General features: G+C 37.9%; 21 protein-coding genes, 2 long non-coding RNA genes and 8 other non-coding genes across 49 annotated transcripts; 16 read left to right on the top strand and 15 right to left on the bottom strand.

Moving 5' to 3' along the window:
• Positions 1-24,135: 24,135 nt before the first annotated feature.
• Positions 24,136-25,274, bottom strand: LOC123318955 (peflin-like). Its single transcript, XM_044905738.1, has 2 exons — positions 25,066-25,274; positions 24,136-24,753 (listed from the first exon to the last, which is right to left on the bottom strand). The coding sequence occupies exons 1-2, from the start codon at positions 25,166-25,168 to the stop codon at positions 24,167-24,169; spliced, it is 690 nt and encodes a 229-aa protein (XP_044761673.1). The 5' UTR covers positions 25,169-25,274; the 3' UTR covers positions 24,136-24,166.
• A 24,082-nt stretch (positions 25,275-49,356) lies between these two features.
• On the bottom strand, positions 49,357-100,157 carry LOC123319336 (homeobox protein SIX3). The gene is made up of 2 exons (XM_044906250.1): positions 99,049-100,157; positions 49,357-50,587 (listed from the first exon to the last, which is right to left on the bottom strand). The coding sequence occupies exons 1-2, from the start codon at positions 99,732-99,734 to the stop codon at positions 49,837-49,839; spliced, it is 1,437 nt and encodes a 478-aa protein (XP_044762185.1). The 5' UTR covers positions 99,735-100,157; the 3' UTR covers positions 49,357-49,836.
• A 21,870-nt stretch (positions 100,158-122,027) lies between these two features.
• On the top strand, positions 122,028-124,261 carry LOC123318994 (chondroadherin-like). The gene is made up of 2 exons (XM_044905785.1): positions 122,028-123,237; positions 123,651-124,261. Exons 1-2 carry the CDS (start codon positions 122,096-122,098, stop codon positions 123,901-123,903), a joined length of 1,395 nt encoding a protein of 464 aa, XP_044761720.1. The 5' UTR covers positions 122,028-122,095; the 3' UTR covers positions 123,904-124,261.
• LOC123318995 (prefoldin subunit 2) lies at positions 124,009-124,983 on the bottom strand. Its single transcript, XM_044905786.1, has 2 exons — positions 124,736-124,983; positions 124,009-124,614 (listed from the first exon to the last, which is right to left on the bottom strand). The coding sequence occupies exons 1-2, from the start codon at positions 124,879-124,881 to the stop codon at positions 124,314-124,316; spliced, it is 447 nt and encodes a 148-aa protein (XP_044761721.1). The 5' UTR covers positions 124,882-124,983; the 3' UTR covers positions 124,009-124,313.
• A 322-nt stretch (positions 124,984-125,305) lies between these two features.
• On the top strand, positions 125,306-127,898 carry LOC123318612 (vang-like protein 1). Its single transcript, XM_044905277.1, has 2 exons — positions 125,306-125,859; positions 125,929-127,898. Exons 1-2 carry the CDS (start codon positions 125,732-125,734, stop codon positions 127,466-127,468), a joined length of 1,668 nt encoding a protein of 555 aa, XP_044761212.1. The 5' UTR covers positions 125,306-125,731; the 3' UTR covers positions 127,469-127,898.
• Positions 127,899-132,786: 4,888 nt separating this feature from the next.
• On the bottom strand, positions 132,787-134,211 carry LOC123318613. 2 transcript variants are annotated; one of them, XM_044905278.1, is made up of 3 exons: positions 134,201-134,211; positions 134,137-134,160; positions 132,787-133,502 (listed from the first exon to the last, which is right to left on the bottom strand). In XM_044905278.1, the coding sequence occupies exons 2-3, from the start codon at positions 134,146-134,148 to the stop codon at positions 133,206-133,208; spliced, it is 309 nt and encodes a 102-aa protein (XP_044761213.1). In that variant the 5' UTR covers positions 134,149-134,160; positions 134,201-134,211; the 3' UTR covers positions 132,787-133,205. The 2 variants fall into 2 exon arrangements, 1 of the variants encoding a protein (XP_044761213.1); XR_006538381.1 differs by lacking the exons at positions 134,137-134,160; positions 134,201-134,211 and adding an exon at positions 133,740-134,015.
• A 537-nt stretch (positions 134,212-134,748) lies between these two features.
• On the top strand, positions 134,749-138,028 carry LOC123318765. Of its 2 annotated transcripts, none has more exons than XM_044905500.1 (8): positions 134,749-134,964; positions 135,051-135,227; positions 135,359-135,461; positions 135,553-135,727; positions 135,781-135,916; positions 136,017-136,134; positions 137,080-137,216; positions 137,281-138,028. In XM_044905500.1, the coding sequence occupies exons 1-8, from the start codon at positions 134,842-134,844 to the stop codon at positions 137,395-137,397; spliced, it is 1,086 nt and encodes a 361-aa protein (XP_044761435.1). In that variant the 5' UTR covers positions 134,749-134,841; the 3' UTR covers positions 137,398-138,028. The 2 variants fall into 2 exon arrangements, with proteins under 2 accessions (XP_044761435.1, XP_044761434.1); XM_044905499.1 differs by having other exon boundaries at positions 135,984-136,134.
• Positions 138,029-138,122: 94 nt separating this feature from the next.
• LOC123318767 (cell cycle checkpoint protein RAD1-like) lies at positions 138,123-139,156 on the bottom strand. The gene is made up of 4 exons (XM_044905502.1): positions 139,016-139,156; positions 138,716-138,957; positions 138,432-138,660; positions 138,123-138,378 (listed from the first exon to the last, which is right to left on the bottom strand). Exons 1-4 carry the CDS (start codon positions 139,082-139,084, stop codon positions 138,136-138,138), a joined length of 783 nt encoding a protein of 260 aa, XP_044761437.1. The 5' UTR covers positions 139,085-139,156; the 3' UTR covers positions 138,123-138,135.
• A 130-nt stretch (positions 139,157-139,286) lies between these two features.
• On the top strand, positions 139,287-146,030 carry LOC123318764 (dynamin-like). Of its 3 annotated transcripts, none has more exons than XM_044905497.1 (5): positions 139,287-139,449; positions 139,542-139,693; positions 140,070-141,869; positions 142,666-142,722; positions 144,428-146,030. In XM_044905497.1, the coding sequence occupies exons 3-5, from the start codon at positions 140,135-140,137 to the stop codon at positions 145,198-145,200; spliced, it is 2,565 nt and encodes an 854-aa protein (XP_044761432.1). In that variant the 5' UTR covers positions 139,287-139,449; positions 139,542-139,693; positions 140,070-140,134; the 3' UTR covers positions 145,201-146,030. The 3 variants fall into 3 exon arrangements, with proteins under 3 accessions (XP_044761432.1, XP_044761431.1, XP_044761433.1); XM_044905496.1 differs by having other exon boundaries at positions 139,287-139,479; XM_044905498.1 differs by lacking the exon at positions 142,666-142,722 and having other exon boundaries at positions 139,287-139,479.
• Positions 146,031-146,932: 902 nt separating this feature from the next.
• On the bottom strand, positions 146,933-147,657 carry LOC123318768 (39S ribosomal protein L32, mitochondrial). The gene has a single exon (XM_044905503.1). The coding sequence runs from the start codon at positions 147,584-147,586 to the stop codon at positions 146,990-146,992; it is 597 nt and encodes a 198-aa protein (XP_044761438.1). The 5' UTR covers positions 147,587-147,657; the 3' UTR covers positions 146,933-146,989.
• A 145-nt stretch (positions 147,658-147,802) lies between these two features.
• LOC123318763 (phosphatidylinositol 4-phosphate 3-kinase C2 domain-containing subunit alpha) lies at positions 147,803-162,733 on the top strand. The gene is made up of 22 exons (XM_044905495.1): positions 147,803-148,103; positions 148,166-148,394; positions 148,458-148,893; positions 151,724-151,964; positions 152,081-152,283; positions 152,486-152,588; positions 152,642-152,797; positions 152,850-153,070; positions 153,124-153,223; positions 153,278-153,486; positions 153,553-153,685; positions 153,739-153,946; positions 154,007-154,174; positions 156,405-156,851; positions 157,978-158,203; positions 158,259-158,408; positions 159,757-160,132; positions 160,194-160,349; positions 160,584-160,734; positions 160,795-160,951; positions 161,012-161,247; positions 162,529-162,733. The coding sequence occupies exons 1-22, from the start codon at positions 147,947-147,949 to the stop codon at positions 162,731-162,733; spliced, it is 4,668 nt and encodes a 1,555-aa protein (XP_044761430.1). The 5' UTR covers positions 147,803-147,946.
• Positions 148,938-150,036, bottom strand: LOC123318769. Its single transcript, XR_006538393.1, has 2 exons — positions 149,875-150,036; positions 148,938-149,806 (listed from the first exon to the last, which is right to left on the bottom strand). It is a non-coding gene; the product is annotated as an uncharacterized LOC123318769 (long non-coding RNA).
• Positions 162,734-162,797: 64 nt separating the features above from the next.
• On the bottom strand, positions 162,798-166,044 carry LOC123318766. The gene is made up of 2 exons (XM_044905501.1): positions 165,380-166,044; positions 162,798-163,648 (listed from the first exon to the last, which is right to left on the bottom strand). Exons 1-2 carry the CDS (start codon positions 165,507-165,509, stop codon positions 162,909-162,911), a joined length of 870 nt encoding a protein of 289 aa, XP_044761436.1. The 5' UTR covers positions 165,510-166,044; the 3' UTR covers positions 162,798-162,908.
• LOC123318411 (phosphatidylinositol 4-phosphate 3-kinase C2 domain-containing subunit alpha-like) lies at positions 165,541-167,714 on the top strand. Its single transcript, XM_044905024.1, has 4 exons — positions 165,541-165,586; positions 165,817-166,044; positions 166,199-166,440; positions 167,538-167,714. The coding sequence occupies exons 1-4, from the start codon at positions 165,541-165,543 to the stop codon at positions 167,712-167,714; spliced, it is 693 nt and encodes a 230-aa protein (XP_044760959.1).
• Positions 167,715-168,557: 843 nt separating this feature from the next.
• LOC123318729 (elongation of very long chain fatty acids protein 4-like) lies at positions 168,558-179,206 on the bottom strand. Of its 5 annotated transcripts, none has more exons than XM_044905451.1 (8): positions 179,177-179,206; positions 170,291-170,405; positions 169,953-170,140; positions 169,780-169,860; positions 169,545-169,716; positions 169,179-169,306; positions 168,839-168,988; positions 168,558-168,775 (listed from the first exon to the last, which is right to left on the bottom strand). In XM_044905451.1, the coding sequence occupies exons 1-8, from the start codon at positions 179,189-179,191 to the stop codon at positions 168,668-168,670; spliced, it is 957 nt and encodes a 318-aa protein (XP_044761386.1). In that variant the 5' UTR covers positions 179,192-179,206; the 3' UTR covers positions 168,558-168,667. The 5 variants fall into 5 exon arrangements, with proteins under 5 accessions (XP_044761386.1, XP_044761385.1, XP_044761389.1 ...); XM_044905450.1 differs by lacking the exon at positions 179,177-179,206 and adding an exon at positions 176,733-176,863; XM_044905454.1 differs by lacking the exon at positions 179,177-179,206 and adding an exon at positions 175,745-175,875.
• Trnak-uuu lies at positions 172,542-172,614 on the top strand. The gene has a single exon. It is a non-coding gene; the product is annotated as a tRNA-Lys (tRNA).
• Positions 172,715-172,787, top strand: Trnak-uuu. The gene has a single exon. It is a non-coding gene; the product is annotated as a tRNA-Lys (tRNA).
• Trnak-uuu lies at positions 172,888-172,960 on the top strand. Its single transcript has one exon. It is a non-coding gene; the product is annotated as a tRNA-Lys (tRNA).
• Trnak-uuu lies at positions 173,604-173,676 on the top strand. Its single transcript has one exon. It is a non-coding gene; the product is annotated as a tRNA-Lys (tRNA).
• Trnak-uuu lies at positions 173,777-173,849 on the top strand. Its single transcript has one exon. It is a non-coding gene; the product is annotated as a tRNA-Lys (tRNA).
• Positions 179,207-181,512: 2,306 nt separating the features above from the next.
• LOC123318956 lies at positions 181,513-184,108 on the top strand. Its single transcript, XM_044905739.1, has 3 exons — positions 181,513-182,064; positions 182,234-182,453; positions 183,945-184,108. Exons 1-3 carry the CDS (start codon positions 181,607-181,609, stop codon positions 184,062-184,064), a joined length of 798 nt encoding a protein of 265 aa, XP_044761674.1. The 5' UTR covers positions 181,513-181,606; the 3' UTR covers positions 184,065-184,108.
• On the bottom strand, positions 183,380-183,452 carry Trnak-uuu. Its single transcript has one exon. It is a non-coding gene; the product is annotated as a tRNA-Lys (tRNA).
• On the bottom strand, positions 183,553-183,625 carry Trnak-uuu. Its single transcript has one exon. It is a non-coding gene; the product is annotated as a tRNA-Lys (tRNA).
• Trnak-uuu lies at positions 183,726-183,798 on the bottom strand. Its single transcript has one exon. It is a non-coding gene; the product is annotated as a tRNA-Lys (tRNA).
• Positions 184,109-184,769: 661 nt separating the features above from the next.
• LOC123319344 (serine/threonine-protein phosphatase 4 regulatory subunit 2) lies at positions 184,770-197,679 on the top strand. Of its 2 annotated transcripts, none has more exons than XM_044906259.1 (7): positions 184,770-184,907; positions 190,488-190,624; positions 191,940-191,997; positions 193,546-193,617; positions 193,694-193,803; positions 193,940-194,153; positions 195,072-197,679. In XM_044906259.1, the coding sequence occupies exons 2-7, from the start codon at positions 190,502-190,504 to the stop codon at positions 195,254-195,256; spliced, it is 762 nt and encodes a 253-aa protein (XP_044762194.1). In that variant the 5' UTR covers positions 184,770-184,907; positions 190,488-190,501; the 3' UTR covers positions 195,257-197,679. The 2 variants fall into 2 exon arrangements, with proteins under 2 accessions (XP_044762194.1, XP_044762193.1); XM_044906258.1 differs by lacking the exon at positions 184,770-184,907 and adding an exon at positions 185,657-185,798.
• A 575-nt stretch (positions 197,680-198,254) lies between these two features.
• On the bottom strand, positions 198,255-217,986 carry LOC123318898. 2 transcript variants are annotated; one of them, XM_044905674.1, is made up of 9 exons: positions 217,890-217,986; positions 212,642-212,739; positions 210,861-211,231; positions 208,545-208,711; positions 205,094-205,226; positions 200,350-200,563; positions 200,124-200,296; positions 199,946-200,069; positions 198,255-198,771 (listed from the first exon to the last, which is right to left on the bottom strand). In XM_044905674.1, exons 3-9 carry the CDS (start codon positions 211,130-211,132, stop codon positions 198,667-198,669), a joined length of 1,188 nt encoding a protein of 395 aa, XP_044761609.1. In that variant the 5' UTR covers positions 211,133-211,231; positions 212,642-212,739; positions 217,890-217,986; the 3' UTR covers positions 198,255-198,666. The 2 variants fall into 2 exon arrangements, with proteins under 2 accessions (XP_044761609.1, XP_044761610.1); XM_044905675.1 differs by lacking the exons at positions 212,642-212,739; positions 217,890-217,986 and adding an exon at positions 216,688-216,821.
• Positions 217,987-220,489: 2,503 nt separating this feature from the next.
• LOC123319377 (odorant receptor 42b-like) lies at positions 220,490-221,460 on the top strand. 2 transcript variants are annotated; one of them, XM_044906297.1, is made up of 4 exons: positions 220,490-220,615; positions 220,713-220,802; positions 221,059-221,214; positions 221,268-221,460. In XM_044906297.1, the coding sequence occupies exons 1-4, from the start codon at positions 220,577-220,579 to the stop codon at positions 221,325-221,327; spliced, it is 345 nt and encodes a 114-aa protein (XP_044762232.1). In that variant the 5' UTR covers positions 220,490-220,576; the 3' UTR covers positions 221,328-221,460. The 2 variants fall into 2 exon arrangements, with proteins under 2 accessions (XP_044762232.1, XP_044762231.1); XM_044906296.1 differs by lacking the exon at positions 220,490-220,615 and having other exon boundaries at positions 220,637-220,802; positions 221,268-221,459.
• A 1,948-nt stretch (positions 221,461-223,408) lies between these two features.
• LOC123318698 (protein TANC2) lies at positions 223,409-269,772 on the top strand. Of its 6 annotated transcripts, none has more exons than XM_044905392.1 (12): positions 223,409-223,546; positions 232,973-233,107; positions 262,596-262,781; positions 262,870-263,030; positions 263,417-263,630; positions 263,760-263,867; positions 264,240-264,560; positions 264,617-264,817; positions 264,883-267,087; positions 267,144-267,495; positions 268,433-268,628; positions 268,853-269,772. In XM_044905392.1, coding segments are annotated over exons 1-12 (4,359 nt in total). In that variant the 5' UTR covers positions 223,409-223,545; the 3' UTR covers positions 269,132-269,772. The 6 variants fall into 6 exon arrangements, with proteins under 6 accessions (XP_044761327.1, XP_044761326.1, XP_044761329.1 ...); XM_044905391.1 differs by having other exon boundaries at positions 262,867-263,030; XM_044905393.1 differs by lacking the exons at positions 223,409-223,546; positions 232,973-233,107 and adding exons at positions 242,612-242,899; positions 257,965-258,000 and having other exon boundaries at positions 262,867-263,030.
• Positions 269,773-270,207: 435 nt separating this feature from the next.
• Positions 270,208-274,031, bottom strand: LOC123318649 (ADP-ribose glycohydrolase ARH3-like). Its single transcript, XM_044905330.1, has 4 exons — positions 273,727-274,031; positions 273,166-273,667; positions 272,924-273,110; positions 270,208-270,521 (listed from the first exon to the last, which is right to left on the bottom strand). Exons 1-4 carry the CDS (start codon positions 273,908-273,910, stop codon positions 270,303-270,305), a joined length of 1,092 nt encoding a protein of 363 aa, XP_044761265.1. The 5' UTR covers positions 273,911-274,031; the 3' UTR covers positions 270,208-270,302.
• Positions 274,032-274,351: 320 nt separating this feature from the next.
• Positions 274,352-286,728, bottom strand: LOC123319051. Of its 3 annotated transcripts, none has more exons than XM_044905895.1 (8): positions 286,624-286,728; positions 282,576-282,677; positions 279,035-279,332; positions 276,832-277,247; positions 275,579-275,706; positions 274,931-275,089; positions 274,662-274,808; positions 274,352-274,577 (listed from the first exon to the last, which is right to left on the bottom strand). In XM_044905895.1, exons 2-8 carry the CDS (start codon positions 282,656-282,658, stop codon positions 274,447-274,449), a joined length of 1,362 nt encoding a protein of 453 aa, XP_044761830.1. In that variant the 5' UTR covers positions 282,659-282,677; positions 286,624-286,728; the 3' UTR covers positions 274,352-274,446. The 3 variants fall into 3 exon arrangements, with proteins under 3 accessions (XP_044761830.1, XP_044761829.1, XP_044761831.1); XM_044905894.1 differs by lacking the exon at positions 286,624-286,728 and adding an exon at positions 285,348-285,571; XM_044905896.1 differs by lacking the exons at positions 282,576-282,677; positions 286,624-286,728 and adding an exon at positions 280,930-281,158.
• LOC123319052 lies at positions 283,098-285,374 on the top strand. Its single transcript, XR_006538442.1, has 2 exons — positions 283,098-283,134; positions 285,131-285,374. It is a non-coding gene; the product is annotated as an uncharacterized LOC123319052 (long non-coding RNA).
• Positions 286,729-287,557: the final 829 nt, after the last annotated feature.

Genomic DNA, 287,557 nt, shown 5'->3' with positions numbered 1-287,557 from the left:
AATCTAAACGACTTATATTTCAGCTGGATATTTCCACAATCAGAAAGATTGTGAATGAAGAGGATGACAAAGAATTTCCTTCTATTGGGAGACCCAAAAAAGTGGTGGCATTTGAGAATTTTTTGTTTGAGTGAATTAATGCGAAAAGTTTACTACAGGTTTTTGGATTAATGTCATTGGAGAATAAGTTCCCTAAAATGGATTTTTCTATTTTTCATTTGACTTGTCCTATACAATGTAAATGTCTTAAGGTACTAATAAATACCTAAGTATTATTATTACATCAATGTATTAAAATGAATAGCCACAAATACGCGCAAGTTGCCCTGTTACTTGTTTATTCATGTGAAATTTTTGTTCAAAGGTGAAGTTCATCTTAACTTGAAACTTCCTTCAATTCCTTTTACTTATATTGATGCAAGATGATTTTTGTTGTAGAATTTAACATTCCTGTAATTATCTGTTAATTCCTTCGGGAGATACCCATTCCCAACCACTGCATCATATGCATTTCATCTTCGGGTTAATATTTTTGAAATCTACAAATGATGTTAGCCAAAGAAGATCACGAACATTAACTCTCCTCAAGCTAGTGCATATTATGATATTATACTGATCTCTTGTATTTTCCATGCAAATAACTGGATTTAGTATGCCTTCAATCAGTTTGTATAAACTTCAATTATGTTCGTCACATATTTTCCGAAGAGATTCGAAATTGTGATAAAATACGTAATAACAGAAACTTTTACGTAGAACGGGCAACATAGCGTTGATTTAAAACCCAAAAATGTTTTGACAAGCTTCATAACCCCACATTTTCGTACTATACAGAGTGAAATGTGTCAAATTTCCATGGCCAACCGACTGCTAAAATAAAAGTGAATGAAGTATACGTTGCCGGTCCATTGATACACTCAGCCTGGTTACACCTCGTTTGGAATTTTACAAATTTTGAAACGGGGCCAATCATTGGGATTTATTTTGCGAATTTATTGAGACACTGCCTCTGATTGAACTATTTTCAGTCTCGTTCATCTCGACATTAGTATAGATACAACAGAACCAACTCCCAGTGGTCCAGGGCGTTGTCGGCTCCATCAGGGAAAAAGTCAATCGCGAACCCGATAAAACATCAATTACGCGGCGCGTTCGAATTGTTCCAGACGTCTTTCGGAAAAACCCTCCGAGAGTAACCAGGTTTCGTTTCACAGCGTGTTATCTTAATTGAGAAGTCCACGCGAAAAAAATGAACCACCTTATTGATGCTGATTCGATTCAATTTGCATGGAAATGCGAGTTCGAACGCGACAAAACATCACACTTTACGATTATTCGCTAATTGCCTACCGAAGTAAGTTGATTGAGGCTCATTTCACGATTTTTTATCGGACATATCTCAAAGTCTGAATTGCGGGAGACGTTGCCAGGTCGACGGATGTAGAAACTGAATTGTAAGATGAACGAGTGCTTTTGTCGCTTGAAATCAGTCAGACAGTTTGTGTTAGACCCATTCTCATTAATAGTTCTATGATTTATGAACTTTCAGCGGTGGGGAAAGCGTCTGCAGTTATCAAAGATGTAAAAAACAATCGTCAGGCGTACATACTCGAGCGTGTCAGATTAAGGTACTGTATATGCCCTTTGTGTCTCAGATTATAAATTAATGTTAATCTTCTTCTTTGCGTGGTGGGGCTGGCCGCCCGGAGAGTTGAAAATATTAGAAAAAATTTGTTTTTCGAGCTTGTCAGATTTTTAGAGGATATGTTAATTGGACCCAAAGGATGCTACTTTTCGAGAGACTGACAATTTAGACGTAAGGTTACAGCCGTCCTTTGAAAATGCAAAAAGAAATCGTTACTTATACATAATCGAGCTTGTCAGATTTACATACAAATAGTTAATCTCATTATTACAGACGTGTTGACCCATTAATATGACACTAATAAAAGGGGGTTCCTCAATCTGACGCTTTGAAGATGATAACAAGGTATTTTTTTCAAATATCTCCCTTCCTGTACCTCTAATCGCTTCTGTACTAATTATGGAAGACGTAGATATCAAAATTCTATACAACTTTTGTCTGAAGCAATTTTAGATACTCTTGGCCGTTTTCGAGTTAGAGGGTGATGAGGGCGAGGAGCTTAGCCACACATGCGGAAGGCCAAGGTCGATGTAGAATGCCAGTCTAATGGACATTCATCACCATATATCTCAAAAACGTTCGAACGTATATAAAATTGCTTCGGACGAAATTTGTAGAAAATGTTATGCTCTACAACTTTTATAATGAATGCGAAAACAATTTAAAGCCCAGGAGAGGAGATAATTAGAAAAAACTGATTTTTGTGAGATTTATGGCCAATTTTTCTTTGTTTCGGCTTGCTGAAACTGCCAGATTATATTTTTTCCATTATTCTTGAATCATAAGCTTCAAATTAAGAAAAAAAGCCACCGCGGTCGAGAATGTACACGTGACGTTCTGTTCGTCACGCTTAAATTGTCAGATTGAGAGAATATATACTTTTCAACATGTAATTAACCACATACATCTTAATCTGACACGCTCGAGTATGTACATTGATCTTTTTCTTTAAACTATTCTGACCGGCTGTCCTAGACAATTCCCTCTATATATAGGTCCAATTTTTGGTAGAGGTACTCTACAGGGTCCAAGGTACCTATCCCCCTTTATATTAATATGACACGCTCGTGTAAATCCCCAATTTCCCTCCCTTGGGCTCCCCAACTATAAGTGCTTCATGTGGGTCAAGTGTCGTATGTCAAAGTTAAGGACTTCAAGGTCAGGAAAGTTAAAAAACAAGACGATGAAGGAAAGAGACAAGTGTTGAAGTTTAAGTAAATGCTTCTCATCTTCGTCCTCACTATCATTGACTTTAAACAATGTCCTCTGTCATAAGATCTCTGGGATTCGACTCATTGATTTTCGGACTTGTGTTTCTCTTCTCTGTCCTAACCTATATGACATCTGAACAGTTACTCTTGACCCTCTGGTCATGCTCAGTTGAACGAATGAGAAAGTAGTAGTAAGATGAGAAGGAGACTGTTCTCATACCGCTCTCAAGAAATCGGCGGTAGCAGCGGCAACGCCGCCGACGCGGCAGCGGCACGTTCAAAAGCGCGAAGCGACCGAATGATCCATCGCAATCCTTAAATCATTACAATTCGCTTAATACGGTAGCGCATCCTGCCAAACTAATTATCCACCGTAGCATCGGCAAATTGATTTCTTCAGAACGCCGGACCGATCATTACCTACGTCCATGTGGCGGGATGGGGTGAAAAAGGCGGCTACGCAAGCGGTCCGCCGCTCTGCCGAATTCTCTCGGCCGTCGATTTACATAAACAATCCGATTCGGAATTATATTCGGCCGAGAGGCGTGAAATTGCGCGTACGATAATCGATACGCTCGGTTCTACTCTACGCCGGGATTCCCGAAATGTCCTAGTTTTTTTCTCGAACGGGAGTTTAAATTATATTCACACTCCAGCCAACTTGTAACATATGAAGGCTTCAGGCTGAGATAAATCAGAGATTCCTTTTATCGGCAGGAATCTGCAGACAACATGTGCGGCATAGATGACATATTCGCCTACCCGGAGATAGATGGCGCACCCATCTGTATATCTATCAACGGGTCCTCTATACTTTCGTTATAACACGGGCTTCCTATCAACAGCACAATGTCATTTTCTTCGGTATATAAGGGTGTATTTGAAGGTGCTTTTTATCAACTAAAGGTAGAACTGGTCAAAATGAAGCGTTTCACCGAAAATTACCTATACAAAACTTTCAAAATGACGACCATGTGGTTTCGTTTAGGATATTGGCTCGTTCGATAGGTGGTAATGAAAATGAAAACTTAGGATTGCCGAATTGTTCTCATTATTTTTTAGTAACTTACACGATTTTATGAAATGGATCATTCCGATATCAACTGACAGAAGAGACTTAGGACACAAGTGTAAAAAATGGAATAATACTTCAAAATCTCACCAATAAAATTCGTCTAAATTATTCACGAATTTTTTCACAATGGGCATCACAATCTTCTTGTTCGAACATTCCAACAATCGTCGTAAAAATGGGATGAAATGGGGAAACATCATGGCACTTTTTCAACATAACTAACATGAGCACTTTCAAGAACCTGCCTCGAATCTCTACATTTCTTTTTCACCCTAAATTGCACGATATAACAATTATGATTCTCTCAAAAGTGACCTGATGCATCTAATCCGCTGAACTTGGTACTGAATCATTCATTGTCCAGCCATATGTTCATGTTTTGTATCGTTTTTGCGATGCCGGAGTCACCTTCCACAGTCCCGTACTTGAAATTCAATTAAATTTTGTCGAACTTTTAGGGGTTGTATCTCAACGACTTATTTTAATGAGTTCTACCTTCTGCCAAAAATAGCCTCACCTTGGAAAACTCCCCGAAGTTTCTACTGATAGTTTGTCCATAAATGAAATTAGAATTGCTCTCTCAAATCTGGGACAAGCTGTATAACATTGTCACACAAAAAAGGGCATTTCCAAATACTTTTCGTCCTAACCGAGTAGAAAAACAATAGAAAAACTGTCTATGATTTACTGAGTTTGTCCATATGCTAGAGACTCCCATTGTAGGTGATTGAGATGTCAAGATTTCTTCATCCACGACGATGATTCATCTTTCGTGTGTCCCACTGTAGGGTTCCCCAACGATCTGTCAAATTCGTCTTAGTTATGCGAAAGACAGACGGACAGATACCTACGTATTGTGATAATGGATCACCTCCCAACTGTCTCAACACGAGGTCCCTTGGTTACAACACCTCCATCTATTCAGGAATGGCAGATTGATTTCTTCTTTTTTCACATTGTTATTCGAATTATTATCGCGTCGCATTTTCAAAGTCGTATCGAGACAATTGGAGCTGTGAAATTCCCTTTTTTCGTTTCTATATTAAATCACTTCCATCGGTTATTATGAAGAGGAGTCAAGACAAACAAAAGCTAAATCATTATGGGTTTATTCAGGATCTATTCTTGATCTGTTGAAAGCATTACTTCCAAATATAAGTGTCAGTAGCACCGAAGACATTTGCAAAAATGCACATTCCTTAAAGGAGTAGAAGGTAGAACCGATAATGGAAAACCTGCTTACGTTGGGTGCTATAAAACCTGTCGGACATCAAAACGTCCTAACTGTTACCGCCGAACAGATGTCGGTCAACAGTGAATCACTTAAATCGTGACTTTTATCACTTAACGAACGCCTAAACATTGTGGAACCGACACTAAAGGCAACAGAAATGATATTTATATTTCAAACTTGCATGCATATGGCGAACGGGATGTTTGTGAAGTAGGTCAATTGAAACAAATCTTAAATCTTCACAGGAGGAAACTCTTTGATTAGACCATATTTATACTGATGGGTGAATCGACTGTATTTTCATTTATTTGATGAAGATATAACCACGTCTTCCAGTTTTCTCATTATGACCAATACGTAACATAAACAAACCAAAAATTCAAAGAACCCAACCCTTGCAACTGAGTTGGACGCTATCTTATGAATATCTGAAACAATTCTTTATATTATTTTCTAGTCTAACGCGCCGTTTTCAAGTAATTTGATGTTCAAGAATAAAAAATATCTGTGATATTCGAAAAATTGGGTACTTTGGCTGCATACAACTCTGTTCGAAAGATCCACAGATGTGTAGTGTCACAGATTAATCTAGTTTTCAAGTTATTTTGAAGGTAACTTCGTTTTTCCACTAGTGACACAGCTCATTATGAAAACTAAAAATGGCCATACCTTTTTATCAGAGCCGAATTGGAAAAACAGTAAACAACGGTATATAAAAAAGTGTTTCTTTTGACCTTAAGAATCTTCTGTTAAAATATTTGTATGAGTCGAGGAGTCTCCCTGTATACAGGGTGTTTTCAAAGGTGAAGCTTTTTTTGACAGAAGGTAGAACTCATCCAAATAAGTCGTTTAACCAAAAATATCCAATATGGCTGAGATACAACCCCTAGAAGTTCGACAAAATTTCATTGAATTTCAAGTACGGGACTGTGGAAGGTGACTCCGGCATTGCAAAAACGAAACAAAACATAAACATATGGCTGGGCAATGAACGGTTCAGTAGCAAGTTCATCGGATTAGATGCATCAGGTCAATTTGAGAGAATCATAATTGTTGTATCGTTCAATTTAGGGTGGAAAAATATTTAGAAAATAGAGGCAGTTTCTTGAAAGTGCTTATGTTAGTTATGTTGAAAAAGTGCCATGATGTTTCCCCATTTCATCCCATTTTTACGACGATTGTTTGAATGTTCGAACAAGAAGATTGTGATGCCCATTGTGAAAAAATTCGTCAATAATTTAGACGAATTTTATTGGTGAGATTTCGAAGTATTATTCTATTTTTTATACTTGTGTCCTAAGTCTCTTCTGTCAGCTGGTATCGAAATGAGCCATTTCATAAAATCGTGTAAGTTACTGAAAAATAATGAGAACAATTCGGCAATTCTAAGTTTCCATTTTCTTTACCACGTAAATATCGAACTTGCCAATATCCTGAACTAAACCATATGGTAGAATCAGGGGATACGTTTTTTCCCACTGCTTTGCCATAATTCAGCTAACAAACAGTCTAGGGTAGTATAAGGATTCATTTCAGTAATCATTTTCAATTTTTTCTTCAACTTTGTCATTTTGAAAGTTTTGTATAGGTGATTTTTGGTGAAACGCTCCATTTTGACCGTTTTCTATCTTCTGTTGAAAAAGGAGCCTCACCTTCAAACACACCCTGTATATCAATCACCTCGCCAGACGGAAATCTAGCAAAATCCTCATGTTTGCCAAAGCAGTCTCGTACGAATCTTTCTACATTATTAGACCAAGCTCTCGCCGAAGCGTACACAGAGCAAACAAATCCTGTAGATGAAACTGGCAACCCTTCCAAAAGACCTGACACGAAGGCAAACAACCCTGGGGAAAACTCAACTATTTCTTCACAAGTGGAGGGTAATTAAAGGTTGGCGGAGTCGGTGGTGGACTAAAGTATGATGTATGACTGTTACTGCCTTGGGGGTAATTTGGGGTTGCTATAATGAAGGGATTTACCACTTTTATGAAAATGGAATATCCTTGATTTCAGTTTGGGTAGTTTCTTTGGAAAATTATCAACACAATTTGGTGTTACAACTACAAACAGAGTATGTGGTGAACATGAGTCATAAATTTAAATGGTTATATGTAGTCCTATACCAGGGAAACTTCCCATTTGTGTCTAATAAATCATTTTCCAATTATTTTATCAGTATAATTCTCAACCGAATAACCGACTTATTATTAATGAACAGTGCTCGATTGACTTTAGCAGTTGGTCGACGGAATGTGAGAATGACGCTATAGGCGCAAACTTCTGAAAGTCATTTCCTACTGTTGGAAGAATGAATGGTTCGTTAGATATTTCAGACTTCCGCACCAGTCGCTGGTTAGGGTAGTTGAGGCTTGTGGGATTCCAGTTATACATAACAAGACACATATACAAACATCCTGGTTGATTTTGGTCAATCTAATTACTAAAAATCGAGAGACGGAAACTTTCGATGAGCCAAATATTCTGAGCCATTATAGTCTTAACTTACATAAGCACTATCAAGAAACTGCCTCGATTTTCTACATTTTTTGTTCATCCTAAACAATTATGATTCTCTCCAAAGGGACCTGATGCATGCATCTAATCCGATGAACTTGGTACTGAACCCTACATTGTCTAGTCATATGTTTATGTTTTGTTTCGTTTGTGCGATGCCGGAGTCACCTTCCACAGTCCCGTACTTGAAATTCAATGAAATTTTGTCGAACTTCTAGGGGTTGTACCTCAGCCATCTTGGATATTTCAGATAGACAATTTTTGGTTAAACGACTTATTTCCATGAGTTCTACCTTCTGTCCAAAAAAAACCTCACCTCTGAAAACACCCTGTATATCCAGTGTTCTTTGTTCTGTAACCTAAATGTAGCAGTCAGAGCACAAATATAGAACAGATATATAGTCCGCCTCAAACAAGGAACACATCTCCTTACTGAAGACATCATAAGTAGTTGCGATTTTCAAGCAAGTTCGAGGTTTCTATCTACAGAGGAAAAGAGGGAAATAGATAGGAGATCGTAACAGAATAAACAGTTAGTTTAAAATCCTCATTACAACCAAACTCACACTACTGATCCCTCTAGGACTAAAAGTTCAAGACCTGAGGGATTGAAGGTAGAAAAATAGATAAAATTCTTCGAATGACGACTGGCCTACACTACAATTCTCTTTTTTTTTTAAATCGAAAGCTATTTTTTTCTACTGAATCGATTTGAAACCAAAGAATGGGAAACAGTGCACCATAGTTGTACTGGGCAGAAGTATAGGTACCTATATTTGATGCTGTTTCCAATATCAGAAGATTGCTCTTGGTGAGCCCTTCTCATTTAAACGTACAGTTTGGCAATGTTGCCTAAATATTGATAAACCACCTGTTATATTCGCAGCGAACGATCCACACGTCCATCCATCGACCATACAAACGGAATATTAGATGACCGTAGAGTGACGACCATCTCTCAGGACAACGACAACATCCATTGATTAAAGCAGGCCCGATTACCTTCAGTTACCGCAACCCCATGAAGGGATACCGTGTTTACGGAACTAATAAACCTGCCCAAAGCAAGCCATGCTCGATCTCCCGATTTGCCGTAGCAGACCCGTCGCCGATGCAGTGTTGACTGCTGGAATTAAGCGGTTATGAGCCCAGAACCGCGGTTCTAACCCTCGCCGTCCGTGGCTGAATTATTCATCAGGCCAGATGGAATTCGGGTGGTATTTACACTCCGGGTAGATTGACTGGAAGTAACGAACGGTTGAGAGGGACTGACTTGGGTGTTCCTCGGTTCAGGTCTCCATGCACGTGATGCATACAAGATTAAGGAATTAAGCCAGCAGAACTAAGGATATTAAGGATATTAGGATAACAGCTAAGACAAGCACACTCGAAGATTGTTGGAGGCATCTGCACCCTGTATATACTGCTCCTCAAGAGGTGAGGAAGTTCAGAAATTGGAAAATAGCGATCAGTAAAGAGTATGGCCTTCTCTAACATCAACCACAATGCCTTTGCTTGGTTTTGATCAAGTTATTGAAGAAGCCTTGTTCAATTTCGCCCCATAGTTGCGGTAAAGAGACCCATGTGCTCATTTACCTCTTTAAATTCTCCTCAAAAGTCGTCGAGGATGTAGATTCACGTCTTTAAGTCTTCGACGAACTCTTTCACCCGAAACCAAAACAACAGAAGCGTTAAAAGCCGATGTTGCATGCTTCAACAAGTACTCAAAGTACTCTCTGAGGATAGACACAGTCAGGGACCAATCTTTTGCAGGGCTGTACAATAAAAAGCATATTCAAGAATGAAAATAGGTATCTATCAATGTTTTTGTGTTTCTCGTGACTATATTCATAATTGACGTTTCTGTTAGACAGTCAGTTGCAGGGAATGCAGTGTTTGGTAAAAAACTCCTTATAAAAAATATGTAATTTGGTTTTCGAATTCAATTATGTTGCTAATCTGATAATCTGATAACATCAAATTAGGTTCTCCTTCATATTATCAGAAAGTGTAACAAAGAACTAAATCTGTGATATTACTTACCAAAACAGAATGAATACTCCAGGGAATAATGCTATAACTTTTCACGAACCACACAATTTTCATCATCAGTCACTGCAATCTATGTACGAGTGAAATATTTGCTTCATTTCTGATTGTCTGTGTGCATTTCACACCTTCATACTTCGACAATCTTCGATGCAAATCGATGCATAAATATCTGATAACATTCAGCCAACTAGCATAATACATTGTCTCAAAACACCAGTGAATTAATTTGACAGATCAGCTTTCTCCGATCTTCTATGTACCTAGATAATAATATTGTGAAATTGTGGGTTCAGTGTGAAGATTGAAAGTTTGTTTAACAAAGTTCGTTTGGTGACTGAATTTGATGAATGCTGAACAACTACGAAGTAAGTGAAACCTATTTATAATTCATCAGTTACTTGAAATTCTGCTGTCAATACTTTGCTTTGGACTGAATCATAAGAAAAGTGATTCCAACTAAGGATATTAGGATAATAGCTAAGACAAGCACACTAGAATATTGTTAGAGGCATCTGCACCCTGTATATACCGCTCCTCAAGAGGTGAAGAAGTTTAGAAATTGAAAAAGAGCGATCAGTAAAGAGTATGGCCTCCTTGAAAATCAACCACACCCACACCCTGACAACGTTTTTGTGTTTCTGGTGACTATATTCATAATTGACATTTAGACAATCAGTTGCAGGAAATGCAATGTTTGGTAGAAAACTCCTTATAGAAAATGATGTACTCGAGTTCAATTATGTTCCTAACCTAATAATTTGATAACCTCAGAATAGGTTTTTCCTTCATGTTACTAGAAATTGTAACAAAAAACTAAATCAGTGATATTGCTTACCAAAACAGAACGAATACTCCAACGAATAATGCTAAACTTTTCACGAACCACACAATTTTCATCATCAGTCACTACAATCTATGTACGAGTGAAATATCTTCATTTCTGATTGTCTGTGTACATTTCACACCTTCATACTTCGATAATTTTCGATGCCAATTGATGCATAAATATCTGATAACATTCGGTCAACTAGCATAATACATCTGTGAATTAATTTGACAGATCAGCTTTCTCCGATCTTCTATGTACCTAGATAATAATATTGTGATATTGTGGGTCCAGTGTGAAAAAGTTTGTTTAACAAAGTTCGTCTGGTGACTGAATTTGATGAATGCTGAACAACTACGAAGTGAGTGAAACCTATTTTTAATTCCTTTGTTACTTTAAATTCTGCTGTCAATATTTTGCTTTGGACTGAATCATATAAAAAGTGATTCCAACCATTATGTAAGCGCAGATAATGAAGTAATATATGTAGCATGATTTTTTGCATGAATGTTCTCTTTGGCTTTCACTTTAAGGTTAGGTTTCCACCAGATTTATTGAACTGATTGGTGGATATTCGTTTTCTATTGGCTCTTGTCGGTTGAACCGACTGGTAAATCCAGCCTTTTTCTCAAAGCTCGCTGCTGCCAAAGGAAACAAATCAGCAGACGTTCTGTGGGACCCAGCGATGAATTTAAAACGAAAACAGTTGCTCATCACTCTGTCGCTTCTTCCTCTCTCTACATCCCCTTTTTCAACCCACAATTTCCATATATTCCTACCGCTTTATCCCTCTGTTTGCTCGGCATTTAGCCCGCTTCCTGATTATAAATTCGTTTTAATCCCTTACCCTTGTCACGTTCAGATTTTTCACATTTTGATCAGTGGAAAGCCGAATTGGGGAAAACGTTTCTTGCTCTCTGTGACGGGAAAATCATAGAATCACACAAAAGAGATTCGTCACTCTATTAACTACACTTTGCGAAGCCCAGAGATGGTTATAAACAACTTCTTGTTGAGTTAAACCTTCGTAATCAAAGTAGGTACACAAATATTTCAAGAGAGGTCCTTTCTAGGGACCAATTGAGATAGGAAACAATCTGGAAATGTACTACAAGACTGTATACACAGCTGGGTTGTGGTGAGCCCATTCTTCTACTTTTGGTGAGGGAAATCAGAAGATGAGAAGGCGAACAGCAGATGATACTAAGGTTGGTAATCAATATTATCAATGATAGCTTGTGTGTCAGAGGTATACCAAAATATAGCCCTGTAAACTTTCACGCCTGAAAATATTTTGTAGGCTACGACACTACCTTCCAAAGATTTTCATTTCACCTTTTTTTATGCTTCTCATAACCTCACCACATCTGCTCCTCATAGCCCAGACTAAACGATAATTAAATTCGACGGATATTAATTTCTTCATAGGATCGAACAACTCCACCACGACCTTGAGAACCACGATATTTGCAGCCTCCAATTGGAAGCTGGATGTATCTTCTCAAAGCCTAAGGAAATAACGATATCATTCTCATTAAATCAACCGCGATCACTTCCAATGTGAATCTTATTCTTGATCAATCAATTCCTGACAAGTCCCGTATGTTAATAATTGTCCATTAGACCGGTTTGGGTATTTGTTTGTTGTTCCTTAATGAGCGTAGCAGCCGAATGCCGATCGGGAGATGGATGAAAAAATAACGATGAGTCAATCGAGGTGGTATCAATCACAATAAATTTTTTATGAGATTGGTGACTCGTTCGATGTGGCACGTATCTTCTTGTGCATCTTCTGTTTATGCTTCTTCTTCCACTTTTTCATCTACTTCTTGTTCATCTTCTTCTCGATGGCGTCTATTTTTTCCAAATATCGTCGAGTAAGTTCTGAGCCTTTGGATATCTTTTCGCGTCTTTTCTATTTAATTTTTGCCCATAGAGTGGTCAGTAATGTTGATTAGTAATCTCCGGTTATTGTTCTACCATTACCTAAAAAATCAATCATGATTACTCAATGGCAATCCCAAAAAACTGAAGCAAGAACTTTTCCAGCAGATTTTTTGACACGAAACTTCTTAGGTCTTGGATAACCAGAGTGTCGCCATTCCATCGATTGTTGCTTTGTTTCTGGATCGTAGAAATGTACCAAAGTCTCATCCATAGTAACAATTCGGTTTTAGAAGTGTACATCATTTTCAAATCGAGCACAGATCGAACGCGATGCTTCTACCCTTGCACGCTTTTGGTCAACATTCAAACATTCGGGAATACATTTAGCAGCAATTTTTCTCATGTCCAAATTGACGTGAACTATATGATGAACGCGTTCGTATGAAATATGCAGTGCTTCAGATATCTGTTTTAGCCCAATTCGACGGTCTGATAAAATCATGTCATGAACTGCATCGATATTTTCGGGGACTGACACAGAAACTGGCCTTCCCGATCGGTCATCATCTTCAATGGAAAATTTACCTCTTCTGAAGCTTGCAGTCCAATTTTTCACGGTCGCATACGAAGGACATTGATCACCAAGGGTACCAAGCATATCTTCGTAAATCTGTTTACCTCTTAACCCTTTTGAATACAGGTGATGATTGTCCAATACTCCATTTTTTCGATTTTCATAATTTCGGTGGACATCTTCTTTCTTTTAATTTATTGCGTGACTCTGGTTTACTTTTTTAACCTCAAACTTCACACTGACACTTCTAATGAGTTATTGTTCGTTGCTATGGTAACGCAATATTTTTTTCTATGCATGGAACTGGTCTAGGCTAACTAGATATCAATACATCCTCGTATAGTAATTTTTAGATACTTGAATAATATTCGAATACTAATGATGGCTGGCGTATTTGCTGATTGTTTTCTCTTGAGATGTCTCATTGAATTTTTAATCATCTGGTCTCACAAAATGATAATCATTTGGTAGTGGTTGATTTAATAGCATTATAACTTTATCGTTGATCTGGAAACATTCCTACGAGTATACATTGGAAGCACAGAATTTTCAGATAACTTTTCTCTGGCATATCTCTGGCCAACCTAATGATTCTCTCGCACAACCATCCATTTCATTCTCGTCCTAATTGCATCTATTATTGAGCGGCTTCCGTTGAACGTATACCAGATTGGTGGTACGGTGATTCATCACGATTTATGTTTTCTTCAATAATAATTATAGTCCGGTATAATACGCTCCTCGGTCGCTTTCAAAACATGTCTCATTTTCTGTGAAATATCTCGTTGGATTTGATTCCTGGTCGGGTAAAAAAACGCGCAAGAGGAACGGTAGATAAAGGATCTGTATATTTGCCCGGGGGCATCAGATCCATTCTGGCAGTGGTGAATAATGATGATACGGATAGAGTTTTTATTCAACAGCTACTGTGGTCCTGATTCTTGCGAGTTATACGAGCGAGTTGATCGAGATTGAAGATCAAAAGGGATCATCCAGCATTACAGGGTGTTTTCAAAGGTGGGGCTTTTTTTAGAAGGTAGAACTCATCAAAATAAGTCGTTCAACCAAAAATTGTCTATATAAAATATCCGAGATGGCTGAGATACAACCCCTAGAAGTTCGCCAAAATTTCATTGAATTTCAAGTACGGGACTGTGGAAGGTGACTCTGGCATCGCAAAAACGAAACGAAACATGAACATATGGCTGGACAATTAATGGTTCAGTACCAAGTTCATCCGATTAGATGCATCAGGTCACTTTTGAGGAAATCATAATTGTTGTATCGTGCAATTTAGGGTGAAAAATATGTAGAAAATCGAGGCAGTTTTTTGAAAGTGCTAATGTTAGTTATGTTGAAAAAGTGCTATGATGTTTCCCCATTTCATGCCATTTTTACGACGATTGTTGGAATGTTCGAACAAGAAGATTGTGATGCCCATTGTGAAAAGACGAATTTTATTGGTGAGATTTTGAAGTATTATTTAATTTTCTACACTTGTGTCCTGAGACTCTTCTGTCAGTTGGTATCGAAATGATCTATTTCATAAAATCGTGTGAGTTACTAAAAAATAATGAGAACAATTCGGCAATCCTAAGTTTCCATCTTCATTACCACGTAAATATCGAACGAGCCAATATCCTGAACGAAACCACATGGTCGAATCAGGAGATGAGTTTTTTCCCACTGCTTTGCGATAATTCAGCTAACAAACGGTCTAGGGTAGCATTAGGATCTATTTCAGTAATCATTTTCACTTTTTTCAACTTTGTTGTCATTTTGAAAGTTTTGTATAGGTGATTTTTGGTGAAACGCTTCATTTGGACCAGTTCTACCTTCTGTTGAAAAAAAGCCTCACCTTCAAATACACCCTGTAGCTGTGGTTACCTGGGCAGTTCCTGTCGTAGTTTTTGGACGGTCCAGCGTATTATTTATGGAGTTTGGGTGGTTGATCTTCTTCCCCAGATCCTTCAGATGCATATTTCTCTGATCATTCCGACACTGCGAAGATTCGCTGAGAGCTTCGAGTGAACCAGGTCTTCAAACCGCTCCACCTGTGGCTCTACCCCAACCACTCCGAATTCCCAACTGCTCTCACCTTCAAGAAGCCACAATCAGATACATTCAAAGGGACCACGTTGAATAGGACCGAAACGAAGAAGAATCCATTAAAAACCAACAGCACCACTCATTGAGAAATCGTTGAAAGGGATCAATGTTGAATATATCAAATTAATTCCAGTGACGGTTGTATGGGAGGGGAGGGACGGAAGGTGCATGATACCTCGAGACCAGGGGTGTCATTATCAGAAAGTGCTGGTCATGTTGGCAAATGGCCCCAGCCTGCTACTTAGACAGTAGCCAGTCTGTCGGACTGACTCGATTGACTGACTGGCGATGGTTGTTGCATTGTTCTCCTATTAAATATCGTTACACCTCCGCAATCACATGGCTATTATACAGGTTGCTTTTTTCTAGGGGGATAACAACGAGATGTTGTGGTGCCATGGGGCCTCTCGTATTCAATTATCAAGGTATGAGACGTACGATAGTTTTATCTGCGCAAAAAAATTAACGCACGTTATGGAAATCTCAAATTTATTCTACAACTGAAGGTGTTTTCAATGATAATAATTTTTATCAGAATTATGCATGCATATGTTATCCACTTTCAACGGTTTTCTTCAATACAGATGTTTTTTCCCAGCAGGAATAAAAAAAGATGATATTATCAGATTTTGAATGTATTAGCTCCATCAATAGTTTTTCTTTCGTTTGATTTTCTACACTCGATCGCTATGCAACGCGAAACACGCAATTTGACCCAAGGGGAATGTGCCCAAGCGATAGTTTTGGGGGAAGAAGGGTAGACATACACAAGAATTGCAGAATGGTTTGGAGTTTCCCATACAAGTGTGTCCAGAATGTTGCAGCGATTCAGGGAGACAGGTATGAATGTCCGAAGACCAGGACAGGGTAGACCACGGGTAACAACTGCCATTCAAGAACGTTACTTGAGAGTTTCTTCGTTGAGACAACGGTTTGCAATCGCTCGCCTCCTTCAAATTCAGCTTGAGCAAACTCATGAGGTGCAAATTAGCACTCAGACAATAAGAAATCGCCTCAGAGAATATGATTTAAGGCCCCGTGTCGCGGCAAGAGGCGCGGCAAGAGGCCCAGCTCTTACCCCAGCCCCTCTAAGGGCGCGTTTGGATTTTGCGAGAGAGCATATCCATTGGGAAGAGGCCGATTGGGAAAGAGTTCTCTTCACAGATGAGTCTAGATTCTGCCTCTACTATTGTGATCGACGTTCTCTTGAATACAGTCCACATGAAAGATATGCTCAGTACAATTTCCTGAATACTACTGGTTTCGGGGGAGGATCGATTATGGTATGGGGTGGAATATCTTTGACTGCTCGCACAGACCTAGTGGTCGTTGATAATGGAGCTATGAATGCTGATAAGTATATAAGGAACATTCTTGAAGAGCATGTAGTGCCATTCGCCCCAAACATTGGTGAAAATTTCATTTTTATGGACGATAATGCCAGACCGCATCGTGCGCGCATCGTTCAGGAGTACCTTGAAGAGGTTGAAGTCTCTCGAATGGAATGGCCAGCAAGAAGTCCAGATCTCAATCCGATTGAGCAGGTTTGGGACAACCTCAATAGAAGGCTGAGAAGTTCAGAAAATCATCCAGCTACTCTTAATGACTTAGGAATCCAACTCGGAGAAATCTGGGAAGGATTAGATCAGAACATTTTAAGATCACTCACTTTGTGTATGAACCGTCGTTGCCGAGCTGTAATTAACGCAAGGGGTGGAAATACCAAGTATTAAATCACTTATCAGCATTTCAGTATTTTGAAAATTGTTCATTTCTCTTCTTTCACATAAGTTTCGGTGAAATCCTGAATTTTTCTTCCATTTAATGTGTCTTGTTTCGTTCAAAACCTTCCCGAGAGAACATAAAAAATAAGTTATGAAGTCAGTGTAGAGTTAACTTTCATTAAAATTGAGATTTTCAGAATGTGTGTTAATTTTTTCGCGCAGTGTAGTTGGGAAGACCAAGAGGGAAATTCGGGATTTACTCGAGATTAATATGAGAGGAGATACCTTGGACCCTGTAGAGTACCTCTACCATAAATTAGATCTGTATATAAGGGGGAATTGTCTAGGACAGCCTTACATACTCGAGCGTATCAGATTAAGATATACGAGTATTCTGATCGACTTCTCATGCTGAATGGTATATACGATTGTCCTTTCAGATATTCGACCATACAAGGTCAAGTCATACCACCTTTTCACACTTCTAAACCTCGAACACAGACCATTTTTCATCCTTTGTATCGCTAGGAATTCAGAGGTATCCGGTAGCTTCATAGCTGATCAAGAAATGTATTCACGAAGTTATTAGTTGGTGAATACTCGGTTCCTTTCATCCGATGGACTGATGGCTCACCTCATCAGTTACACCGAAAGATGACTAAGTAGGTCCGGTGGATTGACGTCCAAGACAGCCGTTTTATTGTTGAGAGTAGACGGGAAAAGTATATATATTGCCGTGGAGAGCGAAGTGATTGTTTAAAGCCAGTTTCAAGATGATTGAAGTATTGATTTTGAGCTGACTGGGCGTTATCTACCGGAATTTTTCCTATAGCTCCTTCTGGATATCACTATCTGGTGGAAGACGTACCAAGAACTGATTCTTCACTCTCAAATCTCACCCAATGAAATACATACATTGCGAGAGAATAACTTCAAAAGATTTCAGTAAATCAAAGGCAATTACACCCTTGAAATTAGTTAACCAAGTCTACCAAAAGCTGGGAAGACCTTTGGTGCATAGAAATGGTTCATGTTCGGATTTTTAAACCTTCTTTCTTCAAACTGTTGACGTTTTGTGCTTGATTCTAAAGCGAGAATACCGAATAATATGTAAGATTAGCAGCGTTTATCATTTTCCGGTACAGCAGTTAAGACGACGATAACTGTTCCATGAGAAACATATACGAACCACAGTGAAAATAATACTTTCAGAGGAAATGCACGAATTATAACGTCAACCAGTCACAAACAAACTGCCAAAACGTATGATATCCAACGGGTAAATTGAAATCATTTCATTGTTTCGTTTATTTATACAAGCCCACAATGACTGCGCTTTCTGGTTATTACATTACCGTTCAACAAATGTATACAAAACGCGCTGCAGGAAGTAATATAATCTAATGAAGCCACAGATTCGTTCGAAACTGCGTGGACAATGAAGATAGGGGGATAGAAGCGTGGGTTCAACATTTTTGTTATCACCGACCTACTGTAACAGTCGAGCCGTATTTGCACCAATTGGAATTCTACGAATTTTCCTATCCAACATATGTACATAGACCAGCCTGATGTGTTTGCATATTGCGTGCCCAAGATCTTAAACTTCTTCATTTCACTCTTATATCCCCACCCGTTATCGATCAACTTAGCGATCGCAGCGACTCCTGTCCTATGTAGTCCGTTTTTGGAGACACATTTTTAGTACGGCGATCGTTCTCCTCCTCTCTACTCTCCATGGGCCCCGATGGTAGTCATGTCCCATAGTTTTAGTGCGAGATAGAGCAGTGAAATAGCCTGAGCAACATGTGAACTAGAAGTAGGTCAAATATTCCACCTACTATACACAGATAAATCTCGTTGCAATGTCCAAAACTATAGTGGAGAAAGATAGGAACTATCTATAGTACTATAAACCGACTAAGTTTTGATCTGTGCTTGCCACATTTGACAATGAGATGGCGCTGAAAACGTACTGTCAATACAGTGACTCTAAGACCCGTTTGCACCAAACGCACTTAGTGTTAAATGTCCCTTAAAATGAGCCCTTAACTTAAATAACGTTGCACCAACTGTTAAGTGAGATTTAAATGGCTAAAGCTAGTCTTAAATTCAAGCGCTCCTGTAATGACCACTTAGATATTTAAGGGCGGGATTCTAACCTAAAATAATTTGTTGAACTGGCTGCAGAATGCAGAACTTCCCATTTTTGATGGATTTTGAAAATTGAATGAATTCATTACTGAATACCCAGCCTTTTCTTTTGCCTTTATTGTAATGCCATCAGTCTTTTTTAATTTTCAATTTGGTGACGTAAATAATACTGTAGTTAGCAACAAACTCTTTTCTTCTGTTGAGAAGTTGAGTACCCTTCGTAAATTACCACCACTTGCTTGGCAATCATTCACCGTATTCGTACTAATAAGGGCATTAAGGACATTTTCTTCACGTTCCTCTTCAACATTAGTAAAACAAATTCGCACAAGACCTTACAAAGAAAATGTTGTACTTATATAAACTTAGGTACCTTTTATTTGACAATTATTATTAATATTAATGCTAATTCAACAACAAAAAGTTGTTACTCCTTGATAATATTATAATAATATCCTTGACACTGACTGACAGGACAATAAAGTTAGGTTAATGAAATGACAACGATCATCGGCAACCGGCTAACCAATGAAATAGCTTTATTGGACTAGGATGAAGTTGCACCAAAATAAAAAACTGAAATATCACTAGATATAAAAACTTAAGGGCCCCTCACTTAAGATTCTGTTAAGCCACAGTCGTGCAACTGGGAATAAAATTAAGCGTCCCTTAACTTTAAACGAGGCTTAGTTAAGTACTCGTTTTAAGGGGTATTGGTGCAAACGGGCCTGAAATTCTCACTTTGAGGCACCATTCTGACACCACAAATCGACATTCCAAAAAAATACTCAAAAAATCCTCAATAACTTCACACAAAGACTATACCGAATTAGAGAAACATCGCCCATCTTAGACTCTTAGAGAGCCCTACAGAAGTATCGTTTAATTCTAACTTATATCAGCTCATTTCTGTCTTAAATCAGCCTTTTGTGGAGACTTCCCTAATTGCACAGACATACCATAAAATATAATAACGCTGCTTACGATTAACTCCCTTTCTTCGCATCGCACAGTAGCAGAGAAGACTGCCAACAGTTTATCCTATTCTCGATCCTCGTGTATGCCGGGCATTGAATGAAGCCAGATTATCCGAAGCTTACCTATACGCGGCCGTAACGACATAATAAGTAGGTAATTACCAGACTTCTCTCTCATCAGAGTCCGAGCCTTATATCGGGAGTCATTTTTCACTTCTGAGAACGTTACTGTCCCTAATGACAATTCGGACACAAAAGATTGGTAAATCGGCGTCCTTCTCGATTCAGCTCCTTTGTATAATTCTGAATTTATTAGAGATAATGAGAGACAATCATTGCTCTGATGGAAAGCCAACACGATTGACGTAATCAGGGAGCGTTGAACTGATAAAGATCAGACTCGTTTGTGCACCTTTTGATGAAATCGAGAATAACCCTGTAAAATGAGCAATGTTCGAAATGACAGTGCCACAGATTCAGGAAGATAGAAAACTAGCGACTAAAGTGATGCTAGCGCCATCTGGTGTCTCAAATGTGTTACTTAGGCCCGTTTGCACCAATCCCCCTTAAAAGGAGTACTTAACTAAGCCTCGTTTAAAGTTAATGGACGCTTAATTTTATTGTCAGTTGCACGAGTGTGGCTTAACAGAATCTTAAGTAAGGGGCCCTTAAGTTTTTATATATAGTGATATTTCTGTTTTTTATTTTGGTGCACCTTCATCCTAGTCCAATAAAGCTAGTTCATTGGTTGGCCGGTTGCCGATGATCGTTGTCATTTCATCAACCTAACTCTATTGTCCTGCCAGTCAGTATCAAGCATATTATTATAATATTATCAAAGAGTAACAACTTTTTGTTGTTGAATTAGCATTAATATTGATAATGATTGTCAAATAAAAGGTACCTAAGTTTATATGAGTACAACACTTTCTTTGTAAGGTCTTGTGTGAATTTGTTTTACTAATGTTGAAGAGGAACGTGAAGAAAATGTCCTTATTGCCTTTGTTAGTACGAATACGGTGAATGATTGCCAAGCAAGTGGTGGTAATTTACGAAGGGCACTCAACTTCTCAACAGAAGAAAAGAGTTTGTTGCTAACTACAGTATTATTTGTGACACCAAATTGAAAATTAAAAAAGACTGATGGCATTACAATAAAGGCGAAAGAAAAGGCTGGGTATTCAGTAATGAATTCATTAAATTTTCAAAATCCATCAAAAATGGGAAGTTCTGCAGCCAGTTCAACAAATTATTTTAGGTTAGAATCCCGCCCTTAAATACCTAAGTGGTCATTACAAGAGCACTTAAATTTAAGGCTAGCTTTAGCCATTTAAATGTCACTTAACAGTTGGTGCAACGTAATTTAAGTTAAGGGTTCATTTTAAGGGACACTTAACACTAAGTGCGTTTGGTGCAAACGGGTCTAAGACCCTTAAGACTGGTTAGAATATGAATTTGAGGGCCATTTGCAGAAACATATGAGATCTCGTGAGATTTCAGATGACCAGTCTGCCATTCTGCACAACTTGGTCATCCGTTAAAGTGTTCGGATGTACCGATGTACGGATAATCATTTATTCCCGTTGAAAACTTGCATCCCCATCGTCAAACCGCGCGTTAAACCACCGTAATCCTCCTCAACAACCGCCAACCGACACGCCTCATCAGGAGGTAAATTTCAAGCCTTGCATAAGCCATTAGCACCTTGTTTGCGCCCGAAAGTTTCGGCGCATAAGAGAGACTTAACGCGTGGCACTCTGTCCGCCGCCACACCATTACACATTTTATGTATATAAATATTCAAATAATCCCGGCCCAAATCTGATTATAAAAGTGCGGCTCCCGTATGATGTTATGGTTTTGAATTAGCTCGGCGCAGGGCCACCTGGTGCTCTCCCAGCGCTCCGGGGACGCTGGCGTCGCGGCTTATTCTCCTTGTTTTCGATACCACTCAGCTAATTCCCGAAAGGGGGATTGGGCGATGTTTGCGATGTAATAGATTTGTCGGCGAAGTGTCGAAGTTGTGCGATAACGTTCGCGCCGAACCGTTTGGGGTTCGGCGGGGGGTTTATCAAAGGGTTGGCCACGACCAGGAGGGATCCGGCCTTGACTAGGACCTCACGCGATGGAGCTGATCCTTTTTCGGAGTGGAGGCTGTTACGGAATTGACGTAGCTGTGAATTTGCTTCCATTTCGTGCGGTGTTAGATACCCTGGAAACACTTTTTGACACTTGACAGTTGACAGTTCAGATAACCTCCGTAGTTGGTTGTATATACCGAATGGAGGATCGAAGAGACCAAAGTCCTTAAGTCCTGGAGAAACTCATCTCTGGATCGAAGTGAATAAGCCACCTAGTGTATTTTGAAGATTAGATGGTTGAAAGAAAAAAAGGTTCAATGCTGTATGCCCTTTCAGCGGTGGGGAAAGCGTCTGAAGGTTCTCAAAGATGTAGAGAAAAAATCGTCAGGTGTACATACTCGAGCGTGTCAGGTTAAGATACAGTATTTGCCCTACGTCTGTTTGATAATGAATTCATTTTGATCTGACAGTCTGCGTGGTAGTGCTGGCCGTAAGGAAGAGTTGAAAATGGTGTAAGATTTTTAGAGGTTATGTTAATTCGACCCAAACGAAGCTACTAAAGCTTCTACTACTAGCCTAAAGGAAGCTTCTTTTCAAGGGACTGGCAATTCGGACTTGACGCAAGGTCACAGTTGAAAATGCAAAAAAAATCGTTACTTGTACATACTCGAGCGTGTCAGACTTCCATACAGATGGTTAATCTCGGTGTTGCAGACGTATTGACCCATTTATCTGACACTAATCAGGGGGGGTTTCCTTAGTCTGACAGTTTAAAGATGTTAACAAGGTATTTTTCAAGATATCTCCCTTCCTGTACCTCTAATCGTTTCTGTAATCATTATGAAAGTCGTAGATATTAAAATTCTATACAACATTTGCCTGAAGCAATTTTACCTACTCTCAACCATTTTCGAGTAAGGGGGCGATAAGGGCGAGGAGCTTAGCCACACATGCGAAAGGCCAAGGTCAATGTATAGAAACCCAGTCTAATGGACATTCATCACCATATATCTCGAAAACGCTCAAACGTAGGAAAAATTGCTTCGGACAAAATTTGTAGAAAATGTTATGCTCTTCAACTTTTTTGATGAATGCGAAAACAATTTGAAGCCCAGTTGAGGAGATAATTCGAAAAAACTGATTTTTGTGACCTCTAAGGCCTATTTTTATTGTTTCGGCATGCTGAAACTGTCAGATTATATTTTCTCCATTATTCTTGAAACATTAGCTGCAATATACGAAAAAAACCCCTCGCTCGAATTTGGTTTTCATCATAAACCTTCCCCAGGTTAGGTTAGGTTAGATATGAATTTGATTTTTATCATGAATTTCTTCCAGGTTAGAACAAATTCCACCATGACATCGACAAAAATATTTATCATGAAGCTTCGAAAAAATACTCTTACTCGACAAAAACCAATAGAGCCTGCCAATATAGCCTGAATAAAAATTCCAAGCCTGCAATCTAACCTTACATAACTCACAAACTTCAATCGAAATTTGGAAGAAAGATATGGGCCTCTTCCTATCAAATCTAGCTTCGGCTAATTCACCTACCCTAAGGAAACCTAACCCAACGTTACTCAACCTTCAATCAAAATTTGAAGGAAAGGTATGAGCCTCTTTTTATCTAACAATCTAACCCAAGCTTAACTAACTTAATCAAACCCTTCCTGAATTCGCCCCCTCTAACCAAATCTAACCTGAACCAACCTAATCTAATCTTACCTAAACTGCTTTAAACAGAAATTTTTCCGAGTGAAATTCAACTTTGAATCGAAATTTACAGGAAAGCTATGGTCCTCTTTCTATCCTACAATCTAACCCAACCTTAGCTAACCTATTCAAACCTTTACCCTCTCTAACCAAACCTAACCTAAACCGATCTAATCTAATCTAACCTAACCTACTTCAACCAGGAAGTTTTTTTCAGCGTTTGAGTCCCTCCCACAAGAAAATTGTACCTTACCTGAGTAAAAAAGACAAGAAAGCCATAAGAATGATTTTTCTCAAAAAATTCTCTTCTAGCCAACAAAAGGAATACACTGGCAATTGAAAAAAAAGACAGGTAAAACTGACAAAACTTTAATCGAGACAAAACTAAATAACGCTGCATCTCATGACCATCTCCAGGAAGTCCTCATACTTAACGTTGATATGCCCTGTGAATTCAGTGTCTCTCTGTTTGAACTCGTCGGTGTACCTCTGGATCTGAATGCATGTGACTATGTACTTATCCAGCGGCATCTTGGTAGCGTTCGGATTGGTCCTCTGGATCAGATAACGTATAAACTCCGGCGAAAAATGGATATCCATGTGTTTCAAGGCGAAATCCAGCTGACCTTCGTCCAGCAAACCAGTCCTCTCCTTGTCGTAAGCGTTGAAGGCAGTCACCCATTGCTTGATGTAGTAGTACAAGAGTTCGAACTCTCTGATGTCCAGTCCGCCGTTCTGATCCAGATCGAACAGCCTGACCACGAATTTGCAAGCGCTGTCCGAGAAATAGCGTCCTTGGAAGATTTCGAAGGCCTGCTGCAGTTCTTTCGCCGTCATCTTGCCATCTTGTTTGTGCTCCAGGTCTCCGAACCACTTCTGCATATCTTGCGGGGATACGTAGGTGCGACATGGGGCTATTTGGTCGGACACCAAGTCCGGTTCTCGTATGTATTTCCCGTAGGATCTCTTATCTGAAAATGGGGTTGAAATAAGAGAGGAGGGAGATTAGAAGGCAGTTTCATCTATGAAAGGCTGATATCATTCCTTATTCAAATAGTGGCGTAGGTTTCTCAATGGAAAGGAACACTTGGTGAAAGGTTAAAGGCCATCACAACTATCTGCAAGATTCCTACAGCCTTGTGATATCCATGAAGTACTGGGAGTTGTCAGGATAATGGTTAGAGACCTGAGGAGATGCTGCATTCGAGCAAGCAAGACCGCAGTGCACTAGATATTCATAATCTTCGATGATAATTTTCAACTAAATAATACTGGTTTCTCACCCACTATCGAATTCTCATCTCCTGAAGAAATGTCATCCATCACCATTGCATCATCCTGTGTGGTGGACAGGGTTTTCTGGGATATCAGATCTGGTTCTGACATCTTTCGTTTTTGGTAAAGTATACACCTAATTTGGAAATGGAAAAATCACTACGAATCAGTCCATGACATTGATCAGTGACAGAACGTCGAATTTGGTTTGATTTCTGAATTGGAGTTCGATGGTTTGTGGTCATGACTTTTGTCATGGAATTTTTTGGTCGAGTTGAGAGAGTAGGAGATGAAATATTCACTTGAGAAATTACTCGACTAATTCAAATCGATCAATTTCACAGACAAAAATTATAGATTTAAATAAAGAAACGAAACAGGTCTGTGGGGTGCAATTCTCTATTGAATCATAGACTGTTTGGTTTTCTAGAATCTTCAAAACAAATTCTATGCACTCCATATCCTAAGACAGTAATAGAACATCCTGATTTTCAGACAGAGTAACAGTAACAGAGGTCATTTTAGGAGGGTCTAACCCCTCATTTTTTACCAATAAATCGAGATTTTCGATATCGAGTTTTTGTGTAGCATGGAAGCCTCGGCAATGCTGATTATAGAATCGGAAATCCCAATTGGATCAGACGAATATAACAGGAGATATCGCAGATTGAAAATTGCAATGTTTGAAAAATGCCATTTTCGAGATAAAAATCTAAACGAAGATAGATAGGCTTTCGAAATTGCTCGCAATAGATTCAGCGTGTTCGAAAACCTATATTTTCATACCAAAATTTCAAATATCTGGCCCAGTTTACGAGAAAATATTTTTTTTTGTTTTTCCACTTTTCACTTTCGAGTTGACTTCGAAGAGCTCTCTGGAGTGTAATTCTCTATTGAATCATCAACTGTTTGGTTTTCTAGAATCTTCAAAACAAATTCTATGCACTCCATATCCTAAGACAGTAATAGAACATCCTGATTTTCAGACAGAGTAGCAAATAAGTCATTTTAGGGGGGTCTAACCCATTGTTCATTTTTGACCCAAAAAATCGAGATTTTCGAAATCGTGTTTTTGTGCTAGGGTGGAAGCCTAGGCAACGCTGATTATATAACCGGAAATCCCAATTCGATCAGACGAATATAACAGGAGATATCGCAGATTGAAATTTGCAAATTTTTGAAAAATGCCATTTCCAAGATGAAAATCTAATCGAAGGAAGATAGGCTTTCGAAAATACTCGCAATAGATTCAGCGTGTTCGAAAACCTATATTTTCATACCAAAATTTCAAATATCTGGCCCTGTTTAGGAGAAAATAATTTTTTTTGTTTTTCCACTTTTCACTTTCGAGTTGACTTCGAAGAGCTCTCTGCAGTGCAATTCTCTATTGAATCATCAACTGTTTGGTTGTCTAGAATCTTGGGAACAAATTCTATGCACTCCATATCCTAGGATAGTAATGGAACATCCTAATTTTCAGACAGAGTAGCAAATAGGTCATTTTAGGGGGGTCTAACCCCTTGCTCATTTTTGACCCAAAAAATCGAGATTTTCAAAATCGTGTTTTTGTGCTAGGGTGGAAGCCTAGGCAACGCTGATTATATAACCGGAAATCCCAATTCGATCAGACGAATATAACAGGAGATATCGCAGATTGAAATTTGCAAATTTTTGAAAAATGCCATTTCCAAGATGAAAATCTAAACGAAGGAAGATAGGCTTTCGAAAATACTCGCAATAGATTCAGCGTGTTCGAAAACCTATATTTTCATACCAAAATTTCAAATATCTGGCCCTGTTTAGGAGAAAATAATTTTTTTTGTTTTTCCACTTTTCACTTTCGAGTTGACTTCGAAGAGCTCTCTGGAGTGCAATTCTCTATTGAATCATCAACTGTTTGGTTTTCTAGAATCTTCAAAACAAATTCTATGCACTCCATATCCTAGGATAGTAATGGAACATCCTAATTTTCAGACAGAGTAGCAAATAGGTCATTTTAGGGGGGTCTAACCCCTTGCTCATTTTTGACCCAAAAAATCGAGATTTTCAAAATCGTGTTTTTGTGCTAGGGTGGAAGCCTAGGCAACGCTGATTATATAACCGGAAATCCCAATTCGATCAGACGAATATAACAGGAGATATCGCAGATTGAAATTTGCAAATTTTTGAAAAATGCCATTTCCAAGATGAAAATCTAAACGAAGGAAGATAGGCTTTCGAAAATACTCGCAATAGATTCAGCGTGTTCGAAAACCTATATTTTCATACCAAAATTTCAAATATCTGGCCCTGTTTAGGAGAAAATAATTTTTTTTGTTTTTCCACTTTTCACTTTCGAGTTGACTTCGAAGAGCTCTCTGGAGTGCAATTCTCTATTGAATCATCAACTGTTTGGTTTTCTAGAATCTTCAAAACAAATTCTATGCACTCCATATCCTAGGATAGTAATGGAACATCCTAATTTTCAGACAGAGTAGCAAATAGGTCATTTTAGGGGGGTCTAACCCCTTGCTCATTTTTGACCCAAAAAATCGAGATTTTCAAAATCGTGTTTTTGTGCTAGGGTGGAAGCCTAGGCAACGCTGATTATATAACCGGAAATCCCAATTCGATCAGACGAATATAACAGGAGATATCGCAGATTGAAATTTGCAAATTTTTGAAAAATGCCATTTCCAAGATGAAAATCTAATCGAAGGAAGATAGGCTTTCGAAAATACTCGCAATAGATTCAGCGTGTTCGAAAACCTATATTTTCATACCAAAATTTCAAATATCTGGCCCTGTTTAGGAGAAAATAATTTTTTTTGTTTTTCCACTTTTCACTTTCGAGTTGACTTCGAAGAGCTCTCTGGAGTGCAATTCTCTATTGAATCATCAACTGTTTGGTTTTCTAGAATCTTCAAAACAAATTCTATGCACTCCATATCCTAGGATAGTAATGGAACATCCTAATTTTCAGACAGAGTAGCAAATAGGTCATTTTAGGGGGGTCTAACCCCTTGCTCATTTTTGACCCAAAAAATCGAGATTTTCAAAATCGTGTTTTTGTGCTAGGGTGGAAGCCTAGGCAACGCTGATTATATAACCGGAAATCCCAATTCGATCAGACGAATATAACAGGAGATATCGCAGATTGAAATTTGCAAATTTTTGAAAAATGCCATTTCCAAGATGAAAATCTAAACGAAGGAAGATAGGCTTTCGAAAATACTCGCAATAGATTCAGCGTGTTCGAAAACCTATATTTTCATACCAAAATTTCAAATATCTGGCCCTGTTTAGGAGAAAATAATTTTTTTTGTTTTTCCACTTTTCACTTTCGAGTTGACTTCGAAGAGCTCTCTGGAGTGCAATTCTCTATTGAATCATCAACTGTTTGGTTTTCTAGAATCTTCAAAACAAATTCTATGCACTCCATATCCTAGGATAGTAATGGAACATCCTAATTTTCAGACAGAGTAGCAAATAGGTCATTTTAGGGGGGTCTAACCCCTTGCTCATTTTTGACCCAAAAAATCGAGATTTTCGAAATCGTGTTTTTGTGCTAGGGTGGAAGCCTAGGCAACGCTGATTATATAACCGGAAATCCCAATTCGATCAGACGAATATAACAGGAGATATCGCAGATTGAAATTTGCAAATTTTTGAAAAATGCCATTTCCAAGATGAAAATCTAAACGAAGGAAGATAGGCTTTCGAAAATACTCGCAATAGATTCAGCGTGTTCGAAAACCTATATTTTCATACCAAAATTTCAAATATCTGGCCCTGTTTAGGAGAAAATAATTTTTTTTGTTTTTCCACTTTTCACTTTCGAGTTGACTTCGAAGAGCTCTCTGGAGTGCAATTCTCTATTGAATCATCAACTGTTTGGTTTTCTAGAATCTTCAAAACAAATTCTATGCACTCCATATCCTAGGATAGTAATGGAACATCCTAATTTTCAGACAGAGTAGCAAATAGGTCATTTTAGGGGGGTCTAACCCCTTGCTCATTTTTGACCCAAAAAATCGAGATTTTCGAAATCGTGTTTTTGTGCTAGGGTGGAAGCCTAGGCAACGCTGATTATATAACCGGAAATCCCAATTCGATCAGACGAATATAACAGGAGATATCGCAGATTGAAATTTGCAAATTTTTGAAAAATGCCATTTCCAAGATGAAAATCTAATCGAAGGAAGATAGGCTTTCGAAAATACTCGCAATAGATTCAGCGTGTTCGAAAACCTATATTTTCATACCAAAATTTCAAATATCTGGCCCTGTTTAGGAGAAAATAATTTTTTTTGTTTTTCCACTTTTCACTTTCGAGTTGACTTCGAAGAGCTCTCTGCAGTGCAATTCTCTATTGAATCATCAACTGTTTGGTTGTCTAGAATCTTGGGAACAAATTCTATGCACTCCATATCCTAGGATAGTAATGGAACATCCTAATTTTCAGACAGAGTAGCAAATAGGTCATTTTAGGGGGGTCTAACCCCTTGCTCATTTTTGACCCAAAAAATCGAGATTTTCAAAATCGTGTTTTTGTGCTAGGGTGGAAGCCTAGGCAACGCTGATTATATAACCGGAAATCCCAATTCGATCAGACGAATATAACAGGAGATATCGCAGATTGAAATTTGCAAATTTTTGAAAAATGCCATTTCCAAGATGAAAATCTAAACGAAGGAAGATAGGCTTTCGAAAATACTCGCAATAGATTCAGCGTGTTCGAAAACCTATATTTTCATACCAAAATTTCAAATATCTGGCCCTGTTTAGGAGAAAATAATTTTTTTTGTTTTTCCACTTTTCACTTTCGAGTTGACTTCGAAGAGCTCTCTGGAGTGCAATTCTCTATTGAATCATCAACTGTTTGGTTTTCTAGAATCTTCAAAACAAATTCTATGCACTCCATATCCTAGGATAGTAATGGAACATCCTAATTTTCAGACAGAGTAGCAAATAGGTCATTTTAGGGGGGTCTAACCCCTTGCTCATTTTTGACCCAAAAAATCGAGATTTTCGAAATCGTGTTTTTGTGCTAGGGTGGAAGCCTAGGCAACGCTGATTATATAACCGGAAATCCCAATTCGATCAGACGAATATAACAGGAGATATCGCAGATTGAAATTTGCAAATTTTTGAAAAATGCCATTTCCAAAACGAAAATCTAAACGAAGAGGGATAGGTTTTCGAAGTTTCTTGCAATAGATTCAGCGTGTTCGAAAACCTATATTTTCATACCAAACTTTCGAATATCTGACACTGTTTACGTGAAAAAATATTTTTTTTTCCATTTTTCATTTCATTTCATTTTGAGAGGCTCTCTGTAGTGCAATTCTTTATTGAAGCATGAATTGTTTGGTTTTCTGGAATCTACGAGACAATTTCTATGCATCCCATATCTTAGGACAGTAATCAATAGGACCACCTGATTTCTAGACGTAGCGTAGGTGCCCCTTGATCATTTTACCCCAAAAAATCGGGATTTTTGACATCGATTTTTTGTGTCAGGGTGGAAGCCTAGATTCATCCCCTTACTCACAGTTTTTCGCAGCTGAACATCTATAGATTCATATCGAACGCGTCTGGTCACCTGGAAAAATATACGGACAGATGAGATGAACCAGTCCGATGACGCAATCCTCGTTGCAGCATCCCATTGTGACACTCTCGCTGATTTACCCCGCTCACAATGGGTTCTTGTCCTCGGTCGCTGTCGATAATGCGGTCAGTTTAACCCTTTATGGGCGATTATGGGGCGCAAGTTGTTATTTTGCGGAAACCTTCGACCTCTAGCGATGCGTCAATGAATACGTTATTACGGTCGTGAATGGAAACTGGAATTCAGGCAGGGACAATGGGGAGAACGTAGCTTGTTATTTTTGGGTGAAAATGCCGCTGTTATACTCATTCTTGTGTGTCAGATTTCCCACGTCGTTATGGCAAGGGAAGGAATGAGGAAACTCAGGAGTTTTCGTATGCTTGTTCGGATTCATAAAAAATGTGGTCACCGATCCAGGTGTTGAGCAGAATCGATGCTGGTTTAGCCCTGAAAGTAAACCATATTTATAATATTTCTAGTATTGAAGACTTGAACATAGCGAAAACCAATATTGAACTGAAAATCTCAATTGGATCAGATGAATATAACAGGAGATATGGCAGATTGAAAATTTCAATTTTTGAAAAATGCCATTTCCGAGATGAAAATCTAAACGAAGGGAGATAGGCTTTCGAAATTGCTCGCAATAGATTCAGCGTGTTCGAAAACCTATATTTCCATATCAAAATTCCGAATATCTGGTACTGTTTAGGAGAAAATCATTTTTTTTGTTTTTCCACTTTTCATTTTCGAGTTGACTTCGAAGAGCTCTCTGGAGTGCAATTCTCTATTGAAGCATCAACTGTTTGATTAACTAGTATCTTCAAAACAAATTCTATGCACTCCATATCCTAAAACAGTACTAGAACTCCCTGATTTTTAGACAGAGTAGCAAATAGGTCATTTTAGGGGGGGTCTAACCCCTTGCTCATTTTTGACCTGAAAAATCGAGATTTTCGAAATCGAGTTTTTGTGCTAGGTGGAAGCCTAGGCAACGCTGATTATATAACAGGAAATCTCAATTCGATCAGACGAATATAACAGGAGATATCGCAGATTGAAATTTGCAATTTTTGAAAAATGTCATTTCAATGCTGTTCAGTTCACATAATCTAACAGATTCAACACAACAAAAAACGAGGTTAAAGCTTGGAGGAACCAACTCTGGTTTCCGCGACCGCTTTTCCTTTCTGTCCACGTCCAAGAAAAAATGATTTATGGACCGGCATAGGCATAATTCGACAAGTCATGGATCCCATAATGAAAACATCTCCGCGGACAGATCGCTAGTCATTTCACCGCCTACTTCGTGACTTTTGACGCTGCCTCTCGGGCAGATGATGGATTGAACGTGAATCCGAGATCTTGCATATTGGTTCTCATAATCATCATCGTATACCCCGGCTTCGGATTGCTTTTAATTAGCATTTTGTATCATCATTCTTGAGCTGCGATCGACAGAGGTCAGAAAGGCATTAGTTTCCCGTAGAGAGTGGCTGTGTTCGCTATCTGGTAGGATCTCGAGAGAGGAATCGTTTGAATTTATTAGTCCCCGGATTGAGAGAATAAAATTGAGGTTTAGGAGTTTTTTCTGTGTTTGTACGAATTGATGGTGGGGCTACACAGTCATACGAAGGCGATAGATGCTCTGTGAACTTTTGTGGTTTATGGAGCTCTTGCCTCTTTGACCTGCCACACCAAATCCATTTTGGGATTCAGATGTGGTTTGAAAAAGGGTTTGAATTACTAGAACACTCCCCTTATTCACCAGAATTGGCTCCATTCGACTATCATTTGTTTCCTCAACTGAAAAAAAGGTTCAAAAGGTCGTAAATTTTCTTCCAACGAGGAAGTAATAAAAGCTGTGGAGGTCTGGTTTGCAGAGCAAGAAGAAACATTGTTTTTGAAAGGTCTAGAGACGTTGCAGGTTCGCTGTAATAAATGTATCAAATTAAAAGGAGAATATGTTGAGTAATAAAATATTTTGACATTGAAATTTTGTATGGTTCTATAGTAGGCTAAGAATTTTTCAATATATCCCCGTATATTCCGAAATTCATTTTATTCGATAAAGCTGTTTGTGAGATAGAACTAAAAATATTTTTTTCAATGGTTTTTCAACACCCTGTATCTTTTAAACCGAACCGATTTGCGAAAAATGATGAAGGAAAAATGTGTTCCTTTTGACCTCAAGAGTCTACTATTGGAACATTTGTACGAGTCAAAAACTCACCCTGTATATCCTTGATGAACTTCGCATTTCTAACCTTCATAGAGTTTAGTTACTCCCGGTACACCCTGTATATCCCTCAAATACATGCACCTCGAGAATTATAATCAGATAACCGAACGTCACGCCTGTATTTGCGGTCAGAAAAAGCCGTTTATCTCGGCTAAGTATGTCCTGATCCTCTTTGAGCCACGTCCAAAGTGCCTTACCCTTTCTTCCAGAACTCATTATGTCAAACGTTTACGACAACGAGGTATAAATACTTCTTCCCGATACGATTCGAGCAAGGAGAGCCCTCGGTTAGTTAATGATCTCCGCAGCTACAAAAGAGACGTCAACAATGACACACAGGGAAAGGTGGTTCAGAGTATTCTGTATCTGGAATGGAGGAAAAACAGGGCGAGGAGAAGAATGGAAATTAGCATGGTCAAACGGTAATCTCTTCCGGTATTAGGTCCGCGTTCATTGTGAGAAATTGGGACGTCATTCATAAGTGCGAACTGGCGGATCTCCACTGATCCCCTTTGAAACGGGGCCAAAATGGCATTAGACGGAGATTAGGCACGCTAGATCGCCCTTCGACAATCGATGTTTACCTAAAACTAACGTCCCTTACACTCTGTATACACGGGGAACGAAAGGATGTCTTTACGACGAACACTGGATGAGGTTATGATCGTGGCAAACTTGATGTTTCGACGATGTGGAATTTTTGGGTCATTAGGTCTGCCGATTGGTCGACAAGGGGGGACTACAATAGGTGGTATTTCTCATGGGGTCTTTAAGATGCAAATCACGAGGATGTATTGGTATCTAGTTAGCCTAGACCAGTTCCATGCATAAAAAATCATTTCGTTACCAAAGCAACGAACGATAACTCATTAGAAGTGTGAGTCGAAGTTTGAGGTCAAAAAAGTAAACCAGAGTTGCGCAATAAATTAAAAGAAAGAAGATGTCCGAAATTGTGAAAATCGAAAAATTGGAGTATCGAGCCATTATCAAGTACCTGTATTTAAAAGGGTTAAGAGGTCAGCAGATTTACGAAGATATGCTTAATACCCTTGGTGATCAATGTCTTTCGTATGCGACCGTGAAAAATTGGACTGCAAGCTTCAAAAGAGGTAAATTTTCCATTGAAGATGATGACCGTTCGGGAAGGCCAGTTTCTATGTCAGTCCCCGAAAATATCGATGCAGTTCATGACATCATTTTATCAGACCGTCGAATTGGGCTAAAACGGATATCTGAAACACTGAATATTTCATACGAACGCGTTCATCCTATAGTTCACGTCAATTTGGACATGCAAAATGGATCCCCAAATGTTGGAATGTTGACCAAAAGCGTGCAAGGGTAGAAGCATCGCGTTCGATCTGTGCTCGATTTGAAAACGATGTAGACTTCTTAAACCGAATTGTTACTATTGATGAGACTTGGGTACATTTCTACGATCCAGAAACAAAGGAACAAACGATGGAATGGCGACACTCTGGTTCTCCAAGACCTAAGAAGTTTCGTGTCAAAAAATCTGCTGAAAAAGTTCTTGCTTCATTTTTTTGGGATTGCCATGGAGTAATCATGATTGATTCTTTTGATAAGGATAGAACAATAACCGGAGATTACTATTCGACATTACTGTCCGCTCTACGGGATAAAATTAAAGAGAAAAGAACACATTATTGTTCCAGATAACTCAACAATTCAAGGAAAGAGAGAAAATTTATAACACCTAACAAAAGTTGAGCTGTGTATTTCTGAGTAAGGAATAGAGGAATACCTCTCGAAGAAAACTTGAGAAAAGTTTCCTATTTCATCTCAAAAGGTTGCATCCTCTGAGATGTTCTTAAAAAAACAACCTGCATATAGAAAATGGCCGAAATATTCCAAGTATGTCCAGATATTCTGAACTTAATGTCAGTATAAAAGCAACTTCCTTCCATGATGCTTTCAAACCTTCTTAGATGGGCCAGAATAGAATTAACGGATGAAGAGAAGTTAGTATTATCATAATTGTTGGAACATTCCAACAATCGTCGTAAAAATGGGATGAAATGGGGAAACATCATTACACTCGATTTTCTACATTTTTTTTCACCCTAAATTGCACGATACAACAATTATGATCCTCTCAAAAGTAACCTGATGCATCTAATCCGATGAACTTGGTACTGAACTATTCATTGTTCAGCCATATGTTTATGTTTTGCTTCGTTTTTGCGATGCCGGAGTCACCTTCCACAGTGCTATATTTGAAATTCAATGAAATTTTGTCGAACATCTAGGGGATGTACCTCAGCCATCTCGGATATTTCACATAGACAATTTTTGGCTAAACGACTTTTTTTTATGTGTTCTACCTTCTGTCAAAAAAAGCCTCACCTTCGAAAACACCCCGTATTTCATATTAGGTACCTAATTTAATTAGTTTTTTCGACGTCAACTCGTACAATTTCTGGCGAAATTAATTTCCGGCGTCATTAGGTAGCGCAGAATCATTTTTCACGTTTTTTCGACGTTCACAGACAGCATGTGCGAAAATGACTTCAACCGTAAGAACTTTTCAAGCGTTGACTTGATGAGGATCTAACGGACGTAGCTCAACCGCAACAATTGTCAAAGCGACGATGTTAAATTCCTCAAGAACACCCAAGAAGACGCATCTGACAAATCAATGAATGAGGAGTAATTTGAATTTGAAAAGGTAGCATGTGCGAACCGTATTTCTGATCCACCCTGTATATTCCCATTACCAACTCGAGATGGAGCCATCATCCCACATAATATGCGTTGTTATCGATGTTTATCAATTTAAAATATAGACAGATAAGCTTGCTCGTTCGCTCTTGGGGAGAATGTCTAATAGGTTGAAGATGCTCAGAATTTGCCCAGTCATCCACTTGAGATTCTGTGGCGCCAAGTTCCAGTCAAGACTAGCAAGAAGGTCTAAAAACAATAGTTAGCTGTTGGGCCAAACAGTTTCGCTCTCACGCAGTTCATCTTGAGATGGACAATGGTGCTATGTGAGAATTTTCGAGTGCTATATCTAGAAATGGTAATTTGGGGGATTTATCATTGATTCACCCTGTATTTCTGGTAAAATGAGAGGTACATATTGAGCTTGCAACAAGTGTGGATGCAGGTTGAAGATAATTCAATAATTTTTTGACTATGACCCCTTTGCACCAAATGTACTTAGTGTTAAGTGTCCCTTAAAATGAACCCCTAACTTAAATTACGTTGCACCAACTGTTAAGTGACATTTAAATGGCTAATGCTAGCCTTGAATTTAAGCGCTCCTGTAATGACCACTTAGATATTTAAGGGCGGGATTCTAATCGGCTGCAGAACTTCCTATTTCTGATGGATTTTGAAAATTGAATGAATTCATTACTGAATACCAAGCCTTTTCTTTTGCCTTTATTGTAATGCCATCAGTGTTTTTTAATTTTCAATTTGGTGTCACAAATCATACTACAGTTAGCAAAAAACTCTTCTCTTCTGTTGAGAAGTTTTGAGTACCCTTCGTAAATTACCACCACTTGCTTGGCAATAATTCACCGTATTCGTACTAACAAGGGCAATAAGGACATTTTCTTCACGTTCCTCTTCAATATTAGTAAAACAAATTCACACAAGACCTTACAAAGAAAGTGTTGTACTTATATAAACTTAGGTACCTTTTATTTGACAATCATTATCATTATCGATATTAATGCTAATTCAACAACAAAAAGTTGATACTCTTTGATAATATTATAATAATATCCTTAACACTGACCGACAGGAAAATAAAGTTAGGTTAATGAAATGACAACGATCATCGGCAATCGGCCAACAAATGAAAAGGCTTTATTGGACTAGGATGAAGTTGCACCAAAATAAAAAACTGAAATATCACTAGATATAAATACTTAAGGGCCCATAACTTAAGATTCTGTTAAGCCACAGTCTTGCAACTGGGAATAAAATTAAGCGTCCCTTAACTTTAAACGAGGCTTAGTTAAGTACTCCTTTTAAGGGGGATTGGATGTTAAGTAACACATGATTACCAGATATAACAAAGATTTCATCTTTTTGTGGATGCTTTTTGGGTCTGAATAAATAAATCAATTTGTCCTTACTGTCTTGAGAATTCTGTTGTTGAGGTGAACCAAAGAAATCATGTTCGATCTCTATTTTCAAACACAAAAAATAAAATCTGTGAAATAAGGGTTGGAATAGGATATTGGAATTCATGTGGTTGAATGCTTCGACCCTCCTGAATTGCACGGAAGGGTTGGAGGTCAACCACTTCAAAGATACCAACCCTAATACCTTGACAAATGAATTTTCATGAGGGTCCAACGGCATGAAGAAGGTAACCAGTCATAAATTACAGTATAAGCTCGCATCTGTCATGTTGAATTATCGTTTTTGCTGGTTTCCCATTCATTATTTCTTGAACTTTACGAAAATACGAAATAATTATCATTGAATTTTGATAAACAAAGATTTCAGCCTCTTTTTCATATCTTGTATTTATGTACTGAAGATCCCAGGTTGTTTAGGAACATAATGATGGTACGGTTCATGATTTGTTTGAATAAATTAATGAGGGATCCCCATCAGCGGCCCAAATTAATTACCCACTCATCAACCACAAAAAAACGACAAAGAAACAGTCGTCCAAGAGATGGCTGTAATGACTAATCCTTAAATTGTCCCAATTGGATTCCGAAAACAATTTAACTCCTAATTGGGAATATTCAAGGGACGAGACTTTGAATTGGAGAAGATAGAAATACTTTTGTAAGGATTGTTATGCTTAATCCTATTGTTTCTCTGCCGTTATGAGGGATTATTGTCCACTCTTACAACCGCGATGAATGGCTCTTTTATCTCTTTAATTATCATTGATTACTTGTCTTCGTCTACTCACGAAACAGTGTAATTTGATAATACTAACTTCTCTCCATCCGTTAATCCGTTAATTTTTTTACAATGGGCATTACAATCTTCTTGTTCGAACATTCCAACAATGGGACGAAATGGGAAAACATCATAGCACTTTTTCAACATAACTAACATAAGCACTTTCAAGAAAATGCAACGATTTTCTACATTTTTTTCACCCTAAATTGCACGATACAACAGTTATGATTCTCTCAAAAGTGACCTGATGCATCTAATCCGCTGAACTTGGTACTGAACCATAAATTGTCCAGCCGTATGTTTATGTTTTGATTCGTTTTTGCGATGCCGGAGTCACCTTCCACAGTCCCGTACTTGAAATTCAATGAACATCGTCAAACTTCTAGGGGTTGTATCTCAGCCATCTCGGATATTTTATGTAGAAAATTTTTGGTCAAACGACTTATTTTGACGAGTTCTACCTTCTGTCGAAAAAAAAAAGCATCGCATTTGAAAATATCCTGTATATTCACAAGAAAGTTCTTCATCAGACCAGAAGACAAGAAGATACTTAGGACACAAGTGTAAAAAATAGAATAATACTTCAAAATCTCACCAATAAAATTCGTCTAAATTATTCACGAATTTTTTTCACAATGGGCATCACAATCTTCTTGTTCGAACATTTCAACAATCGTCGTAAAAATGGTATGAAATGGGGAACCATCATAGCATTTTTTCAACATAACTAACATGAGCACTTTCAAGAAACTGCCTCGATTTTCTACATTTTTTTTCACCCTAAATTGCACGATACAACAATTGTGCTTCTCTCAGAAGTGACCTGATGCATCTAATTCGATGAACTTGGTACTGAATCATTCATTGTCCAGCCATATGTTTATGTTTTGTTTCGTTTTTGCGATGCCGGAGTCACCTTCCACAGTCCCGTACTTGAAATTCAATGAAATTTTGTCGAACTTCTAGGGGTTGTATCTCAGCCATCTCGGATATTTTATGTAGAAAATTTTTGGTCAAACGACTTATTTTGACGAGTTCTACCTTCTGTCGAAAAAAAAGCATCACATTTGAAAATATCCTGTATATTCACAAGAAAGTTCTTCATCAGACCAGAAGACCAGAAGATACTTAGGACACAAGTGTAAAAAATAGAATAATACTTCAAAATCTTACCAATAAAATTCGTCTAAATTATTCACGAATTTTTTCACAATGGGCATCACAATCTTCTTGTTCGAACATTCCAACAATCGTCGTAAAAATGGGATGAAATGAGGAACCATCATAGCACTTTTTCAACATAACTAACATGAGCACTTTCAAGAAACTGCCTCGATTTTCTATATTTTTTTCTCACCCTAAATTGCACGATACAACAATTATGATTCTCTCAAAAGTGACCTGACGCATCTAATCCGATGAACTTGGTACTGAACCATAAATTGTCCAGCCATATGTTTATGTTTTGCTTCGTTTTTGCGATGCCGGAGTCACTTTCCACAGTCCCGTACTTGAAATTCAATGAAATTTTGTCGAACTTCCAAGGGTTGTATCTCAGCCATCTCGGATATTTTATATGGACAATTTTTGGTTAAACGACTTATTCTGATGAGTTCTACCTTCTGTGGGAAAAAAGCATCACCTTTGAAAATATCCTGTATATTCACAAGAAAGTTCTTCATCCACAGACACAGACTGTTCCTTCAAGGATTGCTGGATCAATTTTTCTCTTTTTTTGCTATGGCAGAGTTCCTTCCGTCCAGCTATTCGCGAAAAAAAGTTTAATTACAAGATGCGCCCGTTCCGGTGTTGTCGCATTAGGCCAAGTTGATGCGTGGACTGCACAAAAGAGTCCAGGAACAACTGGTCCCATCAAACAGGTTATTAATCACAGGGTGGTGTGACTGAGTGGTCGGCCAGCGGCTTTGTTTCCATCAAACGAAGCGCTTTTTTTAACAAATCGACTAATTAATAAAGGGAACGTCGCTCGTATGGGGTATCTGATACGCGCGCGGCAAAAAAAATGGCATTTCTGTAATGACCTGGAAGAATCGCGTGGCTCTCGGTGCGAATAACTTAATACGAATTGTGACGTTTGTGATTGATTAGGAACGGGTGGACTAATGGATTTCTGTTCCGGGGGATAGGTTGAGTCGGACGTTCCAGAGAAACGGTTCAGGTGTTGACGGTGTGTCTTGGTGCGGGCGTAACAAAATTCGTTGTTTACTGAGGGGATCTCGAGAACTATAACAGCTAGAAGGAAACGGATGACACATTCTCTAGCTCTTTTTTCATGACTAATCCAAATCTGAAAACAGAATCGGCCTATCGTTTTTAGATTTCGAGTTTGAAGTTGAAGATTGTTTCAGAGTTTGACCTTATCGCATGGCTACATGAGATTTGTGTACAGGGGCGTTGTTCTGCAATAACAAAACATCTTTGGATAGCTTTCCTCGTCTTCTCTCTTAAATTTTTTACCGTAGAGTGGTCAGTAATGCCGTATAGTCATCTCCGGTTATTGTTCTACCCTTATCCAAAAAATCAATCATGAATACTCCATGGCAATCCCAAAAAAATTAAGTAAGAACTTTTCCAGCAGATTTTTTGACACGAAACTTCTTAGGTCTTGGATATCCAGGGTGTCACCATTCCATCGATTATTGCTTTGTTTCTGGATCGTAGAAATGTACCCAAGTCTCATCCATAATAACAATTCGGTTTTGGAAGTCTACATCTTCTTCAAATCGAGCTCAAATCGAACGCGATGCTTCTACCCTTGCACGCTTTTGGTCAACATTCAAACATTTGGGGATCCATTTTGCAGCAATTTTTCTCATGTCCAAATTGACGTGAACTATATGATGAACGCGTTCGTATGAAATATTCAGTGCTTTAGAATCCGTTTTAGCCCAATTCGACGGTCTGATAAAATCATATCATGAACTGCATGGATATTTTCGGGGACTGACACAGAAACTGGCCTTCATCTTCTTCATTGTTCAGTATTTATGTTTTGTCTGGTCATCTTTCACAGTTCACTTGGGAAATGTAACAGAAGAGGCTAAGAATTGCTAGTTATATCGACCTTCAAAATTGTAGAGCGAAATTGACGATGAATTTCTTTGAACGCACGTTATATCATGGATTTCGAGGAGCAGAAATCCACTTTTTACCCATTTTCCATCGTCGCTTACGACCAGGGCCCTGATGGCCATCATTACCTCTGTGAAATCCGATGATTGATAGACCATAAAATTATGGGCACCTGGGTGATTTGTACTGTGGCTGCTACTGGTCGTATCCAACGTTAAAAGCGGTCCTAATGTAGTTGTTTGCACGCATACAGTCCACCATGATTACATGTATTAAGGTGAGGACTTTGAGTAATGGCCGCATTGACAAAGAATGGGTAGAGCCTGTTTGGAATTTGTGTTGTGGGAGAATCAGAATACACGGTCTAAAGGCCAATTTCACCAAACGGGAGGTACTTGAACCTAGATCGAAATTCAAAGAAAGTCTTTGTAACATTGACTTCTACTTTGTCTATTTCGTGAAGTCAGAAACCACAAAATACAGAGGCAGAGATATAAATCAGCAAACTTCCTTCCTTAACGCCAGTTACGTCTAATCGCAGTTTATACATACACAAGAATTGCAGAAAGGTTTGGAGTTTCCCATACAAGTGTGTCCAGAATGTTGCAGCGATTCAGGGAGACAGGTATGAATGTCCGAAGACCAGGACAGGGTAGACCACGGGTAACAACTGCCATTCAAGAACGTTACTCGAGAGTTTCTTCGTTGAGACAACGGTTTGCAACCGCTCGCCTCCTTCAAATTCAGCTTGAGCAAACTCATGAGGTGCAAATTAGCACTCAGACAATAAGAAATCGCCTCAGAGGATATGATTTAAGGCCTCGTGTCGCGGCAAGAGGCCCAGTTCTTACCCCAGCCCATCGAAGGGCGCGTTTGGATTTTGCGAGAGAGCATATCCATTGGGAGGAGGCCGATTGGGAAAGAGTTCTCTTCACAGATGAGTCTAGATTCTGCCTCTACCATTGTGATCGACGTTCCCTTGTATACAGACGTCCACATGAAAGATATGCTCAGTGCAATTTCCTGAATACTACTAGTTTCGGGGGAGGATCGATTATGGTATGGGGTGGAATATCTTTGACTGCTCGCACAGACCTAGTGGTCGTTGATAATGGAGCTATGAATGCTGATAAGTATATAAGGAACATTCTTGAAGAGCATGTAGTGCCATTTGCCACATACATTGGTGAAAATTTCATTTTTATGGACGATAGTGCCAGACCGCATCGTGCGCGCATCGTTCAGGAGTACCTTGAAGGGGTTGAAGTCTCTCGAATGGAATGACCAGCAAGAAGTCCAGATCTCAATCCGATTGAGCAGGTTTGGGACAACTTCAATAGAAGGCTGAGAAGTTCAGAAAATCATCCAGCTACTCTTAATGACTTAGGAATCCAACTCGGAGAAATCTGGGAAGGATTAGATCAGAACATTTCAAGATCACTCATTTTGAGTATGAACCGTCGTTGCCGAGCTGTAATTAACGCAAGGGGTGGAAATACAAAGTATTAAATCACTTATCAGCATTTCAGTATTTTGAAAATTGTTCAGTTCTCTTCTTCCACATAAGATTCGGTGAAATCCTGAATTTTTCTTCCATTTAATGTGTCTTGTTTCGTTCAAAACCTTCCCGAGAGAACATAAAAAATAAGTTATAAAGTCAATGTAGAGTTAACTTTCATTAAAATTGGGATTTTCAGAATGTGCGTTAATTTTTTTGCGCAGTGTATTTGTTCGAGTCAAAGACTAACCCTGTATAGACTTCACCTACCACTTCCCGCAACTGGAAAACTCTCGATATTTTCCAAAATCGACCTCGATCTTGAACTTTCCCAGTGCACATGCATGCATCGATCATCTCCCAACCTCGACCCAATCAATCAAGCGAGATATTTCAGGAAGTCCGACCCCTAAAACCATCCGAACCGTCGTTCGCGATCTCCTGATCGTGACCGGCAAATTCTAGCGATGTTTCAATCGAATCGGGGCCTTCCCGCTGCGTTCCACAACACAACGTTTATGTATCATGGTTGGCTCGAAGGCCGATCCATCTTCATCACGTCACACCGTGGGTGAATAATGAAATCTACGTGATTGGCGGCAGATGAAGACATCAAGATCGTAATCGAACACGCTGGATGTGCTGCGGGTAATGAAATAGCCACAACGATGGGACGTTGCCTCGCGTACAAGACGTCGTGTCCTGAAGTTGCTACGTCACGGCGTTGACAGGTCGTTCGGCGCGCTCTATGTTCGCCCAGGAATCATTTGAACTAATTTTCGTTCGAACTACCGGTCGTTGTAGCTACAGATCTTCGGAACTACCGTCAATGTTAATCTTCTAGAGACGATACAACAAGTTTCGATTGGTTATATGAGGAATTCTACGTTTTAATATGTTCAAAACAAGGGGTATTAGCCGATAATTGAGTTGGAGATGGTATAAAAACATTTAATGTACATCGTTCACAATCGTAAAATGAGTAAGTCACCTGCATGAAGCTAATACAGCAATAAAACAAATATTAATACATCTATAGACTCAGACAGACATTATTCAACTAAATGCAGAGATTATCCAGAGTAGTTCGAATGAGAAGTCATTTGAAGTCAGAATTGGACTTTGAGGAAGTTCAATCAGTTCAAAATTAACACAACGATTACAATGAAAATTGATTGCGACAACCTCTTTAATCCATTGGAAAAGCAGAAGGTTAAAATAATGACTTTTAATGAGAAGGCTGAGTTGTAATAGTGAAATAGTCCAAGAGGTGAAACTAAATTGTCCAAGTCTCAATGAGAGATCAATACATTAAACGTGAATCGAGCAATAATTATAATTTTAATATAAGCAGAGCAAGAATATTATAATTAATATACATAACGTTGGTCTTTAGAGTGCAAAAATGTATCAATGAATACAACATTTACACAGACAGACTGGTTACAACTTAGCACGATTAGATCGTCCATCAGAAAAAAGGAGATAAAATTGATAAATTATGAGGGGTACAAATCGAGAGTATTCATGAGGGAAACCACTAATCGTTGGTTTCGAGAAGAGCAAATTATGAGAGGCACAAATCGAGAGTATTATGAGGGAAATCACTAATCGTTGGTTTCGAGAAAAGCAAAAGTCTGAAAACTATCATGTGTATCGAGAACGATGAAATGAATATGAGAATGTATCAATGAGAATACAAAGTATGATGAGTAAATCATAACAATTGAGAGTGTACACTAGTACCAGAGCAGACCTTCCAGGGTAGAAACAAGACGAGAGACTGTCATCATGGCTGACCACTGACCGTTGAACCATATTTGAGAAGTTCATATCGTGTTCTGAAGGAGAACTACTGAATCCAGAGTTTATTCATCTGAAACTCGGCAGAAATAGGTGAACATCAGAGAAATGAAGTAAACTGATTCAAATACAAGAGATGATCATGAGAAGACGTGAGAAGAGTTCGATTCTGGTGCTACATACCCATTTCCATGTGAGAAAATCTAGAGAGGTCTGAAAATTTATGTAAATTATAAAATGTCATAAAATACATATTGCTGAGAAGGCATTTAAGCGAGTGGTCTCGTGTGAACATATCAATTAAGCAGTAGTAGTAAGGATTATGAATCTGTTTGAAAATTCTGAAATAATCTTGCACTTGAACTCATCTCATCAGAATGAAAAGAACATGAAAATGGTTGAATTAATAATTTTGAGAAAACTGTGAGTACATCCCCTTATGAGTTGAACAAATTAGCACCGAAATTGACTGAGAAGACTTGAAAGAAGATTACTTTGATGAGGCGAACAGTTGAAGAGGTGTTACAATATTCTAAATGTGAACTATGCGAAGTTACTTCAACAGAGTTAACAAAGAGATTGATAGGAAAATGTGTAGTTTGCCGCTTCTGAAAACACTGAGAGTGGGGCTTCTGCTTCGGTCAATTAATTAGCAGGAGCGTCGACTAGAGAAAGGTCGGAGGGAGGCTTCGCTAAATAGAACAACATCTTTATTTTCTGGTTGGTGTCTTCGGCAGGTCATACCAGCGTCCTCCGAAGTTTCACCGGGTATATTTCCTCCGGGTCGCTTTCCACCGGTTGCAGCTCATTGATTCGAATGAGTTCCCGACCCCGAGCGACACTTATTTCAACATAGTGACAGACATCCGGGAAAGCGCTGATATTGATCCGAGAATCCAGTCCACTCAGTTCAACCAATCCGGAAAAGACACGCCCAACAGTTTGTTCATTCCGTGCTGGCTGCCAGCAGAAACAGGAACTCGATAGATGCCGCGGCAGAAAAAAAATTGAAACTGGCGCATAATGGTTTTCCGCTGATGCCGGGAAGAAGTTCCATCGGGGGTTGCTGTTATGAGGTGTTGAAGATGTGAGTGATGACCATGTCGCGCACGGAGAAGAGGCTATTTTTCAAACGGGGAAATGGAATGGACGAATGATCTATTGTGGATAGATGGTGAAACGTCCGATTGCATTGGAGGACCTCTGTATATTTTCCGTTTTGAGTTATGTTCAAATTGCTAAGTGGTGCCGAGTTCTATTGTTATAGATTTTTGGGCAAATACTTTCTTCTATACCTACCTCTGACACACAAGCTCAATTATCACCCTACCAATTTTTTAGCTGTTGCATTATGGGATAATAATAATAAATTAACTGATCCTTTAGAACAATAGAGGGTGTTTTCAAAGGTGAGGCTTTTTTTGACAGAAGGTAGAACTCATCATAATAAGTCGTTAAACCAAAAATTGTCTAAATAAAATATCCAAGATGCCTGAGATACAACCCCTAGAATTTCGACTAAATTTCATTGAATTTCAAGTACGGGACTGTTTAAGGTGACTCCGGCATCGCAAAAACGAAACAAAACATAAACAATAGGCTGGACAATGAATGGTTCAGTACCAAGTTCTTCGGATTAGATGCATCAGGTCACTTTTGAGAGGATTATAATTGTTGTATCGTGCAATTTAGGGTGAAAAAAAAATGTTGAAAATCGAGGCAGTTTCTTGAATGTGCTTATGTTAGTTATGTTGAGAAATGCTATGATGTTTTCCCATTTCATCCTATTTTTACGGCGATTGTTGGAATGTTCGAACAAGAAGATTGTGATGCCCATTGCGAAAAAATTCGTGAATAATTTAGACGAATTTTATCGGTGAGATGTTGAAGTGTTATTCTATTTTTTACACTTGTGTCCTAAATCTCTTCTGTCAGTTGGTATCGAAATGAGCCATTTCATAAAATCGTGTAAGTTACTTAAAAATAAAGAGAACAATTCGGCAATCCTAAGTTTCCATTTTCATTACCACGTAAATATCGAACGAGCCAATATCCTGAACTAAACCACATGGTAGAATCAGGGGATCAGTTTTTTTCCACTGCTTTGCGATAATTCAGCTAACAAACGGTCTAAGGTCGTATTAAGATCTATTTCAGTAATCATTTTCAATTTTTTTTTCAACTTTGTCATTTTGAAAGTTTGGTATAGGTGATTTTTGGTGAAACGCTTCATTTTGACCATTTCTACGTTCTGTTGAAAAAAAAAGCTTCATAGGTTTTCTCGACATGTGAAAGTGTGTCAAAAATGCGAAAAATTGAATCATTATACAATCAAATTATTTCATAATGTTCAACTTAAACCATAGTCATAGTTTATGACGTAGCTGCAACATCACTAAAATATTTTCATTCCACCCTATATAGCTGGAGCATACCACTAGATCGAAATCCCCATGGAGGTAGCGAAACATAACACCCATTTCCGCGGCTGGATTTAATAGTCCACCGCACTAATCTCTGGCAGATATAATGGACCAGACACTTCTGTTTCACCTATACGTCAGCACGTATCATCCTCATGCTGGAACGCAGTCTACGGTCCATGTCAGCCCAACAATGACAGTGGTGTCAACGGTAAGCCTTAGATAAGGATAATAAAGTGAGCATAACAATGGGGTGGTATACTTTTAGAGGTATAAGGGCGGAATTAAGTATTATGGAAAATGGCCCCATACACCAGTACGCTCATGTGAATCTATATAAAACGTCTAGGTTTAAAAAAAGAGGCTTTTGGTGTTTGTTTGGTTTAGCTTTGATTTTGTTCATGAATCTCATTTTACAGCTCGACTGTATGTGGACACAAAAGTATACTATATCTACTTATGAGCAATTTCTTGATTGATTACTGTCAAATTTTCATTTTGTCAGTTTTTACTCATCTTTGGGAGACAATTACAAAGATGCTGTACCTACCTACATTTCAGACTTTGTGGTAAGTGTATACCTACTCACCACTGAGGCGTAAAGATTAAGAAAAAACCACACCTGGTATTCATCCAGGTGTTGCAGATCAAAGAAGGTACCTTCATAATCCTGCTTCTGAATAAATGAACTGTGAAACGCGTTCTAGGAATTGTAAAAGTACATAAAACATTTTTTTCTGTTTTCTTTCCTTGCTGAATATTTCGTATGTAACAGTGTCGTAAAAAAATGTTTTTTTTTTCGAGATATATCATGGCGTACACTCATATTCATGAGGAATTATTATTTTTATTATTTATCATACCTGCCTGAATCAAAACCGCTTTTTGGTCCTGATTTTCGTCGGCAAGTATCGGGCAACAAATTGAGCGGCGTTTCCCGCAGGGCGTATCGTACCAATAACACACAAGGGCCAATCAGTATTTCTCTCTACGGCGCCCAATGAAACTGATACCTCTCGGTTGGTTGAAGTTCCTTCACAGCCGGCGCAATAGATACTATGACGTCATAACCGCACTTTGAAAACGACACCGGCGCGCGCGACAGCGTTTTTCCCATGGTCCTTCGAGCCGGATAGCCGCCCCGCTAGTTGCCGGCTCTCAGGCTCTGAGTTTATGACACATACTAACTCGCTAGCTGTATTAATCCCGACTTGAAAAGGACACTTTAAGTATCAATTAAACAAGAGATATTTCTCTATAATTCTTCTTCTTTCTGGCAAGCATCTGAGATAGCGCCCAATCTAAGCATTAAAAGAGAAATACTGTACAAAACGATGAATCCCAGAAAGTTTTAATGGTTTTTCCATTTCTCCATGACTGATGTAGTTCTAATACCAGTTAGGTCGGATGAGCGGTAGATCTAGCTAGTAGTAGTTGTACCTGACAGTCGGTAGTTCTGAATCGTTAAACAAGTGATGCCACTTAGACCAAATGAGTAGAAAATCAATTATAAATTGGCCGGTACAGGCCAAAATAGGGCTCAATTTTCTCCTTGCTTAGTTTAGTTATTTTTGACCTTCAAAAGATCATTTTGTTTTTTGTATTTCAGCTGATGAAATATTCTATAGAAAGTCTGATAGGAGACTGTTGTAAATGAAACAAAGACATATTATATAATGTGTATATTATCGAATTCACAGGATGTCAATATATACAGTTCGCGATCAAATTAAATAATATAACTAACTGAATCTGATTCATATATATTGAATAGCTCGTAATATCTCAAGTTTCACAATTCTCCTACAATGAAAACAATCTATTTATACTTCCAAAAATTCCCATATCTACATATCATCGTTATTATAAATACTCTATATGATTTATATAATATTTTTATGCATACTATTTAATAATTCATACATAATGTGGCTTCCAGATGATTTTCAATATTGATATCGGAATGTAACCAAAAAACCATTCGAATATTGTTCAGTTTCAATTTGCGATGAAGAATTTGTGGAATTGAGTTGAATGCTTTCAATAATTTGAATTTAGTTCAGTTAGATTTGAAATGAAAAAAACTCAAACCGTCATCCACCTTGAAACAAATATAATTTGGGAAAAAAACGATTAATATGAAAATAAACCCTAATATACTATATTTTAGTAAAACATAAAAAAAATTAAGATATAAACTCTGCATTTGGAATGAAAAAATAACTAAATTTATCCTTTGGAAAATTATAAGTTGTGTTCGCGTTTTTTAAATATGATGATTAGTATACAATATATCAATATGATTTCCTTGCCAATTTTTTTAAATTTATTCCGATTGCAACCCCTTTGAGATAAACCGATTTATCAGCGTTGCATTTTCAAGCAATCATTAATAACTGATTCGCAAGGCGTTGAAAGGAATAAATTCAATGTTTTCCATTTAAATCATAAGTTTCGCTGAAATAAGTTCAATTTATACTATTTGAGAGTTCTGTCGAAAATTGAAACTGAATCACAGTAAAAAATCGAAAATTATAAATAACTCTGAGAACCAACAATTTGGTTCGTTCCAATAAAGATGAATTTGTAAAATGTATAAATATAAATATAATATTGATGTGAGAGAAAAAAAGAAATGAAAATTTTAAATTTTATAACGAATTTTTTTTTTAAATTTTTAAATTAGACGCACATCAATATAATATGAGGAGAAATAATATTAATAAATAAATTAAAAGTGTTTGACAATCGTAACATTTAAAACTCCATAAGTGTTCAAAAAAATATAGAAACCCCGAGAATAGATGAGAAAAAGAGCATACATAGAAATAGCTAAATTCTTCTTGTTTCATCCAATCAATGTTACCATAACGAAAAAAAATAAGAATGAATTTAAGCCCCAAGAATGTATGAATTTCGAATCTTCCAGAAGATCTCCATTCGGAATCCAATCAGATTGAATCTATGTCGATCATAGATTAGAATGAGTGAATTCCCGTTGAAAAAGGAAGTATTTACAGCTTAACGAATCTATGACTAGACGAAAAAGAAAGAGGTATCGTTGAAAATCACCTGTGGGCCACCGTCAGTTCTCCTTACTGTTAAATCACAATATATACACAGAAAACTTTACACAAGCCGTTATATATATATAGATACATAACCTAAAAATGTACAATATTGCAACAATTCGAAAATTTACAGCCCGCTCCACTCTAGCGGCGTGTATCACGTTAGCCTCGGCGGCGAGAAGGGTCTATGGAGGTTTTGGGGGTTGTTATTGTTGGTGGGGGGACCGGCTATCCTCACTATGCCACCGTTGAGGTGCGGCATGCCGATCAGGGTGCTGTGGGGGGAGGAATGGCTGGCGATCTTGCTAGGCGCGCTGACTTGGATCCGAAGCTGGTGGTCTGAAGGCATCTGGTGCGGAGGACCAAGCCTCAAGGCCATGGGGGCCTCAATCTTGATACCGGCGTTCTCAGGGTGGGCCATCCGCGCGCTGTCGGACATGATGAGGTTCATGGGGGGAGGCGAGCGGGCGAGCGAGGCGGGCGGTGGGCTCTCGCCTCGCGCTGGACTGGGCGTCTTGTTCGAGTCCACGTCTATGGGCGACTCGTCGCGTTGCAGCCTGAGGTAGGGCCCGGAGGGCTCGGACTCGGGGCTGCTCATCAGCTTCCTGTCCAGCCTGAAGCTGGGCGGTGGCGTGGGCGACTGCCTGTCGATCCTGAAGCCGGGATTGTGGGCGCCGAAGTGGAACTGGGGCGGCATGGGACCGGGCGAGTGCGGCCCGAACCTGAAGCTGGTCATGGGGTTGGGGGAGCTCCTGCCGAAGAGCAGGGGGCCGGGGGAGGTGCTGGGGGGGGTGTGCGAGCCCAGGGAGATGTCCGAGTCGCTGTCGGACGGGGCCGGGCTGAGGGGGGGCGGTCGGGCAGAGCCCCCGTGGTGGGCCAGTTGGGAGGCGAGTTGTTGTTGTTGCATCCTGTAAAGAAGGAGAAAAAAATGAGTGAATTATCGAAAATACTGGAAATATTGTGAAAAATAGTTAGAAATGCTCAGGGGCGGATCCAGGATTCGAGTTTGGAGGGGGCACTGTGGTTAATTTTAGAGAAAAAGTCAACGAATCATATCAAAATTTAGTGAGAGTGAGGGATGAGTTTTTAGTCTTGGAGGGGGCATGTGCCCCCCTCCACTGGATCCGTTATTAGAAATACCATATTCTGTATACAGAAATGTTCAAAATTTTACTTGTAAATGGCCCATTAATCGATTAGAAAATATCTGTGGCAAATAATTGAAAAATCACGAAAATATTTCAGAAATACCCATAATATCTCAGAAATATTCGAGACATATCAGAGATATTTAGATATAACCGAAATAATATAGGAAATATTCGAGAAATACCATTAGATATATTTGAAACATTTGTTTCAAATATAATACTAGAGATATTGCGTGAATTTTGAAAATATTCAAAAATACAAGAAAATTTCAGAAGTATTTTAGTGATAAGTGTACAACATTTGTTGCATCCTGTAAAGAAGGAGAAAAAAAATAAGTGAATTATCGAAAATATTGCGGAAAATTCGGAAATAGTCATAAATACCCAGGGGCGGATCTAGGATTCGAGTTTAGGGGGGCACAGTGGTTAATTTTCGAGAAAAAGTCAAAAAATCATATGAAAATTTCATAATGAAATTTCAATCTTGAGGGGGCATGTACCCCCGTGCCCTCTCCAGAGGATCCGCTATTGGTAATACCATATTCTGTACACAAATGTTCAAAATTTCACTTGTAAATGGCCCATAAATCGATTAAAAAATATCTGTGGCAAATAATTGAAAAATCACGAAAATATTTCAGAAATACCCATAATATCTCAGAAATATTCGAGAAATATCAGAGATATTTAGGGATACCTGAAATAATATAGGAAATATTCAAGAAATACCATTAGATATATTTGAAACATTTGATTCGAATATAATACTAGAGATATTGCGTGAATTTTGAAAATATTCAAAAATACAAGAAAATTTCAGAAGTATTTTAGTGATAAGGGTACAACATTTGTTGCATCCTGTAAAGATGGAGAAAAAAATAAGTGAATTATCGAAAGTATCGCGGAAAATTCAGAAATAGTCATAAATACCCAGGGGCGGATCTAGGATTCGAGTTTAGGGGGGGCACTGTGGTTAATTTTTGGGAAAAAGTCAAAAAATCATATGAAAATTTCATGATGAAATTTCAATCTTGAGGGGGCATGTACCCCCGTGCCCCCTCCAAAGGATCCGCTATTGGTAATACCATATTCTGTACACAAATGTTCAAAATTTCACTTGTAAATGGCCCATTAATCGATTAAAAATATCTGTTCAAATGATTTAGAAACCACGAAAATATTTCAGAAATACCCATAATATCTCAGAAATATTCGAGACATATCAGAGATATTCAGAGATAACCGAAATAATATAGGAAATATTCGAGAAATACCATTAGATATATTTGAAACATTTGTTTCAAATATAATACTAGAGATATTGCGTGAATTTTGAAAATATTCAAAAATATAATAAAATTTCAGAAGTATTTTAGTGATAAGGGTACAACATTTGTTGCATCCTGTAAAGATGGAGAAAAAAAATAAGTGAATTATCGAAAATATTGCGGAAAATTCGGAAATAGTCAGAAATACCCAGGGGCGGATCTAGGATTCGAGTTTAGGGGGGCACTGTGGTTAATTTTTGGGAAAAAGTCAAAAAATCATATGAAAATTTCATGATGAACTTTCAATCTTGAGGGGGCATGTACCCCCGTGCCCCCTCCAGAGGATCCGCTATTGGTAATGCCACATTCGGTACACAAATATTCAAAATTTCACTTGTAAATGGCCCATTAATCGATTAAAAAATATCTGTGGCAAATAATTTAGAAATCACGAAAATATTTCAGAAATATACCCATAATATCTCAGAAATATTCGAGACATATCAGAGATATTTAGAGATAACCGAAATAATACAGGAAATATTCGAAAAATACCATTAGATATATTTGAAACATTTGTTTCGAATATAATACTAGAGATATTGCGTGAATTTTGAAAATATTCAAAAATACAAGAAAATTTCAGAAGTATTTTAGTGATAAGTGTAAAACATTTCGATAGTGAATGGCCCATCGATATACAGGGAGAGTTTTTGGCTCGTACGAATATTTTAACAGTAGATTCTTGAGGTCAAAATAAAAACTTTTTTCCTAAACCATTTTTTCCGATTCGGCCCTGATAAAAGGAATTTTTATAATGATCTGTGTCACCTCTGGAAAAATGAAATAACCTTCAGGAATATTTAGCTAAATCTGTGACTCTACACATCTGTGGATCTTTTAAACAGAGTTGCATTCAGCCAAAGTACACAATTTTCCGAATATCACAGATATTTTTTATTTTTGAACATCAAATCACTCGAAAATTGCGCATTATACGAGAAAATATGAAGAATACTTTTATTTTACAAAACGCTCAAACATTCATTAGATAGCTTCCAACTTAGTTGCAAGAGTTGTGTTTTTTTTTTAATATTTTTATGGTACGTAATGCTCATAAAGAGAAAAATGGAATACGTGGGTGATATCTTGTATTCGAAAAAGATTCATCAAGTGAATAAAAAGCTATATTCCAAAATTCATTTCATTCGATAAAACCGTTTGTGAGTTAGAAGTAAAAATAACATTTTTTAAGGTTTTACAACAGCCTATATCTTTCAAACCGAGCCGATTCGGAAGAAATGGTAAAGGAAAAAAGTGTTCCTTCGGACCTCAAGAATCTACTGTTGAAATATTTGTACGCGTCAAAGAAATGATTAGAAATATCGAAAACACTAAATGAAATAACAAAAATTAAGGAAATATTGCAAAAATAAATTAAGAAATTTTCTAGAAAAAGGTGTACAAAATGTCATTAGTGGATGGTTAGTGTACCTACAAATTCTAGGAAGTATGTGGGAATCAACTATTTGGAAAATATTGGCAAAATGTCAAAAATATTCCAGAAAAACCGAAAATATTCCAGAAATATTTAGAAACATCGGAAATGTTCGACGAATACTATTGGTTATATTTGAAAATTAACTGAAACATTTGTTAAACATCGAAAAAACTAGAAATATGAGAAAAACATCAAAAATTTCGAGAATTATTGAAATAATCAGAAATATCAGGAAACTAAAGAAATATTCCTCAAATGAGTGTACAAAATATTCAACACAGGAGAATATTTACTTAAATATCTCAAAAATATTTGAGAAATATCAGAAATACATAAAAATATCGAAAATTTCTTTTTAAGTACAGATTGACGTTTTGGTACTCAGATGTGAAGAATTAATAATTCAGCAACGTCCCATTTTTCCCAGATTTTCGCTTTTGAATTCCTCAAAGTCAGTAACCTTCCAAAACATCACCAAAATCGATTCAACAGTTCAGAAATCATAGGTGTTCGAATATTCTATGATTTTCAGGAAACGCAAACTATCTCAGAATCCAGTATTCTTAAGGGATGTTTGAGTGTCCGTTTCTCATCCCCTGCCCGAGGGGTCATTGGTCACAAATCGCCCTGTATCTCATAAGACAGGAAAGTGCACAAGCCAAGCACCGCCACAAGGGAAAAGGCATCTAAACCGAGCGTAATTTGCCTATAGCCCCATGACAAACGCAAATAGACCACCCCTAACAGCGGGAGCCCTTGTAAACAGGCCCTAACACTAATGATGATCCTCTATGGGGAATTCTGGTGTTTTCACATCTAAGTAGCCGTGAACTTAGGTACTCCTCTACCTTAATGCCTTTCGTTTTAACAGGTTGATCCCCATCAGAGGAAGACGTGATGAACTGGGGTGTACCGGGGTTAGATTTATGACGACGCTGATGTCACTTGCGGTATAGGGTATAATGAAGCATTGTGTTCAACTTGAGGAACATCAACCGGGAAGAAATGGCTATTTTTTTGGTCATTACGACTTTCATTTGAAGTTGCAGGCCCAATAATTTTAAAATGACAGATAACTGTCGATGAGTAACTACCTAACGATAGAAAAAAAGTATTCGTTTGTCAATGTAGTGATTAAAAAAAAAACTATCACGTAAAAATCGATGGTGATGGTGACATTTTTCTTATTAAGTTTGACACAAAATGTCATCGAAACTGAATTATGTTTTATGAAATAGATGAATAGAATAGGGGAGTTAGAATTTTTATTTTGATTTGTAATGTAATCTCCTACACGAATTTATGGTATTAGGATGAGGCAATTTTTTGACAGAAGGTAGAACTCATCAGACTAAGCCGTTTAACCAAAAATTGTCTTTATAAAATATCCAAGATGGCTGAGATACAACCCCTAAAAGTTCGACAAAATTTCATTGAATTTCAAGTACGGGACTGTAGAAGGTGACTCCGGCATCGCAAAAACGAAACAAAACATAAACATATGGCTGGACAACGAAGGGTTCAGTACCAAGTTCATCGGACTAGATGCATCAGGTCACTTTTGAGAGAATCATGATTGTTGTATCGTGCAATTTAAAGGTGAAAAAAATGTTGAAAATCAAGGCAGTTTTTTGGAAGTGCTTATGTTAGTTATGTTGAAAAAGTGCTATGATGTTTCCCCATTTCATCCCATTTTTACGACGATTGTTGGAATGTTCGAACAAGAAGATTGTGATGTCCATTGTGAAAAAATTCGTGAATAATTTAGACGAATTTTATTGGTGAGATTTTGAAGTATTATTATATTTTTTACACTTGTGGCCAAAGTCTCTTCTGTCAGTTGGTATCGAAATGAGCCATATCATAAAATCGTGTAAGTTACTAAAAAATAATGAGAACAATTCGGCAATCCTAAGTTTCCATTTTCATTACCACGTAAATATCCAACGAGCCAATATCCTAAACGTAACCACATGGTAGGATCAGGAGATAAGTTTTTTCCCACTGCTTTTGATATTTCAGCTAACAAACGGTCTAGGGTCGTATTAGGATCTATTTCAGTAATCATTTACAATTTTTGTTTCAACTTTGTCATTTTGAAAGTTTTTTATTGGTGTTTTTTGGTGAAACGCTTCATTTTGACCAGATCTTCCTTCCGTTGAAAAAAAACCTCACCGTCAAATATGAAAATTTAAAATGGCTATATACTTTTATTAGGGTCTATTCCGAAAAAAAGGTATACGAAAAAAGTGTTTTTTTTGACCACAGGAATCTACTGTTAGAATATTTGTACGAGTTGAAGACTCACCCTGTATACGTATATGAAATAGACAATTTGAAATTTTCAGGGGCATGAGAAGCTCAAATAAAATATCCGGTATCTATTTGGAATAAGAACCATGCTTTCTCTGTACACAAGGTATAAATGAATGATTGCAAAAAAATTTGAGAGGAGTCTTTTTTTTTCGTTATTTCGCGGAAGCTCTAAATCGCTCTGTGTTTTTTTGTGGTCAGCTGTACTGAACGTGCCTGGCAGGGTGACTAGAGGATAGATTTATGACATTGATGGCATTTGCGGCCGTCCGTATAATAGAGTGGATAATTACGCATTGTGTGGTTGTTGACTGAAGAATGCCTCACCTAAATATCTTTCGTTGTCAAAGCAGAGATTAAAATGCTTTTCATTCCTTTTCTGAACACTGACCCCCATTAGAAAAGGCCTGTTTTGAATGTAGTCTCGAAAGAATGTAACTTATCTACGGATCTCTAACAATTTGTACCTACTTATTCGTTATAATTATCTCAATTTGTATTGGTTTGTGACCCACTACACACGAATTTTGACAACGTGACAATTTTGACGTTCTTCAGTCGTCAAAGGTGGTATATAGGTATAGAAGCGATTGAACGATCTGAAAAGATAAGTTGGTATATGTGCCCATTTACGACTACATCGAAACACCCCTTAGATAGTTATAATCCCCATTCATGACGGAGGATTAAATAAAACATGTATGCAATACCCTGTAATCAGCCTGTTCACAATGGAATCGCCAACTGGATGAAAATATGGATTGAATTTCAACATACTTATTATCTGATTGTAGATACTGATACTGCAGTTGGAAATTTCAAATAAGGTCCCCTATTTATATTTACAGGGTGGTTGATCTTAATTCCCTTTTTATTTTGTCCAATTGTGTAGAGGGAAAATTTTGTTTGAAAGTTTTAGGGTTCAATTTTTTTTTTCATTTGTACAGGGAGTTTCGAGAAGCCTGATCGTGATCCTCTAATTATTTATTTTAAATGGGTGGAATGGTGACTCATAAAAAGGTATCGGCATCAGTAATTGGATACTTTGGCAAATTTCATTGATTTACTGAAATAATTTATTACTGCAGTTACAAAATATTGTAGTATGGGTAGGATGAAATCATTTATATAGATGCAATGCCTCTGCTTATTGGCAGAACCGAATTAGACAGGCTGAGTTTTTGAGTCGTACAAATATTATAACAGTGGATTACTGATGTCAAAAGAAACACTTTTTTCCTATTCCATGATAAAAAGATATAGCCATTTCAAGTTTTCATAATGACCTGTGCCACCCCTACACACTACAAATCTGTGGATCTTTCGAACAGAGTTGTAATAGGTCAAAGTACACTATTTATCGAATTTCACAGATATTTTTCATTTTTGGAAATCAAATCACTCGAAAACGGCTCATTAAACGAGAAAATATGAAGAATACTTTCATTTTACAAAATGTTCAATTATTATATAGCGTCCAACTTAGTTTCAAGAGTTGGGTTCTTTGAAGTTTTGGTATTTTTATGGTACGTAATGGTCATAATGGGGACACTGGAAGACGTGGGCGATATCTTGTGTTCGAGAAAGAATCATCAAATAAATGAGAAACTATAATAATTGATCTCATTCGATTGAACTGTTTGTGATATAGGACTGAAAATAACATTTTTTTAAGGATTTTTAACAGCCTGTATCTTTAAACCGAGTGGATTCGGAAGAAATGTTATAGGAAGAAAGTGTTTCTTTCGACATCAAAAATCCACTGTTGAAATATTGGTACGAGTCAAAGTCTCGCCCTGTAGAAGTTATAATAGGCAGACCGAATCCTTCCCATACCTATATCATCCAGTTCATCCATGTCCCTTTAGGAATTCTTCCGGAAAATAGCCTATTAACGTCATCTCTTCAACCGACTTCCATAAAGACTGTTCGGTTTTATTGCATTATGAAGATATATTGCAAATTATTCCGCTTACCCTGTCATCGTTCACCAAGAGAAACTCCCATTGTTCCTTTGCAGCGACTCATCTATGTCTGATAACTTTGCAAAGGTTAATTTCCCTCCATTCAATTTGCTTCCATAATACCCTTGCTCCGCGAGCGTAAGGCAACATATGACATCCAATCTCTGCACTTCAAAGAAGCAAACTGTGTTATGCGATTCATGCTCGGAATTGGATTATTTGTATCGCTGAAGTTTTGGGGGATGATTTTCATTGTTGTATACGTTATGGTCGTTTCGGGATATTGGCGAGATATATATGTAGTTTCGTACATGTGAGAGAGCAGTCGTGAATTTCTTGGGCCACTAAAAACGGCTCTATATGTCGGCAAAACCGTATTGTACAGGGTCTTCGATTCGCACAAATATTTCAACAGTAGATTCTTGAGGTCAAAAGAAACACTTTTCATCTTTAGCAATTTTTACGAATCGGTTCGGTTTTAAAGATACAGGCTGTTGGAAAACCATAAAAAATGTTATTTTTAATTGTATCTCACAAACGGTTTTATAGAATGAAATGAATATGGTTTTTCATTTATTTGATGAATCTTTTTAGAACACAAGATATCACCCATGTCTTCCAGTTTTCTCATTATGACCATTACGTACCATAGAAATACCAAAACTTCAAAGAACTTTACTCTGGAAATTGGTTTCATACCTGTATTTAAAGGGGTTAAGAGGTAAGCAGATTTACGAAGATATGCTTAATACCCTTGGTGATCAATGTCCTTCGAATGCGACCGTGAAAAATTGGACTGCAAGCTTCAAAAGAGGTAAATTTTCCATTGAAGATGATCACCGATCGGGATGGCCAGTTTCTGTGTCAGTCCCCGAAAATATCGATGCAGTTCATGATATGATTTTATCAGACAGTCGAATTGGGCTAAAACGGATATCTGAAGCACAGAATATTTCATACGAACGCGTTCATCGTATAGTTCACGTCAATTTGGACATGAGAAAAATTGCTGCAAAATGGATCCCCAAATGTTTGAATGTTGACCAAAAGCGTGCAAGGGTAGAAGCATTGCGTTCGATTTGAAAACGATGTAGACTTCTTAAACTGAATTGTTACTACGGATGAGACTTGGGTACATTTCTACGATTCAGAAACAAAGCAACAAACGATGGAATAGCGACACTCTGGTTCTCCAAGACATAAGAAGTTTCGTGTCCAAAAGTCTGCTGGAAAAGTTCTTGCTTCGGTTTTTTGGGATTGCCATGGAGTAATCATGATTGATTTCTTAGATAAGGGTAGAACAATAACCGGAGATTACTATTCGACAGTACTGACCACTCTACGGGGAGAAATCAAAGAGAAAAGACGCGGAAAGCTATCCAAAGGTGTTTTGTTTTTGCAGGACAACGCCCCTGCACACAAATCTCATGTTGCCATGCAAAAAATTCGTGATTTAGGGTTTGAATTAAAAGAACACCCCCCTTATTCACCAGATCTGGCTCCATCCGACTATCATCTCTTTCCTCAACTGAAAAAAAAGTTAAAAAGGTCGTAAATTTTCTTCCAACTAGAAGGTAATAAAATCTGTGGAGGTCTGGTTTGCAGAGCAAGAAGAAACATTAGTTTTGGAAGGTCTAGAGACGTTGCAGATTTGCTGTAATAAATGTATCCAATTAAGAGGAGAATATGTTGAGTAATAAAATATTTCGACATTGAAATTTTGTTTAGTTCTATAGTAGGCTAAGAATTTTTCAATATATCGACGTAAAATGATCAATTAATTGAAACATTCAAATTTCCGAAATGAAACAGATGTTCGGCATTCTCTGCCAGTCACTTTGAAACAGGTTATGGGCCCAGAACATAATTGAAATGAGATATACGATTCCAAGAAGTCACAGCAGTTTTGCACGTTGGCAATATTATGCCCTTTTGTAGCAGTTCAATTTCAAACAATCTTGCATTTCCGTGTGGAATAAACCAATGGTGGCTTGAATTTCTCGTAACGCATGGAAGGCTCAACGTTTCCACTCGTCAGTAATCAAATTGTTCCCGTCCAGAACCGTATAATGAAGACGCCATATCAATCCGAACTTCCAGCAACATCAACGCTCTCCACGCCGAACTGAAAACGCAATTCCGAATATTAAAAAACATGACTCGGATTTTGTACGATCTAATCTCACTTTCGCCATATCTAAGCCCGTGATCTGGTTCCCCAGCTAGACGCGGTAGAAACCAGTTTTATTCAGCAGAAACGTGAAGGTTTGATAATAACCCGGCTGACAGGCCGATGAAAGATATCGCTCCTAAACATGGCATTACGGGCTTAGACTCTAGATCTGAAACGTACACCACTCGAATTGCACCTAAATACTACCCGTATAGACCTAACCTCATTACCTTCTCATCATGTTATATCATCGCGAACCGTTCGGTATCTGGCCGAAGGCTCGTACCTCAAGGCTGAGACCTTAAAATGTGACGGTGCGTGTAATCGATCCTCGTCATCCTCCCAGCTCCTTTGTCAGCCGCCCCAACAACGGCCAGGGTATCGATTACACCAGTACCATTTATTCGCGCAGCCTGGTAGAGCGAGATTGAAATGTTGAGGCATGTCCGATATGCGGCCTGGGGACTGTTTTGGATCGTTCGGTTTCGATGGCCAAAACAATGGGCCTTCCCAGGTGGAAAAACCGCATAGTATCGATTACGCACGATGCGCAACCCGAGAACTACTCGAGATGGACCTATTGAACGTCGTATCCGATCATTTGAGGGTTGGTTAATTCGCTAAATTGAGTCATTAGCTTCGGGTACTGTCTGGGATGGTACAGACAGTCAATTGAGGAAGCGTACGAGATATAAAAGACAATAAAGAGATTTCGCAACAGGTTATGGGCCCAGATCAAAAGATTTAAATCCACGAAAGGAAGTCTATACGACCTCAAAAGTTATAAAGTGCGGAAGTGGGAAATATTGTTTGATTCGACACTGCACAAAAAAATTGACGCACATTCAGAAAATCTCCATTTTAATGAAAATTAACTCTACATTGACTCTATAACTTATTTTTTATCTTCTCTCGGGAAGGTTTTGAACGAAACAAGACACATTAAATGGAAGAAAAATTCAGGAATTCACCGAATCTTATGTGAAAGAAGAGAAATGAACAATTTTCAAAATACTGAAATGCTGATAAGTGATTTAATACTTGGTATTTCCACCCCTTGCGTTAATTACAGCTCGGCAACGACGGTTCATACTCAAAATGAGTGATCTTAAAATGTTCTGATTTAATCCTTCCCAGATTTCTCCGAGTTGGATTCCTAAGTCATTAAGAGTAGCTGGATGATTTTCTGAACTTCTCAGCCTTCTATTGAGGTTGTCCCAAACCTGCTCAATCGGATTGAGATCTGGACTTCTTGCTGGCTATTCCATTTGAGAGACTTCAACCTCTTCAAGGTACTCCTGAACGATGCGCGCACGATGGGGTCTGGCATTATCGTCCATAAAAATGAAATTTTCACCAATGTATGGGGCAAATGGCACTACATGGTCTTCAAGAATGTTCCTTATATACTTATCAGCATTCATAGCTCCATTATCAACGACCACTAGGTCTGTGCGAGCAGTCAAAGATATTCCACCCCATACCATAATCGATCCTCCCCCGAAACCAGTAGGATTCATGAAATTGCACTGAGCATATCTTTCATGTGGACGTCTGTATACAAGGGAACGTCGATCGCAATGGTAGAGGCAGAGTCTAGACTCATCTGTGAAGAGAACTCTTTCCCAATCGGCCTCTTCCCAATGGATATGCTCCCTCGCAAAATCCAAACGCGCCCTTCGATGGGCTGGGGTAAGAGCTGGGCCTCTTGCCGCGACACGAGGCCTTAAATCATATTCTCTGAGGCGATTTCTTATTGTCTGAGTGCTAATTTGCCCCTCATGAGTTTGCTCAAGCTGAATTTGAAGGAGGCGAGCGGTTGCAAACCGTTGTCTCAACGAAGAAACTCTCAAGTAACGTTCTTGAATGGCAGTTGTTACCCGTGGTCTACCCTGTCCTAGTCTTCGGACATTCATACCTGTCTCCCTGAATCGCTGCAACATTCTGGACACACTTGTATGGGAAACTCCAAACCTTTCTGCAATTCTTGTGTATGTCCACCCTTCTTCTCGCAAAACTACCGCTTGGGCACATTCCTCTTGGGTAAAATTGCGTGTTTCGCGTTGCATAGCGATCGAGTGTAGAAAATCAAACGAAAGAAAAACTATTGATCACTAGAATTGATCGAGAACAACTGATTTTAGAATGGAGCCAATAAATTCAAAATCTGATAATATCATCTTGGGAAAAAACATCTGTATTGAAGAAAACCGTTGAAAGTGGATAACATATACATGCATAATTCTGATAAAAATAATTATCATTGAGAACACCTTCAGTTGTATGTAGACAGAAATTTTTCGATAAAATTTTGACACTACCATTGGTCGTTTTTCACTTTGTAAACTTAGCATAAATCAACTGGTAACAGAACAAAAATACTAAATAGGAGACCTCATAAAAATGCTGCAAACTTCCCAAAAAAATCTATTAACTCGCGACAGGTTATGGGCCCAGACTGAAACAATGCCGGATAGAATACGTTACAATTTTAGATCGATCGCCCTTTTGGAACGGTGTCAGCGATGAAACAGCCCACGGGCAACGTTTCGTGAGCCTCCTAAACGGCTCCTCAAGTTTATAGGTGGAGTTTAAACTGATTACAGAGTTGAATGGAAAACGCCCGAGGTCTTCTGGGAAACGCGAAAATGGATCAGCGTGTAACCGTAAGCGAATTTGCATCGGTAGAAGTATATAATACCCAGAATATTGGTCTCAACGTTGATATTTCTCACCACGCAGTATTTGGATCATTTTAATATAACGAATTGTGATTGAGGAGCACTTAGGGCGCCAGAAATTAAGGATCTATTGGAAGGTACTCCGTTGGAAGAAAATTTACGACCTTTTAAACTTTTTTTCAGTTGAGGAAAGAGATGATAGTCGCATGGAGCCGAATCCGGTGAATAAGGGGGGTGTTCTAGTAATTCAAACCCTAAACCACGAATTTTTTGCATGGAAACATGAGATTTGTGTGCAGGGGCGTTGTCCTGCAAAAACAAAGCACTTTTGGATAGCTTTCCGCCTCTTTTCTCTTTAATTTTTCCCGTACAGTGGTCAGTAATGTCGAATAGTAATCTCCGGTTATTGTTCTACCCTTGTCCGAAAAATCAATCATGATTACTCCATGGCAATCCCAAAAAACTGAAGCACGGCCTTTTCCAGCAGATTTTTGGACACGTAACTTCTTAGGTCTTGGAGAACCAGAGTGTCGCCATTCCATCGATTGTTGCTTTGTTTCTGGATCGTAGAAATGTACCCTAGTCTCATCCATAGTAACAATTCTACCCTAATATGTCTGAAAAAACTGAGGAAACTGAAATTTACGACGAAACAAACTTCAGCTTTGCAAGTAAATCATTCCGGTGAACAATTGTTACTGTGGAAACTGGATAATGTATGTGAAACATCAATCACTTATCCTCCTTGCCGTATCTTCTTTGTCCAAGAATCTCAGCCAGACATCGAAACGAAAGCAAATCCAGAGAGCTTGCAGCATCGCCTCCCTAGCTCTCATAATAGAGTTGCAAATTTGTATAACACGTGTCCCCTAGCCAGTAAGCTCCTGCCAGAGCTCGTCCCCCATCATTTTCTGCATCGACGGACTCGTCTTTATTTATTCATGCTCTATGCTCTACTCGAAAATTCAATTCTCTCCGGTAGCTTCACTGAACGCGTTATTCTTATAGCCTCTCTTCGTCTTTTGCACCCTTGGGTCCTGCCATCTTAATTGCCGAAGATTTAAGGAGATGAAAATAGCCTTATTAGGGAATCAGCGTGGATGAAGATTTCTGATCAAACTTCAGTCACTGTCACGTGGTCTGAACCCAGAATAAAAAATGTTACGGCTAAAGATAGGTGTTAGCAAAATTTCAGTTCAGTTGAAAACAAAAAGGGGGTGCAAGAAGGAGACGAAGCTAGGGACGTGGCTGTTTTAGGTCATATAGCAATGGATCCGACCTTTAGTACTAGGAAATTGTCCGATGTATCTGGTGTTTCACGCACAACAATCGTGAGAATCCTTAAACAACATAAAGTCCATATTTATAAGATACCATTGGTTTAGGAACTGCATGAGGATAGTCCCAATCGCAGACTGCATCAATCCCTAAAATCAGTTAATGCCAATCATAACTTTGGTCCACAGTTTTAATGGAGACTCGTGAAGAATACAGCGGCGGCCAGATCTGGTTGGTGACTATCCATAACCGGAGTGTGGAAGGATTTGTAGGTCACGGTTGGGTCTCTTCAGTCACAGGAGGGCACACAGTCGCAAGTAGCCCTAAGAAATTAGGTATAGGTTTGATAGCACTGATTCTGTTTTCGATTCTTTCTGTAGATTTATTCTCGGTAACGGGATACAGCAATGAATGAATGAATAATCTTGGGGCTCGTAATGAATATTCACGAGCCGCCACTGAATACAGACACGGCAACACATAGGAAATTGCGAACAAGTAGCATGAATCTAAATTATAGCATAAAGACTAGGAAAAAAATGCAAATTATCGTCATTAATTAACGGTCGGATTAGCAGAGGTAAAAGATACCCGGCAAAAACCAGTCTGTGACACGTTCCTCTTCTATATGTCATCGCTTAGCTCACAGAACAGGACGTCGGAACGGGTCGTGAGTACGTTCCAACGGTTCCAATCGCAGATAGGAAATGGAGAAAAACCGATCCCTGGCTACGTTAATGAGATCAATTAGTCCGGGTTCGAATGAATGAACTAGTCACTTGAAGATTGCCGTAAATCGATTCTAGATAGTGTCTGATTCCTCGCATTTCCTATGAGGTTGTCCTGGAAGGGTTTTTTCGAGGAGGAAACGGCTTCTGTGTAGTAAAGCTCGGTGCCCGATTAAATGTTAATGCGTTCTCCTTGTTTCATCGGGGATAATGATCTGATATGAGTGTAATACTAACCGAACGTATACTGCAGCAACTGTCGACGTCTAGATTTAAGATTTAAGCCATTTCAACCTATATTTTCATACAAAACATTCGAATATCTGACACTGTTCACGAGAAAATATTTCTTTTTCGTTTTTCCACATGTCGTTTTCGACTTCACTTTGAAGGGCTCTCTGGAGTGCAAAAAATATATTGGTAAACACGTTTAGCTAAATATTGCTGCAAGTTCTCCCACTAGTAGGTTCAGTGGATGTTCCATGTCAATCACGAAAAATAAGTTTCCTGATTTTTACTTATATGAGAATGTTTTGTTCCATTCCTCCCTGTGTGAATGCTTCAAAAGGAACGCGTGAACTATCGAGTCTTTTCATTCCTCGCCTTCGTGATGAAGCAATTACAAGAAATGGAGTGTTGGACACCACAAGGGGTGGATTTCCATTCAGAGTCCCACTCATGCAAATTGACGCTTTACCTCACACATCGCGTGTATCCTAGATAAAAATGTCACTTTCAGCGCTCTATCATGCCGACCGATAAGGAAAGATGGAACGCCCACTACTAGTTTTCCATTTCTGAAATGGGCGGCGTACCGAACGTGGAAAATTGATGGAAATAGTTCCATTTCGGCAGTAATTTCAACCCCAACCCCTATTGTGAGTTTGTTGCCCGCGACGTCCGTGAATTTTATGAAGGGCGCACAAAATTGAGGTTTGAATTGATATATGGTACACAATTTTTGAATTTATAGCCTTTAACGAATCAGAATATGGTACATAGTAATTATATTCCACTGCACTATATAAGGTGGATCTTTGACTCGTACAAATATTTCAACAGTAGATTCTTGAGGTGAAAAGAAACACATTTACAACAAATTTCAATGCGGAGAAATTCTAAAAAATCAATTTGTGATTCCGCATATCTAAAAGTCTAGGCATCGACAGAATGAGTTATTTGGTTCACCTGGTGAATAAGTGAAAGTATCCATTGTATATTATTCTTGTTTCACTTTTGACTTTGTAGTTTTTTGAACGTGGATTGAACTCCAATTGCAGAATGAAATATTTGCAGTTTCTACAATGCATATTGCAGGTTTCTCTGATACTTTCAGTACTAATTAAAGATACAAATCACACTGTTTATGCACAAACATCAATATCAACGGCATGAGTACATCTCTGATAATTATATTTTAAATAAGGTACCCCTTCTCTTTACTTCTCTACCATTCATTTTTACTTCGTTTCTGCGTTTTTCAGCTGTAAGTGTCTACACTTTGGTTAATCTCAGCCACAAAATATTCTCGTATTTCTTGTTCCCATCATCGAATAACTTGCATAACAAAGAATGAACTTTAACTCCTCAAGTAGATACTCTTACGATAATTATACAGGATACACTCAAAAGACATCTTAATCGAGGATATTTCAGAATCTAATGTAAAACGTATTCTCGTTAGCAAAAGTAACTCTATCGTTTCTCGATTTGTATTGTTCGATCGTCAAAATTATACCTGTATACTTATACTTACAGCAACTGGTGGTTATGAAACCAAACCAATAGATTGGCGTTTGCAAAATATCCATTAGACAAACAAGGAGAGTTATGAAATTGTTCAATTGAGCAAAATTTCATCGGTATAGGCTTCGATAATGTCATATACGTCGAATGTAAATTGTTGACCGGATGTTACTTAATCGGTTATAAGAATTTTTCTACATTACGATTTGGAATTGAATTCGACGTTTTTGGACATGAAAAATTTGGATAGGCGCCACGTAGTAAGCAATTTATGCATATTCAATACTGCCTTAAATCGTTTCGAATTCGATTTGGTTAGATGAATGTTCTACCTCGAAATAGGTTGGGTTAAGTTAGATTAGAATTTCCCCTTACAAATACTCTAGGTTAGATTTCCTCAACAGAAAAAAGTTTAAAAGGTCGTGAATTTTCTTCCAACGAGGAGGTAACAAAAGTTGTGGAAGTCTGGTTTGCAGAGCAAGAAGAAACATTGTTTTTGAAAGGTCTAGAGAAGTTGCAGGTTCGCTGTAATAAATGTATCCAATTGAGAGGAGAATTTGTTGAGTAATAAAATATTTTGACATTGAAATTTTGTTTGGTTCTATAGTAGGCTAAGAATTTTTTAATATATCCTCGTAAATGGTTCAAGATACCTTTTAATGGTATTTTTTTGAAGAATTGGGAAAAGGGTTCCCTTTACCAATAGGTTAGATTCGAATTCTACCTAAAATAGGCCATGTAAAGCAGGATTCGAGTTCTTCCTACGAATAGGTCAAATTTAACGTTGTCCCATCGAAATTTTGGCCTCTTTCCGATAGTCCATCGACAATCCATTGAGAACGTTCGTCGTAGTCGATCATATAGCCACGTTCGATAATCGGTTCTCACAGCGAGCCGCGTATCAGATGGCCGACAGGCTCTAAATAAAGAGATCGAGGTAACATAAAACCCCCCCAGAATGTTCTGCTACCGTGCGCCCCGTCGCAAAATTAAAGATGAGGACTTGATCAATCCGCCGGCTAAATGAGCCCTTCTGCAACGAGCAGGTTCAAATTACAAGCTGGAAACGAATATTGCGCACTCTCTAATTATCGCAGACCTGAAGTTCGACAAGGCGGGCAAGGTATGAAGTCTCTTTTTCTGTTTGAGTGTTCGATGTCGAGCGTTTCGGGTGTCTACCGTAGGAGGGGTGCATTGGCGTAGGTCCAGGACCATGTTTGAAACCCCAGGGCCTAGAGAAAAGATGGTTTTTTGGGAGATGAGCGTGTCGAAAGTGGACCTTCGAAAAATTCTCAAAAAATTGGGTTCAATTGAAACTTCCTCAAGACCGAACGGTTGTGCCGAAATGGATGAATTTCTCAGATTCATTACAAGAAGAGTTGCTTTTTCAGAATATGTATCACGTTCAGAACAACGAAAATTTTCCTGGAAGATTAATCTACTCGAAAGTTGACCTTCGAAAATTTCCCAAAAAGTTGGGTTCAGTTAAAACTTCCCCAAGACCGAACGGTTGTGCCGAAATGGATGAAGTTCTCAGATTTGTTACAAGAAGAGTTGCTTATTCAGAATATGTATCACGTTTAGATCTACGATAATTTTCCTGGAAGGTTAATTCCTCTAAAGATGACCTTCGAAAATTTCCCAAAAAGTTGGGTTCAGTTAAAACTTCCCCAAGATCAAACGGTTGTGCCGAAATGGATGAAGTTCTCAGATTTGTTACAAGAAGAGTTGCTTATTCAGAATATGTATCACGTTTAGATCTACGATAATTTTCCTGGAAGGTTAATTCCTCTAAAGATGACCTTCGAAAATTTCCCAAAAAGTTGGGTTCAGTTAAAACTTCCCCAAGATCAAACGGTTGTGCCGAAATGGATGAAGTTCTCAGATTTGTTACAAGAAGAGTTGCTTATTCAGAATATGTATCACGTTTAGATCTACGATAATTTTCCTGGAAGGTTAATTCCTCTAAAGATGACCTTCGAAAATTTCCCAAAAAGTTGGGTTCAGTTTAAACTTCCTCAAGGCCGAACGGTTGTGCCGAGATCGATGAGATTCTCAGATTCATTAAAGGAAGAGTTGCTTCTTCAGAATATGTATCACGTTTAGATCTACGATAATTTTCCTGGAAGATAAATTCCTCTAAAGTTGACCTTCGAAAATTCCCCAAAAAGTTGGGTTCAGTCAAAACTTCCTCAAGACCGAACAGTTGTGCCGAAATGGATGAAGTTCTCAGATTTATTACAAGAAGAGTTGCTTCTTCAGAATATGTATCACGTTTAGATGTACGATAATTTTCCTGGAAGACTAATTCCTCTAAAGATGACCTTCGAAAAATTCCCAAAAAGTTGGGTTCAGTTGAAACTTTCTCAAGGCCGAAAGGTTGCGCCAAGATGGATGAAGTTCTCAGATTTGTTACAAGGAAAGTTGCTGTTTCAAAATATGTATCACGTTTAGATCTACGATAATTTTCCTGGAAGATAAATTTCTCTAAAGAAGACCTTCGAAAAATTCCCAAAAAGTTGGGTTCAGTTAAAACTTCCTCAAGACCGAACGGTTGTGCCGAAATAGATGAGATTCTCAGATTCATTAAAAGAAGAGTTGCTTCTTCAGAAAATGTATCACGTTTAGATCTACGATAATTTTCCTGGAAGATAAATTCGTCTAAAGATGACCTTCGAAAAATTCCCAAAAAGTTGGGTTCAGTTCCAGCTTTACGGATGGTTTTCTGGATCTCATAATGAAAAGCAGCCTCTATGGTCCTCCTTCATTGTGTCCCACTTCCCACGGAATTGGGGGAGTCCAATATATTTGCTCCGCACACAAAATACTGAAACATGGCTTTGTATGAATCTAAAACTTCAGACGGTTTGAGAGCTTCTTGTCGGACGCGATGTTTGAACAACAACTAACCCGGCGATCTCCCGAAACGCCCCCTCCTTCGCGTATTTGAAAACACTCAAACAGTTTGTTTATTTAAATAATAGACAAGTACACACAGTTCAGTATATTCAGTAACTCAATCAGGGTCCCAACATCTTCTAAAGTTCCTATTTTACCTTTAAACGCTCTCGCAACGGTTGGTAGGCCCGAGATTTTCCATATGTTGGCATCACCGACTGTCAATTGGGCCGGAAGCGTGGCGCCACTGCCCGACGGTGTCTTGTTTTCCAAGACCGACCGGATCGCAGCGAATTGCTCGTTCTTGCTTTGTCATCTTGTCAAAAGGGGATAACATCTCTTATTTTAATCCGGTTCGAAAATATCTCCCGGGTTTATTTGCATTTCAATCTGTGAATTTGACGGATCGTCCATTGTTACATGGGGAGATCGATATTTTGATCAATCAATTCGGAATTTAATCGTTTCTGTTAGTTAAAAACACTCCATTTCACTGATAACTCGAAAAACCTCTCGCCCAATACCTCCAGTAGCATTTCAACACAAAACCACAGGGAGGGAGGGCAAAATTATGTCAGAATACTGATGGGCTGTGTATCGATATCAAAGTGACAATTGATTAGGCGTCTCTTCCTAATGGAATCAAGAATTTTCACCATGAATGAGCAAGCAATGAATCCCCATATCAGGCGATTAATTGGACACGCTCTAACGCGTTGTCTACACAAAGAGGCACACTAGTAGTATCCATGGCTGCTGACGAGATTTAATTCAATTAATATGTCCGGTCAATCGAGTAGCTGCGATGCTTTTTGCCTACTGGACATTCGAGCCGAAAGTTTTGACGTTCTGATGAAGTTTGTGTTCAAACAACTTGCGTATGTTGGCAACGCTGGTATCAACAATATCTATGTTCGGCCTTCTACTATGGGAATTCGAATTATCGATGATGTTCCACCAATATTTTTGTGAATCCCGATCATAATATCTGCTGGTCATTTGAACTACCTCTCACTGCACTTATAGTTGGAACTACGAATCTTCGGAACTACAAGTCTTCTTTCTTTAATATACATTCAATCATACGCAGTCAATTAAAGTTTGGTTAAGTAGAGAAATATAGTAATCGACAAGTTCTTCTTCATTTTGAGTGTACATGACACGTTTCTCATTACTATAACTATATAGTAAAGTAACACTTTCATTGAAATATCACATTTCGTTAATTGAAAACGATTGACTGTCCGGTTATTAAACGAAATGATCGTCAGGTATGACTTATATTACTCGTGATTTCTTGTCAGGAAACGACATACATTTCAACCGATGAGAATCTACAAGTTGTACGTATTACTCCTTCATGAATATGTAGGTATACGTGTAGTAGCTGAAAGAAACTGTGTTTGTGTCATTCGTTTCCCACGGCATATAAATTTCATTAATTTCTAGTTCTCTAATCAATTATCCAGACCAAGTTTTTATCGGTATTAGATAGTAGTTCGCGATCAGAAAAATTACAGAATGTATGTAGGTATATGTGTGTGTGTGAATATTGTCGTTGAGTAGAGGGATTGAGTTAGGCCTTCTACTAGAAATTTCGAGAGAACTAGGCTGATGTACCATTTTGGACATTTCTGGCACAAAAGAAGTTAGGGTTGCCATTTAAAAAATCTGTGATATTCGGCTGAATGTGTTCAAAATTTCGACCTTTCTTCGTTGTCGTGAGAATTTTTTATTTTTTCTTTTTTTTTATTTATTTTTTTATATCTTTTTTATTTTTTTTTTTCATTTGCCATTTCTGGGAACATTGTTAGATATTTGTTGTGAATACTTCAGTATGCGTTAGAATGTTTGTATTCTTAAGCATAAATAAATAAAAAAGAATGAAATATCAAATCAGTCAGATGCAAAATCGGCTTGAGAAGGCGATCCTCTGACTCCCAGTCGCAATATCCGAATCAAATTGATCGTGATTGATCGCCCCACATGATACTCCGTATAATGACGCTGGCGTCGTTCGAATTCGATGCAAATTACGATTGTTAAGACGTCATACCGTCTGTTCTGTTTCATATTTGACGCGGCAACATTCGAATGTAAATTGATTAGGGGTTACGATCGCTGAATCGTACTTGATTGTAATGAAACGTTCGAGGATCTGAAGGGATGAAACTCTAGGTGATAATTTGTTATGGAAATTGGCGCTTCTCGCCACAGCCGTTCCAGCTCGCTGGGCGTAAAGTCGAGGAGAAGACGTCTCTGATATCGTTCTTGGGATGGAACGAGCGGGGGTTGTCACAGGGCGTTCCATGAGACTCGAAAGTTGACCTTGGAAAAATTCCCAAAAAGTTGGGTTCAGTTGAAACTTCCTCAAGACCGAACGGTTGTGCCGAACTGGATGAAGTTCTCAGATTTGTTACAAGAAGAGTTGCTTTTTCAGAATATGTATCACGTTTAGATCTACGATAATTTTCCTGGAAGATTAATTCCTCTAAAGATGACCTTCGAAAAATTCCCAAAAAGTTGGGTTCAGTTGAAACTTCCTCAAGACCGAACAGTTGCGCCGAGATGGATGAAGTTCTCAGATTTGTTACTAGAAGAGTTGCTCTTTCGAAATATGTATCACGTTCAGATCTACGATAATTTTCCTGAAAGATAAATTCCTCTAAAGATGACCTTCGAAAAATTCCCAAAAAGTTGGGTTGAGTTGAAACTTCCTCAAGACCGAACGGTTGTGCCGAAATGGATAAATTTCTCAGATTTAGTACAAGAAGAGTTGCTCTTTCAAAATATGTATCACATTTAGATCTACGATAATTTTCCTGGAAGATAAATTCCTCTAAAGATGACCTTCGAAAAATTCCTAAAAAGTTGGGTTCAGTTGAAACTTCCACAAGACCGAACGGTTGTGCCGAAATGGATAAAGTTCTCAGATTTAGTACAAGAAGAGTTGCTCTTTCAAAATATGTATCACATTTAGATCTACGATAATTTTCCTGGAAGATAAATTCCTCTAAAGATGACCTTCGAAAAATTCCTAAAAAGTTGGGTTCAGTTGAAACTTCCTCAAAGTCAAACGGTTGCGCCGAGATTAATTAAGTTCTCAGATTTGTTACTAGGAGAGTTGCTCTTTCAAAATATGTATCACGTTTAGATCTACGATTATTTTCCTGGAAGATTAATTCCTCTAAAGATGACCTTCGAAAAATTCCCAAAAAGACGGGGTCACTTGAAACTTCCTCCAGACCTAACGGTTGAGCCGAAATGGATGAAATTCTCATATTTATTACTAGAAGAGTGGCTCTTTCAAAATATGTATCACATTTCCATCTGCGGTTACTTTTATTGGGAATTAAACGACTCGAAAGTTGACCTCAAGAATCTACTGTTTAAATATTCGTACGAGTCAAAGACTCACTCTGTATATGGATGCAGGACGCGATATCCAATCCAACAATGCTCAAAGATGGGTCCCTAGCTGATGAAGACATCAGCGAGTGTCCGCATGAAATTCGATTCCAATGATATACTCGTATCAAACCCCTATCAGAATAGGCCTCCTGTCGAACTCGCATTCTAGAGCAAGCTGCCCCGATGATTGATTAATGCCACATCCATGATGTGGCAGGTAGTAATTTAATCGAGAATAGCGGCGCTCAAAACAAGATTCGAAAGATAAAAAATCAATTACATCACCAGCGTCCCATTTAAGTATGACGAGTAAGGAAAATAGAATCAATTTTGTGAAAGGAATATTAGGGGGCTTCATTAGCGAGGGGGAATTCGATAAAGATGATACCGTGGCGAATTGGCACTTTTTTTGATACTGGAAGTGATTATACCTGTGCTACATTAGTGGAAATTGTGGCATCGCTATAGTTGATTTCACGTCCTATGTGAAGAAACGAGTTTGTGTAGATTAGACGAGTGTCTTCCATGGTATCATTGATAATTCTAATGTTACGATGATATTGGTCGATGAACTGGTCTTGGTGAGAATCGACTTTGATTATATCCACTCTGTACAGTAAAGGTGATAACACAGGCTAACGAATAATGCAAGAAATAATGAAAATAAGACCACAAAAAAATATTGAAAACAGATATTCTTCACTGGAGTATTTTTTCCGAAATATCGGTGAATTTTCGTGTAAGGAACGATATATAGAGTGGCTCATTGAAAACTGGGGATTTGATAGAACACAGAAATTCAATTCAGCCATTCGACGTACAGAGAGACCATCTCTCTGAACCGTCACCTATCTCTCCGGTCGAAACGATTCGTAGAAACGTCAACGTCAAACCAGAAATATTTCCATTCCGCAGCAGCTGGCAGGTCTCTCTTCATTAGCTCCAAGCTGTGCAGGTCACGCGTTCATTTGTCATTTCCACGCCACCTCTGACGTTTCTCCCTCGCGTCTTTTGTTTCGATGCGCGCCGAGTCTTGTTAATAACGCCGTTTAAGATACACGTGGTGCGACGATCATTGAGGCTATTGTTGGGGCCACATCGATAATTAACGAGCGATTTGAAGATTAGGTCGTGGGCTGTAGAATGTAGACACACCTAGGTTCGGGAAAAACCAAGCCTCTATCTTTCGAACCGAGCCGATTCGGAAAAAATGGTTAGGGAAAAAATTGATTTTCTTGACCTCAACCGTTGAAACATTCGTACGAGTCAAAGATTCACCCTGTAGAGATCTCCTCTCATCGACATGTGGGAGTTGCAGAAGGCCTAAGTCATCCTCACGATTTTACCTTCCAAGGATTATAAATAAAAACCAACTCAACAAGAATCGAATCTATCTCAGGCGATCTTTTCGTCCCCTCTTCCATTTCATCCAATTTTCCCCCAAAAAAAACTTCGTTTCATCCCTCTCCACTTCGACAGGTTACCATCAGAGCCATTGTGCTCGTGGCTTGCCGTGTCCGCACTCTCGGATCAAACTGTCCGGCAGGTCTCTAGATCAGGACGTCGCGTTCCATTTGAGACCGGGGTTTTGACGACGAAATTGAATTATTATAAACGTCAGTAGTATTAACAATATAGTCGACGAACTGAGCCCACCCCAACACGTCCGATCACTTGACGGACACGTCAAAACCACGTTCCGGCCTCGGACGTTTAGCGATTCGCACAGAATCGGATTATAGACGGTAATTTCGGAGTGAAATTGATGTAGGGAAGCGTCGTAGCCTTCTGGAAAAACGATCGTTTCTCTAAGTAGTCAAATCTTCATTTTTTTCATCATAATAATCTCCACCAACTTATGCTAGAATGTTCATTCTGTTCTATTTTCTATTCCCTGTATTTCTGGATATTTCTGGTATCAATTTTAATGCCACATCCTCGGATGATCATGCCCTTTCCCAACTGCACCCAAGCAAATGAACTTATTGAGTCGAAACCACATAAAACCTCAACACCTGAAATCGGGCCATAAAGCAAAGCGGCTACACGCCAAAGTCTGCCTATTCCCCGTCGATATTGACTCTCATCTATTTCGGTACATGTAAAACCTGTGGTTACAACACCTACGTTAATATCTCCATGAATGACTCCGAATTTTACTGCCTGTAAAGAGGGCATCATTTCATCGGACCGCTCAGCCGCGTTGCCACAATTATTGCCGCTTTATTAGGGTAATTTGCAAATAACGCCGTCGTAAAATGTGCTACCATACATCGTTGAAATAACCAGGTCGGCTACTGTTTGCCAGAGCCGTTACGCTCACGAGAGAACAGAGCTGAGTTGGAAAGATTTGGAGGCGATGCAACAGTTTCAAATTATGTCGTCTTTGATGAAGGTTTACAGCTGAAAATGCCTTCGAAACTTCCTCCTAAGCTCAGTGGGCATTTTTGACACTTTGTGCACATTTTTTGACGCTTCGTGCACATTTTTGACGCATCCTGCACATCTTTTGACGCTTCGTGCACATTTTTTGACACTTCGTGCACATTTTTTGACACCTCGTGCACATTTTTCCTCGAATTTCCGTGCAAATTGTCCTCAAATGTCAGTACTTACTCTTATTCAAAGCTTCGTGCATATAACTTGAAGTTACGTGCATATTTTTCATCAAATCACTGTGCACTTTTCAAACATAAAGCTGCCTGCATATTTTTCGGATTCCAGTGTGCATTTTCATCTAGGCATTCCATGAGCTCATAAAATTTGAGACTGAAACTTCTTTCGTGCAAATTTTTTATCAAATCACCGTGCATTTTTCTAGTTTGAAGCTGCGTGCACATTTTTGACACTTCGTGCACTTTTCTTGACACGTCGTGCACATTTTTTGACACGTCGTGCACATTTTTGATACTTCGTGCACATTTTTCCTCAAAACTCCGTACAAATTGTCCTCAAATGTCGGTGCACACTTTTATTCAAAGCTTCGTGCATATAATTTGAAGTTACGTGCATATTTTTCATCAAATCACCGTGCACTTTTCAAACATAAAGCTGCCTGCATATTTTTCGGATTCCAGTGTGCATTTTTATCTAGGCATTCCATGAGCTTATAAAATTTGAGATTGAAACTTCTTTCGTGCAAATTTTTCATCAAATCACCGTGCATTTTTCTAGTTTGAAGCTGCGTGCACATTTTTTGACACGTCGTGCACATTTTTTGACACTTCGTGCACATTTTTCCTCAAAACTCCGTACAAATTGTCCTCAAATGGAGTGCACACTCTTATTCAAACCTTCGTGCATATAACTTGAAGTTACGTGCATATTTTTCATCAAATCACCGTGCAATTTTCAAACATAAAGCTGCCTGCATATTTTTCGGATTTCAGTGTGCATCTAGGCATTCCATGAGCTTATTAAATTTGAGATTGAAACTTTTTTCGTGCAAATTTTTTATCAAATCACCGTGCATTTTTCTAGTTTGAAGCTGCGTGCACATTTTTTGGAGTTTCGGGTGCCTACATTGAATGAGATCGTGAATGTTGAAATGGAAACTTCTTACAGACCTTCGTGCACATTTTTCCCGTGTTGTTTAGAAAGTACAGACCTGGCTATGCGGCCTACCATCCCGTTTGGCCATCAAACAAGTGTGTGTGGATAATCGCAGATCGTAAATCTCCTAATTTAGCACAACGAGTGTTCGACAATGGCGGTAAGAAGTTTTAACTGGGCATCATTGAGGGTCCAATACCGCAATTTTGGATTTCATTACTACTAATGATACTTTTTAACCAGCAGCTTCTAATTACTCAATCTAAATATCTCCGTCCGTAGCTGCTCGCTTCTTTTTCTTTCTTTTCTTCGTTTCTGTTCCTTTGAATCGGCATTTCGGTGATTTCGTCTTGGTCATTCGATTTTTTGCACGGAATTCCTGCGTTTCTGGTTGGGTCGTGTTCCAGTTTCACCTGCTGATGGGGAAGGTACATTCTCCTTCGAAAATACTATACTGCATTGAAACTTATGGTAATAAAACTGAAACTCTGGAAAAGTATCGCCAAACGTCCACACTTGTGATAAATAGTATCGCCTTGACAGCTTGAGAAACACTAGATTTTTGACGTTTACCAACGCAAATGTCAAACGTGTTTATGGTTATGCGGTTATCTGTCAAACGTGTTTATGGTTATGCGGTTATCTGTCAAACCATGACAGCCAAAATGGCGCGAATCTGTGGTCTTTTGAAGAACGATCTCGATGTATTACAAATGTGCGTACGTCATGAGATAATAGATCGCCCCAAATTACGATTATTCGTCAGATAGTTGAGTTCCACATCCTCGTGGCTTTTCTCACACGAACTCTTCGTGGCCCTCGGCCTTATTTATTACGGAACACAATGCCAACTGATATTACAGGTATAGATATCCATCTTTCTTTCCCGGTTTCTCGACTACGACCAGGACACCTGTTCAATTAAAGTGATTGATATTGAAGGTGCCACGAGCAGAGAGGGATAGTGTGAGAAAATGCACCTCATTACTGTCTTTTTCTTGTTCTCCCCTGAAAATCCACCACCGAATGACTCTTATCAATCACGGTCCTTCTTTTGTTCTTCGAGAGCGTCGGGTGGTGAGCTCTCGATTGTTTCTTATATATCGATGTTATTGTCCCGCTGTGTCGTCCTTTGTGCGTCTACAGATAGAGCTATCAACAACTCTGATGATGGCTCATGAGAGGAAGTAGTGGAGTTGATGAGTAAACCGTTCGAATCGCTGAAAGAGTTTATTATACAAATATTCAGTTCTCATTTCATTTTCTTCATAAATTCTATGGATGCTCGTTTCATAGTTGGCTACACTGGTTGTGGTGACAGTTAATGGCGGATTTTGACAGAATACACTGAATAATGTCATCTTGTATGAATATTGTAGTTGAAAATGGTTCTGCGCGCAGATTCTTTGGACATTTGCCTTTCGAAACGCGATGCACATTATCCTTCAGAGCGCAGTGCACATTTTCTATGAATTTCTCTGCTTTTGTCAGATTGCCAGTCGTAATTCCGAGCCAAAAGTCGGAATTCTAAGTTTCAAGTCGAAATTCTGAGACGCAATACAGAATTCTAAGTTTCAAGTCGAAATTCTGAGACAAAATACAGAATTCTGAGTTGCAAGTCTAAATTCTGAGTTGAAAATCAGAATTATGAGTTGCAAGTCGAAATATTCTGAGAAAGAAGTCAGAATTCTGAGGTAATATACGAGATTCTGAGATACAACTAGGAATTCTGAGTTACAAATTGAAATTCTCAGTTGCATTTCGAATTTTGCATTACAAGTCTGAAATTCTTTCGGAGTTTCTAGTCAGAATTCTGAGAAACAGGTCAGAGTACTGAATCACAAGTCAGAGTTCTGAGGAAAGAGTCGGAATTCTGAGATTCAAGTCAGAATTCTCAGTTGCAAGTAGGAAATCTGGAATACAAGTCAGAATTCTGAGTTGAAAGTCGGATTTTCAAGATGCAAGTTGAAATTCTGAGATTCAAGTCAGAATTCTTAGTTGCAAGTAAGAAATATAAGATACAAGTCAGAATTCTGGGTTGAAAGTCGGAATTTTCAAGATGCAATTTAAAATTCTGAGATTCAAGTCAGAATTCTTAGCTGTACGTCGAAATTCAGAGATGAAAGTGGGAATTCTCAGATGTGATTCAATTTTCTGACATTCAATTCGGAATTCTGAGATACCAGTTGAAATAGTCTGAGTAATAGGTCAGTATTCCGTGGTACAAGTCAGAATTCTCAGTTGTAAGTAGAAAATCTGGAATATAAGTCAGAATTCTGAGTTTAAAGTCAAAATTTTCAAGATGCAAGTTGAAATTCTGAGATTCAAGTCAGAATCTTAGCTGCAAGTGGAAATTCAGAGATAAAAGTAGGAATTCTCAAATGTGACTCAATTTCCTGACATGCAAGTGGGAATTCTGAGGTACCAGTTGAAATATTCTCAGTAACAGGTCAGTATTCTGAGATTCAAGTCAGAATTTTTAGTTGCAAGTAGGAAATCTGGAATAAAAGTCAGAATTCTCAGTTGAAAGTTGGAATTTTCAAGATGCAAGATAAAATTCTGAGATTTAAGTCAGAATTCTCAGCTGCAAGTGGAAATTCTGAGATGAAAGTAGGAATTCTCAGATTCTCTGCTCGCTTGTGATTCGAACAAGACATTATTTCATTGTATGATGACAGGTGACATCACCATGTCACAAGTCAGTCAGTATTTCACTGGTAGTTGGAGTAAATTGAAAAATAGACACCTACAATCTCAACATAGAACTTTTACAAATCGAAACAAATGTCATTCGACTAATTCTACTCCCACTAGTTTATTCTAAAACTTGTCTCACATTAGAATCTAACTTGCAACTCAGAATTCTGACTTGTGACTCAGCATTTCGAAGAGAAGGATGGAAAATTGATGCTCGTAAACGAAGAAATAGAAATTCCGAATATAGCCTTATCTCCAGCGATAACTAGACGGTAAGAAAAAGAAAATCGAAGTAGAGCCGAACGTTCAAACTGCCGCCAATGCGTCAAACACTTCACACTTCCAATTCCCAGTTCGATCCGCACTTCCATCCGAAATATTCCCACAGGAACCTCGTCTCTCAAACACTCAACATCCAGAACCCATTCTCGAATATCTCAGTAATTATTTGAGTATCGAACTCCACGTTACTCGACTCGGTACACTCGTCAATTCAACACTGTATAAGTATGTAATTTTTCAATATAAAAAGGGGGGTCTCAACCCTCGCAGCGTTAAGTCAATAACAAAACAAGATTAACGTCGATGTTCTCAGTTAAGAAAAACAATGAACTGTAAAAGAATAACTGTTCGGGCGTAAAGAGCACAAATGCTAATAACCGAACGCGGAAGGGGGAACTTTCACAGTCAGTGTTTTAAGGGTCCCCTCATTATTTTATCGACTTAGGGGAGGGATCGGACGGCGGGGGTTGTGAGGGTTCTGTAAACAGTGACGATTAGTAGAGGGTTTCGAAATTGGTTTGACGATTTGATGTTCCGCAAAGAAATCTTGAGACTCTCCCAACAGTTTCAATTTTTTTAGCCAATTTTTTGTATATGGGGAATCTACATGTTAATTATACAGGGTAAGTCTTCTAAAAATAACATTTTTTAAGGTTTTTCAACACCCTGTATCTTTTAAACCAAGCCAATTCGAAAAAAATGGTAAAAGAAAAAACTGTTTCTCTTGACCTCAAGAACCAACTGTTAAAATATTCGTACGAGTCAAGACTCACCCTGTATAGGAATGAATTTCACATTAAAACATCCTCGAATAAATTCTCTACACTTAAGTGAAATTCCCATCAGAATCGGACATCTGTATCCGGAGTTATAGAAAGACAAACATACAGACAAACAAACTAACAAACACACACATTCATACTATAAGCAAGGATGATTTTCTATACCGGATGCGAAATAAAATCCTCCCTTAAATGAACCTCCCAAAACTTACGAACTTTTCAAATCAATCATTTCATCCACCAACCGTGGAATATTGCCTTTTTTTTGGGATACAGTCGAAGATCAATGAACTTGAGTCGCAGGCACCTCTCTGTAATATAGGGGTGGCGCAGCTTTCTGGGGGGTATGGGCTGGAACACAGATATCAGCGGGGAAGGTGTTGAAGAAACATCGCTGAAACACCATTTCGGATTTTCAATAAAGCCCTCGCTCCCCTTCAAGCTCGTCTCTATTAAATCCCCAGTAATGCATCAGTTTCTCCGATGTTGGAGCTGATCGATCTGATCGGTTTGACGACTGTATCACGGCAGTTTGAAACTCAAAACGTCCTCAAATTTCATGCGACTGTTCATCTTTCGGAAAGATGGTTATGGGTTACTGAAAAACATGCTGTCAGATTGGAGGTTTCGTGTTTTTGTTGATGATAATAGTGGTGATTTCAAAACTTTGAATCATGGTCTTCCATAAGGATCAGTTTTGGTCAACTTTGAGGAGCTACTACAGCTAGAGAAATGGGTCTGGACAAATGCTGATTTTTTCACATATAGATTGATCCTTCCCGAATAAAAGGGTCTAATTTTTATTGAGCTGTAGCGTACAGTTTCGATTTTATGATTTTCTTCGCGAAGGTCCAAAATTTTGAATTTTCCATTGACCATAACTCGAAAAGTAATTTTTTTTCAAAATATCTGTTTGCATTTTCGTAATCTTCGCCCTCGAATTAGGTAAGAGTAACAATTTGGTTTCTATCTGAGTCGAAAATTTTTTTTCGAAAAATCAAATTTTTTCCACACATGTTAGCAAATGTTAATTTGACCCCCCTTAAAATATACTGATAATGTCCGACGACGAATGTCGAAGGAAGAATAAGAGTATAGAACCTATGCTCTGTGAACTCTGTGCTCCAATGTTACCTGCTCTCTCTTTACACAGGCCGAGCACACAATTACTTGAACTACCTTGTCGGGCGGTACGCTCTGTACCTGACCCTTTGTTAAAGCACCTCCACGTGCTAGATAACCGACCGCCATCTTACTCTGTGAATAAAAAGTACCAACCACGTGTTTTATTAATTCTAACATACATATGTATGGAAAATTTGTCAAAAAATTCATCGCCTTCGATTTCCACCAAAATCGAACTATTTACTAAATCGAGGTCGTAGATTACGAATATGTGAACAGATTTTTTCTGTAAGGATTAGTTTTTAAGTTAGGGTGGACGGAAAATTCGACATTTTAGACCTTCGCGATAAATCCAAACTGTACGCTACAGCTTGATGAAAATTGGATCTGTTCATTCGCGAAGGATCAATCTATGTGTAAAAAAATCAGCATATGTCCGGTGTGATTTTTCTAGCTGCTGTAGCTCTTCAAAGTTGACCAAATTTTCCGTTTTTTTGTCAATCTACGGATCTCCCCTCTCAATCTTCCCTCATAGGTAATTTGCCTTCACGTGAACGTTCCAGACATTCATGTAGCACCGGAAAATCCGATGAAAAACGATCAATCAATGAACAACCCCCACCCCCGTCAAATCAATCGACGTAACGAGGTGTTTCCTACGAAAAACCTCAGTGGAAAGACCTCGACTTCTATTGTCTATACACACACACACACATCATCCCAGACACGTCCTTCATTCCAGAACGATGTTTGTTTTGCCACTACAGAAAATTACTTCCGAAACTTCCGGACTAGAGAACAATGAGTTATTTGTCACGGTTTTGGAAGCCGCTGTCAACCACTTAACGACCTCCTGAGGATCTGCGCAAACAGAACGTTCGAGGGAAAGCGTCCGTTTGAGAGATTTACGTGAAAACGTCGCCACTGTCGAGTCTTTTTTTCATCCCCGCGTTTTTCTTTGTTCGTAGGAGGTTCCTCGGTGACGTCCGAGTAGTCTTCTCACCTGAAACAAGGAAATCGGGTTGGATTTGACAGCTAAGAGTAATCAACTCTTTGGTGACAGATACGTCATCTTCTTCTTCTTCTGTTGGGCGCCAAAACGTAGAAAATAACGTTAAAGGATTGTAGGATTTAAAGAAAAAATAATTGAATATGCTGAACTCAGAATAAAATGCCTTACAAATCAGTTATCACTTGCCCAATAATCTCTAATCAAAATAAATGGGTTGAGTTTTAACATTAGGGGTTGAAGCGATACGGTTTTGATTTTCAACTTAGTGGGAGCTCCCACCAAAGTAGCGTAGTACTGACCACTGACATGGCACACACAAGACAAAGGCGATGCATAACTTCCAGATATGAACTGAAAACAACATACACTGCGCAAAAAAATTAACGCACATTATGGAAATCTCAAATTTAATCTACAACTGAAGGTGTTCTCAATGATAATTAGTTTTATCAGATTTATGCTTGCATATGTTATCCACTTTCAACGGTTTTCTTCAATACAGATGTTTTTTCCCAAGATGATATTATCAGATTTTGAATTTATTGGCTCCTTTCTAAAATCAGTTGTTCTCGATCAATTCTAGTGATCAATAGTTTTTCTTTCGTTTGATTTTCTACACTCGATCGCTATGCAACGCGAAACACGCAATTTGACCCAAGAGGAATGTGCCCAAGCGGTAGTTTTGCGAGAAGAAGGGTGGACATACACAAGAATTGCAGAAAGGTTTGGAGTTTCCCATACAAGTGTGTCCAGAATTTTGCAGCGATTCAGGGAGACAGGTATGAATGTCCGAAGACCAGGACAGGGTAGACCACGGGTAACAACTGCCATTCAAGAACGTTACTTGAGAGTTTCTTCGTTGAGACAACGGTTTGCAACCGCTCGCCTCCTTCAAATTCTGCTTGAGCAAGCTCATGAGGTGCAAATTAGCACTCAGAGAATAAGAAATCGCCTCAGAGAATATGATTTAAGGCCTCGTGTCGCGGCAAGAGGCCCAGCTCTTACCCCAGCCCATCGAAGGGCGCGTTTGGATTTTGCGAGAGAGCATATCCATTGGGAAGAGGCCGATTGGGAAACAGTTCTCTTCACAGATGAGTCTAGATTCTGCCTCTACCATTTCGATCGACCTTCCCTTGTATACAGACGTCCACATGAAAGATATGCTCAGTGCAATTTCCTGAATACTACTGGTTTCGGGGAAGATCGATTATGGTATGGGGTGGAATATCTTTGACTGCTCGCACAGACCTAGTGGTCGTTGATAATGGAGCTATGAATGCTGATAAGTATGTAAGGAACATTTTTGAAGAGTATACAGTGCCATTTGCCCCATACATTGATGAAAATTTCATTTTTATGGACGATAATACCAGACCCCATCGTGCGCCCATCGTTCAGGAGTACCTTGAAGAGGTTGAAGTCTATCGAATAGAATGGCCAGCAAGAAGTCCAGATCTCGATCCGATTGAGCAGATTTGGGACAACCTCGATAGAAGGCTGAGAAGTTTAGAAAATCATCCAGCTACTCTTAATGACTTAGGAATCCAACTCGGAGAAATCTGGGAAGGATTAGATCAGAATATTTTAAGATCACTCATTTTGAGTATGAACCGTCGTTGCCGAACTGTAATTAACGCAAGGGGTGGAAATACCAAGTATTAAATCACTAATCAGCATTTCAGTATTTTGAAAATTGTTCATTTCTCTTCTTTCACATAAGATTCGGTGAAATCCTCAATTTTTCTTCCATTTAATGTGTCTTGTTTCGTTCAAAACCTTCCCGAGAGAACATAAAAAATAAGTTATAAAGTCAATGAGTTAACTTTCATTAAAATTGAGATTTTCAGAATGTGCGTTAATTTTTTTGCGCAGTGTATTTCACCCAACTACCCAAATTTTCAGAACAATCCTATGATCCATTCTCGGTAAACGTCCAATAGGCCAGCCTGTTTATTTGAATTCTAGATGCCGAAAAGCTGGTAATGTCGTTGGTACAACAACGATAAAGGAATAAATCAAAATTCCCCCCAACGTAACCAAATCCTTCCTTAAATACGAACACACTTCGTGATAATATTATTTTCTATTACCAACATCAAATTTAAGTAATGGACATGCGGGCACGAAGGCATTTTTTTGTGTACCAACACCGCATTGTTCTTAATAGGGGGTCGTTAATCAAATCCATCGTGACACTCGATTAGTCTGAATACATTTGAATGTTTAATTTGGTTCTTATATGCGAAATAATAAGTCAGCGGTTCGCCATTATTGCACCTTGTTGGCCCTTTATACAGCCAGATTTTATCGCTATGTAATCTGTTTCCGACGGTGTGAAATGATTATCGATCCACTTAGTTACTATAGTCGGAGTAATTATAGTAAGTAACGTGAAAAAAAACCACCCAGTACGAATGGATTCATCAGAAAAAATTCTATGAATATTTTCGTTTGACTCAAGAGAAGGGATGTTCAGTTTTTCACCATTTCTACAGAGACACTTGATATATTTTCTGTGCACTGAGTATATGTATTTTATCCTTTGTGCCTCTGTGGTTTCCACGGTGTGACAAATAATGATATGTACAAAATTACTATTTCTTTCGAATCGTATTCTTTAGACGAAAAAAGGGAACCAATTAATAATTCCATGGAATATTTCATAATTGGATTTTAATTATCTTTAGAGTTTCTGATTCCTCACACTAGACAGACTGTTTTTCTGTCACATTATACTTTCGTTATAATTCAAGAACGATGAAAAATATAGGATCTTTTCTCACTGAACTAAAATAATTCTCCCCCCTTTGAAAAACAACTTATCTTGCTTCATGATGTCGAACAATTCTCGAAAAAACGTGGTAATGTCCTCATTTATATCCAATCTACGACCACAGATAGAAAAATTTCAATCTGACAATTGACACATACGCAATTATCGAATACGGTAAATGAATTCGATGGAAACAAACGTTAATCTGCATAATTATCGAATAATCGATCAAGTGCTCACCGAGTTAGTCCACGACAACTTTCTATACCTATAATTCATTCATGAATTTCGAAAAATTTCATTTCGGTAGAGATGCGTATCGGTTTTATCGCGTAATGGGTATTTGAAGTAGAAAGGGGACCTTCGGCTGAATTATTCCATTTCCTGTGAGGCCTCTTCAATGAGTCCATTAAAAACGTATAGGTGAATGAGGGACAGTTGTATTTCGCCCCAAGGGAAATATTAAAATGATTGGATCGAAATTATTTTGAGAATCTTTAACTTCTTATTCCTCAAACGAAGGCGTTGAAGGTCCAAAAATATTTCTGGATTAGAAACACGAAATTCTTAGATATGAGTCAAAATTCTGACTTTGAAGTCAGAATTCTCACAGTAAAGTCAGAATTCCGAGTTGAAAGATGAAATTCTCATATACAAGTGAGAATTATGATTGTGAGAGTCAGAATTCTCGTATACGAGTCAGAATTCTGGGTTTTAAGTCAGAATTTGAGTTGCTATACGGTTTTCTGAGATACAAGAGAGTCTTCTGAGTTGCAAATCGGAATAAAAGATAGAAGGCTGGATTACGATAATGAATCAGTGTTCCACTACAGTTTTTAGTGTTCATGTGTTCGAATAAGTTATCAGAACAATTCATATAAACTGATAACCGCAACACGCAGTTAGTCCAACTTAAAAGTTGACTCCTGTCTCTTAATTGCGACTTTAAATTCGGAATTCTGAGATGTGAGTCGGAATTTTCAAGCGCAACTCAAAACTCTGAGTTGCAAGTCGAAATTCTGAGATACAAGTCAGAATCTCTACTTTTGAAGTTGGGATTATCAAACAGAAGTCAGAATTCTGACTTTTGAAGCCGAAATTCTGAGATGCAAATCAGGATCCTCACTTTTGAAGTTGGAATTCTGAGATACAAGTCAGAATTTCTACTTTCGAAGTTGGGATTCCCGAATTCTGTCTTTTGAAGTCAGAAGACTGAGATGCAGATCAGGATTCTGACTTTTAAAGTTGAAATTCTGAGGTACAAGTCAGAGATTTCACTCTTGAAGTTTGAATTCTGAGATACAAGTCCGAATTCCGCTTTTTGAATATGGAATGCTGACTTGTATCTGGGAATTTCATAATTCAAAGGATGTTCAACAGATCTATTGTAAAATTGTTGATATCATTAACTAAAAGTCCTCAATATCTTCATCAGTGGTCATCGAAGTAATGCTTCGCCAATTTGAAGGTGGGTATTTGAGAAAAAGTCCATTGTTCTTATTCAGAAATTTTATTTTATTCTATTCAAATATACATAATATAATATATTGAAATCAAGTGGCTGTCCCCTGAAGATAAATTATGAGTTTGTGACTAAACAATTCGTTAATTTCCCAGCAAATATTACGAAAAATATACTCAACCTTTTTCTATTTACAATAAATATTCATTATAAACATATAATTCAATAATAAAGTTTATAGGTTTAGCTTTTGCTCTTGGTAGACTCTTGGGTGTAGAGCACCCTGGTGAAGGGTTCGATGAACCCATTCTGTAATTGCACCTAAGTTTCATATTTTTGGCATCTTATGATGATTTTTCCTGGATTTCGTCCGTCCTTATCGAATTATGGATGGATTCTCGGTCTCAGCCTCCTTCAGCATATTTCTATCTCGCTATCATCATCGTCGACGTCCGAACGTAGATCTTCTGGAGACGATTGCGTCTGTCTTGACGAGTTGGGGCTCAAGGAGTTATCGAACGTGTACTCGTCAAATTCGTCCCATTGCTTCGGTCTTTCAGGCGTATTTCGATTGGAACTGCTGAAAAAATCCAAAATTTAACCTTGCGGAAAAGTTCTGTCTATCTAAATTGGAGTTTAACTGTCGTACCATCGGTCTACTACGTTGATGATCCACTATGTAGGTACTCTAATACGTCTAAACTAAATCTAAACTGGTATCCATTGGCCGATGTCAGGGTTACTGAGTCTTTTTTCAATAGGGCGTACACGACAATATCAAGAATCTACTTCTACTGCTATAAGAATATACCAATTGTACAATTCCGAGTTTTGATGGGCGGAATTCTGAGATACACGTCAGAATTCTGAGTAGCCAGTAGGAATTTCAAGCTATAAGTTGAAATTCTGAGTACCAAGTCAGAATTCTGAGATTTAAGTCAGAATTCTTAGTTGCGAGTAGATTTCTGAGATGCTGGTGAGAACAAGTCAGAATTTTCAGTTTTGCAAGTCTGAATTTTGAGATACGAGTCAGAATGAAGAGTTGCAAGTCAAAATTCTGATAAAAAACTCAGTATTTTGAGATTCAAGGCAGAATTCTTAGTTGCGAATCGGAATGCTGAGATTCATGTCAGAATTCTATGTTGTAAGTAGAATTTCTGAGATGCCAGTATTAATCCAGACTTGCAATTATGAAATTTTGACTTTTGCGAGTCGTAATTCTGGTTTACAAGTCAGAATTCTGAGTTTTGCAAGTCGTATTTCAGGGTTACAATTCAGATTACTCAGTTTCAGTTGGGATTCTGAGGTACGAGTTGAAATTCTGAGAGAAAAGTCAGTATTCTGTTTTGAAATTAGGAAACCTGAGGTACAAGTCAAAATTCTCGGTTTTGCTAGTCGGAATTATGAGATACAAGTCAGAATACTGATTTGCAAGTCTGAATTCTGAGATACAAGTTGAAATTCTGGGTGACAAGTCAGTATTCTTAACTGGAAGTAGGATTTCTGGTATACAAGTATGATTCCTGTGATGCAATTAGGAAATCTGAGGTCCAAGTCAAAATTCTAAGTTTTTCTAGTCGGAATTCTGAGCTACAAGTCAGAATACTGAGTTGCAAGTCTGAGTTCTGAGATACGGGTCGAAATTTTGAGCAACAAGTCAGTAATCTGAGGTACAAGTAAGAAATCTTAGTTGCAGGACGGAATTATCAAGATACAATTTGAAATTCTGAGATTTGAGTCAGACTTCTTAGAAGAAAGTAGAATTTCTGAGATACAAGTATGAATCCTGTGCTGCAATTAGGAAATCTGAGGTGCAAGTCAGAATTCTGAGTTTTGCTACTCGAAATTCTGGTATACAAGTCAGAATACTGACTGAATTATCAAGATTCAATTTCACATTCTGAGTAAAAAGTCGGAATTCTGAGATTCAAGTCTGAAATTTGTTGCAAGATTCGAGATTCGAGTTGAAAGTCTGAGCGACAAGTCAGTATTCTGAGATTCAAGTCAGAGTTCTTAGTTTCAAGTCGGAACTTTAAAGATATAAGTTAAAATTCGAATAACAAGTCAGAATTGTTAGTTGCAGGTAGAATTTCGCAGTTCTATTCATAAATACGCTAAAGAGTCCTGTTTGTAGTTCGTGTCGGTGTGAATAGATGAATAAACTGGACAAATCTACTTGAACAGCCGGCGTACTCTCCTGATACGCCACCGGCCGACATTTTCTCTGTTTTTATTGTCTTATCTTCGACTTGTTTTATTGGCTATCCCGAAAAGACAATTCCTAGGAAGCTCTTGAAGGATTAATACAAAAGGAGATAAAAGGACAACGTGATACACTATACGAAATCGGTAAATCGATACTTACGATCGAGACGCAAGCGAAATTCGAGAGTAAATAGCCAAAAATCGTTTGCCCGCAAAAAAGGGTCAAGTTAATGAAGTGAATTAATTAGATATCGTTTCTGTAATCAGATAACCCTTCCAACTCGTGTTACACGACACGCTTCTTTTCGATTACACGCTGTTTTAGCCAAAATCAAGGTGAATTTCGGTCAGATACAGTGGCGTGCTTCGACTTTCAATCAAAAACTTCCTGTACCGATCCAAATTGAATCAAAACTTAGTAGGCAGTTAATGAATGAAATAAATCTCGATATTCTCATGGTTTTTCTTGATAAACCTACGGATTGGGCAACAAAATATCATGACAAAAAAGATTAAGCACGAAAAAATACTGGACACAATAAAAAAGTGGAAAACTACGTAAATTGAAATTAAAATTATTTCCTCATCCTCTCGTGAATTATTGATTGAGAATTCACGGGATCAAACACTCAAACGAAACAGGGTGTAGAGCACAAATAATATAAAATTCCATTAAACAGATCCAGAGCCCTCCCGGTGGAACAAAGAACAATCATCAAGAGCTGGAGCAAATAGAGAGCCCAAACGAAAATTTAATACGACGCTCATTAAAAAAGGAATAACAATAAACGCGATGTGACAACTTAAGCCAATTGCAAAACGATACACAACGTACACGAGGGCAAGCAGGGGGATGATGAGCAGCGTACATCGAAGCAGGGCGGGACTGGCCGAACCCCATAGAGATCAGAGGACCTGAATCAATTTTCAAGTGAATAACGTCTGACAAATCTCCCTGGTTCCAGAGCTCGATTAGAAAAGTCCTACTGCTTCAGACAGAGGTCACAAGGTGCTAAATCAGGCAAGTAGGATGGCTGAGGAACGATATGAGTTGAATTTTTTATCTCAAAGCGTTTGGATGCCTTTTCTGTATACACTCTGCGCATTTCAGGGAATTATAAGGTTTTTTTTTCTTGTTGTCTTGTTTCACGTATCATCAGTTGAATATCTTCCCTTAGTCCCCTAGCAAATTGATTCGATGGGCCTGGTCCGGCTCTGACCCCATCCGTTCGTTTGCTTTCACGAGCCATGAGCACCAAATCGAATTTAAAATTTATACTAGAAGCTCGCTGTTTGATACTCCAAATCCTTTGTGTTTGCATACGCTGCATGATTGCTAGGGTAAATATCTCTGCTTTAGAGATGGATTCTACTGCGTTTTTCTCTCAAGTCCCCATTGAAATCGTCGAAATGAGATTCGTTATGGCAGTTTTTTTCCGGTACGGCCTTATTAATACTTGAACTGATTCGAAAAGTCAAGATCAAAGTATATGGGAAGATTTGTCTTCGATGGATACTTAAGAAGTTCCTATTTTTCTCATTGAGTGCATCAATATGTAAGATATTTTGAGGAATGGTGTTTTTGGCAATGCTCTCTCGAAAAACGCAGTCCTTAACCTTTAAAACGCACCCTAGATCGACTAAATTTCTACAGTTTCGCTTCGTTATTCTTCCTTTAGCCCTCTAAGAACAACATAAGGGATAAATCCTGATGGTGGATAGAGAGAGGAGGCAAATCCTTGACCACCCCTCGTTATTTTTATCCTACTTTGACCGAAACCCGTGTCTGGCAAGGATCAGGACGTCGAATTTGTACCGTCCACTCTAATCGGATCTGGAAAGTATACACCACCATCACCGACGAGCTGTAATAGCCAGCTGGAAAATCTGGAGATGAAATAGGATAGATTGGCGATCTGAATTCCACTGAGGAGTGAGTTTATTCTCTTTTTTCTCACTTTTTTCAAAAAAATCATTCCACAAATACATTTTCGGCCAGTTATCAGAAAAAATCCTTTTGGTTTTGAATAAAATATCAAAATTCATTGAATAAACAAGTAAAATACGAAAAAGAAACAGAAATAAATCGAGAAATAAATGCACGAAAAATTATCCCTTTATATTCCCCGAATTTTCGATCCATATAAAGAGTGTTTTCAAAGGTGAGGCTGACAGAAGGTAGAACTCATCAAAATAAGTCGTTTAACCAAAAATTGTCTATATAAAATATCCAAGATGGCTGAGATACAACCCCTAGAAGTTCGACAAAATTTCATTGAATTTCAAATACGGGACTGTGGAAGGTGACTCCGGCATCGCAAAACCGAAACAAAACATAAACATACGGCTGGACGATGAATGGTTCAGTACCAAGTTCATCGGATTAGATGCATCAGGTCACTTTTGAGAGAATCATAATTGTTGTATCGTGCAATTTAGGGTGAAAAAAAAATGTAGAAAATCGAGGCAGTTTCTTGAAAGTGCTTATGATAGTTATGTTGAAAAAGTGCTATGATGTTTCCCCATTTCATCCCATTTTTACGACGATTGTTGGAATGTTCGAACAAGAAGATTATGATGCCCATTGTGAAAACATTCGTGAATAATTCAGACGAATTTTATTGCTCAGATTTTGAAGTATTATTCTATTTTTTACACTTGTGTCCTGAGTCTCTTCTGTCAGTTGGTATCGTAATGGGCCATTTCATAAAATCGTGTAAGTTACTAAAAAATTATGAGGACAATTCGGCAATCCTAAGTTTCCATTTTCATTACCACGTGAATATCGAACGAACCAATATCCTAAACGAAACCACATGGTCGAATCAGGAGATGAGTTTTTCCCACTGCTTTTCGATAATTCAGCTAACAAACGGTCTAGGGTCGTATCAGGATCTATTCAAGTAATCATTTTCAATTTTTGTTTCAACTTTGTCATTTTGAAAATTTTGTATAGGTGATTTTTAGTGAAACGCTTCATTTTGCCCAGTTCTACCTTCTCTTGAAAAATAGCCTCACCTTCAAATACACCCTGTGCAATAAGAATTAAATTCAGATGCATCATACCAGCCGTCGATATGAATATAGACAAGTGATACGATCCGAATTGAACTAGTCAGTTTGCCATCGTCAGGACAACTCAATGGAGAACGTTTTACCGAAGAAGAGCAAATGGTTACGATGGTTTCCGATGGATAGAAAAACGCTTAGAATTTATGGTCAGCATCTGCTATTCTTCGGTGAAACGTTATCCATTGAATTCCACCCCTTATTACTGTGAGAGAACGATTCACAACGTTTTTTTTATGTGAGAAAACGATTCACAACGTCTTTTTATTGTGAGAAAACGATTCACAACGTAATATTACTGTGAGAAAACGATTCACAACGTCACTTTACTGTGGAAAAACGATTCACACGTCATTTTACTATGGAAAAACGATTCACAACGTCTACTGTCTAGGATCGTATTAGGATCTTTTTCAGTAATCATTTACAATTTTTTTTTTAACTTTGTCATTTTGAAAGTTTTGTATAGGTGATTCTTGGTGGAACGCTTCATTTCAACCAGTTCTACCTTCTGCTGAAAAAAAGCCTCACCTTCGAATACACCCCGTATGCTAATGCCGAACCCTCCCTGTGTCAAAACCAAAGACAACCCTCTGCCCTGGATATTTCCATGCCAGACGCTGACTCCGGTAACTTTTCGAAGTCGCAGAAATGAACTATACAGGCGGCATAACCGAATCAGGAATAATCGCGTATTACACGATTCAAATGGGACAGGGAGTCGCTGAGGAATGACAATTGGGGGATGAAACGTTTCCCTGGGGACTCAAGGGATCGCCGGAGGCCCGACTATGTTACGTATTCGGTTTACGATGTTACGTGCAGAACCGACGTGATTTACCATTCGAAAAAAATATCTTCAATAGGTTATGGGCCCAGTACGGCGGAGATTAAATAGTTTAGGAGGTTATGGGCCCAGCTACTCCTCGACTGATAACGTTTTAAGTCCAGTATTACTCGTGATAGGAGTTTGATGGATAAGAAGTTGAGAAAACATCGACGTTTCTGTCAAATTTCGTCTGTGCACGAGACATTTCCCCGGCTGAGTGCGAAATGGAATAATATTGGTATATTAACCTAATAGGCTCAATGGAGCAGCTGTCTGTTTATCGAAAATATTTGAGGACAGCTCGGATCCATCTAATAAGTGTTATCATAACAATGCGTTCAATAATGGAAGAACGACGGTTATGCTTCTGAAGAGGTGTATCCCACCCTTATTCCGCACAGAAGTGCCCCGTCATCCAGTAGTTCAACCCGGGCTAAACAATGACAGTTGACACTTGGTTCCACTGCGGGAAACTTCACAATGGGTTGGGGGGGTTTACGCGCTGAATGTTGGTGTGTAATTATTTGATGGAATCGATTTGCAACAGTTCTTAATTATGCATTTGAAGGAATGAAACGGAAACGAGTTGTTGAGGAAGTTGTCTCAAAATCATTTACTGACAATTAATGAAATTATGGAAATTAAATGAGAATCGGAATGGAATTCACTAAAATTATGTAGATACATTTTTTATTTGAAGTGTTTACTGTTCGTGAACATTTTTTGTTACTTCTGTTGCAAGGTTTGGCAACACAGGAACAGGCAATAGGAAAATACAAAGCACAATCGCTATATACGTATACATATAACACTTGAATTGTTATACTGATGAGTGATAACCAAATTGTTGAACTCTAAGACCCGTTTGCACCAAACGCACTTAGTGTAAGTGTCCCTTAAAATGAACCCTTAACTAAAATTACGTTGCACCAACTGTTAAGTGACATTTAAATGGCTCAAGCTAGCCTTGAATTTAAGCGCTCCTGTAATGACCACTTAGGTATTTAAGGGTGGGATTCTAACCTAAAATAATTTGTTGAACTGGCTGCAGAACTTCCCATTTTTGATGGATTTTGAAAATTGAATGAATTCATTACTGAATACCAAGCCTTTTCTTTTGCCTTTATTGTAATGCCATCAGTCTTTTTTAATTTTCAATTTGGTGTCACAAATCATCCTATAGATAGTAAAAATCTCTTTTCTTCTGTTGAGAAGTTGAGTGCCCTTCGTAAATTACCACCACTTGCTTGGCAATCATTCACCATATTCGTACTAAAAAGGGCATTAAGGACATTTTCTTCACGTTCCTCTTCAACATTAGTAAAACAAATTCACACAAGACCTTTCAAAGAAAGTGTTGTACTTATATAAACTTAGGTACCTTTTATTTGACAATCATTATCAATATTAATGCTAATTCAACAACAAAAAGGTGTTACTCTTTGATAATATTATAATAATATCCTTGACACTGACTGACAGGACAATAAAGTTAGGTTAATGAAATGACAACGATCATCGACAACCGGCCAACCAATGAAATGGCTTTATATTGGACCAGGATGAAGTTGCACCAAAATAGAAAACTGAAATATCACTAGATACAAAAACTTAAGGGCCCCTTACTTAAGATTCTCTTAAGCCACAGTCGTGCAACTGGGAATAAAATTAAGCGTCCATTAACTTTAAACGACACTTAGTTAAGTACTCGTTTTAAGGGTTATTGGTGCATATTATGATCGTGTTAAGTTCATTCGTCAACTGTCAACTGTCACCAAGTGACAGACTATCCACTTGCGCGCGAAATTTGAATTTCGTTTCAGTTTTCTTCATTTTCCCAGTTTCCCAAGCAACTCTTCCGAATTCTCCTCCAGTTTAAACCTTGTGCAGAGTGTGGGGAAGGTATCAAAGAAAAATTAAAAGAATTGGTGAAACCGTTTTTACGTTATGCGATGACAACCCAAAAGAGGGCTCCAATTTTATAAGATTGACATTCTTAAGAGTAAAATAAGTGTCCGAACTTTGAAAAAAAGTAAAGGTGGAATTGTTCAATTCGCTTATCATCAGCATCAACTAATTTTGGAGTAAAAATGTCAAGGTTTGTGCCTGAAAAGCCCCATTTGCTTCTGCTTGATTCAAAATTGATCTGCAACAAGTGGGACTGTATGTTTCCCTCCAAATTTCCATCCTGAAACGATGCTAATACTCCGCACATCATTAGGAACGTAGGGCAGAGCAAATATTTGCGTCTGACCGCCAAGAATGCCGGATTTAACACCGATAAACCCTAAAGAGCCGTTCGCGTGTGCAACGCGTCAGAGTCGAACCCACTCATTAATACAATGGGCGCATATTTCATGAAGTAAATGAACGGAATGACTTCAAATGACATAATTTCGGTATTGATAAAGATCCGTAATGAAACGTGCCATACGATATTAATGAGGTTAGAGAGGCCAGATCTTGATCGGCATACATCATTCGAACCGCTGAAATTAATCGTATATTCCGCTGCGACGGTGTTGATTGGACATTAGACGAATTGAGAAGTTTTTGATCCTCAAGTGTGGGGATTTTTTAACAAATTTTCAAAAAGATGGGTCAGTTGAAAATTTGTATCGAACCATCATCAAGTATCTGTATTTAAAAGGGTTAAGAGGTAAGCAAATTTACGAAGATATGCTTAATACCCTTGGTGATCGATGTCCTTCGTATGCGACCGTGAAAAATTGGACTGCAAGCTTCAAAAGAGGTAAATTTTCTATTGAAGATGATGACCGATCGGGAAGGCCAGTTTCTGTGTCAGTCCCCGAAAATATCGATGCAGTTCATGACATGATTTTATCAGACCGTCGAATTGGGCTAAAACGGATATCTGAAGCACTGAATATTTCATACGAACTCCTTCATAATATAGTTGACGTCAATTTGGACATGAGAAAAATTGCTGTTAAATGGATCCCCAAATCTTTGAATGTTGACCAAAAGCGTGCAAGGGTAGAAGCATCGCGTTCGATCTGTGCTCGATTTGAAAACGATGTAGACTTCTTAAACCGAATTGTTACTATGGACGAGACTTGGGTACATTTCTACTATCCAGAAACAAAGCAACAATCGATGGAATGGCGACACTCTGGTTCTCCAAGACCTAAGAAGTTTCGTGTCCAAAAATCTGCTGGAAAAGTTCTTGCTTCAGTTTTTTGGGATTGCCATGGAGTGATCATGATTGATTTTTTGGATAAGGGGAGAACAATAACCGGAGCTTCTATTCGACATTACTGACCACTCTATGGAAAAAATTAAAGAGAAAAGACGCGGAAAGCTATCCAAAGATGTTTTGTTTTTGCAGGACAACGCCCCTGCACACAAATCTCATGTTGCCATGCAAAAAATTCGTGATTTAGGCTTTGATTTACTAGAACACCCCCCATTATTCACCAGATTTGTCTCCATCCGACTATAATCTCTTTCCTCAACTGAAAAAAAGTTTAAAAGGTTGTAAATTTTCTTCCAACGAGGAGGTATTAAAAGCTCTGGAGGTCTGGTTTAAAGAGCAAGAAGAAACTTTTTTTTTGAAAGGTCTAGAGACGTTGCAGGTTCGCTGTAATAAATGTATCCAATTGAGAGAAGAATATGTTGAGTAATAAAATATTGGCATCGAAATTTTGTTTGGTTCCATAGTAGGCTAAGAATTTGTCAATATATCCTCGTACCTTGATTGATTGATATTTTTCTATGGATACTTCTGAATGTGTCAGTTCCAACAGGAAGTTTCAACCGAGATAAATACTATGGAGGCTTCCTCCATGTAGTATGGACAATCCCGATACACAGTGTAGCCAACAATGGGCCATTTTAGCCAGCCGATGATCAACCAAATAAGCTGCCCGCCAAGTTTATCCGTTTCGTGGTCAGTACAATCATCAGGGACAATTGAACATGGAGATAGACGCTTAGCAATTCATTGATAACGATTATTCTGATGAGGTTTGACTTTATACATCACCTGTGTTTGATGAATGACGAAAAACTCAATCCAGAAGTCAGAGTATGAGCTCGAAAGTTCACAGGGAAATAAGTGAACAACTACATAGGTACAAAAAGTATTGAACGCGTTCTATGGTCAGCCAAATGACTAGTTTTGGACTCGATATCAATAACTGATTCGTAGGTATATTTTTTCTTTGATGCCTAATTGTTCTCAAGGAATAAGGCATCTCAAGGTGTAACAGTTAAAAGAGAAGATTCCTCAGCATCACTGGCAATGCCTAGAATACCGGGACCATCAATAAAGATCATGAGAGGAGATTTAATAATACATCTTCCACGCTTTAACAGGTACAGTAGCCTTAATTATAACATTAATCATGACAAAAGCCATTTATCTTATAAACCGAAACTAAAAAACATATTTCTCGAGGATGGCTGCAGTATATTGAGGTATCTAAATTGATATCCATCTTACTCTTTCTGTATTTTGAAATACACCAATTCGTGATATGAAATATTCTTTATTCAACAATCACTCTCTTAGGTTAAGGGCTCATTTAAAATGAAAGAATAAGCCTTAACTATAACGTAAACGTAACTTTAACTCAACGTCTATTTGCGAAATGTTATATTAGGTGTATTTTCATCGATAACTCTGAATAATTTATATTCTGATTGTCTACCTATTTTTATTTATGCACATTGGCAAAATAATTAAAGGATTTCGATTATTATTGGAGTGTTCGCTATTTCTAACAAGTGATTTGTTTAAATAGTCAGTATATCAATATAACGAAAAGTGAAAGAAAATGTTAAAATTAATGATAATCATATATGTAAAATTAAAAAAGGAAATCTCGACAATACAATTGCACCTTTTAATAAGTAGATAAAAAGCGTTTTTCATCCTTAAATCCACCCAGATATCGGTTGTTTTTTAATGAAAAAGGGAAATAAAACCAAAATTATAATTAACCATTCGAAAATACATATTAGCATTTTGGAAAATGATGCTTTCGCTGGAAAACGAAGATATTAATGATAATTTCAGGCTGGGTTAGATCGAGATCAATTTTATTTGTTTATTTTCACAATAGCACAATGTTTACATTTGAAGTAAATCATCGAATTGTCATCATGTGTTTTATGATACACTCATTTAGATATCAAACATCGGTTCTTCAGAATCGAAAGAGTTGGGCTCAAAATAAACAAACAGATTAATTGAATTCACGAATAAGCGACTGAATGAATTGAACGAACAGCGAAAAGTATCTTATGCAATTTGGAAAAAAAATTGTATGTTGATACAAACATTCTTGGATGATTTTGGAACTTTTGAAATCAAAGAAGAAAAATCACGAAAAAGGTATTCCGATCAACATACTCATAGTCATAATATAAGTAGAGGTTATAAAGAACGATAAATTTGAGTATTTTTAATAAAATAACAGAAAACCACCCCATCACTGATGGAAAATATGTGGGGAAACATTGTTTTCACTTGAAAATTCTGATCCTAATAGAAAATATCCTCTATGGTACACAATTAATTCCGAGCAAATTATACAGGGTGAGTCTTTGACCCGTACAAATATTTTAAGTGTAGAGATTCTTGAATTCAAAAAGAACTCTTTTTTTCTAAACCATTTTTCCCTATTCGGCCCTGATAAAAACAAATAGTCATTTTGAGTTTTCATAATGCACTGTGGCACCCATGGAAAAACAAAATTACCTTCAGAATAACTAGCTAAATCTGTGGATCATTTAAACAGAGTTTAATTCTGTCAAAATACCTAATTTTTCGAATTTCACAGATATTTTTTATTTTTGAACATCAAATTACTCGAAAACGGAGCATCATACGAGAATAATGAAGACTACTTTTATTTTCCAAAAGTTCAAATATTCATTAGATAGCCTCAAACTTAGTTTCAAGAGTTGGGTTCTTTGAATGTTTGGTATTTTCATGGTACGTCATGGTCATAATGAGAAAACTGGAAGACGTGGGTGATATCTTGTGTTCGAAAAAGATTCATCAAACGAATGAAAAACTATATTCCGAAATTCATTACATTCGATAAAACCGTTTGTGAAAAAAACTAAAAATAACATTTTTTTATGGTTTTTCATCACCCTGTATCTTTTAAACCGAGCCGATTCGGACAAAATGGTAAAGAAAAAAAGTGTTTCTTCTGAGACCAAGAATCTACTGTTGAAATATTTGCACGAGTCAAAGACTTGCCCTGTAGTTCTCAAGGTAATGGAAAACCTGCTACAAATAATATGAACCTCTACAGTTCCACTTTTTTGTTGTTATTGCCTGTGGAATCACTCTGTTAAATTTGGAGATAGCGGAGATAACTTGCACACCTTGTATACACATATAATCGTGTTTTATGTCAAACCTCGAAACTCAGAGGGATTTTTCGAGGTTTCTTTGGGACTTCTGACTACATTTGTTGAAAATCCGACTTACCTGTTCTTAGCGGCGGCGGCGCGATCCCTCTGTCTCCTGTTCTTGAACCAGTTTCCGACCTGGGTAGGGGTCAATCCAGTAGCTTGGGCCAGCTCCCTCTTTTTCGTCGGGTTAGGGTAAGGATCCTGGAGATACCACTCTCTAAGCAAGCTACGGGTCCTCTCCTTGAAACAGTGCGTCTTCTGCTCGCCATCCCAAATAGTCCTGGGCAAGGGAAACTTTTTCCTCACCCTATACTTGTCCACGGGACCCAACGACCTCCCCCTCAGCTTTTCCGCCTCCTGGTAATGCGCCTCCAGCCACATAGCCTGCAGCTTGCCGTGCGAGCTCTTGGTGAACTTGTGCGTCTCCAGGATGTTGTACAGTTCCCGAAAATTACCACTGTGAAACGAAACTATGGCCTTGGCCCTCAGCACGGCCTCGTTCTTGTTCAACTCACTGATGTTGGGGTGCGCCACCGGCAAAGACCACAGGAACCTCGCAAGACGTTCTATATCGCCACTTTCCTCCAGGGTTTCGCACACTGCGGCCACTTGAGCCACCGTGAAATTCAGGGTGGGTAACGCGAACATTGGGTTAGGTAAGACGGGCACTGAAGGGACCACCGGTATAGGGACGCTGATCCCCGGGGACGAAGAGGCGTCAGAATGGGCCCCGGAACTACCGGAGCTCAGTCCTAAAGCCATGTGAGCAGCCAGGTTGATAACTTCTTACACGACCGCTAGATCAATTCATAACAAGCGACGCCGATCAGTTTTATATTTACATTAAACAAATATAAATATATCACTACGGAACAGTCAGAAACATACCTTGCAACGAAGGTAACAACCGCGTATACCGTTTAAAACTAACGCAACAATCCCGACACTACACCATAACAGAGTATGGGACTCCTGACTTACATCGAAGTGGGGATACGTTACTTCAAACCATTGGCCGTCGTGTCCTAGGCCCACCCAATGGGAACCCGGTGGTGGGGAGTGAATACTAGCGGCGGGCGTGGCGAATATCACTTTGATATGTAGCGTTTGAAGTTGGGCTTTTGTAACCGTGTATCTGACTATACAGAAATGATGGGTAAAGTGGTTCTCTCTCGGCGTCTGCCTTTGTTACAGTCGCCACCCAGATTACTTCCAAGATACGCCTTTTTATGTTTGTTTAAACTTGCGGATGTCAACGACACGGTATTATACAAGACGGTAAACCTTACCCCCTACCCCTCTGGCGCCCCCACCACCGCTGAGACTCGGCGTTGGATCAATCGCGGAGTTTCGATGACGTTGCAACGGGACACTTGTCAATTTTTGTGGGGTCGGGGATGGCAGAAGTTACGATGGGGAGAGGAATGATTTTCATGGAACGTTCTTACTGAATGATGAATTAAACAATATTGGGAAATTGGACAATATTATTAACCTTATATTTGTTATTCACAAAGCCAACGTTTAGAGGTATGAATTTCCTCTTTCTAGAAGTTGAAAATTGTTTAAATTTTTAATATTTTTACACAAAATCAATAATCAATTCTTCAGCCGAAATACAACTGGATATAACACAAGAAATTTGAATATAGATTTTTCTACTCATAGGCTAACTTTAACTGAGAAGGGTCCTTTCTACGTGGTTTTAAGAACTTTTAGTAAATTGCCGAATGAATTAAACAATTAAAGTGTATACATATGCTATAAGGCAGAAATAAAGTCAAACATCTACTTATAATTTAAAAGATTATTTTGGGAGAGCAAATTATTATTATCCATCTTGTAGGTAAATTCACCTTTACTGGCTGATTCGCCTTTCGTCCGTAGCTCGGGCCTACGGCCCTCGCGATAAGCCTTTTGTCCGTAGCTCGGGCCTACGGCCCTCGCGATTCGCCTTATGTCCGTAGTGTTATTATTATTATAAAAAGACAATAAATAGTGAATTTAAAAGTGGGTAAACAGCTTTGTGAATAACGTAGGGTTTTTAAAATTGTCCAATTTCCCAATATTATACCTTCCTGCGATGATGGTATCTGACCTAGTGTTCTTCCTGAATCCTACAGGAATCCCATGCATGATTTCTTGTAGGTGTAGTACGTGTTACTACTACTTAAAAATATTCAAGTTCCACAAAAGACAACCTAGCATACAACAAATAAAAATCACCACTGTCGAAAATTAAAAACCCTGTTTTATGATATGAAATTATTTGATAATAATATGATGATTTAAAATTCACCAATCAGCTTAAGTGATGTGTATAAAAAGTATCTGTGATATTTGGAAAATTGGGTACTTTGGCTGAATACAGCTCTGTTAAAAGATCCACAGATGTGTAGTGTCACAGATTTAGCGATACTTATTTTGAAGGTAATTTTGTTTTTCCATGCAGCACAGCTCATTATGAAAACTTGAAAAAGCTATATCTTGTTATTAACAAACAATAAACGTACTGAATTTACAAAAATCCATATAAAATTAGAAATGTATATAATAGAACATGGTAGATATGCCATGTCATAATTTCGTTCATGCATAAAATTGAAAAATATAGAGTATAGATGAAACTCGAATATTTCGATAAATTTTTACGTTAACTTTATGAACTGACATTCATTCTCTATTAAAGAATGAATTGAAATGAATAACTTCACTTAATGAATGAAATTGTTCCATTGACAAAAGTTAGAATGAATGAATTCAATTAACGATTTCAATTGATTTCTTTCGTTATCAAATCATGCAATAAATTCCTCTTGAGGTTTTAATCTTCCAATGAATTTAACAGAGGCCTTGTTGAAGGCTTATTTTCGAAATATTGGATAGGTCAAGTCTCTCAAAATCTTGTTACTATTTTCTTGTAAGTAAGTAATTAGTATTTTTTTCTCTTCCAAGCCTCGTTATCTATACAATTTCGAGAGTTTGTCATGGGAGTAATTATGAGGGTTGAAATACTTCATTTTGAAAGACCAAAATAATTGACCGCACAACATTGTTGGTATTGCTTTCTTGTCAAGTGTCAGTGTCAGATGTCTGACGCCAAGCTTGGGTACAGTTTCATGGAAAAGACATCAAAAACGGCTTTGTGAATCTTTTCAGTGACTGATGATGATGAAGATTAGGAAACCGCATCATAATCGAAACATTTATATATAGGAATTGTATAGATCTGCGTGCCTAATGAGTACTTGTGCAGAAGTAATGAAGCGTACCATTTTTTCCCTTTTTTCTACTGAATTGTGGTTTAAATGACATATTTATAACCTAAAAGGTAGTTCTTTGTGTCACTTGTCAACGTTATCGGTTGTTACTGAAATATCTGATGGGGAATATCGTTGTTTCGATGTTTCAACTGGTGTTAACTTTCAGTCAAGGTCGGTTAGATGTTTATTCTCAGGGTGCTTTTCAGAAAACTGCTCATAATTAAGAAAAATATCGTAAAAAGAACAATACAATTTGATATAGAAACTCGGTAAATGCCTAGTTGTGAATTATGGATATGGAGACTTTTTCTTTCAATGAAATCTTTTTTTTTTCACCAATTGAATAATTTTAGATGATTTTATTGAAGTTATAGATGTTTCAGCTAACAATTAAAGCTTTAATTCGCATCGTAGACATTTTTGTGGTCAATGGTTTCATAGATTTCTATCAAGTTGAGGCACATTTTCGAAAACGACAAATATCAAATCTTGGTTATACCTTTTAAGTAGTAGAAGTTCCAGGAAAAAAGGTAAATTTCATTCATAAATATGAATGAAGTCAAGAGCCTTATCTTCTGGTCTCTTATCGGCAAACAATCTTTACTACAATACCATTCAACTCCATTAACTTCTACAAAATTTTCTCCCATCAAATTCATTCATAAATTTGCCGTATTTAGTAGTAATAATGTTGTTAACGACAATGTGGAACCACAGAGATAAAAACATTTCCGGTAGGTATATATCAATGAGTATGCTGAATGGGATTTTCATGGGGCAAAATGAATTTTGATGGTCTTCTACCCACAATATCACCACAATTTCTCGGATGTAATCAGCATTATTAACTTTGAATTTCGCACTTCATCATGCACAGTTCCTATGGTGATATAGCGGAAAAAACAATTCATAAGCAAATTTGAGTAATTCAAATTGAACCAACTTTTCCATCTCGTCAATATCAGTAAAATAATTCTAAGAATTAAAATGCAAATGCTAATTTTTTTAAGGTCCCCTTTCGCGTTGCGTATCTTCCAGAAAAATCATCACAGATCGGAAAATGATGCACATTCCGAAAAAGCAACTCTTCTTGTAATAAATCTGAGAACTACAGCGATCTCAAAGCAACCGTTCGGTCTTGACGAATGATCAACCGACCCCATCTGGCCCAATCAAATTTTCCATTCCGATTTACACCCTGTATACAATATGATCCACGCCACGTCTCCAAACTCGTCATAAGACGTCCGAAGCATTTAAAAACGACATGTCAAAACAACAGGGATCCTAATAACCGCGTAATTGCTTCGTGTTCTTCGTCTTGCCCGCCATCATCGTGATGGCACTGGTGAAGCTGTATAGTTAAATAAGTATTGGTGCCGGATCCTGCGTTTGACAAATGACAAGGGACATACGTGTTGGCGCCATCCCAGACCGTCGGTAAACAACTGAATATCGGAAATAGTGACTTGTACAACCCTTATTTCTTGTTGGTTTGCACATGGTCCACGATGCTGACATCTGGTTGTATTTTGCTTGTGTCAAAATACCTACCAGATATACCCAGGCAGGAAGGTTAATATAATGTTAAAAAATTTACTAATTTTGTGAATGTTCAGAAGACTGATATCGCCTAATTCAATTTGCTAAACATCTCGAATCAATCCCAAAACTCTCTGGCGATAAAATGGTACAGCCATATGGATTCAGTTCAAAAAGGGACGTAGCAAAATCATAATTGAGTCAATGAATGAAACTCCCACACCGTATCCTCATGTATATATCCAGGAGTCGTTGATGAAACTGTCATTAGCATTCGAAAAATAAACAACATCCTACATCCTAATTCTGATCAATTAATCAATTGGACAAGCAATACAACTAATGAATACTATAAGGAATCATGATCTCATTACAGCTCTGAAGTTATGGACGTATTCGTGAAGTTCTGCTAAATTTTCATCGCAGCATATTTGATAAGAAAATGGACAATAATTGGACTTATGCATGTGTTTTTCTATCTAAACAGATTATAATCGAAGATGTAGAGAGGTAGATGATGTACGAGACTGGATCTGACAATTTAGGAAATGTAAAGTAAGTAAATCTGAACTGAAGGGATAGAAGATCATAGATCTAGTGATGATCTACTAATCAGTGACAGATGATCTACCAATCAGTGATAGATGTTCTAGTATTGATGAAAACCACAGATGGGGATCTGCGATTTAAATCGATAATCTACCATATCAAAATCTCTGAAACTCTTTAATCTATCCGGGGAATACCAATTTTCGAGAATCGAGCATGTAGAATGGATGGTCTGTCACATATGGGAGTAAAAGAGATTACGGATTTTCGAAAAGGGAAACAAGAATCATTGAATCTAGGTAAAATCGGCTAAGGAAATTCAAATTGTATTCAAAATGTATCTTGCCTTAGTGGTAGATGATCACGTACCGAACCTGGGATAGAAGACCATCGAACTATGGATCTGTGATCTTCGTACATTTTTTAGGGATTTGCTGTCTATGATCTACCACTAATATATTCTTTTTTTGCACCCAAATTGTAGGTATAAAGCATCAGAAGTATCAGTGATAGATGATAGACGTTCTAGTACCAATTAAATCTGCATGTAGAATATTTGCGATATAGAAATCTTTGATTCACCTACTGTAGAAATCCCTGAAACTCTCATCTATTTACAGATCGATACTCTGATTTACGACAATCTAGTATGTGAGATAGATGGTCTACCAAATGGGCATTAGGCGGTCTACAATCTACCTACAATATCTTCTTTTCTTTTACACCTCTATTTCCCATAAATTTATGTGCATAGTAAAGATTCAACATCGTTTAGCTTCTTTAGGATATACTATTAAGACCATTCCCATTTGAAATGGGTAAAAACGTATAAAACAGAGCGCAGGTCCAAAGTTCAGCCCAGCCTGTTCTCGTTTAAGTAGAAAAGGAAGCAATTACCATCAGATATGATAATTTCTTCGGACGTAATTAGATCTTATCCGCTCGCGTGTTGGTTCTGTAATTACAATGGACGCACGTTTGGTTTGTTGTGTTTTCGCGCTCAGGTTAACCAACTATCAGCCCGTAATGACCACGACGTGGAAACGGGAATGTTGCCGATGTTGTTAGATGAGTACGATGCGATTTCGTACGCCGATTGTCAAACGGAACTCGTCTGTGGTTTCGTATACTGCCAAACATCGAGCTGATAGGGAGAATAGAATCAATTTGAAAGCTCCAAAGTTCAATATGGTGACTCCAACATGGTGGACGAATTTTGAGATAGTAAAACGATTTTATTCAAAACCGAAAAAATTGAATATAGTGGCTACACTGGCTACGTAGTAGAAGGCAGGTTTTCTTGTTTTTGGACGATTTGATTAGAAATTGAAAATAGTCAATATGGCGGTTGCAAGATGGAGTGATCATAGAGCGATTTCATTCAAATTTGAGGAGATTCGATGCTTAGTCTCCAAAGTTCTGATCGTGGAACGATTTCAATTAAATTTGAAAAGATTCAATATGGGGGCTCCAAGATGGCGGACGAGTTTTGGGATTGTCGAACGATTTAATTCAAAACTGGAACGCTTCAACATGAAGGCTAGGAAGTATACGAGGATGTATTGATATCTAGTTAACCTAGATCAGTTCCATGCATAAAAAAATATTACGTTACCATAGCAACGAACAATAACTCATTAGAAGTGTCAGTGTAAAGTAAACCAGAGTTACGCAATAAATTAAAAGAAAGAAGATGTCCACCGACATTGTAAAAATCGAAAAATTGGAGTATCCAGCCATCATCAAGTATTTGAAAGTATTTAAAAGGATTAAGAGGTAAGCAGATTTACGAAGATATGCTTAATACCCTTGGTGATCAATGTCCTTCGTATGCGACCGTGAAAAATTGGTCTGCAAGCTTCAAGAGAGGTAAATTTTCCATTGAAGATGATGTCTGATCGTGAAGGCCAGTTTCTGTGTCAGTCCCCGAAAATATCGATGCAGTTCATGACATGATTTTATCAGACCGTTGAATTGGGCCAAAACGGATATCTGAAGCACTGAATATTTCATACGAACGCGTTCATCATATAGTTTACGTCAATTTGGACATGAGAAAAATTGCTGCATAATGGATCCCCAAAAGTTTGAATGTTGGCCAAAAGCGTGCAAGGGTAGAAGCATCGCGTTCGATCTGTGCTCGGTTTGAAAACGATGTAGACTAGATGTAGACCGAATTGTTACTATGATTGAGACTTGGGTACATTTCTACGATCCAGAAACAAAGCAACAATCGATGGAATGGCGACACTCTGGTTCTCCAAGACCTAAGAAGTTTCGTGTCCAAAAATCTGCTGGAAATCTTGCTCCAGTTTTTTGGGATTGCCATGGAGTAATCATGATTGATTTTTTGGATAAGGGTAGAACGATAACCGGAGATTACTATTCGACATTACTGAGCACTCTACGGGAAAAAATTAAAGAGAAAAGACGCGGAAAGCTATCCAAAGGGGTTTTGTTTTTGCAGTACAACGCCCCTGCACACAAATCTCATGTTGCCATGCAAAAAATTCGTGATTTAGGGTTTGAATTTCTAGAACACCCCCCTTATTTACCAGTTTTGGCTCCATCCGACTATCATCTCTTTCCCCAACTGAAAAAAGTTTAAAAGATCGTAAATTTTCTTCCAACCAAAAATCATCAGGATATCTCGTGTCAAACTCAAAATGATCGATGCCAAATAATGACTTAGGGCTCGAAAAACTTCCCTTTCCGACTTGGAAGATCGCGTAGTTCCTACCCATTTATTAATCATCAGGGTACACCTCGATCCCCTAGCAGGTAATTAATAATTCGGTCGTACCAACATGGAGAAACGGATCAAGCCCACCCAAAGTATCACTTTTTCTTGTTCAATTATTCATTATTGTGATACCATCTTGTAGCGTTGGAAATTTTTATACACTGACGAATAATATGAAATAATCTGACGTGTTATTAGTAGATTATGATCCTTTAATGTATAGATGGAGGTGAGGAAATGAACGGAGAGGGTTCGGATGCATTCTGAACGCGGTGTGAGGGACAGGGACGGATTGAGTAAGTTTCAATCATTCCTTTCTCTGGAACTTTTTCTTGTGGATGCATTTTCGTATACCAAGGGCGGCTCGTCAGAGGAGGCAAGGGAGACTAAGCCTCCTCGGGCAACTGAGCACCAAAATTCATAAAGTACCGGGTGGTTCTTTATACACTGCGCAAAAAAATTAACGCACATTATGGAAATCTCAAATTTATTCAACAACTGAAGGTGTTCTCAATGATAATTATCTTTATCACAATTATGCATGCATATGTTATCCACTTTCAACGGTTTTCTTCAATACAGATGTTTTTTCCCAAGATGATATTATCAGGTTTTGAATGTATTGCGTCCATTCTAAAATCAGTTGTTCTCGATCAATTCTAGTGATTAATAGTTTTTCTTTCGTTTGATTTTCTACACTCGATCGCTATGCAACGCGAAACACGCAATTTGACCCAAGAGGAATGTGCCCAAGCGGTATTTTTGCGAGAAGAAGGGTGGACATACACAAGAATTGCAGAAAGGTTTGGAGTTTCCCATACAAGTGTGTCCAGAATGTTGCAGCGATTCAGGGAGACAGGTATGAATGTCCGAAGACCAGGACAGGGTAGACCACGGGTAACAACTGCCATTCAAGAACGTTACTTGAGAGTTTCTTCGTTGAGACAACGGTTTGCAACCGCTCGCCTCCTTCAAATTCAGCTTGAGCAAACTCATGAGGTGCAAATTACCACTCAGACAATAAGAAATCGCCTCAGAGAATATGATTTAAGGCCTCGTGTCGCGGCAAGAGGCCAAGCTCTTACCCCAGCCCCTCTAAGGGCGCGTTTGTATTTTGCGAGAGAGCATATCCATTGGGAAGAGGCCGATTGGGAAACAGTTCTCTTCACAGATGAGTCTAGATTCTGCATCTACCATTGTGATCGACGTTCCCTTGTATACAGAGGTCCACATGAAAGATATGCTCAGTGCAATTTCCTGAATACTACTGGTTTCGGGGGAGGATCGATTATGGTATGCGGTGGAATATCTTTGACTGCTCGCACAGACCTAGTGGTCGTTGATAATGGAGCTATGAATGCTGATAAGTATATAAGGAACATTCTTGAAGAGCATGTAGTGCCATTTGCCCCATACATTGGTGAAAATTTCATTTTTATGGACGATAATGCCAGACCCCATCGTGCACGCATCGTTCAGGAGTACCTTGAAGAGGTTGAAGTCTCTCGAATGGAATGGCCAGCAAGAAGTCCAGATCTCAATCCGATTGAACAGGTTTGGGATAACCTCAATAGAAGGCTGAGAAGTTCAGAAAATCATCCAGCTACTCTTAATGACTTAGGAATCCAACTCGGAGAAATCTGGGAAGGATTAGATCAGAACACTTCAAGATCACTCATTTTGAGTATGAACCGTCGTTGCCGAGCTGTAATTAACGCAAGGGGTGGAAATACCAAGTATTAAATCACTTATCAGCATTTCAGTATTTTGAAAATTTTTGATTTCTCTTCTTCCACATAAGTTTCGGTGAAATCCTGAATTTTTCTTCCATTTAATGTGTCTTGTTTCGTTCAAAACCTTCCCGAGAGAACATATAAAATAAGTTATAAAGTCAATGTAATGTTAACTTCCATTAAAATTGAGATTTTCAGAATGTGCGTTAATTTTTTTGCGCAGTGTATTTGTACGCCCTGTATGAACTTTATTGGGGCTTTCTTTGTAAGTTTTGTCGGAAAATATAGTTTTTCTCGTCTAAATCTAAGGCAGCTATAGAACGCCACACTTCTTCACCCCTCATGTTTATTTTTTGTTCTTCCTGAGACTTATTCTATACAGAGTGATTCAGAACGTTTCAGTCGTGTCTTCTCAGACATTGTACGTGCGATAAAACGATCTTAAAGATGTCTTCATGGACGTCGACTCTTACGTTGTAAGAGAATGGAATACACTCCATCGATCCGCGGTACTTTCAGTATTAATTTCGAATTATTTCGCCGAAGGAATGTCCTGGCTACGTCCCTGTGGCAGCTAGGGCCAAGAGAATCGTTTCATCGAAAGCTGTTTGGACTCCTTGTAATCTAATGGCTCGCAGCGCTGAAACGAAAGCGGATTTGGTCGGATGATTGACACCGCAGACCCAGTTCGCTTCGGGATTTCATCCCCTATGATCCTTTTTCCGATTCACACAATGTCAGGGTATTAGTATTATTCGGTGTTAGCCGTCAATGCCCACCAAGATAATAATATCGGAAGGCGGAATAGCTGGAACGCTGGGAGTATGTAGGTTTATGCACCCTGTCGAAAAACGGGAGCTTTTCTGACTTTTCAATACGAAATTTACATAAAATGTAACAGATAACATTACAATAAGTGGTTAGATAAAAGAAATAACTATTAATTTCTTCGGACGAGAATTTTTGCTGCATGTTTGATAGACACCGTGTATATGAGCCACTCATATCGCTCGTTGAGGATCGAAATTCCACCCACACAATGCGTATACGACTCTAATCTGCGCCAAATTCATACAAAGGGGCTGTCAACCCATATTTCATAACCGCTGAGCGAATATGAAAAACCGCAGTCCCTGTAGAGCAAAAACCGAAATTTGATACCCAGACCTACGATCTCTTATCCACCGCAATCTGTTTTGGCCCACTCTACCGTCAAATATTGGTACATTGACTTCATTGGCGGGTATCAAAAAAATTGCGAGAATAATAGCAAGGCTAACTTCGAAAAAATTGTCTTTCTTAGATGTACGATGATATTATATTGAGAAATTCTTAGCCTACTATACAACCAAACAAAATTTCAATGCCAAATATCTTATTACTCAACATAATCTCCTCTTAATTGGATACATTTATTACAGCGAATCTGCAACGTCTCTAGACCCTTCAAAAAAAAATTTTTCTTCTTGCTCTGCAAACTAGACCTCCACAGCTTTTATTACCTCCTCGTTGGAAGAAAATTTACGTCCTTTTAAACTTTTTTTCGGTTGAGGAAAAGATGATAGTCGGATGGAGCCAAATCTATTGAAAGGGGGTATTCTAGTAGGTAAATCGAACCCTAAATCAAGAATTTTTGCATGGCAACATGAGATTTGTGTGCAGGGGCGTTGTCCTGCAAAAAAAAAACAACTTTGGATAGCTTTCCGCGTCTTTTCTGTTTAATTTTTTCCCGTAGACTGGTCAGTAATGTCGAATAGTAATCTCCGGTTATTGTTCTACCCTTATCCAAAAAATCAATCATGATTACTCCATGACAATCCCAAATAACTGAAGCAAGAACTTTTTCAGCAGATTTTTGGACAAGAAACTTCTTAGGTCTTGGAGAACCAGAGTGTCGCCATTCCATCGATTGTTACTTTGTTTCTGGATAGTAGAAATGTACCCAAGTCTCATCCATGGTAACAATTCGGTTTAAGAAGTCTACATCGTTTTCAAATCGAGCACAGATCGAAAGCGATGCTTCTACCCTTGCACGCTTTTGGTCAACATTCAAACATTTGTGGATCCATGTTGCAGCATATCAATACATCCTCGTATTTGCTAGTTCCTAGTTTTATGTATTTAGAACCTAACTACCTGAATCAAAATTCCCAATGATCAAAGTCAAATCATCATAAAAAATTCATTTCCCCATAAACACATGTCCATACCGCATCCACGCCACTGGTAAATATGAAATCATAAGCCACGAACAACACTGAAAGCTGTAATGGAGGATACAATAATGGCGATCTGCACTGTGGGTTTCTTTTGTGTTATGTACCATCAGTAAACATCTGTGATGAATAATCGTAGTAATAGAAAGGCTTAGAGGTGCTGACTAGATGGGTAAGAGGAGATAAAAAAGGCAACTCGCTTTGTGTTATGCACAAATGGTTGTTGGTATTTCACATGGGCTGACTAAATTTTTGTGACAGAGATCAACCAAGTAGGAAAAACTTGTAACTTAATAATTACGGTAATATTCGAATCTTCAAAAGAATGATAGTGCTGAACTGGCTCTTTTTAAGATAAACCTATATCAATTAGGTAGTATATATATCTTCTTATATATTCTATATCTTGTTTTATGGAGCTCGATGCATCCGTTCGATCTTGACTATCATTTAATTGATTCCATTTTTTTGGTATTTTTTCGATAGTCAGTTTTCGTGTGGTTTTTTTCTCAACAAAAGTAGCCGTAGATGAAAACGTGATACATATTCTGAAAGAGCAACTCTTCAAGTTAAAAATCTGAAAATTTTATCAAGCTCGATACAGCCGTTCGGTCTTGACGATCACTTAAGTGATTCAATTTTTTTGGGAATTTTTCGATAGTCAGTTTTCGAGTGGTTTTTCTCTCAATAAAAGTAGCCGTAGATGAAAACGTGATACATATTCTGAAAGAGCAACTCTTCAAGTTGAAAATCTGAAAATTTTATCAAGCTCGATACAGCCGTTCGGTCTTTACGATCACTTAAGTGATTCAATTTTTTTGGGAATTTTTCGATAGTCAGTTTTCGAGTGCTTTTTCTCTCAATAAAAGTAACCGTAGATGGAAATGTGATACATATTCTGAAAGAGCAACTCTTCTAGTAACAATTCTGGAAATTTCATGGAACTCGATACAGCCATTCGGTCTTGACGATCACTTAAGTGATTCTATCTTTTTGGGAATTTTTCGATAGTCAGTTTTCGAGTGCTTTTTCTCTCAATAAAAGTAACCGTAGATGGAAAAGTGATACATATTCTGAAAGAGCACCTATTCTAGTAACAATTCTGAAAATTTCATGGAACTCGATTCAGCCATTCGGTCTTGACGATCACTTAAGTGATTCTATCTTTTTGGGAATTTTTCGATAGTCAGTTTTCGAGTGCTTTTTCTCTCAATAAAAGTAACTGTAGATGGAAATGTGATACATATTCTGAAAGAGACACTATTCTAGTAACAAATATGAAAATTTTATGGAGCTCGATACAGCCATTCGGTCTTGACGATCACTTAAGTGATTCTATCTTTTTGGGAATTTTTCAATAGTCATTTTTGAGTGGTTTTTCTCTCAATAAAAGTAACCGTAGATGGCAATTTGATACATATTCTGAAAGAGCAACTCTTCTAGTAACAATTCTGAAAATTTCATGGAACTCGATACAGCTTTTCGGTCTTGACGATTATTTAAGTGATTCCATTTTTTTGGAAATTTCTCGATAGTCACCTTTCGAGTCGATTCTTCTTTTTCAGATGTTGTTATCATCTCAAATTTTGTTATCGGCACTCATTCGAGTCCTAAGACCAGTCTACACGTCCTGCCAGGTCCCAACACATAACCTCGGGAGAAAATCCAATCCGGGAATAAATTTCCCCGTGCAATTTTCGTCCGCGATGTCCTCACACTTATTTTCCACGTCCTCGGCACAGATTTGATTTAATCTCGCCGGGCTACGCTATCCCGGTTCTTATTCTTGTTGTCTTCGCAAATGAGCCCGGGGAATATCATGAGGAAAGGCTATTCCTTCCAGTATTGGAACGGTCCCAGAGGGACGCGGAACTAGCCCTCGTATATTCAATATTGCAATAGCGGAGTTAAAGAGGTTATGGGCCCGAATCGTTTTATCTCGCTGGGGTGGTCTTCTTCCTATTCGGATATGAATTGAATGCATAACGATATGCGGTGGTTCACGTGAAGGTCGGACGAAGGGGGAGGGGTGAATTGATTCTTCGATTTTTAGCAATCTTTTCTTACCCCAATCAGATATGAAAAGTTATGTGTATGTGGAGGAACTTCGAAAAATGCCATTTGCAAGATGAAAATCTGAACGAAGAAAGATAGGCTTTCGAAATTACTTGCAATAGATTCAGCGTGTTCGAAAACCTATATTTTCATACCCAAATTCCGAATATCTGGCACTGTTTAAGAGAAAATAATTTTTTTTTATTTTCCACTTTTCATTTTCGAGTTGACTTTGAAGAGCTCTCTGGAGTGCAATTCTCTATTGAAGCATCAACTGTTTGGTTTTCTAGAATCTTCAAAACAACTTCAATGCACTCCATATCCTAGGATAGTAATGGAACATCCTGATTTTCAGACAGAGTAGCAAATAGGTCATTTTAGGGGGGTCTAACCCCTTGCTCATTTTTGACCCAAAAAATCGAGATTTTCGTAATCGAGTTTTTGTGCTAGGGTGGATGCTTAGGCAACGCTGATTATATAACCGAAAATCCCAATTCGATCAGACGAATATAACAGGAGATATCGCAGATTGAAATTGGCAAATTTTTGAAAAATGCCATTTCCAGAATGAAAATCTAAACGAAGGAAGGTAGGCTTTCGAAAATACTCGCAATAGATTCAGCGTGTTCGAAAACCTATATTTTCATACCAAAATTTCAAATATCTGGCACTGTTTAAGAGAAAATAATTTTTTTTTATTTTCCACTTTTCATTTTCGAGTTGACTTTGAAGAGCTCTCTGGAGTGCAATTCTCTATTGAATCATCAACTGTTTGGTTTTCTAGAATCTTCAAAACAACTTCAATGCACTCCATATCCTAGGATAGTAATGGAACATCCTGATTTTCAGACAGAGTAGCAAATAGGTCATTTTAGGGGGGTCTAACCCCTTGCTCATTTTTGACCCAAAAAATCGAGATTTTCGAAATCGAGTTTTTGTGCTAGGGTGGATGCTTAGGCAACGCTGATTATATAACCGAAAATCCCAATTCGATCAGATGAATATAACAGGAGATATCGCAGATTGAAATTGGCAAATTTTTTAAAAATGCCATTTCCAAGATGAAAATCTAAACGAAGGAAGGTAGGCTTTCGAAAATACTCGCAATAGATTCAGCGTGTTCGAAAACCTATATTTTCATACCAAAATTTCAGATATCTGGCGCTGTTTAAGAGAAAATAATTTTTTTTGATTTTCCAGTTTTCATTTTCGAGTTGACTTTGAAGAGCTCTCTGGAGTGCAATTCTCTATTGAATCATAAACTGTTTGGTTTTCTAGAATCTTCGAAACAACTTCAATGCACTCCATATCCTAGGATAGTAATGGAACATCCTGATTTTCAGACAGAGTAGCAAATAGGTCATTTTAGGGGGGTCTAACCCCTTGCTCATTTTTGACTCAAAAATTCGAGATTTTCGAAATTGAGTTTTTGTTCTAGGGTGGATGCTTAGGCAACGCTGATTATATAACCGAAAATCCCAATTCGATCAGACGAATATAACAGGAGATATCGCAGATTGAAATTGGCAAATTTTTGAAAAATGCCATTTCCAAGATGAAAATCTAAACGAAGGAAGGTAGGCTTTCGAAAATACTCGCAATAGATTCAGCGTGTTCGAAAACCTATATTTTCATACCAAAATTTCAAATATCTGGCACTGTTTAAGAGAAAATAATTTTTTTTGATTTTCCAGTTTTCATTTTCGAGTTGACTTTGAAGAGCTCTCTGGAGTGCAATTCTCTATTGAATCATCAACTGTTTGGTTTTCTAGAATCTTCAAAACAACTTCAATGCACTCCATATCCTAGGATAGTAATGGAACATCCTGATTTTCAGACAGAGTAGCAAATAGGTCATTTTAGGGGGGTCTAACCCCTTGCTCATTTTTGACCCAAAAAATCGAGATTTTCGAAATCGAGTTTTTGTGCTAGGGTGGATGCTTAGGCAACGCTGATTATATAACCGAAAATCCCAATTCGATCAGACGAATATAACAGGAGATATCGCAGATTGAAATTGGCAAATTTTTGAAAAATGCCATTTCCAAAATGAAAATCTAAACGAAGGAAGGTAGACTTTCGAAAATACTCGCAATAGATTCAGCGTGTTCGAAAACCTATATTTTCATACCAAAATTTCAAATATATGGCAATGTCTAAGAGAAAATAATTTTTTTTGATTTTCCAGTTTTCATTTTCGAGTTGACTTTGAAGAGCTCTCTGGAGTGCAATTCTCTATTGAATTATCAACTGTTTGGTTCTCTAGAATCTTCAAAACAACTTCAATGCATTCCATATCCTAGGATAGTAATGGAACATCCTGATTTTCAGGTAGAGTAGCAAATAGGTCATTTTAGGGGGGTCTAACCCCTTGCTCATTTTTGAGCCAAAAAATCGAGATTTTCGAAATCAAGTTTTTGTGCTGGGCTAGAAGCTTCTGCAATGCTGATTATAGAACCGGAAATCCCAATTGGATCGGAGGAATATAACAGGAGAGATCGCCGACTGAAAATTGCAATTTTTGAAATCCCTGATTCACCCTGATCCAGAAGTAGGGTATTGAATTTCTAGAAGTATACCTATTATCAATTAATATAGGAGAATATAAGTAATGAATAGTTTTTGTCAAATAGATTCAATTCGACTCCTTTAATTGGGTTGGCAGTACAGATTCTTCCGTCCCTGCCAACCGTTTTTGACACATGTCCAAGGTTACAACCTCTGGTGAGACTTATTCGAACTACTAACATAGAAAAAACATTTCTCGTTGTCAATTGCAACTCACTCACATAATGAGAGGTGTGGAAAACCTATCTTTTTGCGATTTAGCCATAAAGAGTCACAGAAAATGTCCCCAGATAGCTGCCACAGCCACCCCCTTCGTCAATTCACAATTCAGATCACGGAAAAGGCCCGCGGTAGATCAAATGACCGTGAGCACAGAGCAGAAACGCAAATCGAGACCCGACTGCACTACAGATTGTATAAAATAGTTAGCGAATTATGAACGGTCGGCGAGAGAGACCAGCAAGGCGGAAAAACACAAAGAGGAAGGGTAGATACCCCGTACCTACGGACGTATTAGGTAATAGCTATTGTATAAAGATTCGATTTACATTCGGAACTATTGACCCGCGCCGGGGATGGTGTATACGGTCCGTCATTTGTACGATGCCGGGTCAGAATTGGGCTATTATGTGACGCCGCATGACGCCGCCCCTGTCTAGTCACGCTCTATTGCTACTAAATCGATTCCCCAGTTCGACCTATCGAAGATTCGTTCTTTTTTTTCACGGCGTACGAAAGGGTGGAATGTGGGTTTCTCGAGGGGTTTGAAGACGCGGAGAGAATTGAATCTAAAATATTTGTACGAGTCAAAGACTCACCCTGTATATATAGCCGATTGATGAGCGATGAGTTATGACTACCAATCTATTTTATCTTGCATTTCTGCTTGTATTTACCTATACATGAGGTTCTCTTGTGTATTGCTACATTTTTACCAAGCCTGTCAAATGTCAATCTGTTTCCAGCAACACTTAAGAGCAGGAATGGCGGTAAATTCAAATCTTAAATGAATTGTGGTATACGCCCAGACATACCAGGAGGTATTGATAGTTAGTCTAGACCAGTTCCATGCATAAAAAAATATTGCGTTACCATAGCAACGAACAATAACTCATTAGAAGTGTCAGTGTGAAGTTTGAGGTCAAAAAGTAAACCAGAGTTACGCAATATATTAAAAGAAAGAAGATGTCCAGCGAAATTGTGAAAATCTAAAAATTGGAGTATCCAGCCATCATCAAGTACCTATATTTAAAAGGGTTAAGGGATAAGTAGATTCACGAAAATATGCCTAATACCCTTGGTGATCAATGTCCTTCGTATGTGACCGTGAAAAACTGGACTGCAAGCTTCAAAAGAGGTAAATTTTCCATTGATGATGATGACCGATCGGGAAGGCCAGTTTCTGTGTCAGTCCCCGATAATATCGATGCAGTTCATGACATTATTTTATCAGACCGTCGAATTGGGCTAAAACGGATATCTGAAGCACTGAATATTTCATACGAACGCGTTCATCATATAGTCTACGCAATTTGGACATGAGAAATATTGCTGCAAAATGGATCCCCAAATGTTTGAATGTTGACCAAAAGCGTGCAAGGGTAGAAGCATCGCGTTCGATCTGTGCTCGATTTGAAAACGATGTAGACTTCTTAAACCGAATTGTTACTATGGATGAGACTTGGGTACATTTCTACGATCCAGAAACAAAGCAACAATCGATGGAATGGCGACACTCTGGTTCTTCAAGACCTAAGAAGTTTCGTGTCCAAAAATCTGCTGGAAAAGTTCTTGCTTCAGTTTTTTGGGATTGCCATGGAGTAATCATGATTGATTTTTTGGATAAGGGTAGAACAATTACAGGAGATTACTATTCGACATTACTGACCACTCTACGGGAAAAAATTAAAGAGAAAAGACGCGGAAAGCTATCCAAAGGTGTTTTGTTTATGCAGGACAACGCCCCTGCACACATGTTGCCATGCCAAAAATTCGTGATTTAGGGTTTGAATTACTAGAACACCCCCCTTATTCACCAGATTTGGCTCCATCCGACTACTATCTTTTCCTCAACCGAAAAAAAGTTTAAAAGGTCGTAAATTTTCTTCCAACGAGGAGGTAATAAAAGCTGTGGAGGTCTGGTTTGCAGAGCAAGAAGAAACATTTATTTTGAAAGGTCTAGAGACGTTGCAGGTTCGCTGTAATAAATGTATCCAATTAAGAGGAGAATATGTTGAGTAATAAAATATTTGGACATTGAAATTTTGTTTGGTTCTATAATATGCTAAGAATTTATATTATCGTATACTAACCCTTGTTGTTGTCGAAGCAAAGTACACAACATTAAAAAGCTCGCCCATACGATACATCCACCCTTGCATCACTAATTCTCATTTAATTATAACTCAGACTATCCAACAACCCATACTTACCACACCTGTAGTGTCGCTTTATCGCAGATCATCAATCAAAAGACATCAATTTGTCGCGTTATTCTTATACGATCTTCACCAGCGATAAGTTCGTATTGTGAAGTCGCTAACAGTTCCGTATCATCATCGGCATTGTCTTCAGCGACCGTTTCTTTTCGTCCATTACGAAAGGGAATTAACGGAAAGCTGCCAACAAGACAATGGTGTGCGTTCGGAAAATGGGACAACCTTTTAAGCTCCTGTTGATTGTCACATTAGAGGCGTCATCCTATTGTTGAAATCGTTGTGGACGACGATCTTTCAACAGATAAACCTTGTTAGGAGATCGTTTGGGATCGGACAGTTATGCTAGTTTTGGGAATGAAGAGAATAGGATCATCTTTTGACGTTTTTAAGCATTCGAAGGCGGATATACCTAATCCTTGTTCCTCACAAATTCTTGTGGATTATGATAGTCGATTTAAGAACACAGCTGCAGGTGTCGATTTGCAGTTTCATGACACTGTTTTCCACTCTGTGTTTATACGAGAGGATATTTTGAAAAATTCTTAGCCTATTATAGAACCAAACAAAATTTCAATGTCAAAATATTTTATTATTCAACATATTCTCCTCTTAATTGGATATACATATTTGTTACAGCGAAACTGCAACGTCTTTAGACCTTTCAAAAACAATGTTTCTTCTTGCTCTGCAAACCAGACCTCCACAGCTTTTATTACCTCCTCGTTGGTAGAACATTTACAACCTTTTAAACTTTTTTTCAATTGAGGAAAGAGATGATAGTCGGATGGAGCCAAATCTGGTGAAAGGGGGTATTCTAGTAGGTAAATCAAACCCTAAATCAAGAATTTTTGCATGGCAACATGAGATTTGTGTGCAGGGGCGTTGTCCTGCAAAAACGAAACACCTTTGGATGGCTTTCCGCGTCTATTCTCTTTAATTTTTTCCCGTAATGTGGTCAGTAATGTCGAATAGTAATCTCCGGTTATTGTTCTACCCTTATACAAAAAATCAATCATGATTAGTCCATGGCAATCCCAAAAAACTGAAGCAAGAACTTTTCCAGCATATTTTTGGACACGAAACTTCTTAGGTCTTAGAGAACCAGAGTCTCGCCATTCCATCGATTGTTGCTTTGTTTCTGGATCGTAGAAATGTACCCAAGTCTCATCCATAGTAACAATTCGGTTTAAGAAGTCTACATCGTTTTCAAATCGAGCACAGATCGAACGCGATGCTTCCACCCTTGCACGCTTTTGGTCAACATTCAAACATTTTTGGGGATCCTTTTTTCAGCAATTTTTCTCATGTCCCAATTGACGTGAACTATATGAAGAACGCGTTCGTATGAAATATTCAGTGTTTCAGATATCCGTTTCAGCCCAATTCGACGGTCTGATAAAATCATGTCATGCACTGCATCGATATTTTCGGGGACTGACACAGAAACTGGCCTTCCCGATCGGTCATCATCTTCAATGGAAAATTTACCTTTTCTGAAGCTTGCAGTCCAATTTTTCACGGTCGCATACGAAGGACATTGATCACCAAGGGTATTAAGCATATCTTCGTAAATCTGTTTACCTCTTAACCTTTTTAAATACAGGTACTTGATGATGGCTCGATACTCCAATTTTTCGATTTTCACAATTTCAGTGGACATCTTCATTCTTTTAATTTATTGCGTAACTCTGGTTTACTTTTTTGACCTCAAACTTCACACTGACACTTCTAATGAGTTATTGTTCGTTGCTACGGTAACGCAATATTTTTTTATGCATGAAACTGGTCTAGGCTAACTATAGATATCAATACATCCTCGTAAACTGTTGATCGAGTAAATGAAAACAGAAATAATAGCTCATTCACTAATATATAGTCCAGACTTTCAAAGGATAATTTACAGGTTTGTAACAGCTAAAGGAGTGACTGATGCCAGAAAATTAAAAAAAAATTATTTGCATTGACTAATTATGGAGGCAAATATTTAAATTGTTTATTGTATGGCTTTCAAGTTAGAAAAAGATGGGGTCAGTATAATGTATTTTAGGTAAACTGACGTGTTTCACTCCGACTATGCTACGGGGAGTGTGAACACCCCTATCTATTCTCTGATGCTGGACATTTTTCTTCGGTAAATGACATCGTGAATATTGCACCCCCGTAGGCTAGGGTCCATTCGTTTGGAAAATTGCTGCCTGCTGAAAAGGGCACCCCAACTTCTGTCAACGGGTATAAACGCGTTTCCAAGTATCATCGACGTAATGAAATAAGCATTCGTGAGCAAGTAAAAGTAAACGCTATTAGACCCAATTTTCCTTTCTTGTGTGTCCCCGTAATGGGTTTAAGGGAGTAATGTTTGACTATTGGGGCCCTTTGAAGGGGGCACGCTGATCGTTTTGCGATTTTAAACAGCCGTCCACCTGATGATGCTATATTGTTACCGAAACGGGCGTTTGTTCCATGAAATCCAATGCTGGGAAAATGTGTAATAAGATTGATATTTCCTATGACGTTCAGTAAGTAAAAAACTTTAATTTACTGGATGTATTTCAAAGGATAGAATGATAGAAACTCGACTATCATTGTTTAAATGCTTTTATATTGTTTTGCATACATGCATATAGATATTTTTATCCCTTTAATTTCATTTCACTCTGTTCTTTGTTCTCTTTTATTCAGCTTTTATATTGTTGTGCATATAGGTATTTTTGTCTCTTCACTCTTCAATTTCATTTCATTTTGTTCCTTATACTATTTTATTCAAAATATATCTAAACTCACTTTCAGTTCTAAATTCATTCTAATGGAAATTTATCGATCAATAAAAGCAACGCGCTGAAAAAACACCCACAGATTAAGTACGCGATGATAATCGAATCACAACGAACGTTTCACTCCATTTAAGTCCTCAATAGGGCATGTTTTGGCGGATAGGGATTACAGCAGTAATCCCACCTTCAGTTATTTACATCTGCTGTATCGTGGTGATTGTAGCAAAATATACACGGGACGAGAACAAAAAGTTACAAATCCTATTTAACTCGTGTCACCAAACCCCCCCCGCTCGCTGAAAAAAATATAAGCCAGTTTATTCGCGATGGGGGTGAGACCTAAAGACTTCCAGAGATGCGCAGGGACTGATTTATATATTCATTTAAATCAGTTCCATTTAAGGGTAGCGAAAATGCATTTGCGCTTGCTCTGTACAGTTTATAACCGTTGTGAACCACTCAACGAACAAACCTATACATTTTTTTGCATGAATTCAATTCAGAAACACAACTTTTCAGCAATAAATTCGTAGAAACAATTGTTAATGTATAGATATACGATCTTAAAACAAAACAGCCCAACCAACCTACTTGTCTCGTTTATAAATTTGGCCACCAGGTGGCTTGTAGAGTAATCGCCAATCACAGATTACAGAGTAAAATCGCAGTAACCCTGGCATGGAGACATGTCTATATGTCTATGCCCTGGGGTAAAGTACAATGAACAATGAACGCACAAGAAGTTTAATGTCCATACACTGTACTTTCGAAATCTTAGAACTGCTATCATGAATTCACAAATTTCGGCCAGAATTATATGTTATGACTTATTAGTCATTAGATATGATTTATCAGTTTATGGATATGACCAAAGATATAAATATATAATATCTTTGGATGTGACGGCCACAATTACGAATCCTGCAACACGTAAAACAGCAACAGACCTGCGCCATCTCACGTCTTCCAATATAAGTATAAATTTTAAAATCCCAAACAGAACAAGAGTCGAAAATAATGAAACTTTCGTGATTACAGTGTTGATCTTCCCTACGATTATTCTGAGTAAATACAAGGTGTATCCTTTTGTTACGTTCCAAGTTTGAGTGCCTATGAGCAAATATCTCCAATGTTATCTCATCGTTAGCTTATCACTTTTACTATCGATTTGTTTATTCTGTACGTTATCAGAAATAAAATTCAGTTACGATCTTGATTCCAATACTGTCCGATACACCCAAAACGATGCCACAATATTCTCTAGTGCGCGTCGCACTCCTTATAATTTATTTTTTAACAAGTGGTACGAGTGAAAACTTGAGATGTGGTTCACTGGGAACCAAAGACACCTGCCGGTGTGTAGTGAAATTCGATGAAGTGACCTCTATGGCCATCGTGGAAGCCCAGTGCCAGTACCTGGAGCTGCAAGAGTTTCCTACCCCAGTTTCAGAAGAGGTCATCAACTCCCTGGATGTATCTCACAACGATTTGGAACAACTGGAGGCTGCAGATGTATCGAAAAGCCTAGGAAGCTCCCTGATATCCCTAAGTTTCTGTCATAACTCGATTTCCGACATAGAAAACGTTTTCTTCGACTCATTTCCAAACCTGATTAAACTGGACCTGAGTCACAACTACCTTCAGACGCTGGAACCCAAAGAGCTCTTCGACAAACTCGAGAAGTTACAGGATTTGGATCTGAGCTACAACGAGATAGATGTGTTGCCAGATGGGATTTTCGCATCATTGAAAAATTTGAGGAAGATAGACTTGAGTTATAACCCCCTTTACCAAATTCTGCAAGACCCGACTGCTTTAACGAACAAGCTTCAAATAAACGAAAATTTGAAGTATCTGGGATTGGATAACGTTGGTATTACCAAGATCCACGCGAAGTGCTGGAACCATTTCAAAGCGCTGGAACATTTATCCATCGCCGACAATCCTTTAGATGAGGTGCCGCAGACTTCAGACACTCTCGAATATCTAGATATATCCGGTACCAACATCACCAACCTCCATGAGAACGACCTCAAATACCCTAATCTAAAAACCCTGAAAATGTCCAGAATGGAGAATCTCACTTCAGTCAGTGCCTACGCTTTTTATAATCTGGGAATTTTGGAAGAGTTGATTCTGACCGATTCTTCTAGCCTCAGCGAGTTTAGCGGTGTGGCTTTTGGAGGCTTAGATAGGCACACTTTTCCGAGAAAGTTCAAAAAGTTCGACTTGGCCAGGAACAGGCTGAGTTCGTTGAATGAAACCTACAAATTTATTTTTCAAGAGTTGGACACGGCTGATATAAGTTTGAACCCTTGGTCATGCGACTGCGGCGTCCTGTGGATGAAAGAAATGGACGCAATAATGATGAGAAAAAGCGATATTAGGTTAGAACCATTTTAGCACTTTGAATCAAGTTTAGTTTGTCACCTAGCACGAGAATTTTCATAATTGGAATAGCCAGAAGCTACTGAAGAACTCAGTTCAATCTTCTGAAATAAATTCATTGGAATCTATTCAAAATTACCCGCGCAGATATATCAGTTTGGCCACATTTACAAAACAGAAAAACTACATAACTTACTATCATTTTCGGTGATCATATTGATAATGTTCTGTGAGGGTGATCACAGAACTACTCTTTAATCTGTGACTTGATCGCATTTCTATGATCATAACGATATTTTGAAATCTTCACTCGAAATATTCAACATTTAAATCACCTCTGAATCAATCATCCGAAAGTTTTTGTATTATTCCCAAGTATTGAAAACCCCACTAATCTTTCCTTATTTTTCAGATGTTCCTCTCCCAATGATATGATCAATAAAATGGTTGTGGAGTTAGAACCCAAGGATGTGCCAAACTGTTATCCTGGTATATATGGCAAAAAATCACATCAAACTGCCCTTCTCATATTGCTCATGGTGGTGTTTGTTCTGATTGTTGTAATCATATATCTATGTCTTTATTCCCCAAGTTGGTCTATCAAAATAGGTTCAACAAAAATGTCGCCTGACTCGCCCTACTCAATAAATAACGAACAGATATAAGAAAATTGTTTTTTTATGACCGAGGCACTTTTCACCAAAATGAGGAAAGGTCTAAAATAAACTTGTCTGCTGCACATTGAAGCATCAAAGGAATAATAAGATGAATTCTTTGTGAAATCGCTTTAATGTTAATCTTATTTAATTGATAAATAATGAATCTCATTTCATTTCAAGCAGATGATACAAATATGTTATTTTCAAAATGTAAAATTGAAATCAGTGTATAAGCAGAAAAGTCAGACAATTTTAGGATAGATGACTTCAATAGTTCTCTTTCAATTTGCATTATAACACAATAACTACAAACTGTTGTCATACCCAATGGTTTTAGTTTCTTTGAATGAAATGACGTTTATACGAAAAAAAATTGCAATAAAAAGTCTTTTTCAAACTCGATGAATGCCAAACGACTAAGAAGAAACAAGCACATTTCCTCTGCTTTCTGTTGATGCAACAGCTTCTTTATTCTCTTCTTGTTTGGGTCCATCTAATCCTTGGAATCGAATATTATACTTTTCCCTATATTCATTGATTTCTACTCCCTTTTTGGTGATCGTTTCGTTGAGTTTTTCAATGAGTTCCTTCAGTTTTTCAGTATTTGTTACTAACGCAGGTAGGACATCTTTAACTTTACGTTCTGTAAGTACTCCTCCTATAAGCCTGAAGCACTTTCTATCTTCATTCACATTTTTCAATGTCTCTATTACAATGCTAAAAATAAATTATGCCATATTAGAGAATTTTTAGGTTATTTCTCACCCAACAATCACATTTATCAAGATGAATGTGTTTATTGAAATCTCTTCGCGGAGAATTCTTGTGACTAACTCACTTGTGTTCATTGAGTTCTGCTTCGAATTCGGCTAATTTTGAAGAAAATTGTCTCTGTTCTGCTCTTAAAGTTTGGAACCCTCCTATTACTTCTTCCTTGGTAGGAACTTTTCCTGCTTTTTTATCTTGTTTCTTTTGTTCTGTCATTTCAAAATCTATATATTTAAAGCCAAAATTAAAGATTTAGAACAGTTTGAAAAAATGTGAATCAACATGAACGAGAACACATCAGATCATAGATTACTTCAATTTACAGACATAGATATCTCTCTTCTTCAAATGGTTGGAACATGCGGACTGTATGAATAAATAAATTTTTGTTTGATTTATTCTTCATGAAAATACATTATTATAACATCACATCTTATATTTAATTTCTAAGGAACATAAAATCGATTATATAATATATATCCACCCAGTGCATTAGACTCGTTGATGAAACCCATTTCAACAAAAATATTTCCAATCAAAACAATCATCGGATGAAGATGGAAAAACTTATCTATCAATGACAAAAAACGTTCAAAAGAACCGTTTTTTCAACAGGATTGATTAAAAACATGACGTATGTTTTTTTTTTCACGATCTTTCTATGTTCGAAGCCGGCCATGTTCTGCAACTGCGATTAATTATTTCTTCAAACAATTATTAGAAAATATTGAGAACAAAATGGATAAATGAGTTCAATTGTGTCATAAATAAATAGGAACAAATTCAGACTAACGATCAAGGATGATGGAAGTTTCCAAGCTCTTTGTCACGAGTTCCCACCATCGGAAAAGCAATTAAAACGGTGCTATTTTGTCTACATCTGAGATTTATTGGAATTTCTAAATGAGTTGAGAATCTCCAGTACTTGTGTAAGAATTAGGAATCATTCGTTTCGTACATCCAAAAACACTTATTCCAATACGAGACACCAAAGTGAAAAGGCATTACAGATGTACATAATAGCAGAACATATTCTGTTTGAAGGTACAAATAATATTTTAATCGCATGGCAAATGAAACTACAATTGATATGGACACAGAATCTGTGAAGTCGGAGAATAGTTCCAGATCTAAGAGATCAAGAAGTTACCGAGATAGGAACAATCACAGGCAACATTCTCACAGAAGTTCTAGGTGAGTTGCTGTTCTGCACTCGTTGATTCAACGAGAGTAGCTCTATTATTTGTTTCATTCTCATTGTAGGAGTAACAAATCTAAGAGGAACGAAGATATGGCCCCTTTCCAAACTACTGTCAATATAAACCCTGATAACAGAGATGGTCAGGAAGTGATCGAAGTCCAAATTCTACCTCAGGATGATAACTGGGGTGAAAACACCACTGCCATCACTGGAAATACGTCTGAACAATCTCAGTCCACAGAAGACGTCAACAACTGGCCAGGCGAACCCGATACAGGTTTTGGATTCATGTGCCAAAGGTACCTATCAGCCACATTCACTTATTTATTATCGATCGTCGCATTTCTCAGTCCCTTGGCCATGGTTGTGCTGCCCAAATTGGGTTTCTTTCCAGCCCTCTCCACTCCCATTCTAGCCGATTCCGAAAAGCTTCTGGCTTGTGGGGCGGAATGTAGGGGACAACTCGTCTCCCTAGCGTTCAAGATGCTCATATTGGGGGTGAGCGCATGGGCGGTTTTTCTGCGGAAACCCAGTGCAACGTTACCCAGATTTTTCATATTTCGTGCTTCGATCCTACTGTTAGTTCTGCTCTGTAGTTTTGCGTATTGGTTGTTTTACATTGTGCAAGTGACGGAAAATGCTCAAGCGGCCACGACCAGGGAGGAAATTGTCGATTATAAAGCTTTAGTGACTTACGCTTCGAGTCTCACAGACACCCTTCTTTTTATACTGTTTGCAGCTGTCGTACTTATCGAAATCCGACATTTGCAACCTGTATATTATATTAAGATTGTCCGGAGTCCTGATGGGGTCAGTAAATGTTACGCAATCGGACAGTTGAGCATCCAGAGGACTGCCGTTTGGGTATTGCAAAAGTACTATACGGAATTCCCGATTTACAATCCGTACTTGGAACGGATACCGGTTTCAAAGTCTAGGAAAACTTCAACGAGTTTTAAATTCTACGAAGTTGATGGTGTGAATAACAGTGCGGTCCAGCAGTCTCAATCCAGGGCAATGCTGGCAGCTCATGCCAGGAGACGAGATTCAAGTCACAACGAAAGGTTCTACGAAGAGCACGAGTACGAAAGGAGGGTTAAGAAACGTAAAGCCAGATTGATAACAGCTGCCGAAGAAGCTTTCACCCACATCAAAAGACTGCACAACGATCAGGCTTCGGCCATCCCAATGGACCCTCACGAGGCTGCACAAGCCATTTTCCCATCGATGGCCAGAGCGTTACAGAAATACCTGAGGGTCACCAGGCAGCAACCTCGACATTCCGTCGAAGCCATCTTGGTCCACTTGGCCAGTTGCCTGAGCAACGACTCCACCCCCAAAGCGTTCTTGGAGAGGTATCTGGTCACCGAACCGGTGCTTCAAAACGACAAGGAACAGAAGGAGGTGCAGACCTGGGCCTTGATCTGCGAGGAGCTGCTCGCCAGACCGTTGGTGGATAACGTTGTGTTTCAACTAAGACAAAACGACATATCACTCATATGTACAGTAAAGAAAATTCCACATTTTAACATAACCGAGGAGGTGGTCGATCCCAAGAGCAATAAATTTGTTTTGAGATTGAACTCAGAGACCTCGGTATGACCCATAATTTACGATAGACTGATTTAGTACTTATAATTTAGTATTTATTATCACTGATGTTCGTTTATGTTGGGTTTCTCTAAAGGTAATTTCTTGATCAGATAAAATTCCTCTGTGAGGTTGAAGTGTCAAAAAACGAACCAAATCATCGAGTAGAACATAGATTCTTTGAAGTTGACGTTTGAGTTTGAAATTTCGACGCGAAATGTCAACTGTCAAAATTTCATAGCTCACTTGGCTGATTGTTACACGTTCGTTCGAAACGAACGGTTGTATTTTTAAGGTTGATAATTGGTGCTTGAAAGTGATGCTCAGCTTCTACAACAACGAAATGATCTGCTAAGAATTTTTCTTATTCAGCCAAAGAGTAGTGGTACAAGCTAAGCGTCACGTTTAGGCACCGAACGTCAACCTTCAAAATTCCATAGCCTACTTGACGACGAATTTTTACGTCATGGATATTACTATGCTCGATTTCTAATTTCTATATAATGAATCTATCATATGTTATCTCTTATTTTCTGGGTGTCACTGAATAAGTTCATACAACCATTCGTTGCTACTCCCACTGTTAGTAGATGGGATAGGGGTGAGAGACAGGGACGATTTTATAAGGTCACGATCAACTTTTAGAAATAGAATACACTGATGCCTTGCAATAGGTTTAAATAGTAATAATACCTATTGTAGAGACCCTGTTGCCACATTACTGACTAAGCAGGTTATTCCTGTCAGTAGATGAGCAACGATTTCCTGGACAATATTTTCGGATTCTTGGCGCATGTGCTCTATTTCTAACTGTATTTATGTTCCTGTCAAGATTGACGAGAATGTCATCACTGTCAACGCTGCTTAAGCTGCTGTTCGTAGAGGCGGGAGATTTAGGAGACAATGGTACCCATTTAGCCTATGAATAGGCATAAATAGTAATAATACCTATTATAGAGACCCTGCTGCTACATTACTGACTAAGCGGGATATTCCTGTTAGTAGATGAGCATTTCCTGAACAACATCCTCGGATTCTTGGCGCATGTGCTCTATTTCTAACTGTATTTACCTTCTTGTCAAGATCGACGAGAATGTCATCACTGTCAACGCTGCTTAAGCTGCTGTTCGTAGAGGAGGAAGAGGTAGGAGGCAATGGTACCTATTTAGCCTGCAAAATTCTGACTAAGCAGGTTATTCCTGTTAGTAGATGAGCATTTCCTGGACAATATCTTCGGATTCTTGGCTCATGTGCTATATTTCTAACTGTATTTACTTTCCTGTCAAGATCGACGAGAATGTCATCACTGTCAACGCTGCTTAAGCTGCTGTTCGTAGAGGAGGAAGAGATAGGAGGCAATGGTACCTATATAGCCTGCGAATAGGCATAAATAGTAATAATACCTATTATAGAGACCCTGTTGCTACATTACTGACTAAGCAGGATATTCCTGTTAGTAGATGAGCAATTCCTGGATCCTCAGATTTTTGGCGCATGTGCTCTATTTCTAACTGTATTTACCTTCCTGTCAAGATCGACGAAAATGTCATCACTGTCAACGCTGCTTAAGCTGCTATTCGTAGAGGAGGAAGAGGTAGGAGGCAATGGTACCTATTTAGCCTTCAAATAGGCATAAATAGTAATAATACCTATTATAGAGACCCTGTTGCCACATTACTGACTAGGCAGGATATTCCTGGTAGTAGATGAGCAACGATTCCTTGGATAATATCCTCGAATTTTTGGCGCATGTGCTCTATTTCTAACTGTATTTACCTTCCTGTCAAGATCGACTAGAATGTCATCACTGTCAACGCTGCTTAAGCTGCTGTTCGTAGAGGAGTAAGAGGTAGGAGGCAATGGTACCTATTTATCCTTCAAATAGGCATAAATAGTAATAATACCTATTATAGAGATCCTGTTGCCACATTACTGACTAGGCAGGATATTCCTATTGGTAGATGAGCAACGATTTCTTGGATAATATCCTCGGATTCTTGGCGCATGTGCTCTATTTCTAACTGTATCTACCTTCCTGTCAAGATCGACGAGAATGTCATCACTGTCAACGCTGCTCAAGCTGCTATTCGTAGAGGAGGAAGAGGTAGGAGGCAATGGTACCTATTTAGCCTTCAAATAGGCATAAATAGTAATAATACCTATTATAGAGACCATGTTGCCACATTACTGACTAGGCAGGATATTCCTATTGGTAGATGAGCAACGATTTCTTGGATAATATCCTCGGCTTCTTGGCGCATGTGCTCTATCTCCAACTGTAGATTTTCACCATCGGGATCGAACAAAATGTCATCACTGTCAACGCTGCTTAAGCTGCTGTTCGTAGAGAAGGAAGAGGTAGGAGGCAATGGTACCTATTTAGCCTTCAAATAGGCATAAATAGTAATAATACCTATTATAGAGACCCTGTTGCCACATTACTGACTAGGCAGGATATTCCTGGTAGTAAATGAGCAACGATTCCTTGGAGAATATCCTCGAATTTTTGGCGCATGTGCTCTATTTCTAACTGCATTTACCTTCCTGTCAAGATCGACGAGAATGTCATCACTGTCAACGCTGCTTAAGCTGCTGTTTGTAGAGGAGGAAGAGGTAGGGGACAATGATACCTATTTAGCCTGCAAATAGGCATAAATAGTAATAATACCTATTATAGAGACTCTGTTGCCACATTACTGACTAAGCGGGATATTCCTGTTAGTGGATGAGCATTTCCTGGACAAAATCCTCAGATTCTAAGCTACTTCAAAACGAACATTCAAATTTTGTAAATATTTACTTACTCCGTCACTCATCTTGGCCTAATATAGGTATATATGAGAATCTTGGTAGTCTCTCTGTACTACTTATAGGAAGTACGATCACAGAACACAGATAATGCGATTCAAACTCTTCTAATCTACTTCAAAACCATTCAATACGAACATAGAAACTAGTGGTTTGGTGTTCTTCTTTTCAACCCATTTTCTTCTACTTTTGTTTGGAACCATCATGCACACCATGGATAATGGAAATTTATGATTTATCTGTGCATGTTTAAAAGACATTTTATGATGGCTAGGAGGCACCAAGAATGTCGTCACGGCCAACGCTACTTGTATAGGTATAGGTGTAGTAGTCTACACAGAACACAAATAATAAGTAGGTAGGTAAGTTGGTAGACTACCTGTACTACTTATAGGAAGTACGATCACAGAACACAGATAATGCGATTCAAACTCTTCTAATCTACTTCAAAACCATTCAATACGAACATAGAAACTAGTGGTTTGGTGTTCTTCTTTTCAACCCATTTTCTTCTACTTTTGTTTGGAACCATCATGCACACCATGGATAATGGAAATTTATGAATTATCTGTGCATGTTAAAAAGACATTTTATGATGGCTAGGAGGCACCAAGAATGTCGTCACGGCCAACGCTACTTGTATAGGTATAGGTGTAGTAGTCTACACAGAACACAAATAATAAGTAGGTAGGTAAGTTGGTAGACTACCTGTACTACTTATAGGAAGTACGATCACAGAACACAGATAATGCGATTCAAACTCTTCTAATCTACTTCAAAACCATTCAATACGAACGTAGAAACTAGTGGTTTGGTGTTCTTCTTTTCAACCCATTTTCTTCTACTTTTGTTTGGAACCATCATGCACACCATGGATAACGGAAATTTATGAATTATCTGTGCATGTTTAAAAGACATTTTATGATGGCTAGGAGGCACCAACTGTAGATCCTCACCATCGGGATCGAACAAAATGTCGTCACGGCCAACGCTACTTGAGGTGCTATTCGTAGAGGGGGGAGAAGTAGGAACAATAGCACCAATTTGCCTGCAAATAGGCATAAATAGTAATAATACCTATTATAGAGTCCCTGTTTCCACTATTTCTCAATGTATAACTTCTACCAGGATAAAAGAAAATTTCACTTTTGTTTATTGCTGCTCGGAGGAGGTTAGCTCCACCCAAAACAGTTAAATAAAAATAAGAAATGATTCCACCCATGAAAATACAGAGATATAGTATTTCCATAGATACATTAATACCACTTCAAAGTAACTGTAGCAACCCCATCCCAATTCTGAACACGAAATTATCTTTTGAAAACCCAAAATTGATGATGCCTTATTTGACATGAACAGTATCATTGTGTATATTGAATGATGAGAGTGCGTTGGTGGAAGAGTTGACAATCTTTTTTGGAATGAAAGTTGAGAAACACGTTATGTACTAGATTTTAAGACGTTCTTACGTGACAATTTCATAATGCAACCGATTATGTAAGGCATTCGATGGAACTTTGATATTTTAAGCACTATCGATCGATGCGCACAAAAATTTTAAATGGTTTTTGAAAATGATGTGGTTATGAATTGTTGCCGAGAATATTTTATCCAAAGTTAATTCTCGAATTGAGATGGTTTTATTCAGAACAATGTACTTAAGGATTAGTTTGCGGTGAGCATAGTTGTAAAAATAGGCATAATTTTGATAAGGTTAGTTTTAAATATACGCAAAATACTCAACTGTATCTAACGAAAACTCGTATCATTGAGTGTATTTCATAATATCTTAGCGATACAAAAAATTCCATCATATCTGTTCTTCATTTACTTTTAGTGTTTTCCATTGGCAGCTACTATATTTTTATATATTATACTGTGATATTTTAAGCTCAATTTTTCCTTTCCTCTTATCTCATTTTCAATGCGAGTGTATTATTGAAGTGATATTTATTTTTTTATGACACGAATATTATGATTTACTTGGTGTAATTGGATAGATAGTATTGTTGGTTATGAAATTTTGATCCAGTTGGAAAACTATATACTTATTGTCCTTATTGACAAATTTAGATGAAGCTTAACCGTTCAGTTATCACTTTTCGTATCCAATATACATCTTAGATATTTTACAAGAGGTTGATACTAGTGAGGAAACATTCACACTAATAGCCAGTAAGTGCATTTTGTAAATTTTTCCATATCATGAAGTAGTATTCGTATTTTTCGAAGTGAAAAATGTACCTACCTATACTTCGATAAAGAAGATTTTACTTTTGAACAGTGCAATTTCATTCAGTGTACTTACACTTACATTATAAAACGTACATTTTATAAGAATATTTGTGCAGATGTGTTTTCGATGTAATTTTAAAGAAATTTTGTACACTTTTTATGTTATTTACAAGTCCTCGAAATAAATTTGATATTCTAATAACAATTCATTCCAATTATTCATTTTTTCCCAGTCATATTTCTGAATATAGGTTTATGAACTATTTTCTTAAGTAATAAAGACAAGATAACAATGCAGTATCTTTAATAAGATTGAGAAATACATCAATAAATTTAAATTTGTGAATACAAAACATATTAAGTTATAAAATAGAAATAAAATAAGAATTGAACAACATAACATTTCATACATTTTTCTCCATGTATCAACAATAATAGATAACATGCAACATTTGAGATCACAGTTGTACAGGATGGGCCAAATACCCTCTGGATTCAGGTGGTACGTAGAAAACGCCAGTATCTTCAGCCGTTTCCTCGTCGATGGTGGCAGCATAGACTTTGTCTCTGGTGGGAGTATCTATTCCAAGAGCCCTCAAGGCTTCCTTGCCTCCCCTCAAAATGCATTGTACGCAGCGATGACAGCGACAACCAAGTCTAGGTCCACCGTTGGGAATAGAACACATGGATCGTGCAAATCGACGTCCTACAATAGGTATAAATAGTGATAATACCTATTATAGAGATCCTGCAGCCACGTGAGTAGCTGGGCCAGGATCTCTTCGTCGATGTCCGGATTGTTAATCCAGTCATCGACGACCCACTGTAGGATTACGATAGCCGCCGATATATCTTCGGCTTCTTGGCGCATGTGCTCTATCTCCAACTGTAGATCCTCACCCTCAGGATCGAACAGAATGTCATCACTGTCAACGCTGCTTAAGCTGCTATCGACGTTGCTAGATGGACTGGGGGACGTGGGGGGCAGTGGCACCAAATTATCCTGCGAAAGAAGAAAAAACAAAGCAAATTAGTACAACAAAAATTGATAAAAATAATTACAGAGTGAAGGAAAAAGAATAAAATTCATTGAATATTCGTATAAGGTATTTTGAAATAACATATTGACGATTTGATTCATTACTTCGATAGTAAAAACAAACACGTTTTGGAATAACAATTTTTTGCCTTTTTTCTAAAATATTCTATTTGTTATGAATGGGTTTTCATGAAGAATTACCTTTGTTGCACTCAACACCCGATGAAACGTCCCATTATTTTCACTTGTTTCGAAGTTGTTAATCTTTGTTCATACCGATTGTCATTGATCTCTTTTAACGATTATTTTTTTTATTTATTTACGAGCTTTAGGTCTCATCAACTTCTCGAGTTATTAGAGACCACATTACTGGTTATAATTCTTATTAATATTTTAACGATTAGTTGAAAGATAACGGCGCATGTCTAAAACCAATATGAAAAAAAAAGGCAAGAAAACTGATAAAGTAGAAAAAAATCAATAGTAATAATAATAATAATTCTATGATTCAAACTTTAAATATCTTAATGAATACATAAAAAAATTTACCAAAATTATTTCAACATTACGAATTAGAATTTTGTAAAAATTTACTTACTCCGTCACTCATCTTAGGTAGGTACTTATTATTTGTGTTATTATTTGTGTTCTGTGGGTAGGTATAGGTGTAGTAGTCTACCTGTACTACTTATAGGAAGTACGATCACAGATAATACGATTCAAACTCTTCTTATCTTCTTCAAAACGAACATAGAGTCTAGTCGTTTGGTGTTCTTCTTTTCAACCCTTTTTCTTCTACTTTTGTTTGGAAACATCATGCACACCATGAAAAGTTTCTCAGTTATCTGCGCTCGTTCAAAAGACATTTTATGATGGCTTCAAATGATTCTTCTAATTATCTTCACAATTCAGTTAAGCTTTATTGGTAAGAATATTATAAAACGATGTGAAATGGAATTATGTATTTGGCGAATCCACTTCATCTTCAAGGATGAAGTCTTAATTTTTCCAAATCTTCCTCGAGTCCCCTTTTTCAACAATATAACTCTACGATCTCAAAGCCGATAAAACTAACCTACCTATCGCGTTTGTAAATTTCTCCGCCAGGGGGCTCCAAGATGAACTCGAATCGTCGCAAATCTTCCAAGTACGCCTCTGTATTATTCCACAATCTATGATCGCCTTTGTTCCATCGTCGGATCAATTCTGTGATCCCCGAACAAAAACTTTTTGCGTTCAAGTTGTCAGAAACATCCTTGAGGAATTATTGTTCGATCGTAAATATAGCTCAAAAAAATCTAAAATGAACAAGGTTGGTTGCAAATGTTTAAATATAATAATTGAAAGTGAATCAGATTTGTGTGATGTGGGGCATGATCAATTAGAGTTGACAATAGAGGAGCGCCAGGATATTTTTTTCAAAAGCGTAAGTATTATTTACATCGATTATTAATATATTCAAATACATTCTCAAGTGTTAATTGACGGTTTCGTCTTTTTCACTAATTACAGGATAATTTGAGACAAGTGGAAAAGCTTGACAATATCAGTAAGAGTTTACCTGGCTTAGTTGAGACTAGGGAAGTAGGTTCATGGATTATTCATTATTGCATAAATTGTAAAGTTCATACTCATGCGGTGCACAAGAAAAAAGGTGCCTCGTGTGTTATAATCCATCCATCTCTACTGGTGAGTTCACTTCCAATGTACTCATTTGATTTCTTTTTGGGGAAGGAAACAAAGGATCTAATATATTCGTATTTTCTGACTAACGAGTAGTTTGAGTATGTCAATTGAATAAATAGAGATTCATTTTACAGACTGAAGAGGATATAAAGAGATTATGGCATAGTGAAAACTTTTCTAAAGCTTATAAAATAGTGGTAGATATTGGAAAGTTCATAGATGACAATGATGATATCTGTAAGTTAAGAGTTTTGTCAATCGTGGATGAAGTACAGTATTCTACATGCATATTATGGCGATTATTCTATTCTTATATTTGTCATTTCAGTTTATCCAAGCGAAATGGATTCTTTGATGGCCGGAATAAAGCAAAACGCCACGGAAGTTCTGAAAAAGGAGGCAGCATTGATAGAAGAAAGGATAAAGAAATATACAGAGGATCAATATTATATGCTAGACGTTCTAAGGGAAAGATTATCTTCCGAGGAACAAACACTTATGCGGTCAGTCGAATCCGTCATTGTTAACGTATATCCCAATAAAAGAATAATTTCAGGACCGTATTGGAACATTTCACGCAAACGTCCGATAAGGACGACAAAAATAGTTATAAGTTTTTGAGGGCGCACGACGAGGTCGTCCCCCAGATTTCGAAAAAGTATTCTGAGAGAGCGTCTAGTCAAGCAATGTCTGTGAGTACCTTGTTTTGTTGGGAATTCTTGGGAAGGGTTCGGAGAGTTCTCAAATTTCTATTTGCAGTATAATTTATCCTCTTTGTCCCCCAAAAAACAGAAAAAGGCTGCGGTGGAGGATAGCGAGTTTGACGATCTGCTGTTTCCATTCGATGGCATGGACGAGAGGCCAACGTCTGATCACGAGGAATCTGTCGAATTGGAGAGCGATGTAGAAGGTAAGAATAATAGTGATAAATAGTAATTTTTGAACACAGAGTGGGAGAAAATCAACAGATTCAGTTTATATGTCAAAAAAAAAACCAAACGAAAGTAGAATAATTGGACTGTGCCAAGGTAACACTCTGAACACTGCAATCAGATTGGAAAAGATCAAAAAATCTCCATAAAATTGACAATTTTCACGTTTACCAACCGCAAATTTAAACAAATCCGTGTCAGTTTGACAATTCCGACAAAAGTGAGGTTAGCACAGGGGTGGGTAGTACCGATTCGACACAGAGCAAAGGGTGGTGTATTTGGCCTCGGTATTTATGAAATTCACTTCATTATGGTTTTTTGAGGTAAATCTCCTGGCTCACTAGTTCTATACTGCTCAGCAGGACAAGTCACGTGACGAAACCTACGACAAAATATTCGTCAGAAGGATATGTTGAAAATTCCGAAAAAGAGTCTACATGGAATGTTGTAGGTGTTTACAGAAAGCCAAAAAATTGAGTTTTTCATCGGTAGAGGAATGATATTTTTATTTAACCCAGACATGAAGTAGAGATTTTCACTTCTAGGATATGTAGAAAGTCGACGAATTTCTTCGCAGGCTAGACTTCCTTTCTGGCCAAACAAAATTTCGAAAATGGGCGACATTCGAAGTGTCAAACAGTCGTCAGAAGAAACCATAGAATTTGCGGGTTCCAGCTCGAGAACGGCGCAGACATGGGCGTAACATTCGAGTGGGCATTCACGATTGAAAAAAGACCAATGACGTGCCGTTTTAGCATCTTCCAAGTTTTTTTTGGGTTCTAATGGATTTTATCGCATTTTCTCGAAGAAACGGGTTTTCGTATTTGTTTTTTTTTTATGGGATATACTAAATTTATGCGTTTTTTCTAAGAAAAAATGTGATTCTACCGATTAACTAATTGATTGTATCGAATTATTTTTAGACGATGAGAAACCCGACAGGTATCAATCTAGGGCGAGAAGTTCTAGCATAAAATTCGCGAAATCTCTTCCCATGGACATTCCGGCATTTATGAAACTAAAGAAACATCATACTATAGATATCAGTGATGATGAATCGGTGAGTTTATATTTTAATCATTCTAACGTTCGGAGCATGAAAAAACCATCTATTCCTCTTTTAGCTACCTGAAGAGAAGAACATCGATATAGCAGCTAGCATAAAGAAATTAGCTAAAAGCGTACACGGCAGTGAGATATTTGGCGATTTACCTAGACCAAGGTTCAGCACTCAGCTGTAGCCATCAGCTGAAAGTGAGTGCTCCCTAAGACAAAAAGACTAGATTTAATTCAAACTGCCAAAATGATCGATCTTATCAGATCTTATTTTCATCGTGGTTGAAAGTGAGTATGGACTTTGCAAGTGCTTTACTAAGAATAAGGTCTGAAAAATGTGAAAAACCAAAAAAATATTAAAACGTGATATAATCCACAAAAATATAGAAACAGTTTTTTTATATTGTTGTTCAATTGTCTAAGTAAGATGCACCCAGCCAAGTTTCATAATTTTTATAAACTTTTGATTAAATTAGTTTTATCTCCTCAATCTATTGATTTTTTATGGTACGTTGACCAAATTTACATATAATTTATTGGCTGTGTGTATGGTAAAATCCTAAAAAAATATATAAAATTGTTTTAAATAAAATAACATGTTCTTATTACTTTATAATTCGATACTTTTAATTTATCCATCATTTGTTAAATTTAATTTTACTATGAATTTGCTTATATGTTGATATATTGAATGTAGGATTTTTCTATAAGTTTAAATTCAGTGCATTTACAAAATTAAGAGTACAAACTTGAAGAAACAAATTCAAAACGTAGATTATGATTGCATTGAATAAAGTTGAAAAAGTTATGAAAAAATTATTATTCCCCTCATTCAAAACAGATTTACACAACCCTCATGTTAAACTAAAGTTTAAAAGTTAAACAAGGATGCAAGAAAACAAAATGAATGGGCGAAAGTGTTTTTAATCAGTAACAAGTGATGTGACGTAATATTCAACATACATCTGTTTTTCATCAGAATTTATAACGAGCTGTATTCCCAATAGACCCGTCTCCCCCATCGATATGGAGATTTTACTTGAATAACCCAATACTTTCAGGAGTTGCTTGAGATTGGTGAAGAGATACTGAGCTTGCGTCTCTTTCTGGCACTGATACAAAGAAACTTCTTCAGAATTCTTCGAAATGGTGACTATCGATTCTCCCTACAACGAATCAACTTTGAAAAGTGTAGGAAAATCGAAACTGATTTACTTACAGCTCTCCCTGTGGCCGTGAGAGTAAAATAGGGAGGATCGGGCGATAATTTAATATTGACTTCATCTGCTGAATTATCTAGCCTATATAACAATTCTTGGAAAATATTGGCATTCACTACCATTTTATTCAAGTTGCATTCTTCAGCCAATGAGATGTTCTGAAAGTCGTCTGTAGAAAACGTCTTGATCTCGCAATCAACAATTATATTCTCTTCCAAATGCTTCATTCTGAAATTAAAAAGCAATAGAGTTGCCTTCAAAGTTTTCGGACATTTACACACACACTAGAGAAAGTGGTGCTCCCAAATTTCTATAACTTAGTTTTAAACTTGGATTTCCATCGTCACCAAATATATTCAAGCATTCGGTGAAAACTTTCAAATTAATTTTAAATGATATGTCATCATTCGAATCTAATTCATAGGTTGAGAACATGTTGCATGGAAAATAAACTGAGGTTTCGGTACATTTCATTTCTTCCAAAGTTAATTTGAGACCCTCTTCCATTGGTTTAAGAATTGCATACTGAAAAAATATGAATATCTCGTCATTGTCCACTGAAGTTTCCATGAAATTCATCTACCTCATGCATATTTACACCTTTTAGGACATTGTAAACTATTTTGAAATCGATCAGTTCTGCTGTGAACATTTTCCGATTTTCAAAATATTTCTTATGATCACAGAATGTAACACTGATTACAGTGTTCTGTGGAATTTTGGTTTGCATAGAAATACCGTAGGGTTGCGTTCACAAACTTACACCGAGAGGACATCCTCATAGACCATAGATTAGAGAGTAGACTGGGCAGAAATAACAAATCTATGGACATCCTTTTGTTTTTTGTTAGGTTAAGCCATAGAGCTAGAATGGTCATCCCAGATCATTAATAATTTTTTGTCAATTACGCTGAAAATTTCGTTAATTAGCACACAAACAGATTAATTAGACCGAAAAATATTATATTGTTTACAACACTATAAGTTTCTACTTTTGCAATGCAATAAAAAAATGAAGTAAGACTTGTTTTGAAGTTCTACTTTGAAGTATGTAATCAGTGGAAAATGAAGTTTTGTTTCTTGTGAAATTGATTACCCATAATTTTTAGGTGGAAAATCATAAGTAATTATTTAGGTATTATGAAAAATAATGCTGAGTTTTTTACGAAATATAAGCTAAGTTCAACATTCCAAATTATAGATCATTTAGGAATTTCAATTATCTGATAGGAAAAATATTTGTGTAATCTAGTCTGGGGAGGTGAGTAAACGAAATATCAAAGTACATATTTGAATTAATGAAATAAACGAGTCCGCAGGATTTTTCTGACTAATATCCTCATTCAGTATAGTTTATTGTGTTTAGAAGTTAAAGGCCAACCTTGGGACATTCACAATGATTTCTTTGTTATTTGTTGATTTCCTGAAAATCTTTCATGATATCATGTTCATTCCAATTTCTGAGATAGTATCGCGAGTTTTCCGTTTATTCCTAGGATTATTGAAAAAGAGAACGAACTACTAGCAAACTGTCCCAAAGGTCATAATTGCCTTGAAAATTTTTTCATTTTATTATTTACATGTCGAAATTAAGGAGTGTCTAGGAGTTGTTACCCAACCCACCTTTTAATTTTCAGATTGGGCAGTAAACAGAACATATTACCAGCTCGTCATCTATTTCTGATAATTTGTGAATAGAAGCATGGCCGGTAATCCAGGTTTAGAGCAACTAATTCCCGTAGTGAATAAATTACAGGATGCCTTCACACAGTTAGGGGTCCACTTAACACTCGACCTCCCCCAGATCGCCGTAGTAGGTGGTCAGTCGGCTGGCAAAAGTTCGGTCCTTGAAAATTTCGTAGGCAGGGACTTCCTGCCCAGAGGTTCGGGCATAGTGACCCGCCGGCCCTTAATCCTACAATTGATAAACAGCAACACGGAATATGCGGAGTTCCTCCATTGCAAAGGGAAGAAATTTGTGGATTTCGACGAGGTACGCAGGGAAATCGAGGCAGAAACCGACAGAGTGACCGGTAACAATAAGGGTATCTCTAACATTCCTATTAACTTGAGGGTGTACTCCCCTAATGTACTGAATTTAACCCTAATCGACCTGCCCGGTCTCACCAAAGTACCGATTGGAGATCAACCGATCGATATCGAGCAACAGATACGTTCTATGATACTGCAGTTTATAAAGAGGGAATCCTGTCTCATACTCGCAGTGACGCCTGCCAATACCGATTTAGCGAATTCCGACGCCCTTAAATTGTCTAAAGAAGTCGATCCTCAAGGGATTAGGACTATCGGTGTTATAACGAAGTTGGATTTGATGGACGAAGGGACGGATGCTAGGGATATACTGGAGAATAAGTTGCTGCCCCTTCGGAGAGGATATATCGGAGTGGTCAATCGGTCTCAGAAGGATATCGATGGGAGGAAGGATATAAACGCAGCCCTTGCTGCCGAAAGGAAGTTCTTCCTCAGTCACCCGTCCTATAGACATTTGGCCGACAGGCTCGGTACGCCGTACCTCCAGAGGGCGCTGAACCAGCAACTCACCAATCACATAAGGGACACCCTACCCGGACTCAGGGATAAGTTGCAGAAACAACTACTAACCCTCGAGAAAGATGTCGAACAGTTTAAGAACTTCAGGCCTGACGATCCGGCCATCAAAACCAAGGCCATGCTTCAGATGGTGCAACAATTAACGACAGATTTTGAGAGGACCATAGAGGGTTCGGGATCAGCACAAATAAACACTAACGAACTCTCTGGCGGTGCTAAGATAAATCGTTTGTTCCACGAGAGATTCCCTTTCGAGATAGTCAAGATGGAGTTCGACGAGAAGGAGTTACGCAGGGAGATAGCCTTCGCTATCAGAAACATACACGGGATCAGGGTAGGCCTGTTCACGCCCGACATGGCTTTCGAGGCTATAGTGAAAAAACAGATAAGTCGCCTGAAGGAACCCAGCTTGAAATGCGTGGATCTGGTGGTCACCGAACTGTCAAACGTCGTTAGGAACTGCGCCGAAAAAATGATGGCTTATCCGCGTTTAAAAGAAGAAGTGGAACGTATAATAACCACCCAGATAAGACAGAGGGAGCAGAGGTGCAAGGACCAGATTTGCCTCCTCATCGACTGCGAGCTGGCCTACATGAACACGAACCACGAGGACTTCATCGGCTTCGCCAACGCTCAGAGCCAATCGGAGAGCGCCACCAAGACTGGGACGCACGGCGCGTTAGGAAATCAGGTCATCCGTAAGGGTTACATGTGCATACACAACTTGGGGATCATGAAAGGGGGCTCCAGGGACTATTGGTTCGTGCTCACGGCCGAGAGCATCTCCTGGTACAAGGACGAGGACGAGAGGGAGAAGAAATTCATGCTGCCCCTGGACGGGTTGAAACTCAGGGACGTCGAGCAAGGTAGGTAACGATTTGCCGGGGGGATACATCATAAATTCGCATTGGCGCATTATCTGTTGCTTGTTGTATTAGTGAAGCCCTATTTCGCATTAAAATGGGTTTACGGTACTGATGACCTCGAATAAGAGCGAAACCGGTATCTCGCCATTCTCCTTCGATGTCGTCACTTTCTCTATGCCAAGGCATACTGTGAATGTATACTTCTATCAGTCCAACTCCTTTCGATGCGTTTATCCCTATTTTTCTTTATATTAAGTTAACGAATCATTGAAGAAGGTGGCGGAGGCTTTTAATAAGTAAAGTATAAAGTTATCCCTGTACTGAATGATTTAAAGTGGGTGTATGCAGCTGTACTTGAGAAATTTTAAACATTTTCGGTGGTAGATGAGAGAATGTTAAATTATTGCATCATGCTTTGTGGATTTTCAGCCCTTTGACTATTTGATTTGTTTATTCACTTATTTTTCTACTTAATAATATGTAAAAAGCACAATGATCAAGATATGTCAACCATTAGTCATCATCTTGTTTTGTTTGAGCTATCATAATCGATTTATCGCTACGTTGTCGAAGAATCAAAGAGGGGTTTGGCCATTTATACCCATCATCATTGAAAGGGTTGGGAAAATAATAAAACTACTAGGGTATTCAGTTGCCATGTGTGCTAGTTTTCATTCATCGATACCCATTTTTCAGGATCTCATGTCTTTTTTTGTTATATGTTGTACTTGTCGTTGTCCAAGGTTTATTGGAGTATTACAGATCTTTTTTACTTCTTTACTAACATGTTTTATAGGTAGAAATAGGCGGAAAAGTACGATTCTTTCGGATATTTTCGACGATATGCAATATGGTAGGTAAATTGTTTAATATTTTTTTTATTTCATCCTCATACCATCACTCTGGTTATGTCTTAGTTTGTTCTGTTCTTATTATATGAATTATTGTGTTCCTTTATGGTAATTCTTGAATAAACATCTTCTGTACGTGTTCTTGACCGAATAAAAGCCTGAATAGTTTGATCAGACTTCTGAATCGTTGGAAGTTGACTTAATCAAGGAGAGGAAGTGCACAAAACCTTGGGATTCATTCGCAAGCAAAACAATGCATGATAAACCAGCATATATGCACTTATTGATGAGTTTATCTTTGAAAAATTCAAAAAATATATATTTTGAATGGAAGAAAATAAATATATTCGTTATTAAACAATTATTGGAAAATATTGAAGACACAAATACGGCAAATTTAATTTCATGGTGTGATTGTCTTCCATTAATTGGAGTGCAAACTACCGAATTCGGTTCCATATCGATTATTCTCTACATCTAAGAACTTTTTAGCAGATACTGACACATTTGGGAATAATAATACAATGATTCGTCAACATCCCCGAACTTTATCCATGTTTTACTCGGGTAAGTGTGTATAGGTTGATGCTGACAAGTTGAGAAAAAGCCTAACAACAATTTTCCGCTTCTCCCTTTGAATATACCCTATTGGATGATGGTTTGTAGCTTTCTGGTCGGGTCTGTAGATAAACGGTGCAAGATTCACGTTTTTGTTTTAGGTTTTCACGCGTCGCAGGAATGTTGCATCGATGCTTTGTATTCTACCGTTAAGTTTAAAAGTTTCATCTTTATCCTTTTTCTAGTTCTTTTCTTTTAACGGTAGACGTATATCTTAAATCTACTAATGAATTTGAAGGATGTTTTGCGGAGTACTAACTATTGGACGATGATATTTCGTTTAGGTTTCATGTAAACTTGCTTGGCATGTTTTGAAATCGAGCAGTTACTTTCCTTAATCTATTACGTTATAAATTTCATATTTGATTTTATTGAAACCTCTTCATTTACTTTGCCATGAAGATAGCGTTTCGAGGTGTATAGATTTATTTATATACTGCTCAAAAATTGAAGTTGATATTCGGTAGAAATCATTCATTGAACAATAAAAAAAAAACAGAAGTGGAAAACGATTTTATACCAAGGTTTGTAAGCAAGATGGCGAAATAGACTGTTTAAAAATCGATATGGCAACTCGGTTTTTTTAAAAGAAATGACATTGCATCACCTCACACTTGATTATGCATAAGGAAGAGACCGCTAGTGGACCAGTCAAAAAATTTTCTTAGGCTGGTTACTTTACATGCCTCAGTGGATGAAAATATCGTTATTGGTGTGTGGTCCTCTGGTTTTGCATGTCTAGCATGGAAACTTATCAAATCTGCTCATCTACGATGAAGTAGAAACCTATAGGTTTGTTCGTAGAGTGGCTCACAACGGTTGTGAACTGTACAGAGCAAGCGCAATTCCATTTTTGGGTGAAGAAAATCATTTTGCGCTTGCTCCGTACAGTTCACAACCGTTGTGAACCACTCTACGAACAAGCCTTATATTTTAACTCTACTAATAAAGGATCCAGTTGGCATTTTTTATAACGAAGCGACTGTTTAGATAGATTTATTCGAAATTTCTCCCATTCACGGACCTTTTAGCATTACATTCCGCTTCTATCTACCCAATCCTACGTTCACAACCGCTCAAAACTTTTAGGTTTCATGTCGAGACGGCACATGTTCGCCCTCTTCAACCCGGAGGGCAGGAACGTGTACAAGGATTTCAAGCAGCTCGAGCTGAGCTGCGAGACGGTAGACGAGGTGGACTCCTGGAAGGCGTCGTTCTTGCGCGCCGGCGTCTACCCGGAGAAACAGGCCGAGCCAGAGAACCAGGACAATCCGGGCGAGAACATCACCAGTTCCATGGACCCCCAACTGGAGAGACAGGTGGAGACCATCCGGAACCTGGTCGATAGCTACATGAAAATAGTGACCAAGACGACCAAGGACCTGGTGCCGAAGACCATCATGTACATGATCATCAACGACTGCAAGGACTTCATAAACGGGGAACTGTTGGCCCACATCTACGCCAGCGGGGACCAGTCGCAACTGATGGAAGAGGCCCCCCACGAGGCTCAGAAACGTGAGGAGATGATCAAGATGTATCACGCTTGTAAGGAGGCCCTGAGGATCATCGGTGATATCTCCATGGCGACGGTTTCTACCCCCGTACCACCGCCGGTTAAGAACGATTGGTTGGGGAGTGTTGTTAACCCAAGGCTGTCACCACCCAGTCCCGGTGGGGTTAGGAAAGCACCTCCAGCCATCTCGTCTGTGGCTTCTAGGGCACCCCCACCGCCTCCCTCGACAAACAGACCAGTTCCTATCATCCCTAGCCGACCGGGTGCAGGTGCCCCTCCCCCCATGCCTCCAAACAGGCCAGGACCTGGCGCGCTTCCTCCTCCACTCATCCCCACGAGGCGCTAAACCTAACCTAACACATGATATTCGAAAAATTGAAATGTGACAATGAGGAATTATGATATCAAATGTGCAGAACTTTATTATTTTTATAAGAATTGTATTATAAAAGATACTAAGATTAGTAATTATTCCCTTTTATTTATATATGAAGTTTATATACTACCAAAAATATATTTCGCTAAGCTATTGCATGTTATTCAGTGAAAATTAGAACGGAGGAACATGAACTTAGTTGCAAAAAAAGTATTAAATCGATGTTTAGAATCTGAACTGCCTCGGGTCGAACCAAAAACTATGCCCGACGCGTCACGTAGTGAGACAAACCAAATGTACGAAATCGATGTGCTAGGTAGAGATTAGACTTGCTGAGTATTATAAAAAAGTGCACTTAAGTAGTAGGACTTGTATTAATTTTTCGTGAATGTTCGAAAACGTCTCATTTTTGGAATGCATTGTCGTTTTTAGTTCTAATTTTTCTGAACAGTTCTGATGTTGAGATTTGATTTATCGAGTATGTATATTTTATGTATATTGAAATGATTTTTACAAGATAAAGTGGTCATCTGTGAGAAATTGTGGAGTGCACATCTGCCTTATACAATTGAAATTTTTGTATAGTATTAGGAAGTAAAAGATGTTGATAAATCGTTTAAAATACGTGGTGCTTTATTTCAATTATACTCATTCTCTTCCGCGAGAAATTTTCTGTAACTGAATTTTTAAACTTTTTCATATTCTTATAAATGAATTGTTGAAGGCACTTGTGATATGTTTTGTTTAAACACCAATTCAAAAGTTATTGATGAGTTATTTAATTACAAATCCAACAATTATTCAGTGTTTAATATCTACTCCTTGAATTTAAACGTTGTAGCAGTAGATGTGTACGCAAATTGTTCTCTTCGTTATGTGCAGTACGAGTATTAAATTGGTGTCTGATGAGTAGTTTGTTCATTTCTACTGAAACAACTTGATCACGTGATCTCCAATTCGATCGAAAGGTGGTCGTGGAAGTTTGGACGCAGCTATTTACTCAGGATTCGTGGACATGATCCAAGAGTACCATGTGAAAGGGGAAGAATTTTACTTAATTTGCGATACGGGTTTGGAGGTTCTCGGAAGACGTCTTATATTTTTAAAAAATTGTCAAAGATGACACCAAAATTGAGAATTTTTAGGTGATCTCCAGTTCGATCGAAAGGTGGTCGTGGAAGTAGAGACGCAGCTATTCACTCAGGATTCGTGGACATGATCCAAGACTACCACGTGAAAGGGGAAGAATTTTACTTCATTTGCGATACGGGTTTGGGGGTTCTCAGAAGACGTCTCATATTTTTAAAAAATTGTCAAAGATGACGCTAACCAAAATCGCGAATTTTTAGGTGACATCTCTGAATTTGGTTTTGTTTCAAAGCTGTCAAAATTTCCATAGAATGATCGGAATTACATAGAATAGAAAAATCACTAATATTGTAATTTTATGATTAATTCTTATTTGTCACATTTCATACACTGGCGTTGTTATGGTAACCCTAAAAGCAAACCTACGAAAAAAGTAGAGTAGATATCAACTTAATAAACATTAGAATAATTTTGTATTGCTAAAAAATTTAGGTTATTGATCCCTCAGCAACAGGGATTCAACAATACTTCAATTCTAAGCAATGAAATCTCTCGAAAAGAGAAAGTGCATGTATTTTACTTCATTTGATTTAAGTAGAGAATGAAATGGAAGCTAGCTTGATTATATATTTGCATTACAGAATACAGCGACATTTTCACCAACATTTATTTAGCTCAAACCAGATGGTTCAACATCTTTTGTAGTGGCTGGTTGCTGAGTAGTTTGTTGCAAAAGATTCTTGCTGAACCATGGAGGCCTAGGCTTTTTCATTTCAACGATTGGCTGGCCTTCAAATTCCCCTTCCAGTGTGCTTTTTTCATTCTCGTACAATACTACGACTTCTTTTTCAACAGGCTGCAATCCAAGCTTTTCCTTGATTGCTTTACGCATTTCTTTGGTTTCTTTCATTATTCTGTTGTAGCATGTCGGGCATAGAATTCCTATTTCATGGTGATCTCCGCATGTGTTACAAACTCGTATATTGGTTTTTGGCACTAAAATTTTCAAGTGATAGAAAGGATTGCCAAATTTTCTTTTGAGTCTCTTTTCAATAGTTCTCCTATGTTTAGGAACAGCCCATAAAAATCCATCTCCTATAATATCTTTCAAAGAAAATTGTTTTCGAGGTGCAGCTCTCTCGATTCCTACAACAGCCAAGTTGAATGCATCAGGGGGAAATTTTCGATTCAATCCCAAAAAGCAATGAAGAGTTTGCTCAAGTTTGTGAATAGAATTTGTCAATCGAGAAATTAATGAAGAAACCATTATGATTCAATCTAAATTTACTGATTATTTTGTCCCTGCAGAAAGAGGTTAAGGCACAGAGATACTACTTTTATCATAGAATCAAAATTCTTCTTAAATTTATTTTCAACCACAGAAAAATATTAAACTTTTTCGTGGAGGCTGAGGCCACAACATCAAGATGAAGTACATTTTCGGAACACATGCCTGTAGCGTCAGATTTTGATGTTGTCAAATGATTTTTAGGTTAATGTTAATGTTGAAATGATAACAATTTACTTCTTCAAGTTTATAACACATATCTGAACATGACCATTTTTAATTATGAAATCCTGAATATTTAAACTGTACCTTGAATTATTCGTTTGACCATAGTTAAATATGGCACAGCAAATTGATTGGGATAAAAAGTATCAGGAGGACTTGGAAAGGGCTCAAGCGTTAAGTTTGGAGTCTTTAGCTTTAGAGCAATTCAGACAGAATAAGATATCACAAGAAAGAAACAAAATTATTTCTAGACCTCCAAAAAATGTCCCAGGTAATGTCAAACCTGTTGTGAAAGCAGGTATTCAGAAATGTTTCATTCAATTCATATTTTAGTGAACAGAGCTGCTTCTGTATCTGAAACTGATTGTGATAGGCGCCAATCTAAATCCAGACCAAGACCAGGAACCTCTGTATCAAATCAGAATAATTCTCTGCTGGCACCACCACCATCGTCACAGAGAAAAAGCAGTGGTTCTTCTAGTAGTGATATGCCAGATCTGATTTCATTTTCTAGTCCCCCCTCAAAATCTTCGAACCTTTTGGATATATGTAGCTTGCAACAGTGAGTAAATTAACACTTCAAAGAGCTCACCAAGGTATTTCATCGTTTATTGTATATTTTCAGATACAACCATAATCTATCTACTCCAGTCAGTATATCCCAAACAACATATTGCCCTGTGATAAATTCAAATACAAATGTCAACACAATTTCACCGCTGAACTTTTCACAACATTCACCTTTCTATCAACCTTACCAAGGTCAATTAGTACAACACCAAAAAAGTACATCTCACTACACAAACACTATTGGACAATCGCCTTATGGTTCTGGAACAAACAACATCTTCCTACAAAGTGATAAAGCTGTGTCAAATAGCAACATGCTACATAATGTCCTGAACGTCTCTCCATTCTCTCAGCAGAACAGGTTTCAACAAAATATCTTGCCAACAAACCTGGGCATATCCCCCGGATCTCCGTTTCAGGCTCCTTCACCCACTTCGCAGATATCTTTGCATAAAAATCTTGCGACAGACGTGACTGAAGCAGTAAATTTGGTAAGCAGGAGAAAGAACATTTTTTCTAAAAACGACTAAAGGAGAAGCTTTTCATTCTGATTTATTCGCTTTATAACTCATACATTTTTGAAGGAAGAGAACTTGGGATCTATGACTATTTGCTTTGTATTCTGATGAAAGAAACAAATGGTAGAATTAACATTGGCTGGGCAGTGATCGCTTAGGTTCGTAATTTTTTTGTAGATGCGGTTGTTCATGAGAAATCATTTGCCACAAGCCTCAACACTTGCAAGCTTGTGGTTTAGGAGATATCAACTTTTAAAAATTGAATTTTTTCCATATATTTTGACAACTTCGATGTACTTGGATCTATGTTCCAAGATTTTCATAGGTTATGTGAGTTAACCACAGAAGAATCAATTTTTGTTTCTATGGTTTGTATAATTCCGGTCGAAATTTCAAAAATTTGAATTTCAAATGATGGAGAGAAAACGAGTTATATTCAGATTTATGCAGATTTCTTCTTGGATGTAGGCCCGTAAAGGACCTGTTTCTACTTACGTAAACCAATGACAGTGACTAAACATAGAAATTATGTTCAAACTCGAAGCGAATCTAATGTTGAAATTACGAAAAAGCCGGATATTCAAGAAATTCTCGGTTTTTGCTCAAAAATTAATTTCGACAATAAAAATTCGTATATGTTTACATTCACCCTAAAAATATTCAGATCCTCAGCATTCAGCCACGAGAAAACAGTTTATTACACTTCACTGATGCAAATGATCACTTACACTAATGATTTTTTCAGGTTACAAGAAAATTCCTTATTTATATTTTTCCAGATAATTTCCTAACGTTTTAGCCAGATACATAATATTGCCGGTTGACACTCCATCCCGTATTGCGTAATTCTTACGCGAATGAATCCACTCACAAATCCCACTCAAATCTATAAAAAATAAATAGATCGATAATCTATCGATATTTTCCAATTCATTTCAGGAAACCGTAGATTACCTGTTATCTCTAAACACGTGCACTTGCGCTATCTAAGTTTGTGAAATATTCCTTCATTGGTGAGATTTATTCGACTCCGATCTACTTTTATGCGCTTTTAATCCTAATATTGTCTGAATTTATTGTGAATTTTGCAACATAATTAAATTGCATCAGTTGGGAGGATTGGTGAGTTCAGATAATAAAGTATTTTCCCGATAAGGTTATCGATTATACAGGTCGATCACGATCGATTCTTCAAATTCGAGATAAATCAACTGGTAATTTTTGCGTTGTCCACCCACGTTGTTCTGTGATCATGTGTCATCGATTGCGATATTTGAAGGAACGTCAACGTCAGTTGAATTTCTGTAAACCAATGAGATTGCTGAATAGGGGTGACGAAATTTGACTTGTCAGCGCGGTTCATTTCGAATTGATTTCGGTTTTGGATTTTTCTCAGCACATACTGCCTCTCAAATTCATCTACGATCATTCCTTTCTGCTCCTTCTTAGTTGTGGAATGCATGATAACCATAGAAATTTCTTGTTCTCTGTTTCTCTTATAAAACTGAAGTTATTCACCTTTCAGAATAAGAGAAAAGTTTTGTTCAACAAGCAGCAACGATATTTCTGAGCCCTGATCGTTACAATAATGGCTCCTCTAGTTTATTTCTTTGACACTCGCCCCGGTACCAATCGCTTAGCGATAATGTTCCTGCTTAGCCTGTTCTTACACACAATAATCCTAATACATTACTCATTTTCCAAGTGGCTGGGAAAACTTTATCGTCGGTTCGCGCATTAGTTTCTAAGTGTTTTCCGTGGAAATGCCGTCGTGTCCCAGACATAAGATGGGAAATCTGTCCTGTAGGACGAAGAGGTCTTACAACGTTCCACAATCGGGAAGTATTTCAAGTTTTTATTGGGTTATTTCACTGACCGCCTTGAACGAACGATAAGACTTTGATTGACCGTTAAAATGAGGTATTATGGAATGTGAGGAATTTATATCTATATTGATTTTTTTTTGTTTGGAATTCCCATTTGTTCTGAATTTGTTGAGAATTGTTAGATTGGTGGCATGAAGCTCTCCTTTACTCCAATAATGTGATAGTTAAAATTATTTTTTCATCTTTCAAAAAGAGTTCCTTGTTTGAATTTTAAACAATTTGTAATCTGTTGAATCGACTTAGGGTAGGTTATGGTCGTTTTAGTAGCATAATTTCAAGATATTCTGCGATCTCAAAAGCTCAATGAAGAACATAAGTAACATTTGACTCAATGAAACAGCTGTCAGCCCATACGGGTAGTTCATTCCTTGAATAAATGGAAAAAGTGGAAGCATCCTTCTATCAATTGTGTAGTTTAGAAAGGTGTAGGATCAAGTGTGACAAGAACAACAGCATTTGTAAGATCGCGTCTTGCTTCAACTTCAACAAAATAGCACGGCAATGATGGATAGGAAAAGGATTTAGCGCAAAATAATTAGATACATATTAGAACTGATACTGAATTTGAGATAAGAATAATTAGGATAAATTATCGAAACATTATCGCTTATTCTTTCAATGAAATCTGGAAGAAATGGCACAGACAATAGGGAAAACCCGTATGTCGATTGTTTTAAAATCTTCAGTTTCTCGAATCTTGAACTCAAAGCTTGATAATTCTGCTTATAAAATATATCGACTGGTCGTAGACTAGTTCTTTCACATAAAACATGTATGCTTTTATTCAAATAATAATCAACTGGGACCTTTCTGTAATGAAGAAAAGTACACCCAAAGAAGTTTTGTCCTATATACATATGGTACCCGTATTTTGTTGATCCAGCGACACATAACCTCATTTAACCTCTTTCTTACAGATTCCGCCTACCCTACCGCCCAAAAACCAGCGTAGGACGCCGCCGCCAATCGCCTTACCATCTTCATTGTCTTCCAATGTCAAGGCGCAGAGGCGGAAAAACATAGAGAATCTCATAGATCTGGCCTCGCTGAATTTGGACAACAACAGCGTCAGAGTTAGCATATTACAAGAGTTCGACCCTATTCTGAGCTCAAATGATTACAGCAACACGTTCAGAACGATCAGTCCAGAATGCCCAGGTACTCCACCTAACCAGCCTCAATTTTTCGTATTTACCTTCGATGAGCATGCGCGAGAGGGTCAAATTGAACACTTGCGACGGTCCAAACGAATTAACATTTTTGTTTTTGCCTAGATGACTCGACGTCGGTTTGTGGCAGCGTCTATGATGAATATGATCCATACGATTTCATTTATACAGGATCCGGTAATAACAGTCTCTGCGATCCTATGTACGCCGCGGTCAATAAAGCCGAAAGTTTGTATTCTTCTCCGGTCAGGACCAGTCAGGCTCACATTCAAACAGTAGATAAGGGTAGAACCGCCAAAATTGCAGAGGTAAGTTCAAGATTGGAACACTCTTCATGACATTAAAATAAGAACAAAAAAGTAATAATATTAACAAACCAATAAACTACAAGATTTGAAATAAAGATAAGTAAACTATCGTTAAATGTGTGACACTTATATTAAAAAAAGTTTAACTGGACGTTTCTTATGTTGATGCCATGTATTACTTTTGTCATGATTATCATTTCAGGTGAAAAGTAGTTTGGTAGAGAACATAGCTCAAGTTGATCCTATAGCTAAAGACGCCGACTCTGATCTTTTAGCCTTTTTCAAGATGGTACAAAACGTCAGAAGTAAGTAAATGTGTGAGACGTAAAAATGATTTATACATTTATGAATACTTCAGATAAGTACAGGTACAATGATCCAGACACAAATATGGGCTTTGTTATAAGTCCCATGGTGAACTATCAGTATAGAGAAGGAACCAGTATTAAATTGTGCATACACCCTGATTTCGATGGTGCTGATTTTGATAAACCTTTTATATTTACCTGTGATGGTTAGTTTGTCGCTCTCGCATGATTGCTCTTTTGTAAATGATCTTCTTGCAGTTACCTCAAGTATAGAGCACATAACCTTACAAGCCACTTGTGATCTAGAGGCCCCTTCTGAAATGAATTACACGTTGAAAGTTTGGGGTTACAATGAATATTTTGCCCCAACCACACTTCTTTCAGACTACGAATACGTCCATAACTGTATCAAATTGGAAGAAGACGTGCTTCTGGTCTTGTTGCCAGACAGTAAGGTGGATAAGTCCTTCGCTAGAACGGTAAACACCTTAATGGTGGAAGTTTTGAATCACTTACGCTTTTAATGTTTCAGCCAATAGACGACCAAAGAGATAAGCACATCGCTTTCGAGGACGTAGTCCCAACGGACCCAACTCTACACATAACCTACGATAACATGAGGATCGTGTTAGGTACGTGAGTTTAAAGGCGTTGAGTTTGAATCGACGACGTTTACTCTGTTTCAGAATTTCTCGAAAGTGAAATAAAGAAGTTGGAGGAGCAGGCCGAGCTGATTGTATCTTTGAACTCCCCGAAATTGTCGGATCTTCAACCTAACAAGGTTATACAATCGGTTAAATACGTGATTAATTTGATGAGTAGTCTGTGTACTATTGATATCATGGAGGCCGTGGATTGTTTGACGCAAACTTGCAATTCGTTTAGTATCAGACCGGTGAGATTTTTTTTAGGTTAGGTTAGGTTATGTTTTGAGGATACAACATCTTTTTTTTTTTTCTAGAATAGCAACATTTTCAGTGAAATCGTCGAGTGTTGCAATAAGGTTAAAGTGGCGGTGCTGAGTTTGATAGAGATGTATTGTTCGGCGTTTAGAGTTGACTTTAAATTGAAAAATAGCCTTTTACCGAAAGAACGTAAGTGTTACGTTTGTCTCGCGTGAGGTAATTTAAGATTTTAAAACTTTCAGCAATTGCCAACGTGAACGAGATATCGTTTCCTTTAACCATGAGGTTATGCGCTATCTATCGACCGAATGCCGAATGGAAGCACGATTTTTACCTTGCCGCCGCTCAAATCTACCACGGCACGAAGCCTATTAAAAGATGTATCCTATCTTTACCGTGCGTGAAGACCGAGGATCATTCCTGGCCAGCTAGGATAGTCCTGGATCAATGGTGAGTTCATTCGTAGACCGTTCTTCGCCGAATACGCTTCTTTCATCCTATTTTTCCAAGGATAACATTCGACGAGGTCCCTATCAGTTCTTTGTCGAGGGAGTCGAGACTGGTGGTCGTGATTTACGGAAGAACTGAAGAGCAGTCTGAAAATAACGACCCTAGCCAACCGAGATTCAAACAGGAGGAAATCGGTTGGGCTTCAGTTCAGCTCTTCGATTACGATGGGTGAGTAAGCGGCTTTTATGGAAAACTTACTAAAAATGTGCCTCCAAAACGGGGAAAATAGGTGTCGCTGCGATCGCTAGGTTGATCGGTAAGGGGTGGGGATTTAAGTGACAATTTGAAATGAACAGCCTTCATTTTATTTTAGGTTATATGTCATCGTAGTTTTTTCCGATGATTTTTCAAATACGTTTCTTCAAATCTATAATAAATATGAATTTTCTGATTTATATGCAATGAAATACAATTCACATTGTAAAGGGGACTAAGTAATGAGCTTTATTCATTCATAATAAATGACGAAATCAATGAAATTCAAAAGGAATCACTGATTGAAAAAATGATAACTACATATGTTTATCATTGTTTATTGAAAACAGGATATGTTAGTTGGTTTAATGTAATCTTCAAAATTATATACATTCGCAGTGAGGAGTAGAACATATCAAGACAACAAAAGGTAGCAATCTCAGATTTATCACTTATTAGAGTAGATTCTGTTTCCAATACTCAGCTGAGAACCGTTATAAACCATTTATTATGTTATGCCAACAAAATTCTTCAAGAATATCCATTTCTGAACCATGTAGTTTTACTGGTTACATATTCTTATTCAGAAGAGTCCACTTCTCACGAGGGATTACAATTTCGATATCGTTTATAATGAATCCATTATCTTGTTTGATATCTTCATCGCAAAATGCTCTTGACACACAAATTGATTCCGAGTCGATTCTTGTTGTAAGGTGTTTTCCAATTTTCTATCAAAAATGCACTCTGAAATTTTATCTCTTCTCCTTTTCTTTCCGATGCCAAAACACTCTTACACTAGCGCACCCTTCAACATTTCACCATGGTCATTTGTTGTTCTCTCATCAAAAATCGAAAATAATAATATTCTAATCATCTGTCAACAGGAAGACAGTTTACTCAGCCAACTTCAACTAGTTTAAATCAAAATTTCGCCATCCCGTGATTGCCAGCGCGGCTATTGACAAAAACGTGAACTACCTATTGGTACATATTTTAGGGGACAAACAATCTGTGGTCTAGCGATCGTTCTCCTACTCTATGGAGAGTACGAGAGTAGAGAGGAGGAGATCGATCGCTGCTTTAAGACCATAGAGTTTTTGTCCCCTAAAATATGTACCAACAGGGTAGTTCATGTTTTTGCCAATAGGCGCGCTGGCGATTACGGGATGGCGAAATTTTGATTTAAACTAGTTGAAGTTGGCTGAGTAAACTGTCTTCCTGTTGACAGATGATAAGAATATTATTATTTTCGATTTTTGATGAGAGAACAACAAATGACCATGGTGAAATGTTGAGGGGTGCGCTAGTGTAAGAGTGTTTTGGCATCGGAAAGAAAAGGAGAAGAGATAAAATTTCAGAGTGCATTTTTGATAGAAAAATTGGAAAACACCTTACCTCAAGAATCGACTCGGAATCAATTTGTGTGTCAAGAGCATTTTGCGATGAAGATATCAAACAAGATTATGAATTCATTATAAACGAAATCGAAATTGTAATCCCTCGTGAGAAGTGGACTCTTCTGAATAAGAATATCCAACCACTAAAACTACATGGTTCAGAAGTGGATATTCTTGAAGAATTTTGTTGGCATAGCATAATATATGGTCTATAACGGTTCTCAGCTGAGTATTGGAAACAGAATCTACTCTAATAAGTGATAAATCTGAGATTGCTAACTTTTGTTGTCTTGATATGTTCTACTCCTCGCTGCGAATGTATATAAATTTGAAGATTACATTAAACCAACTAACATATTCTGTTTTCAATAAACAATGATAAATATATGTTGGTATCATTTTTTTTATCAGTGATTCCTTTTGAATTTGATTTCGTCATTTATTATGAATGAATAAAGCTGATAATTTTGTCGCCTTTCAATGTGAATTCTATTGCATATAAATCAGAAAATTCATATTTTTTATAGATTTGAAGAAACGTAATTGAAAAATCATCAGAAAAAATTACGATGACACATAACCTAAAATAAGGCTGTTCATTTAGAATTGACGCTTAAATCCCCACCCCTTATCGATCAACCTAGCGATCGAAGCGACTCCTATGTTATAGAAACTTTAATCCATAGAAGTATAAAAATCTGTGGTCCTGTCAGGGGTGGATAAATCGACGGACGACGAATACGCCGCCATGATAGATCTGTAATTTTAGGCGAATCTTACTAACCAACCTTTGGATGTTTCAGTTTTATGGTGCAAGGCAGTATGCTGTTATCCATATGGCCCAAAGAGTCGAACTTCATTTACGGCCCCGCCCCGCCGGCGGGATCCAACTGCGATCCGGACCATTCCATAATCGGCATCGACGTCAACAGTCCCGTCGCGATCAGATATCCCACCCTGGACGATTCAGAGTATTCGGTCGTGAAGGGCGACTTTAGCAGCCTGGACCAACAGACGCAGGAGCAGCTGTTGGACATCAACGAGATGGACATGCTGGAAAAGGTCCCGCCCGATATAAGGGAGGTGTTGTGGGAGAAGAGGCACTACCTCTACCACCTGCCGCACTGTCTTCCGAAAGTCCTGTTGGCCGCCCATTCCTGGGAGTACTCGTGTCTGCCAGATCTACACGGCATTCTGCACGCCTGGACGCCGCTCAGTCCGATCCAGTCTCTCCAGTTGTTGTTGCCCACGTGAGTTGTTTCTTCCTATAGACTTAGAGAGGTTAGAATCACTCGATTGGTGGGAGGTCCATATTCAAATTCTTTTAGACCCGTTTGCACCAAACGCACTTAGTGTTAAGTGACCCTTAAAATGAACCCTTAACTTAAATTACGTTGCACCAACTGTTAAGTGACATTTAAATGGCTAAAGCTAGACTTAAATTTAAGCGCTCCTGTAATGATCACTTAGGTATTTAAGGGCGGGATTCTAACCTAAAATAATTTGTTGAACTGGCTGCAGAACTTCCCATTTTTGATAGATTTTGAAAATTGAATGAATTCATCACTGAATACCAAGCCTTTTCTTTTGCCTTTATTGTAATGCCATCAGTGTTTTTTAATTTTCAATTTGGTGTCACAAATCATACTATAGTTAGCAACAAACTCTTTTCTTCTGTTAAGAAGTTGAGTGCCCTTCGTAAATTACCACCACTTGCTTGGCAATCATTCACCGTATTCGTACTAACAAGGGCAATAAGGATATTTTCTTCATGTTCCTCTTCAACATTATTAAAACAAATTCACACAAGACCTTACAAAGAAAGTGTTGTACTTATATAAACTCAGGTACCTTTTATTTGACAATCATTATCAATATTAATGCTAATTCAACAACAAAAAGTTGTTACTCTTTGATAATATTATAATAATATCCTTGACACCGACTGACAGGACAATAAAGTTAGGTTAATGAAATGACAACGATCATCGGCAACCGGCCAACCAATGAAATGGCTTTATTGGACTAGGATGAAGTTGCACCAAAATAAAAAACTGAAATATCACTAGATATAAAAACTTAAGGGCCCCTTACTTAAGATTCCGTTAAGCCACAGTCGTGCAACGGGGAATAAAATTAAGCGTCCCTTAATCTGACACGCTCGAGTATGTACAATGATCGTTTTTACCATTTCGACAGGCTGTCTTAGACAATTCCCCCTATATACAGGTATAATTTGTGGTAGAGGTACTCATCAGGCTTTATATCAAACTCACAAGCTCGAGTAAATCCTGAATTTCCCCCTTGGGCTCCCCAACTATACAGAATATGATTAATTCGAAGGATTACGGATTAAAGTGTTGCTTCATTTGGTAGATTTCCCGATATCGAGGTGCGAAAGTGCGCTGTCAAGTGGATAAGTACCATGGGCACTGACGGTTTGGTCGACTATCTGCCCCAGCTGGTGGTAGCACTGAAATTCGAAACGTACGAGAATTCCACGTTGGCCGAGTTTCTCTTAGATCGCAGTTTGAGGTCTCCAAGATTCGCCCATTACCTATTTTGGTTGCTGAGCCACAAACTGCCCGGCTCTGTGCCTCAGGTAAATCTTTGAATTACGATGGTTTGGTGCGTAACGAAATTCCGCATATTTTCAGAATAACACTCTGGACATGAACGAAAAGGATCAAATCAATATAAAGGAATCGAGGTACCACAGACGGATGAAGCTAGTACTCAGGGCACTGTTGGCGATATGCGGCGAGGCATTGAGGAATTGTTTCTTATCTCAGCAAATTCTAGTCAAAGTATGTACGAGGATATATTGAAAAATTCTCAGCCTACTATAGAACCAAACAAAAATTCAATGTCGAAATATTTTATTACTCAACATATTCTAATCTTAATTGGATACATTTATTACAGCGAACCTGCAACGTCTCTAGACCTATAAAAAGATATTTCTTCTTTCTCTGCAAACCAGACCTCCACAGCTTTTATTACCTCCTTGTTGGAAGAAAATTTACTACCTTTTAAACTTTTTTCAGTTGGGGAAAGAGATGATAGTCGGATGGAGCCGAATCTGGTGAATAAGGAGAGTGTTCTAGTAATTCAAACCCTAGATCACAAATTTTTTGCATGGCAACATGAGATTTGTGTGCTGGGGCGTTGTCCTGCAAAAACAAAACACCTTGGGGTAGCTTTCCGCGTCTTTTCTCTTTAATTTATTCCCGTAGAGTGGTCAGTAATGTCGAATAGTTATCTCCGGTTATTGTTCTACCCTTATCCAAAAAATCAATCATGATTACTCCATGGCAATCCCAAAAAACTGAAGCAAGAACTTTTCCAGCAGATTTTTGGACGCGAAACTTCTTAGGTCTTGGAGAACCAGAGTGTCGCCATTCCATCGATTGTTGCTTTGTTTCTGGATCGTAGAAATGTACCCAAGTCTCATCCATGGTAACAATTCGGTTTAAGAAGTCTACATCGTTTTCAAATCGATCACAGATCGAACGCGATGCTTCTACCCTTGCACGCTTTTGGTCAACATTCAAACATTTGGTGATCCATCTTGCAGCAACTTTTCTCATGTCCAAATTGACGTGAACTGATGAACGCGTTCGTATGGAATATTCAGTGCTTCAGATATCCGTTTTAGCCCCATTCGACGGTTCGATAAAATCATGTCATGAACTGCATCGATATTGTCGGGAACTGACACAAAAACTGGCCTTCTCGATCGGTCATCACTTCAATGGAAAATTTACCTCTTTTGAAGCTTGCAGTCCAATTTTTCACGGTCGCATACGAAGGACATTGATCACCAAGGGTATTAAGCATATCTTTGTAAATCTGTTTACCTCTTAACCCTTTCATATACAGGTACTTGATGATGGCTCGATACTCCAATTTTTCGATTTTCACAATTTCGGTGGACATCTTCTTTCTTTTAATTTATTGCGTAGCTCTGGTTCACTTTTTTAACCTCAAACTTCAAACTGACACTTCTAATGAGTTATTGTTCGTTGCTATGGTAACGCAATATTTTTTTAATGCATAGAACTGGTCTAGGCTAACTAGATCGTATCTCGATTTCCGTTACAGCGGTCTTCGCTGGTTCAAGCGACACTCAACGTAAGTTAAAAACCTTTTCAGAATCTGAACGACATCGCGGAGAACGTGCAGAAATCCAAAGACTCGCACAGGCAGGCCAACCTGCAGCAGGCCCTGCAATCAGTCGACGCCAACCTGAGAGACGCCGAGACCAGCCTGCCGCTCTCGCTGACGCTGCGCGTGGCCGGCGTGCACATACATTCCTGCTCGTATTTCTCGTCAAACGCGCTACCCCTCAAGATAAACTTCCTGGCCCCGGACAGATCCATCGTGCCCGCCATCTATAAGGTCAGCGACGACCTGCAGCAGGACATGCTCACGTTGCAGATGGTCAGGATCATGGACAAGATGTGGCTGAACCACGGCCTTGACCTGAAGATGGTCTCGTTCATCTGCATACCCACCGGGAAGAAGAAAGGTTGGCATTGTAACAGTTTTGAGACTTTTATTTCGAGGATTATTGTGTTGAATTTTTCCAGGAATGATCGAGTTGGTTAAAAACGCCGAGACCTTGAGGAAAATTCAGGTGGAACATGGTTTGACGGGTTCGTTCAAAGATAAGCCAATTGCTGAATGGTTGGCCAAGTATAACCCTTCGGAGTTGGAGTACGGGAGAGCTGTCGAGAATTTTACTGGTAATATGTTGAAGCCAAAAGGCAAGACTGTCGAATTTGTTATTATTTATCATTAAACTCGAACCAGAAGCGCAACTTCTAACCATTCAAACGAACAACTGTCAATGATTGACGTGACCTACTTGTCGCGTTTTGAAATTTCACCACCAGGTGGCTAGAGATGAACTTGAATCGCCATCATTCAAAAAAACGTATCCTATCCTTTGCCTTACTCAATTTTTACTATTTTTTCAGCCTCGTGCGCCGGTTATTGCGTTGTTACCTACATATTGGGCATTTGCGATAGGCACAACGATAACATAATGTTAAAAACCTCTGGGCACCTTTTCCACATCGATTTTGGAAAATTCCTGGGCGACGCTCAGATGTTCGGCAATTTTAAAAGGTGAGTTGCGAGGAACAACTACAAGAAGCGTTATGAGCTTAATAATTTTACCATCCTCAGGGACCGCGCCCCGTTCGTCTTAACCTCGGACATGGCTTACGTGATAAACGGAGGGGATAGACCGTCGGAAAAATTCCACCAGTTCGTCGACCTCTGCTGTCAGGCCTTCAACATAGTGAGGGCGAACGGCAACCTGATCTTGTACATATTCACGTTGGTAAGTCGACGTTTGGTGCCATTTTTCGCCTAAATTCTTCACCGTTTTCCGATCTTCCAGATGATGTCGTCGGGCATGTGCGGCGTGACCACGGAATCGGTAAATTACCTGCACAAAGCCCTGCTGCCCAGGATGTCCAATCCCGAGGCCGCCGCCTACTTCGCTCGGCTCATAGAGAGCTCCCTGAAGTCCTGGTTCACGCAGTTCAACTTTTTCCTCCACAATTTGGCTCAGTTGAAATTCACTGCCGAACAGAACGACGGCACACTGCTGTCGTTCGTCCCCAAGACATACACGTAAGTGTATTATGATATACGTTAATCACTAGTGATTAACGAGCCATTTTTCACTGATCTTCTATCGAATATTCATTAATCGCTTGTGTTTATGAACCGGTATTCACTGGTCTATAAACTCAAGGCTCTGGACATAAAGATATTGCTAAATAGCAATATTGAGATGCGATAGAAAGTAATCATATATTGAAATAAATGCAGATTTTGATGAAAATGAGGTGAGATATTTTGGAAATGATCTTTTCACGATAACGGATGAAGTAAAATAATACAGGGTTGTTTCTAAAAGTGAGGCGTTTTTTCGACTGAAGATAGAAGTCATCGAAATAAATCATTTTACCAAAAATTTTCTATATAAAATATTCAGGATGGCTGAGATACAACCCCTAGAAGTTCGACGAAATTTCATTGAATTTCAAGTACGGGACTGTGGAAGGTGACTCCGGCATCGCAAAAACGAAACAAAACATAAACATATGGCTGGACAATGAATGGTTCAGTACCAAGTTCATCGGATTAGATGCATCAGGTCACTTTTGAGAGAATCATAATTGTTGTATCGTGCAATTTAGGGTGAAAAAAAAATGTAGAAAATCGAGGCAGTTTCTTGAAAGTGCTTATGTTAGTTATGTTGAAAAAGTTCCATTATGTTTCCCCATTTCATCCCATTTTTACTACGATTGTTGGAATGTTCGAACAAGAAGATTGTGATGCCCATTGTGAAAAAATTCGTGAATAATTTAGACGAATTTTATTGGTGAGATTTTGAAGTATCATTCTATTTTTTACACTTGTGTCCTAAGTCTCTTCTGTCAGTTGGTATCGAAACGAGCCATTTCATAAAATCGTGTAAGTTACTAAAAAATAATGAGAACAATTCGGCAATCCTAAGTTTCCATTTTCATTACTACGTACCTAAATATCGAACGAGCCAATATCCCAAACGAAATCACATGGTCGAATCAGGAGATAAGTTTTTTCCCACAGCTTTTCGATAATTCAGCTAACAAACGGTCTAGGGTCGTATTAGGATCTATTTCAGTAATCGTTTTAAATATTTTTTTCAACTTTGTCATTTTGAAAGTTTTGTATAGGTGATTTTTGGTGAAACGCTTCATTTTGACCAGGTCTACCTTCTGTTGAAAAAAAAGCCTCACCTTCGAATACAACCTGTATATGGCCGAACGAGTCTATCCGATTAGTTGCATCATTCTCCCCCATTCGGTTCGCTAGATTCTTCTAGTGGACTTGTAGTTTTATGAGAGTGATTTTTTTTTGCAGCATGGAATCTGATGGCCGGTTGAAACACGTCGAAGTGGTGAGTTATAGGAAGCGTTACGACCCCGATAAGTACTACGTTTACATTTTGAGAGTGTACAGAGAAGATGATGGACAACACATGGAAATACAGAGGACGTACAAGGAATTTTGTGAATTACATCAGAAGCTGTGTATCTATTACCCCCTTGCCAAACTTCACAGGTGAGTTATGCACAGAAACTCAAGAAGATGAGGTTATGTTGATGTTCACAGATGTTAAACACGATGTCTTTAATTTATATTCAACATTTTATTGTTCGATTTCTCCAAATATCATTTCTTTTTCAGACGCTTAATATCACAACAATCTAGCTAGTGTTGAATCACTTTCGTCTTTGGGTTCAACACTCGTGATCGTCTTGGCTTTCAAAAAATATGCTTGCTGCCTCCAGACTGTAATCTCCCGGGTACCCGAGCTTCTTGGTATTCCCGAAAGTGTTCAGTCCGATACTTCTTGCGTATTCTTCATCTTTGGTAGTACCTTGCACCGTAGGATTCAGTTTAGGATGAGTAGATAGTCTGTAGACAGGATTTTCCCTGGTTTCACCTCCCAGTCCTCCGCTTTGATGAATTGGTTCCTCGTACTCGTGGTCGCTCTCTGTGAAGTGTACAGTGGGGCTCTTGTGGACCACGTACTTATCCGAAGACTCGTCCTCCCTCTGTTCGAAATAGTAGATGTCTTCCTCGCCGAGTTCATCGTCGATGGGCTCGTACTGCTCGTATGTTACTTCCTCGTTGAAGTTCGTTTTCGCATAATTATCCTCGTTATACAGTTCGCTTTCCACTCTTTCGTTTTTATTCTTCAGTATACCTTTATCCTTTTTCTTTGTCGCCGAATTTGTTGTTTCGACTTCGGCGGGTATTGGTTGTATTTGTTTATCCGTTTCCGATTTGTTGGGTTTTCCCAGGTCGTTTTCAGAGGGCCACATACCGTTTTTGATAACCTTCTGGTCCGGGTTGGTATCGGATTTTTCTGTTGATGACAGGTTGTTCTCGGATAAGGATTTAACGTGGAGTTTCTTAGATTGCGTGGGGGTGAAAGGTTTTTCCGGTAGATGCCTTGGGTTGGTGTCGAATACATCTGAAAAAATTCGTACCTGTTTTTATAATTTTTTTTTAACAATAGTACCTACGCAAGGTATATTTTTAAATTTTAATGTCGATGAGACACCTTGGGAAATTCCAAACCTACGAGGATATATTGAAACATTCTTAGCCTACTATAGAACCAAAATTTCAATGTCAAAATATTTTATTACTCAACATATTTTCCTCCTAATTGGATACATTTATTACAGCGATGCTGCAACGTCTCTAGATGTTTCAAAAAAAATGTTTCTTCATGCTCTGCAAACCAGACCTCCACAGCTTTTATTAAATCTTCGTTGGAAGAAAATTAACGACCTTTTAAACATTTTTTCAGTTGAGGAAAGAGATGATAGTCAGATGGAGCCAAATCTGGTGAATAAAGGGGGGTGTTCTAGTAATTCAAACCCTAAATCACGAATTTTTTGCATGGCAACATGAGATTTGTGTGTAGGGGCGTTGACCTTAAAAACAAAACACTTTTGGACTGCTTTCCTCGTCTTTTCTCTTTAATTTTTTCCCGTAGAGTGGTCAGTAATATCGAATAGTAATCTCCGGTTATTGTTTTACCCGTATCTTAAAAATCAATCATGATTACTCCATGGCAATCCCAAAAAACTGAAGCAAGAACTTTTCCAGCAGATTTTTGGACACGAAACTTCTTAGGTCTTGGAGAACCAGAGTGTCGCCATTCCATCGATTGTTGCTTCGTTTCTGGATCGTATAAATGTACCCAAGTCTCATCCATAGTAACAATTCGGTTCAAGAAGTCTACATCGTTTTCAAATCGAGCACAGATCGAACGCGATGCTTCTACCCTTGCACGCTTTTGGTCGACATTCAAACATTTGGGGATCCATTTTGCAGCAATTTTTCTCATATCCAAATTGACGTGAACTACATGGTGAACGCGTTCGTATGGAATATTCCGTGCTTCAGATATCCGTTTTAGCCCAATTCGACGCTCTGATAAAATCATGTCATGAACTGCATCGATATTTTCGGAGACTGACACAGAAACTGGCCTTCCCGATCGGTCATCATCTTCAATGGAAAATTCACCTCTTGAAGCTTGCAGTTCAATTTTTCACGGTCGCATACAAAGGACATTGATCACCAAGGGTATTAAGCATATCTTCGTAAATCTGCTTACCTCTTAACCCGTTTGAATACAGCGGTTAATTTATAGTTTATCGCCCCCTCACCGATTTTCAAAATATTACAGCTACTTTCACAATTTCGGTGGACATCTTCTTTCTTTTTATTTATTGCGTAACTCCGGTTTACTTTTTTAACTTCAAACTTCACACTGACACTTCTAATGAGTTATTGTTCGTTGCTATGGTAGTGGTCTAGGCTAACTAGATATCTATCAATACATCCTCGTAGGCTAGAGGTGCTCATGTGTAACTGCACTGCCAGTAGGTACTCATTTGATATGAAGGCAGAGTCTATCCAAAAGTCATTTGAATGTGGAAGCGGTTTAACATCAAGGAACAGATGTATTGACGTTTTAAAATTCACTCAACTGACTTTGGAGAGACCATACAACACAATTATTCAATTTAGCCTAGAATATCCCTAATTTTTTATAATGAATGGCATTTTTATCAGATACTGGAACGGTTAATGATACAACTTATACCTATAATTTCCTGTAGTGATGTGATAACTTTGTGAATGATGATTTTGCTTCGACTACGTATAATTGGCTAATGTCACTTACGTTCTGTCGTGAACTCCGAATAAATCCTATATTTCAAGCACTGTATTTGCGGCTCTCCCTTCTCCTTCCTGGTCTTTCTTTTGGGAACTTTGGGGTTGAACGTGGTTTTGAATCTTTTGAAAATGTTCATATTTGATCGCAGATCGATCGTGACGACCAAAATGATATTTATTATCTATTGGGGATTATCTAATTCCATTATTGTAGGTAACTGATAAACCGGCGTGTTTTATCTCCACTTTTCCATTATCTACCTGGAATTGACGGGTTTCCCATCTATTGTTGCCTCAGTTTCATCAGCAGCGACATTGTTGTGATAGATTACGGATCTCTCATCGGAATTGATGTGAAATTCACTAGAGAATCTCCTGAGATGGAATAAAATTTATCAATGTTACACTAATGTGTTTTTTTTAATTTTTGGGTTATTTTTTGAGGTCATACATCTTTTACCTTTTTTTTATCCAGTTTATCCAGTGGACTTCACGTGGGACGTTCAAACATCAAGCAGGTGGCGGAGAAACGTTTCCACGAGGTTGCTCAGTTCATCAAGTCGTTATTTTTATGTGCCAAGGAGATCGCCCATTCCGAATTGGTCTATACCTTCTTCCATCCGTTGCTGAGGGACCAACAGTTTCAAGAAGATTTTTACAGAAAGACGAAAGGTGGGTCTTTCTAGGAAATGTTGTAAATGATGGATTGTAGTCCACACTTATTCGTTTTATTTTATTTTTATTTTTTCATTTAGTTGTTCTAACATTTTTACGAAGAAGAATCCGTTGAAACTCGGTCGTCACTGTTATTTTCTAATGCTTGTAGATCGAGGGTTAGGTTATAAGAAGGAAAGCGGTAGGTTGAAAGGGCAACTGAAGCTGTCCCTGCAGTTCTCGAAGGGCGTGTTCAGCGTCATGGTTCATCACGTCCGCGGCCTTGCGCTGATGCCCAACGGACAGGAACCTTCCACTTACGTCAAGGTTTATCTACAACCGGACACCACCAAATCTACGAAGAGGAAGACCAAAGTTGTCAAGAGGAATTGCCATCCGAGTTTTATGGAAATGGTAAGATCAACTTTCTAGTCGCGTATCTCTCATGAAAATCATTGTAGATCTAAATGTGACACATTTTCTGAAAGAGCAACTCTTCTAGTTGAAAATCTGAAAATTTTGTCGAGCTTGATGCAGCCGTTCGGTCTTGACGATCACTTAAGTGATTCCATCTTTTTGGAAATTTTTCGATAGTCAATTTTCGAGTGGTTTTTCTCTCAATAAAAGTAACCGTAGATGGAAATGTGATACATATTCTGAAAGAGCAACTATTCTGGTTGGAAATCTGAGAATTTTATCGAGCTCGATGCAGGCGTTTGGTCTTGACGATCACTTAAGTGATTCCATCTTTTTGGAAATTTTTCGACAGTAACCGTTAGAGTAATTTTTCTCTCAATAAAAGTAACCGTAGATGGAAATGTGATACATATTCTGAAAGAGCAACTCTTCTAGTTGAAAATCTGAGAATTTTGTCGAGCTTGATGCAGCCGTTCGGTCTTGACGATCACTTAAGTGATTCCATCTTTTTGGAAATTTTTCGATAGTAACCGTTAGATCAATTTTTTTCTCAATAAAACTAATCGTAGATCTAAATGTGACACATATTCTGAAAGAGCAACTCTTCTAGTTAAAAATCTGGAAATTTTATCGTGCTCGATGCAGGCGTTCGGTCTTGACGATCACTTAAGTGATACCATCTTTTTGGGAATTTTACGTTAGTCCACGTTAGAGTTGTTTTTCTCTTGATAAAAGTGACCGTAAATGAAAATGTGATACATATTCTGAAAGAGCAACTCTTTAAGTTCAAAATCTGAAAATTTTATCGAGCTCGATGCAGCCGTTCGGTCTTGACGATCACTTAAGTGATTCCATCTTTTTGGAAATTTTTCGATAGTAACCGTTAGAGTAATTTTTCTCTCAATAAAACTAATCGTAGATGGAAATGTGATACATATTCTGAAAGAGCAACTCTTCTAGTTAAAAATCTGAAAATTGTATCGTGCTCGAAGCAGGCGTTAGGTCTTGACTATCACTTAAGTGATTCCATTTTTTGGAAATTTTTCGAAATTCGACCATTGTCTTCCAATTAATTTATGATCTTCATCCGAAAGCTTGAATACCGAATGACCTTGGACACGGTGAAACAGAGATTTTTGAGAGCAACAATCTGGAACTACGACGCCCTCCAGGAAAATGAATTTTTAGGAGGCGTGGAGCTGGAACTCGGCCTTCTGGATCTGACGACCGAAACTACCGAGTGGTATCCACTCGTCAACATCAGTCGGTAACGTATTATGCCTCGAGTCTACTACCCCTAGCGTGCACAATTAAATCGTAAAAACTATTTTCAATTAACGGTTCTAACCTAAATAAATTCACAAAATCGAAGTGAACGGAATTCAGACATACTGTATATTTTCATATCTGAAATTTGTATGTGTTATAGACGTGAATCATTCTTGTAACTATAATTAATCAATGCATTTGTAACGGACATTCCAGATTTCAAATATTTTTTTAAGTATCAAATTCAACGTTTTTAGTACTCAGGTGGAGAGTGAGCAAAATTTTTTTATTATTATTATCTCTTGGCTGTGTGGATGAGGGTAACGTAACAAAAACGTATATTTTCGCATATCTGCAACTTTTTATACACGATTGATCATGACTCATGGCTTTAAAAACTAATAGTGTCTTTTATCGTAGTCTTTTTGGTACTATTGTACCAAGAGAATCCAGCTTCCCTTTTATCTTGTGGCAAATAGAGTGAATATATTGAAATATTTTATATGGAATCTTTTTTATAATTATTGTAATGCCAAAGTGGAATATGTTGTGAATGATTTGAACCCTGATAGTGCCTTTTGTGTTCTGTCTCGTATTATTCATGTATACCTTTCCATAAATTTATTGTAGATGTCGGTGATTAATTATTTAATTTACTTCTCATACTGTCAATATTTTTTCTTTGTTGATTATAAATTGAATTTATAGCTCTTGTAACATTATATATGAGATTTTTGATTTGAAATAAACATTTTCAATTTCTAAATCGATTTCTTCACTTCAAACCACTCACCGGAAGAACAAAGGGATACTTTGAGAAAAAATGGAAACAATTCAAATTTTTATGTAATTTTTTAATCAATACTAAAAAAAGTACCTTCATATGTATAACTAGGGTCTTTCCGAAAATAGAAAAGTTCTTAATACTAAGATAACACATCTTAATAACAAAATATCAGTCATCTTTTGAGCGCAAGGAATTATTGCAACCGTTTCGTGCCTTCTCCTGGTAAGTATTTCCTTGTCCACATCCGACGTCCATTCCGAAGAAGACCTGATTTCCCTGTTGAAAATGAGATAGGTAAGAATCAAATTATTTATTCAAGGATAGTTATCCAAAACTTACTTTTTCTAAGTAGGCCTTGACGTAGAAGTTTCCAAACAAGACGATGAAAGAGAGCATGTAAAATATGAGAGTGTAGTGCATCCACAACGGAAATTCACAACCGGTCCTTATTCCATTGACTCCTAATATTAAGGCAGTGGTGAATTGAATCTGAAACAAGAACGCATCAATGACGATGGGTAGTTCAAATGCGAGTTAGATGCAGTTGGCGGTAGTCACGGCTATCAATAGTTCTTATAAGTGGTAGTTCGAATGGATTATTTTAATGAAACATCTTTCTCTAAATTTCGAATATTCGCTGTTAACAATTAACTAAACGTCATTTTAATGTTCCCCTTACCATTTGAAGGATAGTCAGGTATTTTTTCCACCAGAGATATCTGCTGATAGCGGGTCCTAGTGCTGCTAAACCGTAGTAAGAATACATCAGAACATGGATTCCAGAATTGACCATAGCAGGGAGAAAAGCTGAAAAATGATTGAAAAATGAAAATTTATAATAGTCACTTGAGTAAAATGAAAATATACCATATTGATATGTCGAATCAACATTAAAAATTGACAAAAAATGATTCTGATTCGAATCTAGAGATTCATTCAACACAATAGTGGAACTAACGTTTAATCACACGTTTTGCTCTACGAGTCTTCTGAACTACTACAACAAAGATTTACTCTTGTGTTGGTAATGGCGTTTTTCACTTACATGATCCACTAGGCACCCATTTAATTCCTATCCACCAGAGGAAGAACATCGTCGAATGATGGTAGACATGGAGGAAGGTCAACTGCTGATCTTTCTTTCGTAAAATGAAGAAGATGGTATCGCAAAACTCTAACAGCTTGGAGAAATAATACCACCAAACTGCGTCCGTTATCTGCGGTCCAGAAATAAGCTTGTTAATATCACCCTCAAAACTCAATACTGTTGTTTTTCTCACCTGTAATTCATCCGGGTGGAATCTTTGTCTGCATGGCTCGCAAATGTAGCTGTAACGTAGTCTAGTGGAAGCAATCAGTAACTGAAAAAAAAAGTTTCAAAATCATATTGTTCGTGGACCTTATTTTAGTTTGGAAAGGGAACTGATTGACATTTTTTAGAGTTTCCACTTACCTTAGCGGCTATGTAGGCATTCAGGGCGGCCATGCAAAAGTTGTAGGGAAGTAGCAGCCAGTTCAGTTTGAAAGGGGGTCGGTTTTTCATATACCTAGGTCCGGCCCATACAATTAAGAGATATATGGCAATGTAGGTGAGCATAGGAACTGGGGAGTCTACCAAGGGCCATCCTTTCGTCCTCTCATCTGAAAAAAAAATTCGATTTTCTATGGTTCTAACCTAAAAAGTCATTCCAAGATGGAGGAGAGTTTCAAATTCTACAACTGAATGGAATTTAACAATTATTAACTGATTTGGGGCTATTAGGGCAATGGATGGAAGTTATTTAGACTTACCCGCTAACGATAATGTCCAAAGGTAGAAATCGTACACGTTTCCAACATAATGTTTGGCGGTTTCCAAGAAAAGATCGACGAAAGACATTTTCCAAGCGTTTTGCCTCCACAAAACCTGAAAAGAATTGAAATAATAAGTGATATACGTTTCACCACATCAGATATCGCTTTCAGACTTTCAGAAAGTATTGATTATGCATGTGAAACACTTTACGAAAAACTTCAAAAAGAAAAAGCCCGATTCTCTAACTTTAAATCAGTTTATCGAAGAATTTTTTGTTATAAAAATATATCTCAAATTCGGGACACTTTCTGACTTCAAAAAGAGCCCAATTTAAGATACAAAGATACTAGCACTGTTTTTGATCATCGATATTAAAACTAAAACATAAAGTTCACCTAGTCTAATGAGTGGATTGAAAGAGATATCTACTCATTTGATTTTATAGGAATGCAATAACTTTGTTCGGAGTTATTCAATATTTGTTATTGTTTTCGAATTCGATGACATTGTTCCAACGCTGTATGAAATAAATAAGGCAAGAAAGAGCAGTGTCAAGGTAGAAAATCCTTGAAGGTAGGCGCCCAAGACATGGATGTTTAATCGCAATTTTCTGAATACTCTCACGATCATTATTTGACTCGAGAATATCAAAAAAAACAACATTACTTCGTTATATATCACTTTCTTCTATATACATGCTGAACAGTGATTCTAATTTCGTATTATGCACGATGTTTTCAAATATGTGATAGTTTCAAGTCACTAAAAAAAAATTCGAACTTACCAAATTATCTAAAGACACTTCCAAGCCTTCAAAGGCTTGGTAAATTGCGGAAACGAACTGGCTCTAGAGAGATGTTGTGATCTGTTTAAATAAAAGCCAGGTAGACAATTCTATTTCGATTACCGAAGATTCATTTGGCAAATTTAACGATAATGTGATAACAATTTCGCATTTTTCCCTTTAGAAACTCTTAATTGGATTCGATGAATTTCACTTAACGAAGATAGCGCAGGTGAACAGGAAGTATTCCATATTATAATTCGATTATATGGTGGCATTCCGAAAAAAAATCGGTTTCTTCAAACCTCTTAGAAGGAATTTCAGTAAAAGAACTCAAGTTCATCCTAATCGAAGAGAAATAGGCTTGCAACAGATTCAGCGTGTTAGGAAACCCATATTTTCATACCGAACTTTTAGATATTTGACACAATTTACGTGAAAATATTACTTTTGTTCTCTATATACCCTTTTTATTAATGTACTGATAACAGTATAACAGATGTTATACATTTATACTACATTTTTTAATTAAAAGAGCTGCAACCTGAATCGGTTATACATTTGCAGATGGTTTTTATGGGATGAGAATATGCTGAGAAGTATTGGGATTCCCAGGCACCGGTCTTTCTGTAGTTTTATTGGTGCTTTATTGCACATTTGAATGTTTCCACCCTACGGTTCGAAGTGAAGAATTTTGAGATTATCCCTATTCTTCACTACCCGGCAATAAAACTGCCAAACGATGGATATGGACGTCCCATACCATCTGCAAATGAACACCCACCCAGGTTCGAATTTTTTCACTTGCCAGTTCGAAAATTTAGTGAATGCTCAACTTACTGTCACTGTTCTCGTTAAATATTAAGAAAGTGATAGAAAACATAGTAATTTTTTCCATATTTCCTTCTTAGAGGAAGTGTTGAAGTTGAATTGTCCTTTGAAGATACCTCAGGTAACAAATTTGAGATTAGGTTGTTGACTAAGACTCTCAGCACGACTTTCAATCACATATAACACGAATATTTGAATTGTGCACTTTGAGATCATTCCACTCATGCTTTTTGGTTTTATTTTTCCTCAAAATAATTAACTATAGGTACCTATAAGAATTAAATTATTTTGAATTATTTTAAATCTTGGTAGAACTGAGTTACAGATAAGAGCAATATGATGTGGATATAAATTAGTAGCAATTGTCATGGAATTGAATAATTGTAACTGCAATTTTTGTAACAACATTAGCATTTATCAGTTTTGTAAAAACTTATTTCAGCAGTTGAAATGGATACAATCGTTCAGATAACATTTTTAAAATCAATTGTTGATATTTATAGGGTCCAGGGTTCAAGTCCCTACTCGTACGACACTTTTTGATAATTATATGTAGAGGTATATGTTGTATTTTCAGTCAAGGATATGTAAGTTTCCCTCAGATAACTAATTTGAGCTTAAGTCACTATCGAGCCCGGGTAGCTCAGTCGGTAGAGCATTGGACTTTTAATCCAAGGGTCCAGGGTTCAAGTCCCTGCTCGGGCGACACTTTTTGATAATTATATGTAGAGGTATATGTTGTATTTTCAGTTAAGAATATGTTAGTTACCCACAGGTAACATATTTGAGCTTGAGTCACTATCGAGCCCGGGTAGCTCAGTCGGTAGAGCATTGGACTTTTAATCCAAGGGTCCAGGGTTCAAGTCCCTGCTCGGGCGACACTTTTTGATGACTATATGTAGAAGTATATGTTGTATTTTCAGTTAAAGATATGTTAGTTACCCCCACAAAACATATTTGAGCTTAAGTCACTATCAAGCCCGGGTAGCTCAGTCGGTAGAGCATTGGACTTTTAATCCAAGGGTCCAGGGTTCAAGTCCCTGCTCGGGCGACACTTTTTGATGACTATATGTAGAGGTATATGTTGTATTTTCAGTCAAAGATATGTTAGTTACCCCAGATAACAAATTTGAGGTTAAGTCACTATCGAGCCCGGGTAGCTCAGTCGGTAGAGCATTGGACTTTTAATCCTTGATTAATTGATTAATTCCTTGAACCCAGTTGTACATAATTTTATATCCCATACCCATTTGTATATAGTCTTACATCCCATACCCAATTGTACATAGTTTAATTTATTCAGAATTATTTCGAACAGGTTTTTTTATTTTTATTTTTCCTGTAACAATTAAATTGTGACTTTATCAACCTTATGATACCATAAAAAAAGAAATATCACTAATTGTCAATAGAATTAGTTCACATATTTAATGAATTGTAGTAGATACATAAAGTAGGAACTACTGTTGTAAAAATGAATTGCTAGAATTGAATATCACAAATTGTACACATGAACATTCAATAAACTATTTTTGACTTTGACTTGACTGGACTTTTAATCCAAGGGTCCAGGGTTCAAGTCCCTGCTCGGGCGACACTTTTTGATGATTATATGTAGAGGTATATGTTGTATTTTCAGTCAAGAATATGTTAATTACCTCCAGATAACATATTTGAGCTTAAGTCAGTATCGAGCCCGGGTAGCTCAGTCGGTAGAGCATTGGACTTTTAATCCAAGGGTCCAGGGTTCAAGTCCCTGCTCGGGCGACACTTTTTGATAATTATATGTAGAAGTATATGTTGTATTTTCAGTCAAGGATATGTAAGTTAACCCCAGATAACATATTTGAGCTTAAGTCACTATCGAGCCCGGGTAGCTCAGTCGGTAGAGCATTGGACTTTTAATCCAAGGGTCCAGGGTTCAAGTCCCTGCTCGGGCGGAACTATTTTTTGTTTGATGGTATATCTAGAAGAATATGTTGTAATACATCATCACTTCAGTATCACTGTATCACAATCAGTAATCTAAATATTGAGTGCAGTTTTCGTATTTCGATTACATTGTTATATTTGCGGAAAAATTTCCATTACTATGTATTGATGCTACAACATTTAGAATCCATATATTAGTAAAATACCTACCATTTCCAGTTCATTTGAAATGTTATATAGAAGTTTTCCTCAACTCAAACAGGTATTTTTAATAATGAAAAATTATTTTGATGGAATTCAATATGGACTGTATTGATTTTCCATCTATTCGAAAAAATCCTGTACATTTTAAGATCGATATCAAAGAATTCATATTTCATACACACCAAGAAACAGATCAACGTACCATCAATATAGTCACTAGACCTTCAGGGTAGTCCTCATCACAAGAAAATGATAATGCTCACACATTAACTGTAAAAACTAATTTCCTAGAAGCAATTTTTGGAACATTCTGTTATCAACTGAATTACCATTATCGCTAATCTATCGAAATGGTATTTTCGCTAAGTTGCAATTTTAATGTGTACAAAGTTAGTTTATATTATGATTTATTACAACTAATTAGTATTTGGACTGATGGTAGAATTGGTACCTTCAAATTTACTCCTTGTGTCAGATTAAATGACGAATGGATGTGATATCATTGGTTTCATTGCATATATCGACTATACAGGGTGAGAGAAAAATTGATGGGTCTAAATGATTTTAATAAGGTAAAGGTATAAGTTATTTTTTTCACAATAAATTAGACAATGCAAGATGACAATTTTTTTTCAGTAAATCTCTCGTTTTTTATTATAAACTATTATTCCTTATTTTCTTCCTGAGTCTATTATAACATTACAAGGTTTAATTTGTTTTTCTGCAACCTCATTTTTCCATTTCGGTCTCCATTAACCTATGGCACACGAAAGGATGTAAGTATTTGCGAGTCATACTTTCTTGAAGACATATCTTCTTATTCTTAACAATAGATTCATTGTTAGTCCCTAGCGGTATCAAGTTCTATTGCCCTAGGAAGATAGATATTTATTTAATGATTGATTGAAGAATTGAGGTGTGCCTGAGATTTTTTATTCAGGTGCTAATTCTGAGTTCATTCGAGTAATTAACACCTTGCTTAAAGTTTTTTGCAATATTTGAACATTCAATTTATTCAAGGAATAATATTCGATGCAAGATGATTTTGATTTTAACAGTAGATTCTTGAGGTCAAAAGAAACAATTGGTATGTGTAAATGGTAAAGGAAAAAAGTGTTTCTTTTGACCTCAAGAATCTACTGTTGAATTATTTATACCAGTCAAAGACTCAACCTGTATATTCAGTGAGTAGGTACATTACCACCGCTTGTCTGATTGTGAAACTGAAATCATCTAATGTCCATAAATTGAATTGATTCATGAACTTGCCGCTGGCAAATTTGAGCGACACCATCAATAAAGCTACGGTCATCAAATTGAAATACCTCTGTTAATTCACGCATAGTGAATTTAGTTTCAGTAGATTCTGCCATTGATTGCTACTATACAAGAAAAGATGAAAATGGTAATATTAACACAATACAATGGTTCATAATTATTTTTTTTTTGGGCAGAAGGTTTTATTAGGAGTTAAGCTTTTGTGAATACATCGAGAGCATCTAAATCAGTAAATCGAAGACATCAACAACTTGTTCACAATACAAGTAGATGGTTTTTTTAATGTTTTTCAATAGCTCTGAAACCACTCATCGGATTTTGCCCAGTAGCTCACTCAACATCAGGCACACTCAGACCCTCAACCTTACCTAAAAATGTCACCTCTTTTCCCCTCAATAAGCAAAAAATCTCAACCACCCACCTTCTTAGCAGCTGAGCAAATATCTAAGGATGAATGGTCCGACTTCTGTTCTTTCCATCGGTAAGTCACTATTATTTTCGCACCCGTTTATAAGCCCGAGACTGCGTTAAATAGTAACATGTGTGGCTGTTGTCGCGTTAAAACACCGCAAACGAATGAACTGATGGAAAGCAAGTCCACTAGTAAAAAGGCGTTAAGAAGACCACGTTGTTTAGCACCAAGTAGGACGATCAATCCGGGGAGACCAACCAGTTGCAGATCTGTCGGTTTCTTTAATCCTGAACACCGTTTTTCTTACAGATTAGTAGTAAGAATCGCTAAGGTAATTTCCCTTTTCAACGCGCCAAAGGCACAGTTGTATAATTGCCAATGATATGCTGGAGCCGAAAGGAAATAGATAAAAAATGTAACAGTGACATATCCAGTGAGCTGTTAAATACACTGCTCAATAATTAAAAGGCATCACTGAACTTCCACCAATTTATTCCAGGAAAGGTTGTTTATTTTGATCAGATATTAGAGTATATATTTAGTTCATATTCTTTTCGTCGTAAAAGAATGAAGAGTTTCTTGGTAAAAATTGAAAATCGGAGTAATCCAGATTTGAACAACAGAGAAAAAATTTAATGAAGAGAAAATTGTCTTGGTAAAGCTAGTGTATATAGTTGGTCCCATTATACCCTTCAAGTCTTACGTTTGAAGACAATTTATGAGCTTTTGGGACCACCTGGTCCAAATATACAATACTGTTAGTTGTTCTAGGTACGACAGGACAGTTGTCAACACATCTCATGTCTGGAGAGCTAGCTGGCCAGTCCATTCTTTCAACAGCATGAGTTTCCAGCGCTTCATTGACCATATCATGATATGCTTGACTGGTCATACTAGCGTTCTGCAAAACAACCAAATTTGTCCGATGTTTCAAACAAGTGTTTCTTTTGACCTCAAGAATATACTGTTAAAATATTTGTACGAGTCAAAGACTCACCCTGTATAGAACCTCCCCTAAAAGCAATTCCTCTTCGACCTCTTTCCCTCCAAACAAAACTGCGTCCCTCGAGGTTAACCCACTAAAATCTAGACACATCCTTAAATGAACACCTGTCAAAAGAATTTGGAAATAAAATAAAAGGCTGCCCTACGATGTTTTTCTGTCAATTGCGTTTGTATGGGAATATCGCCATTTTATGAAATCACATTTTTTCTGAAATTTCTAGACTATAGTCTCATACAGCTTGTCTCTGCAGATTTACTATTAACTAAACGTTTATGTGAAGGCTTAGGCTTAGACATAATTGCTTAGTTTATGTTTAGAAGTGCAATCAAAACGATATAAAATAATTAATGTCCCAATAATACTTCAGAGACAATCTCTTGAATATCATTCATCATTATGAGATTGCAATTGAACGTGTAGTTGCGTAGGTTTAAACAACTCATTAGAATTTCTTTAAATGATCGCAAATCATGTACTTTTACGTTTTATGAACTTATTCGAAACACCATTTATGAATACATCGAATTTCCTGTATCACATCGATATAAATCACAGAATCTGGTCGACAAAATTCCTGATGCCATAACTTTCCTAATTATTGAGCTTATACTGAGAAATACGAATAATTATCGGTAGAATTTATCCCTAAGATTGCCTGATGGGTTCTAATGCCCTCTCTCACAGAACTCCACTAATTACCCTACACTTTTAAGTGATAAATAAATGATAAATGCGTCACGGGGAAAGCCACAAACTATCAAGAACGAGGGAAATGAAGTATAGAGAAAGTGAAGACTAAAAATACATAGTTGTTGAGATATATAAACTTGCAGTTAGATAGCAAGTGTGTCTCTTTGACATACCGTTATTGAGGTTACAGTCAATTCAAATAGTAGGTGAATGAATAATCATCTCAACAAGTACTTCAGGTACTTGTGATGGATTTCCAACCTGGCTAACTGTCTAGTTCACCATCGTAAACAATTAATTGTTGTCGATTGATGGGAAGAGTTAGAATTCGAAACTTATGTTTTCTTCTGATGTGAAGAGCCACCCTTGAACTCAATGAAATAAGGGTTTTCTTCTTCGAATTGGAACTTTCTCTGCTTGACACCCATCACTCGAGTCATCATTTTAATGGTTCTTGCGTGAAAGCTTTCTTCATCCAAATGCGAAAAAGTGCATTTCATATATCGGTATTGGCACACAGTGTATTTGCATTTTACTCAACGTTAAAACGTTTTCTGATGAAGAGGGAGAGGACAGAAGGTTTGTAAGTTTCTGTACACAGGGCGAGTCTTTGACTTGTACAAATATTTTAACAGTAGATTCTTGAGGTCGAAAGAAACACTTTTCCAATACATTTTTTACCGATTCGGCACTGATAAAAAGATATAGCCTTTTTAAATTTTCATACTGAGCTATGCCAACCCCGTAGAAACGAAATTCCCTTCAGAATAACTAACTAAATCTATAAAACTACACATCTGTGGATCTTTTGAACAGAGTTGCAGTCAAAAGTACCCAAATTTCCGAATATCACAGATATTTTTTATTTTTGAACATCAAATTACTCTAAAACGGCGCATTATACGAGAAAATATGAAGAATACATATAAAACGTTCAAATATTCATTATACAGCGTCCAACTTATTTTCAAGAGTTGGGTTCTCTGAATTTTTGGTATTTTCATGGTACGTAATGGTCATAACGAGGACACTGGAAGACGTGGTTGATATCTTGTGTTCGAAACAGATTAATCAAATAAAGAAAAAACGTTTTGTGAGAACTGAAAATAATTTTTTTTTCTGGTTTTTCAACAGCCTGTATCTTCTAAACCGAGCCGATTCGGAAAAAATGATAAAGGAAAAAAGTGTTTCTTTTGACCTCAAGAATCTACTGTTAAAATATTTGTACGAGTCAAAAACTCCTATTTTATTTCGAGACAACCTTTGGTATAGTACAACAATAAGTCAATTGATGCTGAGACAATTTGAAGCTGTAATGTTGTAATAATGCCTCGCACTCACGATGTGTTGTGTTAGAAAGCTTCTCTGATGGAAAACAGGTTAATATAGAGCACGATTCAAATTTGCATCCATACAAGATGATTCTAAATACCTACATCGACATGAAATTGAATGCATACTCACAATATAGGATGAAGAGAACAGATATGGTTGATTTTTGAGCGATTTTTCTCACAAATGTTATTTTCGAATTTTGAACCGGAATACCTTTCGAACTTTCAATTTATCGACGAAGAGGTGAGGAATAATACCATTATTGACGCAATGACTGAAGTAATAACGTTTTTGGGTTAGAAATGACCTCCTGCAGTTTTTCGAACACCCTGTATACACATAAATCGATTTAATGAGCAGGCACATGTTAAATTCCGACTAACCCTTGCTTATAACCATAAATATCTCACCATCACCGATTCCATACGAGCCAACTAAGACCATGTTTCACCAAACCGACGTCCCTGATTTTTCATTCATGGCACCCCTTTCAGAACCGACAATTTTCCGGACTCCAGAACGCACCGTGACATGACCACCCTTCACCTTGCCATTTCCCGGCAACCTTCCTACTACAGAACTGATTTTCCCTCTGCATTGTGGAGCAGGGGAAAGAGGGAAAGCGAATCGATAACTTAGAGCTGCCCTTGTGTTTCTGCCGGGTATCAAACTTTACCAGATCTTCGATTCGTACGAATATTTTGACAGTAGACTCTTGAGGTCAAAAAAAACACTTTCACTTCACTTCAGCGCTTTCGTACTGAAGGGCCACACAAAAAACAAAAATCCAAATGTATAATTCCGACTTGCTAAGTCAGAATTCTGAGTTACAAGTCGGAATTCTGAGTTACAAGTCGGAATTCTGAGTTACAAGTCGGAATTCTGAGTTACAAGTCGGAATTCTGAGTTACAAGTCGGAATTCTGAGTTACAAGTCGGAATTCTGAGTTACAAGTCGGAATTCTGAGATAAAAGTCGGAATTCCGACTTGCAAGTCGGTATTTTGAGTTACAAGTCGGAATTCTGAGTTAGAAGTCGGAATTCTGAGTTACAAGTCGGAATTCTAAGTTACAAGTCGGAATTCTGAGTTACAAGTCGGAATTCTGAGTTACAAGTCGGAATTCTGAGTTACAAGTCGGAATTCTGAGTTACAAGTCGGAATTCTGAGTTACAAGTCGGAATTCTGAGTTACAAGTCGGAATTCTGAGTTACAAGTCGGAATTCTGAGTTACAAGTCTGAATTCTGAGATAAAAGTAGGAATTCCGACTTGCAAGTCGGTATTCTGAGTTACAAGTCGGAATTCTGAGATACAAGTCGGTATTCCGACTTGCAAGTCGGAATTCTGAGTTACAAGTCGGAATTCCAACTTGCAAGTCGGAATTCTGAGTTACAAGTCAGATTTCTGAGATGCAAGACAGTAGTGGGGCTAGAATTGGTCGAATGTTTTGTTCCATTCGATTGTTGCCGAATCATGTGAGCAAAATGCCCTCTGTAGAGCAGATTTGTCTCATTTAAGGCATGTATAGGCACATTTTGAACCTCAACCTACGCCTGCCTATCTCTTTTCTTTCAAAAGTTTCAACGGACGTTATTGATTCTGACAAGCTCACAGAGCTTCTGAGGGGTTCGTCATAACCTACGGGTAATCAGGATAATATGATAATATATAATATATCTGTAGTATCCATATATGCTCGTAGGGTGACAATAAGTCGATCGCTTCTTCGTGTTTTGACACGATTTCCGAAGGCCTCTCGCGAGCACTTTATAGGGATCATTAAGGACTAATGGCCAGTTCCATAATCAAACTCAAAGCCCCTTCAATTGTAAAGCTTTTCTCTAACCCTACCGAAACTGACACCAAACGAAACTTAAAGTGACTTTGAACTTGATTATGAAACTGGATGTAGGAATTTCGATAAAGTGCTCGAATCACTAAGCAGTAAGGAAGGTTTTGAAAAGTTGCCAGGAGCATAATTCTCGGGAGTACAAAAATACTTCAAGTGCTTTCACAATCACTGAGCACGAAGCTTTGGGGCAGCTCAGCTATGATATGGTGCAACCGAAGAGAAAAATAGAATATCATTTCATTCATCCAAAATTTCTCCAAGAAGCCAAAAACACATTCACAGATCAAATGCAAAAAAACAAAAGTCATTAGACCTATTTTAGCCCTCCCCCTGCCTTGCATCTCAAAATTCCGACTTGTATCTCAGAATTCCGACTTGTATCTCAGAATTCCGACTTGTATCTCAGAATTCCGACTTGTATCTCAGAATACCGACTTCCAAGTCGGAATTCTGAGATCTACAGAGGGCATTTTGCTCACATGATTCGGCAACAATCGAATGCAACAAAGCAAATGTCATTCGACCAATTCTAGCCCCATTACTGTCTTGCATCTCAGAATTCTGACTTGTATCTCAGAATTCGACTTGCAAGTCGGATTTCCGACTTGTATCTCAGAATTCCGACTTTTAACTCAGAATTCTGACTTAGCAAGTCGGAATTATACATTTGGATTTTTTTTTGAGTGGCCCGCCAGCGCTTTCGTAATAATGTGCTGTGCCACCCCTGGAAAAACAAAATTGCCCTCAGATCAACAAGCTAAATCTATGACACTTGTAACGATGAAGAAACGTTCGTTTCAGTATTCCCACGTGAAACAAACAAGGAAAGTACAAGACCTTGTGGGTAAAAAAAAATGCCATCGAATATTGCCAAATTCCAAAATTGCATTCGACCAACATTCATTTTGACTTTTAACGTCAATACAATTTGACATGTGCGTTGAAAATTTTGACCAGTATAACCCACCACATGCACAATAGAAACCCATAATGGATGAACACTTTTACGATTCTTTGGAGGAAGATTCTTTCTGCGAATGTCTGAGCGACCTCGGAAACTTTGAGGACAGCCCTGTCGAAAGCGTGAAGCAGGAGGAAGAAGAACAGGACGATTTGTCGGAGATCATACCACTTTACCAACGCGAAACTCCAAAAACAACCATAAAATCGCTGAAGAGAGAAGGCCACAGCGGTTCCGATCTGAAGAAACCTTCGATCAAAGAGCCAATTCCCATAAAGCCAAAGAAGGAAAATCGAACGTATCTGAACCTTTTTCACAGCAAAATAAAGTATCCAGCTATTGGGGGTGGAGACGTTGCCAAATTGAAGACCGGATCTGAGACCACCAGGGCACATTACGACCCTTCGTCTAGAAGGAGTAGTGCAATGTCTAGAGGAAGAAGCGAGGATTTTACTGTCGAGAGAGAATATTCTTCAGATGAATCAAGGTGAGGCCATACTATCATAGAAGTATGAATCATCAGTATGTGGGTAAAAAGAAGTAACCAGAGATGGAATGGATTAAGTTTGGTAGAGAAAGGTTGAAGGTTATTTCAACTCCTGATGAACGAAATAAGAGGTTCGATTTCAAATTTGATCCTTGATTTCTTGTTGCAGTTTTTACGAGAAGTTCATAGCGGAAGAAGAACTCAAACGAAAGAATCCTGGCTTCAAAAGTACTTCTGGAACGATGTCTAATCTTCTGAGTGTGTCCGAACAATGTCTTAGTAATACAGAGTTGAACAAACCGAAAGGTAAAAGGAGAGTGACCACCAAGGCTTCGTCGATGCCCAACAGTAGTGTGTTCTCAGGAAGTGAAGATAACAAGAACATAAAAGTGAGTATATAATAGTACATAGTAGTTTCCAACAACACCACCAAAGCTGGAGACAGTAACAGTACGTATTGGTTTGATAGACGAAGGTGTTTAGTATTGAGATCACCTTTGCGAGCAGGTTATAATCATACCTAGCAGAGTTTAAAAAGTTTCGCCCGAGCAGGGACTTGAACCCTGGACCCTTGGATTAAAAGTCCAAGTCAAGTCAAAGTCAAAAATAGTTTATTGAATGTTCATGTGTACAATTTGTGATATTCACTTCTAGCAATTCATTTTTACAACAGTAGTTCCTACTTTATGTATCTACTACAATTCATTAAATATGTGAACTAATTCTATTGACAATTGGTGATATTTCTTTTTTTATGGTATCATAAGGTTGATAAAGTCACAATTTAATTGTTACAGGAAAAATAAAAATAAAAAAACCTGTTCGAAATAATTCTGAATAAATTAAACTATGTACAATTGGGTATGGGATGTAAGACTATATACAAATGGGTATGGGATATAAAATTATGTACAACTGGGTTCAAGGAATATGGGTAGGAATTGGTAGGGTAAGGGGTGGGTGCTCTGTGGATTAATATTATTAATCCGCGTTTTCGTAATGTTTTTAAGAACATCGTTCACACGACCCAGGTTTTCGTAAAATTTAATTGCAATTTGGTCCATGAATTGACGAATGGTGGGAATTTCGGTGATTGCATGGAGTTCGTTAATGCGGGTGTATCTATTCTGGCCTGTGATTAAACGTAGGCATCTATTTTGGAAAACTTGCAATGGGATTAAAAGTCCAATGCTCTACCGACTGAGCTACCCGGGCTCGATAGTGGCTCAAGCTCAAATTTGGTATCTGGCGTTAACTAACATATCCTTGACTGAAAATACAACATATACCTCTACATATAATTATCAAAAAGTGTCGCCCGAGCAGGGACTTGAACCCTGGACCCTTGGATTAAAAGTCCAATGCTCTACCGACTGAGCTACCCGGGCTCGATAGTGACTTAAGCTCAAATATGTTGTGTGGGGGTCACTAACATATCTTTGACTGAAAATACAACATATACTTCTACATATAGTCATCAAAAAGTGTCGCCCGAGCAGGGACTTGAACCCTGGACCCTTGGATTAAAAGTCCAATGCTCTACCGACTGAGCTACCCGGGCTCGATAGTGACTTGAGCTCAAATATGTAACCTGGGGGTAACTTACATATCCTTGACTGAAAATACAACATATACCTCTACATATAATTATCAAAAAGTGTTGCCCGAGCAGGGACTTGAACCCTGGACCCTTGGATTAAAAGTCCAATGCTCTACCGACTGAGCTACCCGGGCTCGATAGTGACTTAAGCTCATATAAATGACCTGAAGTGACTCATGGTCGTATGCACCTTTTGAAACCTTACCTTGAATATCTTGTATATTTGAATTTTTGGAGTGGTTTATGAACCTTTTTCATGATTATTGCTTTCTTTTTACAGCTTCAATTACTGAGGAAACGCCAATACTATGGAAAAAAAGCAAGTTCCAGAAACAAGGCTATTATGGAGGAAACAAAATTCATCAAGAACTTCAATACAAAATTGAAATTAAAGAAATGAATGTAATAGTCCTCTACAATAAATCACAAGTGTCGAAAACTAAACTGATTTTATCCCCAATCTTTTCCTTATCCAAAAATATTAATAGAAGAGTATTTTTATCTGCTTAAATAAAATGCATAGGATGTTTTTTCAACACTATTTTGTCGGTTTTGGTCCTGAACTGAGAAGTAGCAGAAATCTTCGTTTTCTTCTTCCTCTGCTACTTTGGATCAAGAAGATATACGGGATCTATAAATGTCGAGCTAAGATAACTTTCACAATGGAGTTCAGAGCTCGATTTAGAAGTATTCTGTTAAATTGTGAATGTTGTCCAATCGTTAAGCAATAGATGTCGCCAAAGCACTGGTTTTGAAGTGAAATTGAATCAAATACTTATAGTAAAATTCTTATTTTGAAGTTTCGAATATCCAGATGTGGTTGAAATGAAAATATAAACACTTATACACTTACTCATGGTACAGTTTGCAGAATTTGAATGATTCAGGCATTAGGAATATGCTGCAACTCCTTACACAGATGAAAACACATCAAGATGGCGTCCATTTCTGGAATAGGCATAAACGCCATCTTGGAAATGTTTAATTCGCTAGTAAATGAATTTTAGAAATTGTAAATGAACGCAACGTTAAAAATCATACTCTATGTATGAAATCAGCTGGCTATTTGACCTATTGACCACTGACGAACGTGGGACTTCTTTTCTGATTTCGTACTACAAGTCAGTTTTGACATTTTTGTCAACATTAACTCTTTTCATACACTTTCATTCATTCAAAATTAAAATAAAATTACCAAAATTGCAGTGCAACAATTATGGCCTTCATCAGTAATAATCAACCCGTGAGTATTCATTATTTAACCATTTCAGGATGGCATTATATCACTCAGAATCAGATACTTCATTTTGGTTATGAATTACTCCATTTTGACCATAGAAACTGTAACCTCCGTTCTTTCATGATAAGATTTCAAGTTGCCAAATCATTATAAAATGGATAACCACAATTTTGTGGAAATATACCGTTGTATACCTTTTTTTCTTACTTATTGTTTGCTGTGATGATGAATAAAAAAAACAATTTTCCCCTCACTTCAAGGGATTGGAGGTTACATAAGTTTTCGGTGTTCTTTCAACAGAGTCTCGGTATTCTTATTCTTTATGGAAAAGCGATAACATACTTCTGATGTAGGGTTATTCGTTGTATCTTTTCAAACTTCATTCATAAGTTTCGTACGTTTCCTGAAAACTCACATCTTTATCTGAAGGATCTAATAATTATTGATTCTCTTTTGAACGTTGGTAGCGGTGCAGCAACTCGAGAGCATGGTGCAAACAAAACTCGAAAATTGAACACAATATTAGATATACCCCAAGCGCGAATGTCTGGTATTGAACCATATTCTCGTAGATCTGAAGGAAATAGAAGAAGAAAATGGGGTAAATCAACATTTGTCTCTTCAAATGTCAACATAAGCCTCCTGAAACCAGATTTGAAAAAGGTATCCTCATTCTCAAACAATCGGGAATTGCGTCGTATCCCCTAAGCATGCGTCGCGACGCTGACAGATACAAACAGCGTCTGCGATCACGCTGACAAGACACTAGTGGTGTTCCGATCTCCCTTCAGAAGCACGTCTGCAAGTGTGGACCTGTTGGTGGGTCTTCAACCTTTATCATGAGTCCGTAGCAATTTTTACTTTTTGACACTTCGCTTCTGAGCATCGCTTAAGGTACGCCTTATTTGATTTTATTCCAGTATCCCTTAGGTTTTGGAATTGGGGGAGAAGCTTGACAATTTCGGAAACGTCTGAAAAAATTAGTGGGAGTTAGACAGTATGGTAAACACTCGTGTTAGGGATGTTTCGATTAGCGTTTTTAAGTTGAGGAAAAGACTGACACGTTTCATACAACGTGCTTTAGGAAATATCCGTCTGTGGCATCTAGAGGGTTGATATTCTGTGTATAAACGTAATTCTTTGCTTGAATCACTTCCATGATCCTTACTACTACTCAACATTTTGAATACAATCCAAATAATGTCCTATTTGGAAATGCTTTCTACACATCTCCGGAACTAGATGTCCGATTGTGATGGGAATTTCAAAACAGTGTGTTAATTTATTCGATCTTGGTGAAACCGTTCAGTCTTGACGAATTTTTGACTGGCCTCATCTTTATCGGGATTTTTCGTAGGTCAACTTTCGACACGCGTTCCTCCCAGAAAAATCGTTGTATATCTAAGTGTTATACATATTCGAGAAGAGCAACTCTTCTAGTTTAAAATCTGAGAACCACAGCGATGTCGAAGCAACCGTTCGGTCTTGGGGAATTTTTAACTGACCCCATCTTCTTGGGAATTTCTAGAAGGTCGAATTTCGTCAAGCGTATCTCCCAGAAAAATCATGGTAGATCTGAAAGTGATACATATTCTGAAAGAACAACTCTTCTAGTTTAAAATCTGAGAACCACAGCGATATCGAAGCAACGGTTCGGTCTTGACGAATTTTTAACTAACCCCATCTTCTTGGGAATTTCTAGAAGGTAGATTTTCGACAAGCGTATCTCACAGAAAAATCATGATAGATCTAGATGTGATACATATTCTGAAAGAACAACTCTTCTAGTGATAAATCTGAGGACCACAGCGAAGTCGAAGCAACGGTTGGGTCTTGACAAATTTTTTACTGACCCCATCTTCTTGGGAATTTCTAGAAGGTCGATTTTCGACAAGCGTATCTCCCAGAAAAATCATGGTAGATCTGAATGTGATACATATTCTGAAAGAACAACTCTTCTAGTGATAAATCTGAGAACCGCAGCATAGTCGAAGCAACGGTTTGGTCTTGACGAATTTTTAACTGACCCCATCTTCTTGGGAATTTCTAGAAGGTGGATTTTCGACAAGCGTATCTCCCAGAAAAATCATAGTAGATCTGAATGTGATACATATTCTGAAAGAACAACTCTTCTAGTGATAAATCTGAGAACCGCAGCATAGTCGAAGCAACCGTTCGGTCTTGGGGAATTTTTAACTGACCCCATCTTCTTGGGAATTTCTAGAAGGTTGATTTTCGACAAGCGTATCTCCCAGAAAAATCATAGTAGATCTGAATGTGATACATATTCTGAAAGAACAACTCTTCTAGTGATAAATCTGAGAACCGCAGCATAGTCGAAGCAACCGTTCGGTCTTGGGGAATTTTTAACTGACCCCATCTTCTTGGGAATTTCTAGAAGGTGGATTTTCGACAAGCGTATCTCCCAGAAAAATCATAGTAGATCTGAATGTGATACATATTCTGAAAGAACAACTCTTCTAGTGATAAATCTGAGAACCGCAGCATAGTCGAAGCAACCGTTCGGTCTTGGGGAATTTTTAACTGACCCCATCTTCTTGGGAATTTCTAGAAGGTTGATTTTCGACAAGCGTATCTCCCAGAAAAATCATGGTAGATCTGAAAGTGATACATATTCTGAAAGAGCAACTCTTTAAGTTTAAAATCTGAGAACCACAGCGATGTCGATTCAACCGTTTGGTCTTGGCGAATTTTCAACTAACCCCATCTTCTTGGGAATTTCTAGAAGGTCGATTTTCGACAAGCGTATCTCCCAGAAAAATCATGGTAGATCTGAATGTGATACATATTCTGAAAGAGCAACTCTTCTAGTTTAAAATCTGAGAACCACAGCGATGTCAAACCAAACGTTTGGTTTTGGCGAATTTTTAACTGACCCCATCTTCTTGGGAATTTCTAGAAGGTCGAATTTCGACAAGCGTATCTCCCAGAAAAATCATGGTAGATCTAGATGTGATACATATTCTGAAAGAGCAACTCTTCTAGTTTAAAATCTGAGAACCACAGCGATGTCAAACCAAACGTTTGGTTTTGGCGAGTTTTTAACTGACCCCATCTTCTTGGGAATTTCTAGATGGTGGATTTCCAACAAGAGTATCTCCCAGAAAAATCATGGTAGATCTAGATGTGATACATATTCTGAAAGAGCAACTCTTCTTGTTTAAAATCTGAGAACCACAGCGATGTCGAAGCAACCGTTCGGTCTTGGGGAATTTTCAACTGACCCCATCTTCTTGGGAATTTCTAGAAGGTGGATTTTCGACAAGCGTATCTCCTAGAAAAATCATGGTTGATCTAAATGTGATACATATTCTGAAAGAGCAACTTTTCTAGTTTGAAATCTGAGAACCACAGCGATGTCGAACCAACCGTTCGGTCTTGGCGAATTTTTAACTAACCCCATCTTCTTGGGAATTTCTAGAAGGTCGATTTTCGACAAGCGTATCTCCTAGAAAAATCATCGTAGATCTAAATGTGATACACATTCTGATAGAGGATTATCCCCTGAGCTGTATTCAGAAAGATATTTTCCCATTTTGGACAGTTTACTACGGTAGACATACCCTTCCGTTTTCATATATATAAATATACATCCCCACAGTGTTCTCTGCCAACTGGCAATGAACCCTATACAATAATCCCATTATTTTCCATCACACAGTAAAAGAACAACCACGAATCATCCACGATCGTTTCAGAAAATTAATGATAGTAGTCGGTAGGTATTCAGGAATTAATCTGTTTGTGATTACCGGTAGCAAAACCTACCCCCAATATTTTGACGTGGGGTAATTTGGGGGGTTAATTGAATTCCTGGCGGACATGATGATCAGCTGAACGGGAAATCACGAAGTATGGAAAGGCGTCCTTCCGGCAAACTGAAGGGAAATTGGAAACTTGGACGGAAACTTACGAATTAGAGACGGTGACTGTTTCCAAAGTTGATTTCCATGACATTTACAGGGAAATTAAATGGGTGTGTTCGTGTTATCGGCAGGCAGGGCGATTAAAATGGCTCATCGGAATCTCTCGAGTTCTCTAAACTCGGGATGTTGCATCTACCCTTCTTCATTCTGACGTGATTTTAACTGTTGTTCGTCTCTGATACCAGCATCAAATTTTCCGTCCTTATTCCTACAATCTAGTTTCATCAAAATGTCCGTAACTCCTTAAGGAACCCTAAGGAACATGAAGAGCCCTTCCGCGTCTACCTGCCCTCACCACAGTCCGAGCGATGACCCTTCGCCCTGTACCTCGTGAAGCTCCATTCAAGAACTGCAAGTTTTCACCTAATTCTTTTTAGGATTGTATCTACTCTAGAAAGCTCTTTCCAAAATTGTCGAGGGGGTTTCAGGAAAAGCCTCACCGCTTTGATAGAAGCAGGTTTCAATGGTGAACTAAAAACAGGAACAGCATTTGTGGATTCATCTGCAGCAAATGACACATTATGGAAGAATGGTTTGATTTTATGATAGAAGTGTAGAAAGATGGTGCATCGTTTATTAGAAAACTCGCTGTCAGATAAAAGGTTTCGTGTTTTTACTGATGATAAAAGTGGTAATTTCACAACTTTGAATAATGGTCTTCCACAAGGATCAGTTGTAGCACCTCTTCCTTTCAATTTATATCGGTGTGATATCCCTACGACTTCTTCTGAGAAATTTAATACGCTGATGATATTTCCCTTGAATTCCGTCATTCTGTTTTTAGATGTATAGAGAATAATCTATCTACAGATTTAAAAATTTTGTGGAATTACTTTTTCGAGTGGCGTTTGCGTCCTAACCCAAATAAAACCGAGGTTTCGTGTTTTTATTTGAATGATCATCAAAAATATAGGAATTTTATCCTAGTTTTCGGTAATTCTCGTCGATGTGCCTGTTTTTTTTTTAATTTTATCATTTTTTTAGTAGGGAAAACGCAGCACCAAGAAAACAAACCTAATTAGAACACGAAACCTAAAATGAATATCATTTCTTGATAGAAAATAGGACGTTTGTCAGTTTAAAAGTGGGTCCCTAGAAAGTAACAGCAATTCTGAGCTCTAATGAATATTTCACGTTGAAAATAGGTCTAGCCTGCTGAAATTCCATAACTCCGTTAAATTAACGTCCTCAGGGGAGGCAAAATGAAACTTGTACGTGGGCATTTCAGTCTATTAACCACCGAACACGCGACTTCGCAGTGCCGTTCGTATACTGTCCTATCTTCGTCGCCTGTATAATAAAACATCCGATACCTGGAGAGACTCCACTGCCGCTCACTCAAAAGCTGTTATGCGAAAAAGCTTTGACGTCTCTGTCGAAGCCATAACGACAATGGGGCAGTTTGTTCCTTCGATATCTTGACGGAAATCAATTTGGAGTTCAATTTTCGTCAGTTTCAGGAGTTTGTAATTTAAAATGTTTGTACGAGTCAAAGACTCACCCTTCATAATATGTAAGAACAATGTTCCTATTTTTAGCACTTGACTGTTTTGAAGAATGTGAAGGGGATATTTAAGTCACCTCTAATCACACCTAATGACTGTTATAACTACATTTTCATATGATTTTTTCACAGAATTATTTGATACTATGACGACTGAAGATAATGGAAACATCGGCTTATTGAAACCCACAGTGAGTAGCACGGAGGATCTGAGCGAGTATACAGATGCAGATGAAAGTATGTCGGCTCCTACAGAGTTTCTGGCAGAGGTAATATTGTAATTAGTAAGCAGATCCTTCTTTTTTTCAGTTCATTCTCTAGCATTCAAAATTATGTGAATTTCAAACGATCAGAATACTGCTTTGTCGTTGGCAGAGATCATAGAGGACAAAGAAGGAAACGCCCTCATATCTCTAGTACAGAAAACCTGTCAGTCCACAGAGAATTCCCAGTAATCTCTGGATTAAGGCATCATCAGTTCTCATCTCATGAACTCATCTGACTAAGCAAATGTTCACACCCTATCCGTTGATGTCATTACAGACAGAAGGGCCCCATTGAGTATTATACAGACGGGTGCGCCACCTATCGCTAGATAGGGAGGTAGGGCACAGTAGATCCCTGTCGCCATACTGTGAATAATTAAACCGTCTAAACACCATGTTTGTCAGTTTTCGTTTCAAATGGTTTCTCGCAAACAAGATAGTTTCCAGCTGTAATAATATAGGCCACGTATCACGCATTTTATTCCATGTTAAGAGTACTTTAATGCCACCTATTCAAGCGGTTGCTATTTCGCACCCCCAGCAAGGATTAAAGGTTTTCAGCTAAACGCTCATTTCTCATTTTCGACCTTTGCCAGATTAAAATGCCCACAACCTGGAAAGTTCAACGGTTCCAAACGAAATAGCGACTCCACGATGGAAACGGCTGAATTCAGGTGAAAAATATGGGGTTTTAGGGAAAAAACCCTTTGTGGTCGGTAAACGTGAGAGGACCGGGCTATTCCAACTAAACAACTGTGGAATTTACGATGTGCCGGATTGAAAATGGCGGATTAAACCAGCCCTGTAATGAATGGAGTGTTGGTAGTTTGGAATGAGGGTGGAATGGAATCTAAACGCCGAGTCGTTATTGTTTTGGGGTGATTTTTTATTGAAAAAAATGGAATATACACTATATATCGCACCACACAACTTCCTTCTGGTTACTTAATATTCAAAAAGGTCTATTTTAGACCTAGATCTGATAGAAGACGTTTTATTGGGCCTTTTCCTGACATGGATTTGCATTGCGCTGTAAATTTGGTTACCCGCACATGCAACGTCTGTACGTTTTGGCAAGTTCCACCAGCATGCTGCATTGCGATTTTATGGAATTTCCGATAACTGAATTTGTATCGGATATTTATCCGTATTTCACCCTATTATTTCCTGTGTATATGTTGAAATGCGAATTTTCTTGATTATCATTGATTTCGCATAGTCGTTATTGAAACTGAAACCATATAATTGCATTTTCCATTGAAATGAACTATAGGATTAGAATCGAAATTTATTTTTACTGATTTGAATTTCGTTTCAGTTCCTATCTGCCTTAATGATGAAAGAATACGGGAATGCACTGAAGTACTGTAAATTAAGTGAGTATTCCTTATCAACTTAATGAGTCACTTAGCTTGTTCGAAAATCAAATATTCAATTTTAATTGTTTCTTCTGAAATTAGTTTGAAATTGTCTCTTATTTCTATTGTCTCCCCCAGAACGTCATTTTAATAGACTCACCAGAGTTTCTTTAAATTAGTCACATTTAAAGCTTCATTCATATTATTATTAGTTCAGTTAAATTGTCTTCTCCAAAATTTTCTTGAAATAGTCCACTTTGAACTCCTCTAAAATAAATTGTCTCCTTTAGAGTTTCTTTCATATTGTCTCATCTAGAATTGAATTCGTTCAAATTATCTTCTCTCCAGCGTCACCCCTGAAGTTACCCCTGATCGTAAGATGAAGTCAATCGTACCACATGCGAATTAAAAAAAATGCAGTTCAATTATTCTCGCAAATCGTTCAGTTTCTGCCATTATTGGATATTGTAGGTAATAAGAGTAGGATTCAATAATTGGATTTGGTCATGACCTTCCTTTTATACTCTCACGGCCAACCTTATTCGCAATATTCGCGAACAATGGATTTTTAACACAATGCTTGATCCTCGAAAGTCGAGCACGAGGAGAGGTTCATTAATGGGCCGATAGATAATGCACCATTCGAAAAGCATCCTTAGTATTCCGTGGATTCATAACCTTTATTCATAGCGATATGAGGCTTAAATGAAATTGAGTCGCATGCAAAAGTGTCAGTTATGAAAATGCCATCCCATGTATAACCAGGAAATGTGAAATAATGTACTGGTTTAGGTTAAAAGATCTACCAAACGGTGGATATATGCTTCTTAGTTACTCATTTTTAATGGACAATATATATTTATTAATTTGATTTGCAATCCTGCTTTGAAGTAATCTGAAAAAAATGTCATTTTATGCCAATTCCATTTGTCAATCTCGAAAAGAAATGTGGAAGAAAAAAATTTAATGATATCGAATGAATTCATAATATTGATTCTGAATTTGGAATGTCTATCAATCTCCCAACAAGTTGCAACTATTTTGTTCGACGATACATTCATTTAACTCCAATTTGAACGCCAAATGAACTGCACTGTTTAATCAAGAACGGAAATGAAATGGGCAATGGCCGAATCTATCAGAATAAATCACGCAATTGGAGTTTGGAATCGAAACGCTGCGATTGCCTCAAATGAAAACAACTCGATTAAAGTTATAGCTTCTCTACCACCAACGAAAAATAGCGATTGGGGTGTAATGAAGTTTCACAGAATTCAATATTTCATACTAATTTTGTTCATTGAGATAAATTCTCATGTCAAATGGTCAAAACTCAAGAGCATTCTGTTAAAATCAGGTTCTGAATCACCAAGATTCAGTGATAAAACAAATAACAAATCTAGTTGATACTTGATTTTTTTACAATTTACCGCCAGATGAGAAAAACGATATTTTCAATTTATTTCCGAGATGAACAATGTGGATAAATTAGAGTATTCCGTTTGTTATGAAAGTACACTTTTAAGAGTAAGTGGATCATCAATTATTCATGTTTGCCTTTTTCAGTTCTACAGTACGAGCCTAATAATGCAACGGCCAAAGAATTCTACCCCTTGATCATAGAGAAGATCAAACAAAGTGAGTCTGGGTGTCTGTAATCTTTTCATCAACTCTCCGAATGAACACAATATCACATTAAAATTAATAATTTCAGCGGAAAACTTGAAAGCGAATGAGAGCAACGAAACTGAAAGTGAAAGCGAGGCAGATTCATCTTCTGATTCAGATTCTTCGTCGGGTGATGACAGCAGCGATGGTCAAGAGGTAATTTCACACACAGTTTTTCTTATTATGAGATTATAATCAGTTAATGTGAGGTTTGAACCTCACATCAAACTGTGCTAAACGTGTTTCGATATCACCAAGACATCTTCAGGTTTTCATAAGACTTTTCTTACAGGATGACGAAGATGTGGAAGAAGAAGAAGAAGAGGAGGTGGAAGTGAACATGAACCAGGATAAGAATAAGGGTTCTAAAGGTTCTTCGAACGGCGACAACACCACTGGTAGTTATTCCAGCTTGGAGGACGATGAGGCTGTTATTGATCAGCTGACGGCCCTTACCCAAAAGTACAAGATTGACAACGTTGACCTCGGAAACGGAAATAAAATATGTGAGTTGATATTGGAAGTTGAATCTGGATTCAACCGGGATTTTAAGGAAAATTTGTGTAATTGAAAGTGGTAATGTTATGTTGGCAATGATCTGTGACACATTTACGTCACTTATTACGTCAACGTCAACAAGGAAAGTGTCAATTGGTGCAGTGAGATGAATCCAAGGAGTTCTTCATGAGATCTCATGATAATATTCGGTTTGTCATCAAGAGGTGCTCACGTTTGAGACGTTTCTCTCCCCTGTTCAAGTTCGGTAGCGTCTATCGTATATTCAGGTTTTTCAAGAAGACAGGGTTGGGAAGAGATCAAACAAAATAGAACGATTAACTGTCACGCTGAAAACTTCTTCTGGATAATTGTCAGAGGGATCTGAAATAAAATTCTCGGAGACGAAAATGTTCAGTAAAGCGAGACCGCAACTCCATGTCACATGAAAAGTTTCGGAAGTGAATAAACTTCGGATTGGGTTACTAGATTTCTCTATCGGGCGGAAAGTTTGAAAGATAGTCTGAAAGCCGTCATTGCACGTGTGAGGCTTGCAAGTTTCGCCGACAGAATTCGATTAAACTCTTTTTGTCCGATTGATTCGAAAATCAATGTTCCGGTTTACAAATTGTTCATATATTTATACAAATAATGTAAATTTGAGGCATTTAGTACGGGGAGCTGCAGCGTTTCGAAGTGATATGGAAAAACAGCAAAGCGACGATGCATTACGGTCAGACGGACCCTAAGGAGCACAAAGAGCCCTACCGCATCTACCTGCTTCCACCAAAGCCCGAGCTAGTGACCTTGGAAACTCCTTGATTGACTCTGCCGCACCCTTTACTTGATTCCGGCATATTAACGGATTCATGCAGGAATCAAGATGGTTCTTTCAAACTTATAACATCAAAATTGTCATTTTCTTTCAGACCATTCCACCGTGACCGATCCAACCTTGTCCAAATACGATTACACGGATAACAAACCGAAGAAGGACTTCCTCGCGGTGGAGAACAAGTACAACTTTGCGACCAGCTCTGATTCAGAGTCGCCGACAGAGCCTGTCACTCAGGAGACCATAGCCATGCTTCGGGCTCGCGTTATACCGAACTAACCGCTCGAAGATTTAGAGAAAATATTGTCGCCCCTCAGACGTTAGAAGTAAACCCCTCGGAAGGAGGACAAGGGGGCGAGGGAGGATCTAGATTAGTCCAAAGATGGTTAAAATAATCATATCTGTGTAAATGTCACCCAAGGGAATATTTTCTTGTTGTTATGTGGAAGGATGAAGGTTGAACCCGTTGGTATTTGTTCTATTTTCACGACACAACAATGAATAATTGAAATATTAAATCTTTCTCTGAAGATACGGTCCATTCGATATAAAGTGATCTCTGGAAATCAGTATCTTTCGCTCTTCCATTTTATAAGGTGGATATTTTGGTTTTCCAAGCGTAGAAAGCAATACTGAAGATGAATCTGAAAATGGCAGAGTTGTTAAATACACGATGTTGAACAAAGGGTACATGAGGCTGGTTATTGTAAGCCATTATACGAAGTGGGCCGTTGAGAACTCAACAGCGGGTGTTAGGGGGCCGACAGAACCGAATTATTTGAAAACGCTCCTATAGGTCGATTTTTAACTCCGAAGGGACAACTTTTAGGATCAAACTCGAAACTGTATCGATTCAACCCTTAGTGTTCCAATACCAACCCCCTTTTCCCCATTTAAAATAATGTGGTTAGGGTTGTAACGATACTGTTTTGAATCTGATCTTATATGAAGTTTTTCAATCTTGATTCGGTTCTGTGGACCTCCCGGAAGAGTACTAATAACCCTTTGGTTCCTAATTAGTCTAAATTGGGTGACTTTAGATCGCATGAAAATCGATGTTTTTAAAAATATGTGTGCCAATATTTTTGTAATGATTAACTCTTTCAGAATAGATAGATGATCTTCGGTAAGTAGTAAAAATGAAATATGTAAAACCTTGGCGAATACTCGAGAATTCAATGACGTCAACTGTGCACCATCTTACACTTTTTCTCAATTGTTTATGTGTGGAATTCGATCTGGAAAAGAGGGTAAAATTTTATTGTATTTAAAGTTTAATACAATCTGGTGTCCAGAATATTGAAAACATCATAATTTTTTCAGCAGAAACACCTTTGTAATGTATTTTCAACTATTCGAGTGCTGATACAGATATGTCAATGAATTCTATACTAGAAATAGTGATTTTCTTGAAGACCGAGAGTGTTTACAATAATATATTTTTGTAATTTTTTGTATGTAACCAATCCGTAGTGTACACTTGTAGTTTTTCTCGATGCTTTTACATTCGACCAAAACTTATTGCTTTTTTCTTTATGGATTATATTTATTTTTTTCCATAATTATTGATAGCTACAGCATTGATACGTTCGAGCCGAGCAGAGTCAAAAATCGATCGAAAAGTTATCACCACGGCAGATTCAGTTGTACAGGGTGTAGATGAATGGTTGTGAAAAAAATTCAGGTTGTGATTCGTCGTCAAAAATAGTGTGGGTCTTTCCAGACGGAAAAGTGACACAATAATTCTTTAAATTTTTCGCAGCTATTTATTTACACCCTGTATAGATAAAATATTTTCTTTTTGAATTTTCTTTACTTTTATTTGAAAACACTACTGAGAAGAGATTGTCGACTGAATGTTCGAAGAATAACATATCTTATGTGTATATTGAAGCTGTTGTTTTAACTATGTATTCTAACCTAGTGTTATCACAGTGTATATTTCATTTACGAAAAAGTTCGTCGCAAGAAGGCTTTGGAGTTTTTGAGGTTGGTGGTCGGTGTCCAGGATTACTTGACAGTTTTGTCAAATTCGGAAGGTAACCTTAAAATATTACAGTAGAAGCTACGCCTTGCCCTCAAGCATAGAATATCGATCTTCAAAATTCCCTAGCCCACTTTGGATACAAGTTGAAAGATGATTTAAATTCGTCGTTAAAATGGCAAATGAATAAAGAACGATTAAAAGAACAGGTGCTCAGGAATAAACTGGTGTCAACGTAGCAAGTTAAACCTGATTTGTGAATTTGAATCCCTGATATTTCTACAAAAAATATTGAATTTCTGGATTTGTCGATGGCCTTCAATGCCAACTGAATAACTTTTGGTGGGATCGACTAATTGTTAACTATTTTTTTCCTTATTGAAATGAATATATGAGGTAGATAGTTTAAATACTTGTTAATTTTTCTTTTTCTATTTTTTGAAGCCATCTTGATAATGTTTTTCATTAGTCCAGCTTGATTTCTCGTATGATTATGCGACAAATTAAACAATATTGGCCAACATACTTAAGCGAATCGAGAAATATAACCATAATCCATAGAAAGTTCCGATTCATCTTAATCGAAACAGTATTATAGCAAATTCTTGATTTTATCTCTTCTACACTGTTCTAAAACGTGAGTTACTGAGAGGCCTTCTAATACTTTATATGTGTGACTTATAATGTGAATAGAAATAATAAATAAAGCATATCATTACTTGGCAGTTTTAATCAGGAAGAATAATCAAGAAAATCGACTAACGTCCAGTTTTATGATAAAATTTAAAGGACCTAAGTCGTTTTTGGTAGGGAGATTCAAAATTAAAGGACCCAAGGTTGATTTTATTAGGTATTACCATTTATTTTATGTACTGAACATTTTGTGAATTCTTTGACCACCCTGTTGTGAGGATTCAGTTTATTTATCAAGGGAAAAAATTCACTATTCGAATATCTCATTTATTAACTGGAAAAAAATAATCATTTAATGGATTACAATGTTTGGTTTTCACAAATAAACCTTATTGTCATTATTGGAACGTATTGTTCTGCAGAGGAAATGTGTGGAAGTTTTAAGAAACGTATTCGCATCTATAAATATACGGTGTCCTATTGGAAGTTGACGGAAAACGGATCATAGGATCCGTTCTTCGAAAATGTCTAATAACCCATCCACTGTAAGACACCCTGTATATTGATGCTATAAGAACGAAAATGAGTTTTTACTGAAAATAATAGAAATAAAAAATTATTTGTCTACAATCTACTTGAAATAGATCAACTTATCTTCCTTAGATTAGAACCTTACTAAAGGTATGGTTTCAGCGAAACTTCAGCTTTAGTCAGTGAGTTTGTTTTTAAATTTCTTCCATTTTTTATGTCGATTTTTATGTGAGAAAATTTTCTTGAACATCCGGTTATGATTAGACTGCTATTATTATCTTGCACAAAATATTTTGGGGCGTTTTTTTATTGCTATCACTCCACAAATTATGGATAAATGATGTTATTATATAAACAGTAAGTTTTCATTACATCCACATAGATTTCAATATATAATATCGAATACACAAGCCCTAAATCTTGATCAAACGAACAATATATGTGAGTAAAAATCACCGTTGAGTACAAAATTATGCCTCTCGAATATACAGCTCTATATATCGGTTTAGTTTCGTTCTTCTTCTTCTTTTTTTTCAATCCACTAGGTCACATCCATACTAGGATCGATAATCGGTGTTCTGGACGTCGAGCAATGCTGGTCGACCAAGTAAGGATCAATAGTTATGGAAAGCTGTTCCAGGTCACCCTGTAATTCCAGTTTATACTCATACTAACTTTTCGCCAGTTTACATCCAGTGTCTAATAGGCATTACCCAGTTTATGCCATTTCAGCTAATAAATTTAATATACGAATTGTATGTGTTCGTATTTGTATGATCCATGAAGGATGATGATTGATAAAGAAAAAGATTGTTGGCAAAAAGAAATATAACAAGATAATAATGATAATGAAACTAAATCTAATTGAGAATATTCAGTTCAAGGAATAAAATAGAAGGATACAGTTTGTTCTGAAAACGAAAGTTAAAAAAAGAAATATGTTAACCTACAATTTAGTAAAGGAAATAATTTTCGAATTTAAACATACTACGATATACTTATCTCGAAAAATAGTTCAATAATCTTTGTGGCAGATTGAGCCCCAGCTCATCGTCAATTATTATTTTTTTAGTGATGACCAGAGCATCAGAGATCAATTTATTAGTAAGCTGATTTCCATAATTAAAATATCATATCGCCAAAACATGGTAACCAAGGTGATTTTCATCCAACAACGTATAAACCTATCGAATTAGTTCATGCAATTTCAATAGCCTCATCAATTTCTGGAATCAGGGTAGTTTATCAGGCTTTGTGATATATATTCCTTATATTGACGGTTCATATTGAAACAGGGCAAATAGGGCTTTGGATTAGGGTTGACGTGGCTCTGCACCGGCTTATTGATCATGAGAATTTACTGAATCAGATTCGCGAACGTGTGATGCAGGGCATAAATGGAAAAATGTTTCGCTCTGGACCGCCTGATCCCGACAAAGATTCAACTGTGCACTACGAATTGATACAATTAAGAAAATATTAAACTAATGGACAAAAAAATTACAATTTTTAAATGATTTTCAACAGTTCTCCAAGAAAAATCATTGTAGAGCCGCTTTGAAAAGAGAAATTTGTAGCCCCAAGTGCTCAGTTTTGGGTCCAATCTTTGTTAATTCTTTGTCATTTTTTTTCGTATAATTTCAACTAAATTTTTTCAATTGATGGGGTGAGTCTGCTGAAATGAGAGTAGAGCTGGGTACTCGAGTAACAGCTACGCCAATTTTCAACACCGAAAATAAGGAAAATGAACAAAGTTATGAAATGTAAAGTTGTTTTAATACAATACAAATAAAGAAGATGGATTTAAGAAAATTTCTTACCGAGAACAAATAACCAACGATCAAGTCTGAATCTTCTGGAAGATCTAGTGAGGTAGATCTTAGAATATCGGTCATAACCCATTGACAATCTACGAAACACTCTATAACGTTGCCGTCGCGTATGCTGAAAACAAACTTATTTCTCTAGAGTTTACACAGAAAATATTTTGGGCAATACCTTATCGCAATCTGATGCCAATGATCATCAGCCAGATCCACAGGTATAACCACAATGTCCGAACCATTCTGAGCCGCATGAGACAGCTTCAAATCATCCTTTCTAAAGTCGATAGAAAGGTAAGTATCTTGTTGTGTTCTAGAACGCAGACTGAAGATAGTACCACACGTGTTCTGCGGAATATAGGATTGAAAAAACCCTTCCCAATTTAGGATATGAGACTTACGTTGGACAGTCTGACGGTGAAGAAAATCGAGAACTGTTTGGGGAACTCTGTGATGTTGAGACCAGCTAGGAGGAGCATTGATGGTACCCACAAGTAAGTGTAGGGCTCTAGGCGCCAAGCTGATGGACGATCAGGGACCGCCTTCCAGTTTTCTCTCGAAGGATGGAAGAAACGTTCATCTTCCAAGTTTAATGGGTTGATTGTTTCATCGCATCTGGAAAGATATGATATGAGATTAATAATAAGTTGAGGATATTCCTCAGGGGAGTTTCCTTTTGAAATATTTATAGTTCTTTTCACTCTCAATGCATGGTTTGACCTCCAGGTGCATCAATAATAGGTTGGCATCATGAAATTTTCTCTGAATGCCTCACACCAAGACTTTGGGAAAATCCTCCTCAAAGTTTTGCTGAAAACGTGGCCCAAGCCCCCTCTGGGTGCGTGTTTCTTTTGACCTCAAGAATATACTGTGAAGAAATTTGAACGAGTTAAAGACTCACCCTGTACACTTCAATTTTCAAGCAGTGTACAAAGATACTCATCTTCGGAAAACATCAATAAGTATCCTCATTTCCTGACAAGCAGTACGTATTTGAATGCGATGTAAAAAGAATTAAAAGTAATTCTTCGATCTTTTTCTCGTCGGAAACATTCTGAAGGGGAAAATGAAATTTCAGCCTATACTGATGGTCGGAACGGCTTCGAAACTCCTTGGAGGGAAAATCAAATTACACAAGTACGCTCGATTGACGCGAGAGATGGCAAAGAACTCAAGACCTTTAATCTTCGAACGCTTCCTCCATTATTGAATTTCTGGAAATCGCATTTAGACATTCTAACGGATATTTGCCGTTAAACGGAAACAAGTGTGCAGCCATTCTCGATACTGAGGAAATGGCTTTCAACGTCTAGGCAGAGTTTGTCTCTGGTCTAGGCATTTCTAGATGAAAGAGGGAACAAAGGGAGAGAACACGTGTTTGATAGGTTCTATAATCATATAGTAATAAGATCTGAGCGACCAAAACAAAAGCACACCGAGCCATAAGCGAAGAGAGTAGTTGCTGTCAGCTGTCAATAAATGTTCATTATACCGTTGACCTTGTTCTCGCCACACCATCAGACAAATACAGGGTGTTTTCAAAGGTGAGGCTTCTTTTGACAGAAGGTAGAAGTCGTTTCACCAAAAATTGTCTATATAAAATATCCAAGATGGCTGAGATACAACCGCTAAAATTTCGACAAAATATCATTGAATTTCAAGTATGGGACTGTGGAAGGTGACTCCGGCATCGCAAAAACGAAACAAAACATAAACATATGGCTGGACAATGAATGGTTCAGTACCAAATTCATCGGATTAGATGCATCAGGTCACTTTTGAGAGAATCATAATTGTTGTATCGTGCAATTTAGGGTGAAAAAAAATTTAGAAAATCGAGGCAGTTTCTTGAAAGTGCTCATGTTAGTTATGTTGAAAAAGTGCTATGATGTTTCCCCATTTCATCCCATTTTTACGAAGCTTGTTGGAATGTTCGAACAAGAAGATTGTGATGCCCATTGTGAAAAAATTCGTGAATAATTCAGACGAATTTTATTGGTGAGATTTTGAAGTATTATTCTATTTTTTACACTTGTGTCCTAAGTCTCTTCTGTCAGTTGGTATCGAAATGAGCCATTTCATAAAATCGTGTAAGTTACTAAAAAATAATGAGAACAATTCGGCAATCCTAAGTTTCCATTTTCATTACCACGTAAATATCGAACGAGCCAATATCCTAAACGAAACCACATTGTAGAATCAGGAGATGAGTTTTTTCCCACTGCTTTGCGATAATTCAGCTAACAAACGGTATAGGGTCGTATTAGGATCTATTTCAGCAATCATTTTCGATTTTTTTCAATTTTGTCGTTTTGAAAGTTTTGTTTAGGTGATTTTTGATGAAACGCTTCATTTTGACAAGTTCTACCTTCTCTTGAAAAAAAGCCTCAACTTCAAATACACCCTGAACTAAAACAGAAGTTTCAATAACACCATAGCTCTGAATTTAATGATTCATGAAAAAAACCTTCAAGGTAGCAGAAAACTAACACATTGGTCGCCTCATTTTAACAAAAAAAAACGATGTAGTTATGAATATTCCAGGTGCTGATGTTAATAAGATCTATCTGAATACCAAGCTCCAAGCTTACACAGCCTTCAATTGAATTTCTGAAATCTCGAAGGCGTGTGAACTTTTCACACAAAAAAAAAGGAATTCGCCTCCTTAGAACTCTTTTTTCCAGCAGTCCCCTAATCAAATCGTCACGACTCGAACACGGAAAATACAGATGGCTGATTTCCGCTTTAGCGTTTCGCCAAAATCCGGGAATTTCAATTAGGGACTCTGAAGCGATTTTAAATTGAATCATTACAGATCCAATTCTCCGACAAAGTTCGCGGAGCTCTGGCCAATCTGCGAAGTGTTCCCGTCAAAAACACCTGAGTTTGAATATCGGCAGGAGCTCATCCGTCCGTTGGAGGTGTTTTGATCGATATGAAAAAGGAAAGTTTCGTTTATACATCTCATTTGGTAAACGTCAAAAATCCCAAATTGTCGAGCTTTTTTTCAGTCGTTGTTTGAGTGTTTCCCGCCATGTGATCGCTGTCAACCTTACTTCCGTCAAAAATGACGTTTGTTAACCTTCAATTTGACACCCGTAATTACCTCTAACCATCGATATCTGTCAGGCAAGAAATTGATTTAGGCCCGTTTGCACCAATCCTCCTTAAAACGAGTACTTAACTAAGTGTCGTTTAAAGTTAATGGACGCTTAATTCTATTCCCAGTTGCACGACTGTGGCTTAACAGAATCTTAAGTAAGGGGCCCTTAAGTGTTTATATCTAGTGATATTTCAGTTTTTTATTTTGGTGCAGCTTCATCCTAGTCCAATAAAGCCATTTCATTGGTTGGCCGGTTGCCGATGATCGTTGTCATTTCATTAACCTAACTTTATTGTCCTGTCAGTCGGTGTCAAGGATATTATTATAATATTATCAAAGAGTAACAACTTTTTGTTTTTGAATTAGCATTAATATTGATAATGATAATGATTGTCAAATAAAAGGTAAAAGAGTTTATATAAGTACAACACTTTCTTTGTAAGGTCTTGTGTGAATTTGTTTTACTAATGTTGAAGAGGAACGTGAAGAAAATGTCCTTATTGCCTTTGTTAGTACGAATACGGTGAATGATTGCCAAGCAAGTGGTGGTAATTTACGAAGGGCACTCAACTTCTTAACAGAAGAAAAGAGTTTGTTGCTAACTATAGTATGATTTGTGACACCAAATTGAAAATCAAAAAAGACTGATGGCATTACAATAAAGGCAAAAGAAAAGGCTTGGTATTCAGTAATGAATTCACTCAATTTTCAAAATCCATCAAAAATGGCAAGTTCTGCAGCCAGTTCAACAAATTATTTTAGGTTAGAATCCCGGCCTCAAATACCCAAGTGGTCATTACAGGAGCGCCTAAATTTAAGGCTAGCTTTAGCCATTTAAATGTCACTTAACAGTTGGTGCAACGTAATTTCAGTTAAGGGTTCATTTTAAGGGACACTTAACACTAAGTGCGTTTGGTGCAAACGCGTCTGAGTGTTTCCCGCCATGTGATCGCTGTCAACCTTACTTCCGTCAAAAATGACGTTTGTTAACCTTCAATTTGACACCCCTTATTACTTCTAACCATCGATATGTCAGGCAAGAAATTGATTTAGAGAAACGTCCAAATTTTCACCTTCTTCTCGGGCATTTGAGGGTCTTTCTCTCCTGGATATACGTGCTTTATCTCAGTGATCTCCAACTCGAGGGATAATAACGTGGTACTTTTCGATTCTGCCATTAATCCCCCTTCTATGAGCGGCGAAGCAAAAGGTTATGCAGTTGGGAGAGCAGCTTACCTGTCGAATGCTCTCGAATCTTTCCCAACCGGTTTGAAGTGGATCGCATATGGAACACGGGCTTATCGATGTTACCCTGACGAGGGGACAAAAACTCCGAAACTACCGTGCATTACGATCGGAGAACTAGATTAATTTGACGATTTGGTGTTGAATTATTGCCAGTAATCGGATATATCTCTTTTCTCTTCCCGGAAAATACTTTAATCACATATGCTGAACCATCAAAATTTCCATTAATGGCTTTTCCTTTTTTGCTGAACCTTCTGGGACTGTCACGTAGGTGATTGTCCCACTGGAGATAACAGGACAGGATGCTGGAAAATATTCGGAGGAGATAAGGGAATGGGATTAATCCCAGTCCCTTCCACAAAGTTTTCTTATCAACGCAACGTAATTTAGAAGCAGGCCTTTCGCATAGCAGGCCCTGTAATATTTGAAGTCCCCTAGTCTCCTGTCAACGAAGGTGAAAACTCTTTCTAATTGAGGAACAATGAGGCTCAAAATGCTCCACTTTCACGTGGAAGTTGTCCAATAAGTTTTCGGTGATTGAATTTTATGCTTCGTCGAAGTAAACTGCCAAAGGATTTTGGAGTATAAGGGAAAATCCCGAATTTCAATTAAAATTACTTCCAAAATTCACAACAACTGTTGTTGTATTCAATTTCCTTTGGATATTTCGACATTTTCTCTTTGGGACGTACGATAATGAAAGCAGTTGAATATTTCAAATCGAAAACTACAAAAAACATCGATTCACATCAGTGAAAAGGATCTTCAGGTGAAAAAACATGAACAGTACTTACTTGAACATGTTGCAATGCCTCTGTTCCACATTATACCCCGAGCAACTGTTAGTCTGGCAATGACGTACGCGTTGTTGTATTCCAGAAGAACAGGATACGCTACAGGGTGACCATTCTCCCCATTCGCTCCAGCCTATAATTGAGAAATCACTGGAAAATCGATAAAGCAAGAATTGTGTTACAATTATTATTGAAGTATGTGATATATTGCAATGTGTCCAGCATCAACACATTAGAAAAAATGTTTTGGGCGATGTGGTTTCACGTATGACCAAAAACTACGTAATTTGCAATAGGGACAACGTTCCTTATATTCAAATACAGCTAATTAGGTTACTTATGACAAGAAGTTCAGTAAGAGACCGAAAAATTACTTTTGAAAATCCCAAGAAGATCAAAAGAAAAAGATCTTTATTGTGTAAGAAGCCGTTGATGATTTACAGAAATGCAAAGGCAACACATTGTAAAACATTATTGATAGTTAATGGAGATGCTACAGTACGAGGATATATTGAAAAATTCTTAGCCTACTATAGAACCAAACAAAATGTCAAAATATTTTATTACTCAACATATTCTCCTCTTAATTGGATACATTTATTACAGCGAACCTGCAACGTATCTAGACCTTTAAAAAAATAGTTCTTCTTGTTCTGCAAACCAGACCTCCACAGCTTTTATTACCTCCTCGTTGGAAGAAAATTTAAGTTCTTTTAAACTTTTTTCAGTTGTGGACAGATATGATAGTCGGATTGAGCCAAATTTGGTGAATAAGGAGGGTGTTCTAGTAATTCAAACCCTAAATCACGAATTCTTTGCATGGCAACATGAGATTTGCGTGCAGGGGCGTTGTCCTACAAAAACAAAACACCTTTGGATAGCTTTCCGCGTCTTATCTCTTTGATTTTTTACCGTAGAGTGGTCAGTAATGTCGAATAGTAATCTCCGGTTATTGTTCTACCCTTATCCAAAAAATCAATCAAGATTACCCATTGCAATCCCAAAAAACTGGAGCAAGAACTTTTCCAGCAGATTTTTGGACACGAAACTTCTTAGGTCTTGGAGAACCAGGGTGTCGCCGTTCCATCGATTGTTGCTTTGTTTCTGGATCGTTGAAATGTACCCAAGTCTCATCCATGGTAACAATTCGGTTTAAGAAGTCTACATCGTTTTCAAATCGAGCACAGATCGAACGCGATGCTTCTACCCTTACACTCTTTCGGTCAACATTCAAACATTTGGGGATCCATTTTGCAGCAATTTTTCTCATGTCCAAATCGACGTGAACTATATGAAGAACGCGTTCGTATGAAATATTCAGTGCTTCAGATATCCGTTTTAGCCCAATTCTGATAAAATCATGTCATGTCATGAACTGCATCGATATTTTCGGGGACTGACACAGAAACTGGCCTTCCCGATCGGTCATCATCTTCAATGGAAAATTTACCTCTTTTGAAGCTTGCAGTCCAATTTTTCACGGTCGCATACGAAGGGCATTGATCACCAAGTGTATAAAGCATATCTTCGTAAATCTGCTTACCTCTTCACCCTTTTAAATACAGGTACTTGATGATGGCTCGATACTCCAATTTTTGGATTTTCACAATTTCGGTGGACATCTTCTTTCTTTAAATTTATTGCGTAACTCTGGTGCAATTTTTTGACCTCAAACTCCACACTGACATTTCTAATGAGTTGTTGTTCGTTGCTATGGTAACGCAATATTTTGTAATGCATAGAACTGATCCAAGGCTAACTAAATATCAATACATCCTCGTCATAGACATAGAGACATGGACTGAGCAATGTCAGCATGAAAATGTCTTTTCTATAGAAAGACAGAAATGATCGTCGGGCATTTACCTGTCTCTTTTTTGTTCACATAGAGGTGAGTGTGGACCAATCAAAATTCTAGAAAAAGACAACTGCATGCCCGACGTGCGTTTCTCTCTGTCACTTTTTTTGACCGTATTTCATGCATAGATATAAAGGAAAGGCACAGTCCATGTCTATATGTCTATACTTCATTCACTTTTATTTTAGCAGTCGGTTGGCCATGGAAATTTGACACATTTCACTCTGTATAGTACGAAAATGTGGGGTTATGAAGCTTGTCAAAACATTTTTGGGTTTTAAATCAACGCTATGTTGCCCTTCTTAGTAAAAGTTTCTGTTATTACGTATTTTATCACTATGTCGAATCTCTTCGGAAAATATGTGACGAACATAATTGAAGTTTATAAAAACTGATTGAAGTCATACCAAATCCAGTTATTTGCATGGAAAATACAAGAGATCAGTATAATATCATAATATGCACCAGCTTGAGGAGAGTTAATGTTCGTTATCTTCTTTGGCTTACATCATTTGTATATTTCAAAAATATGAACTCGAAGATGAAATGCATATAATGCAGTGGTTTGGAATGGATTTCTCCCGAAGGAATTAACAGATAATTACAAGAATGTTAAATTCTTCAACAAAAATCATCTTGCATCAATATAAGTAAAAGAAATTGAAGGAAGTTTCAAGTTAAGATGAACCTTTGACTAAAAATTTCACATGAATAAACAAGTAACAGGTCAACTTGCGCGTATTTGTGGCTATTCATCTTAATACATTGATGTAATAATAATAATTATAGGTATTTATTAGTACCTTAAGACATTTACATTGTAAAGGACAAGTCAAATGAAAAATAGAAAAATCCATTTTAGGGAACTTATTGTCCGATGACATTTATCGAAAATCCTGTAGTAAACTTATCGCATTAATTCACTCAAACATAAAATTCTCAAATGCCACCACTTTTTTGGGTCTCCCAATAGAAGGAAATTCTTTGTCATCCTCTTCATTCACAATCTTTCTGATTGTGGAAATATTCAGCTGAAATATAAGTTGTTTATATTCAGATGAAACATTATATAAATTCTGTTACATTGAATATGTTCGCTACCGTCTGACGTATTGTCGATTTTAGAATATCAGGGTATAACTATTTGAAAGAGCGGACCTGAATTCTAAATAGCACTTCCTGAAACCCTGTCTCTTTTTTCAATCACTTTTGGCATTTTCGTAATAAAAATTGATATTAGTTGTGGCAACGGCGTTATGACATTAACGACATTTCATGAGTGCCAACCTAACTTCGTTCTAGTTACAAAAACTTGAGAAAATTATTTCATGGCCAACCGACTGCTAAAATAAATTTGAATGAAGTATATGTCCTCGTATATAATGAAAGTGTTTAAGGACCAAGAATACAGGCTGAGCCATTGAAAACCCCAAAGAAATATGAATTTTTCGCACCCTTGGATCTTGGATTTGTTTCAGATCTTCTATTAGGAGAAAGACTTAAAGATAATATTTCATTTTGACTCCGACAAAGATCAGTAAAACGAATCGTATCACAGGAAAATGAGATAAAAGGAAGCGGTGGCGGTCTTACCCAATACCATCCACACTCTTTCATCTATCCGTTCATTCCACTTTATAACGGAGGTGGCTGTGACTCTCCCGCCGACAGCGTCCCCGAACACAATGTACTCGATAGGCGCCGCGACGCCGGCAGTGCATTCGGCGGTTAGTTCTCCCATTACAGTCACATTGACTACCCTGAAAGAGAAAAGGAATGACGGTATTTCGTCCCATATTTCACTCGAGCTGCTGAAAGAAACGGGGAGATTGAGGCTGCGGATGAAGGTTCTGGGATGGGTTTTTTTTGTTCAATGGGGCAACGAACTTTTTGCATCAGGAATTGCTCGGTTGTTGGGGATTGGGGGGAGAGGGCTGAGTTAAAAGGGAAACCGCGGATTGTTCTTTGTGGGGTTTTCAGGAGGATTCAGTTATCGCACATTTTCCAGCGGTGTACACCTGAAAAAACAATATATTTACTGAAAATCCTTTAGGATTTCGAAGGTCAGTTTTCGAGTCGCGTATCTTCCAGGAAAATTATAGTAGATCGAAATGTAATACATATTCTGAAAGAGCAACTCTTCTAGTAACAAATCTGAGAATTTCATCCATTTCGGCACAACTGTTCGGTAATGAGGAAGTTTCAACTGACCCCATCTTTTTGGGAATTTTTCCAAGGTCAACTTGCGAGTAGTTTATCTCTCGATAAAAGTGAACGTAGATGGAAATGTGATACATATTCTGAAAGAGCAACTCTTCTAGTTGAAAATCTGAAAATTTTATCGTGCTCGATGCAGGCGTTCGGTCTTGACGATCACTTAAGTGATTCCATCTTTTTCGATAGTCAACGTTTGAGTAGTTTTTCTCTCAAAAAAACTAATCGTAGATGGAAATGTGATACATATTCTGAAAGAGCAACTCTTCTAGTTAAAAATCTGAAAATTTTATTGTGCTCGATGCAGGCGTTCAGTCTTGACGATCACTTAAGTGATTCCATCTTCTTGGACATTTTTATATAGTAACCGTTAGAGTAATTTTTCTCTCAATAAAACTAATCGTAGATGGAAATGTGATACATATTCTAAAAGAGCAACTCTTCTAGTTGAAAATCTGAAAATTTTATCGTGCTCGATGCAGGCGTTCGGTCTTGACGATCACTTAAGTAATTCCATCTTTTTGGGAATTTTTCGATAGTCACAGTTAGAGTAATTTTTCTCTCAATAAAACTAATCGTAGATGGAAATGTGATACATATTCTAAAAGAGCAACTCTTCTAGTAATAAATCTAAAAATTTCATGGTGCTCGATGCAGGCGTTCGGTCTTGACGATCACTTAAGTGATTCCATCTTTTTGGAAATTTTTCGATAGTAACCGTTAGATTAATTTTTCTCTCAATAAAACTAATCGTAGATGGAAATGTGATACATATTCTGAAAGAGCAACTCTTCTAGTAATAAATCTAAAAATTTCATGGTGCTCGATGCAGGCGTTCGGTCTTGACGATCACTTAAGTGATTCCATCTTTTTGGAAATTTTTCGATAGTAACCGTTAGAGTAATTTTTCTCTCAATAAAACTAATCGTAGATGGAAATGTGATACATATTCTGAAAGAGCAACTCTTCAAGTAATAAATCTGAAAAATTCATGGAGCTCGATGCAGCCATTCGGTCTTGACGATTATTTCATTGATTCCATCTTTTTGGGAATTTTGGGAATTTTTCGAAGGTAAATATCTCCCAGAAAAGTCATCGTAGAGCTCCATGTTTTACATATTCTAAAAGAGCAACTGTTGGTATTTTCATAGCAAACTTTCAAAAATTCGACAATGTTCAGTAAGGAATGAATTTTTGTGTGTTTCCATTGTTCATTTTCAATTTCGCTTCGTAGGACTCTCTGTAGTAGAATTCTCTATTAAAGCAACAACTGTTTGGTTCTCTATAATCTACAAAATAACATCTATGCGCTCCATATCCTTAAATACGGCCTCAGACTCGCAGTCGAAATAACCTTTTCGGGATGTTGGGAAGTCCCTGTCTCGTTGCCAATTTGACTTAATTCGGTATTTCGACTGTTAGACTGGAAATTGATTCGAGACTATGTTTATTCCTAACTGGAGCTTCGAAAATACGTATATCGAAATAGACTAAAATTAACTGAAAGGAAATATGACGTAACAGAGACAGAGTGAGAGGTTTTCACGGCAATTTTTCACTGTTGACGCTTAGCCTTCAGTGAAGCGAAGCCTTTTCGCCCCTTCACAATCCAATATCTCAATATTCCGCCGGGAATTTCCATACCATTGTCGTAGTCCCTCTCAGAGACCATCTAATTGAAAATTTAGCACTCACCTATCGTCGGCATCTATAGATATGCCCCAGCGATCCCCGAAAGCCGGCATATCCTTGAAAGTATTCAATAATTCGAAGCGTGCCGTGAATTCGCCGACTTGATTTCTCTCCGACGCCAGACTCATCCCCCTGAAGACAATCGGGGACTCCATCACCGCCTCCTCGATGCTCACTCGTTTCTGGATGAATAACAGATCCAGATCGCAGCCGGCGACGATACGATCGGACAGAGATGAAAGGAGGAGGACGAGGCGATATAGTTGGAGCTCCATTGTGGGCCCGGATTATTGTTCGCGGTTGATTCCGGGCTCCTGATGCTAATTATCCTCTCGGAATGGGGTTGAGTGTGTGGGGAGCTCTGCCTTTTGTACCTACGGACGGGGAAAGATCAATTAGGATTTGCGGCGTGGCAACATTTATCCTGTTTCATTAAAAAGATGAATTTTGAATTGACGCTGTCGATACTACTTGATTTTTCACTGACATGAGTTATTTAACCACGACACGTGTTTCGCTATCACAGTGACATCTTCAGGTGAGGGTGAAGGTGAACGAAATAATTTGGTACAGAACGAGAAGATAAACAAAGTGGGCTATTGAAAACGAAGCAGCCGTTATGTAGGTCGGCAGGTCTTTGACTCGTACAAATATTTCAACAGTAGATTCTTGAGGTCTAAACAAACACTTTTTCCCTATACCATTTTTTCAGATTCGGCCCTGATAAAAAGATATAGCCATTCAAAGTTTTCATAACGAGCTATGCCAGCCCTGGAGAAACAAGAATCTCTTCAGAATAACAAGATAAATCTATGACACTACACTACACATCTGTGGATCTTTTAAACAGAGTTGCAGAGGGAAAATAGCAAACCTACCCTGGTAGCTACTAGCCGAAGACAAGGTTCCTCGGTGTCTGGGGTGTTATCGACAACCAGTGAAAGTGAAAATCAACACACACAAATTATATATGTCGACTCGTACAAGGAAACACAAATGGCATTATTATAAAATTCGTACAGTGAAAGACTGGAGATCAGTGAATTTACAGGACAAAACGGACGGAATGAAACAGGATCCGATCTCAAACGTTATACGGGGTTTACGGACGTGTTCGCCAGCCAGAACCTGAGACGCACACTTAACAGACAGGTATCTTCGATAACAGCAGTGGTGAGCGTCGGAAAAACGAGGGAGGAAAGAGGGTTGGCCACTGCAAAGTGCTTTCCGCACCCCCTGAGTATCCACGCCAGTGGGGTGCTTCGGCAGTAAGAGTGGAACTTAAACTAGGGAGTAAGGGATGAAGGGAGTTTTTCGCCACTTAAAGGTGCTCTCCGCACCCCCTGAGTATCCACGCCAGCGGGGTGCTTCGGCAGTAGGAGTGGAACTTAAACTAGGGAGTAAGGGATGAAGGAAGTTTTTCGCCACTCCAAAGTGCTCTCCGGACCCCCTGAGTATCCACGCCAACGGGGCGCTTCGGCAGTGGGAGTGGAACTTAGACTCGGGAGTAAGGGATGAAGGAAGGTTTTCGCCGCTCCAAAGTGCGTTCACCACCCCCTGAGTATCCACGCCAGCGGGGTGCTTCGGCAGTAGGAGTGGAACTTAGACTCGGGAGTAAGGGATGAAGGAAGTTTTTCGTTACTCCAAAGTGCTTTCCGGACCCCCTGAGTATCCACGCCAGCGGGGTGCTTCGGCAGTAGGAGTGGAACCTAAACCGGTGAGTAAGGGATGAAGGGAGGCTGAAGTTCCAATGATACAAAAGAGAAAAAAAATGGTCGTCTTACCTATGGTTTCGGTTGGGCACTCGCACTCGCAAACTACCAGGAAACAGAAAAATATGACCCAATACCGTGAAGATGAAGACGTCTTAATTTCGACTTATCTGTGCCAGCGAAAAAAAAAACGGTTACCTTCCAATTCAGGATGTTTTATACGGTGCGACATCGTTTTTCAGAACTTAAAACAGAATGTTTACAATTCCGAACGATGTCGGAATCCTGAATTGGAAACTCAAAAAGATTTTTCCTAAAAATTAATTCAAACACAAAATTACGAAAATGAAACTAAAAGGAGTATTCTAAAATGAGGGGTTAGATTCTAAAACCACCCTCTGATTACGTGATTACGGAGTATTTATACGCATGAAGCTTTTTGGAAGTAATTTTGGCTAATCAACTGTAGGGCAGTTGGGAGGTTTCAGAAAAATTCTTTCATAATAGCCCAAAACGACGTTTCAGCTCCCTGTCAACCTCAATATCGAAACATTCGACCGATTCATCGTTGAACTTTCCCTCCAACAGGCACATTCGTCTCTGTGCCGACGAAACGCCAAGTTTCGATCTATTTACCCTCAGTCTTCGTCGCCCCCTAGTTTGACTGCGAGTCGACAAAACAACCACTCCGTTATTAGTAAAGGACCGAGGGCGTGTTGTTCTGTCACAATCCTCCATTTATATTCATGAACGCAAACAAGACGTTCACTGTTAAAACAAAGTACCGGCTTGATTATTTCCCAGGAAAAAGGCCGAGGCATGGAAACATTAGAATAATTGGAGGCGTCTTATTTGGTTATGTCACTTCGGCAGGCTGATTGTTGTTTTGGGTTGACTGCGCACTAAGAAACTGAAGGTATCAAGGAGGTTGAGAAACCAGCAGAACAAACCTATTTGTGATAAGTGATTTCGTGAAAGAATAAACGAAGAGAAAAAATTGTTACAAAACAAATAATAACATATCGACCTTTGCTATAACAAATCCGTCTATGGTAGAAAGTTTTCATTTCACATCACAAAAATGGCATAGAAAAATAGTGTTTCCTTTGACTTCAAGAATCTACTGTTAAAATATTAGTACGAGTCAATGACTCACCCTGTATAATTCGGTTCTGCCAACCTACTCAATGAGGAAGCACATTTTGCACGTGCAGAAATAATGAACATAAAACTTATAAAACTCTGATGCTTTCAAACATAGCTCAACTTCCATAATTGACCCTTATTTATCAAGGCCAACATGTACCAACTTGAATAATCAAGATATCAACGATCACCATGTAAACGTGATAGTTTCGGCGAACTTTGCGCAGGAAATGAACAGATCTGAATCATCCAGCATCCATCCCCCAATTGCAGGTTCGAAGGACATTTAATTAGAAGTTTGGTGGGATTAAACCTAACGGGTCCATAAAGAGGAAAAATCAACAATATCGCAGATAACGATCCTCAATCAGCTTAGTCGTAAAAATGCGAGACATTGTTGTCGGTATGGGAAATCGATAAGGATTCCCTGGAAGACTGGGTGAAATGCTTCGGGAAGGAATTTTAAAGCTGATTTCGTGGGAATAGGGGAAGTTTTTTGCTAGTATTTGCTTCAGTCGTAACAGAAACTATTTTATGTTGTCTTAGGTTGTTTCATGTAATTTGATAAACGTGCCCACTGAATTTCAACATCGATTACATCATTTTGGTCTTGCTATGTTTTTCTATCACATGAAAAGTGAATGGATAATACTCGATACAGTCCAACCATGTGATAGATTGCCGCATTCCCATTTGCATGGATAACAACGCATCAATTCGATCTCCGATCTATCATTGGTTGAGAGCATCGCTATCTGCGTATAAAAATAAGACGGGAAAAAATCCCATATTATGCCGAATAGAAAAATAGGGACTCGACGTGAATTGAACTGAACGCAAGCAAATGAATAATGCATGATAGCAGCATCCATTTTCCCTGATGTGAAGTATTCCATTAGGTAAACTTCCAATGCAAAGACAAATATGGGATTCCGGACTTATATGAGAGTGGAAGTTCAGGATTAGACACGCCTTTTACTGATACCAAGAAATAAATATTCCCAGTAGGTTTCCGCAATTGTAACGATCTCATCGTTCGAAGCATTTCGAAAAAAATTGTCGCAACTTTTCCATGAGGATTCGAAGTTTGGAACTCAGCGAAGTTTTTCAGGGATTTCCTTTCCTGAAGGAGCTCTGGAAATGGGAAAAACTTCATACCCTGGAGAGGACAGATTCCCGTATTGAAAAAGTTGATGAGTGGTGCGAGCAGTTGCGAATGTGATATGTCACCAGAGGATTCTTTCTTTCAAAGTCTGACAACATCAATAAATCTACCCCACGTGTTGAACATAGTTAGGTATTTATCTAGTGCAGCTCTGGCATAATTGTAACAAAATATACACGCTGAGTCTTTGACGTAGGTCACAAAAGGTTACTTCCTTTACCATTTTTTCCGAATCAGCTCGGTTTACAAGATAAAGGCTGTTGAAAAACCATGAAAAAATGTTATTTAAAGCCTTTCGTTTCTATTGCACAAGTTGGCAACATCGACTGAAATATGCATTGACAATAAAGGACAACAAATACACTATATTGATGAGATAGAGAAAGATGGCTGTCTATGTCCATGCGACGAACGAGAAAGGTCGTGAAATTTTATGGTAGATTTATGGCCGGTTGCCATAAGCAGTGAGTACGCGCCTTATCAACAGCTGTTATTGTATAAACAAGCCATTGTTCTTTTTTATTTTCTAGTAGGCAATGTTGCCGAATTGTAAACTAGAAACGAAGCGATTTAAATTTTAAATCCTTATAATTGAAGGATGATTTTGAATAGTTTCCGCGGTGCATTTGAAAAATTCATGAATGAAACTCATAATTATTCAATTTAAACTTGTATATACTGTGATAACCCAAATTGAGGAGAATTCCCCATTATACAGAGTTAGCCATTGAAAAACAGCGGTTCTTTAGGTCGGCAGAACAAAATTATACAGGGTGAGTCTTTGACTCATACAAATATATTAACAGTAGATTCTTAAGGTTAATTTTTTTTCCTTACAATTTTTTCCGATTCGGCTCGGTTTAAAAGATACAGGCTGTTGAAAAACCATGACAAATGCTTTTTTTAGTTCCATCTCACAAACGGTTTTATCGAATGAAATGAATCATATAGTTTTTCAATTATTTGCTTAATCTTTTTAGAACACAAGATATCAGCCACGTCTTCCAGTGTCCCCATTATGACCGTTACGTACCATAAATATACCAAAAATTCAAGGAACCCAACTCTTGCAACTAAGTTGGACGCCATCTAATAAATATTTGAAAGTTTTGTAAAATGAAAGTATTTTTCATATTGTCTCGTATAATGCGCCGTTTTCAAGTAATTTGATGTTAAAAAATTGAAAAGTATCAGTGAAACTTGAAAAATTGGGTACTTTGCCTGAATACAACTCTGTTTAAAAGATCCACAGATGTGTAGTGTCACAGATTTAGCTAATGATTCCGAAGGTAAGTTTGTTTTTCCAGGGGTGGCACAGCTCATTATGTAAACTTAAAATGGCTATATCTTTTATCAGGGCCGAATCGGAAGAAATGGTATAGGAAAAGTGTTTCTTCTGACCTCAAGAATCTACTGTTGGAATATTTGTCGAAGACTCACCCTGTATATCATCAAATCTCAGTTAATTGAACGTTAAAGAGTGTATATTCCAAAAATTTGACAATTTAAACATGAGAAACAGTTTTTTTTATCGAATAAGAAATGATTTTATAATATTCGTGTAACAAAATTTTATCTCTTACATTGTTGCAAGGCTAGCTTTTCAGTATAGATTACTCTGAACAGAAAATGAATTTATTGTCGTTTCTAGGGATGTTGTTTTGTCTAATAAAGAATTTTGTAGCCTTGTTAATAGTACTGCAATGTTATACGTTCATATTTCATGATGGTCAATCACCCATAAGTATCTGAACAATACTCGACCAACAAAAAGTTCCACACCCCCCAAAAATACTAAAAAAATTACCGAAAAACCCGTCCATCGAAATCCCTCCAACAGAGTCGCCCACTTTATTTTTTCATCAAAAAATTCATAACCGGAAACTCGAAGGATCGCACAGTTTAAACCGACAAAACCTCGTCCTTCCACGACGGTTATCCTTCGCGTACTGGGGCCGCATTGTCCTTCTTTCATCCTTCGGACAGGTTCTATTTTCCTCCCTGTGGTGCCCATGCTATCTCCACCGCCGCATGCTGCGCGTGCGCCCCTCCGACGGAAAACCGACTGTGAAACCCTCCGGAAATCCGGTGCGTGTGTTATGAATACGAAATTTTCGACAATTAGGTTTTTGGCGATGAAAACTAAATAGTCTGAAACGGGGCTGAGCTAGGTTGACCGATTCGCACGCGGCTGGGGTTTGTAATTGACTCCCTATCTTGGTGTGGCTGATAAATATAAATTTTAATCTACGTTCTCCATGGTTATCCTGTGGGGGAGCGTATATTATTATGTATAAACATCACAAGGTAAATTTAAGGCCAGAGCTCATCAAATCTCATAGAACAGCCACCATATTCTCCTGATTTGACTGCATTGGACTTTTCCCTTTACCAATACTCAATTTCCCACACGAAAGAGTCCGTTTTCAGTCCATTAAAGACATTTAATTTGAGCGACAACATAGTAGAGAAGTGAAAAGAATAGAGATAACACCTGGCCTTGTCTGCAGGCTTAAAAAAGTTTCCTTCTGTTGCCATCATTCGGAATAGAGGTTTAATGTCGTATGGGGCCTCTTCTACCTCTTCGTATTTGGAATGGTGTCAATAGGGTAATCAATGAAAGTTTGAGGAATGAACGAAAACCGAATGTAACACAATTTTCAAAAAGCTCAATACAGTTATCGTGTATTTCCCCATTTTGGGATCAATTTCATGTGAAAGAAGGTTGATATTTTCATCGTACAGTTTACAATGCTGGAAGTAAATTTACGCTTTTATTTTATCAAACAAAAAGAGCTGAAACGAAAAATAATTTGAATGCCTTGAAATTAGAGAGATGATATATGAAAGAACTTCGATTGAAGAGTAGGTACATCCAATATATGATTATAATACCATTAGAAAACGTATAAATGCCGATCCGTCAAGAGCATCCCTGAGTTTAAGCCATGAAAATGGAGGAAGAACAAGGGTTGTTCGAAGAAAAAAGGGTGGTTCTACCCATCTCACCTATGTTGCGGAAAATATTGAGAATCATCAAAATCTTGGCGCCAGAAGGTCAAAAAATGTCTAAAAGACAAGTGGTATTTGTTGTTACCGGTTTCACCCTAATCTCTTATCCGTTAGGTATAGGAATGCTAATATACATCATTAAAGCTATATGGGGTGAGAAACATTTTCATATATATAATAATTTCTTTTTCATACTATTAGGAAACTGTTCAGGATTGAATGTTGATAATTTGATGATGAAGTATGCTTGTTATACGAGGATGTATTGATATCTATTTAGCCTAGACCAGTTCCATGCATAAAAAAAATATAGCGTTACCATAGCAACGGACAATAACTAATTAGAAGTGTCAGTGTGAAGTTTGAGGACAAAAGAGTAAAACAGAGTTACGCAATAAATTAAAAGAAAGAAGATGTCCACCGAAATTGTAAAGATAGAGAAATTGGAGTATCTAGCCATCTTCAAGTACCTGTATATAAAAGGGTTAAGAGGTAAGCAGATTTACGAAGATATGCTCGATACCCTTGGTGATCAATGTCCTTCGTATGCGACTGTGAAAAATAGGACTGCATCCATATAATTCACAACAATTTGCACATGAGAAAAATTACTGCAAAATGGATCCTCAAATGTTTGATTGTTAACCAAAAGCAAGGGTAGAAGCATCGCGTTCGATCTGTGCTCGATTTGGAAACGATGTAGACTTCTTAAACCGAATTTTGTTACTATGGATGAGACTTGGGTACATTTCTACTATCCAGAAACAAAGCAACAATCGATGGAATGGCGACACTCTGGTTCTCCAAGACCTAAGAAGTTTTTTGTCCAAAAATCTGCTGTAAAAGTTCTTGCTTCAGTTTTTTGGGATTGCCATGGAGTAATCATAATTGTTTTTTTGGATAAGGGTGAAACAATAACCGGAGATTACTATTCGACATTACTGACCACTCTACGGGAAAAAATGAAAGAAAAAAGACAAAAAATTCGTGATTTAGGGTTTGAATTACTAGAACACCCCCCTTTTTCACCAGATTTGGCTCCATCCGACTATCATCTCTTTCCACAACTGAAAAAAAGTTCAAAAGGTCGTAAATTTTCTTTCAACGAGGAGGTAATGAAAGCTATGGAGGTCTGGTTTGCAGAGGAAGAAGAAACATTTTTTTTGAAAGGTCTAGAGACTTTGCAGGTTCGCTGTAATAAATGTATCCAATTAGGAGGAGAATATTTTGAGTAATAAAATATTTTGACACTGAAATTTTGTTTAGATCTATAGTAGGCTAAGAATTTTTCAATATATCCTCGTACAACTAAAAAGTGGGTTCATGATTTTCACCAATAGGAGTTAGCTAACCACGACACGTGTTTCGCTATCACTTCTTAGGGTTTCAGTAACACATTCGAAAAACCAGATGGCGCTCACATCACATCGTTTCGTTCCCCATCTTCCTAACCCTATAATCCTTGTTTTCATCTCGTGGGCAAAATAGGTCCTTCTGATTTATTAACAGACGAAATGATGACATTTTCACGCTCTCAATATGTTTTTCAGATAGTCCAGAATACGAGCTACTAGAAGCTGTGCAGCATTACTTGAACGCAAACAATCTATTTTGGGACATCGTGCTGGGCCTGCGTATTGCAGATAAATTGAACGATTTTCTCGATGACAATCAAACTTATCGGTTCGGGATACCGAGAACTATACTGAGAGGAAGAAAAAAGATTCGAACTTGGAATTACGTCCTGCTTTGCTTGATCAATCTGGCGGGACTTGGAATTGGCCTCATCGGAATCTTTGGGATCTGCGAAGAATTGATAGACAGAAGAAACTTGCGTTGTGAGTTTGGTTATCCCATGTGGTACCCTTTTGAGATCCGTAATAGTTTTGTCAAAACCTACATTCATATGGCCCTTTGCTTCATTGCCTGTTATTATGCGAATTTTTTGATATCCTATTTGATGTTCATGCCAGAAAACGTGCTGGTAATTTGTGCAAGGATTAGACATCTTAAATTTCTTTTGCGATCCATACGTTTCGAGAGAAATCAGGATTTCGACATTCGAAAACTACATTTTTGTATCAGGTGTCATATGGAGATAATCAGGTAATTATTTATGATTATAAATTGAGCGGCAATCCAACAGTATATACGAGGATATATTAAAAAACTCTTAGCCTTTAAAAAAATGTTTCTTCTTGCTCTGCTAACCAGAGCTCCACAGCTTTCATTACCTATTCGTTGGAAGAAATTTTACGACCTTTTGAACTTTTTTTCAGTTGAGGAAAGAAATGATGGAGCCAAATCTAGTGAATAAGGAGGGAGTTCTAGTAATTCAAACGCTAAATCACGAATTTTTGCATGGCAACAAGGGATTTGTGTGCAGGGACGTTGTCCTGCAAAAACGAAACACGTTTGGATAGCTTTCCGCGTCTTTTCTTTGAATATTTGGGCTTGGTTTAACGAGAGATTTATCACTATCGAATCACTAGAAATAAAATAAAATCTATATCTCAAAAACAATAATCAGATTACGCTCAAATTCGATTAATCGAAAGTGAAGGAAACGATATTTTTCATATGATAAAAATAATCAATGTTAATTTTTTTAATCCTTTTTCAGTCTTGTGGGACGTTTGAATGGTATTTTTGGTATTTTTTTGAGTCGTCGATACATATTGTTTATGATTATGTTATCTATAACTGAATATGATGTTTATTTCGTAAGTAAATTAATCCTTTGAAGACTTCCACTAAAATTCTACTCTAATCTGCCTTATGAAATGGCACAACACACAACATACAAATTTAATTTTCCAGAACCATTCAGTAGATGGCTTTATCCTATTGGTTATCTGGTTTATACCTGCTATTTTGTTCTGTGAGTGTGGAGATCTTTTGAGTGACGAGGTGAGTTACAATTCAGAAAAAAACAAGACTCTAAGTTTCTCCTGCGATGAAATTTACAACCATTTCATTTGAATGATTCTCATTCATATTTGACTATAGTGCAAATACAAACAGAAATAACAACGAAAAGTACGGAAATATACCAAAAAAAATGGCACAGGAACGAGTTTCTTACAAATCGATGTATTATACTAATATTCCTTATAGTATATTCATGTATATTCATTTTTTTTGAGATGAGATTAATTTTTTTCAGTACGCAAAGTTGAAATGGGCAGTTTACGGCATGAACTGGTACGATATGCCCCCAGAAGTACGTAAAACGTTCATAATTTTCCTCGGTAGTGTCCAAAAGCCAATCCACTTGACAGCGCCACCAATGTTTCAGTTCAACAGAGAAACTTTCTTACAGGTAGGGTAGAGCAAAATTCCTCAAACGTTTATTGATTGAAAAATGTGTTGCAGATAATGAAAGGATCCTACAGTTTCCTCATGTATCTAAGAGGATTCGTGGATAAAAATTGATCTGAAATACGAAACATACCTAGCAGTTTGAAGAAAGAAATACAATTCGCCTTTTTTGAACAAGATTAGTTAACAGGATCAAGGAGAGTGATCAGACATGAATATATACGTACAGGACCTTTTGGACTCCAAATAACTCAAAGATCAATATTCCTAATTTGTTCGCAATGCTTATGAAACACATAGTATAATATTATATTGATGGTGCAGATACCATTCAATTATGGCTCTTTAGTTTACTTCAGTTTAACTGTCAAAGTAGAGCAAAATACTCAAGGTAGATTATAATTGCCAATTCATGTATTTGAAGGTAATAAATCACAAACAATGCAAATTCAACCACTCAATATTTTCCTAAAACTGGGAGACTAGATCGAGGGTTTTCGCAGAGTTTCTAAAAACTAAGACATAAGAAAGAATTGACATATCACTTGATCTGCCAATTATACAGGGTGTTTTCAAAGGTGAGTGTTTTTGGCTGAAGGTAGCACTCGTCAAAATAAGTCATTTCACAAAAAATTGTAATTGAAATGTAATATTCGAGATGGATGAGCTTACAACCCCTAGAATTTCGACAAAATTTCTTTGAATTTAAGTACGGTACTGTGGAAGGTGACTCCGGCATCGGAAAAACGAAAAAAAATTTTGTTTCGTGCAATTTAGGTTGAAAACGGCGTAGAAAATTGAGACAGTTGAATGAAAGTGTGTATGCTGGCGAAGTGCTATCATTGTTAGCCTTTTTCATCCCATTTTTACGTAGATTGTTGTAGTGTTCGAAGAAGAAGATTGTGATGACCATTGTAAAGAAATTCGCGAATAATTTGGACGAATTTTATTGGTGGGATTTTGAAAACTAATATTCTATTTTTTACACTTTCTGTCAGTTGGTATCGAAGAGAGCCATTTAATAAAATTATTTAGGCCCGGTACTTTCAAGTGGAATAAATAAATTTATTCGATAGATAAGTCTTATTCTTGGGATAAGTAAAAATGCTGTCTTTTCACTTTCAGATAGTGTTATTCATCGAATGAATCTGTCATTGAAACTTAATAAAAAGAGTTTATTTGTCATAGATCGAATGTCGGTACGTCATTATTTGTAGAATTTTTTAGATTCTGGATGTATGGTTATTCTTCGTATGATTTTCACGAAATATGTGTTTTCTAGTTGGAATTATGACAACTTCTACAATGCGGTGTCTTATTTTACATTAATCAGTGAAAAGTAGTATACTGTGCTTTCATAGAATTGTTATTCGACAAATAATTTCATCTGAAAGCACCGAAATAAGGTATTTGACAGATACTTATTCACACTGAATAGAATTTATTCGAAGGTGAAAGTACCTTATTATTATATCTCACCTGTCGAAAATAACTCGAAAATTCATAAGAAAATTTGGAAATTCTGACTGATTCTGACGTCTACAAAAAAATCGAGTGACGTTTCACAAAATTGAATTATTTTCTATCGACGATCAGAGAAAATTAGGTGAACTTCGACATTCAATGTTAGTTGGTGATTTCATAGAAATACCATAGCTCAACGTCAGTTTTGACGAAAGTATGGGGACACAAGCCTGAGCAAGGGAAAAAATGGCAAATCAGCCTGCAAAGCCGTACTTTACATTGGGCATATGCAGAGTTCTGATAGTTTTGAGCAGAGCTAGTCAGAGAACTAACTCGTGATACTTCAAAATGATAAAAATGGGTAAAAACTCTTTATCAATCATCAGGACGAAGTCCTTCAGATACCAGAAGTTCTCTACCTTATCATCATCAATTTACGCCAGTGCCCAATCCATCACCGATCCATCATCGCGATCAACAACACCATCTGCTGTCAAAAAAGCCCATCCGATTTTTTCATCTCCCAAGAAAGGTGAGCCCCGGAAGTTGCGCACGTGGCATCCCCCTTCCACGACGAGATAAGGCGACAAAGACGATGGGGTCCCTGTGGATCCTGCAGGGCCCCCATCCTGGTGAATGAACTTGGGCGTAATAAAAACACCGTCGAAAAAATTCCCACTTCCCAACTAAAAATAGACGAGGTGACTGTACAAATGAACAAAATACGTTCGGAACTTTCGGTTTGGGAATTTAGTCTTCCATCGGGAACCGTTTGGCTCGTGCCGTGCAACTCGGGGTTGTGCCAGTGTGTACCGGAAGTGAGCCTATTTCGTTTTATTGGTGTTGCCGATACTGCTGATCCAGCTCGAGTAAGTACCGATTTGATGCGTTAATTTGTCGTTATCGAATGGTCTATTAGGTTTTATTGAGTCCGTATATACACTGCGCAAAAAAATTAACGCACGTTATGGAAATCTCAAATTTATTCTACAACTGAAGGTGTTCTCAATGATAATTATTTTTATCAGAATTATGCATGCATATGTTATCCAATTTCAACGGTTTTCTTCAATACAGATGTTTTTTCCCAAGATGATATTATCAGATTTTGAATTTATTGGCTCCATTCTAAAATCAGTTGTCTCGATTAATTCTAGTGATCAATAGTTTTTCTTTCGTTTGATTTTCTACACTCGATCGCTATGCAACGCGAAACACGCAATTCGACCCAAGAGGAATGTGCCCAAGCGGTAGTTTTGCGAGAAGAAGGGTGGACTTACACAAGAATTGCAGAAAGGTTTGGAGTTTCCCATACAAGTGTGTCCAGAATGTTGCAGCGATTCAGGGAGACAGGTATGAATGTCCGAAGACCAGGACAGGGTAGACCACGGGTAACAACTGCCATTCAAGAACGTTACTTGAGAGTTTCTTCGTTGAGACGACGGTTTGCAACCGCTCGCCTCCTTTAAATTCAGCTTGAGCAAAGTCATGAGGTGCAAATTAGCACTCAGACAATAAGAAATCGCCTCAGAGAATATGATTCAAGGCCTCATGTCGCGGCAAGAGGCCCAGCTCTTACCCCAGCCCATGGAAAGGCGAGTTTGGATTTTGCGAGAGAGCATATCCATTGGGAAGAGGCCGATTGGGAAAGAGTTCTCTTCACAGATGAATCTAGATTCTGCCTCTACCATTGTGATCGACGTTCCCTTGTATACAGACGTCCACATGAAAGATATGCTCAGTGCAATTTCCTGAATTTTACTGGTTTCGGGGGAGGATCGATTATGGTATGGGGTGGAATATCTTTGACTGCTCGCACAGACCTAGTGGTCTTTGATAATGGAGCTATGAATGCTGATAAGTATATAAGGAACATTCTTGAAGAGCATGTAGTGCCATTTGCCTCATAGATTGGTGAAAATTTCATTTTTATGGACGATAATGCCAGACCCCATCGTGCGCGCATCGTTCAGGAGTACATTGAAGAGGTTGAAGTCTCTCGAATGGAACGGCCAGCAAGAAGTCTAGATCTCAATCCGATTGAGCAGGTTTGGGACAACCTCAATAGAAGGCTGAGAAGTTCGGAAAATCATGCAGCTACTCTTAATGACTTAGGAATCCAACTCGGAGAAATCTGGGAAGGATCAGATCAGAACATTTCAAGATCACTCATTTTGAGTATGAACCGTCGTTGCCGAGCTGTAATTAACGCAAGGGGTGGAAATACCAAGTATTAAATCACTTATCAGCATTTCAGTATTTCGAAAATTGTTCATTTCTCTTCTTTCACACAAGATTCGGTGAAATCCTGAATTTTTCTTCCATTTAATGTGTCTTGTTTCGTTCAAAACCTTCCCGAGAGAACATAAAAAATAAGTTATAAAGTCAATGTAGAGTTAACTTTCATTAAAATTGAGATTTTCAGAATATACGTTAATTTTTTTGCGCAGTGTTTATGCTTAAAGCACTCCAGTTGAATATACAGGGTGAGTGTTTCTTTTGACCTCAAGAATCTGCTGTTGAAATATTTGTACGAGTGAAAGACTTACCCTGTACATAGAAAAATCAACATAGAAGAGAAATAAACACTAACTGTCGAGTCCCTTATTCTTATTCCATGAATGAAGTGGACAAAGAATTCTTCAATACAATAAAAACCTCATACTTTGAAACCCTGGGGTGATCATGTACCGAAATTGCCAAAAGCTGTATAATTCTTTTATCGAACCGAATATTTCATGGAAGAATTCAATCATTGTCGATTTCTCGGTTGACATCAATCTGAAGCATTCCAATTTCGAGCACGAAAACCCTAAGGTAAAAGAACTGATTTGCTCTGGGACGTAAGGGATTGTGTAATTTTTTCAATTATTTCATGGAGGAGAAAAACCAATTAGCTTTCCACGATTTTCTGACTGGCAGAATACAGCGGGATAAATTTTTTTCACGGACGCATCATTGAATTAGGAGGGAAATATAAGTGTGATAGATGCTACCACCCTATAAAGGGTGTTCAACACTGGTTTTCTGGGGGCAACCATTATCTTTTCAAGAATTAGTTATGAAACAACACAAAGAAAGCCTTCACTACACTTATTGATTCCTCAGAGGTTCACAAATGTTTCTGGATGAGCTGTTAGTTCTTTATTTCCTCTTACAAAGTATGATAAATGAGTGAAGCAACATTGGTATTAGATAAGAACCAATATAATCCAATTTCTACACTTGCAGGATGAAGGGTAGGTCCAGTCATAACAATTAACATTCTGCGAGCATTATTTCTTCTCTTTCCAGTCCTGTTCGTGGCAAAAACGAGACCTGAATGCTCACCGCAAAATTATCTGTTGATTCGATTGTAGGAAGAGGCGTGAGAGAAAAAGACCTATATTTTTCCCTGAAATATTTGATGACCAGCACGTCCCAGGTGAATCTCTTTGACCTCTGGCATCTGATACGAAATATAAAGGCGTCCTCATAAAGATTACGGTTAATTTTGCTTCAATTTCTCTTCCAGTTTTCGTGATGAAAATTCATGTTTCTTTTGGATGTTGATTCCAGAGTATTTCGTGTAATTCAGAAATGTTTCATGAGTACATGGGGACATTTAACGACCAGTTGTTTTCCAGAAGTTTATCAGCAAATTCTATTACAGAGGATATAAAATTTTCGAGGGAAATTGCGATGAAACAGATGCGGGGTCTGTAGAAATATCTGCAGGATCGTAAAAGTATGTTCACAAGAATTCTCGCGCTCTAAAACTATGGTTATCAATTTCTTGGATGTTTCAATCACGTCCCCTGTGTAATTCGAGAATTTTCAAAGTCGTCGAGCTGTGCGGAGAGCCGGCATCTGAACAATAGCCTAGTTTCCTTTTATCTCCCGGAACGAGGGACTTGTTCTTGGAGAGTGCTCCAATTGATTTCCGCTTGAAGGAGAAGGAAGTCAAGGGCCGGTTCACATCTGCATCTGAATAGGTGGAAAAATAGGTTATTCCTTGAGCTGTGCAAGAAGAAGGAGCTGGGGGGTTTTGGAATATCGTGGCAGAAAGAAAAATTACGATCTTGGTCCCTAACATTAATGTCATACTTACCTTCTTCTCGTGGAGAAACTCTTGGCTTATGAATATCTCGCCTATTCGAGGATGTATTGGTATCTAGTTAGCCTAGACCAGTTCCATGCATAGAAAAAATATTGCGTTACCATAGCTACGAAGGGTAACTCATTAGAAGTGTCAGTGTGAAGTTTGAAGTCAACAAAGTAAACCAGAGTTATGCGATAAATTAAAAGAAAGAAGATGTCCACTGAAATTGTGAAAATCGAAAAATTGGAGTATCGAGCCATCATCAAGTACCCGTATTTAAAAGGGTTAAGAGCTAAGCAGATTTACGATGATATGCTTGATACCCTTGGTGATCAATGTTCTTCGTATGCGACCAAGAAAAATTGGACAGCAAGCTTGAAAAGAGGTAAATTTTCCATTGAAGATGATGACCGATCGGGAAGGCCAGTTTCTATGTCAGTCCCCGAAAATATCGATACAGTTCATGACATGATTTTATCAGACCGTCGAATTGGGCTGAAACGAATATCTGAAGCATTGAATATTTCATACGAACGCGTTCATCATATGGTCACGTCAATTTGGACATGAGAGAAATTGCTGCAAAATGGATTCCCACATGTTTGAATGTTGACCAAAAGCGTGCAAGGGTAGAAGCATCGCGTTCGATCTGTGCTCGATTTGAAAACGATGTAGACTTCTTAAACCGAATTGTTACTATGGATGAGACTTGGGTACATTTCTACGATCCAGAAACAAAGCAACAATCGATGGAACGGCGACACCCTGGTTCTCCAAGACCTAAGAAGTTTCGTGTCCAAAAATCTGCTGGAAAAGTTCTTGCTCCAGTTTTTTGGGATTGCCATGGAGTACTCATGATTGATATTTTGGATAAGGGTAGAACAACAACCGGAGGTTACTATTAAACATTACTGACCACTCTACGGGAAAAAATTAAGGAGAAAAGACGCGGAAAGCTATACAAAGTTGTTTTGTTTTTGCAGGACAACGCCCCTGTACACAAATCTCATGCTGCCATACAGAAAATTCGTGATTTAAGTTTTGAATCACTAGAACACCCCCTTATTCACCAGATTTGGCTCCATCCGACTATCATCTCTTTCCTCGACTGAAAAAAAGTCGTAAATTTTTTTCCAACGAGGAGGTAATAAAATCTGTGGAGGTCTGCTTGGCAGAGCAAGAAGAAACATTTTTTTTGAAAGGTTTGGAGACTTTGCAGGTTCGCTGTAATAAATGTATCCAATTAAGAAGAGAATATGTTGAGTGATGAAATATTTTGACATTGAAATTCTGTTTGGTTCTATAGTACGCAAAGAATTTTCTAATATATCCTTGTATGTTCACCATTTTATGGTATCCTTTATGGAAATTTTGGTGATGGATCTTTGGTCTTCCGTTCTTCCAATGCTGATCACCTCATGGAAAAAAGAATGGGTCCTCTGACTCTTAATCCACACATTACACTTCCTCAGATATTCTGAGGATGGCATCATGGACTAACCTATCAATCAGTGGTTGTAGAGAGATGTGAGATCTGTAATGATCTCAAATGCAAACACAGGCTAGTCTTTGTACTTTTTCCAAAGTTTCCTAGTGCTTGTGTGGCCTGCTTTGGCATATGCCACTACTACCCCATACGTAATTATTAGTCTTACTAACATGATGTACATCCATCGCAGTATTTTAAGGTTATAACCATAAATCTTACCAGATAGTCCAATCCTTCTCGTTAGTTAAACTCATCTTCTTCTCCACAGTGATACCAATAAAAATTGCAGAACAATTCGACATTCCCCTGACAAAATAGATCCATCTGTCGTTCAAGGATTTCCCAGGTCTCGTCGCCATATCGACAATGTCAACTGACACGAGGAAAGGTTCGACTAGACGTTTCACGAAATGGATTCTCGTCATCTCTGTTCTTTCCCATTGTGTAACCCGATCCGGCGCTCGGTTACATTACACCGAATTTTCTGGCCAACCGAAATTTCACAATGACATTCCCGCGGCGTCTCGGGCAGTGCGAAAAAACGTCCCTCTTGGATGCACCAAGAGTCTGGACCAAAATAGCCGTCCTACCAAAGGAACGACTTTAGGGATTTCACATAATATATATGCCGCGTCTCGACGGCAGGATAGACTTAAAATAGCGAGGGGAATTCCTCTGGTGCAATTGGAAGCCGGGACAGTGGCGGAGGGACATTTTATCCAGGGGTTTTTGGTACATAAGTACTGGTATAGTGATGCCAACAGAGTTGGAGGATTTAGATGGCTGTGTGTAAGAGCAAGAGTATTTGATATATTGAGATGTGTTCAGTGTTTTGAAACCTCACCTAACCTCACTTATAACCTCCTGCAGTTTGATCCATATATCGATTGAATTGATGGGAGTGACATCTTGACTTATCTTGAGAATTACGGTCCCTAGTTCGAAATTGTAGACAATTTCGGACTAGGGATGTGGGAGATGTAGACATCTCCCACATCTTGAACATGATTTTCATCTTGATAAACCCAGTTTAGAAGCTCTCTTCCACTTAACAACGTTTTAGGTACTTTGAAAACATAGCAATGTTGCAGTGTGTTGTTTCTTCTTGGTTTTTGATAACTTAAATCATTAAATAATCAAATTTGAAACAAGATTCAACCATAATTGTAAACTTGGTGAGGGAGGAAGCTTGGATAGTTAAACCACAGGTGTCACTTCTGAGGAGCTCGAACTCGTCTGTAATTCGAGCTACAGTGACTCTATACAAGAGATAGAGTATAGAGTCACTGTAGCTCGAATTACAGTTACTCTAACGAGACAGTGGCGACAATTGTGGTCTCGTTTTTCATCGTCTTAGCAGGAATATGGCGGATTTGGTCACGTGACGTGACGTGAGCCAATCCGCATTCCGAATTAGAGATCATAGCATTGAAATCTGTGCTTCTAAGCCGCCATATTCTTGCTAAATTTCCAATTGTCGCCACTGTGTTTGATAGAGTCACTGTAGCTCGAATTACAGTGACTCTAACGAGACAGTGGCGACAATTGTGGTCTCGTTTTTCATCGTCTTAGCAAGAATATGGCGGATTTGGTCACGTGACGTGACGTGAGCCAATCCGCATTCCGAATTAGAGATCATAGCATTGAAATCTGTGCTTCTAAGCCGCCATATTCTTGCTAAATTTCCAATTGTCGCCACTGTGTTTGATAGAGTCACTGTAGCTCGAATTACAGTGACTCTAACGAGACAGTGGCGACAATTGTGGTCTCGTTTTTCATCGTCTTAGCAAGAATATGGCGGATTTGGTCACGTGACGTGACGTGAGCCAATCCGCATTCCGAATTAGAGATCATAGCATTGAAATCTGTGCTTCTAAGCCGCCATATTCTTGCTAAATTTCCAATTGTCGCCACTGTGTTTGATAGAGTCACTGTAGCTCGAATTACAATGACTCTAACGAGACAGTGGCGACAATTGGAAATTTAGCAAGAATATGGCGGCTTAGAGGCACAGATTTCAATGCTATGATCTCTAATTCGGAATGCGGATTGGCTCACGTTACGTCACGTGACCAAATCCGCCATATTCTTGCTAAAACGGTGAAAAACGAGACCACAATTGTCGCCACTGTCTCTTTAGTCACTGTAGCTCGAATAAGATCGAAACCGGCCTAACCTAACCTACCGTCCATAGAAAAAAATGAACCAAGAGACGTGGACGGGCAGATTTCACCACTAACGATAAATTTCTGATGTTCGTCTACCTTCCAGCGCTGTCACTGACCCGTCCCGAAAATAGAAGAGGGAATTCCTGTAATGGAAGCTAGCGGTAGACAATCTATTTAAAGCCGCCCCCCTGCAGACCGGCAGCGTCGGAATACCTTGCCACGGAGTGACATCATTAGGGCAGGAAAGAGCGCATCTCATTGCGATGCTGTGTTAATTATTCCGATGACACACGTCCTCTATGGAAACGAACAGTGTCGCATTGTTAGAATAAGGCCCAAGATTCGTTCTCTACGGTCTCCACTCGCGAGGAATTTCCTGGAGATAAAATGGGACGCGTTCCTGTCGGTGTGGAATGAAATTCGGATCCTCTGCTAGGGTGCGGAGGTTCTATATGCGTCAGTCCGTTTCGGAAACGGAAAATGAGGTGATTTCTATGAGCTGGAGTTCAATTGGGTACGATTGTCAATCACAGCGCTCTCTGTGGTCGATACTGACTTCTGACTTCCGTCAAACCAAGAGCTCTTTGGTCAAACTTACCTTAACTTAACCTAAATCCATTCAGTTGACATCGATTGTCAAAAACCTGTGATTCGCTTATTAAATCTTTCCTGATCATCGACATCTGTCAGAAATTTTTACTTCTGTCCATAGATACGATGTCCGATGATACGAAAATACTCCTGATTGGTCAATTATACAGAATTTCGATAAAATCAGTCAAATACGATCATTTTCGGATTATCGTTTCGTTGTATATCGCATCTATGAACAGGAGGCCGTAGTCTTTCTGTTCACAGAGGCCAAGAGTTCCTTTTTCGATGAATCCACCTACCAGTCCTCGGAACTATCTGATATAAGTACAATAATGTCTGTAGCCGAAAACAGTACACTACTATCTATACGTCAAATCGATGTCAATGTCGTTCTCTGTGATCGATACTGACTTCTGACTTCCGTCGAACTTATTTTAACCAGTTGACATTGATTGTCAAAAACCTGTGATTCCCTTATCATAATTCTCTCCTGATCATCGACATCTGTCAGAAATTTTGGCTTCTGTCCATAGATACGATGTTCGATGATTCGGAAATTCTCCTGATTGGACAATTATACAGAATTTCGATGAAGTCAGTCAAATTCGATCATTTTCGGATTATCGTTTCGTCGTATATCGCATCTATGAACAGGAGGCCGTAGTCCTTCTGTTCACAGAGGCCAGGCGTTCTTTTTTCGATGAATCCACCTACCAGTCCTCAGAACTACTGCTCATTCGAACTAACTGATATAGGTGCAACGTGGAAGTCCATTGGATGGAACAGGTTCACCAATAAATGAGATCTAACAACTGAAAAAACACGGGGAAAAGACTGATGATGATTTTTCCTGACCACATTTATAGCTTGTTTTACGTACATTATTGAAGAGATAGATCTTAAGAAAGTTAGAAGAATTTAACAAATAAATGTAATAAGACCATTCAAAACAAGAGTTGGATACGATTGATAGGGAAATGTTTTCATTCTTAGCTCACAAACTAAAATCGATATGCCGTCAAACTTACCTCAACCTAGATCCACTCATTTGACATCGACTGTCAAAAACCTATGATTCCCATTCCTGATCATCGACATCTGTCAGAAATTTTGGCTTCTGTCCATAGATACGATGTCCGATGATACGAAAATGCTCCTGATTGGCAGAATTTCGAAATCGTCAGTCGAATTCGACCAATAGGGTCATTTTCGGATTATCGTATCGTTGCATATCGTATCTATGAATAGGAGACCATAGTCCTTCTGTTCACAGAAGCCAGGAGTTCTTTTTCTTCGATAAATCCACCTACCAGTCATCAGAACTACTGCTCGTTCGAACTAACTGATATAAGTGCAATAATGTCTGTGGCCGAAAACAGTACACTACTATAGGTACGTCAAATTGATGTCAATGTCGTTCTCTGTGGTCGATACTGACTTCTGACTTCCGTCAAACTTAGTTTAACCAGTTGACATCGATTGTCAAAAACCTGTGATTCCCTTATCATAATTTTCTCCTGATCATCGACATCTGTCAGAAACTTTGGCTTCTGTCCATAGATATGATGTTCGATGGTACAAAAATGCTCCTGATTGGACAATTATACAGAATTTCGATGAAGTCAGTCAAATTCGATCATTTTCGGATTATCGTATCGTCGTATATCGCATCTATGAACAGGAGGCCGTAGCGTTCTTTTTTCGATGAATCCACCTACCAGTCCTCAGAACTAGTGCTCATTCGAACTAACTGATATAAGTGCAACATGGAAGTCTATTGGATGGAACAGATTCACCAATAAATCAGATCTAACAACTGAAAAAACACGGGGAAAGACTGATGATGATTTTACCACATTTATAACTTGTTTTACGGACATTTTTGAAGAGATCTTAAGAAAGTTAGAAATATTTAACAAATAAATGTGATTAGACTATTCAAATCGATCATTTATTCTTCTAGTGGCGGAGGCTTGTCGAAGAAGACTAGATTTCGGATCTTACATGGACTGCGCGAGCTTAGCTGCGTCTACCGATGAAATTCTATGGTCCGATGACGAAACCATCATAGCAGAGCAAGAAATTCTGTGGAAAGAAGGTGAGAATTGAAGTTTTTAACATTGGTCACAGAATTTGTATTACTCAGGGATTTTCTGGAACCTACTCACATCGTTTTTCGGAATCTACATTATTTAAAAAGGTAGAAAATTTCGTTGACATCATTCAAGATGACTTATCATGAACCAAATAAACGGCCTTTGTTTCCATCCAGCTTTTTCCCAATTATCCCTTATTAAGCGATAATAATAGAAGGAAAATCAAGCTCCGACAATAACAAAGGGTTACCGGAGAGTACACAACCCTGCGAAACGTCATACATACGGAAATGAGGGATAATTCCCAACCGAAGCTTCAACATCCGCGCTATCTGGCGGAATTACACGGAATAACTTCCTTCTTGTCTGCACTTATTTCCTTTGTCATGCCGTAACAAACCATTCAGGGGCGAAGTTCTATCTCAATTATCCTGCAAATGCGATGTTATTGTTCGTCTGGCGCAAGTATTTCTGGGAATAAATGTTTTCCTAACTTTTGGAATATGTTACACTAAAACTCAAGATGGAAGGAACTTTCATCGCATCCACCAATGTCTTTCACGCTTTGCCAATGGTGGAAAATATCTTTACTTATTATAGGAATGAGCATATTTCAATCTTTGAGGGGTAAAGTTAACTATCTATGAAAGATAAATGTAGAGGGCATCACATACATCAAGTCTTAAGCAGCGTAATTAGAACCCCCTCCTATAGAGTCTTCAGGCTGGTAGATTATTAGTTGTTGAGCGATAAAACTCTTCTATAGTAATAAATCTCGAACTTTCCGAAGATCAACTTTTGACATTCGTAAATCACAGAAAAATCATCATAGATCTTAATGTGATACGTATTCTAAAAGGGCAACTCTTCTAGTAATAAATATCGAGATTTTGACGAGGCTTGACGAATTTTGACTTTACCATCTTTTTCGTTCATCACAGAATGAAATAATTTGATAACACAGGCCATTATATCCTTCTTGGTAGATAAGCTTCAATACCAATCCAATTCCATAGAAAAGAGACCAGAGAGAACCTCAAGTTTCGTTCGGTACTGACTCACACACATTCCAAAACTTAATAGTAATTTTTTTGCGCGCTTTTACCATTTGGACCAGGTACGCAAATTCCTCACGGTCTGAATTTTTTCAACCTACAGCGAAACGGCTGGAGATGCATTGACGAAACATCCTGTGCTCACTCAAAGATATAGTAGGTAGGTCCAAAGTCAGTCGCGAAGCCCACTCACCAACTAATTGAATTATTTAACGTTCAGCTCCATTCATAAACCCGAGTCGGTGGGTGTCAAAACCGGGTTTAAATGCTAATAGACGCTCACCTCAGGAAGGCCCCGGGGTTTCAGAGAGAAGGTGCCTAGCTTTCTTCTCTTTAATGTTTTGCCATTTCGTTTGCATCGGCATAAACGGCGAAAAAATAAAAGGTCGCGAATGCGAGGGGTTTTACCGCTAGTTATCTCGGTTATATCAGCATCTGTCGACATATCCGCCATTATTGACAGGTAGTTGAGGAGCCCACGATGCCAAATGTGGATGTTTCAGTTTCGGCTTGAATTTGATCTGAGTTCTGGACCTAATGGATTCAATATTAAACGATGATCAATCGTTGATCAGTGATTGTTGTCAATTCAATACAACTAACCCAATATACGAGGATGTTCTATGATGTTCTATGCATAAAAAAATATTGCGTTACCATAGCAACGAACAATAACTCATCAGAAGTGTCAGAAGATGTCCACCGAAATTGTGAAAATCGAAAAATTGGAGTATCGAGCCATCATCAAGTACCTGTATTTAAAAGGGTTAAGAGGTGAGCAGATTTACGAAGATATGCTTAGTACCCTTGGTGATCAATGTCCTTCGTGTGCGACCGTGAAAAATTGGACTGCAAGCTTAAAAAGAGGTAAATTTTCCATTGAAGATGATGACCGATCGGGAAGGCCAGTTCCTGTGTCAGTCCCCGAAAATATCGATGCAGTTCATGACATGATTTTATCAGACCGTCTAATTGGGCTAAAACGGATATCTGAAACACTGAATATTTCATACGAACGCGATCATTATATAGTTCACGTCAATTTGGACATGAGAAAAATTGCTGCAAATGTTTGAATGTTGACCAAAAGCGTGCAAGGGTAGAAGCATCGCGTCCGATCTGTGCTCGATTTGAATACGATGTAGACTTCGAATTGTTACTATGGATGAGACTTGGGTACATTTCTACGGTCCAGAAACAAAGCAATAATCGATGGAATGGCGACACTCTGGTTCTCCAAGACCTAAGAAGTTTCGTGTCCAAAAATCTTCTTGAACTTGAAGTGTTCTAGTTTCAGTTTTTTGGGATTGCCATGGATAAATCATGATTGATTTTTTGGATAAGGGTAGAACAATAACCGGAGCTTACTATTCGACATTACTGACCACTCTACGGCAAAAATTGAAGAGAAAAGACGCGGAAAGCTATCCAAAGGTGTTTTGTTTTTGCAGGACAACGCCCCTGCACACAAATCTCATGTTGCCACTCAAAAAATTCGTGATTTAGGGTTTGAATTACTAGAACACCCCCCTTATTCACCAGATTTGGCTCCTTCCGACTATCATATAATTCCTCAATTGAAAAAAGTTTAAAAGGTCGTAAATTTTCTTCCAACGAGGAGGTAATAAAAGCTATGTAGGTCTGGTTTGCAGTGCAAGAAGAAACCTTTTTTTTTGAAAGGTGTAGAGACGTTGCAGGTCCGCTGTAATAAATATATCCAATTAAGAGGAGAATATGTTGAGTAATAAAATATTTGGCATTGAAATTTTGTTTGGTTCTATAGTAGGCTTAGAATCTTTCAATATATCCTCGTACATACTGATTTTGAGAAAACGTTTTATTTCGATGTCATAACCGAAGGCTATCAATAATGCATGAACAATTTGTATTTCTAATAAATTACATATTTCATGAGTTATCAGGTGGATAACTCAAGCTATTTAAGTGCGAAAATGAATAATATAAAATAGATATAACATGGATACTCCCATTTTCATTTGAATAATATAATAGAACAGCGCTCGTTAATGAACACCTGTGCTCTAAAATATACCGACTGTAATTGTTGTGCCATTGATTAGTTACGTTAACCGCATCAATTTTTTATAAAAAGGGTGTCAACGAAGTAGGTGTAGGTAGGTATGGAACAACGAAGTATATAACTTTGCCCACTTAGCTATGGCTTCTTCTTATTGGCGATGGTGAAAATTGTTATCAGTAAATTCAAAGATGATCGTTCTTTTGATGCCACACAACTAGATTTGAAGATGCATCGGTATAAATTCACTTAAATCCACCCATGCAAAGTCTGTTTTCTCGTGGTCAAGTGTTGCCAACAAAAGAAATACCATAATGATTTCTGACGGACGAGGTTTGGTAAAAATTGAACTCTGGATGCTGGAGATGATTGCCTGAATCTATACCGAGAATTCTTAAGTATGTGACAACATTTATTAGTAATACGGTCCACACGCGGAAAAACTGGAAGCGACAGTCTTCGCATTCGTGAAAATAATAATCGTCACGGAATTCTCATTCTCAAAGAAGTATGGCGCTTGTTAAATATAGCCAGTTACGTGCCGTTCCTGGAATGAGGATTTTTTCAAGGTTTCAAAATTGCTATAGTTGATAATTTCGCGGAGTGGATATAAGGAAACACGCAATCAATTCAGATCGTTCACCTTATATTATCTGGCGAAACGTACTTCCTGATCAATGATAATTATTCAAATATGATTTGATTCATATGGATTTTGAGGCATGGTCCTGACACGATATATTGAAAAATTCTTAGCCTACTAGAGAACCAAACAAAATTTCAATCTCAAAATATTTTATTACTCAACATATTCTCCTCTTAATTGGATACATTTATTACAGCGAACCTGCAACGTCTCTAGACCTTTCCAAAAAAATGTTTCTTCTTGCTCTGCAAACCAGACCTCCACAGCTTTTATTACCTCCTCGTTGGAAAAAAATTTAGGACCTTTTAAACTTTTTTTCAGTTGAGGAAAGAGATGATAGTGGGATGGAGCTAAATCTGGTGAATAAGGGGGGTGTTCTAGTAATTCGAACCCTAAATCACGACTTTTTTGCTTGGCAATATGAGATTTGTGTGTAGGGTCGTTGTCCTACAAAAACAAAACACATTTGGATAGCTTTCCGCGTCTTTTCTCTTTATTTTTTTCCCATAGAATGGTCAGTGATGTCGAATAGTAATCTCCGGTTATTGTTCTACCCTTATCCAGAAAATCAATCATGATTACTCCATGGCAATCCCAAAAAACTGAAACAAGAACTTTTTACGAAACTTCTTAAGTCTTGGAGAACCAGAGTGTCGTCATTCCATCGTTTGTTGCTTTGTTTCTGGATCGTAGAAACGTACCCAAATCTCATTCATAGTAACAATTCGGTTTAAGAAGTCTAGATCGGTTTCAAATCGAGCAAAGATCGAACGCGATGCTTCTACCCTTGCACGCTTTTGGTCAACATTCAAACATTTGGGGATCCATTTTGCAGCAATTTTTCTCATGTCCAAATTGACGTGGAATATATGATGAACGCGTTCGTATGAAATATTCAGTGCTTCAGATATCCGTTTTAGCCCAATTCGACGGTCTGGTAAAATCATGTCATGAACTGCATCGATATTTTCGGAGACTGACACAGAAACTGGCCTTCTCGATTGGTCATCATCTTCAATGAAAAATTCCCCTCTTTTGAAGCTTGCAGTCCAATTTTTCACGGTCGCATACGAAGGACATTGATCACCAAGGGTATTAAGCATATCTTCGTAAATCTGCTTACCCCTTAACCCTTTCAAATACAGGTACTTGATGATGGCTCGATACTCAAATTTTTCGATTTTCACAATTTCGGTGGACATCTTTTTTCTTTTAATTTATTGCGTAATTCTGGTTAAATTTTCTGAACTCAAACTTCACACTGACACTTCTAAAGAGTTATTGTTCGTTGCTCGATGTCAATTTCAAACGTTTCTTGAATTCCAAACATAGACGTTGTCAGTGTTCAATCCCTGCAAAGGCGTTCTTAAAACAATCAGATGTACTATACCTCCAAAAAATAATAGGGGCTCCTTATATGAAGTTCACACTCAAATAAAACACTGTCGCATCCACCTTCAGCCTTTTAAAGCCGTATTTACCAAGTATTTATCAATTAGTGGTGTGCCAAACACGTTGATTTGAGGTTATTTACCTCTTATTGAATAAACATTGAGAAGACACGTTTTATATTTGTTGCTAAAGTACGGTTTGTTGAGAGTTCCGAATTCAAGGATGTTTTCGAATCAATGTTGGATATACGTTGAGGAGATACGATAAGGAAACGTTGTTGAGTTGCTTCATATTCAACGTGAATATAACCTTCTTTACTTTTTGTTGATTATACGTTGAACAAGAACGATAAGTGAACGTCTCTTTTTGGTGGTCGAAGCAAGCGCTTTTAAATAGCTTCAGTTCGACGAAAGTGAAGTTAGCACCGATCACAGAGCTGGGTAGCTGACATCGGCTCGAAATATAGAGTGAACTGGCCAAAATTTGGTTATATCTTCGAGACAAAAGAAGATATCGTGATGCGGTTTCCACTAATGAACTTTTCGAGCCCAGGACTTTTATCCTATCCAGTCTGGAAGGACCAGAAACGGCCTCGAGCAATCGCCATTCGGTGTAAGGTGGACAGACCGTGCTAAAGTTCCACCAATATCGACGAACTGACCTATTCGACACGCGGAGGAAGTAGCCAACTTCCTCCCGACCTCTGGCCCCAAAGTTCCTGTCCCATCGGATAGTCACGTGTGAAAATTCGTTGTCGACCTAGTCCCGGACCGTGTAGAAAGCGCGAATAACACGATAATGGGCAGCGTGGATTCGTGGCGAATTCAGATGTGAGATCATCGAGTCGGGGACATTATGGCTTATTAGTTCTGTTCTCCGTAATGACGATTCCAGTTCTGGCGTGTTTGACTAAGCGAATTTCGCGGGAGAGCTGAGAACGATTAGACACGGTCTCGATTTGTGATTATATCCACGTCGTCGTGGAAAATTGAGGAATTTCTACGAACGATAATTGTTGATACTGCGAGTTATACGCCGAAAAATCAACGACGAGCGTTTTTGAGTGATGAAGACATCAGTTTTCCTCAGAATTAAACCATTCGGTTCGCTGAGCTATACTACATTCGCATTTATTTTAGCAGTCGGTTGGCCATGAAATAATTTCCTCAAGTTTTTGTAACTGGAACGGAGTAAGGTTGGCACTCATGAAATGTCGTTAATGTCATAACGCCGTTGCCACAACTAATATCAATTTTTATTACGAAAATGCCGAAAGTGATTGAAAAAAGAGACAGGGTTTCAAGAAGTGCTATTTAGAATTCAGGTCCGCTCATTCAAATAGTTTTACCCTGATATTCTAAAATCCACAATACGTCAGACGGTAGCGAACATATTCGATGTAAGAGAATTTATATAATGTTTCATCTGAATCTGAAAGACTTATATTTCAGCTGAATATTTCCACAATCAGAAAGATTGTGAATGAAGAGGATGACAAAGAATTTCCTTCTATTGGGAGACCCAAAAAAGTGGTGGCATTCGAGAATTTTATGTTTAAGTGAATTGATGCGAAAAGTTTACTACAGGACTTGAGTCGATGAATCTCATCGTAGAATAAGTTCCCGAAAATTGATTTTTCTATTTTTCATTTGACTTGTCCTATACATAGTAAAAGTCTTAAGGTACCAATAAATACCTAATAATGAACATTATATCAATGTATTAAGATGAACAGCCACAAATACGCGACAGTTGTCCTGTTAATTGTTTATTCATGTGAAATTTTTGTTCAAAGGTGAAGTTCATCTTGACTTGAAACTTCCTTTAATTCCTTTTACTTATACCTATTGATGCAAGATGATTTTTGTTGAAGAATTTAACATTCTTGTAATTATCTGTTAATTCCTTCGGGAGATACCCATTCCCAACCACTGCAACATATGCATTTCATCTTCGGGTTAATATTTTTGAAATCTACAACTGATGTGACGTATTCAAACTTTAGCCAAAGAAGATAACGAACATTAACTCTCCTCAAGCTAGTGCATATTATGATATTATACTGATCTCTTGTATTTTCAAAGCAAATAACTGGATTTGGTATGCCTTCAATCAGTTTGTATAAACTTCAAGTATATTCGTCACATATCACCCGAAGAGATTCAACATTGTGATGAAATACGTAAAAACAGAAACTTTTACGTAGAACGGGCAACATAGCGTTGATTTAAAACCTAAAAATGTTTTGACAAGCGTCATAACCCGACATTGTCGTACTGTACAGAGTGAAATGTGTCAAATTTCCATGGCCAACCGAGTGCTGAAATAAAACTGAATGGAGTATACTTTCAACTGAATGCCAGCCTCTAAACCCGATGATTTTCTGGACCTTTTACCATCCACCCAACCTCAAAATCACCCCAAATGAATAGCATGTGTTGCACATCCGTGCATCTCTCGAATCCCCCATCCTCCCAGTCTCGCAGTCTCCAAGAATGAATCACGAGAACCAGATTGTCATTACATATTGCCCTGCAACAACAAGTGAACCTGTCTCCTTTCTATAGATCCTTCGCACTTGCTAAACCTGACTTATACACTGGTTGAACTGAAATAGATCCACTTCCTTCTTGCTTTTCTCGTCTACCTGGCGTATACGTACGAGACAGTTAAATATAAGGTCCGTACCCATCGAAAGGACTTCGAATGGAGCGCCTTTTGTCAATTGACGAAGGATGTATTGATATCTAGTTAGTCTAGACCAGTTCCATGCATAAAAAAGTATTGCGTTACCATAGCAACGAACAATAACTAATTAGAAGTATCAGTGTGAAGTTTGAGGTTAAAAAAGTAAACCAGAGTTACGCAATAAATTAAAAGAAAGAAGATGTCCACCGAAATTGGGAAAATCGAAAAATTGGAGTATCGAGCCATCATCAAGTACCTGTATTTAAAAGGGTTAAGAGGTAAGCAGATTTACGAAGATATGCTTAATACCCTTGGTGAGCAATGCACTTCGTATGCGACCGTGAAAAATTAGACTGCAAGTTTCAAAAGAGGTAAATTTTCCATTGAAGATGATGACCGATCGGGAAGGACAGTTTGTGTGTCAGTCCCCGAAAATATCGATGCAGTTCATGACATGATTTTATCAGACCGCCGAATTGGGCTAAAACGGATATCTGAAGCAATGAATATTTCATACGAATGTGCTCATCATATAGTTCACGTCAATTTGGACATGAGAAAAATTGCTGCAAAATGGGTCCCAAATGTTTGAATGTTGACCAAAAGCGTGCAAGGGTAGAAGCATCGCGTTCGATCTGTGCTCGATTTGAAAACGATGTAGACTTCTTAAACTGAATTGTTACTATGGATGAGACTTAGGTACATTTCTACGATCCAGAAACAAAGCAACAATCGATGGAATGGCGACACTCTGGTTCTCCAAGACCTAAGAAGTTTCGTGTCCAAAAATTAGCTGGAAAAGTTCTTGCTTCAGTTTTTTGGGATTGCCATGGAGTAATCACGATTGATTTTTTGGATAAGGGTAGAACGATAACCGGAGATTACTATCCGACATTACTGACCACTCTACGGGAAAAAATTTAAGAGAAAAGACGCGGAAAGCTATCCAAAGATGTTTTATTTTTGCAGGTCAACGCCCCTGCACACAAATCTCATGTTGCCATGCAAAAAATTCGTGATTTAGGGTTTGAATTACTAGAACACCCCCCTTATTCGCCATATTTGGCTCCTACCGACTATCATCTCTTTCCTCACCTGAAAAAAAGTTTGAAAGATCGTAAATTTTCTTCCAACGAGGAGGTAATAAAAGATGTGGAGGTCTGGTTTGCAGAGCAAGAAGAAACATTTTTTTGAAAGGTCTAGAAACGTTGCAGGTTCGTTGTAATAAATGTATCCAATTAAGAGGCTAAGAATTTTTCAATATATCCTCGTATAGTTAATCTATGGAAGTGGCTAAGCATCGAAAAAACTGCAGTGTTGGAATGCCAAAAACATTGAGATTCATCGAATTTTATTACACTCTGATATATGATTTCGTAGTGGTTGACTTAGGAACTCTTTGCTTGTAAATACTGATACTTTTCTACATCCCTTCACTTCATAAGCATCTAAAATGTATCCTCTTCCAAATCACATCTATGACAGTACTATAACTGATCTGCATAGCCAAAACGAACTATTCGACTGAGTCAAACGATGTCGGTCACGCCAAATTTGCCCAGACAATGCCCAACCGTTTGGCCGGCTGCCTAAACGTCTAAACCGTGTCATTCGGCAAATTCCCTCCTGTTTTGAATCGCGAACCGATGGACGCCTGCCCTGAACACCAACTCTAAACTTTACTCAGAGACTCTCGCAGTAGTCGCAGGTCTGACTTAAGCGCGAGAGATTCCGAAGCCAGTGACTCGGCTACGAGAAACGACTCGGCATCGTGATCCGTTCAGCCGAAGGACCATCGGTTAGTGCCCGTTTTTTTGCAGCCGACGAAACTTGTGATGAATTATTCAGTGAAAAATTCAGGGTATAGTGCCGGAAAGTGTGAATTATGAATTGTTCGAACGGATTTGCCCGTTTAGATAGTTGGGTTCGCTCACTTTTGGATTAAGTGGATTAGATTGAAGACGTCGGTCGTCAAGTGAGTACTAAAGGCTGTTTAACCGTAATACGAGGTACCATTTAAATTTACGAGCAATTCGATTGCTTGCCGAAGAGGTAAATAGCCTCTTGAATTGGGTTAGCTCGAAAGACGCAGGTTAAATGGCTGACAATCGTTTTCTGCATGGATTCATACAAGTTTCTTGTTTTCAACAATCAGTTGGAATGCTGGCTTCGGGAACTTAAAGGAAACACCAACTTTAGCCGCCTTATCCAGGCTTTATTAGTATTCACATGCAGACAAAAATTCCTACAGTCAATAAACCAAAACTTGCATTTGGACGAAGCCTATGATGTTGAATTTTCATTGTCTCTATTCGAAATGACTGTAGACATTTTTGTCTGCATGTGAATACTTTCTCACCCTGAAAAGAGTGAGGATCCAGAGGATTCTCTTTGAATCAGCCCTCGGCATGTGTAACTATAATGCTTCCTACCTAAAGTTCTTACTGGTACTGACACAGGAGCTTTGATCATAGGGGTAACTTTGTAAAACTACCATCTGAGAATTTCCATGAATATAATTCCTCCTACGTAAGTCATATTCATCAAGTTACCTCTCTATTTACATTCCATCCATCCAAACTTCAGACCAGCCAAGGACCAGCTAATTCCAAATCTCGATCTTCTCTACTTCCGTGTTGTTTACAACCGATTCCGAAAAAGATTTGCCATCAATAAATTAACGACAGTGGAGATTTAATGAACTCGATTGATTTTTATTCACTCTGTTGAATGGCTGTTCTCTCCTCGTAAATCAGCGATGGATACTTTGTTTCGCAATAATAATTAACAATCTGAATACAATTTATTCGATAAATAAGTCCATAAATAATATCTCTATGGGGAAAAATTTACAATATTGTAACGCACACTTGTAGGAGTTGCTTTTACATCTTGTCGAACTCTTGTGGTCTCAATTTCAGTGAAAAGGGTGAGTTTAATACACATAATCAATCAGTGAGATGATATTTGGGATGATCAAAGAGTTGAAAATACGTGTATACAGGGAGAGTCTTTGAGTCTTACAAATATTTTGACAGTAGATTCTTGAGATCTAAAGAAACACTTTTTTCCTAACCCATTTTTTCGATTCTGCCTTGATAAACAAATACAGCCATTTTAAGTTTTCATAATGAGCTATGCCACCCCTGGAGGAACAAAATTCCCTTCAGAGTAACAAATTAAATCTATGGCACTACACATCTGTGGATCTTTTAAACAGAGTTGCATTCAGCCAAGGTACCCAATTTTCCAAATATCGCAGATATTTTTAATTTTTCAAATTATTCTGAAATGACGCATTATAAGAGAAAATATGAGGAATACTTTTATTTTACAGAACGTTCAAATATTCATTAAAAAGCGTCCAACTTAGTTTCAAGAGTTGGGTTCTTCGAATTTTTGGTATTTTTATGGTACCTAATGGTCATAATGAGAAAACTGGAAGACGTGGGTGATATATTTTGTTCGAAAAAGATTAAGCAAATAAATGTAAAACTATATTCCGAAATTCATTCCATTCCATCAAACCGTTTGTGAGTTAAAACTAAAAGTAACATTTTTTTATGGTTCTTCAGCAGCCTGTATCTTCCAAACCGAGCTGATTCGGAAAAAATGGTATAGGAAAAAAGTGTTTCTTTTGACCTCATTAATCTACTGTATAAGTTTTTCAAAAACGATATAGATGTGGTGGGATATTTTCTTTTTTTGAGAGCGTAATTGAGCTCGGTTCATTCCGAATGTTCATCATTCAAACCGACCCGCTTCTCTCGAAAAATCAACTGTCCAAATAAGTCAATTGTTCCGCGTGTATTAAGTAAGGTCACCGCGTTTCATAATAGCGACAGTTTTAGTTCGTGACTCACAACGTAAACCCATAAACTCCGTCTGCGAAACGCCTAAATGGAATAGCATTTCTCCGAACTACCCACTGAACTGTATGGCTCAAATCCCACCTGCTTGCACCTATATGGTCTTTCTCTCGTTTCGTGCCATGTCGTAGATAAGACGTTGGTAGTATTGTTTATCAATGAACGGTACCATGAATGGTGGACTAGTCGGGGAGTGGGCTATGGGTACTTTCTAGATCATTTTCGACGAGTTGTTGAAGTAATTGGGTCTGTGGGAAAACCGTTGAGATCTTCGAGAGATTGAGGATTTGTAGATTGTGGATTTTGAGGCAGTTATGATGCGTTGTTCTTCCTTTCAGAGCTGTACTTGTCAAAGAGTTGTCTCCATCCTTCTCCCCAATTCTAACTGGCAAGTTTTTCTCCCAGAACTGGCTTGTACTGTTGAGGCATTCCCATAGAATCTGCACTAGTAAGTTTCTGCAAGACACAGATTCTCTTCAGGTGCTTCCTGAGGCAGCAATGTTCCGTAAGGAAGAGTTCCATCTGGTCTCAAAAGTATCAACTGTCTCTTGTCTTATTTAGCAAGATATTACCGCAATTACCAAGTTTGCAGTTGAGCTCGTACGCCATGAAATCCAGCTAACAAGATGGAGGAGGGGAGGACAGGCCCAAGAAGCCATTATTTTATTATATCATGAAAATTAAATATAGAACGGCAGAACGGATAATTTAAATACATTAAAATCCCAAGTTTTACATAATGACCGTTTTAAGAGTATTGGGCGAAAATGCAGCAAACAACTCTGTGGGTTACTTTCAATGCAAGCACAGCTGGGTCAATCTTGCTACGAGTCAGGGACTGATCCAGTCTCTATGGAAAAAATTAATTAATTATTTCAACTTTGCGACTAGTATCATGATCGGACATGGCGAGAAACCATGAATTTCTTATTGACTTAACTGTTCCCAGACGTCACTAGGTGTGAATTGAAATGGCGTAAAAATGCAACGGCAGTTGGCTATATTCGCTATATTGAGACTAGCTGTTGATAGAAAGAAATGGTAATCGCTGATCGTTAGTAACGGTCCACTGATAATGTTGATGCAAATGCCAATTGAAGATGTAACTGCATCGTTTACAGTTTTTCATGATGGAAGATCATTCATCTGCCTAGGTTCTGATGGATCTTTCTGAACAACACGAGAAGTTGGAAGATGGTGATTCTCTTAGCTCTGTATTTCCCGATTTAGATATTACACTAGTATTCCAGGATATTCACATTTTATTCGCTTTAAAAATCATAATGGGTGAATTCTATGAATACGAGGTCAAGAACAACTCTTTTGTCTATGAGCCTCTGTCCAAATTTCACTTTTGCCAAACTGACGTTAACCTGTATTGAGAGAATTGTCATCGGTCTTTACTAAATGTCAAAATTCTTCCGATGACATTCTAGAACCGTTTAAATGGGAAGCAAGGGTTATAAAGTTAGGAAGATAGGAAACCAAGCGACTAAAGTGATTTGAGCGCCATCTCGTGTTTCAAATGTGTTACAAAGACCCTAAGACTGGGCAAATATTCATTCGAGGTTCATTGGCAGAAACATATGGAATTTTGAAGATTTCAGAAACCCTTTTTCTGTTCATATAGTTTTTTTGGATGGCAAATAAACAATATAGCAATTTCGACAGCGTTTTTCATTGATTCCAAACAATTTTCAGATGAAAACTAACATCCTGATCACAAAAAAACCATACATCTGTTTTGTAGCTCAGGACGTTTATTTTCTGGCCTCAACAAAGTCGATACAAGGGATAGAATTCGAATTTCGGGCCCTTCAATTATAAAACAGAAAACTGTAATTAAACAGAATTCTGTATTGACAGTACGTTTTCAGCGCCATCTCTTTGTCAAATGTGGCAAACACAGGCCAAAATGTAGTCGGTTTTTAGTACTAGAGATATGAGGGCGTTTCCTGTCTTTCGCCTGTGTGATGTTTGATGGTAAAATCAAACGTGGACCAGGAACTCTTGACGTTCTTGTCTGGAGAAAGCCGTCTCTGTAAAGAGTATATGCTAGGTCATCCGCTCTTGCGTCGTCTTCGAGACTTTCAACGTAAAATTACAGATATATTTAATTGAAAACAAGTTTAAGGTCTTGAGGTCGCAATACTGCCGATGAGATGTTCTGTTAATCCAACGCAAATATATTTTTCGACGGCGCGTACAATTACCATCGGGTAGAGGTGGTAATTGCAACTGTTACACGTCGAAAAATGCAAAGTGCAAGGCGAAACCTATCATCAATCTCGAAATTTTGAAATACGCCAACTCGGATCACTTTCCGAAACTGGAAATCCGAGAAGATTAACTTATGGCTGACGTAATGGCGCCCATTTTGATTACTTCAGGGCTCTTTCTCGATTTCTTGGAATAAAATCGAGGTTTTACCTGTTTCTCGAATCTTTAACAAATATTGGACGTCTGTGACATTTGAAAATAGCACTTGGAGGCTCATGCGAAATTTGAGTGATTTCTGACAGATACATTCTTCTATGTTCTATATATCAGTTTTCAAATCTAATGGCATAATCTATGGATGATTCCATTTGTCTATACTGGCTCTATGCGCGATGAAATAACCAGGCAGATTTCACCATTTATTAGCCATTTGCGACCAGCTCAGTTTATCCCAGCATCCATTGCGAAAAATATCGTCGTTGGAAAATGAAATCTGTCCCTGACAACGAGTTATGGACGGACGTTTACCGTTGTGAAATGCAAGCGAAAAAAAAGGTCTCAATTACAGAAATAGACGTTACGGTCTGGGGAGTTCGTACTAAAGCTGGGAGCACACTGCGTTCTCCGCTTTTTCACGAGATAAAACAACGCGTATTCTATAATTAACTCTATTGACTTCATTTCGCTCAACACTGGTAGACGCAGACACAGTAACTGAAAAAATATGTTTCTTCACAACGAAATTGTCATAGAATCCATGAAACATACACTGCGCAAAAAAATTAACGCACATTATGGAAATCCCAAATTTATTCTACAACTGAAGGTGTTCTCAATGATAATTATTTTTATCAGAATTACGCATGCATATGTTATCCACTTTCAACGGTTTTCTTCAATACAGATGTTTTTTCCCAGCAGGAAAAAAAAAGATGATATTATCAGATTTTGAAAGTATTGGCTCTATTATAAAATCAGTTGTTTTCGATCAATTCTAGTGATCAATAGTTTTTCTTTCGTTTGATTTTCTACACTCGATCGCTATGCAACGCGAAACAAGCAATTTGACCCAAGAGGAATGTGCCCAAGCGGTAGTTTTGCGAGAAGAAGGGTGGTCATACACAAGAATTGCAGAAAGGTTTGGAGTTTCCCATACAAGTGTGTCCAGAATGTTGCAGCGATTCAGGGAGACAGGTATGAATGTCCGAAGACCAGGACAGGGTAGACCACGGGTAACAACTGCCATTCAAGAACGTTACTTGAGAGTTTCTTCGTTGAGACAACGGTTTGCAACCGCTCGCCTCCTTCAAATTCAGCTTGAGCAAACTCATGAGGTGCAAATTAGCACTCAGATGATAAGAAATCGCCTCAGAGAACATGATTTAAGGCCTCGTGTCGCGGCAAGAGGCCCAGCTCTTACCCCAGCCCATCGAAAGGCGCGTTTGGATTTTGCGAGAGAGCTTATCTATTGGGAAGAGGCCGATTGGGAAAGAGTTCTCTTCACAGATGAGTCTAGATTCTGCCTCTACCATTGTGATCGACGTTCCCTTGTATACAGACGTCCACATGAAAGATATGCTCAGTGCAATTTCCTGAATACTACTGGTTTCGGGGGAGGATCGATTATGGTATGGGGTGGAATATCTTTGACTTCTCGCACAGACCTAGTGGTCGTTGATAATAGATCTATGAATGCTGATAAGTATATAAGGAACATTCTTGAAGAGCATGTAGTGCCATTTGCCCCATACATTGGTGAAAATTTCATTTTTATGAACGATAATGCCAGACCCCATCGTGCGCGCATCGTTCAGGAGTACCTTGAAGAGGTTGAAGTCTCTCGAATGGAATGGCCAGCAAGAAGTCCAGATCTCAATCCGATTGAGCAGGTTTGGGACAACCTCAATAGAAGGCTGAGAAGTTCAGAAAATCATCCAGCTATTCTTGATGACTTAGGAATCCAACTCGGAGAAATCTGGGAAAGATTAGATCAGAATATTTTAAGATCACTCATTTAGAGTATGAACCGTCGTTGCCGAGCTGTAATTAACGCAAGGGGTGGAAATACCAAGTATTAAATCACTCATCAGCATTTCAGTATTTTGAAAATTGTTCATGTCTCTTCTTTCACATAAGATTCGGTGAAATCCTGAATTCTTCTTCCATTTAATGTGTCTTGTTTCGTTCAAAACCTTCCCGAGAGAACATAAAAAATAAGTTATAAAGTCAATGTAGAGTTAACTTCCATTAAAATTAAGATTTTCAGAATGTGCGTTAATTTTTTTGCGCAGTGTATATTGAGACAGTCTCGAAGTTCCTTATAAAACTGTTGATTTTTCTTCGTGGTAAAACACTCCTTATGTTACTGAGTGTATCATTTCAGCTTCTCCAGAGGTTCAATATCGAGGAAGTGGCAAGAATCTCTGACGGAAGTTGAATACGCGAACCAAAACAAAGAATAACGGTAGCCACTAGAGTTTATTTAGCCCTGTCAGAGATTGTAGAGTCACGATACGTTTTATACTCCTACGAAATTAGAACAATAACGATTTATAGCTGTAGAACGTGGCCGGAGACGTGGATTTCTTCGAAAAATCGTTCCACTTTTTCAGGACATCAATTAATTTCTTACAACGTATCGTAAATATATACCTCCAGCCTAAACCCCACAACTATGATCAAAAAAATTTAATTCTCCATGGAATATGATCTTCAAACCACCAATCGAGTGAGATTGAATCAACTTTGAGCGATACCTCACTCACAGTGTGTAGCCGGCCTTATAAATCGACCAATAATAATTAAATGTGTATCTACTTCCTTCGCTTGATCGGGACAAAAAAGATTTCATCGTTCCTCATCAGGTCGTTCCTCATTAAGACAGATTGTAGTAGGATGTAGACTGCTTTTTCTCATTTCGTTTTGCACAACTGCAGATTAATGCAGCGGGGAGATGAAATAATGAGAGAAAAACAAGCTGGAGGATGGAACAGACGCCTTGATTTTCTCTCCAGCTACTTGAGAAGTACCAGTAAGTAGACGAATGTCCTAGAAGCAACAGATATACTAGGTGGCACTGAAATAAAACACCCATTGATGTTTGAAACAGTCCAAGGTGGCAATCCTCACTCCTCTGAAGTTTATCACGATGATAAAGCCAAGAACTTCGATTTTTAGATCAGAAAGAGATTGATATACATAATTCGGTAATAAGGAGAGTGAGGAAATCCTCCAAGATTCTGTGATAACCAGAAGCAAGTTATTACATCGTCAATTTAAAATTTCATTCGTGTACAACTTGCTCCACTCGCATTAAACGAGTGGAATACACAGACTTCCTGACAAAAAGATGGCAACGAACTAGAACCCCCTACAGAGCTCGTGATATTTATCTAACGAGCCATTTAAACAGTTGAAATTCGAGAAATGCTCCCACGGCCCACTATACCGCTGTACTCTCACAAAAGACATTCGTTCTAACATGTGATAATTCTAATTTGAAGCATGATAACATCTGATCTCAACGGTTATAACTCTGAGAAAATATTCGTAGGCATTAAAAGAGAGAAATATATCGTTGCTTGCCTTGAAATACCAAGAAATTGCTCGGAAGTAAAACGATAAATCACAAGAGTTTTCGGTGGGGTCCAAGTTCTCGTTACTTTCATTAGGAAATGGGAAAAATAATGTTGCAATAACGAAAAGAAGTTAATGGAGGTTGTTGAGAGATATATCGAGATAAATCTCCGAACAGGAAAATATATTTATTGTTCTTACCATACAGTATGAACATTTTAACAGTAGATTCTTGAGGTCACAACAAAAACTTTTTCATACCATTCTTTCCCATTCGGCCCTGATTAAAAAATATAGCCATTTTAAGATTTCATAATGAACTGTGCCACCCCTGGAAAAACAAAATTACCTTCAGAATAACTAGCTAGATCTGTGTAACTACACATCTGTGGATCATTCAAACAGAGCTGAATTCAGCCAAAGTACCCAATTTTTCTAATTTCACAAGAATTGCAGAAAGGTTTGGAGTTTCCCATACAAGTGTGTCCAGAATGTTGCAGCGATTTAGGGAGACAGGTATGATTGTCCGAAGACCAGGACAGGGTAGACCACGGGTAACAACTGCCATTCAAGAACGTTACTTGAGAGTTTCATCGTTGAGACAACGGTTTGCAACCGCTCGCCCCCTTCAAATTCAGCTTGAGCAAACTCATGAGGTGCAAATTAGCACTCAGACAATAAGAAATCGCCTCAGCGAATATGATTTAAGGCCTCGTGTCGCGGCAAGAGGCCCAGCTCTTACCCCAGCCCATCGAAGGGTGCGTTTGGATTTTGCGAGAGAGCATATCCATTGGGAAGAGGACGATTGGGAAAGAGTTCTCTTCACAGATGAGTCTAGATTCTGCCTCTACCATTGTGATCGACGTTCCCTTGTATGCAGACGTCCACATGAAAGATATGCTCAGTGCAATTTCCTGAATACTACTGGTTTCGGGGGAGGATCGATTATGGTATGGGGTGGAATATCTTTGACTGCTCGCACAGACCTAGTGGTCGTTGATAATGGATCTATGAATGCTGATAAGTATGTAAGGAACATTTTTGAAGAGCATGTAGTGCTATTTGCCCCATACATTGGTGAAAATTTCATTTTTATGGACGATTATGCCAGACCCCATCGTGCGCGCATCGTTCAGGAGTACCTTGAAGAGGTTGCAGTCTCTCGAATGGAATGGCCAGCAAGAAATCCAGATCTCAATCCGATAGAGCAGGTTTGGGACAACCTCAATAGAAGGCTGAGAAGTTCAAAAAATCCTCCAGCTACTCTTAATGACTTAGTAATCCAACTCGGAGTAATCTGGGAAGGATTGGATCAGAACATTTTAAGATCACTCATTTTGAGTATGAACCGTCGTTGCCGAGCTGTAATTAACGCGAGGGGTGGAAATACCAAGTATTAAATCACTTATCAGCATTTAAGTATTTTGAAAATTGTTCATTTCTCTTCTTTCACATAAGATTCGGTGAAATCCTTAATTTTTCTTCCATTTGATGTGTCTTGTTTCGTTCAAAACCCCGAGAGAACATAAAAAATAAGTTATAAAGTCAATGTAGAGTTCACTTTCATTAAAATTGAGATTTTGAGAATGTGCGTTAATTTTTTTGTGCAGTGTATTTGTAAGAGTCAAAGACTCGCCCGGTATACTGAAACTTTATATTTATAGCTCCTTCTCAGGCAGGTGAAGATATCACCTTTCCCCGATGCTCCAGCGGTTTCAATAGATTCAAAAACACCCTTTTACGATTTTGGTTGGGCCCCCAGCCAGAGATATCTAAGCGTAGAGCTGTGGGAAGTCGATGTGACCAGCCACATAATAATCCGTAATTACTTGTTGAAGTGCAGTCGGTTAATAATGACTAGACATCCTGTGTAACTGGCTGGGATGTGTGAGGCCCACATCAGAAAGCTGCCTCGTGGGTTGAACAGAGCAGCTATAAAAACGAAACGAAGATTTTCATTAATGAGTTTTGACGCTCGAAAGAATGGTGAATGCTGATGGTCGGAGGGTTCAGCATTCAAGCAAAAAGCAGAGGAAATAGGTTTCCGTCGTTTGAAAGGAAATTATGCCGAAGTTCTGGTATGCAAGACAACGATTCTGAACGAATTCCATCACAATAAATTCGAGAACTCACAAATTAAATGGTGAGTCTTTGACTCCTACAAATTTTTCAACAGTAGATTCTTGAGGTCAAAAGAAACACTTTTTTCCTATACCATTTTTTCCGATTCGGTCCTGATAAAAAGATATAGCCATTTAAAATTTTCATAATGAGCTGTGCCAACCCTGGAAAAACAAAATTTCCTTCAGAATAACAAGCTAAATCTGTGATACTATACATATTTGGATCTTTTGAACAGAGTCTTATTCAGCCAAAGTACCTAATTTCTCAAATTTCACAGATACTTTTCAATTTTTGAACATCCAATTATAACAGTAGAGGTGGACACTAAAAAGTTAAGAAGAAAAAATGAACGGTGCGGTGTATTCTGTTCCCCCCTGGGTTTTCACACCAGCAGGGAAGGGACAAAGTACAGAATTTTTCAAATTTCACAGGTACTTTTGAGATAAAACTAGAAAAACATTTTTTTATGGTTTTTCAACAGCCTGTATCTGTATCAGTTGTCACTATCAGTTGGATATCCTCGATTTCTACAATTGGAGATTGTTCTTCACTCTTAATCGTGGTGCATTGCAACCCCCTTTGAAATGTTTCGTGTTTATCTCCTCGACTTTCTTATCGGCTGCTAATATCCTCTCCGTGAATTTCTTTCAAACGTCCCAGATCATCACACGGCGTCTTATCTTGTAACGTTGAGGATAACATAAATCGGATACCCATAAACTTTACAAGTCCCGTTGGGGCAGGCAAGAGTCGCAGTCTTAAAGCCTCGGTTAAGGCATATTTATTTCTCGAAGTGGAGCAGGCTGTGAGTGAAAATCCGTCTGAATCAAGCGGAGAGAAAGGCGACCCTGGTACTTACGTTAAATATCGATCGTTATTGCTTATTAAAATCCCGCGTTGGTTGGATAATACGTACGGGATTCTTTTCGCCCGAGGAGATTCTGAATGATTAATCTTCGAACGATCGCTAATCCATTTCACGTTGTTGAAAAAGGGCGCATTGTCAGTTTCGTGCGTTTTGAGATCTCGAGAGAGAGAATTTTCTTTGCATTCTGTTCATAAAAATCATTCAAAAACCTACCCCACTACATACTGGTCCCAGCAGTTACATCCTATAGCCATAATAAACTTCCAACGTGCTGAAATTTGTTTACAGATTCCTACTTCTCCCAACTCTGTTAATCTCGGATATGTGTTCTCTGATTTGGGCCATGTGATACCACAATTATCGATTGCTCTAGGCCGTCTACTCTTCTGTACATAACATCCGTTCAATAAATAAACGCTCAAGCGATTTGTGCCATGCAGGATTGAATTTCAGTGGGACACAGACCAAGCAATCGTTTTCATGATAGATCCTATCAGATAGAGATAGAACCGAGGAATATTGTGCAACATTCACGTGTTCAACTCTAATAGCAAAGATTGAAGTGGAGAAAGATAGGAAACGCCCTCATATATCTCTAGTACTAAAAATCGACTACATTTTAGTCTGTTCGACACATTTGACAATGAGATGGCGCTGAAAACGTACTGTCAATACAGAAAACTGTTGAGTGACAGTTTTCTGTTTTATAATTGAAGGGCGCGTAATTCGAATTCTATTCCTTGTATTGGATTCCAATATAGACTTTGTTGAAACCAGAAAACAAACATCGAAAAAGAAAAACTCACAGCAGGTTTCAAAAAACTTTGACAAAACTAAAACAAGAAAGGAGTAGCAATTGAGAATCATTGAATGGTCGTATATAGATCGTAATTTCCTCTAAATTTGCCCTTCATGCAAGGGATACTTCTTGCATACAATAATTTATGTGTACGAAACGTGAAAAGGCATGGTATTCAGTAATGAATTCATTCAATTTTCAAAATCCATCAGAAATGGGAAGTTCTGCAGCCAGTTCAACAAATTATTTTAGGTTAGAATCCCGCCCTTAAATATCTAAGAGGTCATTACAGGAGCGCTTAAATTTAAGGCTAGCTTTAGCCATTTAAATGTCACTTAACAGTTGGTGCAACGTAATTCAAGTTAAGGGTTCATTTTAAGGGACACTTTACTCTAAGTGCGTTTGGTGCGAACGGGTCTCAGTAACACATTCGAAACAAGAGATGGCGCTTACATCGTTTAAGTAGTTTTTCTATCTTGCTAGCTCCATAATCTTTGTCCAATAGTTTCGGAAAACAAGTTGCTGATTACGATGTGAGTGAATCAAACAAATATCCACCATTTCTATTTCAAGTAATAACAAACACCTGAACCCGAATTTACGGCCCTTAAAGTATCGATAATTCAACAATATTACGTTCGATACTTACTCATCGAGATTCTCACGAAATGCTGGAGGTAATTGGAAGCTGAGAACCTCCAGACAATGAAAACATCTCAAGCATGTCGAAAATTATTCAGGCATTCCGTAGTTTTTCATACCTACCTGTTCCGCCACTACCTGACCGGTACCATTGTTCTAAATGGCGTCTGGTAGTTGAATTCTCGGCAGGATGAGCAGGCTAGACAAAGCAACGTCCAACTTATGAAGATTTCGATCTCCTTTCCGACAGCTGGACCTTTTTTTATTCTTCTAGGGGCATCATTGCCAGTTGCCCTCGCCGATAGATCATAAAGGGGGGTCAGAGCGATGTCATATTCCCACGATCAGGTGTTGTTTATATTTTTGATAAAGAAAGGTTATCTAGATAGGAGTTTCAAGGTGTCGTTTAAAAAATACAGCATGTACCATAAGTGAGACTGCGTAAAGGAGATAATAATAAAAGAAGACAAGTCTAAACAGTGAAATTCTAATAGGTTTCATTGACAAAGACGCCTTGTTGCACATTAATTGTCTTCGACGAGTTATTAAGCCATTTATTGCTTTGATTCATTACGTCCTAAATTAAGTATGATATCTGATTCTGCAATACATAAAAACTGACACGTATACGTTCCAATCCATCATCAAAAAGGCAATTAAACTTTCTCCCATAAATGTATGTTTATTCATTGAACAGTGGAGAGCATAGGCGAGAATTTCGACTTATAGAGGGTACTACTACACCAGAGAAAAATGAACGTCCACCTGTCACCTGTCAAACTTCTCACATAAATGGCGGCAAATTCAAATTTTGCTTTTATTTTGGCACTTACCGCATTTGTTGTTTTAGTTGGAACTCTACAATGAAGTATATCGTAAGTAATACACTTGCTACAGCAAGTTGCGTCATTACCTGTAGAATATAAGCAGCTTCAAGTCGTTATTCTTGATTAGGACGGGAAACGTTTGGATTTGAATATTTTAAAAAGGGGATAATTTCTTTACTTTTCGATAAGGTTTGAATAGATACAACATCCGGATTTAGTCTGTTACGACGTGTGGTTAATCGGTTGATTTAATGATTAGTGACGTTGAAGCGGTGCTATTTGAGTAATATCATTGAGATAAACTGCGTTGCACAACACTGTACGGTGTATCACGATACGTGTGATAGTGGACGCAGGTTTTTCAGGCCCCAACCCTTGAAATTTGAACTTATAGTACCTATAATAGATATGTTTAAAATGCTCCAATGTCAAAATAGTCTTGCTACGTTCACGAAGTTCTGCATTGTTCTCAAATGAAGTGGAGAAAGGTCTTCTGTAACCAGATATTTTCCACCTCATAAACGATAAAATATGCTTGTAGTAAGCAGATATCTTATTCTTCCTCGAAGCTGACGACTTCTATAATCTGATCATTTCTAGGGTCGCATTTTCTAAAGATCATCTTCCTCTTACCCTGAAATATTAGCCTAGGTTCTACCGCACAACCAGTTGACCGCCTGATTTATTGAAATGCCCTTTTGTGGAAGGGAAGTCACCCTTTATGTGACTCTCTTTGGTGTGAGACTTCTTTGAATGAATGCGGTTCTGCTTCAAGTACTTTTGTCGGTGGATTCTTTACAAAATAAACAAGAGTATGGATTTATGACGGCGCCAAAGTTTGACCTGTGATTTGTTATGAAGTCTGGGAATCATGGGGTGGTCAAATAATGTATTTTGTTCACAACGCCCCAGTGGTATTTCCGTGAAAACATCATCATTTGGGGATTACAGGTAAAGAGGGCTTTGTTGAACCTTTCCGTCATTGAATTTTTTTCTCATTCATTCAAATAGATTCAGATTTAAGTGGAAGTAAATGAAGACGCTAAGTAACTATTAAATTTTAAGAAATAAAAAACGAATTGTTCTATAATAGCATCAATTGAAGAGAGTGGTTCATTGCTTTATTGATTTTGAATAGCCAGTTTTGTGGATGTCTATATATCCTTGGAGAATCTATTCGGATTCAAAACACCGATGAGTTCTGCAAGTGCAACAAGTTTGTCTGATAGTTTTGTTCCATACTGAGTGCATTTGTAAATAAGGTATTTAAATCCTCATAAGTGTTCTCATGTTGGTATCTCACTCACTTATTGATTTTAATTTTTTTCTTTCCATGACCTCATGGATCATTCTCACAACTATTCGAGAGATGTGCAAGTAACTTGTTCAACGTATACACAATTTTATTTCAATTCAAAATATAAGAGGTGAAAGAACCGTTGAAAAAAAGGCAGTGAGAGTGAACGAAACAGTACGTCGATGTTATAAAACGAACAAATTCAAAAATCCATTAAGAATTCAAATCTCATTATACTCCAGGACAACCTTATACCCAGACAACACCTTTCATCGTTTTTCATTAAGTTTAAACCGCGTGTGGGCATCGACCATTCAACTCGCCTCTGGACCGGAGCAAGAATAGTAAGAATTTAGTTGCTTTTCGAAATTACCCAACTATTATCGATAATTATACGTGATAGAATTGCTGATTAAAATGCGGGAGAAAGGAAACGCCGAGGAAAATTGAACCGAGTGCATTCAGAGAAATTGAGAATGTTGTAGTAGGTGTTGATTTCAATATTTTGCACGTTTACTATATATGCAGTTGGTGAAGACGTCATCGACCTTAAATGCGTTTCGCATTTGAGCCAAACAAGTTGGTGGACTTTTACTTGGTATTTTATGGCCTCGTCTACCAAGGCACGCATTCTTCCAGAATACCCATACATAAAAAAGTTCTTAAACCATTAAACTTCAAGATGGTCTACTTAATTATATGTCAAATCAATGAGTGTTCTCGTGGAGATTATGTTTCCTCTGAATATTATTGCTTTTACTCATAAAACTTCTAAATATGATATCGTTCAAACATCTAACGCTTTCTATTCTTTACAGGTATGAATCTGCCAGTGAATTCGCAAAAAATAGGTGGTAAGTTCATCTGATCAAACTCAAGATCAAAAAAAGAATATTAGACTTATTCACAAAGAGATGTCTATGATTGTGAGGATGAAATTGAATAGAGTGGATAATGGCTCATAAACCACAAGCGATTTAAGAACGTCATTGTGTTCAAGGAAATTGAGCATGCGCGAATTGACTCCAAACAGAGTTTCTGTCAAACTTCCAGCATAGGCAATAGGCTGTATTCGAGTTCGGCTTTTGGACGGTCCGAGAATTGTTCTAAAACTACGCAAAACTGTTGCGCCCTAGTATAAAATTATCTGCGCAGTTCTAGAACCATTCTCGGACTGTCCAAAAGCAGAACCCGAATACAGCTTTAAACTCACGTTTAATTTTTATTTTTCACTGATTCACTTCATGAGATCGCTTCAGCGTGAATCCATCCATTAACGGTAGATTAAGTGACGTTTCGTAAATATGATTTTCGATGGAGATGCGCGTAATAAAACGGAGATTTCTTGAGAGGATTGTGGGACGTGAAATTTCGTATGAAAGAGTTTAATTTCTTCGGCGAGCTGTGGAACCAATTCAACAGATTGAGTGTTTGTTGGGAAACCGTTGGCTTGGCATTTATGCGTATTACTATGTCGAAGAATTTTCACCTGCTAATGACTATTCTCGAAGAGATTCTTCGAGGTTTGAATCCAAAATCGTCGAAATATTCCAATATTCACGATCCCAAATTATATTCTGACGGCGCTCTATGATCAGTGCCAACTTGTACTCTATTTTCAGTTGACGTCACGCTGTGGAGCAAATAAACCATCTATGATATTAATGATCACAGACCTTCTAGTCGTAAGAATCGAAAAATTGATGATTGTTTATAAAAACAACTCGAAATCACGAAAACATGAACATAACCAACAATTGCGTGACAATCAGCGATCCTGTCAAAGTCAGCTGATCGGAAATGGCTGTCATACTAACGACGGCCATTTTGGTCTCTAAATCTGTGGTCTGCAGAGTCGTCAAAGTTATCGATAGACGCTTTTCGAGCGAAAGCTTCAGTATACCCCTGTATATCCGTTTCTCATCTCGATAAATTTCTCTTTGTTCGAATTAACCGTAAAAATGTTCATCTAGACGCGCCTCCAACGGACGAAAGAAGATGAATCTGGCACTAAATCAAGCAATTTCGATTAGGTGTTGGATTTTCAGTGGAATAAGCGTTAGTTCGTGACGCCATAATTCATGAATCGATACATATCAAGTAATTATTCCGAAAACCAATTTAGTGGATACAAATCATACGACCAAGAACGCTTTTTCGATTTTTATGGTAATTCGATAAACGACGATTATGGTTGCGTAAGTTGCCGCGTGTACACACGAACTGGAGGACTGCACGAAAGCTGAATGAATAAGTGGCAATGCAGCCGTTCGAGTCGATCAGTATTCGGAACATAATCATTTTACGATTATTAGACCAATTAGTGAGGCAATTAAAATATCGAATTCAAGAGATCGGGACAGTGCGTAAGAGGAAAGTTAATAATTACATAGGAAGTAACTTCCAAAATCGATACCTACTGAAACAGCGTGCAGTTTTTTTTTTCATTCAGCGCTTTTCTGATTGAAGAATGAAACGGAAACACTTAGACCAACAAAAACTGATCTCCCGAGTCAAATCAATGTATGTATCTTCTATGCATTATAGGGATTTTCAGTGTTGCCTGACTGTCACAACATAATGTTAGGCCCGTTTGCACCAATCCTCCTTAAAAGGAGTACTTAACTAAGCCTCGTTTAAAGTTAAGGGACGCTTAATTTTATTCCCAGTTGCACGACTGTAGCTTAACAAAATTTTAACTAAGGGGCTCTTAAGTTTTTATATCTAGTGATATTTCAGTTTTTTATTTTGGTGCAACTTCATCCTAGTCCAATTAAGTCATTTCATTGGTTGACCGGTTGCCGATGATCGTTGTCATTTCATTAACCTAACTTTATTGTCCTGTCCGTCGGTGTCAAGGATATTATTATAATATTATCAAAGAGTAACAACTTTTTGTTGTTGAATTGGCATTAATATTGATAATGATTGTCAAATAAAAGGTACCTGAGTTTATATAAGTACAACACTTTCTTTGTAAGGTCTTGTGTGAATTTGTTTTACTAATGTTGAAGAGGAACGTGAAAAAAATGTCCTTATTGCCCTTGTTAGTACGAATACGGTGAATGATTGCAAAGCAAGTGGTGGTAATTTACGAAGGGCACTCAACCTCTCAACAGAAGAAAAGAGTTTGTTGCTAACTATAGTATGATTTGTGACACCAAATTGAAAATTAAAAAAGACTGATGGCATTACAATAAAGGCAAAAGAAAAGGCTTGGTATTCAGTAATGAAATCATTCAATTTTCAAAATCCATCAAAAATGGGAAGTTCTGCAGCCAGTTCAACAAATTATTTTAGGTTAGAATCCCGGCCTTAAATACCTAAGTGATCATTACAGGAGCGCTTAAATTTAAGGCTAGCTTTAGCCATTCAAATGTCACTTAACAGTTGGTGCAACGCAATTTAAGTTAAGGGTTCATTTTAAGGGTCACTTAACATTAAGTGCGTTTGGTGCAAACGTGTCTAAATGTGTTTTATAGCTCGATGATGTCCAATAACGCCGTCAGCAATCATTGTGGACAACCATCGGGCTTGATAGTTGATATACACGTTGGATGATGATCTGATATACATCAGAGGCCACTCTGTATGTATACGTTGTAGTGCGTAACTGGAGCCACAATCTGACGTGCCAAGTACAATTCAATTTTAACGAAATGATTGACTGGTCCAGGAATTCTCCACTCATTCACATCCGCGTCTTATCAGTTTGTGGAATTTCACATACTCTTGTGTTATTTGTCGTTTGTAAACATGGATCTATCCCGAGATCACACTATCGAGAAGATAAGATGAGCTGTATTCATTCCATTGAAGACTAACAAGACAGATAACAGCTGGCTAGAAGTTATCGTATCGATATCGAAATACAATATACGTCGACTCTTCCAAAATATGAAAATCGCACTTAAATTTTCAGTTGTGTTGTGAACTTTGGTTGCAATTTCGAATTGATTCGGTGGAAGGCTAAGGAGAATCTTTAATGGAATCAAAAACTGAATTACATGAGCTATTGATCAACGACACGTGTTTCGCTATCACAGTAGCATCTTCAGATGAAGGTGTTTATTTATATTAGTGAAAATCGTATAACAATTCAGTTTTTATTTCAGTTGAAATTCCCTCAACAGTTTACCAAGACAACCTAAATGAATAAAATGCTAGTGACACGTAAAAAATTCACATTTTATATATCTGCCAGGCATTTTGCTCAAAAGTTAATTCATAACTTGTACCACACTATCGGTTTCAGCCCTTTATATGTTTACACCTAGTTAAGCACTACGTTCAGATACAGTTTCGTTTGATTCATCATACGAAGAAGAAAAACCGTAGGAATGTTCCAAAACCTACATCGAAACGTTAGCCTAGTTGCACACACACCGATTTTGGACGGCCCGGAATAAAATCGGCCGATATTTTATCGGTAGCAGCTGCTAGCACACTCAACGGATTTTTACCGTCCAAACGATCAACCAACTAAAGTCGACTGAAATGGTCGGTAGAAAACATTGAACTCAAGAAAGAACTCCTTCTTGAGTTCAATGGTAAACAATCGGTGCTTGTACAAACGTGTACTTAGTCACGCACGCCACCACATCCCGGTATTGCCGGTATTGGACGGTTTCTCACCGGCATTTTACCGTCACCGATCAGTGGTCGGCGTATGTGCAAGGTCCCGTTCCCACACGTGGTTCACTATTGGAATTTGGACGACCGATATAAAATCGGCCGTCCAAAATCGGTGTGTGTGCAACTAGGCTTAGCTTCCAAAGATTTATTTATAATTGAGAGGAATTAATCAAAACACTGTTAGCAATTCGTTATACTACAATGTTTACTTGTAACACTTTCCAAATTGAAACGAGTCGACGCTCTCTTATCAAATATTATCAAGTTCGCGGATAAAACATGGCGCCGCATAAGCTATTAATAATGGCGAGATAACTTATCGCAAACCAGATACCTAAAGGATAATCTGACAAGGCTCGTAAATCACATATTTCACAACAAATGGAAGTGATAGTCTGGGAAACGAGCAAAAATATCGTCGGTGATGCTGAAGGACAATCTGCTGACTGAGCCTATCTCTTGTTTGTTCCGCCGATGTTATGAAACTAGAGGAACTTCTTCGACGTCTGTCTGTACGGATTTTTTCCCAGTCGCGTCTCTAGCCTCAATGGAGGAGGCGCGACTTGACAATAGTCGATAATAACAGTTGAAATGTGGAGTGTGACGGTACTGGTATGATTGACGAGTGCCCCCTGTGGCGTTGTTCAATAATCCAACATGTTTGAAGGTAACGGACGAACTTTAGGCTGTAATCTGGTTTCAGAACATCGAGTTTGTCTATCATAAACACAACGTACGAAATTTACGCACAGAAACTCGGAAATGTTGGACGTTTACTGAATGGCTCATCTCCAATCATGTTTCTTCCTTTCAGATATGGCCTCGATTCGTAGACTGATAGGCGAAGAAGCCACAATCACCGGAATGACCTGTCCCAGCTGTGATATGCCGTTCGACAAGGGTAAAAAGAGAAGATTGATAGATAACTGTGGACACGAGAGATGTTACTCTTGCATGTTCTACAACGAAGTATGCCCGTTATGTTTTGTAAATAATCAAGGTGTGTATCAATCCACGAAGAAAATTGCATTTACCGCATCACATTCAATCAATTTTTGTAAATTAAACAAACCATATCGTTTCAGAAGACGAAATAGATGGTATTATCACATCGCCAAACAACATAAATTTAAAAGGATCTCAAATAACGCTCTATGGCGAAATAACACCCCAATATCTTAGGACTGACGAAAAAATACCCTGTAGGACGAGGGTTAAAACAAATGGACATTTCACGACACCAACTCAGGTAATAATTTTTTCGAATTTTCATAAGTACGAAGCCACACTAAAGATGAATCTTCATCGAGAGTTATATATATACACTTGTATAATTGAAGCTTGAACGGATTTGTAGGAAACACTCAAACAATAGAAAAAAACAATAAGAATCGAGTGAAAGTTTACAATCAACGCAAGTGTTACGACATGCAGAGATAATTGTATGTTGTGTCAGAAGGAATATTAATTTTATGTACATTGTCGAGCCATTAATAACGCACAGATATCATGCGATTTTAAATGCATATTCCTAAAAGGATGAAAACTAAATGATGATATTACTGCATCCCAAAAGATGCCAGATGTTTGACATGGAGCAGTACAATACAATTATTAACAATTATACAATTTCAGAAGAAGCAGGAGCACATATCTTCTGTTCATCCGGAGAAACTGCCAAAGACAAGGCCGTCCAACTCCAGGTTTCGTACTGATCAAAACGTGATGGTCCAGAGCTGTCCAACGCCACCGCAATCCAGGAGGAAGTTCTTCCTCAGTCCCAAAGCCCTGAGGAATTCCATCACGCAGAGTCAAAGCGAGAGACAGAGCGTTGAATCCACCATGTCAGGTAATTACACTTTTCCAATGGCCACATTATTCTGCGTTATACGTACTCACGTATTCTCATACGATCGAAAATAAACAATTCGATATACGAAGAAGAGTTGAAACAGAAATATGTATTTTGATTTCGCAGCATCCACAGAATTACGAAATTGGCGGAGTGTAGTGTTGGGAAAGATCAAGTCCTTGTGGTCGACAGGGGCGTCTCACGCTAGCGCTGGTCTAAATCAACTCTTATCAGGCACGAACTCCTTATAGATTCTCTTAGTGTGCTGCCTGAAGCATGTGAAATTATTGTTTTGGTTTTTTTTTACTAACATATCACTGCATACGCAGTATTAGTTTGCACTTTTTCATTTTTAGATTTATTAATCTTATTATTTTTTTTTTGTGGAGTAGAAAAGTTTTCGAAGAAGAAATTCATTATTTTTACTTCGTGAAATACCTGTTGAAGTCACAGACTTGATCCAATCTGTAGGTTTGTTAGCTTATACGTTTCTTGTATCTTATTAGTTTGTTTGTTCGTTAGTTTTGTATTGTTTATTGTTGCATTCTTTTTTAACCTTGCCACATCAACCGACTCGATTGAATATGAATGTAATTTTCGTTATAGATGACGGTACTGAGGGTTCAAACCCGAGAGTAGCAAAAAAGAATTCCGACAGTGATATGTACATGAGGTTGGGACTTCTGTTGGGCGATTCTGCGCAAAGAAACAAGGGGAATATGAAGCATCACGATTCAAACCATTCCTTGCACGGTTACGAAGTGATCTCTTCGAACACTAGTCCATTATCGACGTTAACTGGTTCTTCTGAAGACCAACATAGGATGAATCCGTACTCTGAGAGTACGAGTTCGATTATGTCGATGTCTATGTCGGGCCATAGCAACTGTAGTTCGAGCCCGGTCGGTAGGAGGCGTTACATTCCAGGTAATTACCTATTTTAACTTACACAAACTGATTTTATTTGAATCCGATGTCTTTAGTTCAAGCCCAGGTGGAAGATAGGACACCAAGGAAGAATTTCTTCAAGAGGACGGCGAAATCACCGAACGAAATCAGTTTTCCACAATATAAACCCCCGCAGCTCACTCTGAAACCGTTGTTTTTCGAAGTGCCATTACAGGAGCCAGACCCACTGTTCATCGGTAGACATTGGTTGATAAAAGAGATCGAGGATGTTTTAGGTTAGTTTCATTTACCTGTGGAATATCTTCATTTTTGAATCTCTGTTATCCAATTTTTATTTCAGTGTCTACGAATCCGGGAATACTGCTGACAGGCAACCCTGGAACTGGAAAAACCGCCTTCATCCTGCAGCTGGTACAATACAGCTGTTTCGGAAGAAGAAAAGACCATTTCCACATAAGCGCCAACCAGAACATGAACACGATCGAATCTTCGGTGTGTCCCCAGAGCATCTACTACCAAATAGACTTGGTGATGGAGAGGATCAAGCAACTGTCCAACAGCGTCGTCGCCTACCACTTTTGCCAAGCTGACAACAATAACACCTGTCTCGTACCTGACTTCATACATTCACTGGCGGCTCAGTTGTGTCAGGCTCCGCAGTTGGCAGCCTACAGGGATCATCTGTTGAGCGAGCAGCATCTCCAATCGGCCTTATCCCTCAAGGAATGCATAGCGAATCCGGACGTGGCCTTGGTGAGGGGTATTCTGGAACCTCTGACCAATTTGGAGAAATCTGGGAAGATTAAGAACGTGAATTATATAATTCTGATAGACGCTCTTTGCGAGGCCGAGTACCACCGACCAGACCACGGGGATACCATCACGACCTTCCTGATGAAACACATACCGAGTTTTCCTTCGTGGTTGAAGGTTCTCGCCACTATCCGGACGCAACTTCAAGACATCGCTAAGCACCTACCGTACAGCAGGATAAGCCTGGATAGTTGTAACGAGAACATTCAGAAGGACATGTTGAATTACATCAACTTTAGGTTGCAGAACAGTCCGAGTATACAGAATAATATAATAGCGTCGACCAGTGGGAAGTTGGAGAGTGAATCTGTTTCACTTCATAAGTTTTCGCAGCATCTTTTGAATTTGAGCAAAGGTTCCTTCCTCCACACCAAACTCACCTTGGACCTGTTGGAAAGGGGGCATTTGGTAGCTAAATCTTCAGGGTACAAAGTGCTACCAGTCAGTCTAGCCCAGATTTACTTGCTCCACTTCAACCTTCGTTTCCCCACGATCCGTTCGTTCGAGAAAGTCTCCAATATCCTGAGCGTGTGCCTAGCAGCCCTGTATCCCTTGACGCTCCTGGAAATCTATTATTCGGTCAACTCCCTATCCATGGAAAACTTCACAACGTGGTCGGATTTCCTCCAGTCCTTCAAACTCCTCTCCGGCTTCCTGATCAAACGGTTGGACAACACCTACATGTTCTTCCATCCTTCCTTCAGGGAATGGCTGATCAGGAGGGACGAACACGAGAACAACAAGTTCCTGTGCGATCTACGCTCGGGTCACGCTGCCATAGCCTTTAGGTTGTCCAGGATCCAGGCGCCTTTGGACGCTGAAAAAACCTTGGAACTCTCCCATCACATACTCAAGGCGCACGTGTATAGGAACATCCAAACGGCCGATTTGAGCTCCAGGGATCTGCAAGCCTTCTGGATATCGGACAGTTCCTCGAACACCTCCGATTCCATATGCCACATGAGGAACATGTACAGTCCCAACGTTAAGGTGTCCAGGTTGTTGTTACTGGCCGGGGCTTCGCCCAATAGCATCACGACTTTCTTGGGAAACGCGCCTATTTTGTGTATGTACGCCAACGAAGGTATTGTTCCTATGGTATCGCTTCTACTGGAGTTCGGAGCCGATGTGGAGCTCGCCAACAGTCAAGGATGCACCGCGTTATCGTTAGCTGCAGCTAAGGGTCATTGTGATATAGTTAAACATTTAATAGCGGCTGGGGCCAGACCTGGTCATCCTGACACCGCCGGAAATTGCTCGTTGGTCCACGCTGCGAGGAACGGTTACCTCAACGTAGTATCTTATCTCATAGCCTGTGATTGGAGCTTGGATTCCATCGACGTACAACTGGCCGAAGCCGCGCAACAAGCCTTGATCGCGGCTGCCGGTCAAGATCACCTGGAAATAGTGGAGTTTCTGCTGGATATGGCGGAGGTCGGCATCGATGTTCCGGATACGATAACGGGCGAAACGGCCTTGACTATAGCCGCGACGAACGGTTGTAACGACGCGTGCTCGGTTCTGATCGCGAGAGGCGCGAGACTGAACATACCGAATAAGAGGATGTTGGCGCCGCTGCATCTGTGCGTCAAGGAGGGTCATTGGGCGATCGCCGAGAAGTTGCTGCAGCACCAGGCGTCCATCGAACAAGCCGATAAAACTGGGAAGACGGCGCTGATGTACGCGGCTTCCGAAGGCTTCGTCGGTTTGATCGAGCTTCTTCTAGATAAAGGTGAGTAACGTCCAACAGTCTGAGACTGTTGAATCCTTATGAATCGTCTATTGCAGGAGCCAATATCCACAAAGAAGACTCGGATGGTCTGACCGCCTTCTGTTGGGCCTTGCTGAGAGGAAGGCAGCTGGCAGTTCAGTGTCTGATAGAGAGAGGGGCCAAGATAAACCATACGGACAAGATGGGTAGAACGCCGTTGGACCTGGCAGCTTACCAAGGAAATTCCACGACAGTGCAACTGTTGCTCGATAAGGGAGCCATAATTGAACACGTGGATATAAATGGTATGAGGCCGTTGGACAGGGCGATCGGGTGTCGGAACGTACAAGTCATACACTGCTTCCTCAAGAAAGGTGCTAAGCTGGGGCCTGCTACGTGGGCGATGGCTGCCGGAAAACCCGAAATAATGTAAGTTTGAAATGTATAGGGCGTGATTTGGACTAAATTTTAACAGCAGATTCTTGAGGTCGCAAGAAAAACTTTTTTCCTTTACCATTTTTTCCGATACGGCCTAGATAAAAAGATGTAGACGTTTCAAGTTTCATAATGAGCTATTCCAACCCTGGTAAACTGACACTGAAGTTTTTCGAAGCATTTTTGATGGTAAAAACGAGTTCGGCTTTCAACCATCCATTTCTGATGTTGATACGCGATAAACCGGAGCTGACGACGTTTTTCACTCTTGTCGCATTCTGGAATATTTAACGTGTGGGGGGATTTGCCTATAAAAGCAGATTTTCCCCCGCGACAGTCTCTCTTTTACTCTTTAGTCTCTTTGGTCACTTTTACGCTCTGACTTCGCGAGTCTGACTTTTCCCTTCGCTATCAGTCATGGTGCGTAAGCCCTTGGGGTAGTGAAGAGAAAGTCCCGTCAACCCCCCTGTTCGCGTTCCGCGTCATAAGTGTTGAAATCGAAATCTCTTCTTTTCTATCAGTCATGGTGCGTAAGTCCTTGGGGTAAAGAATAAGAGATACCGCTCGTCGTCAGTGAAATCCCGTAGTTGAGCTAAAAATAGACCTTTTTTTCGCTATCAGTCATGGAGCGTAGCCCTTGGGGTAGTGAATAAAAGTCTCGAGTAGAGTAGGTTTGCTATTCTTCCTAGTGAAAAGAATAGCTGGCGCTCGAGATAAGTTTTCTCCGAGGAAACCACGTTACACCTTCCTTTCCTATTTTCCCTCTCGTTATTATTATTATTTCATTTCCTACTAGAGTTACCAGATTCAAACTTAACCTAACCACACCTTTCATTTTCATGTATGTAACTAATAAATGAAAGAGTATTTCACCAATGAGTGTAATCACTTTCTTACACTAAGGTTAAGTAACTAAACTTTTTTTTTTCAGTCTCATTCTGCTGAATAAATTATTGGAGGATGGTAATATTCTCTACAGAAAAAATAGACTGAGGGAAGCAGCTCATCGTTACCAGTATGCCTTGAAGAAATTCCCACCAGATGAACAGGGTGGAAATACTCAAGCTTTCAACCAACTTCGTATCAACTTTCTATTGAACTATTCAAGATGCAGGAGAAAACTAAATGTACGTACATTGCCCCTAATCTAAATCGATAATATTTTATCCTTTTCTCATTCTTTACTTGTTAACTTATTCATTACGACTTTTTATTCCACTTTTCACTCATCTTCCACACACTAGAACTATCGGTCACTAGAACTACTGCACATTGTAACTGCTCAACATTAGAACTACAGTCTGTAAGAACTACTATCTTTACCAAATTATTCATGGATTGACTGTTTCAGGAGACCGACGAAGCAATAGAATTAGCCAACGAAGTGTTGTCGATGAAGCCAGAGTCGTACGAGGCGTACTACGCAAGGGCGAAGGCATATTTGAGCCTGTCGAACTACGAGCAGGCCCTGAAGGATGTCAAGGAAGCTCTCAAACTGTCGCCGCTGCAGAACATGCAGATCAGAAAAGTGCTCGTTTATTTGAGGGACGAGATCAATTCGAAACTGAACAATCCCGGTCAGTTGCCGAAAAAGGATTTTACTGTATCTGTGGATGTTCTGAACGAGTGAAATTGTATATAGATAGTAAAACTTGTTGAATTTTATTGAGCACGGGGACAAATTATAAACGTGTTTGTTGTAGTATAAACTGATGAATGTTTAAAAGAAGACTGATAAAAATTTACAATTTTTCAAAGTAATGATATTACTATATCCAGTTTGTTCAATAAATCCTATTATACTCTCTTTTGATGTCGACGATTTTTGTTATCTTCTCAATATTGAGATATATGTTGAGATATAAAAGTGATATAAATCGAAACTTATTTTTATAGAACAATGTAATAATTGATGATGTATTTATAATTTATTTAAAGGAAACAGTTATTCATGATAGCGAGTAGCATGTCTAAATTATTATTTATTCGTTATTTAAACAGAATGGTTTTCTTGTATCTTTGTTGTTTTTGTTTATTTTTATTTGGAAATTTATTTGGATCGACGAAAATGTATACGGATCACTTTTAATTTATTTGGAACGACTTGAAAATGTATATGTGAAAGACTCAAGGAATAAAATTGCTTCATTGTCTGAAACGTAGTGCAATAGCGTGGAAACAGTTTCTGTTCTTTCGATGAACTGTTAGCAAATTGGCTTGTGCAGTTTTACACTTCTTTCAAAAAAGTTATAATAAACGAGTATTTTTCAATTTGTTTTTTTTTAAATCCTTCAATGATCGATAATAGTTTTTCGTCAAATTTAACAGTATCCTCCATAGACTACAGCTATTTGACGAAGATAGACGAATCAAACTGTTTGTGCCGTTTGTTTTGGCACTCATAATGTAGAAAATATTATAATTTCACTAGTTAAACTCTTAAAACTTTCGATCTCACAGTATTTGAGGTTAATTTCGACACTCAACTCATTGGCGCCAAATTCAAGTGCTGTCATCATGACATATTGTTGTCAAAAACTGATCACGAACCAATCGGATTGTAGCTTGAACACAGACTGCAACGTTATTGGCTCTCAAGCAAAGTTTGACAGTCCTCGCCTCTGGTTACTATGGCAACTGTCATAACCTTTCGTCAACATTTCCAAAGTCGACTAAATTCGTTTATTATTCAGGTTAAAACCACCATCAACAATAACAGTATATTAAAAATAATGAACCAATCAGCACAATACACAATTATAATTGAAAATTATAGGTATAATATTCACATTTTGGCATCGTTACGAATTTTTCATCTCTGCAGTTTCCTCTTGTCTGGCTGCTAGAAGATTGTCGGCCATCTCAATAGTTTCCTTATGTTTTTCGCAGTTCTCGATTACGTTTTTGTTCAGATGTTCTTCGCCAACATATGCGCCAGCTATTGCTCCTGTCATACTTGCTATCGTGTCGGTATCACCACCTAGTGTTATGGCATATTCCACAGCATTTCTGAAGATATCCTGAAATACATATTCTGAAAGAGCAACTCTTCTAATACTAAATTTGAAAATTTCATGGAGCTCGATGCAGCCGTTCGGTTTTGACGATTATTTCATTGATTCTATCTTTCTGGGAATTTTTCGAGTAGTTTTTCTCCCAATAGAATTAACCGTAGATGGAAATCTGATACATATTCTGAAAGAGCAACTCTTCTAGTTAAAAATCTGAAGATTTTATGGAGTTCGATGAAGCCGTTCGGTTATGACAGATTCTCAAGTGGAATTTGCAATTTTTGAAAAATGCTATTTCCAAGATGAAAATCTAAACGAAGGAAGGTAGGCTCTCAAAATTGCTCGCAATAGATTCAGCGTGTTCGAAAACCAATATTTCCATACAAAAATTCCGAATATCTGGCACTGTTTAGGAGAAAATATTTTTTTTTGTTTTTCCACTTTTCATTTTCGAGTTGACTTCGAAGAGCTCTCTGCAGTGCAATTCTCTATTGAAGCATCAACTGTTTGGTTTTCCAGAATCTTCGGAACAAGTTCTATGCACTCCATATCGTAGGATAGTAATAGAATATCCTTGTTTTCAGACAGAGTAGCAAATAGGTCATTTTAGGGGGGTCCAACCCCTTGCTCATTTTTGACCCAAAAAATCGAGATTTTCGAAATCGAGTTCTTATGCTAGGGTGGAAGCCTAGGCAACGCTGATTATAGAACCGGAAATCCCAATTGGATCAGACGAATATAACTGTAGATATCGCAGATTGAAAATAGCAATTTTTGAAAAATGCCATTTCCGAGATGAAAATCTAAACGAAGGGAGACAGGCTTTCGAAATTGCTCCCAATGGATTCAGCGTGTTCGAAAACCTATATTTCCATACCAAAATTCCGAATATCTGGCACTGTTTAGGAGAAAATAATTTTTTTTGTTTTTCCACTTTTCATTTTCGAGTTGACTTCGAAGAGCTCTCTGGAGTGCAATTCTCTATTGGAGCATCAACTGTTTGGTTTTCCAGAATCTTCGGAACAAGTTCTATGCACTCCATATCCTAGGATAGTAATGGAACATCCTGATTTTCAGACAGAGTAGCAAATATGTCATTTTAGGGGGGTCTAACCCCTTGCTCATTTTTGACCTAAAAAAATCGAAATTTTCGAAATCGAGTTTTTGTGCTAGGGTGGAAGCCTAGGCAACACTGATTATATAACCGGAAATCCCAATTGCATCAGACGAATATAACAGGAGATATCGCAGATTGAAAATTGCAATTTTTGAAAAATGCCATTTTCGAGATGAAAATCTAAACGAACAGAGATAGGCTTTCGAAATTGCTTGCAATAGATTCAGCGTGTTCTAAAACCTATATTTTCATACCAAACTTTCCAATATCTGACACTGTTTGGGAGAAAATAATTTTTTTTGTTTTTCCACTTTTCATTTTCGAGTTGACTTCGAAGAGCTCTCTGGAGTGCAATTCTCTACTGAAGCATCAACTGTTTGGTTTTCCAGAATCTTCGGAACAAGTTCTATGCACTCCATATCGTAGGATAGTAATAGAACATCCTTGTTTTCAGACAGAGTAGCAAATAGGTCATTTTAGGGGGGTCCAACCCCTTGCTCATTTTTGACCTAAAAAATCGAAATTTTCGAAATCGAGTTTTTGTACTAGGGTGGAAGCCTAGGCAACGCTGATTATATAACCGGAAATCCCAATTGGATCAGACGAATATAACAGGAGATATCGCAGATTGAAAATTGCAATTTTTGAAAAATGCCATTTCCGAGATGAAAATCTAAACGAACAGAGATAGGCTTTCGAAATTGCTTGCAATAGATTCAGCGTGTTCTAAAACCAATATTTTCATACCAAACTCTCCAATATCTGACACTGTTTAGGAGAAAATAATTTTTTTTGTTTTTCCACTTTTCATTCTCGAGTTGACTTCGAAGAGCTCTCTGGAGTGCAATTCTCTATTGAAGCATCAACTGTTTGGTTTTCTAGAATCTTCGGAACAAATTCTATGCACTCCATATCCTAGGATAGTAATAGAACATCCTGATTTTTAGACAGAGTAGCAGATAGGTCATTTTAGGGGGGTCCAACCCCTTGCTCATTTTTGACCCGAAAAAATCGAGATTTTCGAAATCGAGTTTTTGTGCTAGGGAGGAAGCCTAGGCAGCGCTGATTATAGAACCGGAAATCCCAATTCGATCAGACGAATATAACAGGAGATATCGCAGATTGAAATTTGCAATTTTTGAAAAATTCTAAAGAAGATTGGCCCAGGCAAAGTAAGCTTTCTTAAAACTGCTGGCAAGCTGAAAATTTCAAATTCAAATATGGGCAAAGTGAAGTTTGTTCCATGGAAAACCGTTCACTTGATTCATAACTAGATAAGTTAATGAGTACTGACCTTCATTTCAGGAGTTTCTGCACATGCTTTCAAAAAACAATAGATAGCGGTAGGTACAGATTCTAGCGCTGAAATGTTGTTCCCCAATGTCTCAAGAACTTCATCATAAAGTTCATCATTTTCATATGTTCTGTGTAACAAGTTCTGAATCAACAACAGCTTCTCCCGGTACGGTTTCTCCAAAATTCTGTGAAATAAAACATTCAGAGCGACCTTTGTGTTAAAAGAAATTGTCTCATTACTCTTCAAAATCTTCGTCCTCCTCATATTCGAACGGTTTCATTTTATGCAAAAGCTCCTCAACAAATTTATGTACATCAATTTTGTCCCCATGTTTCGTCATGAAACATTGCTGAATGGCCATACATTGTAACAGCGCTCCATTCACTCCCAAGGGATGAGTGTGTGTTATTTTTGTGGCCTTAGTCGCTGCGTCCACCAACAAATCATCTTTGTCGAAAAAATATAAGGCTAAGGGGGCAATCCTCATCGCTCCTCCATTCCCAAGGGAGCCAGAACCATTGAACTGTTCACTTGCTGGCTTAAAAATGTCTTGAAATCTACTTTGTTTCAACTTTTTGAACACCGTGATGACATTCTGACCGTAACCACGTTTTGGTTCCAGGAAATATTCCTTAACGAAGAGTTTTGCCATTAACGTGAAGTCTGGTTCTGGCTTATCAATCAATGCTTTTGCAACACATCTTGTCATAGCTGTGTCATCAGTGTACTGTTTGATAGGGCCTTGAAAAAAGACCAGCAGTCAAAGGGGTGACGATCTTCCTACCTAAGTAGGTACTCACCTTTGAAATCAGGTGTTTCCAGCTTATCGAAGTAATTCTTTATCACAATTTTTTCGCCAGCTGAGATGAAATCACCTTCGAATGGGGCCCCGAGACAATCTCCGAGTAACGAGCCTAAAAGACAACCTCGAAATTTCTTCCTTAAAACCTCGCAATTGTGTGTGGGCATCATTCTTCTGATCATTAATGTAAACTGAGTTGGAAATATGGGATTTAAAATGAAATTCCTACGTTATTATGTGATTTCATCTAAAAATAATCATCTATTTGACAAGACAGTAAACAGTAAACAAAAATTTGTAGGTTATGGTGAACTGTCTTAAGGTGCGTTTACACTGTAAGGGGTGAGTTCCAGTGTCTCGCAAGTGCGAAACTTTTCGAACTTTCTGTTCTTGCTATGTTGCAGTTGCCTGCGACAGAATGTCAACAACTCTCTCTATTTATCGCCCAAATTTAGCGCAGAACTCCTGTTCTCAACTTCTTTGTGGAAATTTTCGTATCATTATTGATGCAATAACGGGGATTGCAACTTTTTGAGTGAGCATCAAACACTTCAATCTAAGTTTTCTACCACATCAGTCGAAGTCCTAAGCTGATAGTAAAGATAACTGAAGTAAAAGACACATTCAATACAACTTGAATAAATCTATTCTTTTGTTAATAATAAACAATATTTCAATATTAAAAACTATCACAATTCGCAATCATTGAACAAACAATTCAGTTATTGTTGTCTAGTGCTTTTTTGATTAACTTTATTAATTCTACATATAAAAAACAATCTCGACCAGCTGGTTTGCAGATTTCCCGATGGTCCAGTCCTACTCCACATTTCTTTCCTATACCCAGATCTGAAAAAAAAATGGTCCTTTTAGATTATTCCAGGATCACAACTTCAAAATGCATCGAAAACAACTTATTTCGCTTACGCTTACCTGCAGAATCAAAGGCAACAATCTTGAGAAAGAGGAATGACATCATGGTGAACGAAGTTTCAATAAAACTGAAAATTTCTGGGTAAAATTCACCACTTTGACATAAAGTTAAAAATCTCCTGTCCAAGTCCAGAATGAAATCGCAATCTGTTGAAGAGAAAATTAGATATCAATTTCATCAATTATATCGTACTTAACGAAATGGTCAAATGGACATACGTCAATATTTCATAGGCTACTTGTGTTTTTCAAGCAGGTTGGAAACTTACTTCTCTGCACTTCCAGAAGTTCGACACTTTTTCTAAGAAATGGCAAGGAAACATCTGCTAATATTGATCCTTTATGAGGTACACTATAAAACATGATTGCCTTGGTTTGTCTCTTAATATTATGGATATCTACTCTACCATGAGGGTTCCTCTCAACTGCTGCAAGAAGAAAATAAGAATAAACATAAAATTGAATAAAATGTATTCATTTACATCCACAGGCTAATTTTCCTCTATGTTTATGGTTAAATTAATACTGTAGGTAAGTTCCAGACGTCTATCAAACGTCAAATTGACTTGGGAAGAGAAGCCATTTTAGGCTTCCATTTTGTTTTCAATATTCCTTCAATAAAATATTTCCTTTTCGGAATCTATACACAACAGTATATAATTTCAATTCCTTCGCGTATTTCGAAGGAACTTTCATCATAAAATATTCAAAATAACTGATAATCGATCGTCTTTTCCATCAAATTACTTGAGTTTTGCTATCACGTGTTATCATCGAGAAAATCTTTTTTAACTTTGTTCTTTAAATTTGCTCCTTCAAAAAAATTGACAGTTGCATCTTCTAGTTTGTTTAAAATGTTAAATGAAGTTCGACTAAAGGTGTGGTTGAATTCAGTGGTTTAATTACTTACTACTTACCATTCATTATGATTTGTTTTATGTACAAGCCTCCCTTAGAGTGGCCAACCCATATTATTGGTTTTTTACCAACTCCCACCCTGAGCAACTCTTCAATCATTTCGTCACTTCTCTCAACCATGCCGGTCCTGCAAAAAATTAATCTAAACATGCACTATTTATCTGTGAATTTCGTTTTTTCTGATGATTCTCTTCAAAATGCAAGATACTTATGGAATAGATATTCATTTTGTTAATGGATGAAAAAATGTGGTACCGGATACTTTATGAATTATTCCATTATTTACAGTCGTTATTGTCAATTTTACATGATATTGCATCATTACGTGAATCTTGCCGTTTAAATTGCCTGAACACCGCTACTAACGATCTTCAATTGGTTAAATAACCCGACGTCTTTGTTCGTATAATAAAATGGAAAATGACATATTTGAACTATTTGGAAGATAATGAATAATATCACTTTTGGAAGGAACAAACATTATTAGGTATACTATACAGTGCGAGTCCCTCCAATGAGTCAAAACCATTTTTTTGTTGTTACTATATGTGGGAAAATGAAGCAAAAAGATTATAAGAATTTAATTTCCTAATTCGAAAATGGAATCTGATTCAACTCAATGAAACACTTCAGGCAGTTCAAAAATGGAATGTCACAAGGTTTATCTTCGATTTTTCACCATGTGTAACTAAAAATTAGGATTGCCCTTTGAAAAAACCAAAAATGATAGATGACGGCATACGTCAAATTTGGGACACGCTTAAGATGTTTTTAGACATCTTAGACACGCTGCATACAACTTTCTTACATCAAAAAGACAGCAATTTGAAATACTTAATGGACCTGTCCGAGCATATATTCACAACAAAAAAGCTGTCTTTGATTTACTGAATTCATTTCAAGAAACTAGAATCTGTATTATGTGAATTCCATCTTGGTCTGAACCAAAGTCCAAGTCCCGCTGTGAATTAATTCGATAAATACATAAAAAAGTTTTAAAATTTTCCATATTTGTTTACAGCAAAACAACGAAACAAGTTCAGTTCCTGATCTGACTAGTTGTCCTCAATTTTATTATTCAATCGTTGCAAAATTAATCCAAGAGTCTAATATTTTAAAGTGATTCCCAAGAAGATTTGAAAAAATCAAAACTGACGATATAAAAGTATGTTCCCATCAATTTTCATCCAGAAAACCAACCTCAAACCTCAGATCCCAAGTAAAAGTGTAAATTATGCTTACAATTTGTTACCTTTTGCGCTGTTTCAGCCATATCGGACACCACAAAACATCCGTATCGTAGTTGAGAGCCATGACTCTGGCTCCTGGAACGTCCAGTTTTATCCAGTCCCTAGGCCAACAATCAGACAAGTTCTCATCGCATCTCTCTCCCACCATTTCGTCTATGTTCCACTCTTCCCGGGTTTCTATATACTCGAAATCCCTTGACCTCTTCCTGTTCTCCTTCGCTCTGGCGTGGTAGATGCTGAGTATGGTACCCGTGAGCGATTGCTTCTTAGGAGGTACGAACATCTCGCCAGTTGGAGCAGTGGTCGGCAACTGATCCTTGAGTTTGTGATTCTCGTGCCGCCACTGGCCCTGTGTCCAGGTCCTGCCCAGACCGCCATGCAGGCCGTGGATGAAGATGATATCTGCTTCGATTTCCCCCTAGCAAAGAGAGTACAGTTAACAAAGAAAATACTAGAAAATACATAAGGTAAACCCATGGATACATAACTGAAGATATCCTGGACATTCATATCCAAAACATTGTCCATTGGCCACCTATCAGATATCCAATGGACACTAGATCATCCAAAGAAAGTCCACTTTCGAATGGATGTCGCGTTTGGATAGTACAAAAATGGAAGAGCAATGCGACAACAATAAGAGGAAGAAACAGCAGAAAATACATTGGACAACACTGGATACCTAGCAAAAATTTCCTGGACATTCATTTGATAATGCAATTTCAAAACATGGAGCACTGTAACTTATGTCGAGCGCCAGCTATTCTTTTCACTAGGAAGAATAGCAAACCTACCAGAGTAGCTGGTAGTCGGAGACAGAGTTCGCTATTATCTAGGGTGGTAGCGATAACGAAGTAGTCAAAATCAAATTGTGTACCAGTTTATTCACACCTTAGGAAACTGGTTATATATACAACGGAAATATGTGTAAGTATGAAATATGAGCGAATCTATCAGCAAACATATATTCTGGAAATTCTATCCGATCACGAGCCCTTTGTGAAGTTTATACCGGGTACAGTGAAAAATCAAAGGTTGTTCAATAAAATGCGCCAACCAGAACTGACGAAATGGATACTAAGGATGACCTCGCGAAGTGAAATGACTTGCTATACGGATCGGGATGTAATTAATTGTATTTCTCCAGAAATGAAAGAAACACAACCACGGCAGATCTATTCGAGACTTTTACTCGCTACCCCAAGGGCTAACGCTCCATGACTGATAGCGAAGAACAGGTCTATTTTTAGCGCAACTACGGGATTTCACTGACGACGAGCGGTATCTCTTATTCTCTACCCTTACGCGTCATGACTGATAGAAAAGAACAGAGGAGTTGACGGATTTTCCCTTCAGTACCCCAAGGGCTTACGCACCATGACTGATAGCGAAGGGAAAAGTCAGACTCGCGAAACAAGGTAAAGTACGATAAAATATAACAGAAAGCGATACAGTACAGCAAAGAAGTAACCGGTGTAGGTCTAATTAAGAAACTGAACGGTAAAGACGGGGACCTACCTCCTTTATTTCAGGCACTCGCGGAAAACAAACGAAAACTGAAAATATATCGCGTTTAGATGGTAAAAAAATCGAAAACACTGCTACATCTGTCCATTAGAAGGACAATTTTCGATGTCTATACATAGAAGCAAACAGTTTTATACCTAAACCTACAAAGTTTGAGTTCCTTCGTACCTACATACACAAGATGAACATCTATTGGACAACTTCAATCCTTGGCTACCTCATGTGGTACAAAATGGAAGGAAATACTACAAATCATTTGCTTCCGATCATAACCGATGGAAAAAGACGACAAGAATTCAGTCATTATTTTGGAAACAAATGTTTTCCAAAACAACCATCGAAGTATTCAGTTCCTGTTCTTCAACAAACATAATGCCTATAGTATCAGAAGATCAACAAGATTTTAAATCGGGCAGGTCATGTACCAGAACACTATATGGTCATGGGAAAAAACATTTAAATACAATAGGCTACTTCGTATGTTAGTCATTTACCTTCATGATTGTTTTGAATGTTAGATATTATACACCTGTTAGACAATAGAGAACTTGGGACCATATAACAATTGAAAAAACGAAATCGAAAGTTTTAGAAGCTATACACATATAGTTGCTCGAAGGATTTGAATAAGAAAAATGGATATTTCTAGCAAAAACAGGTAGGTAGTAGGTGACTTACTTCAGGCTCGTGTAGAATGGAGAGTTCAACAGATCTCTCAGCACCTTCTGCATTAGTTTCGATCGTTATTTCGTTATGTCCTTCTTCTCTCCCATCCTGTGCTACGTAAGTTATTTCTTGACGTGAAGTTTGTAACGAACTCGAGATTGTATTTACTATAAAGGCTAAAATGGAGGGCAGTATGTGGTTACAAATGTTATCTACTAAGATCTGTTGGTTTCGAAGAAGTGAATAGTATAGGTTGAATACAGTTGGTAGGACAGCTCTTGTTACTATGGCTACAGCTAAGCTCAATCTTCTGGAAAAAAAAGAGGACAAAAATTAGTCACTTATGTGCACGCTACGAGTCACAATTCCGAAGACATTGAGCTCAATTTTGGTGAACATCGGAAAAACGGTTCTTGAGTTATTCGAATTTTTCGAACAAATTGTATTGGACCTGTGACACATCATTCAGGTCAGAGATAAGATTTCATTGAAAGGAAAAACGTATTGAAATGATTCATGTGCATGTCCTTTTTGAAATACAAAATGCTCCAATGTAGTAGAATAACGAGGAAAGAATAATCATGCCGTGACCTATCCTGCTGAAATATAAACATTTTATTCACCACTCACACGAGTAATCAGTGTCACGTCCATCATTTTTCTCATTGCGTTTCGATTTGTAGGAAAAATTTATGGGGAGAAGAATTCAATGAAACACTTTTCACAGGACTTAATCCATGAATTTCGTCATCATTTAATAAAGTAATTGGATTTCCTCTGTATCTATTATATCATTGGGACGTAGGTACTACATGCCAATTTATCAACTACACAGGGATTGTTATGCCAAAGTCTTATCCTTATTAGGAACATCCTTACAAGTTCCTCAATTTCCTAATCGAAAATAATACAAGAGGGAAGCTTTATTTTATAAGTTGGTTGGTGTAGTTTTTCATGAAAATTTGAGAGTATTTGGGAAATTAGTGGAGTTATTGGTCGAGTAGGCTGTAGAAATTGACAGTTGACGTTTTGACTTTAGAGTCAACTTTAATTCTGTTGTTAATTAACTTAATAAACGTTTTGTGGTGTGAGCCCTTTGAGATTTCCCAAATACAAAAGAGGCAAAGTGGCACTTCGAATTTTCCTCGTGAAGACGCTAAAAGTTTTCCATTTTCCGCTGATTTTAATGGTGAAAAACTCGTTAGATTGTAACGGTGAAATGAATCGAAATTTAATCGGTATTATGGTCAAATTGCGCGCATGTAATAGAAATTTTATTACACATTTCATCAAACATTTCGAAACACTTTCAAAGTAATTGTATCTAAGGATATTACTGGCCAATATTTGTATTTTCACATATTTGAGCGTTTAATTCATGTATACCTATACTGTTCTTCCAGCCAAAAATAAAAAGGAATGGATTTTACAATATTACTTTTATTTTTCGATCCTGTTCTTATAATCTACCTTTGAGGATGAAAAATAGTTAATTTTTCAACAATACCAGAGGTCACTTAGACAGTTAATATGATATTTTAAGAATAATACGTCATTTTCACGTATTTTTAATGGTTATTTTCGAAATTCTCTTCAGATAACCGATGCATATAGAAGAACAGGTGAGACCATAACCAGATTGAAAATTCCCTGAAATTCAAGTTATTCAACTCACCTTTTCCATTGAAAAACTCAAGGGAATGACTATGGTCTCTGAAGGAAAGAGGTTCAGGGTAAACCTCGTGAAATCTTGACGGTATGGAGGGGTTTTCGACAACAGGAGTTGTTAAGGAAGGAGGGTTTTAGTTGGGACACTTTCTGGAGGTTTTGTATCACCCTATATGTATGCAGTCTTTGGATACTCAAAGCACTATCAGATGTCTCTAGTCAGATCACCGAAGACTTACCCTCTAAAGTTGCGAATTTTCATTTCACAGAACATGCACAACCCGAGACCATCTAGCATGAGCGCACCGCATCAGATTTGAGCAGTTCGACGTCTTGCTACATAGCTATCGTTCTCCATCAGCTCAAACTGCCGTACTGTACTGTTGGTTCGCGAAAACGATTCAAGGCTAATTCAATACGATATCACAATGGAGATTTGATGAAAAGAACAGGGCCGCTCAATTACAACCCATTTAAATCAATTCTAGAACCAACGCGGTCGTCCCCTGTGACATATAGGCTGAGTTTTCACTTAAACGATTGATTGCCTCGTTCGGAAATCAATAATCAGAGATCGTTACCCCGTCGGTGATGAGATAAACTTTTCGCGAGATGTCTGATGGAGGAGGTTGCCCACAATTTGAAGCAGGCTGGAATTGGTCTGTAGACTGTCGAATATTTTCGAATTGAACTCGATCGTTAATTCAGTGTACTGAGTATTATAGGTCGCCAATTTCTACTTAAAGACCACTTAGCCTCAATTCATGCAGTACCTAAATTTTTGAGTTTTTCAACTCAATTTCGAATATAAAATTATTTCAACCCCAAAATCTCTCTGGAAACGCCACTGTCTGCGCGTTACTCAAATGATTTTATGTAGACTCACTCCGGGTTTCGTAAAGCTTGATCGGGGAATCAACGCTTGATTGACGAATAGACGTCAATTTGTTTTTAATCGATAATTCAGTCAGAATATCATTCTCGCATCGAATTATGATGTTTATACGTCCATTATATTATTCTCAATTGCTACTTCTTCAACATATTCAGAAATAAGAAATGGTTTCAGAGATTTCGTTTGGGAAATCGAGCGTCTGTCAAATCGTTGATCGGACAATCAAAGTTTTATGAAACCTTCTGTATGTACAACAGTTTACTTCCTTTAGGTTCTCCAAAAACTTCAGGAAATGAGTATTTGAATGCCAAAAACACTGACACACTTCGAATTTTTCTTATACAGGGTAGATTCTTGAGTGAAATCTTTTACAGAGTTGCATTCAGCCAAAGTACCCAGTTTTTTTTAACATTAAATTACTAGAAAACGGCGCATTATACGAGAAAATATGAGGAATACTTTTATTTCACAAAACGTTCAAATATTCATTAGATAGCGTCAAACTTAGTTTCAAGAGTTGGGTTCTTTGAATTTTTGATATTTTTATGGTACATAACAGTCATAATGAGAAAACTGGAAGACGTGGGTCATATCTTGTTTTCGAAAAAGATTCATCATATAAATGAAAAACTATATTCCGAAATTCATTTCATTCGATGAAACCATTTGTGAGATAGAACTAAAAATAACATTTTTCATGGTTTTTCAACAGCCTGTATTTTTTAAACAGAGCCGAATCGGGAAAAATGGTAAAGAAAAAAAGTGCTTCCTTCTACCTCAAGAATCTACTCTTAAAATATTTGTACGACTCAAAGACTCACCCTGTATAGGTATCAATACTGAACGAAAATATAAATCGAAAACCACTCAACCGCCTACTTTCAAAACCGTTGTCATCAAATATCAGGTTCATAAACAAACAGCTAGGAAAGACAACCTTCGGATTATCCACTTTCAAGGTATGGAAATGTTAAAAGTAAATGAACTCACTTATTGACTACAATGTTACTCCCTGTAGTTTTCTGTTCGAACGTTACAATCGTCCGATCTTCTTCTTCATTTTCTTCTGTCATGATTTAGCAATTGCGAGACCTGAAATAAGTGAAAGAAATCGTTATATTACAAAGAATTATCTGTGGTTCAGTCGAGGGACTTTATAATATTTTTACAGCACAGAATGGAAAATCCCTCAGTAATATCGGATTTTTTCAAAAAGAAATGTCATGAAGGTCTTCAACTTCCATAATGAGTATTTTGTATTCAACAAGAGCCACAGACCAAGGCTGATTTGCAACTGGAAAAGTTTCATAGAAATTATTAATGTCATCGATTTATAGACATCGATAAACTTGCCTCTTCTCTGTTCTCTGTTTGAACGTATTGAAATATTCAAGATGTAATCGAATTTAATATTGAGGTGAAACTTGGACACGCTTTATCTAATTACTTATGGATGAACAGGACATCAAATTACTTTTTAACGAAACTCAGTGTGGAGGGAAATCATCAATAAATAATCAACGAGAAACGACAAACTGCAAAAAAAAAGGTAAGAAGCAAAGAAACAAATTCTAAAACGTTTTCCTTTTCCACTTTATACTGAAAATCAATATATTTTGATGAACGAAAGAAAAACTACTGTGTAAATGCTCTGATTGTTCTGGAATAAGTGGAAGAAGAGTTAATATTATTTGTTTATATATTTTTTCGCTCGGTACCAAACAATTCAGTTTTTATCATACTTATTTCAACATGTTCACAGAAAATTAATAAATTAAGACTTCTCCTGGGTTTATTTTAACACCATATTCAGTATTTCTATTTAACTGGCTTTAAAATTGATGAATATTGGATAATGGATTGTTTTATACGCTGTAGATGATACCAGATGTTGCGAAACCCTGAACAGACTCTTGGAAAATCTGCCAGGATTATCATTAAATCCAGCTTAATCATTTCGAGAATGACAACGATCAAATGCCATAGGTCAAACCTTCCATATTTTGCAAACGTAAAACGTTTTCACTGAAAAATGACTTTGGGATTTTTAATTGATATTGGAATGGACTTAAAGTTCACAAAGTGATGGAATATCCGTATTCATTCAGATTGAATATTGATTAATACAATAATAAGATACTTTTGAGTTGAGTAAAAAGTTTACTCATAACCTACCTACTCCATTATATCCACACAATTAGATTTATCGAAAAAATTAATTCAAAAAAACACATTAATCTCGAAGTTTGTTGTGATCAAAATTTTTCATTTTCTTTCATAGAAAAAAATGAGTGGAACTCTTCCAATTCAGTAGAGTAGAGTGTGAAAATTTTTTTGAGAACGCCCTTGTGATTGAGTGGGAAACATTATGATAATTCTCCGAGTAATATTCCTTTGAAATTTCAGATAAATAGAGGCTATTGTGAATTGTGCGTGCTATCAGACTATAGGTTGGTCAGTCAATAGATAAATACCTTAGTGTGAATGACTCAAAACACTCTACAGTTTGAATAATGGTTGACCTTGATAAAACGATGAATTGTTTAAAAGTCGAGTATATCCATCAAATCCAGAATCTAGAGATTGAGTGATTGAGTCATTTGGACGTTCTATAATCAATTAACCTTCTTTTCGTTAGGGTTTTCTCTGCTATGTTACCATTGCAAAGGTATAACTAGTCGAAGCAATGAAAATAAAAAAAATATTACGTTGAATGACAATTCAATACATTTTCTTATTCAAGTAAGACACAAAAACACAAGATCTTAGGTGAAATGGGTCAACGGCCAATTGATTGACTTTTGAGGTAGAAGAGCTTCCTACCAAATCCACATTTTGAGCTAGATTAGTAAGACAACAAACTAAATCAGATCTCCAAGGTAGCGATTTTGAATTTCAGGCAGATTCACACTCCAAAAATCACAAGGTAGATAAGTTTGCCAATAGTTTTGAATTTTGAGATAGATCAGTACAGTGCAGCCTCTAGGATATCTTAGAGTGGCAACCTTTCTGAACCTTAGGTAGAGAAAACCTCCAATTTATTGTTATGCTGAATTCTTGCAGAGTTACTAAGATCTAATGATAAGAAAGGGATCAATCTCTAGGGTAGATGGCAAACACGTACATATTATCTGCCAATTAGTTTGGTCCCTTAGATATTAGTTCTTAGTAACTCTTCATAAGCTCACCATTGAAAAGTGATTCAGCAAACAAGTTCAAACAGATTGCAGGCTTACTTCTGAAGGTGAATCGGTATACTAATCCACCAAAATCGTATAAGACTATTGGTTCATATTTTGGAGCAAAACTTTAAGAGCAGTTATTTGGTAGAGCAGTTTTTGGTAGAGCTTTTTCCTAACAGATATGCATTATGGGTTAAGAAGTATAAGCAACAGTGAATTCGAAGATTGTGCTTCGGTCATAAAAAGCAAGTTTTTTGTCTTATAATGAATTTTTCATGAATTTATCTGGGAAATATCTGAATAAGGTCGTTAAACCTAATGAATCAACACTGTTGAAATTTGATGCAATATAATTTCTTGTAGGTTTTGGCAGAAGTTCAGATTTTGCATCAGTTCATTTCATGTTAGACGCAAAGCGTTGTTTTCCTTGGAATTTTTATAACTGGCAGCAGTGACAGTTCGTGTATCTCATGGACGAAGTAAGTAGTTAATGTTTTGAACATATAGATTCACTCATGTTAGTCCTTCCAGAATAAAACAAAGAAAAGCACATGGAAAATTAATAATCCAAATACTCAACCTTTTTTCTTATATCAAAGCACGGAAATGGAAAAACTACATCACAAATAGGTACAGTCAGTCGCGCCGATACGCGTTGGCAGGTTTCCGAAAACTGTCATCGATTTTTTGACCGGAAAAATTCGAATTCGATGCTTTGTTTTGTTTATATACACTCGCGACTGTTCTCTTTATTACTGAAGGTTATAAACGTTAACCCGTTCGCTTTCAAGTCAACCCAATTCGAACCTATTTCAATTTCGAGACGGTGGATGCGCGTGCGCTCGTGACATTGATTATTGCAGCACGTGTAGCGCAGTTTTCGCTACATAACCAAGCCAAATTGGTGAGCTCATTGACAGTTTTCACTATTGCGTAGGTTGAGCCATAATCCTAACATAATATATGTCTTCGTTTACTTTGTAATAGATATTGTCATGAATGTCAGGGTTTTTTAGCCACGTTACGATAGATAGTGATGCGTGAAAATCTCCTGGTATGGGATTTTTGTTAGTCACTGATAAAATATGATAGGAAACTTGCCAATCATTACATATATCTTTTGGAAGGTTGAAGTTTATATCTATTATCATTTCTCAGAAGAGTGGAGTGTTTCGTGTAGATCCTTTTATGCCCATCAATGAGGTTGTAATTTTTTTCTTTGGTATACCTAACATAGGTTTGAATTATTTTAATATACGAATGATGAGGTCATTTATTCTCTTGGAAAACATCCCCTTTTTAGATTTTAAGACGACAAAGACTTTAGAAGGATAAACAAAGAACAATATGGCCGCCGTAGGGCACAAAATCACTACACCCCTCATTGATGGTTACTAAAATATTTAGATCTTCTTCGTTCTTGTTTTTTTGCATGATAAATACGATTTATATTCATGAGATAAAACTTTATATCCGAACGGTTGTCAAACTTCTAAACGAAATTAGATCAATTCTATATCATATATGAAACGTCGAACTCAAGTTACAAAGACAAATAATATGTGTATGTAATTGATAATCTTATCTAGCCCACGGGTTCAAAAGATTAAAAAACACGATTGTAATTAGTCGTTATACAATTCTGACTCGATATTTCCTATTTATCTTATCCGCCACATATTTTTCCAGTTTGCAGTTTCAAATCGGTCCTTATTATCTTTTTTCGTGTGTGTTTTGTAAACTTCTTCTGTTCAGATTGATAATCGATGTCTTCCATAGCCTTTGGTTCATGTATACATCTGATAATATCGTCAGCTCCTTTTTGTACCTCTGTATAGCACCTACCTATACCTTACCTGTGAAAATTTTCCACATCGAATTACATTAAAAGCACTTCACCCAATGATTGGTTTGTTATCGTATCAATAATGAAGTCATACTTTGTACAGGCGTTAGTGGAAAAAGATAAAAATTTTACGAGCAATTTTCTAGTACCTATCAGCAAACGTTATTTATGTACCAGCACATATGCCTATTCCTCATTTGAAAAGTTAACCAATCAGATAACTAGTTGTTCGATTATAATCTCTACTGAACCTGCCGAAACATTCATGAATTGTTGTGGATAACGGTATGAATAAAAGATTGAATAAACTATAGGAATATTTCAGGTACAGTACGTGGCATTTTATCCCAAACTTAATATGAGTACCTAAAGACAATTTTATTGAATAATTCGATCTAAATAGTGATGTTACTGATATTAAGAAGTCAAGACGTCTATAAGTAAATGTATAGCTTTTACTATATGTGGGTGTGGATGTGGGTGGTTTCATTACCAACTACATCACTAAGCATAGGTGCTTTAGTTAACTGAAGCATGTATACATACATAAAAGTGTACAAATTTGTATACTGTATAAGGAAATAGACCTTATATAACTTAAATGCAGGCAACGCGGGCCAAATAAAATTTCAATATTCGGTAATACAAAACTTTATTTTATCTTTGGATACACATGCAGAATGCATTATAATAAATTTAATTTACAAATATACATCTCATATATACAGTTTCTATTCGATTCTCGAGCATGTGAAAAAAATTAGGTCAAGTAACCAATGGATTATTCATATTCAAAGACATATTTATGTGATTTTATATATCATCCAAGGGTTCCTTGTTTACCATTTCTTCAGCTCATGTTTTAAAATATAACGAATTTACCTAGGAAAATATTTGATCAATACGATTATTTTTTACTGATACAGAACACTATCATCCATTTT

This window comes from Coccinella septempunctata, chromosome 8 (assembly GCF_907165205.1).
Source record: "Coccinella septempunctata chromosome 8, icCocSept1.1, whole genome shotgun sequence".
Taxonomy (NCBI): domain Eukaryota; kingdom Metazoa; phylum Arthropoda; class Insecta; order Coleoptera; family Coccinellidae; genus Coccinella; species Coccinella septempunctata.
The sequence above is the reverse complement of the archived record's forward strand: the minus strand, read 5'-3'. Positions and strand labels throughout refer to the sequence as shown.

Excerpts from the sequence above, each read along its gene's own strand:
- LOC123318955 (XM_044905738.1), bottom strand. The coding sequence starts at position 25,168 with ATGTCAGAACCAGATCTGATATCCCAGAAAACCCTGTCCACCACACAG. Across the intron at positions 24,754-25,065 it reads AGATGAGAATTCGATAGTGG|ATAAGAGATCCTACGGGAAA; the intron begins GTGAGAAACCAG and ends CCCCATTTTCAG.
- LOC123319336 (XM_044906250.1), bottom strand. The coding sequence starts at position 99,734 with ATGGCTTTAGGACTGAGCTCCGGTAGTTCCGGGGCCCATTCTGACGCC. Across the intron at positions 50,588-99,048 it reads GCCGCCGCCGCTAAGAACAG|GATGCAACAACAACAACTCG; the intron begins GTAAGTCGGATT and ends CCTTCTTTACAG.
- LOC123318994 (XM_044905785.1), top strand. The coding sequence starts at position 122,096 with ATGCCACAATATTCTCTAGTGCGCGTCGCACTCCTTATAATTTATTTT. Across the intron at positions 123,238-123,650 it reads ATGAGAAAAAGCGATATTAG|ATGTTCCTCTCCCAATGATA; the intron begins GTTAGAACCATT and ends CTTATTTTTCAG.
- LOC123318995 (XM_044905786.1), bottom strand. The coding sequence starts at position 124,881 with ATGACAGAACAAAAGAAACAAGATAAAAAAGCAGGAAAAGTTCCTACC. Across the intron at positions 124,615-124,735 it reads GCAGAACTCAATGAACACAA|CATTGTAATAGAGACATTGA; the intron begins GTGAGTTAGTCA and ends ATTTATTTTTAG.
- LOC123318612 (XM_044905277.1), top strand. The coding sequence starts at position 125,732 with ATGGCAAATGAAACTACAATTGATATGGACACAGAATCTGTGAAGTCG. Across the intron at positions 125,860-125,928 it reads CATTCTCACAGAAGTTCTAG|GAGTAACAAATCTAAGAGGA; the intron begins GTGAGTTGCTGT and ends TTCTCATTGTAG.
- LOC123318765 (XM_044905499.1), top strand. The coding sequence starts at position 134,842 with ATGAACAAGGTTGGTTGCAAATGTTTAAATATAATAATTGAAAGTGAA. Across the intron at positions 134,965-135,050 it reads AGGATATTTTTTTCAAAAGC|GATAATTTGAGACAAGTGGA; the intron begins GTAAGTATTATT and ends CACTAATTACAG. Across the intron at positions 136,135-137,079 it reads ATTGGAGAGCGATGTAGAAG|ACGATGAGAAACCCGACAGG; the intron begins GTAAGAATAATA and ends AATTATTTTTAG.
- LOC123318767 (XM_044905502.1), bottom strand. The coding sequence starts at position 139,084 with ATGTTCACAGCAGAACTGATCGATTTCAAAATAGTTTACAATGTCCTA. Across the intron at positions 138,958-139,015 it reads AAGGTGTAAATATGCATGAG|TATGCAATTCTTAAACCAAT; the intron begins GTAGATGAATTT and ends ATATTTTTTCAG. Across the intron at positions 138,661-138,715 it reads GGAGCACCACTTTCTCTAGT|AATGAAGCATTTGGAAGAGA; the intron begins GTGTGTGTAAAT and ends TTTTAATTTCAG.
- LOC123318764 (XM_044905497.1), top strand. The coding sequence starts at position 140,135 with ATGGCCGGTAATCCAGGTTTAGAGCAACTAATTCCCGTAGTGAATAAA. Across the intron at positions 141,870-142,665 it reads ACTCAGGGACGTCGAGCAAG|GTAGAAATAGGCGGAAAAGT; the intron begins GTAGGTAACGAT and ends CATGTTTTATAG. Across the intron at positions 142,723-144,427 it reads TTTCGACGATATGCAATATG|GTTTCATGTCGAGACGGCAC; the intron begins GTAGGTAAATTG and ends CAAAACTTTTAG.
- LOC123318768 (XM_044905503.1), bottom strand. The coding sequence starts at position 147,586 with ATGGTTTCTTCATTAATTTCTCGATTGACAAATTCTATTCACAAACTT.
- LOC123318763 (XM_044905495.1), top strand. The coding sequence starts at position 147,947 with ATGGCACAGCAAATTGATTGGGATAAAAAGTATCAGGAGGACTTGGAA. Across the intron at positions 152,284-152,485 it reads GAACCGCCAAAATTGCAGAG|GTGAAAAGTAGTTTGGTAGA; the intron begins GTAAGTTCAAGA and ends TTATCATTTCAG. Across the intron at positions 160,133-160,193 it reads ACCCACCGGGAAGAAGAAAG|GAATGATCGAGTTGGTTAAA; the intron begins GTTGGCATTGTA and ends GAATTTTTCCAG.
- LOC123318766 (XM_044905501.1), bottom strand. The coding sequence starts at position 165,509 with ATGAACATTTTCAAAAGATTCAAAACCACGTTCAACCCCAAAGTTCCC. Across the intron at positions 163,649-165,379 it reads TTCGGAGTTCACGACAGAAC|ATGTATTCGACACCAACCCA; the intron begins GTAAGTGACATT and ends GAATTTTTTCAG.
- LOC123318411 (XM_044905024.1), top strand. The coding sequence starts at position 165,541 with ATGATATTTATTATCTATTGGGGATTATCTAATTCCATTATTGTAG. Across the intron at positions 165,587-165,816 it reads ATCTAATTCCATTATTGTAG|GTCATACATCTTTTACCTTT; the intron begins GTAACTGATAAA and ends TTATTTTTTGAG. Across the intron at positions 166,441-167,537 it reads ATCCGAGTTTTATGGAAATG|CTTGAATACCGAATGACCTT; the intron begins GTAAGATCAACT and ends TTCATCCGAAAG.
- LOC123318729 (XM_044905450.1), bottom strand. The coding sequence starts at position 176,831 with ATGTGTCTAGATTTTAGTGGGTTAACCTCGAGGGACGCAGTTTTGTTT. Across the intron at positions 170,406-176,732 it reads TAGGGGAGGTTCTATACAGG|GTTTTGTGGAGGCAAAACGC; the intron begins GTGAGTCTTTGA and ends AATTCTTTTCAG. Across the intron at positions 168,776-168,838 it reads TCAAGGCCTACTTAGAAAAA|GGAAATCAGGTCTTCTTCGG; the intron begins GTAAGTTTTGGA and ends CATTTTCAACAG.
- LOC123318956 (XM_044905739.1), top strand. The coding sequence starts at position 181,607 with ATGGATGAACACTTTTACGATTCTTTGGAGGAAGATTCTTTCTGCGAA. Across the intron at positions 182,065-182,233 it reads TATTCTTCAGATGAATCAAG|TTTTTACGAGAAGTTCATAG; the intron begins GTGAGGCCATAC and ends TTCTTGTTGCAG. Across the intron at positions 182,454-183,944 it reads AAGATAACAAGAACATAAAA|CTTCAATTACTGAGGAAACG; the intron begins GTGAGTATATAA and ends TTCTTTTTACAG.
- LOC123319344 (XM_044906259.1), top strand. The coding sequence starts at position 190,502 with ATGACGACTGAAGATAATGGAAACATCGGCTTATTGAAACCCACAGTG. Across the intron at positions 193,804-193,939 it reads ACAGCAGCGATGGTCAAGAG|GATGACGAAGATGTGGAAGA; the intron begins GTAATTTCACAC and ends CTTTTCTTACAG. Across the intron at positions 194,154-195,071 it reads CGGAAACGGAAATAAAATAT|ACCATTCCACCGTGACCGAT; the intron begins GTGAGTTGATAT and ends ATTTTCTTTCAG.
- LOC123318898 (XM_044905674.1), bottom strand. The coding sequence starts at position 211,132 with ATGGAGCTCCAACTATATCGCCTCGTCCTCCTCCTTTCATCTCTGTCC. Across the intron at positions 200,297-200,349 it reads TCACCGTCAGACTGTCCAAC|AACACGTGTGGTACTATCTT; the intron begins GTAAGTCTCATA and ends TATATTCCGCAG. Across the intron at positions 198,772-199,945 it reads TCGTTGGTTATTTGTTCTCG|GGTGACCTGGAACAGCTTTC; the intron begins GTAAGAAATTTT and ends CTGGAATTACAG.
- LOC123319377 (XM_044906296.1), top strand. The coding sequence starts at position 220,671 with ATGAAATGGCACAACACACAACATACAAATTTAATTTTCCAGAACCAT. Across the intron at positions 220,803-221,058 it reads GAGATCTTTTGAGTGACGAG|TACGCAAAGTTGAAATGGGC; the intron begins GTGAGTTACAAT and ends AATTTTTTTCAG. Across the intron at positions 221,215-221,267 it reads ACAGAGAAACTTTCTTACAG|ATAATGAAAGGATCCTACAG; the intron begins GTAGGGTAGAGC and ends AATGTGTTGCAG.
- LOC123318698 (XM_044905391.1), top strand. Across the intron at positions 262,782-262,866 it reads ATGTTTTGTAAATAATCAAG|AAGACGAAATAGATGGTATT; the intron begins GTGTGTATCAAT and ends ATATCGTTTCAG. Across the intron at positions 263,031-263,416 it reads ATTTCACGACACCAACTCAG|AAGAAGCAGGAGCACATATC; the intron begins GTAATAATTTTT and ends ATACAATTTCAG.
- LOC123318649 (XM_044905330.1), bottom strand. The coding sequence starts at position 273,910 with ATGATCAGAAGAATGATGCCCACACACAATTGCGAGGTTTTAAGGAAG. Across the intron at positions 273,668-273,726 it reads GGAAACACCTGATTTCAAAG|GCCCTATCAAACAGTACACT; the intron begins GTGAGTACCTAC and ends TCTTTTTTCAAG. Across the intron at positions 270,522-272,923 it reads CAGAAACTCCTGAAATGAAG|GATATCTTCAGAAATGCTGT; the intron begins GTCAGTACTCAT and ends TATGTATTTCAG.
- LOC123319051 (XM_044905895.1), bottom strand. The coding sequence starts at position 282,658 with ATGACAGAAGAAAATGAAGAAGAAGATCGGACGATTGTAACGTTCGAA. Across the intron at positions 275,090-275,578 it reads AAAACAAATCATAATGAATG|CAGTTGAGAGGAACCCTCAT; the intron begins GTAAGTAGTAAG and ends TTCTTCTTGCAG. Across the intron at positions 274,809-274,930 it reads ACTTCTGGAAGTGCAGAGAA|ATTGCGATTTCATTCTGGAC; the intron begins GTAAGTTTCCAA and ends TCTCTTCAACAG.